The sequence below is a fragment of the Ceratotherium simum genome, chromosome 9 (assembly GCF_057802395.1).
Source record: "Ceratotherium simum simum isolate JZ-2026a chromosome 9, ASM5780239v1, whole genome shotgun sequence".
Lineage (NCBI taxonomy): Eukaryota > Metazoa > Chordata > Mammalia > Perissodactyla > Rhinocerotidae > Ceratotherium > Ceratotherium simum.
In genome coordinates this window covers 69148830-69437187 of record NC_141908.1, presented here as the reverse complement: position 1 = coordinate 69437187, position 288358 = coordinate 69148830, and the positions used below count along the sequence as shown (strand labels likewise).

General features: G+C 36.9%; 1 protein-coding gene across 1 annotated transcript; it reads left to right on the top strand.

Moving 5' to 3' along the window:
- The first annotated feature begins 48140 nt into the window (after positions 1-48140).
- Positions 48141-281207, top strand: TMEFF2 (transmembrane protein with EGF like and two follistatin like domains 2). Its single transcript, XM_004426747.3, has 10 exons — positions 48141-48709; positions 51038-51147; positions 58791-58920; positions 64033-64059; positions 170862-170958; positions 231537-231685; positions 232408-232467; positions 275128-275251; positions 277291-277449; positions 280868-281207. Exons 1-10 carry the CDS (start codon positions 48538-48540, stop codon positions 280962-280964), a joined length of 1125 nt encoding a protein of 374 aa, XP_004426804.1. The 5' UTR covers positions 48141-48537; the 3' UTR covers positions 280965-281207.
- Positions 281208-288358: the final 7151 nt, after the last annotated feature.

Genomic DNA, 288358 nt, shown 5'->3' with positions numbered 1-288358 from the left:
TTTGATAGCTATGCTACATTTGCTAATTTTCCTTCTAAACTCCACATTTAACGTACGATGTTAAAGGTCAGTAGTATTGATAGAAAAGGTTAATTTAGAAGCGACTGCGCAGGACAATTGCAATAAACCTTTACTGAGTCCTTTGGCCTGAAGCAGGATGACTGTTAAATTGCTTATGATAGTGGTAGCTCTTAGCTGAAATAAATAAGAAAATATCCACATCTGTTCATGCTTAAACTCAAAATAATGAGTACATTGTTTAGTGATAAGACCTCTGGAAGATAGCTCAGCAATCTTTATTTTTTTTTCTGAAACAAAATGTTAAAGTAAAAAGTCTCCTCTACAGAGAATTTGACAAGTTTAAGTCAGGAATTCTTTAGAGGATTGAAAATAAGGAAGCAAAATATATAGGTTTAATAAAAAATCCTCAGGTTTTAAAAAATATTTTCAACTGCAGATATCCCAATTGATGTGGTAAAGAATGGTAAGCACAAATGCACATTTTTGACTGCTATTAACTACAAACCATAACAAATTTTAAAATGTGGAATAGGCCCATGAGATTCCTGCAATTCCTGATGGCTCCGGTCTGGCAGTCAATGAATTGTTATTAATATAAATGTGCACAAACACTTTTTGTCAAATAAAAATATAGTTATGACTAAGTTTGACGTTTAAGAAGGCATACTTAGCTTGGGTCTACCCACCTAAAATAGCCAGACTTAAATTCAGCACTTATTTTGTCTCTGTCATACACAAAATTACATATTAAGCATTAAGGGGGCGGCGGTGGGGGGGGGGAGGAGAAGATCCTAAACAATATTAGGGAGTTCACAAACAGGTGGGTTATGGAAAAGAGCAATTTAAGAGCCTCTCATGGCTTCACTGACCTTCATATCATTCCTAGATCAAGACAAGCAGCTTTGGGGCCTGCCCCGTGGCTTAGCGGTTAAGTGCGTGCGTTCCGCTGCTGGCGGCCCGGGTTCAGATCCCGGGCGCGCACTAACGCACCACTTCTCCGGCCGTGCTGAGGCCGCGTCCCACATACAGCAACTAGAAGGATGTGCAGCTATGACATACAACTATCCACTGGGGCTTTGGGGGAAAATAAATAAATAAATAAATAAATAAAGACCAGCAGCTTCGGATCTCACAACTTTCAGCTCTTTTTTTCTGATAGAAAGACTCTTCTCTGATTCTTTACCAGGCTAATGCCTTCTCCTCTGCTTTAGATCCCAACTTCAATGCTAACTTTGTTGGGTATGGTTTCATTACCCCTGAGATTAGGCAGGATTCCTGAAATAGGCACTATTCTGTCTGTATTTGCATTTCCTTTATAGTACCCATCACAATTGCAGTAGATTATAATTACCTGATTAACGTCTTTTTGTCAACTAGACAAGAAGCAGAGGGTGAAAACCTTGGCTAATACATGCTATGTCTCCACACAGGGTAGAGTCTAAAAAATATATGTATATATGTTGGGTGAATAGTTATCCATCAGGATTTTTACATTTATTTCATTTAATCGTATTATTATCATTTGTACTAGGAAGAAAGAAATTCTACAGAGTAATTGGTTCGTGATCACACAATCGCTAAGTGGCATAGCATGTATTTTGATCCAAAACCCATTGCTTTTTCACCATACATGTTGACTAAGGTACTATTGGCTTGACAACTATATAATAAATATATTCATAAAATAAACATTTCTCAATTTTTGGTCCAGCGTTCTTTGTAAATCACCTCATATTTTCTTTATGGGTAATGTAAGTTGTGCTAAACACACACCCTCACCACTTTTAGAGTTGCAATAACACCTCTTTTTCTTAAGAATCAATTTTAGTGTCTGGTTGAATAATGCATTTAGTCCAGTAGAAAAGCTAGCAGTGGAAGTTTTATCTGTCCAAACTCCATGTAAAATATTATTTATTAAGTAGGTTAATTCTTGTCACAGTAGCATATGTCATTATTCATAATGATCTAATATTGGCTATTAATGATTCCTGTTATGGAAAGGAATAGTTGTTTATAAGAACAATAAACAAAATGAGAGTTATTACTTATCACAGTTTTTTATGGTAAAGTATTTATTTGTTTCTGAAGTAAATTTATGTATTTAGCACTTTCAATGCAATCCAAAGTTCTTTTGAGGGGAAATGACGGCATTCTCCAAAATGTAAAAATTTTGTTTCATTAGAAGACATTGTATTGATGATTCTAACTAGTAAGCCTAAATTTAACTGCAAATCTCATGGATCTCCTAACAACAATAATAAATTATAACAATTGTACTAAAATAAGTGAAAATTATCAGCATTCCAGAGCTTGAAGTGAAAATTACTTGAGAAATTGTGAAATTAAAAGACCTCAAACTATTATTGTCAAAGACATGCCTTGACAACACATAATATGTTGCACAAACCAACTAATTTTTGAAAGCAGTATTCTTTCGTGTGATCTAAGGTCATCAAGCATAAGCTATGGGACACATCACAATTAAGTGTTTAATTTGTAATTATAAAGAAAACTCCCTATCAATAACCTCAGTTTTTCCATAGAAAATAACAAATTAAGTGAGAATTTGTGAAGCAAAAATACAAAGTAACATTGAGAGAGAGAGAGCCTGTGGTCACTCACTGTGCTTCCTTACTGTGCTTGTGCCCAGTTCTCCAAATTCAATAATCTTTCCCAGCCTAGATGAAATAATTACTTATGTCCAGTTAATACCCATTCTATATTTAAAAACTCCAGGCTATTCACGATTTCACTGCCTTTTGCACAACTATAAGAAAGTAAAAGAGAGATTTGTTTGTGAACTGGTATGGAAGCAGTAGGATAACAGATGGAATAACAATTTGAAGAAAAATAAATAGAACCATAAAAGTCAGGGGTAGCATGTAGGAATGAAAGGCATACATTCATACACCATGTCAAGTCATTTTCTCAAAGCTTGAAAAAGAAAACAGCAATAAGCAAGGAAAATGCAGCAAATCGGGTATTCTGATCTATTTGCTAGGATTGTCAAAGGAATAACACAGGTGGAAACTTTGCAACACAGCAACCAAGCCATAGACAGCCAAATCTCAGGAATTTACCTTTTAAGAGGGCAAAAATAAAGAGAAAAAAAATATCAAGTGGGAACAGTAAATACTGAAAGACTGCTTTTACCTACAAATCTATAAATATCACTGAAGTGGAGTCAGATGCTTGGCATTTCTGTTCATACTTGACTCCACTCCAGTGTGGTACATTAAGAGAATGCAGAACAACGGGCACCGTGCAGATTATGCATAATGCCAGGGCATGCGTGAAGCCAAGCAGAGTGGTAGAGAGCTGCGCGCCATTCACTTGGCATAGAGTCGCAGTCTATGAAAATGACTCTGAGCCTCGTCAACTTAAAAGGAATGCAGAGAATTTAGACAGAGTTCAGGGTAGAATGACAACAATAATGCAAACCTCTAAGGAAACATTAAATAGAGTCATTAGCCTGGAGAAATCTGAGAAGCTGCATATTTATCGATCTTTAAACAAATTATGGCTTATCCCTCAAAGGAAAGTAGCCCATACTTTTTACTCCATTGGACATCACAAAAAGGAAATGAATTTAAATTGCACCATGAGATTTTTAAGTTAGACATAAAGAGATATTTCCAGGTAGAGAGAGAGTGGTTTAAAAAATTAACTTTCTCCGGAGGTCATTAAATGTATGCCATCTTAATTGGGTTAAGCCTAATGCTGTCTCTAATTTTCCATCACATGTTTCTTTTAGTGCTGTTATATTACTGCCCCTGTTATTTTGGCATTATAACAAATTATATTTTATTATGATGGCTTCTATTCCTTTGACTGAATGCCTTTCACTCTCTCCTGCTAATATGCACAAAACATACAAGGAATAAAATTAAAAAGGATTGTGCCAACCCATTGCCCTTTTCTTTGTTCTTTTTTATAGAGATATTTTAGGGACTATTCTTATCTCCACACTGATTTCATGTTTAGAAAAGGTTAAGACAGCTTGATTGCTTCTAGAAAGACTAAAATCTGGGAGAAAATAAAATATTCCAAGTATTCATTGAGCTAGTTTTATGTAGAGTTAAAAACATTCCTCTAGCCCCCAGTGGGTGGTGTTGAGAGCAGGTCTGGGGAAGGCTCACTGTGCCCTGCCCAAGATCAGTGAGCCTGGGGTTTCTCTCTCTCAGGAGACTATTCCTAGCAAGCTGGGTCACCAAGCTGTCTGGGCAGAGTTGAAGCAAGTATCTTCAGATTTAAAGAATACTTTTTTGGAGGGTAAAAAAGTAATATTTTATGTTTGAGAATTTTAAATTGCATTTGCAGGATCTTTTGTCCTAGTCTTGTTGATACTGAGTCCAATCAGATAATTCAGGGAGAGGATAGAGAGCCTTAGACCGTTCACACAATCCAATGAACTCTGCCCCCACTTAAACACTTGTGATTCCAATGTTCTCAAGGAAACTTTCCCTTCATTTATTTAATCTTCATGCAAGATCCTAGACGGGAAATTAAAATATAAAATGTGGGTCAAATTGTTGCTCCCGCTTGATTTAAATCTTTAAAACTGATCCATTTGTCAAGTTGGCAGTTATTAAAAAGATTAATTTGTCAAGTTATAAATAAATATCTCTAGATGCACTAATATGATAGCCACTAGCCACATGTGGCTACTTAAATTTAAATGAATTAAAGTTAAATAAAATTTAAAATCCTGTTTCTTAGTCACACTAGCCACATTCCAAGTGCTCCACAGCCACATGGGGCTAGTGGCTACCATGTTGGACAGTACAGATATAGAACATTTTCATCAGCATGTAAATTTCTATTGGACAGTGCTGACCTAGATAAATGAAGACATAAAGGCCTGTTATGTGAATATTTGCAACATATGAAACATTACTTGTTTGTCTTTATTTTATTCATTATATTACAACCCAATTCACTGTAATTTGGATAAGAGTTTGTTATCAAAATATTATCCTCAGCACAGACTATGTTAAATGATTTGAATCCATGTTAACCCAGTTCTGCTATGGTCTCTTCATTAGCTGAACAACCTTTGGCAAGTTAATCAATTTATTCACTCATTTTTTCAACAAGTATTTCCTGAGCATCTATTATGTTCAAGGCACTGTGCTGAACGCTGGAGAGAAGGCAATCACCTAAACAAAGTTTCTGAACTCTTGGAACTTACTTCCAAGTGAGAGAAGAAAACAGTACGCAAAAACAATACGTAATATAACATCACAAAGTATTAATTGCTACAACAAATATTATGCAGGGTAAGGAGTAAGTGGGTAGAAAATTTCTCTCTACAGAAACAACATTTAGGGGATAAAGCTATGCTCACGGAACATCTTAGCCTTGCCTGTCTGGGTCTTTTAGACACTTGTTCCTCCCCAGCTATTACTGTGTAAACTAGCTTCATATGGACTCTGACCAACTTCACACAAACACAACATTGCCCCAGAACCACTCACATATCTCTTGCCTCCTGCTCTAGACAGTGGCTTCCCTGTTGATGCTGAGGCATGAGACACTGCCTCAATTGCTTGGTATCCATTCACGTGCAATCTGGAGATGCAGAGGAGTCAATGCCTCAAGGTGCATACTTTCATCAATGGGAAGTGGGAGCTGAAGGATACATTCTTCTCATTTTATCATCCCAGTAGATCCAGAGATATAGTCTTTTATGTCGCCAGGGTTCCATGAGATGGAGACATTAGCTGCTCTCGATACCAAGCTGTGGTCAGCTCTGTAGCACAACCTTTTTTGTTTTCCTCTCTCAACTGCCTGCCTCAGTCACCTTTCCCCTTAGTCCTTCTTTCCCTCAGTCCCGCATCCCTAGGATTGGGCTCCCCAATTATATCATGGCACATAAGTCTTTGCCCTAGGCTCTGCTTTGTGAGAAACCCAGGAAAAGTTACTAGAGAAAGAGCCTTGTAGGCAGAGGGAATTTTTCAAGTCCTTGAGTCAGGATCATGCTTGGGTTGTTGAGATACACAGCTAGGTTCTTGAGTCTTGGCTTTCATGTTTAGGAAATGTTGAACAATTTATCATTATTTATAAAAATCTGAGGCTCTTATGCATAATATTTGTATATATGCATCCTGTGTGTTTGTAAGATTACATCCATGTTTATTGTCTTTTTCATTTATGCTGTTAAGTTTCTTCTGCTTTTACGATTTTGTAATCTTACATGAGGGGATCTTGTGGAGTCTAATGGAGTTTGTACACATAATGATTGGTTAATAAGTCTTGACTAACTGGCTTACTGCTCTTGTGCAACTACTATTGAAATTTATTTATTTTTTTTTTTTTAATTTTTTGTTTATTGCAGTAACATTGGTTTATAACATTGTAAAAATTTCAGGTGTACATCATTGTACTTCTATTTCTGCATAGATTACATCAAGTTCACCACCAAAATACTAATTACAACCCATCACCACACATATGTACCGAATTATCCCTTTCACCCTCCTCCCTCCCCCCTTCCCCTCTGGTAACCACCAATCCAATCTCTGTCCCTATGTGCTTGTTTATTGTTGTTATTATCTACTACTTAATGAAGGAAATCATACGGTATTTGACCTTCTCCCTCTGACTTATTTCACTTTGCATTATACCCTCAATGTCCATCCACGTTGTCACAAATGGCTGGATTTCATCGTTTCTTATGGCTGAGTAGTATTCCATTGTGTATATATACCACATCTTCTTTATCCATTCATCCCTTGATGGGCACTTAGGTTGCTTCCAAGTCTTGGCTATTGTGAATAACGCTGCAATGAACACAGGGGTGCATGTACCTTTACAAATTGGTGTTTTCAAGTTCTTTGGATAAATACCCAACAGTGGAATAGCTGGATCATATGGTAGTTCTATCCTTGCTTTTTTGAGGAATCTCCATACTGTTTTCCATAGTGGCTGCACCAGTTTGCACTCCCACCAGCAGTGCATGAGAGTTCCCTTCTCTCCACATCCTCTCCAACACAAGTTGTTTCCTGTCTTGTTAATTATAGCCATTCTGACGAGCGTGAGGTGATATCTCATTATAGTTTTGATTTGCATTTCCCTGATAGTTAGTGATTTTGAACATCTTTTCATGTGTCTGTTGGTCATCTGTATATCTTCTTTGGAGAAATGTCTGTTCAGGTCTTTTGCCCATTTTTTAATTGGGTTGGTAGTTTTGTTGTTGTTGAGATGCATGAGTTCTTTATATATTTTGGAGATTAAGCCCTTATCAGAAGTATGGTTTGCAAATATCTTCTCCCAATTGTTAGGTTGTCTTTTCGTTTTGTTGATGGTTTCCTTTGCTGTGCAGAAGCTTTTTAGTTTGATGTAGTCCCATTTGTTTATTTTTTCTATTGTTTCTCTTGCCCGGTCAGATGTGGTGTTTGAAAAGATGTTGCTAAGACCAATGTCGAAGAGCGTACTGCCTATGTTTTCTTCTAGAAGTTTCATAGTTTCAGGTCTTACATTCAAATCTTTAATCCATTTGGAGTTAATTTTTGTGCATGGTGTAAGGTAAGGGTCTACTTTCATTTTTTTGCATGTGGCTATCCAGTTTTCCCAACACCATTTGTTGAAGAGACTTTCTTTTCCCCATTGTATGTTCTTGGCTCTTTTGTCAAAGATTAGCTGTCCATAGATGTGTGGGTTTATTTCTGGGCTTTCGATTCTATTCCATTGATCTGTGTGTCTGTTTTTGTGCCAGTACCATGCTGTTTTGGTTACTATAGCTTTGTAGCATATTTTGAAATCAGGGAGTGTGATACCTCCAGCTTTGTTCTTTTTTCTCTGGATTCCTTTAGCTATTCGGGGTCTTTTGTTGTTCCATATAAATTTTAGGATTCTTTGTTCTATTTCTGTGAAAAATGTTGTTGGAACTTTGATAGGGATCGCATTGAATCTATAGATGGCTTTAGGAAGTATGGACATCTTAACTATGTTAATTCTTCCAATCCAAGAGCACGGAATATCTTTCCATTTCTTTGTGTCTTCTTCAATTTCTTTCAGAAATGTTTTATAGTTTTCGGTGTACAGATCTTTCACCTCTTTGGTTAAGTTTATTCCTAGGTATGAAAGAGGAGAGGTTACAACAGACACCTCAGAAATACAAAAGATTATAAGAGAATACTATGAAAAGCTATATGCCAACCAATTCGACAATCTGGAAGAAATGGATAAATTCTTAGAATCATACAACCTTCCAAAACTGGATCAAGAAGAAGTAGAGAATTTGAATAGACCAATCACCAGTAAGGAGATCGAAACAGTAATCAAAAACCTCCCCAAAAATAAAAGTCCAGGACCAGACGGCTTCCCTGGTGAATTCTACCAAACATTCAAAGAAGACTTAATACCTATCCTTCTCAAACTCTTCCAAAAAATTGAGGAGGGGGGGAAGCTCCCTAACTCATTCTACGAAGCTGACATTACCCTGATACCAAAACCAGACAAGGACAACACAAAAAAAGAAAATTACAGGCCAATATCACTGATGAACATCGATGCGAAAATCCTCAACAAAATACTAGCAAATCGCATACAACAATACGTTAAAAAGATTATACACCACGATCAAGTGGGATTTATTCCAGGGATGCAGGGATGGTTTAACATTCGCAAATCAATCAACGTGATACACCACATTAATAAAATGAAGAACAAAAATCACATGATCATCTCAATAGATGCAGAGAAAGCATTTGACAAGATACAGCATCCATTTATGATAAAAACTCTGAATAAAATGGGTATAGAAGGAAAGTACCTCAACATAATAAAGACCATATATGAGAAACCCACAGCTAATATCATCCTCAATGGTGAAAAACTGAAAGCTATCCCTCTAAGAACAGGAACCAGACAAGGATGCCCACTGTCACCACTCCTATTTAACATAGTATTGGAAGTCCTAGCCAGAGCAATCAGGCAAGAAAAAGAAATAAAAAGGATCCAAATTGGAAAGGAAGAAGTGAAACTGTCACTATTTGCAGATGACATGATTTTATATATAGAAAACCCTAAAGAATCCACCAGAAAACTTTTAGAAGTAATAAACGAATATGGTAAAGTTGCAGGATACAAAATCAACATACAAAAATCAGTTGCATTTCTGTACACTAACAACGAAGTAGCAGAAAGAGAAATTAAGAATACCATCCCATTTACAATTGCAACAAAAAGAATAAAATACCTAGGAATATACTATTGAAATTTAAATGAGATTTTTTTTTCCCTCCTTTTCTGACCTAAGAGGCCAGGATTTTTCAAGCCTTTCAAACATCTGCATCCTCTAGAAACTTTCCTAAATGCCTATATTTTGCCCCTCATCCAAGATATTGTTTTGTTTGGTCTGGGAGGAAGCTCCACAATCTATATTTTTAACCAGTACTCCAGATAATTATGTGGTCCTCCAATGGGCACATTTTTGAGTAACATTATATCAACAACAAATGATGAGCCACATGGGATTTTGGCACTCTAGTGGTTTAGAAAACTTGGTTATAAGCAATCTCTTTCCATAAAGCATTTACACTTCTGTGGTACAGGCAGGTATAAATAGCTATAAATTTTCCATTTCAAACAGTATTTATTGATAAAAATAATTCACACAATTTGTAGAAAAGCAAACTTCAACTGACATATCAAAGGTGAAAACATTTTAGCCATTAATTGCTAAATAGAGCTGCCTCTACTAAAGTTATCCTGGGTATTAGTATTCAACAATTTTTCATCACAGTAAATCATAAAACTATTAAAATAATTATCTTAAAAGATGGATGATGGCAGACCAAAAACAGCAGAACCATTATTCTAGTAAATTTTGGCATTCACTCTACTCAAGAGATGCAAATTGCCTATATGAAGATGGAGGCACTAGATGTTAGCAGAGGTTGTGATGTCTGACAAATTATTGCTGAAATATCTGTTAGTATTATTAAATATTCAAGATATTTGGGATATTCTGGGTATTATATTGCCACATCACTTTCCTTTCTGAAATCCTTCAAGAATTCTTTCCAACTTGCTTGCAGAATTAAGTCCGTCTTCTGAAGCTTTTCATTGTAAGCATTCTGTGATCTGGTGCTGGTTTAGTCTCTTGACTTTATCTCCTGAAATCTAAAAGTGCCACTCATACACTCTATGCTTATTTCCAATAAGGTAGTGTTTCCCACAGGATGTCTCCGAAAACACTAATTTCAGGAGACTAATGGGTGTTATATTTTAATAAAAAATGTCTCCGAGGTCAAATGCATTTGGGAAATTATATGATAACCCAAAGTTAATCAGGTTTCTTTTCTATCATTCTCAGACCCTTTAGGATGCTAGTATAAATTAAGAATAGCCAGGGAGTGGATGTAGAGTGAAATATTTCCCAAATGAATTTTTTCATAAAACATCTTTTTTTATGGAGTACCTGTTGAGAACAGTGTTCTGAAGGACATAGTTTAGAAAAAAGTGCAATCGTGGGGAGAGCACAGAATTCGGAATCTGATGGCCTTGGGGTCAAATCCCAACCTCAGTATTCATCAATGATTCGGCCCTGGATGAGTAAATCTTTAAACTTGTGTTTCTTGCCAGAAAAACGAGGAGAGTTATGTTTAACTTAGATGGTCATTGGAATAATTTAATAAGGAAACATAGACTAAACACTTAATACTCATCTTTGCCCTATGTTATATGGTCAGTAAATATTAGCGTTGTTGTTTTTCCTCAAGTTGCAGCCAAACTAAACTCCTCACAGTTTTCTTGAATATACGTAACTCTGCTTTTGGAGGTGATATAACTCTGAGAATCTGTTATTTCTATGTGCCCCATTCTTTTTTTTTCTTTTTTTTGTGAGGAAGATCAGCCCTGAGCTAACATCCATGCTAATCCCCCTCTTTTTGCTGAGGAAGACCGGCTCTGAGCTAACATCTATTGCCAATCCTCCTCCTCTTTTTCCCCAAAGCCCCAGTAGATAGTTGTATGTCATAGTTGCACATCCTTCTAGTTGCTGTATGTGGGACGCAGCCTCAGCATGGCTGGAGAAGCGGTGCGTCGGTGTGCGCCCGGGATCTGAACCTGGGCCGCCAGTAGCAGAGCGCGCACACTTAACCGCTAAGCCACGGCACTGGCCCGCGTTCTTTTTTAAAAAAAAAGGGTTAACACATACATGCATATGTCTTCATGCGATTTTTGGCCTCTCTTCTTGACTGTTATTCCCCCATCCTTCAAATCCACCTTCCTTATGAAGCCTCTTCTTTAACCTTCACATTAAAGCTAGTCTCCCCAGTTTGTATTCCCATGGAAATTTTTTTCACACTACTGTTCAATACGTCCCTGTTCCTCCGCTAGTTTGTACCTTTTGTGTCTTCAGACATCAATTATTGTTTGACTAGCATAAAAATATTTTAATTGTCTTAAATGTATAAATGATAGAGAAATGCTTTATTTTCTAGGAAGACCACGGGAAACAAGACTTTCTTTTTAATGACACAGCAATGAGGTTTGAATGATTGTTAATATCGGCAAGCTGCATATTGATTCCTGACCCATACTTTTCTAAAGGAATTTTTTATTTTCTATTGCTTTCGGTGTTTACTGGATGATGAAAAAACTTGGTTTATTCACACCTCTTTTGTAATCTTTTCATCACTGTTGGCCCAATATTCTAGAAAATTTTGGTAATTTTTTTCTTGGGGTTCTCAAGAAATATCTAAGCTCTATACTTCACTGGATTTAATGCAAAATGTATTTGACTGCATTCAAAGGCTGTAAATTAGTTCAGAAAATTAAAATTCCTCTTCTGGTTTGCTGCTTAAATCTCAGTGTGAAGAAGCCGCGTGACAGATTGGATGAAAATGTGCATTTTTAGTCAAACATTCTTGGCTTACAATCTTGGGTTCACCACTTATTTACACATATGAACTCAAAGTTTAGAGAATTTAAGCATACTCCCAATTTGGTTTTCTCTAGAAGGGGATACTGTTACTTCATAGGGTTGTTGTGAAGAGTTTATGAAATAATATATATGTATATACTGTTTAGGTAAATCAACATATTTTAGATACCATTATTTTATATAAATGTAATTTTATTTTAAAGTTTATAAAATCTTTATTGTTAAGAAAGTTTAACTTGAGTCCTCCAAAATATATTTGGTGCTATTTTCATATTCTTCACTGTTTCAATATTATTCAACAAACAGGAAATTTGGTGATTCCACACGTGGACTGAGAATGGGTCGGAGTCCAGGGTGTTCCTCAGTCTTCATCCCTAGCTAGCAGCCCCCAGCCTCTTTTTAATGACCTTCTCACCAAGTAGTAATCATGGGCTAAGTTACATTTCTCTGGAAATAATTTTTATTTGTTTAATCTTATTTTATGTTTCAGTAAAAAGTCCCAATTAATCAAACAGAGCAAGAAGGAATAAATTCTACACCTGAAAAAGAGGGAAAGTTATAAGGACATAAAGAATTGTTAGGACTATAAGTAAAAATTGCTTTAATACACAGCTTGGTATGATATTTCAACATATCAAGACCCAGTGAGGCTAATGCAGCAAGTGTGTAAATATTAGTGAACCTCAGACTTACCATAGGACAGAGTCAGAGTCAAAATCTCATTGGTCCACTACCAGGCCTATTGGAAAGTTGCACTAATTTCATACTACTCCACTCCAATTCCCTTAGCTTTAAAAGTAGTTGCTTATGGGTTTTGATAAATTCATTCTTGATATGGATTTCCTCTTGTTCTCTAAGTCACAAAAGAACTCACAATTCCTGCTAATGAGAAAGAATTTCCAGTTTTAACAGGTGTTTCAACTGGGCTTCAATTGGAAGAGAACTAATCAAGGAAAAGAGAGAAGCATAATGCTTAAATACTTCAGAGGAGGAAGGAAGAAAGTGATATATAATCAAAGGATTAGACCTAAAAGACTAGAAAGACATATTTTGGATTGAGAAAATAATTTTTATCCCAAGAGACAGTTCATATTGAAGATAATCAATGCAGAGCTGTATTTCTATTGCCATTCTACTCCTATCTCAGTGCTATATGTTTTTATCTGATATAAAACAGGTCAGAGTTCTTAGAAAACATTAAACGGGTCAAGAGTAAAATAAAATAGCCATAATAATGACTTAGTTTAAAATATACATTTTAAACTAACCCAAGCATACAAAGTTTTACCCAACATTTAAGTTACCTTGTTATCTAGGAGAGAAAAATTATTATTTCTATAAGAAGATTTTTCCCCAAAGGTGAGTAAAATGTTCTATTTATTTTATCAAGTTTAAGTTCTCTGTGCATTCTGCCTGATGACTACAATGATTTTAAGACCTCTTCTCTTTCAGCTCAGGTACCCTAAGTTGAGTACTTTTGTTTTTTTTTTGAGCACCCCAAGTCATTCATATTAGATCAATTGTCTCTTCCTGGGTTATACTAATCCTGGTCTCTTCAGGAAACAAGTGTACGTGTTTTTCACAGGTGTCATGTCATTTATGACAAAGGCAAGGAGCACCACATAGAAACCTGTAAAGACAGCGAGATTGGAAATGTGCTCTGGAGTGGAAAAGTGAAGAAGGAATAAAAATAATAGCGTTTCCAGAGGGAGTGACCTTGCTTGATTGGATTTGTACAGTATTCCCACGAAAACAACCCACTCCCTGCCCCTAAGCGCATTTCACACCTGCACTGCTCCAGGCTGCTCTCTCGTTGTTCTCCCAACTTTGTGTTGTTACCCAGCTGGATTTCATCCAGGATTCAGCTATTTGATAATGCCTTATTTGTTCAGGAGCCGGGCTGATCATTTTGGTCTCAGAATAAGCTTATTATCTCTTTTTATTGGTAGCTATTTTCCAGTTATCCAGGACAGTACTGCTTCTTTTCTCATGCAAGCTCCTTCCTTGCCTCCTGCTCAGCCTTGTGGTTCAAGTGGGACCTGGCATCTTCTTACAGATCCCACTGTCACTTGGCCGACATGGAGTCACCAGGTATAAGCACCTGACCAACACCAGGCCAATCATATTATTACAGTCCCTCTGGCCAATTTGCTCACTTCTTGGTGTTTTGTTAGTTGATGTGTTTGTTTTATTTTGTTTTGTTTTTAACTTGGGGCAAGAAAGAGGATCATTTCATAGTCCACCTTTTATAGCAAATCTAAAGAATGTGAACTTGGGACCCATCTCCTAGAAGCCATGTTGAAATGGCTAATATCAGGGAATAAAACTGACTTGCAGAGAGAAGAGAGACAGAGACAGAGAGACAGAGAGTGTGAGAGTTTTGGAGTGCAGTGTTTGTAATCTCAGTTTTAACCATGTTTGAGGTCTAACTATACCTTTGCACCCTTGTGGTTTTATATGTTAGATAATAATATTCTTTTTTGGTATAAATCAATTCAAAAGAGATTTCTGTACCAGAAGTTAAAAGATAGTGAACTAATATGCCAATATCATTCTTTAAAGATACAGGATACCATACTTTTATTGGTCTTACATATATGGGGGGATTTCAAATTGCTTGGGAGCGGTGATTATATTCTATGTTTCTTTGCATTCTTTGTGGTACCACCACAGCAAAAGGAACTCAGTGAACCCTTATTGGTTGACCCAAGAAGACGCAGTTGTAAGGTAGCTTCCAGTCTTTTGAAGTCGTGTCTTGCCACTGTAATCCAATTCTGGCACTAGTATTAACAAGCTAAGGGGGAAAATATCATAATTTATATTGTCTTCGTTAAAAGCAATGTATTTGGTATTTGGATAGAGTATAAACTTTTATATAGAGAGATTATAAGGGCCAACTCTTTCATCTTCCAGATAAGGAAACTGAGATCTGATAGATTAAGTAACTTGATCAGATGTATGCAAATATAATCAAAATAAGGATTAAAAATCCAGTTCACCCAAACTAGGATTTCTCTGAATCACATCTTTGCCCCTCTGTTAATAGTTAAAAATGAGCTATTAAAATGAGCAACTCGAGAGTTCTATCAAAATGGATTTTTCAGATAAGTGTCTTCATTGCTGACATGTATTTAAGTGGGTCAAATATATTGCCATAAATCAGATAACATAAGCTAGTGGATTTCTGTAATTTTTTAATTTCCTACACAAAAAATATTTTTGGGGTCTATGTATCTGAATTATCTTTTATGAGAACATGATGTAATGCATGCAGAAATAGAAGTATAATGATGTACACCTGAAATTTATACGATGTTACAAACCAATGTTACCGCAATAAACAAAAAATTAAAAAAAAAAAAGTATATGGGAATATATCTTCATGGGAAAAAAAACAGTAAATAAATAATCTTTTATTTTATTTCTTAATCAGCTTTATACAAAGCTTTATCTTCCCATCCATAGAATAAAATAGAAAATGGGGCAGCAAATGAGACTAAGGGAACATCGATGATAGTAACAGACCTAGAAAAATAAAAATCAGAAATAACCCAAATTCTTTCTCTTAGATTCTTCAAGAGATTTCTTTGGAATAGAATCATATAGAAAAGTTCAATCCTATCAAATCAGAGTACTGAGTCATATTGATTACTTTTATTAGGATACAAAGCCAATCTCTGATTGCACACCCTTCTACAGTTCAAATGTTCCTTGTTATGGCATTTCAGAATATATGAAGTATACACAAAATTGGCTGTTTGATATTCTAATTTGCATATCGAAAAAGAATGCTTCTTATTTGTTTTGTTGATGACAACCGTGTAGTCTGAAATCAGGAATAAAATTTTGGAGTTTGGAAGTGATTTTGATCATCTGAATTATTTGTCCTTACAAAAATAGTAAGAAGTTGGAAAGGACTAGAAATTCAAATTTTTTGTTGTCAGATTGAAGATAGGAAAATCAACAAAACACTCAAACTACTAGGTAGATAAGTGCCTGTTCTATTATGTATTTCACCATTGGGAGGTCAATTACCCATGGCTGTGTTTCTTTACAGGTGATGTTTAGATTTCTCCAGAAAATCTTTCCTTATCTGAATTTTACTTTTTCTTCTCAATATCTCATTCTGACCTACTTAAGATATATGAATACTTAGTGAACACCTGCTTATTTATTTGAAATTGAAGTTGAAACCACCATTGAAGCTCCACGTTGACTTACCTGTAGAGGTGGTCTTAGTCACTCTCATGATCATTACCAGTGCTTCTTGAAAGTATGAATGAAATTTCATTAGATACATTATTATTTTAAGATTCCAGGAGAATACATATGAATGTAAATATGAATGTAAATATGTACACATATATAAATATATAGAAAATTTTGATTGTATATGTGTGTGTATATATATGTATATATACAGTCGGCCCTCTGTAGCCGCTGGTTTCACATCTGCAGATTCAACCAACCATAGATCGAAAGGCCTACAATGGTTGCGTCTGTACTGAACGTGTACAGACTTTCTTTTCATGTCATTATTCCCTAAACAATATGGTATAATGGCTATTTACACAGCATTTACATTGTATTAGGTATTATAAGTAATCTAGAGATGACTTAAAGAGTATAGGAGGATGTACATGGGTTATAGACAAATACTATGCCATTTTATATAAGGGACTTGAGCATCCTTGGATTTTGGTATCAGTGGAGGGGTCCTGGAATCAATCCACTGCAGAGATACTGAGCAACAACTGTATATATATATATATTATATATATAAATAATATATATATATTATTTTACATCTCATGGTTTCATCAAACCCAGTCTAGTCATTCTTACTGGAATTCTAAAACAATAATGACCTCACTGGTAAGGAAACCCGGTAGAAACAATACACGACAGATTCAATACATAAATAAATAATAAAGAAGAAACAACTAACTGGGCCAGATTAGATAGAGTAGCATTATTGCAATCCAATAGGATTGTATTCAGAAACAAAATGCATGGGTTTAAATCATGGTTCTCTAATATTGCTTGATATCTTTTATTAATTTGCTGTGCAGATGAAATAAAGCAACATTGTGAAAGATCTTGGTACACTCGTTCAACAAACCTTTATTGAGTATTTAGTATATTTCAGGCCCTGTGACACACAGAGATATACTTATTCCCTAGAACTTATGTTAGCAGAAGGAATTATAAAGTAAAGCAATAAAAATAATAAACAGACAAACAAAAATATATCAGATGACAGTATATACAAAATAGACAATTAAGATAGGATACAATGTTGGTGGCTAGGTAGGCTTTAATTTGCATATTACATGGAAGGCCTATCTGAGAAGGTGACATTTAAGTGAAGAACTAGATATAAAAGCAAAGCCAGCTATGCAAAGATCCAAGGTAAGAGCACACCAGGCAGAAGGAACATCTAGTGAAAAGTCCTTAGAATGAGAGCATGCTCCTCATGCTCCTGAACAGAAAGAAAGTCAGTGTGAGTAAAACATAGTGGATTACAGGGAGATTGGTTTGAGTACTGCTTAGAATGCAAGACTAGTGAAGTACAAGGTCGTGTAGACATCATGAGTTTCATAAGCTGGGGTAAGTTAAGACATTTGGATTTTATTTGAATTAAAAAAACAAGTTATAAAAGAGTTTTAGGTAAAGAATAATGACAAGTTTTACACAGATGATTCTATGGACTTTTAAGGGGGAAAGAGTAGATACAGGGAAACCAGTTGAAGTCTATTGCAAATATTCAACACAAGTGAGAGATGATAATGGCTTGGATGTGAGTGATAGTAGAGGCCATCAAGGGTTCGTTTGGGAAGTGAATCAATATGAATCAATACGACTTGCTGATGGAACGGATGATCTGATCATGAGGGAAAGAGAGAAAGCAAAAGAAATTTGTAGATTTTGGCCTGATGGGTTCAGATGTTTGTTTTTGTTTTTGTTTTTGTTTGTTTAACCAATATAGAGAAGATTTGGGTAGGAGCAGGTTTGGGGTAGAGTTCTATTTTGGTAATGTAAACTTTGAGATGCCTATTAAACTTCCATTTTGAAATGTTGAATAGGCTGTTGAATATACAATTTTAGATTTTATGGAGAAATCAGGGATGAAGGCAGCTACCGATAGCTGGATATTTGAAAACATGAGAATTGATGAGTTTACCTAGGAATATTACGTGTAGAAAGGTCATTAGGGCTCCCTAATATTTAAAGATTGAAAAGAAGAGGGTGACCCAGTAAAGGAAACTGAGAAGAATCAGCTACTGTAGTAGAGGAAATCCAGGCACATTGTAAATAATCGATGTTAATTTTCTTTTCTCCGTAAATAATTGCTTTACAATATTTTCCACTCATGTACCATACAGTAATCTCAAAGTAATGCCATCAATCATCTATCTATATAATTTTATAAATCCCTTTTGATATTGCTATAAAAGACATCTAAATAATTTGTAATATAGTATTAGCCTTTCTACGGCGATCTGTTGAAGTTTGCTTTTAAGTACTTTTAGGGAAGATGTTTTAGGGTAGAAAGTACCACTATCAGTTATATGGGAGATATGTTTGGAAGACAAGCCATAAACATCAATAATATATAGAAATATTTATTTAACGGAATATCACATAACTTTTCCTAATTGTAAACATATTTGAAATAATGTGATGAGATAAAAAAATAAGGTATACTTGGGTCAGTAGTTATAAGTCCCAGTTCTGACACTTCAAGCATTGTGACTTTTCTGAGCCTCACTGGTCCAGAATATAAATTTTAGCAAATAATAATAGTGATTATGCACCCCTTTGTGAATATTTTTTGAGATAAAATGTTTGAGAAGCTCGTGGTAAGTGATGATATACTATAAATATATTGCTTGCTTTTTTTTTTTGCAGGGAAAGATTCACCATGAGTTAACATCAGTTTCCAGTCTTACTCTTCTTTTTTCCTTCCCCAAAGCCCCAGCTCATGGTTGTATATCCTAGCTATAAGTCCTTCTAGTTCTTCTATAAGAGCCACCGCCACAGCATGGCAACTGACAGATGGGTGGTGTGGTTCCGAGACCGGGAAACAAACTCAAGCTGCCAAAGTGGCGAGAGCACTGAACTTTAACCACTAGGCCATCAGTGCTGGCTCTATATTGCTTGCTTTTATATGAAAGTACCCACAGCATGTGGTATTTGTATTCTAGTGAGGACAGTAGACTTATAGCTATTCATTTAATCATTGAATTCTCACTTTTGGCTAATTGAAATTAAAGAAGCTTAAAAGCTTATATTTGGAGTTAGTTTGCATGTTTTGGCTTCTTTGTTATCTAGTAACAAATGTCTGTAAGTAATGTCTGTCTGGGATGACAGACATTATGCATTTATGTTGTTGAGTGCTGGATTTTTTGATATTCTTTTAAGTATTAACTTTTTCTGGCAGGCAGTTAAATTACTCGTAGATTACTGTGATTCTTTTTTGATCTTTTCTTTTACATTATTTTAGGGCAGATCTAGAGTGATCTTTATTCTAGGGCTGATTAAATCCCTTGTGTAAGGCTCAGACCCTCTGAGATAGCTGCTGAATGTCCATGTATTGAACACGGTGGGAAGTAAAACAACTCCCAGCACTGTGTGACCTCTGGGAGTTTCCTATCTTACAGAACCACGCTAATTTTTCTTTCCTCAGAAGCTGTATCTGTCTGGCCTCATGGAGTCTCACCCTATGCATGTATAGATTGCTATTCAGCCAAAGACTCAGGGAAACTGCTGCAGATTTTTATAGCTTTCTCTCTCTCTGTCTCTCTCTTCTTTCATTTAGGTAGTCTACACTGCAAATTCAAGCTGTCTTGACCTTCATGAACTCCAGTCTCTGTCTCTCCTCAACTAGTTTAAGCACCACTGGATTCAAACATGAATTTCATTTCTTTTAGTTAATGAAGAGATTGAAATATCAGATAATTGAATTATAAACACAATGGCTTATTTTACTGTAAATATTTTAAAATAGATGTAATTTAATACATTAATTTCAAAATAGTTACATAAAAGATTTTTCTTAATGTTGGGAATAAACATTTCAAAGGTACTGAGTAATTTTTGGCATGTTATTCCAAAAACAAGACAGAGAAGAAGAGGATTTTTTCAGGAAAACTGTGGATCTCACTACACTTAAATAATATTTTTATCTTATCTGTGGATATGATTTGTAAAATGAATGTAAAATTAGTCAAGGACCAATAGTAAAATAAGATTTTTCTAAACCGATGTCATACTTCAGTCTTTTCCATACAAAAATGCAAAATTATTTTGGAAATAAAATACGGTTTTGGAAATCTCATGGTCATTACAAACCTCTGCATTATCCCATTCAGGTTTTATGCGACTACTTGTCATCTACATGTGAGATTTTTTGCTCTTTCTATTTGAAAATCCTGACATTTCTATTTAATTATATAAATACTAGGATATTGATTTATTAATTAATTTGTCTTACTCATTATTTTATTGTCAGCAAAAATGTTACTAAATGTCTATTATGTTCTAGGCAATGTGATAAACAATAGTAATATGATGGAAGTCCATCACTGGAGAGTTCACAGATTAAGATTCAGAAAAGTAAATAGGTAATTATAATTGAGTATCTTGCTGTCAGGATACAGTGAAGAGGGAAGTAATTTGGCTTCGGAGAGGGAGAGGACAATATTTTTTCTAGAGGCAACATGCAGTTGGAATTTTGAAGAATGAATAGAAGTGATAGATATATATATAAAATATATATATATTATATATATATTGGAGAGAGAGAGCGATATCTATATATATAGATACCTAGATCTATATAGATATGTGATAATACTTGCTGGATGTCTCTTTATAAAGTGGCAATACAAATACATAACGGTCTTTTAGAATTCAGTGCTTCACCTTAAGTATCCCAGACTTTGAAATCCATTTAGTACGTAGTATGGTGGTTCTGCCTATTGCAACATTTTCATAGTCATAATAAAGAATGTGTTGTTTTCACAGAGGTGAGATCTAAACATGAAAAGCTTTTTACCAAAACATTTGAGTCAGTGACAACTTTGGAAGCAGCTTCCAGAATTAATAAATCTCATTAAGGTTAATTCAAGTTTGTTTTACTTAACTGAGTCTTATAAGGGAAAAGTAGAATTGTATCAAAAAATCTGGATAAGTGATTAAAAACTAAAAAGAACTAAAGATATCAAGGTGGTGAGTAAAAAGAAAAAATCAATTGACATTAGGCATTTTTAAGAATTTCATATTGTTGGAGAAGCTTTTTTTCTGGGTTTGAGGGGTACACATGAGCTCTTAGCTCACAGGATATGAAAGTTTTAATGTCTTTATTCACAAAACACAATAAAATTCATTGTCCACAGTGCTCTTAAACCTTGGCATGTATGAATGGCTTTATTCTGCTTTCATGCAATGGATGAATTGTAGTTTATATAATTAACACAATTAGAGTGTCAAACAATGAATGAGTGTAACTGTGTATTGGGGGAGAAGCAACAACAAAGGGATCAAGTTTGCTGAGAATTCTAATGAGATATCAAAAAATAGATTGTATTGGCATTCAGGGTCTCATCTGGGCTTTGTTACCAGGCAGGTATGTGTCCTGCAGCCTGTCACTTAACCTATCTGGAAGTGTGCTGCCTCATCTGAAAACCAAGGGGGTAGGGCTGTAGGAGCTCTATGTTTCTTTCGGGCTCTAAAATTCTATGATGCAACAATTTTTATTGCCTGATGAGTGAATATATGATCATTGCTCATAAAAGTACCGCATGAGATAACACTGAACATTCTTTTTACCTCTAATTAATGCCCTAAATATCATAAGACATACTGAGAAAGACTCTCAAGTGTAAGGATATAAAATACGTTTTTGGCAAATGAGAACCCAGGAGATTCTAAGCTATATCACACCTAATACAGAAGACATTCTGAGACTTAATTATAATGATTTACCCAGCAAGGAGGGAAATAACAAAAATCTTTACAACCCACTAGTCAATAGTGAGACAGAAGTTTACAAATAGATGCCAATAAATAGAATCATAAATGTAACAACATGTAATCTTTTCTTTCCTCCTTCTTAAGGTAATAGGAGATAACTGAAAGTTAATTCAAGCCTAATTCCAAAATAGTTTATTAAAGTATCCTTCTTATTACTAAGGCCAGCATTTAGCAAATTAAATATTTTGTTGAAAGAACATATGCAAATAAAAAAAAAGAGAAAGCCCTAAGCTAAAAAAGAATCCCTATTAATGGCTTTGTAAAAAATACAACAAAGGCCTACATCCTGAATCTACATCTGCAGTTAACACTCGATCATTGAGCTATGATGGACAATACTGGTACTGTAATATTCAGGCTAAATTAATGCTGTTGGTTTTGTTTCTAAAGACAAAAAAAGTGTATGAAGCAACTTCAGTTCTCACTAAGCTGAATCTGCGATCCCATCTGTTCAGATTTCATGCTTTAAGAAGAAAAAAGAAACCAACCTCAAAAACAAACCTCCTTCCTCCTAATACTATTAAGATATTCAGCAGGAAAACTAGATAAAATCTTTGAAATTTTATCCAACTTGAGCCACTTTAAATGGTGAGGCCACCACTGTTTTGCAATATCTAAGGCAACCTGCTCTTCTAAGAAAGTGTGTGAATGAAGCAGTGAGCTAGATCTGTATCAAGTTATGTCACTTCTTTTTCCTGGCACAATCTGAACAGTGAACTACACATTTTAAGAGTTACAGCTAAGAATCCTGCTCAGTTCTTCCATTTTACTAAAGGCAAAGGTCTGAAACTATAAAGTAGAAACATCACATTAATTTTTTCTTTTTAATTTTTAAGTGACATTTAAAAAGATAAAGTCCATCAAAAAATTTTACTGCTTCTTCTTTGTTTCTTAGCAGGAAAGAAATTTGCTATAAACACAAAATGCTATTGCCTAATGAGATGCTTACTAGAGAATAACTAATTGGCTTAAAATAGTTTAATTATAGCTTGATTAAATTTTGTCAGGCCGTGTTTGTATTGGCTTCCTGGGTGCAGTAAGTATTCCATTTCTTTAGGATTTATGATGTTTATGAATAATCTGCTCCATAATTTAAAACACAGTCAATGAAACATTGTTCAATTTTAGGAAAATCTTTAAATTCTGTAATTTCTCAGAATTAAGATTTATTTTATCATTATTGATTATGATAATTTTACATGTTCCAGTAAGGCTTCAAGATAGATGATATATTGATGACTTTGCATTTTATTAAATAGAATTAATTTTATGATACTCTTTTGGTATTAATCTGGGTATAAGAGCTTATTCTCTTAACATTCCTATTATCATGACTTAGATAAAATGAAAACATAGAAAGCAGACTGAAGGCCTAAAAGCCCCATATTGGATACCAGGAATTGGGTAAAGGAGGAATCAGAAAACACCTGTAATGGATTAAGGCAACCTATGCAGAATCATTAAAAAAGTGCTGAAGTACATTGATCTTCCATTTTTCATGCTGGTAAATAGAACAATTATGACATTCTGTGATATGAATGAAATAAGAGAATTTCTCTTTTAAGATGTTCCTAATCCCTTATCCTGTAGTATTTTCTTTATAATAATAATAATAGCAGCTAACATTTAGTGAGCACTTTCTATGTGCCAGACACTAGACAGAGTGCTTTCATATTGTCGAATATGTGTTATCCAGTGTAATTTTTTTTTTTACAACTCTCTTATTTTCCTCATTTTTTACAAGTGAGAAATCGAAAACACAGAGAGGTTAAGTAACTTGTTCAACATCATTCTGCTACTAAGTGGTGAACTAGGGTTCAAACCAATTTAGAATTTGATGTCTATCCAAGGATAATAGAGTGGTTAAAGATTTTTTCAAAAGGCTTCTCATTAAACAGAGAAAAAAATCAGAAACATTTAAGTACATTGCGTGTTATTTATTCCTCATTTTACTTTTTAACTGGTATTCAGATCCTGTAGAGATTGGAGTCAATGGTCTTGATAGTTTTCCAATTTAAATAAAACCACTATTTTTCTACAGTTTTGTTTAGGTAAGTTTCTCCAACTATAAAAGATCAATGAGAAATTGAAAACTAGCATTTGAAGATGGCTACCACAGAAATCTTCTGTTTGGGGGAAAACTCAATAAATTTCTTACTCATCAAATATTTACTTTTTGCTCTGAGCAATTTAATACGTAAAAAAATGTAAGCAAGGAAAAAGTTATGTACTTATGTTATGCATTATAATCCTTAAAATAGAACATAAGATTGTTGGTAAAAGAGCAAAAATAAATAATTCAGGAAACAAAACAAATAGAAGAAACTAAATTTATCTATTGCTGTAGATATTACCTATTGCAATGGTTTAAGTTGGAATATTTGCAATTTTGCTGATTCATCTTCATAGCATTTTATGTGGGTTCAATAAGTTTAATGATAAAAATACATCATGTTTCAGCCTTTCTTTAGAATTGGGAGACAGCCTTTGCATTCATGCTCTCACTTGATAAGATGAAATAATGACGATGCTCTCTTGTTATCAGGTAAATAGGTATCAGATGGAATTTTTTGATAAATACCGTGGAGAAACTCTTTATTACAAGATCTTTTCAACAGTTGGGGTCACATGATGCAATCCCTTCCCAGTGGTAGGAACATCCTGATGGAAGTTGTTTTTATAGAAGCGCTAATAGGCTGATAGCCCACAAGATGGAGCAGTGAGAGTGCAGTTAGAAAAACATTCAGGAGAAAATCAGAGGGAATGACAGAGAGGGTTTTAAAAACCTTTAAATGTTGAAATTGATAATTGCATATACACTTCAAAATTTCCAAAATGTTGTTAAAAATGCAAATTGTTACTTGAAAAAGATAAGAATGAGGTCATAGATACAGATAGTAGAATCACTCATTTAGTGGGAATAATTTAATTTTGAAAGTGGGGGAAAATAACAGCCTGGAGCACAGAATCAGAAGGAGACAAGAAAGTGAGGACAGGGGTCAAGGACCAAATCTTGGAGTTTAGGCTCCACCTCATATGGATTGTTTTATGTGTATGCTGGTCTACACTGTAATAAATAAGCAAGCTTTTCGTTGCTCTCCTTGTTTAAGAAAGAAAGTAACACTGCTATTATCACTTTGATTCTGTGATCCATGTGTAACTACTTATCTTGTAATTTTTAGATTTCTCAAATATAACAGTTTACTTTACTTCTAGATTTGTAATTACCTGCTGTACAGAAATTTTTGCCAGAAAACAAAATCTTGACAAGCCATACCAGAAAATGGTGCTTTGCCTCATAACGGTCCCCTTGACATTCACCCTTGCCCCATGAAATTTATCCTCCTTATGGATGATTTTTCATAACGTCATCAACCATAATCTCACTTCCTCTGTACCTCTAGCTCAAGGGTTCTTATACTGAAGTTTTTAGCTTTGAATCTAAATTTTGTTATTTCTGTACTGAGTTGCAACCTGAAAACTACACATCTGAAATTGAAACAGATAGTATTGTGGGAAATAAACATATGATGGTAGAAACTTGGTGTGTGAAGGAACCAGAATGGTTCTGCAACAAAGTTAGTGCAATAAAAGATACTCTTTACCATTCCCTTGGGTAGATGAAACATTTTGGCCAAGGCACACAAGCAACTTGGAATTACAGGCAAGGATACATCCATGGAGAGGATTTATCAGCTTTGATGTATTCTTCTGAGAGACAAGGTTTACAATGTGGCAGGTAAATTGACCTTTTTGAGCTTAAATGTTTTCGTCTTCCAATCTAAAGAAGTAGATTAGATTATTTTTGTGAATCTTCTCATTACCATCTTTTCTAATAAGCTATAATTTTTCTACAAAACAGTTCAAGTGTTTATTCTATTGCAGGATAAAAAAACATAGTCTGTGTAAACAGCTGTCATCAAAATTCATCTTAGTTAGGGAACTGTGTTGTTTGGAAGTATATATTGACAGGTGTTTGATTATAAGAGTTATATTATAAGTGAAATAGTTCTAAATAAGACATGGTACAACATTGTTTGTGGCACCTTGAAAGAGAGAAGATGAGAAAATGGAAGATGGTGAAAGGGCACTTATTTTGAGATGAATCTCTGCCCAATAAAGCCATGAGAAAGCCCAGTAAAATCACAAAATACTTAATATGTAGATTGCATATGGAATGGATGAAGGAGTTGAGTTGTAAATCCCTGTGCCATGGGTGGAAATGTAGAGACAATCCTCACGCAGCCTGGAGCACAGAATCAGAAAGAAGGATAAGACAGTAAGCTTTTGAAATTTGCAGAAACTGTGGGAAAGGCTTTGAAATCCATCACAGATGGAGGAATTGGAACTCAAGCCAAGCCAAACAAAATCTTCAAAAGCAAGAAAGCCCGATATGACATCTGGCTTACAATTCTAAATTGTGAGTGGCATCGTGGCCTTGCTGGAAGCCTCTTCATTTCTCCATTGTCCTGGGAATAATGTCGAAAATCATTGACATGAATTACAAGACTATACTCCATTTAGCTCCTCTCTGCCAAACAACACCAGTGCTCATATTTTTCTAGCTGTTGAATTCCTTTTAGTGTGCCAGATTCTGTATAAATCTTGGACTTAACATTCCATCTTTTCTATACCAAAAACATTACCCCTCCTCATTTCTATTTGACCCTGGATAACAAGATCTCAGCTGAAATTTTTTTCTCCAGTAGGACCTTCCTGAATCCCTAGACTAAGTTTAATCTCCACATTTTATACTGTCCCCAAACATTTTCTGGTTCTTACCCTTTCATACTACTCCTCATTCTTGATTTTAATTTCATCTTTGTCTTTCCTTCTAAATCATGAGAGCAGAGACTATATCTATCTTGTTTACCATTCTATCCCCAATATTTAGCATCATGCCTGGAATACGGTAGGACCTAAATAAATTAGTACAGAAGGACTAATTTGTGTAGATACTGAGTGGCTTCAGGTTCTAGGACAGGTTTGAAATAGTCCCTATGAGTTCAGAGTTATACTGTGACAGCCCCATTCCTCAATCACACAGTGGTCATGTTTGTTAAATCATGAAAGCAGCAGGAGTTATGCCACCTATAAGTATCAGTAATCTAAAGAGTACAGATGCCACTTTCCATCATTTATTCTATGCATGATAAGGTCATGGCTCTGGTCATTACCCAAAAAGGATTCAAACATACCACTTTCTGACCACCCATTCTCTGGTCATTTGGTCTAGATTGCTTGCTCAATTACTCCAAATTTTTTTTCTCGATTCAGGAAACCTGAAGAAGTCTTATAATTGGCCTACCTGCTTCCTTAAAGTCCGTTTTACACCCAGGAGCCAGAGTAATCTTTTGAAAACATAAATGCAATCTGCTTAGGCTCTGCATTATACTCAGAAACCAGAAAGCCAAAAGCCTTAACATGATTTACAAGACCTTCCGTGATCTATAAGATTGGACTTCTGCTTACCATCCAGAACTCCCATCATTTATTTATTTGACAAATATTTAAAAGTGCAATATGTGCTAGACATTGTCCTAGTTGCTGGGGATGCAGAACTCCTGCCCTCATAGAGCTTGCTTTGCTGGTCAGATGAAGCTAAGTCAATCTCTTCACACCACCTCCCAACCCACCATCTTCTCTTTGGATTCCATCCTATTGGTACTGCCCTTGATAAGTCACCAATGAACATCACGTTGAAAACTCAAGTGGCACATTTTTAACCCTCATCTTACTTAGCATCTACAAGCCTATGACAAACTATCCACTCAACCCTATAAACATTCGTGTACCATGATTTTCCCTTACCTAAGTAGCAACACCTTCTCAATCTCCTATAACAATTCACCCTCAACTCTACCTAAGCAGAAGATGAGAAAAGGATGGGGGAGACAGAAGCCTCAAGAAACTCCAACATTTAAATAAGTAAAGAAACAAATGAATAGCTGGCGGGGGCTCTAGATCAGATCACTTGACTCTTTACTCTATATGCTCAAGTGCAGTAGGACCCTGCACTACTCCTCCATGGAAATTTTCAGAGTTACTTATTTGTGTAATTACTTATTTAATGTTTATTTTTCCCACTAAACCCATTTGCCTATTAAACCCATTAAGATTATCAATCTTGTTCCCTGCTGCATCTTCAGAGGTAACTTAAGGTCTGACTCATATTAGACATTCAATATTGCAGAACAAATAAATGTACAATCCTACCACATGTTTGCATGCTCATCTGCATATTGTTCAGTGCATAACTGTGTGACTGTGTGTATGACACCCAGGTGGTGAGAAAAGTAGATTAATGCTGCTAAATTACTAACAATGAATCAATATACTGATGTTGGAGGAGGTCACTGAGAGGACATGAATACTACTTGACCCAGTAGTTGGATCCAGGCAATCAGAATTGCCTCCTCCCTCCTCCCCTCCACAGAATGTATGTTCTGCCCATGATTCCCACAGTGGGAACTGCTTTCAAGGATGCAGCCTGGAGAGAGCAATGTGTTGTTGAGACCATCTGGACAGTATATGTGACTGAACCCCGTTAAGGCCTCTACATAGACTTTTAAGATTCTGGTGGCTGGGGAGATCTACTTGTTTTGTGGCCACCCGAGATAAGCTTTGTGGGTAAGTTCCCTTGCTTATTAAACATGCCACCTACCAATCTGGAGTGGCCTGACTCTTTCTTCGGTCTCTCCTTGGCCTCTGTGCCCAGGGGCCAGTTTCAGACTTCACCTGGAGAACTGCCAAGGTTGCCACTCAACAATTGGTGAGTCAGTCAGGAGACTGAAGAAATGGGCCTTGGGAAAGAGGCGTCCATGGGGAAATGCCAAGTTGGCCATCGACCTCTTTGTGGGGAGAGTTGGTCCATATGTTAGATGCTTGTGGACCACAGTGTGAGCATGGGGATGCCCCAAAATGCCAGCTGGTCTAAGGGGCTTGTTTGAGGAGCTGTTCATAGAGCACTGTGGCAAAGAAGGGAAGTGAATGGCTGCCACAGCGGACTGGCCTCTACTGGGGGCAGTTCTGCGACCACCAATGCCCAACTAGAGAGTTGGCAAGCTCAAGTTAGAGAGTGAAGAAGAACTGAGGTTAGAAAAGGACGTGCAGTTGTCCACTGCTCTGTTGGCTTCAGGGCTGGGAGACAAAGTGTGAGAGCAGGATAATCAGCTGGAGACCTCAGCACGCCATTTAGCAAAGCTAGGAGGGTGCAAGCTGCTTTGGATTAAGGTCCAAGTGCTTGTGACAAAGCCTGATTGGGACACTAAGAGGTAAAACCCCTGAGAAAGTGATGTGAGTGAAGAAGAGGATGTTGTGGTGATTGACAGTGAAATGGGCAAAGTGCCACATGCCGTCTGACCCCTAGTACAAAGGACAGCAAAAGCACAGCAACAGCAGCCCCAGGCAGTGGGGCCGCCCCAACTCAGGAAACATTCATGATGAGAGAATATATTCCCACCGAGCTTATTAACATAGCTACCACATTCCAGCAAAAGGCCAGGGAAAGTACCCAGGCATAGTTAGTGTGGCTATGGGATACGGGGGATGGGGAGAAGGTGATGGCATTTCTGTGACGGGGTAGGAGGCAGACAAAATTAGTAACATCACCACACACCCTGCCATCTAGCAGTGCCTGCATGTGCTCAGGGGCTTCAAGGTACTCACTCCATTATAGACTGGATTATTCTAGTCTGCAGGGAGGCTTGGCCTAATGAGGGGGATCTCCTTGGGCACGTGGGACACTGGAAATCTATAGAGGAGGTACAACAAATTCTTTGAGAGTACGGAATGAGACAGACCATCTACACCCCTGTCTTTGAAGGCCCTGATCAGGCCACAGTCACTGCAGGAACGAAAGCCAAGACACTCCAGTCCACCCCAGCAACTGCTATGGGATGTTGACATCCATGCTGAGTTCAGTTGTGAGATATTTATGGTGATATGATAAAGATATTTCTGATGTTGGGCAATCCATTGCTGATCTAGGGGCAAGTGACAGATCCTGGGAATGGGTACAAGCTGTGGGAAAGACCCAAGACAGAGAGAGAGCTTGAGAAGACAAAAGGCTTCCAGTAAAAGTTATTTGGAAGCAAATGTGGTTTGACCACATTGCTACCATAACCCTACCTGAAAAGATAGGCTGGCAACCCGATGCTGTGTTGGTCAGACTGTGGATAGCCTTAGAACCTGAAAAACAGTTCAGACCCACTGCCACCTGCCCCTACCATCCCTGATGCCCTGTCTGCTTCAGCAAAGCCCTCAGGGATACAGTCCTACTCAGAGTGGGTGCCTCCCATGCTCTGGGTGCGGGATGCAGGCCAAGACTGCCTCCAGGTGAGGGCCATGGGAGGTGATTGGAAGCCTCCTGTTGAGCTCACTATATGCTGGTCCCCCAGAAATAAACAAAAGGTGATGGCTCTGGCTGATACTGGAGCCAAATGTCCTCTAATACATGGTCACCCTCAGAAGTTTTCTCCCCTCTCAGCGCCGTCAATAGATACAGAGGGCAAACAGTTCTGGTCAGGAAGGTCCCTTTGACACTGTAAATTAGGCATTCTCCCCCACGAAAATATGAGGTTTTCATCTCTCCAACACCAGGGAACATATTAAGCATTGATATCTTACAAGGTCAAACTCTGCAAACGTCTATTGGTGAATTCCAACTCCGGGTTAGAGTAATCAAACTAGTGCTGAGGGGAAATGCCACTGGGAACCAGTAAGTCTACTGCCCCACGTGAAGAACTGTCAAACAATATAAATTGCGTGAGGGGCATAAGGAAGTAGGAGAAACTATCCAAGAACTGCACCGAGTGGATTTTGTACGCCCTGCTGATAGTGCTTTCTACAGCCCAGTACAGCTGGTACAAAAGCCAGATGGTTCGTGGCAGATGACCGTGAACTACCAAGAATGAACACAGTAGCGCTCCCCACCCATGTGGCTGTGCCCAACATTGCCACCATCTTAGATACCTTGGCCATGGTCCTAAGAGTGTACCATGCTGTACCAGAATTAACAAATGATTTTCTCAGTATATTCATGGCCACTGAGTCACAAGATCAACTTGCCTTCACATGGGAGGGACAATGATGGACCTTTCAAGTGCTTCCCCAAGCCTGCCTCCACAGTGTGACAATATGTCATGGGATGGGAGCCCAAGATCTGTCCCCGTTCTCCTTCCCCATGTCAGTATAATGGGCCTGTTATATTGATGATATAATGTTAACCATGTGAAGACTTGCTTCTGCTGCAGGACACTCTACAGATTTTGCTAGAACTTTGAAAGAAAGGATGAGTGGTGAACTCAGAGAAAATTCAGGGCCCAGGTACTGCCATAAAGTTTTTGGGAGTCATTTGGTAGAGTAAGATGCACATTGTCCCAGAAGCTGTGATTAAGATGCAAGTCTATCCAACCCCTAAGTACATGAAAGGGGTACAAGCCTTTGTAGGGATTTTGAGTTTTTTGGAGGACTTTTATTTCTCATGTGGCACAGTGCTTCTGCCTTTTATACCACCTGGTAAAGAAAAAGAACGTGCGGGACTGGGGATCAGAGCAGCACGCTGCCCTTGGGAAGGCAAAAATACTAGTGAAGCAGATTAACGCTCTGGGGATCCCCCAAGGAGGTCTGCCATTTGAGTTAGGTATATCTGTGACTCTGGAAGGAATAGGTTGGGCACTGTGGCAGAGACAACAGAAGGACCTAGGATTTTGGTCCCAGTTCTGAACGGGGGCAGAAACCCAATATATCCCCAGAGAGCAGTAGCTCCTAGAAGTGTACACAGGACTCCTCCTGGTAGAGCCTCTCTTGAAGGAACAACATATCATGGTAAGAACTACCCTTCCTATCAAGGGGTGGGTTAAGAATGTGTTCCATCGACCCACCTCTGCCCTGGGTCAAACTCCCCTTTGACTAAGTGACATGCCTATTTGCAGAAGAGCAGCATCCTGTCCGCTAGCCCACTGTCTCTAGAAATGTGGGTGCTACTAGGCCCTGTAGAGTATGTAGATCCTCCAAATGCCCCTGCCCCTATTCCTGTGGCGGCCTCTGCAACCTATAGAGAGGGAGCAGGGGAAATTCCCACTGATGCCTGGTATACAGATGGGTTTAGTTGGGGCAACCCTTCCACATGGACTGCAGTCACTATTCAGCCCAACACTGACATCATCTGGATGGAAACAGGAATGAACAGCAGCAGCCAGTGGGCTGAATTCAGAGATTTGGCTGGAGATCACTCATGAGCCCTGGCCGTTAACCCTTTGCACTGACATTTGGGCTATTCTACAGGGATTAACACTGTAGCTTGAACAATAGGAAGCCAAGGGGTGGATGATCATGAATAAACCCTTGCTGGATTAGGATATATGGAAAGACATTTGGGTTTGCCTGCAAGAGCCTGAGGAGGTCCTCACTGTCTTCCATGTCCTGGCTCATAAGGCGCTGACACCACCTGGCAATCAGAAGCTGATGCCCTAACCCAGACACAAGCCTTGGCAACTGCCCTTTCAGTAGATACAGCAGTATGGGTGCATAGAAAGAGTGGCCACCGTCACACCTGGGTGGGATGGCATGTTGCCAAGGATGCCAGATTGCCCTTCAAATACAGTGACTCGGTTAATGCAGTAACAGCATGTTGGATGTGTTCTAAACAATGCCCAAGGCAACTGCCAAAGCAGTCTGGGACCACTCACTGCAGTTCCCAACTGGTAAGGAATCGGCAAATTGATTATACTGGCACCCTCCCTCTGAGTGAAGATTCTAAATATGCCTTGGTTTGTGTGGGCACTGCATCTGACCTAACCCAAGCTTTTCCCTGCCACTGCACAAACCAGGTGCCACCATTAGAGGATTAGAGAAACTGAGTACCATGTACAGAAAACTTCATCGAATAAACAACGATCAGGAGTCACATTTGAAAGGTCATGATATGCAAGACTGGGCAAAAAAAATAAAGATAAAAACATGACATCAAGTGAAGATTCCAGCTCACCTATAACCCACAAGCATCATGGTTAGTAGAAAGAAAGGCATATTAAAGCAGCAAATTAAATTACTAACAGGTAAAAATGCCTTGGCTTGGTGGAATAAAGTACTATCTCAGGCTTTAATACATATGAGTGATCAACCAGTAGGGCCTATTGCCTCACATGTCAGACTGGGGACCCTGCCAACATACCCAATACCTGGGAGGTATGGAAGTCTCGGGAGACAGACATTGCCCCAACTCTCACCATGGATCAACCTGCTATGCTGCTGAGAACCCCGAGTCCCATAACACCTGGGAAAGGTGTTATCTACTGGAATTTGCAATGGGATGTCCCACTGGGACGAACAAGTCACTTCACATCCCTGGGTGAGGGAGAACTACTCAATCTTGTCAACAAAAATCTCTGGAATACAAGAATTTAGTTAAGAAAGCTTTATTGCTCATACAGTTTGCAAACCAGGGAGACCGTGGCCTTCAGCAGCAAACCAAAAGTACAAAGAAAGGGGAGTGCCTTTCTAGAAAAATTTCCCGCCCAGATTCTCACTCAAGTCCGCTTAGGCAAATGAGGGATGCAAGCCTGCTTAGTTCTGACTGGTTGGTGCAGGTCATAGTTTTATTGATTAGGTCCAGGTAGCTGTTACGGACTTCTGTAAAATCAGGAACTTTGACAGTCAAAAACTTAAGAGTGCATTCTGTGTTTTTTCTGAGAACAGAGTACCTGACCGCATCCCAGTCCTATCATGGCCGCTTGACTCCATTTTGTTTTGAGGTCCGTGTTAGCCACATAGAATCCATCTTGTTCTCAGCGGTCTTTTTGATTTCATTATATTCTACAATCTCCTCTGGGATCCAGTTGTCTTGCTGCAAGCCAAAACTGTTGAAATGCACTATACTGGGGTGAAACACACACCATTAAAAGGGGGGAGAAAATGAGGGTCCTGGTCTGGCATATCCTGCCCCCAGTCCATCTCCTCATGCCTGACAGTGCTGTGTCCCTCCACCAACATGTATAGCATACGCAACGAGGTCAGATGCCTAAAGCTGCAGCCACATTAACATCTAGGGATCACGCCACAAGTGTAATTCTTATAGAAGAGGAAAACTTCCCCATACAAGTTTCTACTAAATCTGTCTTTTCAACCTTAGACTTCTGCTGCTCCTTATAGCACACATAGAAGCCCTTACTAAATTCACCCAATAAGCTGTAAATGATAGCCGGCAAAGTCTGTCTTTACTGAACACTCAAGTATCTCTAGTGAGAAAAGCTGTTCTCCAAAATCATTACTGCCTTGCAAGGAGTGCCATTATCCAAACAGAATGTTGTATGTTCATACCTGATGAGTCAGCTAATGTATCATGTTAATTAAATTACATGAGGACACAAGTGAATGCCCTGAGTGATCTGACGCCCAGCCTAGGGACTTAGTAAATCAGTGGTTCAGATCATGGGGCTTTTGGTGGAAAACATTGTTAATTATTTTGGGATTCATTATCTTAATCTGTGTTTTGTCTTGTAGGTGCCTATATTGTTGCTGTGGTATCTGCCTCCAGTGCAGCCAGATAGCTGCCAAGGGAGCCACCTCCATGCTAGTGAAACCCCTTGCTGACCGCTTAGGGCACATTGTGGAAGAGAGGGGGCCATGTAAGATCGTAAGAGCGGATCAGGGAGGGTGGAGTGTTGGAGGAGGTCATCCATCGAGAGGACGTGATACTCAGTTGAACCTGGAGATGGACCCAGGCAATTGGAGGCCCTTCCCTCCCCTCCACCATCCTTGGAATTCACATTTTGCCCACCGTTCCCACAGTGGGAACTGGTTTCAAGGATACAGCCTGGAGAGAGCAATACATTGTTGAGACCATCTGGACGGTGTATGTGACTGAACCCCGTTAAGGCTTCTACATAGACTTTTAAGACTCTTGTGGGCAGGTGGGGAGATTTACTCATCTTACAGCTACCCAAGACAAGCCTCTTGTGTAAATTCCCTTGCTTATTAAACCTGCCACCTACCAATCTGGAGTAGCCTGCCCCTTTCTTTGGTCTCTCCTTGCCCTTCATGTACAGGGGCCAGTTTCAGATTTCACCCCGGGAACTCCTGAGATTGCGACCCAACATCCGAAAATAAAAACTATTCATAAATTATGGTTAATCCCACAGCAGCATAGTCTTTCCTATTTTTAGCAAAGATCATTGATAAGAGATTTAAATATTTCTGTTATTTTATCATTCTAATAATGCTTTCTAATTAAACCCTGACTTAACCTAGAAAACAAACACTCAGTGGTTAAAAACAAGTGGCAGCATAAAGTATGTAGAAGAGAAATGAGGCTGCAAGTTGAGAAAATTAAATACAAGATTCTGATGCAAAGATCAAAATTGTATTCTCACTTCCCTCTTGTTACAAGAGGTGTTTTTTTGCTTTACCTAATTTATCCTATCATAAATTCACTGGATGTTCTTGTAACAAGTAATGTGAGTTAAGAAAAAATGTGCAGAGTAATACACTAAGCAGCAACTGGAGTGGACTTCTGTGCTGCCTGCATACTAGCTAGTAACAGCCATTTAATTCTAGATTCTGAGATATAATTTATTCAAAGGTACAGAAAAATTTTTGAAGTCATCATAATTTTAAAAATGGTCTACAAAATTCTTTTGATAACATAGATTTTTTGTTTTTACTTCAAACTTTTACTTTTAAAGACAGTGCTGGAGAATGAAGAAGTGGGACATTGATGTCAATATACGTGCTTTGTAATCTATACCAGTGTATATCTATCACGAAATATATTTTTCCTCTTATCTAAGTTTAGATTGATATACACACAAATATTGAAATGATCACAGACACAATATACAAATGTGTTCTTCGGTAATAAGATATCCATTCAACATAGTGGCACGTTTCTTCATATTTTATTTCACCTCCAATATTCCCAAATTTGAAATCTTATGCAACTTAATAATATAACTATTTATAATGCTAAAAGTTGGTTGATCATATGCAACCCAACTTCTCAGATGACACGCTTGAAAGGGCTACTTTTTCTCTCTATCAAAGAGTAGATCTATATAATAGAAATAGTGAACCAAGTCATTTGGAAATAAACTGTCATGTTTCCATACCAAATTGCTTCTTTTTTATGAAAATGGCTTATATAATTTGGTGATGTTATTTTCCCATAAATAATAAAAAATGACTCATATGAAATAGAATGTTTATCCTAAGGGTCGTGAATGGGTTTTGGAGAGGTCTTTGAATCTCCTGAAACTATGTGAAAAATATTGTGGTATAAGCATAGAGTATTTTTCTGGAAGAAGAATCTTATCTTTAACCACCTCTCAATGATGTGAACCTCTAAAATATAAGCACCAATAATATATAGAAAAGAGCCCACACATCCACAGTGAAATAGGTCATGAGATTAATGAGATCTCAGAAGACTTTTTACTATCATCATAATGCTGAAATGGGGGAAACAATAAATTTAAGATTTATTTAATGTTTGAATTAACATTATTTAGACTTTGATAAGTGATTTTAAGATCAGGAATCTATGACTGAAATAACTAGGCATGTCTATAGAAGTCAGATTTTAAATTGGTTGAACTGATTGATTGCCATCTCATATGCACACTTTCAGAGATATCAAAATGACAAATCAACTGGCTTAAATTTGTCTTAAATCTTCTCTGAACTAAAGTGGAGTAAAAATAAACAACATTTTAAAATTGAACTGAAATCTTAAGTTATATGGAGATGACCTATGTCTCCAGACAGATAATGTTTCTTAAATGTACATTTTCATGAAACATAACTTTCTACAAAACGGCAATGCTCTGAGTATGTTTATATATACTACAAATATATATTGTATACCAAAATGAGGGCATTTTGTTGCTATGTCAATAAAAACAGCATCTTCTAACCCTTTACCTTTCAATCAGATGACACTGGCAAGACAATATTTTATTAGAGAAGTAGAACTTGTTAGAGAAATAGGTTATTGTTATGGAACGTAAGCCTATTAATGCTGTAAATTTATCTTCACATATGTCATGTAAGATGCATTAGTGCCCATTAGATGCAGGTATAAGCTAAACATTAATGGAGCTCTTGTTGATATCTTTTCACCACAATACCCTCCCAGTCGTGTGTGCAATGTCTCTGAACAGAGCTTTCTTCTAAATGGCAGACCATTCTAAATGATATGCAATTAAGAAATGTGCTATTCTACTGCATTAAAGCACAAGCCAAATGCAAGTTATTAACATCCATTTCCAGTACAATTTTGCAAGCGAGAGAATGTGTGCAAGAAGGAAGCGATCACTTACCTTATAATAACAGTTTAGAAAACTGATATTTACAATCCATATAGTCTAGCTAGTGAAGCTTTCAGCACTTTGTAGTTATCTTGACAATTCAAAAAGTAAGTTCATTCGTAAGAACATTGAATCTTAGGTTAGAAAACATTGAAAAAATCTTTTAATATTAATTTCCAGACCCTTAAAATGGAAATAAAAATATCTGTGTTGTAAGGTTGATGAGAATTATTTAAACAGTTTTGATAGAAGTAAGTGCTGTGTAAATAGGATTAACATCAGTGCTAATACATAATTAAATAGTTGACCTACTAAATGTATATTTGGTCATAAAATTAACATTGGCTTTTTCCACATTCGCCAATGACATTGTGTTTCTCTCCTCACCTATTCACAGGCTCATATATCACAACTATCTTAAAGATATATAGGTCAATTACAAAACTTTTTAAAAATGTTAAAAACCTCTAAATTATTGTTTCCTTTACTTAAGGGGAAATCACAGATCAAAATTTCAAAACAAATGATGGATTATGAAGAAAACCCATTATTTTCTACTTTAAACAAAGTGACTTAGTTGTGTTCAAACTCTATAGGTCCTACCTTCTAAAATTTCTTAGTTTTCCAGAATTCATTAGTCCACATATAAAAAATAGGAAATCTCATACATAAAGTGATTTACAATATACCTCAGATTTACATTTATTACATATTGTCTAATTTATGTAATATGTAAAATATTTTTAAGATGCAAAACATACTTAAATATATAATATTTAAAATTTATGTATTACATAAATACACCTATTTACATTTTATTATATTTACTCTGCTCTTCATTCAGAAGTAATTTCTCAATCCAGAGTGCTGGGGGCTGAGATGTCACCAGTAATTGTCACGGTTTCTGACTCAGACTTCAGCAGCAAAGAACAAATCACATAAACTTCCTTTGCTTTGTACACGCTTCAGCAAGCAGCAAATAATACCTGTCCTATTACAGAGAGCCTTGCAGATTACAGATCTCATTTAATCCTCATATTGTAACTGTCACATTACATACATAAAGAGGATATAAAGAGGAGCAGTGAGATGAGGCTCACATGGCTTCAAGACTCAGAGCCAGAACTTGAAATCAGATTCCAACTCAAATTCAGAGTCTTAGCCATTACCCCAAAGCTGCTCATGTGATTGCTAATCCATAGCCAATTGTCTATGTAGGGGGGAAAGCGCCATTTTTAAAGTTTGTAGAACTTTAAAAGAAGAAAGAGTTAGCCTTGTGAGAGGAAAGAGCCAATTCACTGTCTACACTGGTTTAACACATGTTAACACCGTCTTTTCTATGTCTAACAGATGCAACTATCTTTGTATAACATAATTAAACTCCCTTGGAAAGAGTTCAAAACCAACCCACATTACATTGAATTTTATAATATGGCAACTAATATTACATTAGATTTTAGTGGTATCATTATGTTCTACGGGCAGTAAATGGACGAAAATCAGCCTGTAAGAAATTATGTTCTAACTGCAACATTTGTGTGCGAGAATATCATAATTAAATTTGAAAGATATTTCTACTATTTCCGGTATCATACTCAGCTTAAATACATTTGTATTTAATATACATTTGTAACCAAAATGTAAGGCTTTGTTTGCTAGCTACCTGGTATTTCCCCCTGAAACCATAGTTGTGCTGACCCTGTGGCCTAGTCTCTTTATTGGGAGAGTGGGGTAGATATCCTTGTTGAGAAAACAGTGTATCATAGACACTGCTGCATTCATTTTAATTGACAAATAAAATAAAATAAATGTCCATAAATAAGGAACTGAATAAATTATGAGATATCCAACATGGAATTCCACCCAGCCAAAGGAAGTATCTCCCCTTGTGTTTATTAAGTGGACAAAGCAAGAAACAGAACAGTGTATATGGTAAGAACTCATTTGTAAATCAAAAGAATACATACAGACACACACATATAAATATATAAAATTTATTTATATATATTTATACGTGTGTGTATCCTTTTGATTTCCCTCTCTCTCATGCATACACATATATATATACACACATACACGCACATATATAAAGAATGGAAGATCGATGTACTCAGCACATTTTTAAGTGTCTCTATATATTTAATGTATGAGAGGGACAGAGGATATATGCCTGGCCAAATCTAGAAGGGTTCTAAAAGACTAGTAGTTTTCAGCAGTTATCACTATGGAACAAGAAGATCTGGAAGCTAGAAGGGCAGGATGAGTCTGTATAATCTCTTTATTGTTTGAGTTGTTTATCATATGTAGATGTAGACATGTGCATAAACATATATACACATATAGGTATATATTATATACATGTACGTACACACACATGTGTGTATATACAGTGTGTGTGTGAGAGAGGCCCCCAAATATCACCTGCTGTCTACCCTCCTCTCCCTTTGTTCATATCACTCGAAAATCTCAAATTTCACATCAAGACAATTTTCCTTTTACAGCCTGGTGAGTTGGGTGGTTGATCGCCTGACTTGAAGCAATGGGAAATATGAAGATAGCAAAAAATAAAGGTGCAATGACAGGCTGAGCCCGTGAATAAAATCCTGCCCACATGAGGTGCTGACCAGTCCATAGGGAACAGGGTGGAGGCAGGAGGACTTCCCCCAAGCTGCCTGTTGCCCAGGCGCTCCCGGATGCGCTCTGAGCATGGCCTTCTCAGTGCTGGCTTTTTATTCCAAAATAAGTCTCGCTTAATATAAGAAGATTCCACAAGGAACTTAATTCCACAAGGAACTTCCAGGTTATTCCAAAGTGATTTCTCTACCTTTCCTGGTGCACTCTTTCTAGAGTCTGTTGATCCATGAGCTTAGCTTTAGCGTTTTAATTTAATTTAGCGTCATCTGTTGAATGCCAACTATGAATAAAGCATTTTGCTACATCCTTGGGGTATACATGGACAAAGAATGATGTCCCTGAGCTGAAATTAAAGATCTTTGAAATTCAATATTATTTCACTAATTATCGTATATGGAAAGCAAATCTTAAATATGAAAGTCAGGACTTATGTAAAGTAAATTGGAAACCACCAATCGGTTACGGTTACCAGAGGGGAAGGGGGGAGGGAGGAGGGTGAAAGGGATAATTCGGTACATGTGTGTGGTGATGGGTTGTAATTAGTATTTTGGTGGTGAACATGATGTAGTCCATGCAGAAATAGAAGTACAATGATGTACACCTGAAATTTTTGCAATGTTATAAACCAATGTTACTGCAATAAACAAAAAATTAAAAAAAATAATAATAAAAAAATAAAACCATAATTAGCTGCTGCTACACAACCAAAAATAAATAAATAAATAAATAAATAAAAAATAAATAAAGTAAATTGGAGAATTTACACAAACTAGTTTCATAGTTGTTAAATAATTTGGCATGGAGACATCTTTTCTCCATTATTAGATGTACTAAAATTTACAATACATACAATTTCACAATAATACATATATAATGTACAGTAGACATCTAATGTAGCTAAATGCAATTTATAAACACTCACATCTAAGATGGCGATGTTAAGATTGCAGAGAAAACTGGTCTATAGGGAGAGAGAAGAATGGAAATAGCTAAAGTAAAGTAAAAAAACGGAGAATCCTGCCCCAGAAAGATGAAATGAACGTCTGCCTTAATTCTCTGGACAACTTTCTATTTAAAGATTTCAGTCCTCCTTGTAACCTGCCTCCTTCCTCCCTTGGAGCTCTACAACATATTCTTCCTTACACCAGGCTAAGTTCCTTTGTTACTCAAGTAATAAAAAGAACTCTGGCCAAGACAGAAAACTGAGGCTCAGAGAAACCAAGTAACTTGCCCACGGACACACAGCTTGTGAGAGTCTGGGCAAAGATTCCAACTTGTGTATGTACAGATGCCTGGCTGCTGCCATGTGGCCTCGCCTTATCATTATATCAGAAGCTCTAATAATAGCTGGTGAGTGGCTAAGAGTCCAGATTTATGCTACAAAGCAAAGAGATAAGTATAGAGGTGTAAAGAAGTCAATTAAATTCTCTTGAAAATCTTGTGCAAGTTTCTATGTTAACATTTTTAGCATGTTCAACAATGTAGGATGCAGCTTTTGAGAAAGTAGTGTTATCAGACACAATCTGTATCTGATCCCATGTTACAATCACTGCTAAGGAAACTAGAGTATCTAATTTAGAGTCAACATAAGATAAAATTGAGGAAAATTTTTAAAGGTTGTAAGGTGGCGAGGCTGACATTTTAATCATCTTCCCAGAATGTTTACGACCGCAGGGAGAGTCGCTTTGGAAGATAGAGTTGTGGAATATTTACCCTACTGTGAGCTGGCTTTACTGCCATTTCTTTGAAATGAGAAGTCAGAGAGAATAATCAGCTTTCTCATCTAACGTGCTGACACAATTTTTTAAAAAGCCTCATTCCTTTAAACTATCGCTACTAACAGTGTAATACGTGGAAACCCATTGCCATAGTTTATTGTAGTGTTTTCTTGCTAAAAGGGATTCCATGATCAAATAATATTGGAAAATCTGAGTTCAATAAAGTTAAACAGGTGTTTAGTTTTATTTGATGTGTTTTGGTTTGATTTCACCGCAGGGCTCCTCAGAGCCTTTAATATGCAAATGTGCATTGTGAAGCTACAGCGAGCTGGATGGCATTTATAGGAAGCATTTCTCAAATTTATTTTATGATAGAAGCCTCTCTCCTCCACTTTTTCTTATTTTGTGGGGGGGTGGGGTGGGAGAAACTTGCGTAGAAGGAGGAGCAAAATGGTTGAGAACATTAGTTCTTGAGTGACCTGCTCTGCTACTGACAAGTAATTTGAGAAAAAAAAAAAACAAACACACAAAAAAACAAAAAACAATTCAATGTCACAGATAATAGAGGGAGAAATGATCCAGGCTTTTGTAAGAAATAAATGAAATGCTTAGAACATAAAATTCTGGATGGTGCTAATAACACAAATTGGAAGAACTGCTGTTACTAATTCTTTTCTCAAAGCCAGGGACTAGTCCACTTCTGATTTAGTTCAATAGAAGCCGCGAGCAGCCAAGCGCTGACATGAAAAGCAGTTTCATCCCAAACTGATTCAAGCTTCTGGTTCTGACTGCAAAACAAACAAAAAAAAGTTTCATAATGACTTGAAGAAAAGTATTAAACTAAGCCCTACGGTAAGCCTATGATTAAATAGCAATTGAAAACTGTTTGAATTTGTAAATAAAAAGACACCAAATTGTATGGAGGTGGCTACTGCTTTTTATATCCAGCTCTTTTTAAATAATAGTTTTTTTTCCAATCTATTGGCAAACCAGTGGCAAACTGTTGCATACTGCTTTGGTTAACTATCTTAATCAAAGGGCAACTTTTGTGAGATGTTCGTTTTAAAAACTTTAACTGAAAAAAATCACTCTTTTACCTGCTGAAACTTGGATATTTGAATAATGAGGAAACACCCACTGAGTCACTTTCCCAATGGCAGTGGCTGTCAAGGAAGGCAATGCATTACCAACACCAGGGAACCTTTAGAAAAATACACCAATGCATCTGCCTCACCTCCAGACGTTCCGAGCCTTGGGGTGCGGACTCTGCACCAGTATTTTTTAATTTCCCAGGTGATTACAATGTACAGTCGGCACTGGGGCCCACTGCCCTAAGGGGAAATAAATTGAAATTACAAATCTAAATATAAACTATCAAAAATAATTAAGAGCACAGGAATCTATAAGGCATAGGGAAACTTACATTATAAAATTATTTCTTTAAATCACCACTTGTTATTCATGCATCATTAACTAATTATAGCAGAGTGGAAAAAACAGCAAATTTAATTACTCTCAGTTAAAAAAATCAACCAAAAATGAAGATGATTTCTCTGAAATATGGTATATATATAATTATATATGTATAATATATGTATATATGTATAATATATAATACACATTGTCAATAGCATTTGACCTAAAAATTAAACACTTAATGTTCTAATACATTTATTACTTACTGATGATATAATATGCACTTTTTATATTCATAAATTATTAAAGAAAACTGAGGTAATAATGATTTTGGACATTATATCTATCTATCTATCTATCTATCTATATGTCTAAGGTAGGCTAGAAATTAAGGGACAAAATGTTAAGATATTGAGTTAGATATGAAAATAATAGCGTACTTCATTATTAATAATCATGTTGTGTACTTTAATATCATACACATATAATTTGTGTATCCTTAATTACTTTTGATTATATATAAATATATAGCTAACTATACACACATACAAACACATATTTATGTATTCATTCATTCATTTATATAGGGCTTCTCCCTAAGGCCATCACCATTAACTCGTATATCATATCTCCCTTAATCTTCAGAAGAATCCTAGGAAGTAGGTATTATTATTACCCACATTTTACAAATGTCAAAACCATCTACAGTCACAAAGTTAGTAAGTCAGACATATTAAAAACTTAATACATATTTGGTGAACACATGCATATGGAGATGCAATACTTAATGGTAGATAGATAGACTTGTACAATAGCTCATCTGCACACTGAGTAAAAGCCTTTATCCTGTCTTAGAAACTTCTCTGCCAAAAGTCCTATGAAAACTGAGCAAGAACCCAGATATCCTTCATTTGTCATATATATGCAGGTAATACCTTAGTTCTCAACAAAGATGAATATTAAAATACAGATTCCACAGTCCAACCCCAGACTTTCTGAATTAGAATCTCTGCTAGTGAGACCTAGAATTTGTCTATATTTAAAAAAGCTTCTCAAGTAATTCACATAAATTCCAAGTATGGAAACCACTGGATCTCACTGCTTATGGTTGAGATTTAATGAGTTTGAGTCTTACTGGTGCTCCATAAAAAGGGAAGACCAAGAAGTTGCGTGGATGGAGTGGATATGTTCCCAGTTAGTTTCCTTTCTCAGAGGCTCTGAGAAGAAGCAGCCATACAGCAGGAAATGGTGACTTAGGCTCTGACATCAGATAGAATTGTGCTGAGTCCCAGCTGTGCCACTGAGTAGGTTTATTAAGTCCGGCAAGTTGCTTGATGCTTTAAAAGCCATATGCTTTTTCTATAAAACGGGGCTAATGACATTCCTTGTCTCATAGGGGTGCTCTACGGGTTAAATAAAATAATATGTTCTTACCTGCATGGCACAATGTCTGACATCTAATAAACATACTATACATCTTACCATTATTGAAGCATCAGAAAGTATTACAGATCAGGAAAGAGACAGAGTTCTGATGGGCACTGTGTCTTATTTTCCCAGGTTCATTTATTTATCTTAAATTATTCTTGTTCTAGAATAACTTCTCCCTTTCCCCACGCCCATCCCATTAAAGCTCTGAGCAATCTCACACTTCTTACTGATGCCTTTTCCATGTGGGGGAAATAAACTTAAAAAGTTTTCTGGAAGGCCGGCCCAGTGGCTTAGCGGTTAAGTGCGCGCGCTCCGCTACTGGCGACCCGGGTTCGGATTCCGGGCGCGCACCCAGGCACCGCTTCTCCGGCCATGCTGAGGCCGCGTCCCACATGCAGCAACTAGAAGAACGTGCAACTATGACGTACAACTATCTACTGGGGCTTTGGGGGGGGGGGGAGGAGGATTGGCAATAGATGTTAGCGCAGAGCCGGTCTTCCTCAGCAAAAAGAGGAGGATTAGCATGAATGTTAGCTCAGGGCTGATCTTCCTCACAAAAAAAAAAAAAAAGTTTTCTGGAAAAAATTTCTGTGCTATTTCTACCTAAAAATATGACGACTTTACCCCCGAGTCAATTCTAGAGTGTATATGCCATAAATAAAGTGGTTTAGCTCAGGAATATTGAAAGAAAATATTGTGTGCTATTTTAAAATAAGAAATTTTGCAAATGCATGGTATGATTGGATTGTATTGCTAGTAATCATATAATGCACAATGCAAAGTACAATTCGTAGACCTAGTTTTAAATTCAATTCTAATAAGTAAACTGATTTGACCCTGCTGGGGGAAAAGTTGAAGCACTAATCCAATCACTAATCCAATCCTCATTGCCATAAAATTTCATGCCTGTCTACTTCCTTGGTACTAATGATGAGGCTAAATAATGTATATATTTTTATTTACATGTTCAATAATACTATGCTCCTTTCAGTGAATGATGTTCTTCTGCCACTTGGTGGTGCTTGCCAGTTTCAGAATTTGTTTCTTGGTGGCACTGTAACACTAACTACAAACTAAGCTCAACAAAATCACAGCATTCTTATTGGAAAGGCTTTGCTTCAAACTGTTTAATAATTTAAAGAACCTCTGTGGAAGCAACCGCATTTTGTTAACCAGTCACAACTAGTAATTAACTCCTTTGGAGTTTTAAGCTACTTTGGGCAAAATGTCTTAGGCAGAATGCATATTATTAGAGAGCATGCCAAAAATTTACTTAGCAGAGAATTCAATAACGGTTTTACTTGGCTAAGAGGGTCTGTAAAATTCTGCTTATATAGTCAAGCACCGAAATCCTAGCAGGTCCTGTTTCATTATCATAATTATCGCATAAACACTTTTAAGGACTTTGCCTTTAGTTTCAAGCATGACATTTTCATTAGTCTGATTAGTTATCACACCAGCCTTGCTATGGAAAATGACATGTTCTCACTCCGAACTGGGGAGTTGTTAAATCATGATCTACATTAAGTGTATATTTATGTTTTCATCTGTGCTGAAAGGGTGCAGCGGAAGACATCTCTGATTCCTTGTTTTTGCAATATTGGCTGGCAGCTCTAACGGGCATTCCGTTTCCTTAAAGAATTTAGTTGCGCTGTCTAGAAGCCGATTTTCTGATGCCTCCAACGTCTGGTCAAATTGATCTGTTTTAATGGAGTCTTCGTCGGTGAGGAGCGAGATGCCGCCGACCAGAATGCTGGGATCTGCTGCTTAATTGCCAGGAGTGAGACACTGAGATTCAGAAATCTTTGGAGGTGGGCGGGGTGGGGGGGTAATCTCAGGGCGGAGGCGGAGATGTAAGATGAAGGGATGGGTTTCACACAGGAAAAAAAAAGATTTCTTTGAGGCACTGAGGCGCTGCACGATCACATCTTTCAAAGGAGAAGTTAAAAAGCAAGGAAGTGGGAGGATGTTGGAGGTTAAAGTACTTGAAAGGATAGCTCGGGTACAATTTGTTTTCCTGGCAGTGCCTGAAAAGAATAGATAGTCCCTGTTTTCAAAGTGTATTGGTGCCTCTTTTAAGTGATTGGGGATGGAGGCTAATTGACTGTGAGATGCTATCAAAAAATGCTCTTCTAAATTCAGGGGACACAAAAAGAGAGGGGGTAAGGCGAGATTTAAAAAGAGAAAAAAAGGAAATGAGGGCTCTCAAAAAAAAAAAAAGAATGAAAAAGAAAGAAGAGGGAAGGGAGGGAGGGGAGAGGGAAGGGAAGAAGAAAGGGAGGGAGGGAGGAAGGGATAGACAGGGAGGGTGCGGAGAGAGAAGAAAAAATCCCGACTCACTCAACAATCACGCAGAAAAGAAAACTCATCCAGAACACTGTGGCTGCAGTAACGACCCGGGTCACGAGAGAAAGATGCTCCTCTCCATCCGTGTCCCAGGAAGCTCTGGGTCCCGTTACTAGCGACTAAAACACCATTAGGCTAAATTGTACTAACTGCGTGAAGAATGCAGCAGGCGGAAGGCGGGTCCCGCTACGCCGGTTGCCCAGTGTTGGCTGGAGCTAAAGCAAGAAAGGCGCAGAGCGAGAGACTCCTGCGCAGTCAGACCTTCTCGCCTCGCCCAGGTCTGTGGCGAGGGTCTCGGGCAGAGATCATCGTCAAGCGCCCAGGGCGACTATCCGCGGCGCCAGGCAAAGCGAGCCGCTTCTCTTGGATGCCGCTTCCCGGCCGATGCGCCCGGAAACCCACCCGTTGCTGATGCAGAGGAGCCTTCCCTTCCTCTCTCTGACCACTTGTCCCGACCAAATCTGACCTTCGAAACACATTTGCTAGCACCTCCCAGGCAGCCGCACAAATAGGCTCCCGGCTGGAAACAGGCGTGTGATGGGGCGAGGGCTGCAAACCTTTGGCTCTCCGGGCTGGTCGGGGCTGCAGGGGGCCAGGGAGGGGAAGAGAGAGAGAGAAGAGGAGAGAGCTTGGAAGGCTGGTTGAGCCAGCTCGGAGAGCAGCCTTGGGGTCGCAGGCTCCTATGGGAACTGCTGCTGCTTCCAGGCTGGCCAGAGCTGTTCTCACACCACCGCCTCTCACCCTCTCCTGCTCCCTGCTACTCCCCAGAGAAACCTCCCTGGGCTCTGCGCAGCGATATTCCCAGCTTGTACCCTGTTACAGGCAGGCGGCGCGCTCCCGCAGGCTGGAGCGCCGGGCGCCGGCAGGACGCCCTCTCCTCTGTGCCCGCGTTCCCCTCTCCACCCTGCTGCTACGGCTCCTTCGCCACCTCCGCCCTCGCCAGCTCCAGCTCCGAGAGACGCCACCCAGCCGCCGCCGGCGCTCGCAGCCCGGGGTCACGCACGGAAGAGGGGTGCTAGATCCGACCCGGAGCTCGGTAGGGGGCGTCCTGGGACGGAGAGTGAAAGGGCAGGTGGTATATAAAGATGTGAAGGTCGCCCACTCTGAAGCCTGCGCTTCTCACTTGAGCCATCCCCGCCCAACCGCACTCGGGCCAGCGCCTGGCGAGCTAGCCCATCTGTGGCATCCGCGGTCGCCTCTTCCTTGCACCTCCTCGCCGACCCCTCCCTCTCGGGACCTGCATCCCGCTCCGCCAATCAGCGCCCGATTGCCTCTTCCCACGTGATCCCGGGCGGGCTAAGGACCTGCTGCTTCCCAAACGCCAGAGGGATGCGGGCGGCCGAGCGCGAGAGGCGGCTGCTAGGCTGCGGGGTGCGTTGACTTTCCCTCCACCCTGCCTCCTTGAGCTCCTCTCATCTGCCCCTGGAGTCCGGTCTCCTCCTGCTCCCCTCGGCTTCCCAGAGCCCCCTCCTTATGGCAGTAGCCTCCCGCGTCTCCGCCGCAGCCTCTCAGCGCACGACCCTCTCGCTCCCGGGGCTGAGCCGGGTCACTGGATGTTGCTGAAACTCTCGAGATCATGCGCGGGTCTGGCTGCTGCTTCCCCGTCGTGTGCCACTGCCACCGCCGCTGCCTGTGCTGCCGCTGTCCGCGGGATGCTCAGTAGCCCGCTGCCCAGCCCCTGCGATAGTGTGTTCTCCGGAAGCCGTTTGCTGCTGCAGAGTTGCGCGAACTAGTCATGGTGCTGTGGGAGTCCCCGCGGCAGTGCAGCAGCTGGACACTTTGCGAGGGCTTTTGCTGGCTGCTGCTGCTGCCGGTGATGCTACTCATCGTAGCCCGTCCGGTGAAGCTCGCGGCTTTCCCTACCTCCTTAAGTGACTGCCAAACGCCCACCGGCTGGAACTGCTCTGGTAAGTCCAGAACCCCAGACCCCGACGCCTTAAACCCCGCAGAGGAAACGCGCGTTTCCAGCACAGACCAGCCTACCCTTGCGCGTCTCCCAAGCCTCTCGCCTCCTATTGCCCCAAACCCCTGAGACCTCCACCCAGAGGAGCACAGAGAACTGTTCCAGGCCGCTAAGGAAGTGGGGGAGGGGTCTGGAGGGGGGAGGCAGAAAGTGCAGGTGTAGAAACCTTTGCCTCCTTGCACTGAAATTGGAGCTGCGACGATTTTGAGAAATATCAAACGGGATGGTTTTGTGGATTCACTGAAAAGAGCACCAATCCTTGGAGAAACACTAAAACAGAACGTTTTCCATCATTAAAGAAAAAAGTCTAGCTAGAACGAGCTAGAAATAACTTTATGAGAAAGAACGAGTAAGAAAGCAATAAATCAAATGGTGACTGCAGGGGAAACACTGATTCCTTGCAACAGTGCCATGAGGGTGCACTGGTCTCTGGTCTGGCATTCGAGACCAGGTCACACAGATTCTAAGGGAGCTTGGGTTAAGAGATGCAATTTCTCTTTCTTTCTCTCTCTCTCTCTCTCTCATACTCCTCTCCTTGGCTGCAAAAACAACGTCTATTGCAGCCCACAGATGCCTCCCTCTTGCCTCTCAAAGCTCTTAATGGTGGAGGGAAGTTGAGAAAAGAATCATTCGTAGGTCTCCCGGGCCGGGGTGGACATGACCAAGGCCGGGCAGGCTCACGCGCAGGCGGGCGGAGGGCGGAACCGAGCCGGGTGGGCGCCGACTCCTCCATTTCTGGGCAGGCTTCCTTGGAGTGGGTCGGGCGCTCTTCTTGCTCGCTCGGGTCCCGTCAGAGTCTGAACGCGAGAGCTTGGCAGGCTTTGCTCTGCTGAAGCCTCCTAATTAAATAGGGCCCGATGATGGGAGTTGCTGCGCTTGGAGCTGGCTTCTCGTTTCAGTATGACAGCCCATAGCATACCGGGCGGATTGTGGTGTGATTTCATTGGCATTTTAAACTCCATTAACATGCCTGCATATTGTCCCCTAGGTCTAGTCTGTTCCTGTTTTAGCAAGTGTGTGTGTAATTATTCATCTTCTGTAAATATAATTCTGCTGTAAAAAATCAGTCTCTGAATAAAGTGGCTTTCAGGGATGTATGTGAGCTGAAGTGTATGTAACTTTGGAGAGGAGGGAATAACCAACTGTAACGTATAGGATGAAAGAATATGTAGTCCTGGGTTGTTACTGACGTAAATTTCACGAGGAAAATTATTGTGCATCATTGTAGTTTGTGCTTTTTAAAGACAGGTTGAGATTTGCAACCCTGTTAGATTTGGGTCAATAGATTGCCTTTGTTCTGTTTTTGGCAATTTCCAAATTTGGCATTTTTATAAAACTCAACATGTTTTCTTTAACTTATTTGTGGTTCATGCGTGCATATATGTTATTTTGGAAACACTAAGTTCCACTTTGCAGGTGCCTAATCACTTTTTAGGTGCTTTCTCAAAGGAATATTAAACAACCTGCAAAATCAATTGTTTGTAATGTGGACAGCTTTGTAGTCCAAGATGACTGTTTTGCTTCGTTCCTAACTACAGTATTGTTTTAGGAAATAACTAACTTAAATGTGAAATTGAGGCTGACAATCAAGAAATTCATTATTAGCCAGATATCTTAAAGGGATCTGCAGAAACTGAAGAGAATGAACTGGGTTTCCAGACAGATTGTCAAGAACCTGGCACCCCCCGCCACCCCTGTTAACTTAGAGGTGATCAATCTTCATCTGAGCCAGACAGACCATCACAGAAACACTGTGCCTGTTTATCTTTATTATTGGGGCTTTGTTTCCTCTTTGTCTGGAGAAATTCCAAATAAGGGGTTGTTTCAGACCTTAAAGCAAAAGAATGATTAAAGATGGAAAAATGGTAAAATGACATTCAGAGACCATTGCCAGTTTTTTTCTAAAATGTGGAGTTTGGGGGTCATAAAGTATAGTCACTTAATGAGAAAAAAAAAATAAGAAGCTAAGAAGGGAGTGTGAAACCTTCATTCACCACTGCCAGTGTTAACCCAAGCCAAAGTAAAATAGCTCTATCAAAAAAAAAAAAGGATATTAGAAGGGAATAGACGAGAAAACAATTGTGAAAAAAAGAAATTAATATTGATCACTTCACTAGATTTTTGAGGTTATCTGTAGAGAATGACCTTGCAGTACAGCAGTGGTGGTTGGAATTAAAATTTAGGGTAATTCTTTTAAAGCTTCAAGGTAGTGCTTTTTTTGTTAAAGTCTATAACATTTTTTAATGACTGGCGTGTTCTCTTTAAATTTGAGGTTACGATGACAGAGAAAATGATCTCTTCCTCTGTGACACCAACACGTGTAAATTTGATGGGGAATGTTTAAGAATTGGAGACACTGTGACTTGCGTCTGTCAGTTCAAGGTAAGAAGTCTGATATTTGCATCTTTTAATTCATCAACGAGACTACAAAGCAGGGATCTCCCTTTACAGCCTGTTCCTTGGCAATTGATGTGTCTGTAAGCTAAGTTGAAAGCTGGCATCAAGCACAAGTACCGGCAAGAGCCAACCGATGTCAAGCAGACAGGCTCTTTGGGAGAAATGTATATGCCATGGTTATAAATGCCGCTGGAGGTGAAGCGTCAGGTTGTTCTTTTGGTTTGTCAATGGAAACTTATGTGTCTGTACTCCTAGCATGCATTTTATAAGTCAGCTCCTGGGGATAATAGTCAAAATAGTTGGCCGATCAGAAGTGTGGATTTGTACTTTTGTTGTTTTTGATTAGAGCTATCATCTTTTTGATCATATTGCTCTCTGTTTTAAGGGTCTTGGGTTTTATTATCCTGGCAACCTGGTTAAGTTTTTAAATGAACTCCTTATTAATGTGACTTCAAAACTACTGTGCTAGTTTGGATATCACGGGACTTGTTAATATATGTCACCTTTTCATGGGTAATGTATTCGATTACAACTAATCTCCCAGGAATCCAAAAGAGTGCAAATGGCCACAAGTCATTTCATAAACATGAGAAAGGTGTACTTTGCCTTGTGTTAAAAAAATAACATAAAAATAAAAAGAGACTGGTATCAACACTGGTATCATCAAAACTAGGTTATTAGTATGCATTAAAGATAGAACTCAATGTCATTATTATATTCATCATCTAACAAAAGCTTTCTACCATGCAAATTATAAACCTTCTCTCTCAAAATGTTTACATAATGATATATACCTTCAAATATCATAGATGCTGTACTAATGTCTTATATTCACCTTTGAGTATTATTGAATTACTTTTTTAAAAACACGTGAAATCTAACATAAGGTTCAACCAGGAAATATGCACATAAACACAACTATACATGTGGGATCAGGGAAAACTTTTCCAAGATTGTAAGCGAAACTAAAAAACAATAAAAGATATAGAACAAATAAAAATGTTAGACCTCAAATTCAGGCCTAAATATTTGTTATAGTATGGAATATTTAGAATGGTTGATAAAATTTAAATATTTTAGATTGAATTTAACCTCCCAGTGAGAGATAAGGGAATTTATATTTAAATACAGCTTGAATGGCTTATAGATAAGCTAAAAGCTCCTTGGACATTATTTTTTTCTTTCTAAGAAAAGCAATAAAACAATTGATATTTGTAAAGTGCACCACCTCCTGGTGGGTAAGTATTGCTGTGACCCTTCTATAATCTTTTAGACCCTACTAGAGTGTTAGAAACATATTCATGCATATTTAATATGCATGTGACACCAACTCGTAAGGTCTCCAGCCACACTGAACAATGTAATTATGTTCTTTCAATGAACTACATGAGAGAGATGGAGCATGAGAACCCTCCAAGTCATACTTTCTCCAAATGTTAAATTTGGGGAAATGTTAATGTTAAATTTTTCCTTTTCAGTTTGTGATTCCCGTAAATTTGACTTATTTTCGTGACCAAGGGTAGACATAAGAAGTGAACTCATAAATCGTATAAAATGAATGAAGAAGAATGTTCCTCAAATGGAAAGCCATAATTCTAACAAGATTTGGCCAAGAGAAAAAAAGAGGAGTTCACAAAATTCTAAATGGATGCATGCTACTAAAAGGAAATGCATAATTTTCTTATTAAAGAAATTGTGTTCAGTTTTTAGGGTCCACAAAGGGTTTTGGTAAAATTTTTATCAACAAAGACATTTGTGTTTTTCATGCATTGGTCAACCAGTTACATTTGTCATTAATTTAAATAGTTGTTGAATGGAATAGATCGGGGGTGGGCAATGAAAGCAAGTTTGATTAAGAATCTAAAATGTAAATTTTCTTTTCCTTATGCCTGTATCATTTTAAATTTACTACTAGGTTACTACTGCTGTTAGTTTGTGCTTTGCAATAGCCGTCAGTCTGTCAGGAGAAAAATAAACATTTCCCTAGTGGAAAATTTAGACTCTGCACATACCAAGAATAGAGAGTGGCTGAATTAAGTTTAAGATCAAAGAAAATGAACAAATTGTGCAAAGAATAATAGATAGGATATTTTAGGCTAAGAGTATCTTGATTCAGTCCTTTCCAATACTTTCCAATGAATGTGAGTGTTTTTGTTTTTTTGGGTTTTTTTGCCCCAGTATCTGATGGAAAGGGAGAGCTCCTGAAAATCTGTTTTCCTGTATCCTATTTTAAACTAGCTGAGGTCATCTACTCTCTGTTTCTCCTGCATTTTCACATACAAGAACAAATTCTTCTATTCAAAATAGGATGCAAACTATGGTCTTTCTGGCTGAGAGATCAGTTTCAAAGAGGGAATGGATGTGTTTTTATAATCTATAATGTTTTCCAATTTGGATTATTATTGGAGCACTAAAGTACACATATATTTGTCCTCACCTCTCTTAGATGATTTATAAAAAACATATTCTGCCCTTCAAACATATTATCTCATTTATTTATTACAATTGAGTGAGATAATTATTTTCTCCTCCTTTTGAAGATGTGCATAAATATAAATAACTTACTGATAAGTGGTGATCCTAAAGCAAGAACCCAAGTCCTTTGACAACAAATCTAATTTTTTTCCAGGACATATATTATTTTATTTGCATGTATATGCAAATAAAAACATCGACAACAAAAACAAAAGTACCAACTTATTTTAGACAACTCTTAATATCAAAAGGAGTACAACTAATTCGTAGGTGATGATATGAATTCCAGAAATGGCCTACAACCTCATGCATCCTACCTTCCTATCTGTATACCAAATGGTATGCTGGTCAATCTGGTAAATCAGCTGTGGGGATGAAAATTCAGAGACAGTGGATGGATGGATAGATGGGTGGATGGATAGATGGGTGGATGGATGGATGGATGGGTGAGTGGATGGAGGGATGGGTGGATGGAAGGATGGATGGATGGATGGATGGATGGATGGATGGATGGATGAAAGGAGGAAGGAAGGAAAGAAGACACATATGTATTCATAGACAACACTGGTCCTACAATGATCAATAATCACTTTATAATTTAAGAATATGATGAAGCCTTATGTTTTTTAGGTATTATTTAATTCAAATGTTAAATATTTTCATTTAATAAGCCATGCTTTATATCCGCAGTTGTTTCAGTTACTAGGACTACATAATAAATTGCCCAGAACTTAGTGGCTCAAAACAAAGAACATTTATTTTGCTCATGAATCTGCAATTGGACAGGGCTTAGTGGAAACATCTCATCCCTGCTCCCCTTGGCATTAGGTGAGGGGAGCAGGGAAGGCAAAGTCTCGGTTCTGTGCTCGTCTCAGGGCTCTCACTCATATGTCTCACTGTCAGCTGGGGACCTTGGTCCTTCTCCATGTGGATCTCTCTGTATGGGCTAGTCTGGGCTTCTTCATAGCACAATGGCTGAGTTTCAATGGCAAGCATCCAGAGAGAGAGAAAGAGCCAGGTAGAAGCTGCATCCTTTAATGACCTAGCCTCAGAAGTCACAGAGTCACTTTCACCATAGTCACAGGCCTACCCACTCTTGTAAAATCATAACAGTTTTTTCAAATAAAGAAATGTAATCACAGAGAAGTAAAAGTTACCTATGGAATGATCAAAGGATTGGAACATATGCAGGTTGTCTTGTTTATTTATTTATTTATTTATTTTTTGGAAGAGAAACATGCCATATCCTAAGCCAGTATTCCTAAGCCTTTGACAGCTGGGAATATAACAGAATTCACTTAACATCTGTGGAGCACCTTCTACATGCCAGACTCTGTGGAAGGTGCCGACAATACATAAAACATAAGTTATGCATAGCTTCTAGAAGCTGAAATCTCAGCTAAAAGAAATCCTTATTATCCAAACAAGCAATAAATTGTGAAAAACTTCTCACATAAATTTTTTTTTTCATTTTTCACAAAATGAATTTCAAATATTCTACGGTGTCAAGTCATTGAATCCACTAGTGTGGCATGTAGCTGCTTTCTTAAGCAATGTGGACATTTTGGAACAAAATCATTGTACTAAAAAACATGTATTTGGAAAATAAACTTAAGATTTTTAAAACATCTTAAAAAAAATAGAATCCCTTTTCCCCTCAGAGGAAGTTTGCACAACACATACATTTATGGGCCTAACCATCTGGGCCTGAGTCTTGTTTTTTCTCTTACCAGCCAACTACGTGGCCTTTAGCAAGTCACTTAACATCTGAATCTGTCCCTTCATCTGAAACTGAGCAGTATCATGATTACCACTAAAAGCTATTTCCAACAATTTAGCATATTTTAATGTAGTAGTTAGCCTATTTTTATGCCCAGGGTTATCCTGTTTTCTTTCATTTTTCTAATTTTAGACATGCATGTTTTAGTGTCTGTGTTAGATGATGACGCTGCTAGTTAAAATACATAGTATGAAAGGCAAATAATTTACATTTCTTTTTTATAGATGAATATGCTAAAGTGTTTTAAAAACATGACTCTGTTAATCCTTCCAAATGCCCCAGTTAACCACTTCAAATGGAGAAACTGAGCTATAAACTTGTCAACTGTTTCATTGTTGAGTGATATACACAGGGTCCTACCCCAAGGCAGTGAGAGAAATGGGAGAACCTAGGACCAGATTTCCACTCCTGAGCCTTAATGATTTAGAGTCTGCTTCCTCCTTGTGTTATTCATATTAATGTGTGCAAGTCATGGTACTAAGGGCCAAAAGCATCTTGCTGATAATCTACGGTTAAGCTCTTTTCAGCTCCATACAAATCTCTCTTTTGGCTTGTGCATGAAACTTGGCAGCTCTGTTTTTAGCACTGTTCACATTTGGCTTACTGCATCCCTCAGAAGTGGCATACGAGCACTTTATCAGTTTATTCGATATTTTAAGATGCATATCAGCATTGTGTACTAGCACTTGACAGAGATAATAAATACTTGCCACCCCTCACTCCCCATCCACTGATTACATCTGAGTAATCTGCAGAAGTAGATGAGAAGGATAAATAGAGAAATCTTAGGGATTGCAAAGAATAAAATGTGCACCCAAATAGTCTACACACAGTGTCGTAACCAGGGTTGAAGGTAGAGATTAAAAAGTAACCAAGAACAAGAATGCTAGGACCCAAGAATGAGAAGCTAACTAGTCCAGCCATCCACACTAATTATGACTCTCTTCTGCCTACTGAAAGGGTCAGCAAGTCTACTGACTATAATATGTCACCAGCTATTCGCTTCTTTCTGGTCTGTCCTCCATGTACTCAGACACCATTGTAGTGTTAGTGAGTCCTCAAATTCTCCCTACATTCTCCTGTCCCTGGTCTTGAACACAGCACATTTATTAAGCATCTATCCATCCACCTGCCTCCTTGGACATGTTTCTGACATGAGCACCAGCCCCATTTATTTGGTGTCTCCTCAGAACTGCTCATTGGAAAATTCAGCTCTTCACTGGCATTTTGCTATTGCCCTTTTTCTTCAGTAGCGATGAAGATGTTCAGTCTTGCGGTAGGTCAATTTTCAGATGTAAGTTAAAATGTATATATACGTATTTGGAAAGCTTGTGGAAGGCAGTCCTTACACAGGTATCACCTGACCGGAAGTTATTGAGTCCCTATTGAGTTAAAGATCCTCATTAGTGAAAAGTTCCAAGCAAAACAGTTTTAAAATATAATCATGTAGGGCCGGCCCTGTGGCTTAGTGGTTAAGAGCACGCGCTCTGCTGCTGGCATCCCGGGTTCGGATCCCGGGCGCGCACCGATGCACCGCTTCTCTGGCCATGCTGAGGCCCCGTCCCACGTACAGCAACTAGAAGGATGTGCAGCTATGCCATACAACTATGTATTGGGGCTTTGGGGGGGGGGAATAAATAAATTATTTTTAAAATATAATCATGTGGATGGACTGAGTGTGGGAGCCAATGGTGTAATCATGGAAAGGAATTATTGTATAGAGGGCTTCCAGAATGTCTAGATTAGAAATTATAGAAACAAAGATTTCTAAAATATGTCATGTTTAAAATATTTATTATTTTAAACATATTTAAATAATTTCTAAATAGATATGATTAAATATCTAAATCACCATGTTAGCAATTATGATGATCATAATATGAGTGTCATAACAATTTGGATTTACTATTGGGAGGAAAGTATTTCACAATTAGTAAAAAATTGTATTCAGGTTTTTCAGTAATAGATACAAAATAAGACTCATAAAATAAGACTTTCATTTCAGAGAACATTGGCTTATACCATTTATAAATTTTTAGGATGATTAAGCCATTATTATATAAAGGCAAAGAACGAGAGTTCAATGGTTGATTGGGAAGGAGAAAGTATAGATATTGTAAAGAAATAGAGTAAAAAAATAAATCTCAGGTTTTTATCATCAGATTATAAACTTATTGGGGATTTGCTCTCTTATTTTTTTTTTTTTTGCATAAATCCCTAAGTTGAATTGAACTTATGATAGAGTTTAGGTTTATTATCATATATATTAAAACTTTCCTAGCCATCTCACTAGGTTGTTGGCTCATTTTGTATGTGTTATGAATTTACAGTGCCTCAAAAACCCAAATATTTTAATAAGACATTGAAAACAGAAAAGTGTTTTCATATAGCATGTGTATGTTAGATTTGCTTTACTTACTTTCTGGCATAGATGAGTATTTATAAATAATCGTCTTGATCATTACATTTGTTATAATTAAACAATGAAGTGCATCAGTGGTAGTCATCATGAGATAATCACATCTCTGGCATAATTAACAGGTATAGGACACAGCCAAGTATCTCTAATGCTTTAGAGGGTGATTATATTATGATGAGTATATCACGTAGGTTGCCTAATTTTCATTCTAAAATGTGTACTTTTTTGTAATGAGGTTGTTATAAAAATGAACTTTTCTCTTTATGAAATATATATTAATCGTCATACTTTTGAATAGTCAATAAAGTTTACATATAGTTCAGTAGTTGTTGAATTTTTTCCTGTATTCCATATTCTATTATTTCTCTCTACACTGTATCTACATCAATATCCAATAATCTAAAAATATATAAAAAATAATTAGTAGTCCAAATGTCTTATCCACATATTTAGCAATTTGTAAAGATTAAAATTCAACAGAGAAAAAACATACTCAGCAGTAACTGAATTCTTTGGTATTTCAGCTGTATATTTCTGCTCCAAGCACAGATAGACATTACTTGTTTTTGAATAGCTTGAATATTGTAGCATGTTTTGATTTTTTTCGACCAAGCCAGATGGGCCATATATCAGAAAAGCAATATTAAATAATATTGATACAGTTATTGCTATATCATTTTAGTATTTCTTCTCCAATCACTATGTTGGAATTGCCTGAACAATTTAGAAGCTTTTTTCCCTCTATCTGAATCAAATGACTGATTGGCTGACTTGACATTGCTTTTGTGTATCTTTGAATGATGCCCTTGCAAGGTCAAAGACTTAATGGATACAATGGGGATCACTATAAACGAAGACAAGTGTTTTCTTTTGTAAATGATTATTTCTGTTCAAGATGTCAGAGGCATGCAGACTCCAGTACTAACCATAGGCTTACATCTGTGTGTCCCCCAGTGCAACAGTGACTATGTGCCTGTGTGTGGCTCCAATGGGGAGAGCTACCAGAATGAGTGTTACCTTCGGCAGGCTGCGTGCAAACAGCAGAGTGAGATACTGGTGGTGTCTGAAGGATCATGTGCCACAGGTATGTATGTGATGCTGAAGACTCCCTAAAACCCTCTGAATGGATTCTGAATCCAAGAACCATGCCTTGCCTTTCCTGTTGTGTTATCTCCAAATAAATAATTTAGACTGTATATTGGCTAGACAGGCCTCTTATTCTTTAGTACAAAGCATGCATTATTCCTATTCTATGTCTTTTACATTTCAAATCACTTCTGGAAGAAAGAGAAAATCTACCATAAGGATGTTGGTAGATTTTAATACATATGTTATTTAATGAAGTGCAGATAGTTGAATAATATAATTAGAAGTCTAGATTGACTGCCCTATATAGCAACCTATCTATGCGTGGATAAAATTTGTTTGTTGGTTGGTTTGCTGGAGGACAGCTTTGCAGATTTAGTTCAGAAGTTAAGATGTGACTACCCTTAGCAGCTCTACAAAATGCTCTTCTTAGTCTGGAGCAGACTACATTGAAGACTATATTGGTGATGGGCATTACCTCTAACGACATCTGTCCTTTCTGACACAGTCAGCCTGGGATTCCACAAAGCTTTTTAATTATATTGTACCAAGAACCTTATGAGAAAGATAGATAGGAGGAAGAGTGACTTCCTTAGCTCCTGAACTTTTCAGGTTTTCCTTTTGTGTACAGAAGTTGTTGGAGCTGAACAGCATTACAGGCAGAAAAACAAACAAACAAACAAACAAACAAAAACCAAGAGGAATGAAGCCCACCTTGATAAAGCAATGCTTTAAAATGAAGCTGAGTTCTCAGGTTAGGCTGGAGACATTAAAATCACATATATTAAAGAAACTTTAGTGTCCCGTGATAGCTGTCCTTAATGGCAAATAAGCATCTTTTTGGAAAGTCATAATTTCTGAGGAATTGGATGATATAAGCATATTCAGGAAAAAAAATAATGATATAAAACATGAACTTTCTTCAAAAAATGGAAATGTAGAATAGTGCCAGGAACAGTCTATTTCATTGCAAAAATCCCTCTTTTAGTTAACAGGTATTTCTATTCTTGGATATTATGTTAAAAGTTCTGTGTGTGATGGCTGGGGCAAGGTGGTAAATGAGCAAGGAGAAAGTCTCATATTCTTTAAAAGATTATCTTAAGTCTATTGATTGTTAATAACTGATAATGATCCAAGTTGTACTGGTGACTACCAAAGTTTCTAAGAACTAGCGGAAGAGAATGGTATCATTCCTCGTGGGCAATAATGTAGGCTTTTTGGTTTGGTTTCAATTCTTAAGTTGTCTTGTCTCCGACATGATTCTTTGCCTCACAATGTGAATGTACTTTCTGGAAGGGCGATGGGAAGGCAAGCTGAAGTAGTGCTCCACTTGCTTCTTATTTGCTAAAGCAAACAGGTCATTGCTGCTGGATCTGTGAGTGGGAGTGAAAGTAACAGCGACGTGGGACCATCTTCCCCAGGAGGAAAGGTGGAGGACCAGCATGCTACTCTCATATTAAGGATGGAAAAAAAAAAGACAAGGAGCAAACTACTTATGAAAAATCAATCTCCCATACCTAATGAACAAAAAATGGTAAATCACACTTTAGGACAAATGGAATAGAAAAAAAAAAAAAATGAATCCTCTGACTCCCAGAAACCAGGAATGATGTAGTCAAATACTGGAGGATACCGAGGAAAAGATTTGCTTATTCAACATCAAATAGGATATCTGTCTGTCTCTGACAATAGTCAAATGAGGATCATAAGGCAGTAGTCATAATAGCCATGAAGTTATGGTTATCGCTAACAATGTTTGATACCAAAATCTCTCTTTCTTACTTGCCAACCTCCAACTTCTTGTCAGCACATGCCATCACATTCTCCTGATTCATTCAAGTCTTTCTACTCTAGTCTCTAATGTGTTGGTTATACTGTGAAAATAAATACTTAGCCAAGTAGAAAATTTAATCACAATTGAGTAATCCATCCCTAGCTCATTCACAGACTTAGATTTCTGCAGGATTTAATTAGTAATCCAGTCTTGATGAATGCATCTTCCATTGACTTGGTAATCTAAAATGTTTTTGGTCTGAATAATGATAGAGGGACCAAAGTAATTTTGATTAACCAGGTCTGACTGTAAATAAATTGAAGTTCTGACTTTTTGATCTAAAAGAGATTCTCATTCTTTTCCTCATAGATTTCCATTTATTTTTTAATGCTATTTGACACTGAGTGGAGGTGGCAAGTTGTGATCTCTAGGAATAAAGGCAGTGGAAGATAGAACTTTCTATTTATTATATTTAATTGAACTTACAAATAATTTTTTGTCCAGAAAATGATTTCCTATTGGGCAGTCTTCTCAATAGCCTCACTGTCAATTTCACGTTTTGTCTTATAAGAAATGCATTGACTGGGAGCCTAGATTCAGGTCCAACAGCATGACTTCTTCACTAATAAGGCTTTAGTAGGCTACTTAACTTTGGTTTGCCAAGATGACTCATCTTATAGTAGAGAAACCATTAAAGCTTCCCATCACTATTTCATAATGATGCCATGGTCTTAAAGGGCCACTTGTTTCCATCATTTTCTTTCCTAGCTACTTAATTTGGGTCAAATCAAACACAAATTGTCTTAAGGACCATGCCCCTCGAATTTTTAGAAATATACTTGGGAAATATAATCCAAAATCTGTCTGCCATTTTTCTCGATTTTCTCTAGCCATATGTATTTGTTTATTTTAAGCCAGCCCTGGCGGTCTAGTGGTTGAGATCTGGCACTCGCACCACCGTGGCCCAGGTTCGCTTCCTGGTCAAGGAACCGCACCACCTGTCAGTTGTCATATTGTGGTGGCTGAGTGTTGCTGTGATGCTGAAAGCTATGCCACCAGTATTTCAAATACCAGCAGGGTCGCCCATAGTGGACAGGTTGCAGTGGAGCTTCCAAACTCAGACAGACTAGGAAGAAAGACCTGGCCACCAACTTCCAAAAAAATTGTCCATGAAAACCCTATGAACAACAGTGGAGCATTGTCTGATATAGCTCCAGAAGATGAGACAATGGTGCAAAAAAATGGGGCAAGGTTCTGCTCTGCTAATATACAGGGTCACTGGGAGTCAAATCAACTGGACAGGACTAACAACAATGTATTTATTAGAAAACCTATAGATGAATAGGAAAGATATTTATTCAAAATTTTAATTATTATGTTCCAGACACAATGATAAGCATTTAAAATATGCTATTGTGCAGTAATCCTCAAAATAGTCCAATGAGATAGACATTACTCTACCCACTGAATAGAGGACAAATAAGCTTAAGAAGATTGAATAACATTCTTTATGTCATCCAATGAATAATGTTGAGAGCTTGGAATCCATAAGCTTTTATGCATTTCCTCTTAAGTGCATGTAAGTATAGAAAGCTGAACAAGACATGGTCCTTGATTTAAAGAAATTTGTGGTCTTAGTGGGAAAGGGAAAAGAAACTATGCACATTCAACTAAAACAGGTAGAATGTACTAGTGCTGTAATAGTATAACCTGTTATTAGCCTCTGATGATTAAGCTTTCAAATTAATTCAAATAAAGTCAGTTAAAATTTTAGCTGTGAAAGTATAAAAAAGGAGACATGACAAACATTGACCATTCGGGCACTGTCCCATCCAAGTGATGGTGCCCTGACATGATTATCAGTTCAGTTGACAGGGCTAGTCTCCTGTTATGGAGATGAATGTATCAGCCTTTCTTGATCTGTTATCATTAAACAGTCAAATCATATTAAAATCCTTACTTGATTCTACATTTACTAAGAAGGTTGTTATTATAAATTGTTTTACCAATTAGCTTGCCTTTAAGAAAAGGATATGCTGGCCCAAAGACATATGCCTTAGTCACCTTAGCAGTTAATTAATGACCTGACATTCTGATTCCATACAAGGTTAGATCCTGTGATTTTAGTTAATGTGAGTCTCCACCAAGGCTGACAATTCAAACTACTGCTCCTTCATGGCAGTGCTAATGCCTAACATGATGATACAGAGGACTATTGGGGAGGCATCCATTCTTCAGTATGTGTCAGCCTTCTGTGGATTTTCATGCATTACGCTTCTTTATATGATGGGCCTCTCAGGAAAGTGTCATGGAGACAAGCAAGTAGAAGGAGTTTTATTTTAATTGGACTAACACAGCAAACACAAATTCATGGAAGTGGCATTTGGTGCAGGTCTTGAACCCTGGTTGAGATTTCAGTGTAAAATAAGGGTATATCAGACAGACAATACCGGTATTAGTCTTATTTCCCAATGTTAACATTAAAAATACATAAACAAATGTTTTTAGAATGGAAGAAGTGGGAGGCATAAGGAAAATGATGTCTACACTTAACAGGTGGAAGCGGATGGAAACTCAACGGTCTTGACTCCAACTAGAAAACTGGATGTTTCTGGGAACTGAGTTCTCCAAAATAGACAACTTTGACCAGTTATAATTATGTGGGAGGGAGGGGAGAGAGGAAGTGGAGAAAGAGAAAGGCAGAAGGGAAGTTATTGTTTTTTTCTGCCAGCATCACCTAGGGTATATCCAATTTTAATCACAAAGACAAAAGTTAAGCTCACTTTTCTGCTGATTTCAAAAACAAAAGATGCTGTTGGTTGCAGATAGACTCATCCAGAATTGTGGTATTTGGAAAACATATTAGCAATTATATAAAAAGATACTCATTTTTAAACTGTTTTTCTCTTTGTGATTTACAAGAATATAAGCGTTAATTATGAGTTTATTTGCCACATGTCTTAGACTGTTTTATTTCTTAATCTCACTGACTTGTTATAAGCATTTCATTTTCATTTTTTTTGTTAATGGCACCAAATGCATCCTGAATAAAATAAAAATGTGAGAGATTTTGCATAGTCAAGTTTAGGAATTATTCCAAAGCTAGATAATACTTTTTTTCATAAAGTTTAAGAATGAAAATAACAGAATTTATTTTGTTATGTTATAGAAATTATTTTAAATTGATGTGAATATACATTTTCAGATTAAATACTAGTCGTTTTCTCGATTATACTACTGTCTTAATGAAGAAAGTAAACATGAATTTTAAAAATGTCTTAAATATTTTTGAATATGTTTTTCAAGCAACAACGAAGTATTTCTTTTTCCCCCCAGATGCAGGATCAGGATCTGGGGATGGAGGTAGGAGTTGCCTTTTTATATATTTGAAAACTTACACGTGGATATTCTTTGTGGATATGTACTCATATATTTACCATTACAGATATCTGATACAAATTTGCATTTTGTATTTTAGGAAAAGAGAAGACAAAAAATTATCATTCTCCTTATTAAGTAAATGTATATGCTATGCAAATTATTAGATATATTTATGAACCTTACTTAAGAACTCCATCTCCATCTAATCTTCCTTATTCTTTTATTTGTTGTGTCTGAGTTATCTTTGAGATAGATATACATGTGAAATCTTCCTAACAGAAGCTTCCAAGCATACTGGAAAGGCAGAAAACTCATGAGGAAATCATTTAAATATTGAGTTTTTAAAACATATAATACTGCCCTCAATTACTAGGTATTAATATTAACACATACATAACTATCATTTAAACAGAATCTTATCAAAATATTAATTTGAAACTGAAGGAGCTTTCATTCATAAAAGGAAAGTAAAAAAGATAAACAAAATTTAAGCCAATGAAAAGATAGTCTCTTTACTTTTTAATTAATCTATAGTTTTTTTACTAAAATAACATTTATGTTTTCATTATTTAGTTGTGTGTTTAAGGAAGTATATAAGATAAGAGAGAGGCAGAAACTTTCCACATTTGATCTGTTGTACTTAACTGCCAAATAAGATTTTACTTATGGATTGAATCTTCATTGTAAATTTCCCAAAATGCTTTTCGAAATGAAATCCAAGCAAAATCTCACCTTTATACACAAGAAGAAAACAAAAACTAGGTATAATTTCAACGAGAATAATAAAAAGAGAAAGAATAAAAACACAAGCATTCTCTCAAGGCCTTGCTTATGTTGTATAAAACAATTAAATGTATGGTTCCAAGTAAATTTTAGTTTTTAAATGCAAAATTTGATAAAAGATAAAGAGAAGAAGGCCTTGGATTCAGGAAAGTCAGTTCTTCTACTGCACACCTTATCTAGTTTGGGCAACACTTGAAAGATTTATCAAATCACTTTATGTAATGAAAGGCTTCACTAGCCAAATAAGCAAAATACCCAGAGAATACGATTAGAACAGCATATTGGGGCACAGTTTTTTTTCCATAAAGTCTAAAGCTGAACAGGAGTCAAGATTCAGTACCACGAGAGCATGAAATGGGTTTCAGTGTCACATGATAGTGGACGGTCATTCGATGTCAGGTCAGTCTTTCACTACCTTCTAGGAAATTGTTTGTTTGTTTTTTCTGTAGCTGATTAATATAGTATTCCTAAGAAAACGTTCCTAGAGGTTTTGAGAAGAAGAGCTTCTAGAACAAATTAAATCTTAGAGAGAAAAAGAAAGGGAAAAAAGATAGTTCCTTGAGTAGATGTTTCATCATTGAAATATTAAGAAATTAATCAACTTAAAAAATGTTGCTTTTGGAAGGAAGTAGTTTCTATGCAAAATTCTGTATATTTTCCAGCTATTTAGTTTTATATGTAGACTACCTAATTTGTCAGATATTGTGTTGAGCTTCAACTGTTCTACTGTTCATACAAGTCTCGTTGATTTTTTAGCATCTTTGAAAACAAAATTTAACAAACCAGTCTACAAAACACAGAATATCTTCATTGATCTTTCTGTTGAAATATCACAATATACTTTCTTCTAATTGAGTCTCCTCCTCATATCATACATCATTTCTTCATTTTTTTAAATAATAAGGTGTGGTTTATGTTTCAGACACTAGTTCCCAGCTTTCATTCATTGTAATTAGCACATGATAGTGGAAGTGAAGTCATGCCCACTCTTCCTTGTTGCATTTTATATTGAAATCTTTGGTTCATTATGTTATCCTGTGATCTGAGTAAGCTAATGTTTTTAGGAAACAGTTTTAATCTCATGAGTATGATGTTTCTAACTTAAATTTTGTACATTAGTTGGAAACTACTTTCCTTTTTTTTTTCTCCTTTTTTATTTGTTCTGTTCCTTTCAATTATAGGTGCTTTTTAGTAACTCAGAGAAAAAAACAAAGCAACTTCTTAAGAGATAATTGCTTTAGGGGAAAAAAAAAAAAAGCATATAACCCATTTAATTCTGAGTTGTATTCTTTTTAAAGAGTTATTGTTCTGAAAGTTGTGGTAAATGATTATTTACTCCCAGCTGTGTAAACTGTTTTTTTTTTAAATCAGAGATTGAACAGCGTTTTTGTTTGGTTTGGTTTGGTTTTTACTGAATTATTTTTTTTTAGTCTGTGTGTTACTTTGCTCTGAAATACTAATGGTTTTAATTTTCTTTAATTTTTTTACTCTATTACAAAATGCCAGAAAAGCTTAATAATGACAACCTAAAAACCTAGTTTAGAGTGAATATCCATTGGATTGTACATAAAATGTACTTGACTCGCTACTTCTGCTATACGGAGGATGACTTGCTTCTGTATTCTGACAGAGTTCCTATTAACAAGGTATCAGAGGAGCAGAATCAGTTTCCTTTGAATTAACCAGAAGTGGTTGAAGTCCCTGTGATTGTTCTAACTGGTCTATAGGTTATATTCTCAATAATGTGTATTTAATTAATAACTGGGGCTTCTTTGCAAGCACTTTGGATGGTTAATGGTTATTTTTACAATTTCTTTTAACAAAAGATAATATAATTCCAAACTGGAGTGCATTGATCTGAAAAGTGAAGTGAACAAATTTATTTACAAAATGCTTATATGTGTGACTATCATAAATGATATCATTAAACCTCCAAATCCAAAATCACGTTAAAAATACATCAATTTTTACTTTCTTTAGATTGTCCTATATTTTTACAATGAATGAATATTACATTAGCAATGAAGATTAGACCTGATTATTTTTAAAATAATTTAAGTTTAACCCATTTGCACAAGGGCATATCTGTTATGTATTGCATTTGAGGGAACATTTTTACTACAATATGAAAGGAATAAAAGGTTTCATAAAATGTGTTAACTTGTTAGTGTATGTTTTATAGAGAGTTTTAAAATCTATTGGTCTATTTATTGAGATAAAACAATTCAAGGGGCTAACATTATTTAGGTAAATCATGTTTACTGTGTCTCCAACATGATCTGCACATGTGCATTTATTCCTAAAGGTAATTTGTAGGTTAATAAGAGACAAATACGGCCCACCAATCTTAAAGGTTGGCTTTTCCCATTTCGGTGATTGTACCCTCTTAGTGTTTAAGAAGACTCATTAATACAAAGCATAATTTTGTGTTATGAGTTTTGAACATAAGACCTGCTGTTTATGGAATTCTGTTTTAAAAAAAAATGTTTATTTGCAAAAGCGTGTACATCAAATAACCTTTTGGACAGGCTACCACTCGAAAAAAATTCAGTATAAACTATAATTAACTATATATGTGTCCTATAGGAAGGTGATAAGCGGTAACGCGTGGACCAAATTCCAAAGAATTTCAGAAAGTAGTTGAAAGAAAGGGGTTGGTGTTTCAAGTACTTATATATGGAGATTTAATGTTGTAAATAAGAAAAGGGGTGTGTGTAGGAGGGATAATAACATCTTATCCACCCACAGACTTCCTTAAGCAACAAATACTGCAGTAGGAAAAAAGTGTTAAAGGAGCCTGCTCTCAAAATCCAGAAGTGTGTGGGCGGTTAAAGGATAATTTTTAACCCCTGCTTTTCTCTCAAAGTCTTTCAGTCATATTATAAAGACAAAGCTATGAATATATTCCTTTACTCTCTTTTAAAAATATTTCTGGATTGATTGGATTTTTGATAGATTCCTAAAAATAAAAAAAGTGTAGTAAAATGAAAACTATATTTTAACCGTTAAAATAATTATAAATGTATTATCCTGCTATAGGTCTGGAAGAATCCACAATTAAATTTCAATAACATCTCATGAGGAGTTTTATGATAATGTCTATAGAAATAAATGTCTCTAAGATACACAGCATAGAAACAATGGGTATACTTTTGTTTCATGAGATAAAATGAAGCACTGGGTCCATTTATACAAATTATATAATTATATAGTTTTAAGAGAATTCTTTAATAGATTAATGTCAGATATATACAGCAAAAAATCAAATTAGATTTACATCCATTATTTGTATAAAGAAAGCCTGATTTTTATTTTAATTATCCAAGTAGTTGTTATTATGGTAACTTCAGTATACAAAACCAGTTATTATTTGTTTTTATTTAAATAAAATAAAATTTGTCCTCAAATTTGTCCTGCAAAATTGTCCTGTGCCAATTATCCTTGTATAATATTACTGGGGTGTTCATAATTAAGACAGTTGCTTCATATACATTTTGGTGAGAACAAGAAATGTTTACACTGTAACAAATTGTAGACCCTAGGCTGCTATTTCTGATTATGTGGATTGCTAAAAACTGGGAAACAGCATTGTAAGAAATTTAAGAACCTAAAAATCATTTTTTAAAAATCCTTATGTTTCTAATGTGGATTTGATGATATTTAGGAATTTGGTTGAATTGAACAAGCCTAACATAACCTGGGTACCGTGGCAAGGTTTCTGGAACTGTAAAGCCAAATGTGGCACAATTCTTTACTCCCAGGGAGATTACATGTAAATTCTCTTTTCAGCACACAATGGGAAAAATTATGATTCTAATTATCAAAAGAAAAATAATCCCCTGCAGAAATCAAATGTTAAATATACTGTAAATGACAAGAAACTGAATATTTATTCCATAAAATATTCTTATGTAAGGCAAAGTTAGGTTTTTCTTCCATGTTGCCATACACATTCCCTTTCCTGACCTCTGTTTGTACCTTCTCCACCTTACTGTCGTGGTCAACTCTGGCAAGCACAGTATGCCTCACCATGTATGTTCTCCACTGGGTTCACGTTACAGCCAAAGTCTGACAGACATCAATTGTAAGCAGCTTCAGCTGAAATATTGATTCAATAAAGAAATACTACCATGTATGCAAGGTCTGAGATTCTTCCAGGGTAATACATACAGGGAGACAGCAGAAACAATCCTCCCTTTTGCTGTCCCACACCTGAGAGCTGCCTAGAGATGAGCTTATAGCCATCTGAACTGCAATTGAAATCTTATCTCAGCTTTTCATGTGTTGGAATCCATTTTACTTTCTCTTTACCTCAAAGAGAAACAATATTGCAATGGAGTAATGAAATCGAGGTAGAAAGAATGAGGAACACAATGGATAATGAAATTGGAAAAGTACAAAAAGCAAACAGAAGGCGGGAAACAAAGTGAGAATGATGGAAAATGAAAAAGGAGAAGAAAGGAACATTGTTATCAACATGGCTGTATTTTGTTCTCACACGTGACTGCCATCTTAAAAATAAAACTAACTTTTTTTCTTCTAGTAGAACAGTAATAGTTGTCTGAATTTCTAGAGAAGATTGCTTGAGAATGTGAAATGAATGTTACAGACTTTCTTCCGAATCATTCATATGGATTTTTTAAAACCATATTTAAGAAAAGTGTAATTATTGTATGTAATGTGATAGAAATGGCTTTGGATTATGAATCAGGAGATTTTATTCTAGATTTTTAATTGACTTGAATGATGCCTATTTGATTTTTACTCTCAGTCTCCTTGGAGATTCATTTATTTGATCAGTAAAAGAGAATAATATCAACTTATAGGACAGATGATTATAATAAACTAATGCAGAGCACTTCAAACTCCAAAAAATTAAAAATGAAATTAAAAGAATTTATATTACCTTTTCTTTTTATTCCCATTTACTCTAAGCGTATAATTTCTCTGAAGGGTTTAATTAGAAGTTTGACACTTTTAATTAGTGATTTTTTAAGTCCATGGTTTAAAGTATTGATACTGAGATAGTGATAAGAACTCTACAAATTCAGTCACAGTTATCAGTATTTAGAGGAGAATGGCTAGCTCTGCACCTTGAAGAGAAGTGAAATCATAGTGTCAATATCAGAGGAACTGCAGTTATATAAGATAGAGAAGAAATAAGAAATAATGTTAAAAATCTAAAAACAGTAAATAATTATTCTTAAAACTACAATAGCAGGCATATTGTTTCCACAGAAATCCAAAAATGCAGAAATGGGAGGGATTCACAGTATGAGGGATTCAGTATATTTACAAGGAAGAATTTTCATCAGGGCTATAAGCATTGCAAAGTTTTTCTAAGGGGATTTGAGCTTTTTAGAAAGGGATTCTTTTAAAATAAATAGGAAGATTTTATTATAGTTCTGCTTGAAGTCAGAGCATGAACAGACAACTCTGTAAAGATGCCTATATTCAGGTATAATTATTTGTAAAACATTCTGTGGTTTATAAAAAGCACCATCATAACATTAATTTGTTTAATCACAATAACAGCTTTTGGATGTGTGGATGATGATCAGGAAGGATGAGCATCTTACCCACAATTCCAACAACAGTATGTATGGTAACTAAGGGAGTCCTTGAACTTCAGGAAGGAAGGAAACTATACTCTACAAGATTACCCTACCTCTTGTAATAGCTGTTTGCAACAACTACACCAGACCACATATTCTATGTCTTATATAAATTATAAATCCTATCAACAATCATTTGAGATTTCATTACCCCATCTCCTTACTCCCCTCCCCAGTCTCATTTTTGTTTCTAAATCGTCTGTTAGACTTAATGTAGTACTCAAACCCCTATAAGTTTTGTCATTGTCTGTTATCTAAGTTAATCATGTTCCTCAGTTCATGGCACATAATGATTACCATCTATTCTCTTCTATTAATTTTCCCCTTCATCCCCCAATCCTAATCCCATTCATTTTCTTTTGTAAGTATTCACTCTAAGGTACTTAATATACTTTAAATTCTTGGAAAAAATCTGGTTATGTGAGTAGCGGCAGGAAGTAGTGGTTAAAAACACAGGCTCTGGATCTAGACTCTGTGGGTTTGGTCCTGGCTCCCCCACTTAGCAGCTATGTGACCATGGACAGGTTACTTAGACTCTGTTTTTAGTTTTTTCATCTGTGATCCTAGCAGGGTTTCCTGGGAAGTAGACTCTGAGATTGAGATTTGTGCATTTGAAGTTTACTGAGTAGTGCTCTCAGGATCAGCATCTATGGAAGAGAAGAAAGTAGTATTGGTCAGAGGAAGAAGCTGAACTAGTGCAGTTAAAAAAAAAGCCACAGGAGGGGCCACCCCGGTAGCATAGTGGTTAAGTTCACATGCTCCACTTCAGTGGCCTGGGGTTCACAGGTTCAGATCCCGGGCATGGACCTACACACCGCTCATCAAGCCATGCTGTGACAGGCGTCCCACATATAAACTAGAGGAAGATGGGCATGGATGTTAGCCCAGGGCCCATCTTCCGCGTCAAAAAAAGGAGGATTGGCAACAAATAATTAGCTCAAGGCTAATCTTCCCCACACACACACAGTAAAAGCCACAAGAGAGCCCATACGGAGCTCTCAAGATGGGATGGTTCCTATGAGTTATGCTGAATCGGGATGATGAGGCTGGGCCTTTACACTCCACCACTGATCATCACTGATGTGGGCGACCCCACAAAGGGAGTGTTACCTTGGGCCAGGTGGCTCTCTTCAGCTGCAGACTTGACTTGGAGAGGGGCTCAGCTGTGAGCTGTCTGTACACAACACTCCTGGCAGCTGAAAACGGGACAATATGGACATTGCACCAGGGCATCCTCTGCGATCTGTAAAATTTAAAACAAGAGACAAAACAGACAAAGTTCCTGCCCTGGTAGAATGTATCTCTTGTGAAGAGACTGCAACAGTAAACAAATAAATGAGGAAAAATATAGATTGTCAGATGGTAATGAGTACTCTGCAGGAGGGAAAAAGTGGCCTAAGAGAAGGTGAGGGAGGTTGCTAATTTGTTTCAGATGATTAGACAGGCCTGGACAAAGATAAAGAGGAAAGGAAGGAGCAAGCTTTGCAAATAAGCGAAGGAAGGGCATTCCAGAACTTCAACTGCTAGAGCTCTGAAGCAGGTGCATAATTGGAGTGTTCCAAGAAGATCAAGGATGGTAGTTGGACTAAAGTGAGGGAGAGGGTGCTTGGAGATGAGGAAGAGAGGTGGGGGTGACCCAGCAGACCTCCTATGGGGTTTGGCTCTTCCTGTGAGTGAGCTGGGAGCCATCGAGGGTCTGGAGCAGAGGAGGATGTGATCTGACTGATACTTTTCAAGATCTGTGTTGAGAACACACTGTGTTGAAGTAAGAGAGGAACTGGGGAAGACTTTTACAATCAAAAGAAAAAAGGTAAAGTTTCTTTTGTCTGGTTGTTGTTGATTTTCAGGAGTTTGTGGTATGTTCTCTAGAGAATCCCTTGTCTATCTTAGATATACCAGTCTGCAACCCATCTGAGGGACGTTGTCTGTGGTCCTAAATGTATGGGTATCATATCAAATTGAACATATTCATACAAATTGAAATTTGAACATATCAAATCCATTTATGTTCTTAAGATATTTTTATATTTGAGTTGTTATTTAAGATCTCCTTCTCCTGTTTTGATATTTTTAAGCAAGTAGAAAATTTCACTTGTTACCAGAAAGTATTTAATACATAGGAATCTCTCTGCATGCTGCAGTGCATGCCAAATTGCATTGAATTTGTTTCAAATTTGGATTTGAAAATATAGCTTTTTTTAACTGTACTAAATGTACGATACATATTGTAGCATATGATTTTCAATGTGTACTTAACAAAGAGCAATTTCATTTTCTCTGGTAAATTACACACTTGTTATAGCTTTGGGATTTAAATAAAAACCTGAGAATAAATAGAAAACAATATGTTTAAATAATGTTAGCATCCTGGCTCAATGAGACAAACCAAAAGAATTATTCCAATGACTGTCAGTTAGTAAACTGGTTCTGAAAAATCTTTTTGTTTTGTATTCCTTGCTGATCTCTCTCTAAGAAGAATAAAAGGGGAATTAACTGGATTTTAAATGAGATTGGACTGATGCTTCCAAGAACTTGTTCTGCAGATGGATCATTTAAACTGGACCCATTCCTAATTAAATAATATTTTTTATAAACTTAATCTTTTCCCCCATTTTCTCTCATTTTCCAGCTGCTTTTCTCACTCCTTAATTCTATAGTTTGGCTGACTCGGTGGCTGTTCTGTCATTACCTTCTTTTGATGAAGGCCACAAACAGAAGGATCATTATTAGTGGAATCAGTTAAAGTGGGAACCCATTTCTATGATCGCTTCGACACAAAATTGATGTACTCTGCACGTATTTGGTCCTGGCTAACTTGAAAACTTTTGCATAATCTTGTAAGCATTGAATTAGGGCGAGAGTCATTCCAGATACACTGACTATCCTCTCCAGAGACTGCAGCACTGACAGAAAAATATGACCTTTAGCAAGTAGAATTTCTAACACATTGGTTTAAGTGGTAGTGGTGGAAACTTGGTGAAAAGACACGTTGAGTTGTATGGTGTCATCTTTCCTGAATTCTTCGAGCTTAGTGATGCAGTTTGAGATCTAATCCTTAGGGGTTGGAGTTTACAATGTTGAGGATTTTATTCAGTTACTCAAAAGACAGCCATAATAGCAGCTTGAATGTGGTTATCTTTGAAAGTAGGTGTTATTTTTAAATATAATTAAAGAGAAACACAGCTGGCAGTTGAGAGAAAAAAGGGAATTGGTAGTAGAGTTATTATACTGCATCCTAAATAGTGGGATGATATTAAATGGTTATATTCTGGAAGCTCTTGCTCTCACTGACTCCGAGGTCTGTGCTGTCCAACCATGTCCAGGCATTGATTCAGGAAACTCCCTTGGCCTTTCATGAAGAGAGAGCTCCCTTATGCCGAGCTCTGCTTTGAAATAGAATGTGACAGAGTTATAAAGTGAGTCCAATCCTATAAATCAGCATACTCTGTGAATTTTCTATTGTGAATAGTTCTCAGATCTATATCTCTAGACCCTCCACCAATCCCCTACTCCAGTCCCCAGTCATCTCTTGTCTATAACGTTGAAAAAAGACTCCTAACAGGTCTCCCTGCTTCCAGTCCTGTCGTCCTAAAATTTTTCTTACTTGCACAGTCAGAATTTATGTAAAATACTTACGTGAGCATATCATTCTCCTGCTTACAACCCAACAATGGCTGTCCATCATCCTTAGAATAAAAGTCAATCTTCCCAGTAGGAGATAGAAAGACCTCGAGAATTGGTCCAGTGCCTGCCTGTCCATCCTCATCATTAGTCTTCACCTCAGACTTGATACTCCAGTATACTTTTTCATTGACGGTACTTCTTTGGGATACAATGCCAAAAAACTCCATGCCTCTTTGCTCTGCTAATGCTCTTCCCTCTTCCTGAAACCCTTCCCATGCTTTTGCTTGGAAAATATTCATTTTCCAAGACTAAATCAGGGATCATATTCTGCAGGAAGATTTCTTTCAATCCCCTGGTTGGACTAAATATCTCTCATCATTCTACTTTGCATCACCCATCTGATTCATTGAAATAATCTGTTTGTATATGTGCCTGGAGTTAATTACTATTAATACCACAATACGCCCACCACAAGGCTTGGTGCTTAGGCTTGTTAAATATTTGCTCAGCTGAACTAAGGCTCTAACACTAACAACAAAATAGTGCGCTTACATTTCGAAATGTTTCCGTTCACATTTGCGTACTCCAGTTTAAATTATTGGAAATTCTGAAACAAAAGTTGAATGTGAAGAGTTTTGTGTCCTAAAATAACTGTAGAATTGTTTCAACTTAATAAAAGAGGACTGAAAAACAACAAACAAAAAAAGGAAGAGCATGATCCGTCCCACCAAGAATAAGGCAAGAAGATGATATTCATAAACCTAAACCAGTTTCAAAAATAAGCACTCGCTTACATATCCAGGACCTAAAGAAAAGGAAGAGAATCCAAGAGGAGCCTAGCAAAAATATTGGTGGCAAGCTCAAGCTGAAAGGCTTTTCCTTTGCATTTCCTTTATTTTTGAACTGCATGGCATCTGATACTAGTGTATCAACTTATTCACTTGTGATTTACTGCATTCTCCTAAAAGTGATGTGCCGAGGAAAAAAATTGAAGTTATTTTAGAATTCTAGTTAGTTAGTTTGTAGGTAATTGAGGTAATTTTACCCTATGTGAATACTTTATTCCACATCCAAATTACTTATTAAAATACCAAATGACTTTGGCCGGAGAATAGAATCATTTGGAAATCCATTTGATGCCTTCATTTAATTTGACATTGAACCAGTGAAAAAAATCCTGTCTTGTCTGAGTTTTCAAGGAATTACAATGATTACCTCACATAAAAGGTACTTCAGCCATAAAAGAATATTACTTGGAAAATAAAACATGGATATTAGTTCCTTACATCTAGAAATTTTCTTAATTTAATAAAATAAGAACTCTGTGAGCTTCAGCTTTTAACTTAGGAAATACACAACAGTATATGGAGGAGGAAAATGAAGCCTCCATATAGGATGCCAGGAAGAATCTGGAGGAAATGATTTTAGAGGAAGTCCCCTCGCTGCCATCAGACTGAAAGGAAAGATGCGACCAGCAGAATTTCATAGAACTGTACCTGGCATGTAGTAGGTGTGTCATAAATATTTGTGAAATTGATGGATGGATAATTTGGTAGCACAGGGATGTCACCTCCCACAATAGCAATTAATTTCTGCATTTGTGGACACAGAGGCCACTCTTCTACCTCCAACTGCTAACTAAGGCCCTCAACTTGCTTAGAGTAGGCATCAGAAATGCCATAAGAGATGTCATGCCTTGAGAAATCTGCAGTGATTCTATTTCTTTCAGCAACTCTGAGTCACAGCTCTTACCCACATCCCCATGCTCTTCTATCCCATCTATTTCCCCCCGTAGATGAAAATGGAGCAATATGGTGATGCTGTGCTCAGATATAAAAGAAGATATTTATGGGGGATAAAAAGGAGAGTTTGGCAAAACAAAATAGGAGAGCAATCTGGTGAGAGAGAAAATGACTTTTCAATGCAAAACGTCAGAAGAAAAAGGAAGAAAGCAGTGGTATTCAACATTTTGTAGAAAAAGAGTTTTAGTGCCCAAGTAAGGAACAAAAAAAGTGGAATTTTAAATAGCTTCAGGCTTGGGTAGGCTGTATTGTTTTTCATATGTTCCAACTCTTAACATTTCTTTGCATATTAACACATACAATGTTTTCTCATTGAATGCTTTCTCCCCTCAATTGTTTCTATACCCACAACACATATATGTTTCGAGAAGGAAAATTTTTAAAGAAGTGTTCCTGACTTGTATTTTCTTCCTGACTCTACCCCACACACATTTTTCTCACTCATCTAAAATAGCAGTTAATGCTGCCAGAGAATATTTCATTAGGAAAAATAGGTTTTGTTCTTGCCAGACAACACAAAGGTTGAAATCGATGTTTCATACTGCTGAGTAGGAGATCTGACAGCCTTCCCTACCCCAGCACTTTGGAAAATGTGTTCTGTGGAACTTGAACATCTCAAGATACTCTTATACCAAAGGGTGTCCAGTGGAGTGAGAATGAGAAATTTATTAGCGATCTTCTCTCTGTTGCCCTGTGTTGCAGGGCATGTGGAGACCTGAGTTACCAAGTGTCACTGCTTGAGTCTCCTGAACCTTAGACTAAGGGTACTCAAGCCTCAAGCTTGAAACTTAAAAGAATTTCCATATAGAAATATATTTCATCACTTTGAAATCATTCTGCTTTCTCAGTCTCTTTCACAAATATTTACCTGTCTTAATGCAAATCTTGGGAATTTCTACAGGAAGGTAATATATTGTAAAGAAAGTCTTTAAAGAATCTATATTACAAGTTCTTTTGTCATTTGCTATCATATAGTTCTGGATGAACCTTGAATATACGTTGGGCAGTATGTGCAAATTTCAAAGAAAAAATTAGCAAAGAGATTTGAGGCTGCTGTTATATGACAACAGAGATATTCATGGAACTCTCCTCTGAACCCTCTGTCTGTAGGAACAACAATACCTAAGGGGAGAGGGGAGAATAACACAAGGGGGTGAAGACGCATAGAATGGAATACAAACATTTTTAAGGTCTGGAAAAGGAGAGCAATTCAGATCCAGAACGGCTTGGTTCCACTCAACCATTTTTTTTTTTAACTGACAGTTAAAGGCTTGATCTGGTTGAGTACATCCTATACCTGCCACTGCATCACGGACTGGGAAAAGGTGCCTCTTCCTGTGCCTGGAAATGTTCATAGAAGGCAAAGCCCACTTTAGTGAATTCCAGAGGATTGGCTGAATTAGTTTATGAAAGGGATTCTGTTACACTGAATAATGTATTTGTTTCAACAAGAGCTTAAATTTTTCTAAATTCAGAGATATTTTTCTAACTTTTTCTAGTAGTTTTCAGCTCGAAATATCTGAGAATTTAAAAGTACTATTTCTGACATTTCTAGCACACAGTATTTGTTGATAATGCTGAGGGAGCATTCCTTCTGACAAAGTTTCTAATTTTCGTACCTCTGGGACAAGGCCAAGCAAAAGAAACATGTGGTAGCTGCATACTACTCCCTGAGGTTACTGGGAATGAAAAGAAATAAATGGAAAAGTACTTCAAATAGTGTATTACTTCTAGGTTTACTGCTTTCAAATTGGGCAATTATAGAAACACTGATAAAGACACAGCACTGCTAATTTACATATATATAAATAATTACATGAATCACTCAGGTTCATACAGCTTATTTTCTCCAATAATTGATAAGCCCAGTGTAGCACTCTAAAGCCTAATTTATACTGCCTTTTACTAAGACACCTATGATGAGTACCTACTGTGTGTCAGGTATTTTATAACCATATAGTAAATACTTGCTATTACTCTTCAAGAAAGACATCATCTCCGTTTTCCAAAGAATAAAATAAAAGACACAAAGACTAAGTTACTTGTCTATGACCGTGTAGTTAATGGCACAGCCAGAACTTAAACCCAGGCTCCAAAGTTTCCCTTTTTTCCACTGTTTCGTGTGTAGTCTGCCATATATTTTAAAGTCAGGGATTTTAAATAAAAAATTATAATCTTTCAAATTAAAATGTATTAAACGTTTATTAATTTGATTAAAAGGAAGAGGTTGCTGTTAAATAGGAATTTGGCGCTAATCAGAGAGACATCTAGGGTGTTTGTTTTGTGTGATGTGACTTTGGCTTATTAGTCCTGTGTGTACGTGTACACACACACACGCAGACACACACACACAGAGATTTTTATTCAGAGCATTTATTCCACTAATATTTATTGATAATATAGTACTTACTCTGTGTTATACTGTATATTCTCTTGGTATTTTTAACATGGCATAACATTGTTATAGTTTGTGCCAGCCATGTTTTGAGTGCTTGAGATACAGAAAAAGTCCCTGTTCACGTGAAGCTTAATTCTAAAGGGAAGAAACAGACATAATCCAAGCAAATAAATAAACAAGACTATTTCAGATAGTGATCATTTCTTTTAATAAAATAAAACAGGGTGATGTGGTACAAAGTGACTGGGTTTTGTGGGAAGAGTGAGATTTGCACTGATCACCTGAATTATGAGAAAGGTGCACCAAGATCCAAAGGCAGGAGATTCAGAGCAAAGAGAAGAGTACCTGCCAATGCTGTAAGGGAGACCATAGTGAAATCCAGAACCAGAAAGAAGGTAACTGTAGCTTGAGCACAGTGAGTGAGCAGAAAAAGGGTAAAAGGGGAGAAGTGGTAAGGAATTTGGGTTTTATTTATAGTCTCATGGGAAGCTTTAGAAGGGGAATAATATAATCTGGCTTATATTTTTAAAAGACTACTCTAGCTGCTGTGTGGAGAGTGAATTATAGATGAAACAAGAGAGAAAGCAAAGAAACCAGCTAAAAGGATGATTGCAGTACAACAGGTAAAAGATGACTCTGACCTGGTTAGGGAGGTAGCAACAAAGATGGTGAGAAAGTGACAGATGTACTGATGTCCCACATCTACTCAAATTCCTTTCTATTTCCTTCCATACTGACATTGGTGTGAACAAAATGTTATATGCTAATGTAAAGAAGGATCTGGAAAGGGGAAGGAAAAAAGGTAACAGTTCTGTCATCTCCTTTTGCACTCCTCAAATTCTCCATACACATTCAACATGAATGAATGCATAGGTTTACTTTTAAGACATGAAAATGTTTCATAAAAGCATCATTTTAAAAAACCAAAGCTCGTGCATTGAGCCTATTGTATTCATCTAAGGCAATTTTCTCAGACTTCGAGAGGGAAGCAGATTGATGTACTTTTGGGATTTTCAACCAGTGGCTTTTCAGCAAAGCCTGCATATATTGAAGTTTTTGTTTCTCATTTACCATTTTAAATTTATACCACTTAGGCATCATCACTGGTATGGCAGTAAAAGGTAAAATATAAAAATAGACAGCTATATAATTTGGCCTTTAAATGGCTTTATGTATTTATATTCTATGTAGGATATGTAACAGATTGTGATAACAGACAGAATCAGATATAATCAAATTGCAGCCTTACAAATATAGCAAATATCATGAAACAGTTCCCTTCTGCTGACTCACAGTGGGAGTTCTATTTCTTTCATTATATTTTTTCTGTAACAGCTTATCACTAACAACACCTTTGTAGCATCCCTCCTGCTCTGTCAGTGTGGATGTCCCCACATAGCACTCTACCTATATTTGCCATTGATTCTCACATTAGATTTTCTTCTCTGGAGATGACTAATTTGAGTGGCTTGAAATACAAAACTGATGGCTTCCACCTTTAGTTTCCCAGTACACGTAGCAATATAGGAGAAGTCACTTTCAAATGCAGAAACCCAAGGCCTTCAGATACACTTTGTTCAACCTCTATGGTGCTACTCTATTTTATTTCTCTAAAGCCTGTAGCCCTTCCCATGTGCTGTTAGAGGGAGAAATTCTACTAGCGACATATAGCATCACGACAATTAAGTTCTACTTGTTACTACGTCTGAATGCAAATGAGGACACCAGAGCGTCCTGAGAGTGACAGCCATTTAGTTCACTCGCCTGTGCCATCTTAGGTGGGAACTTAAAGGAGCTGTCAGATATCTGTAAACATGCCTTTTGCGTATTTCTTTCACAGAGATTATTTTAGAGTGATTAGAGTTGTTTTCCTTTGTTTTGAGTTGTCGTTTGGTGTTTTAAGACTTGTTTAGCTTTTCCTCCTCTTCAACCCTAAATTTCAGCTCTATTTAACTCTGCAACTCCCAAAAGCCATGCCTCGCTGGGTTCATGAAGTGGGAGTAACATTGTACCAGTAGGGGGAGCTCATATCATGCTGATTTTGTGGGTTGTAGAAAAGTTACTTTTGTAGAATTGTGTAGTTAGGGTGGAGCTATTTTAACTCTAAATCCAACAAAGATTATGGGTTGGAATAAAAGTTTTTTCCTCCGGTTGTAAAGTTAAAATTTGCTAAAGTTGTAAATCTCAACTTTAGTAAGAGTTTAGGTGGCTTTGGTTAGAGAAGCTGCATGCTGTGCTTGAATTTTTCAGATAGCTGAAATGAGGAGACTTTAAAACATGTTGACAGATTTCCTTCCTGGGGTGTATTATCAAATTTCTGTCCTCCATAAATAACAGACACAGCACCTGATTTTAAGGTGTTTGTTTGTTTATGACTGTAGGTCAGTGTAAACATGGCAGGTGCAGATGTGAGTGGTAGTGGACATAGGGTTGAATGGCTACTGCTTGTGCTCTTAAACTTGTTTCTTCATAAATATCTCGTACTTAAGTTTACTTTGGGGCCACTTGCCTTTCTTACTAAATTGGCATCAAGTGTTGCCTGACAGGCGCCGGACTCATGATTAGTTAACTTCCACCAAAATCAGTAAGGAATTTGGAGCCTAAAGCATCCTTCCCTCCCTCCTTTTTCTTCTTCAAGGTGATGTCCTTTGAGATGACAGCATTCTTCAAAATACTCATTTTGGAATCTCTAGTATCGCGGACTTCAATCACCTCATCCCCCAGCATTTAGTGTGTTCACAGGAAATGCTCATTTCTTACACTTTATTGAACACCTGTTTAATGCCAGGTGCTGCGTAAGAGATCACACATTAAAACATAAAACATAAGCAAGACTGGTCTCCCACAACAAACTCATGATCTAGGCAATTCACCACTTCGTGTGTTGGGAAAGGGATAGCTCCAAAGCCTGTTTTCTTCATCAGAAGAAAAGGGCACAATTGTCTCCAAACTCGTCCGAGTGTTTGACGTTCAAATCATTCCTGAATCAAGCCAGTTGACTAATTGCTTACATTATGGATAACAAATTTGAAAGTCTTTGAAAGTGCACAATGCCCTTGAATAGACTTTACTTCTGTAATCACTTCTTCATACAATTTGCATCGAAATGAATGTGCCATTTCATAGAGTGAATCTGTGTGAAAACACTGGTGCGGAAGTGGCAGGGTGGGAGGGAGCAGCAGAGAGGACCGTGAGGTGACATGGGAGCAGGAGACTGGAAGATGGTAAGACGTTCCCGGGCATTTACTCCGTTTCCTCAGGGTGAGCTACACAATTGTCTAGCAATTTTCTAGCAATAAAATAGCTGTCCTCCTGTTGATAAGCCTTTAGCATGACAGAGTGATGACCCTAGACTGGATTCTCAGATTTAAATAGCTCTTTGGTTCCCACAAGGCGAAGCTCTTTTCTCCTCTCTCCCTTCAAAATAGACTTTTTTCTGCTGTCAGCATTACTACTGCTTATTGTTCCCACTTCAGTGCTTAATTACCGTGGCTTCGTTGCTGCTACAATGGCCTCTTTCCCTGTGCTTCCCACATTTCTTTTTCCATGTATCTTATTTCTCCTGACTTGGATTTGCCTGGAAAAGCTGTTCTATAAACATCGTCAGTCCTGCATGAGCAGACTGACCGTGGCAATGTGCAGAAGCTGTTATATCGTGGAACGTGGTAACTTCAGGGTCTCTCATTTTGCACAGACCCCTTCCAGGCTTCTGTACATAATCGTGCATTTGTAATATTGTCTTATTTTTTTTCTAAAGAAGTTCCACTAAATTGTATAAGCTCTGGTTCTACAGAAACTTAGGTCTTTCTCTGTCCGTGAATTTTAGTGTTCAGATCTTTGGCTTACTCTTCAATTGCTTTGTTGTTTTGTGGTTCTGTAAGTAGATTGTTTCAGTGCTAGTTCTTTTCTTAATGAATATTTTTAATTTGTTTTTTTTCTCCCAAGCAGCTTCTTAGTCCAGAGTTGTGTCAGAAGCCAGGTTTTCTAACAGAGTTTAATGGATTTTTCAACAATTCTTATAAAATGTGATATCTTAAATCTCTATCGCTAGATACCATAATATAGATATTATATGAGCATATTCAACAAAGTGCACAGCATTTGAACCAAGCCAAATGGTGATATACCATTAATATGGTTCACCCAAAGATTCATATTTCAAGCTCAACAGCAATGTTGAAACCAGGCTCCTTGTGAAATCCGCTGGGTATTCTCTCAATTCTGTCCACCTCGACCTCCTCCCCCCATACACACACACTTGCTCCACCTCGGAAGTCTAAGGCTTTCAAAATTTTAGAAGGCAGTTTCAACAAAGTGCCCCTTTTCCAGGCAGTAATAGCGCAATGGAAAATATCCTCGAAATACTAAGCTTCTGGCAACCAGGAAGTCTGTCTAAGCCATTGCTAAAGGAAATGTTGAGCCAGTAATTCTCACTGGCCCTGTTACTTTTCATCATTAGCCCTGGTCTCAGACAAAATTGAAGTTCAAGTCCTTGGTTTAGACTTGCAGGTGTCCAAATAACTGATGATATGTCAAATGACTTTCATTCATTAATTCAACACGTTATGTATCAGGCTCTTCTTCTGGGGATATAGAAGTGAATAAAACAGACAATAATCATGTTAACATGGCAGTGAGGTTTAGTGGAGCAGGGCAGTGAGGTGGGAGGTATTGAAGGATGGGGAAGGACTTTTTAATTGTCTAGAGCATTTTCTTGACACAGATCTACAAACTTTCAGTACCAAGCGGGTTAGAGCAGGCCATTGCTCAAAGAGACTGCTGCAACTGTTCTTTGCATTACCAAATTTTATTAGAGGTTGGGTCCATACAGAGGTTGAGCTATACAATGGCAGTAAACTGAATGTGAAGTTATTAAAAATTAAGTTTTATGTTATTCTGTTGGGTGTCATGAGAATAGCAAATCTAGCACATTCGGTTCCTGGAATCACAGCTTCATCATAAAGATGAGTCATGGCGAACTAAAGGGACCATATTTTAATGAACCAATCTGGTCACTGTAGCTCATCTATGCTCAGCAGCAGACTGCCTAGGGAACAGGAGAGGATCTATTTTTCAAATGAAGAATTGGTCCCCAATGCTATCCTTCTGTCTTGACTCCCCACTCAACACTATCCACTCTGTTCCTTCTTGAGTACACTCTTGCCTTGGGGTTTGCCTTAACTACAAATAATAGTAGCACAAAACAATCTTGATGATTGTGGTTGCAATTCCCCTTTTGGCGTTTGTTAACAAATAAGAACCACCAAATATTTATTATGCATCTACTGTGTTTACTGCACAGTGGGGTTAGGAAAGAATCTTTATAAAATAGTCTATTTTCCTTGAGAAGGAGTTCCTAGTCCTTTAGGAGAGTGATAACGTATACATATACAAAATAATCAAACCAAAAAGCATGATGTGTAGTCATTCAGAAAGGAATGATTGACAAATGGTAGGTAGTCAGTAGGGAGAACCTTAGAAAGGAGACAGGACATAAGTTAAACTTTAAAGAATAGTTTAGGTTTTGAATAATTTAGCATTTTTATCATTTTCCAGTTGTTTTCTTCTTAAATTCACACTCTAAACATTTCCTATTGACAAGCGGATGGTGCACGATTATTCTTATTCCTGGTTCAACTGACATTTTATGAGTAGTTTTGGTTATTTTTCTAGCTCTAGGAAAGGATTGGTACTTTGAATGCTTAGTTTTGAGTCTCTGACTTGTTCTAGAGGTACTAAAGTGTAGGGTAATAAGTTCTAGTGTCAGGGAACTATAGTGGAGACAAAAAGATGGGGGAAAGTAGCAATTTTCATTCACATTAATGTAACCATGGGTAATTTTTATAGTTTGTCATATTCTGATGTAAATGTTTTTAAGTAAATTTTGAATATATTATCTTCCACTGGGTATCAGGTAGCATTATTTTGAAAATCTACTAATAAGCACCAACTATGTGCCATGTAATATACTTTATTGATTGCTGAAATGCTGGGCTAGTATCAGATCTGTCTGGTTTTCACATTAAAAATAATAAATGTAGATTTACAAACTTCTAGACACACAATTTTTTTTTTTGTGAGGAGATCAGCCCTGTGCTAACATCTGCCAATCCTCCTCTTTTTTTTTTTTTGCTGAGGAAGACTGGCCCTGGGCTAACATCTGTGCCCATCTTCCTCCACTTTATATGGGACGCCGCCACAACATGGCTTGACAAGTGGTGCGTTGGTGCGCACCCGGGATCCAAACCAGCGAACCCCGGGCCGCTGCAGTGGAGCGCACGCACTTAACCACTTGCGCCACCGCGCTGACCCCTAGACACACAATATTTTAAAGGTGTAATCTCCAAAACGTATATCCAAATAAAGGTTGTCCTTCAAATTTGATCCTTTGTGAAACTATAATCACACTTGAACGATAATGCCATCAGTCGATAGATTTTTTAAGTCTGTGTTTCAGTCTTTCTAAGAGAGCCAATATACAACTACACAAATAAATTTCCTTACATTAGTATGAAATTCATATTTGCACAAAAATGGTATTGTCCTGCTTGATTATTGGTTCTTGTAACAAACATGTGCATGGCTCTCCTGCCTTCAGTGTGCCAGGCACTGTGCCAGGAAGGCATGGATCCTGCCTTGAAGAAGCTTACTGCTGGTACAAGAGGACAGGGTAAGAGTTTGACAAATGAACAAGAAGGAGAGGAACATTTGAGAGAGAGGAAATGGCATATAAATACGTTGACGTGTGGAACAACATGGCGTTTTCAGGGAACAACAGATGGTTTGGCATGACTAGACTGTAAGATGGAAGGAGAGGAAGGGTTCAGATGACACTAAAAAAATTTATTTTAAGCGAGACAATGAAAGATTTTCTTAAGCTGAAAAAGACTTCTTATTATCAAAGATTTTATCTGTCCTTTTGTCATAGTCTGGAAGAAAGTTCTAGTAGGCTGTTCAGGAATATTTTTATTAACATTTGAGAGATTCAGGACAGGAGGAACAAATGGTGTAGATAAGCCTGGAAATGCAATATGTAGTGTCAAAGTGATGTCTACTTCTTGTGAGCTAATTATTTCCCTTTTTGTTCAAAATAATTAAGAAAGCCACAGAGGGTACTGAAAATCACTTTTTTGTTTGTTTTATTGTTTTAATACTTAAAATGCATTATTTTATTTAATTTATACAACAATCTAAGTAATAGTGGTTCATCTCCCCATTTTACAGAAGAGAAAGATGAAGCTCAAAGAAAAAAAAATTGCCCAAGATCTCCAAGTTTCTAAGAGGCAAAATCAAGATTCAAACAGTTTGACACCAAGGTTAACGGTTTATACCATGCTGCCACTTTCCCTTAATCTGGCTTCATCTATATCATATTTGAATGTGAACACTCTCTGTTCTGAAGGAAATTTAAATCTTCCCTTACATTGTCCTAAGTGTCAGATAGGAAATGTTGATGTTGATTTTCCTAAATCACAATATTCATATTCAACATTCTGGCGGTTGCCAGGGAGAGAATTGCATAGCTATCTTATCTTCAGCTTTCTATACAAACTGAATCTTGGTCCATTAATCCTCAAATTAGGTTAAAGTACAAATGGGCATATTAGAAAGTCCCTAAGTGAGACGAGGTTCTCAAGTGTGACTTTAGGAACCCTCTTTTGACCTCAGTTTCTCATCTCTGAAATGCAGGGTTGGGACTAACAATCCCATGGTCCCTTTGCACAGCCGCAGGATTCTGCACACACTCCAAAATCATTGGCATTTAATCCTATAGATACGGTATATGCTGGCTTAGAGGTGAGAGAACACTTAAAGTGTGATTATTTATAACTGCCAAATTCAGAATCAGATTGGAGAACTGTGATTTTTGTGTTTATTTTTAAGTACTCTAATGGCCTGCATATTTCTGGCATATGTAGGATTTGTTACTGGTGATATACCCAGTTTATAAACAGAAAATTGTTCTTTAAAAACAAAGTTCCAATCTGTTTAATTTTTAAATCAATAGAAACAAAATAATCAGGAATACCTATTAATAGCATGGCGGAGTGTTGGTTACTATGGCGAGGCAATAGAGTGGAGGGGTGAAGGACCCAGGCTCTGTGCCCAGACTCTGTGGGTTTCAATCCTGATGCTGCCACTTCCTAGCTGTGGAACTCTGAGCAAGTGAATTCTGTGCTCTGTGCCTTTGTTTTCTCATCGTAGAGTTGTTGTGAGGATTACATGTGCCAATGTCTGTATCAGATCTAGAACGGTGCCTGGCTCGTGTGAACATTCACGAAATGTTGCCTGTTGTTAGCATTTAGGATGAGAGATCATTTATTTGAATTAAAGAAACTATAGAATGAATGGATGAAATAAAGACATTGAAGGTGAGCTCCAAGAGGGCAAGAGTTCTGTCTCTTTCTTTCACAGCTGTATCCTCAGCGCCAACCTAGGTGCCCTGCTCAGATTAGGTAGTCAGTAGATATTTGTTGAATGAAAGAATAGGTCAAGAGGAAACGGTGTTGGGGCCGGCCCCGTGGCTTAGTGGTTGGGTGCGTGCGCTCCACTGCTGGCGGCCCGGGTTCGGGTCCCGGGCATGCGCCGACGCACCGCTTCTCCAGCCATGCTGGGGCCGTGTCCCACATACAGCAACTAAAAGGATGTGCAGCTATGACATACAACTATCTACTGGGGCTTTGGGGGAAAAATAAATAAAATTTAAAAAAAAAAAAAAAGAGGAAACGGTGTTGAAGATTCTATTATCCTGTTTATTCCTAACTTTCCTCTATATTTTAGTGTTTCTTATGGTCAAAAGCCTTATGCCGTATGCTATAAATCGTATAACATAATTAATGATAACTAACAGGTTTGGTCTCTAGACTGACTCTTGTTCCAGTTTCTTCATGGTACTGCAAGCAGAAATGTCTGAAAATCTTAGATCCAATAGAAACAATATTTAGGGTTCATCTTTTTTTTTTTTTTTACAAGTAAAAAAAAGCAGACCTCTACTTCTTCAGACCTTCCGCGGGTCCCGGCAGTTGTCCCTGTTGGAGCAGTGGCTTTATTGATCCAGCTGTTGCAGTTGCTACTTAGGCAGCTGCTGGGCAGCACTGCGAACTGCTTTGGATGGCTTTAAACTGATTTCAGAGAGAAAAACAATCTGGGAATTCCAGAAATACTGATAAGCCTCCCCTCTCCTTTGTCCAATTAGAAGCTCTGACCTAGCACTGTGGATTCCCATGGTGCTAGGAATCCCACCCCTCTGGGTACAAATTCACACCTATCTTGAATAGTCTAAGTTCGGTAAAAATTTTACACGCAGTTTTAGTTTTAATAATAATGCTTCAGAATTACAGTTGTGTAAACCAAGCGTTCATAGGATTTTCACAATCCTTATCTTATTTCATTAAAAACGCAGGCTTTCTCCTCTTTATTCTTTCCTACACAGACACTGTTCCCAAGTCACTGTTGATTTGCCAGAGTGACAAGGACAGCCACTTTAGTTAATGAAACTAAATTACTCCTCCCAATAGGGTCTAAGTCAAAAACATGCTGATGTTTAAGATGCCTTCTAGCTTTGTACTATTTTAAATGTTTTATTGTTGCCTAAATGATTTTGTTGGAAGCACAAGCTTTGAAAACAAAGAGATATTGTACAATCCCAAATCTGGTGGTTGTCATCCAGTGGGGTGCATTGGCCGTGAGGAAAACTTCACTTTTTGTTACAGGAAGAATTATTGATATCCAATTTAAAGTTTCTGTGAAGGGTATCGAAAATTTTGCATAAATATCTCATGGGCTTTCTGGAAGGAAAAAGACAAGAAACTCATCTAAAGCCTTTCTCCCCACGATGCAATATTACAGAAACCTGTCGGAGTAGAGAAGGATGCTTCTCAAAGACAGGGGTGGGAAGAGGACAGAAGCCTTCAGAATCAGCTCCATGCAGATGGTGGCTGCACTGTCCCCAGCCTCATGAGGGAACACCTGTGTTTCACTTGACTGTCGGGGTGGAATCCAAGCAGAACTGACCCCCTAGAGACTGCCTGAACATCCTCTAGATAAAATAGAGAAAAGAACCTCACTGCTAGCAGCAATATGGAGGCGCAGATAATTTAGACAGATTATTAAAAAGAGATGCTACTTTATTTGTTGCCCCTAAACAAATGAAATACGTGATAATATAAAATTCATTAGAGTTGATGTGGATTTCTGTCTGTGATCCTCATAGGAGACGTGGGCATCTAAGTGGTTTCTGAATAGAAACTCTCCACTAGTCTTGATCTGGGGAATTTGAGACGTGAATATCAGTCATGTCTAAGTCAGAAATTTAAATTGGCATGCCTTCTGCACTAATGTGGAAAGTCAAGTGTTCATGGTATCTTTATGTCCTCGCATACTCAATCCATACCCTCAATCAGAATGATCTCTCTCTTGCACAAAGCTCTAACCAGCCCTGCCCTATCTGTTAGAGATAGTTGACACAGTGTTACATATTACTTGGTACCACTCCACACACACCTACCATTTCTGGGCAGCAAGTCCCAAGCCTGGGTTCTAAATACTGAAGTATAACACTGCCAAGTCAGGTCCCTTTCCCTTATACTCTTTGACTCCTCTAATCAGAGGAGCCGCTGGAAGCACATAGAAAATCTTCCCCATTTTCAAAAGCAACCATGTCTCTAATCAAAAACTGGTTAATGGAGTTAGCATTGCGTTTAATTTCCTCTGCCTTCAAATTTAAGATACAAGCACTGTTTTGTATTCACACTCCCTCCTCCTACTATGAAAGAATATAAGCTGGTTTTGATAAAATTGTATCTAAAAATGAAAAAGCTATTTTATGTTTATTTACTGATTGAACTTGTGCCAGCAGTGCTAGTGCGTTTCGGAGTAGGCATCAGCCGTCTCATGCATATTTGAGTAGCATCAGCACTTTCGCCCCTGTTCCAATATACAGTATCACAAGTGTTAGAATGTACATTGGCATCTGTGGCAGATCAGCATCTTTCAAAACAGAAAACAAACACTGTGGACCGTCTACAGTATGCATTTTTCATACCACAGGTGTTGATGTCGCCCCCAGGAAATATAAGAACAGTAAATCAACAGATATTAGCCATCATGAGTTATGGACTGTCTTCTGAGTGTTGATTTTAAATAGTCTAATTAGAATGTCACTTGGTTGGCAAAATACATGATGGTCAGCCTGCTCGATAGCTGTTGGTCTGTCAGGGACAGGGTAAAGTTGGCACTGGCTCCTGATCATTGGCCCGTATCAGTGAGTCTGCACAGAAGTGATGATGCATCAGCAAATATGCATTGGAGAGTTGGCTGTGAATTAATACGTGGGCAGATATGAAATGGATGTATATCAGGAAAAAATGTACCAGGCAGTTGGATGCAAAATCAGCTGTGAAAATCCATAGTTTTTTCAAAAATAAAAACATTATTCAGCTATATCATGCTGTATAAAATGCATTCAAATTAATTACAAGTGTTGGCATTAAAAATTAAATGAATATTTAATTTTGTTTGTTTTCTACCTTTTGTCATATCTAAAATGTATTTCTTGTATAAAGGTCCAATATATCTCTTGAGCAAATACACTAATTCTTAGACTTATTATCAAGAGTAATAATTCAGGGCCGGCCCTGTGGCTTGGTGGTTAAGTGCGCGCGCTGTGATGCCGGTGGCCCGGGTTCGGATCCCGGGTGCACATCGAGGCACCACTTCTCCGTTCATCCTGAGGCCGAGTCCCGCATACAGCAACTAGAAGGATGTGCAGCTACAACATACAACTATCCACTGGGGCTTTGGGGGGAAAAAAATAAAATAAAATAAAATCTTTAAAAAAAAAAAAAAAGAGTAATAATTCAAGGGCCAGGCCGGTGGCACAGCAGTTAAGTTCATGCACTCAACTTCAGAGGCCCAGAATTCGGTGGTTTGGATGCTGGACGTGGACCTACTCACCGCTCATCAGGCCATGCTGAGGCGGCGTCCCACATAGATCAAGTAGAAGGATGTACAGCTATGACATACTACCATCTACTGGAGCTTTGAGGAGAGAAAGGGAAAAAAGGAGGAAGATTGGCAACAGGTATTAGCTCAGGGCAAGTCTTCCTCAAAAAAAAAAAAAAAAGAGTAATAATTCAAATATTTAAATCTAGGCTCTCTACTGACTATTGAAGAATTTTGTTAAAATTAACATTGCCAATCAGTTAAATGAGATATCAAATTAACTAATATTTTTATCATAAGATTCTAAATTTTAGGATTCTAGTGGAAACTGACAAATGACCAGCTCATTCTTAAAGTGTATACTAAAGAATTTGCTGAAATGGGGTTTTGATTAATTGTATTCTAAGTATAGTTGTTTCTGCTTATAATATGAGTTAGAAAACAGTTTTCAGCATTTCTCAACTTTTTCATATTGGCGGCCTGTAAGTTATTTCAATGTAGTTCTTTTGTACATATTAGACAAATGCAATTGCTAGTTAAATAAGCCAGATATCAATGGGTCAAATGACACTGAGTTATTAAATAATTTTCCTTTTTACTAATTTATAATCTGTGCTCACTTCTATTAAAGTAAATATTTAGTGACTATCTACTATGTGCAGGCACCATACTAACTCCTTTGTAGATGTTATCTTTTGCAGTGTTTACAACAACCCCCAAATAAGAAGTTTTGCAGTTGATAAGTGTAACTCTGCTCCCTGAGGCCACTCATTACTTTTACAGCAGCATCAAATCCTTTTTGTGTGACTCTATTGTATTATGTGATGCCTTGGTCTCTCTCTTGCTTAACTACCTTCCATGAGGTTAGAAACAATTACAGCAGCAATGGTACTGCATAACTTAGTGTCTACACAACAAGATGGAGGGACATCTCTGATTCTAGTGCCTACTTTAGTCCTTTGAAAATGGTATAGATACAGAGGTGAAGAGATCCTGTGGCCAATTATCCTATTTTGATGCAAGCCTTGCATTTAGTATTTAACAATACAAAAGACAGCTCTTCACGGTCACTCACAATCATCCCAGTGTTGTCCTGAGCCGGACAGTATGGATTACTGAGTTATGCATGAAATAAAAATTGGCAGCCATCCTAATGCACTCAGCTCTTGATTATGCATGAAAGCATTATTCTTTTGCGGGTAACACATGTTTCTCTGGATTGCCACCCCCTAATTGCTATTATGGGACCTCCAGCCCTTTTCCTCCCCGAACAAATCTTTCCCAACCACTCTAGAAGACCCTAAGGATATGACTCACAAGATTCCTGAACAATTACCCTCAGCCAGTGTGGAACATCTACCATTTTTCCTGCTCTGGGGCCCAACTCTCTTTGGTCACGTTGCTTAGGAAGCCAAATGCAGGCCTGTAAGGGTTGAGCTTCAACCCCCTGGAACTGCCACCTGTTCATGCTACCAGAGGGTCAGACTAAGAAAACACTCATCACTGAATTCTTCTGCAGGAGTGGGAAGAATAAGGAGGGCACGTCATAATGGTCTCTAAGGGGTGGCACTTCCAAGTGTCAGAAAAAAGTTTATGTGAGAACAAGTTACCGTTTAGTTTCTGCTTACACCTCTTGTCTAGAGGACTAAAATTTGAAGATTTTATTTATTTATTTTTTTCCCCCAAAGCCCCAGTAGATAGCCGTATGTCATAGCTGCACATTCTTCTAGTTGCTGCACGTGGGACTCGGCCTCAGCATGGCCAGAGAAGCGGTGCGCGCCCGGGATCCGAACCCAGGCCGCCGCCAGCAGTGGAGCGCGCGCACTTAACCTCTAAGCCACCGGGCCAGCCCTAGAGGACTAATATTTGAAATTAACCTCCAAACTCCAATCATCTCTTCCTTGATTTTCTCTAAAAAAAAAAAACAACTCACTTTTCCCAATTTTCCACTGTAGTTCCTTCATCAGTGTATTTGCTCCTAGACTCAGGTTTCAGATATTTCACAATTAACGTGTGAAAAATAGAACGCTTAGTTTCTCTAAGCAATTCTCCATGCAACAGTCGTGGTCATCATCTTAAAATGTTACCTGGGTCAGTGGTTCTCAAATGTTGCTAGACCTTGGAGTCACCTGGAGAGCTTGTAACAAATACATGATGCCTGTGTTCTTAACCTAGGTAATGAGTCATCTCTAGGGGAGAAAAACTCAAAGGAAATAAGGTTGTATGACCCACCTCACCTCGAACTTTCTAAAGAGAATGAAAATGTAAAGTCAACGTACTAAATTCAGCCTTTTCTCCAAGGCTATGGAATAGTGACAAGGATTTGTACTTGAAGGCAAAGCAGAGGCTGTTGAGGAGAAGCGTGCTAGGTGGCATGGCCTTTGCCTCCACCTCCACTTGTTCCCTAGGAAGTTATAATAGGACTGAATGTAAAAGGACCATGGAGTGTGTGCCCAGGAAGCACTTCCAATGGCTTAAGTGTGAGACACTTTAGGGAAAGTGACCCAAATGAGAAGAGAACTAATGGAGCAAAGAACTTAGGATGCGATTTCTTATTACTTAGATTTGTTTCTTAAACATTGTAAAGAGCCTTCAACTGGACAGTGTTGGGCTGAGCAAGTGAGGGTTTTTCCAAGATGCTGAATCAAAGCTTAAGACCAGTGGGACTTCCCACACTGGTCCTTATTTTCAGGGGCATAGCTGACACTTGGCTACTCCACTTATCCTTTGGTCAATGTAGGTCTATGTTTTAGTGTCAATAATAACAATTCCTACATGTCACTATCCTTATTGGTATATTTTTTAAAGACTTAATTTGGATACTGAGTTTCCATTGAGGAAAAAAACCCCACGGATTTTAAAAAATCAAAAAGATAGTGTAATTTGTTCATTTGCTCACTAATTAATTTTTTAATTAGTTTTTCAATCAAATACTGATAAACAAGATATGTCTCAAAAATCACAAGTGGAATTTATTAAAATCAGTTATTAATAGTGTATGGCAATGAAACATTGGTTTCCAGGGCTTTAAATAGGATTGTTCTACGATGGGCCTTCTGAACCAGTCAGCACTAGGTAGAAGTAGTATTTAATAAAGATAACAAAAGATTAGTTTATTGTAGTTGAAAGTTAGCCATGAAGTTATATAATGTTTTGCTTTCATTGGATCATGTGTTCAGTCACCTCCTTCACCAAGAAATTGTATAAAATCATATAAAGGTAAGTATTATATATACTTATTATGATACCCTTCTCTCATTGGAATGTGTAATTATAACACGTTTCACCACAGGTTGTTCACTGTTCTTCAGGGGGGAGCTGTGTAGCCATTACTGTCATCACTATAAGCACCAATTTTGATTCTAATTACGTGGTACAAGTGTAGAAAGAACTTCACCAACTAAACTCTCACCCTGAACTTCATGTGTAAGGCAATCTTTAGATTCAATGTGCCTCTGGTATTTCCTCTCCATATTCTTAGTTCAAAGCTCCATGTCTTCAAATATTAAACGTCTCCCAGAAGAGTCTTTAATGAGCACTGCTTGCTAATAAAGAAAAAGCCCAAATGAAGCTTGAGAGGTGGAACAAGCATGATTTGAGCTTCTTCTTCAGTTCTTCTTCCCTCTCCCCTCACTCTGCTTGTCTCTCTCGCTCCTGTGTACACACCTACTCGTACATATTTTTGGAGGCAGAAGAGCACTGCTTGGTTTTTGTGCAAATTCAATTGCAAAAAGAAAAAAATGTTGCTGTGAAGTTGAAATACACTCCTCAGACTAACAAGTACTTCTGGAAAAGCTTTCACTGAACATCATCCTGAGGAACGCAGCCCCCTTCCTCTCAGGGTCCTACCCACGAACCATAGGACCTCCCAATCCCCCCAAAACCTGTTAGACAGTGAAGGCAAAATGAAAGCCTCGAAAATTGTAGTCACAAAGTGATTGGTGGGATGTGATCACATCCCGGGAAATGGGGGGAAAAATAAGCCGTTCTCCTGTTTCCTTCTCTCTTCTCTTTGTGGTTTTCTTGTCATTTTAAAAAAGTTGGAAGTGCTGTGGGCCTTAGCGACCCCCTGGACACAGAAGATAGTGTCAAAATACATTTGTTTAAAATTTTAAAAAAACCATCCGCTCTAGAATTTGTCTTCTTTTGAGGTAATATGTTACACAAAGCTGCTGTAATTTGGCTTTCAGCAGTAACGACTAGTTATGCCAGAAACAGATCATAAATAAAGTCTAGACAAATGCAGTGTTTTATTCCAGAGGCAGCCAGCAGATGCTCTGTGTACCCCTCGCTCTCTCGCCGACCACATTAATTTTGCACCATGCTTTTACGCTGTAATGCCTTGGAACAAAACAAATTTAAAATGTGTCCATTGGCCACTTGGACTTCCCCAGATCACTCACTGTAGCATTCTTCAATAATAATGAAGAGTAAACTGTCTTTTTAAAGGCTCCTCTGATAGTCAATGGCTTACCACACAGCTCCATATAGGCGAGGGGATCACAGGCGGAGTAATTAGTACTCCAGAGATGTTCTTCAATTGTCAAAATTCTGTAACGTGTCAAGTGTGGGAGGAAGGACAAGGCAAGGAAATGGAAACCTAGGGGAACCGAAATCTCAAGTTTCTCCGTGGACTGTCGATCAAGTGTATGATTATAATTTCTGCTAACCTCGTCTTCCCCTTCTGCGACATTCATATCATAGTGGAAATGATGAAACCTTTCAGATCTAGCACCTTCTCTTCAGAATACGTGTTATATATGGACAAATAAAATTGCTGCTTTTCCAAATGGAATAGTAACAGTGTCTTAAAAGTCAAGCTTTTTTTTTTTCGCTGCTGATGAAAAGAGCAGAAAGGTCAGTGGGACTTACCCTTGAAATATAGCCCAAATTGATAACTCCATGCAACCTAAATGTAAGCATTAGCTGCAGTGATTGTGGGAAACATGATGGGGCTTTCCACTCATTACGAGCAATTCTTCTAAGCTCGATAGACAGCATTGCCTTAATTGAGAAGGAGGCATTACCAATGAATTTTTATGAGTTTATTTATTCTGGAATTTTTCTTCATAATGCAGTCAGTTTATTATATTAAAAATGTATATCACAACGGAAGCAGTTTTGTAAAACAGGCATTAATACAGTACTGTATCTATTTATTTGTACCTTGGGGATGTAAGGCAAAAAAGCAAACTGCTTACTGCTTGAAAAATCATGGCCATCCAATAACTAATGGCTGTGGTGTTGGAAGTTGGGAAATGCTTCCATTGGACCTCAGTCAAGTGGTTGGGGTTGGTTATAATGAGATGGAAGGGTTAGTCGAAATTGAATCAAGATGTAGCACAATTGGATATTAATTCTCTTTAATGTTAGTTGAAAATAAAACATGAAGGAAGATAACTGAAGTGCATTATTTGTCATTATAAGCCTTTTAAACTACTGTATGCTACTTCTAGCCCACAGTGTATACTTGAATAGATATTTATATCCACTGTGATTTAGACTTTACTGTAACTATTGGATGCCAGTCCATATTTTTAATACATCCATAAGAGTTCCTGCTTGTTTCTGTGGCTACTGACACCAATAGTAGTGGAATGGAAGTTTTAAAGCTATTTTAAGGATGAAGGTGCCCCCAAAAACAGCAACCTAAAGGGGAGTCCTTTATACACCCATAGTATCTTAATGATATCTCTTAATATGTTACTCTGGTTAAAAATAAAAGCTGCATATGAGGTCTTGAAAATGAAAACCAAAACGCTTATGTTGTCTTTAGTATAATTACAATTCTTCCTTTGAACTTCCCAAATAAAAAATTCCCATGCAGCCTCATAGGGAACCAACATTGCTTAGCTTTCACTAGCCCGTAAATGGGGAAAGTGGTTCAAGGGTAATCACTAAACCATTAATTTGGCATTGGGTACTCTCATGCAAGTTTCCCTAGCCAGTATTTTCCAGTGGTTTGTTGGAAGATTTTCTTTTTTTTTTTTTTTTTGGATTTGAAAGAGTCGCTAGAAAATGTGCAATTGGAAAATAATTTACACATACAGACACACACGCCAATTACAGGCTGTCGCTATGGGGCTCTATAAAGCTTACCAATTCAGAAAATAGGATATTCACGTTCTCGCAATGAATCAGAAATGTAGCACTCCACGTGACTAAGCAGGTGACTAAGCAGACACTTTGGAGAAGAGTTGCCAATCAGGCTGGAGGGAAAATGCTGTCATCAGACTCTTAAAAGTCAGTGTGGAAAATTAATTAAAATACTTTTTGGGTCATTAACTTTTCTAGTTCTCAGATTCCTTTCTCCTTCCACACTCGTCCCCTGCCGTGTTGTAATCTAGCCCAATATCAAAAATACATCAAATGTCAGAGGAACGCTAAAAACGAAACCTGGAGTTTCTGTTAGTTATTTTTCCACAATATTTTTATTGACCAGAAGCCTATCTTCCAATAATAATCTATTTTTTTCCTGAGTATAAAGATTTAAAAATTTCCTATAGTTGCTATAGGGATGGTAGGGATCTTGCATGATGGTGGGATTTGGGGTATTTTGTCTCATGTGATATTTACATTTTTGCAAAGATTCTTAATGGTCTTATTTTTATCTCCTGCCTTCATGAGCTCATTCTTCCAGATGTCTCGTGACAGTAAATACAGAAGTAAATGTGCTTAGTTTCCCTCATCTGCTACCATTTGGATGTGGGGGCTTTGCAGTTAATCAGTTCACCTGAGCAACTGATAAGTTGCTTTTCAGTTTTTTCTTCTTCTTCAGACTCCAACTTCTAGAAGTGCCATATTGACATAATAAGAGCAAGTTTATATGATACTTGCAATATCTTGCTCTCTATTCTAAGTTCTATAGATAAAATAAAACATTTAATCATTGTGTAAACCCTAAAGTTTATAGATGAGAACTGAGGCATGGAGTAGTTAAGTTACTTTTCCAAAATAGCACGTCTGCTAAGTGGCCAAGTCAGGATTTGAACTTGAGCAAACTGTGTCTAGAATCTATGACTTTAGCTACTACTCTATTCTCCCTTATACAGAAATTTACTCATATTTTTTCAAGTATACAGAAGAGACATTCCCAAAAGTTTATATAAGATGAGCATTTTGTCCTTTTATATCAGATGGTGGACGTACTACTTTAGAAATCTTAAAGTCTTATTAATTGGAATCACTCTGATTCCAAACATAATATAGACTTTTAAAAATGCTACTATCAAGTTTGTATAAACACAAATATCTTATTTGAAAGAAAAAATATCTTAAAAATTGGCATTATGTGTTACCATACTCTCTATTGCTCTTTTCAGCTTAGCATTTGATATAAAATAAAATACATATATATTTAAAGGTATATAATGATAAAAGATGCCATTCATTAGGTATTTTATAGAATACATAATCAGAAGCATAGATACATAAATATATATTTTCTAATGAAAAATGTTAGTTGAAAATTAAAATACATAGTTAACTTTCAAAAAAAGGTCAAAATCAAATTCCTTGTATTAAATAATGTTAATGTTAAATAATAATGTTAAATAATTCAACGTTCTATGTACTATGACTAGCATTATATAACATGCACTTTTACATCCTTAGAAAATGGGTTTTGTTCTGTTAAGAATGTTTATCCAATTTTCCCCCCAAAAAGGGAAAATATTTCAGCAAATCATGCCTATCTCTTTCATGTGTGTTAACTCATAGTGATATTTATTAAAAACTTCTCAAATTGTATTTTTTGAAAATATCAAAAAACTCTCAAATCATAAATTAGTCATTATTTGGCCTTTAATTATTTGAATCACTCCATCAGAAGAGTTGACATCCAAAAAGTCAAATTAGAAATAGTCTCACAAATGAATATGATATTTAATAGGGACACTATATATGTTAAACCACCTATTTATCAGAGTGCATAGAAGCATTATTTTCTCTCTGAATAAAGTAACCTAAAAAACTAAATGAAAGCAAAACAATTCTGTATTTGGCCTTATTACATTTAAATAAGTTATTTAACCTTTTGTCGTTCGGTTTCTCTCACTCTGGAACAAGAGTCAAAGTATTATCAGATCGACCTTGAAATACACACACACATACTAATTTAGCCAATGTTATGATTGTTTACAAAACAGAGGGTAGAATCAAGTTAAAAAAAAGTATGAAAAACAATCCAGTGAAACTTCTGTTGGAGGAGGGACAAGTGAGCTAAAAGAGCTAAAAGTGGCTTCTCTCTATTCCTCCATTATTGGACGAAAAGAGTGGGATACTCAGAGAGAACAGGAGATGGAATTGGAATAAAAGGATGGAAAGTGTAGAATCAAATTTTTTAAAACATCACATAGGTCCACTTACAATTCTCCAATATCATGCCCTTGACAATTAGAAAAAATTAATTTTTCATACTAATCTCTCAAAATACAGAAAAAGGAGGGAAAATTTTCCAAGTGATATTTAACAAATGGAATCAGAAAATGAGGAAAGTGGTGGTGATAGTGACATTTTGGGGAGGACTCTAAGCCTTTAGGAATAAGTTTTCCTTATTCTCCTTAGTGTTGAATTTGAACACAAATTCTGAAAAAAAAAACAAAACAAAATGGGAATTATATGTTTTTCCTTTCAGAAAACTCAAGATTTGTAATTTTGTAAGTGTTCTGAGATCAACCAAAGTTTCAAAATAATCCAATAATGCATGTAATGTTATTTTTTAATGTAACTGCTTGTGTGAACACTTAGCTAATAAATGTTTGAATGGAATACACACTGGCTTAACTAAAAACAGGACATTAAGAAGGAAAAAGTCAAGCAAAATAAACAGCTATAATGTACATATGCTTTTTCTTTCTAAATTAAAGGTGACTTTAAGCATATCACTAAGAAGAGACTATAGATCTTGTACCTTCAAAGACACCACTTGATAAATGCAGAGAATGCCACAGGAAGGTGTTTCTAGTACTCAGCAATTACCAAAAATTTGTGGTTGTCATGGGGATACTTAAATTACAGGAAGAAATAAATCAGGAAATGATGAATGTAATTAATTTTTCTTGAAGTTCAACTGATGCAGGGTAAAAGCATATTTATTATGTGAATGTCTAGCCACCCATGATATTAAAAAAAATGAATAAATACTAAATTTGCAATATATGCAAATTAGGCAAATTTTGTCGTTGAAGTCCACAGCAAATACAATAAAGTATAGTTACTCACTGATGACTTTAATTTTTTCATATGGCTTTGCATAAACAAAAACATAAATAAATACATTTATAAAAATAGAAGGCTGGTTTTTGTTCCTTTTTGGACTTTTTAATATGAACAAAATAAATCAAAGTGGATGTAACAGCCCACATACATGAGAAGTTATCTGATTTGTAAAAAATTGCTACAGTGCTGAGCAGTAGACCGCATCTTCAGGGTGGAATTTGAGCAGCTTTCAAATGTCCAGGTTTGCTGCTAACTCTAAGTTAAAGAAACAACAGATCTGGATTAGATTAGAGAAACAGATCAGGCAAGTAAGTGAACAATATGGGCATTTAAAAAAAATGGAGGAGTAAGAGGGTTTGGTAAGGTCCATGGTAAACCAAAGAGACCATGCCTTCTTTAAATAAGCATAAGCAAGTTAATTTCTGTAAAATTGTCCTGCATGAATTTGTATCCATACATGCCTCTGATTTTTCATGGGAAGCTGGAGATCTAGATTTTTCTGCAAAACCTCCGAATGTGGGCAAGTCATTAAAACATTGAAATCATCTCTTAGCTCACAAAAGGACTACTGTCAGTAACTGGTTTGTGATCTTCTTAGAGGTCTTCATGTAGAGTTGTCCTTAATAAACTGACTAAAATCTGATCAATTAGGGAATTTGTTGGTTGGAATATGGTTGGAATCGTATTGCATTTCCTCAATCACAGGTTTATGAACATGAATGGTCCACCGTGTTTTATCAGTGGTGGCTTTTAAAAAATGTTAACTCCTTCAGTCTGTAGATATGTCTGCCTTTCATATGGCCACTAGATCCCAGCTACACACCTAATAAATCCTGTTGGTCTTGCACTCCAGACCATGGATTTTTTTAGTTAACAATTGTTTATGGTTCACAATGGAATTTTAAATAGGTTCCAATCAGAGAATTTACTAATTGCTCTTCCTGTCCTTTGTCAATCTTCAGACAGAATTTTCACCCCAATAACAACAAGGAACCACTATCTTTGTGATACAGATTAATGTACACATTCCTTCATGGCTTTAGAATAAGAAAAATAAAGGTGATATCTTCAATGTTGTAAAATACATATGCTCTTCAAACCAAGGGCACCACATTTAGCCCGCTGAAGAGTAATTCATTCACTAGAGTTATCTCTATATGTCAAATTAAGCTTATTGTTTCTAGGAGAGTCCAAGTTTTCAGTCTACATATAAGAAACACAGGATACCTAACATCAATATAATGCTTAAAATGTACAAACTATAATCTCATGTAAGATCCTAGATATAATGAAAACACACACAAAAGTCTTCCTTTCCCCGTTTGACTCCCCAAAGAGGGTTTTTCAAAAGTATCCCAATAGATTACTTTCTTATGTTTCCTGGAATGACTCCATTGCCTAAAAGTTATGGATGTGTTTCTGGCTTATATTATCACGGTGTGAAGACGTATAGCTGATTTTATACCATTTGTTCATGTTATATTTGTACATATACGCCTATGAGGATTAAGGGAGATGTTTTATGTAAAGGACCTCACTTAGTGCCCTGGATTGGAGATGATATTCATAAATTCAAATATCTTTAGTTGCCATTCTGGCCACCAGCTTTCCAAATGTACCCATTTTATCCCACTCATCCACGTATACTAATTCCTCAAACAAAATTCCAATCATAGTAATTCTACACTCTGGCGTGTACTATGGATTCTCCCTGCCTCTAGAAGAGGGCAGAGCTTTCAAGGTCCTCTCTGGGCCTATTTTCCATTGCTTTCCTTTTACCGTCATGCTTTATCCAATCTGAACAACTTTCTGATCAGCTTCTCTCTCAGCTCAGTGTCTTTGCTACAATGTTCCCATCCACCTGGAATTATTTTACTACCTCTTTCCCTCTTCAATTATATCCTATAAAAATCTTTTGTATTCTGGGGCCCAACGAAATATTTCTATACCACTTCCCCTTCTCTATTCTAGAGCATTGTATGGCTCATCAATCGCTTACCTGCAAGTATTATAACCTTAAAATTAATGAGATGTACACTTCAGCTCTATTACAAGATCACAGGTATGTTTAGTTTAAAATCTTTATCCCATTCACTTTAGTATACCACCAAAAAGGGGAGGTCGCCTTCCACATAGTAAATGTTCAATAAATATTTACTGAGTTAACTTAGTAGAAACCACAGGAGCCATTAAGACCAGCTTCCTACCCAATTCAGAAATCCCCTCTATACCTTCCCCACTGCCTGGCCTCTGGTGGAAACGTGCGGAGTCTCATTACTTCATGACATAGTATTTTTCTGTTGGAAAATTGAAATTATTAGAAAGTTCTTTCTTGTTTTGAGCTGAAATATTTTCCTCTTCTTTTCACCTTGCTCTCAGCTCTTCTTAATTTAAATGTTAAAAATTTTTCCTCTTCCACATGGCAACCTTTTAAATATTGATGTAGTGCTTATCTTAGGCATTCTCTTCTCTTGTTAAACCTCATCCACCCTGACCCCCACATTCTGTTTTCCTAATATGACGCCATTATGGTCACCCTCTTTTTAAATGTTACTTATTTTGTCAGTTTACTTCTTTTAATAAGGAACCCAGAACTGGGCAAAATACTCTGTAAATGATCTGAGCAATCCAGGACACAATGGAAATATTACATCCCTCAGTGTGGACACCACACTCCTGCAATTCAGCTGACAACTTGAGTAGTCAAATTGTATGGTTGGCTTGTAGTGAGCTTCAACAAAAAAACAACTATTTAGTGAGTGCCTGCTCTCTGCCGGCAACCATAAGGCCCTTCCACACGTTATCTCTGTAAATTTGTAGTTGATCAAAGTGACTAAGTCATTGTCACACTAATTGCTATCAAGAAAAGATCTTTTATCTTCAATATGTATAATTGCTATCCCAACACAAATCTAGGCTTTTTCACCTATCCCAGTTAAATTGCATTATGTTGGCATTGTCTCATCCCTTTCCCCAGTTAAGTTTCATTATGTTGGGTTTGCCTCATCCTTTTAGCCTGTCAAGATCAATTAAATCCTGTTTCTGGTGTCAAAGACAATAGTCAATTTTCCCAGGTTTGAGTCAACTACGTATTTGATAAGGACACCATTTAGTTTTCAGCTAAAGCATTAATAGAAAAAAATGTTGGACAGAATGGAGCAGAGCCAAGAAGGGAAGATACCTCTCTAGAGTCTGTCCTACTGATTCATAATTAGAATCCCTAGGGTAGGGCTCTTCTATAGGTCCAAATTCACCTAAATGTTCTAGCATTCGTTGCCCATTGTCTGTCCTAGCTACAGGGGCAGCATGAAATTTCTTTACATGTCTTAATTAGAATATGATAGAAATCCCATGAAATATGAGATTGACGTGGCATGCCTTAATCTGAGTGCATTCTTGGTGTTATTTATTTACTTATTTATTCATTCATTTATTTATTTGGTTTGCGTGTTCACCACTTATTAGAGTTTCTGAACTAATAGTTTGATAATCCTTTATGAAATTTTGCAATGTAATTGTCTGACCAGTCTGTGGATTCCATACTTTGACTGTTATCCATTTTTGAAAATTGGATCATTTGCTCATCTCTAATCTTATGAGATTTCCTCTATTCACCATCATTTCCCAGTGATTACCCAGAATGATTTGTTTCACAACCTTTCAAATGTAATTCATCTGTGTCTGGACTTGAACATTCATTTAAAGAGACTAAATGCTCCCATAATCTTTGCTTTTATTTTGTGCTTCAATTACCTCTTTACGATGCTATCCTTCCTAATGTGAAGATAATTCTCCCAGTGGAGAGAAATGAAAGCAAACCACCGTTTTATCATATTTAACAGTTATCATTTTTCCCAAGCAGTGATTGTATCCATCATTTAAAAAATCTTTTTTACTCTGATGTAGTATTTATACCATATATACACATATTTTATGCACATTTAAAAGAAAACTCTTTAGTGTCCTCAGTACAGGTAAGAAATATCAGATATTTCAGCCTCTTGATTCTATTCTTAAAGATTGTAGCTTCTCCTTTGTGTTCATTTTTGGTTATATGTTCTTCCCTTCATATTTTGCACATGTTTCATTTGAATAGGAGCTCATCAGAAAGAGAGCCCTAAGCAACCACACTGGTTTCCGTGGATACCGATTCTTTATTTTCCTCATCAGTATCATTTGTGATTGTATTATCAGATTTTCAATTTTTACTCTCCACCTCCTTTAAATTTTCTGGCCATGGAACCCCAGGGGAACTATGATAACTGTTGCTTCTTAAATTGTTTTCCGATATAATTTCCTAAAACCTAAGGTATACTTCAGCAGCCTTTCTCAGCTACTAAAATGTCATGGATGCTTTCTTTGAAAGTTTGCATTGTTTCAGATTCAGGAATCAGCTCTTCTTTGCTGGTAAAAATTACATCAGGAATAGAAACTCCCTTCATTGTTTTGTCTTCAACCTGAGGAATGCTGTTTCAGCAAATGGCACAATTTTCTGGTGCTCTCTGGGAGGAGAAAGGGCTTTCTAGGAAATGTCAAGGTGGTTGAAATTTCCCATAAGTTTCCTCTTTTAACACTTATGTGATTTGTGTAATACAGCGTCAGCATCACACGTGTGCTTACTAGAAATTCAAATTCCAAGCCTCAGCCCACACCTACATTATCAGAAACTCTGAGCTCTCAGCAGTCTGTGTTTCAACAAGCCCTTGAGGTAATTCTCCTGCCCACTAAAGTTTCAGAACCACTGTTGTAAAGCATCACTCCTACCTTCTGACTGGGAAGCAATGCAGAGTATTATCCCTTAGCCCCTCATATTGGCTCAGATATTCTCTGTTAATGTCACAGATTTTTAAGCAGATGTACATTTTCTTACCACATGGTAGAAAGTTCCCGCCTTTTCTATGACATTTCTCTTGAACAAGAAGTCTTGTATATCACAGACATAGTTGCACACCAACAAATATTCTGACACCTGTAAGATAATTCACTTATAATGTTAAATTGCCAATGTTTCCAGAAATATGTTACCCGTCAGGCTCAGTGTATAAGTACGTAAATATCAGAGGCCTTTCGTGTGGTCTGACTCCTTCAGGATTATGTTCTCATGAGAACTTCTTGCACCCTCTCCACTACTGGTGACCATATTGCCCAGACCACAAAACCACGTTCACCTGCTCTCCCTACTCCCAGACTCCCTCACTCCCATCCATTCCTCTATGAATCCACCTAAAACACAGCCTAACAGCCCTAATTATGTCATTTCCTTGCTGGAAATTTGTTGGAAATTTGGAAATCTTTGTTGATTTAGAACTCCTCAGGCTGGCATTTGTGGCTGTCTATAATATCCTCTCCAGACTTTCATTTCATGACCCCCTCCTTTATATCCCACACTCCAATTCAATGAGCCTACATATTGTTCCTGGGACTTTCCTGCCCCCAGGCCTCTGTTCATGCTCTTCCTTCCTCTTGGCGTACCATCTAGTACCTTCATTTTCTTGTTAAAATCTTTACTTCACATCTCTGGGGTACCCTACCCTCATGAATCCTTTTCTGTGTTCCTTGGTTAGATGTCACCTGTCTTCCTCTTCCCCTGGTGGGCACGAATAGAACATAGAATATTGTAAGTCGTGTTCCTGATCACATCTCCTCTGTACAATCTATGACTGGGAACTTATCATAGACCTCTATTAAGAGGCGATTTCTGAAGCACGCTTCTTCCTTAACAATATTTGTGGAATTGAAGTAAATATCATGCCATAGCAGTTCATTTCCTCATTTATTCTTGGCTCTTTTCTCTTTCTCTTTTATTCCCCTCCTAAAATTTTCTCAAATGATATAGTTAATTTCCAAGTCTCTAAACAGAAAATCAAGGCTTTGCTCCCAAATTATTTGAACTTAGTGATTCAATACAATAATGTAGTACCTTTTTGATGAAAGGCTCCTTGAGTATAATATTCTTTTCATAAGTCTAAAGTTAATTGTTCACCTTTGAATGACTTATTTCCAAGTGAAAAATATTAATTTAAAAAACTTGGTGTTAATAAAAGACATAAATAGGGTGTGTGTGTATTTGTGTGTGTGTGTGTGTGTGTGTGTGTCTGTGTGTGTGAGAGAGAGAGAGAGAACCAGGTGAAGGAGGGAGAAAGGGAGGGAGAGAAGGAGAGAAAGAAGAAGAAAAGAATTCACAGAGAATGATTGATAAATCTATTTCTGTGTTGGCCATAAACATCTTTAATCTTTCTTTCCCATCCTGTCAGTAATACCACTACCACACACTCAATTTAAGTGAAATCATCACCTAATGAATATAGGAAAAGAATACTTTAATTTTACACTTATATACAGGTAAGTGGTGGTTAAATTATAAAAATTATAAATTAGAAAAAATTGTTAGAAAGATACCATGTGTTTGGACAGTATATGGTAGAGTTGAGAAGTTTTATGAATCATATAATAGCAAGAGATAAGGAGGCTGACTTTATGAAAATAGGTGCAAGTCTTAGCAATTAACCTTGGGATGAAGTATCTTTCCTTTCTTACTATGATCAACCTGTATTTAAGTCTTTAAATGGAAAATGACTGGTATTTAACCTTTTATGATTCAGAGAGCCATTTAATTGTAATGGCTAATCCAATTAAAGATGGATTGTAATAACTGCAAAATTAATAGGTCATGAAATACTGAGTTTAATTAGTAGATTCCTATTTATTTTGAAAAAATACTCTTTTGCTCTGGTGAACTCTGGGATCGACAATTCCCTATGCAAATATTAAGACCAGGCACAAAAACTGTAACCATCTAGTTCATGGATTAACTACCAATTTATTTAGAAGAAAATCTTTGTGAAATGTCTACATTGGGTGTTACATTTTCCTATCTACTTTAAAATAAATCTATTTGTTAGAAACAGGAGAATGGTAAAACAAAAAAAACAAAAAAAAAAAAAGAAAAAATACTCTTTTGAAATATGATGTGAAAACTCTGTAAAATTTTAGTCTAAACTTAAAATTGTGGAGGTTGCGTTATTTAAAAACAAAAAAACAGAGGAAGCTCAAGAAAGAACGGCATAGCATGAAACTTGAGGAAAAAATCTGAGTTCCCAATTTTATATTTATTGAATTTTAATTATTATTCTATACCCTCGATCTTGAAAGAAAAAATAATAGTAATCTTTAATTTCCTCTTTCCCTAGACTTAATTGATTGTTAATATATACATACACTGAAATAATAATTTTAAAAAGTAATAATAATAGTATTAAATGACAATTTTCCTTTTTTAAGATTACAAATCACAGTGCAACACAGTCTAAGTCACGTATAGACATTTGTATCTGCTGGTTGCATATTTAGGGAAAAGCATGCAGTTGTAATTAAATTATGCTAAATGACCTATGTTAGCCTCAAATGTAATATTTTAATGTTAGTGTAGTTTTTTTTTTTTAGAAGAGCTATGGAAACAAACGAGTAAAGGAGATCTTTTTAAAAATTAATGGCTATCAGTATGGCAAATAATTACACAATTAAAATTAAAGGACTCTTTTATTACGTGCATAATATAGATTATACAGTGTGGTGTGCCTCAATCTTTCCAGCTATTCCTACAAGCATATTATAAAGGACCACATTCCCTTAGATGTGCGCATTAACGGCGAGTCCTCAGACTGGGAAAATCTGGAGCAATATAGGCAAATCCCTAATCATAAACATCATATTTCCTTAATTCTGTGCTACAGTATCTTCATATTTTAAAATTTTTGAAATCAGGATGCCACTTAAAATTGAAGTGTAAGGACAAATATGAGGTCTTCAAACTCTTGTCCCACTGCATGGGGGATGTTTCAGGGTGACATGAACTAAAGTACTAAAATGTTGCCCTATAAATGTGTCCTTCTTCCTTGGATAGCCCAATAACTCCATATTTTATGGCAAGAAGGCATTGCTCTAAGGGTAATACTATTTCTTTATTTTTAACATGCTGGTAAAGAGTGTCAGGGTATGTCACTTTCTCCTCTTATAAATTCACCACTGGGTTATATTTTCAAGATGACTAGAGGTACCCAAATGAGAGAATCGGTAGACATTAAAAAAAAAAATTGATCCAGAATATGCAATTGGGGAACTCTCAAGGAGTAAATTCTAAGGCCTGCACAAGGATCGCAGGATTCTTAGAGTTTTCCAGCCTTGGCCCACCGAGGTACACGTAAATATAAACTGGCACCAGAGCTAAAACACCTAATTTAGGAGCCTCAGGCCAGAACAGGTTAAGATTGCTCTGTGCTTAACACACTCATTTGGGGCACCCAGGAATGTCCCAGAGGAAATATGTGGCTATTCAAAGATATACCGTGGCAATATATATCAGATACACAAGTGACCCACAATGCACCGTCTGTGCCACACACTGGAGAGTCGCACTGCCTCCTGGGATCTGCTGAATGTGCTGCTGCAGCACTTGAATGCAAATGCATTTTCTGTGAGCAGCAACCTCCTGTGAAGAAATTGCTTTCTCCTTTAGCATTTGGAAGCTGCTGAGATGCCCATAATCAAGGTTTTCTTAATGTTGTTTTAAACAGACCCATTATCAGAGTCGCATCTCTCTGAAAGCTTCAGACTTCGTTACACTATTAGAAAAAAATTAACATATTGTACCTGATAAGCTTCTGGCATTTTCAAAATCATGCAGCCTTACTAATGCTGACTACCCCAGCATTTTCTTTCTTATTAAAAGTGGGTTGCACAGGAATTACAATATGTGCTGTTTGTCTACTTTTTTCTTGAGATAAGGCGCAATAGTTAACTTGTTCTGAAGTTAGTTTTCTATTTGCAAATTCAAGTATTCATTTTTAGCATCTCCTTTCTTTTCTCATAATATTATATCTGATTGTGCAAGAATTTATAAAGGAAAACCAATTTGGGCGTGTTTATAGTAGGTGATATTAAAAGTAAGTTTAAAGGTTAAAGTTATTTATTAGAATATTTGTCAGTAATCTAAGTAAAAACTAAAAATGTCATTTTATCATGCTAATGCTACTTCACACGTTAGTTCTTAAATATTTTTAAAATTGAGAGATTTAAAAAAAATGAAAAATATATGTATAGACATTGAGTAAAAATAGCACTTTTAGCTTTTTGAAAATAGGCTTTATCTGAAATGGCAAATTTAAGGAAAAAAAACATTTGTGACAGATGCAATTTATTTGGACTTAAGTTTAATCAGTGAAAGGCTAAACTTATATAAAAGACTGAAAACTGTGAAATCTAAGGTTGCACTGCCAAATCAAGGTTGGAAATATGAATCGTAGCACTAGCCCACACAGTAGAATTGTGTAACTCAGCACTAAGAAATACTACAAAACAGCCCAGATCTATGTATCTCAAAACTTTAAATTAATGGGTTGTCAAAGAGTATGTACAGATGACATCATCATTAAAATTAAGATTAGAAGGATATAAAAGTGTTAGTTGTGTTGGGTAGAAAACTTTTCTTATAGTTTTAAGGATTTTTGCTAAGCCCAAACTCTCTATTAGGAGGAAGAATAACATACAAAAATAAAGAGATTATTACTTAAAATGCCCAAGACATCTTGAACTAGCATATTTTAGACTTCAGTTAAAAGGATTGAGCTTTTCAATTAATGTAAAACAAAGTTAAAATTACAAAATTGTACTCTTGCCCCATTTTTGACTTTTAACATAGTCAACGGTATTCTTGTAATGCCTTAGCACAATGCTTTGCCCCAAATCACTGTTCCATGCCAGCAAGTAACTGATTTCTCCAAAATAGAGGGTCTTCTAATCTAGTTTTAAACAAATGAAAAACTGCACTGTTGATTTCTCGAATGTTCCCCAAGTGAATAATTTTTACATTTTGCATTCAGGAAAGAAAGAGATAGGAGAGAAGGCAGGAGGGGACAGCACTTAAAGACAGAAGGGGGAATATTCTAACAGCGTTAAGGATTCACGCAGATAACAGCTGTGAATTAGGTGGCTTGTGATATTTAATGAACCCTGTATAATTTGCTCTATTGTTAGTCAATATGTGGCTTTCTGTAAGCATTTACAAAATTAAACCTTGATGAACAATAAGGTTCAGTAAATTTGTCTTTCTTCTTGCTGATAGAGAATCATTTGGAAATGGTCCGAGGCAATTGAGATGCCATTAGTGTGCTAGATTCTCCCAAGACTGAGGAAGGAGCTGTGGACTCTCATCTGCCAGAAAGCCTGGTGGAGGGAAGAGTCGCTTGGTGCTAATAGTTTCATTCAAGTACTTAGCGGCTTAGCTGTCGGAGTAGGAACGCTTCTCTGCCACATCACGTAACTAAACAAGATGGCTCTAAATTATTTAGCAAAACAATAAAATTCAAAAATCCAAAGCAAGAATTACTGCTATATTTATAAAAATAAATATGTAGATATAACGGAAAAATGAATGAATGAATTGCCTAAAGTGGGAAGACGGGGCATTGTTTTAAAGAGCCAAAGCAAGTGTTTCTTTGTAGTTGGGAGGTGGCTCCACATAGCGAAAGGGGACAGGTTTTGGGGTCTAACCAAGTTACTCAGCCTCAGAGAGCCTCAGTTTCCCTAACATGACTGTGAGAAGAAGGCACCAAGGTCCAGAGTGTAAAATATCACATCACGTAATGAGCATTAGTTATTCTCCCTTCCCTCTCGTTGTGTGTCTTGTCCTTTATTTTTCCTTTATCTCAAAAGTCATTAGCATGGCAGTGTCCAGAGTGCATAGAGCTGAGACATGAAACCTGAAAAATGCAGTCAATATCTTCCATTTGGAACTGGCACTTTTAGTTCTCACCTTTTATTGTTCTCATACAAATCCTGATGCTTTTTTCCTGAAATATATCATACAGTATCTTCATACAAATAATTGAATGTATTTGAGATACCTGAATAATTTATGGGATTTTCTCTATTACCCAACCTGTTGTATAGACATGGCAAATGTATTCACAACTGGGAGCATTTCCATAGAAAAGAAATGGTAAATTATTCAGATTGTACTTTTTTCCCGTCACCTAATTAATTAGCACAGCATATTAAGGACTTTATGTATAAAGTAATATTCAACTAGATGTAATGAATGAAGATAAAAAATGTTTCAGAAAATGGTTTGCAAATACCTCATCTTTTTTGTTTGTTTGGAGGGAGAGTATTGCTTCTTTTTCAAATATCTGAGTAATCAAGTGAATTTTTCCATTTTCATCTGGATTTTTGGTAGATATATCCATGTTTACTGGGTTTTTTTAAAACAAAATTTTATTAAACTTAGTTTTTCTAAAATGTTTTACTTTTATCTGAATTTTAAATGAAATTAATAGTTAGCATACTTTAAATTTAAGGATGTCCTTGGTGACTTTTCACATTAATCCTTTAAAAAGGTGTCTGAATGGAAACACTCAATACAAAATTAATTATAATACAAAAACATTTATATTTCTATAATATTTGTTTTAAAAAATTATGAAGTATACTTTTTTATTAGATGTGTGGTGAATGTTTCTTTTTACCTCATAGATGGACTTTCCATATGTAGTAGCTTGAGAGTAATTTTTATCTATGTTACTTATTTGTCTCTCTCCTCTGTGCTGCATATATTTTAAGACCTGACTTCTAGTTTAAAATAATATTCAGTTGAACGAAGACAAGGAAGGAAATTTCTCAAAGCTTTGAGATACACTGGTTTCCAAATATTTCCCTTTTCAAATGAGAAAACAAAAAAATATTTCTGTGCTATGTAATTTCTTACAAGTGACTCATGGTATGCTTTCCCAATTGCTTAATGCCTCTTGTATGAGATGTGTGGTCATAAGAGCCTATCAGAGGCTATAAGGCTCTACTAGCCAATGGAAAAGAGTTAATTCTGGGTATATTATAGATAAGAAATAAAAAGGAGGCTGCTATGCAAGAGCCCAAACAGTTCTAGAGTGACTAATGTCATCTTCAAAAGGGACATGCTTGTTGGGCAATGGGGACTGATTGTGGGAAACAAGGAGGCACCCATGACTTGTGACAATGTTGAAATACTGGAAGAATATATCTGTGTTTCCTCTTAGTTTTATGATCAATATGAATTACTCTTCCGTCCTTACATGTTTAAACTCCATTTGCCAGGTGTCAGCCAAGAAACCCATTTTCTACCTGTTTATTCATGTTTTCTGTCATCGGAAAATTTTTATAAGTGTTCAGTCTGCTTCTCTGAGGTTGGCTACAGAAATTTGAAATACTTGCTGATCTTATCCATCCAGAAGATCCTGGCAGTTTCACAGCTGTGTAGGGGATCCAGATATTATTCTCGGGAGTCCTAATTTGACCCAGAGAAGGTGCAAAGCATCCAGATCCACAGCAGAAAGAAGGCGGCATCCATCACTTCTGCCAGCCCTTTGTCAGGTGACCCACAGAGCCCCATCAGAATGTCTTCAATAGGGAAAAGCTTGACTGCATTCTCAGGTGAAGGAAAGGTGATGCAGTTTATAACTGCTGAGACAGGGGAGATGAGAAAGAGATGGATAAATCAGTCCGAATGAAGCCATAAATAGAAAAGAGAGGGAGCGCGTGCCCCTGTGGTCCTGTACCCCACACTCCCTCCAATTTGCAGACCAGACATTCATTTTCATAATGATTGCATTCATGCATGTTTATCTTAAAGTGGTGAAAGTTAGGTGATTAAATTCAAATGCTGCTGGATGAGATTTATTACCCAGCAGCACTACAGGCTCAGACTGCTTCAGTTAAGGCAGGAGTGAAAGGTGCATTTACAGGAGCAGCTGATCAGTTCTTGGCAGGCAGAGTACTGCTGAAGTAACAATTTGCAGTAGTTTTACACTCCTGTCACTGCCAGTTGGCAAACTAATGGAGGTGATGGAATGAAAGAACAAAATGTCACAACAGAAAGGAACGAGTTGAAAATTCAAACGTTTTCTTATTTCTCATAATCCTACTGAATCAAAATTAAGTCAGTCTACAAATGAACCAACTCAATATTGAAGAACAGGCAGCTATCTGCACAATTTTTTTCCAAGTAGGAAAATTGATTAACATTCTTGTGACCATTACTTTGTTCAAAACATCATCATGATTTGTAATAACTCAGAGAACTAGTTTCTAAACAAGAAGATTGATTTTAAGAGAATAAGTTTTTGTTGAGAATAGCAGTTGGTACAGATGTCAAAACCTTACATTAAGGATTCCCCTGTAGTGGTGTAGTAGAAAATCACGGCCAAGGTAGCAAGGTCAATTTTAAACTATTATTTTCTATTAGCAGATATAATATATCTCCTAGGTATCCTCCTAATAATGATCATGTGGATTTACTCTCTTATCTTTTCCTGTCACTACAGACTTACACTAGGAAAACCAATTCTATATACATGCTGTAAGTCATGTTTTTAAAACTTCAAAGATTTAATGAGTGTTGTTGACTTCCTATGATTCACTCAATTTTAAGTGTTTTTATAACCCAGGGAAATTACCTCAGTTTTTGACTCTCGAAAAAAATGTAAGTTTATTTATCAAAACAAATAAGAGAAAATCAAATTAGCACATCACTTCAGAAGTTCAGCACAGGATAACTAGATTTGAAATAAAGATTCTGCCAAATATGACAAATATTGCTTCAGTAAATACACTAGAGGACAAATCTTTACTTCAGAGGAACTACAAACAGCAGCCATTAGCATATCAACAATGATCTACAAGTAACTTGCCAAATTTTCTCCTTAATACAGTTTTACAGTAAAGCTATGTGGTGGCTTATTCATTCTTCTCCCATTTGGTGTAAAAGAAGTTGTTTTATCGTTCACGTGGAAAAACAGATAAATAGCTTTACCTATTGCATGGCTGCTGTAAAGCTCACAGCCCAATTTGTGTGCCTTATTATTACATATATATCTGAAAATAATATACATTTCTTAATTTCATTTCTGAATTCCAATCTGATTCTTATACCCTCACTTTACATTTTGCCATTCTGTTATGTTTTTCTGTATTTATAAATGATTAAATCACATTGAATAAGGAAGGAAATCAATCTATCAATACCTGATAGTACTCTTTTAAAAGGAATTTAAATAAAGGATATTTTTATTTCTATGTAGTGTTTATATGCATATTCATTCTGTAATGGTAATGTTCTGATCTCATTATTCTGCACTAGTCTTGGGACCAAGCAGATGTATACAGTTAATTTCATAAAAAAACTTGATTTCATTGCCTGTTGATCACTACAGAAGCCATACAATGCAGTACCATGCACTGCATTTAACAGGACCGTAAAAATCCCACAGTTCTTTGGCGGAACTAAGCCACTCCAAAAGGAGAAATGCCTATCCCATTCTTAAGAAAATTCACATAACTTACCATTGAATTTTTTCTGGAACCTAAGAATAAAGCTCCTACATTGGCAGAGTCTAAATGCCTCTGACATCAGTTTTAGCAGAGTGGAGGTTAGCTATTATACGCCAAAATATTTCTCATGTATATATCCTGTTGGAATGAATCCTCTTACTAAGTACTTTTTTTTTTAGCACTAAGGAAATCAAATTCTGTTTTTGCTTTTTCACTGGAGAATAGAGGGGTTGGCATGGAGTGGGGCCAGATTTTATTATGGCTGCCTGGTGAATATTTTTCAGGGAACATAGCTATTGCAACTTCACTCTCCTTATCCAGCCATTCCACATAATTTGCATATCTACCTGTTGAATGTTTTAAAAATTTTTATTATTATTATCACTGCCTACTGTAGGCTCTCAGCCTTTCTCTCCTGAACAAGTTTCTCTCAGCAACTCTCACCTATTCTCATTCTTTCCTACATTCAGTCCATACTCCTTATAGCTACAACTTTATCTTTAAAATTCCAATATTTGATGGTGTTACTTCTCTGCTTAAAATGTCAACAGCATTGAATTCATTACTGGGAGAAGGAAGAGGGCTAAAACCCTTAGTGTTGTGTAGAATCTTGCTTTTCAAATATGGTCCTCCAGCCAGCAGCGTCATCACCCACCACCTGGGATCTTGTTAGAAATGCAGAATGGAGTTCCATCAACTGAATGGAAAGTTGCATTTTAACCAGATTGTTCAGGTGATTTGTTTGTACATTAAAGCTTGTGAAGCTCTGGTTCCAAAGGCCTCCTCAATCTAGCCCTATGTTGCCTCTCCAGCCACATCCTTCCACCACCGTCTTCTCCTCCTTCCACTTTGCTTCCACTGGCTCTCATTTCTCTGGACACAGAATGAATGATCTTTTCAAGCCTTCCCTCCTCTATATACCAAGTGATCTCTTTGTCCAGAATTTCATTTCATGACTTCTCTACCTAAGAAAGTGCTATACATGCTTTATGACCAAGACCAAATATCTTCTCATCTGGTGTTTCTTTTCAAACTACAGCATCTGATACATCACAATTAGTTGGTTTTTTCCCTCTTGCTCCTATGGTAACATTTACATATTTCTTTTTAGCACTTATTATAATATGTTTAAATTACCTGCTGACATATCTCCTTCCCTCACCAGACTGTGTTTTTAGTTCCCTGATACCTGGTATAGTTCAAATAATATGGTAGGCCCTCGACCAATGGTTGTTCAAGAAACTCATGAAAGAATGGACACTATAAGGGTTCTCTCCATATTGCTCAAGGCAGATAAAAACAATATGTACTGTGGGACAATTTAAACAATTGCCTTTGGTATCCTTTAGAACAGGAGTCCAAACCTACAACCCCAGGGCCGAGTCCAGCCCTCAGCCATGATGATTTAAGCCAAGTTGGCTTTATAAATTAGCTTTTGCTGCAGACTTGATAATGTTTCTTAACAAATTCAACCTAAAATTACAAGGCCAACAAACAGTGTCTATACGCAAAACTTACACTGCTGTAAAGTAATTTCGAGAACAACTAATGTTTGAACACAAGTAATGTCAAACTGCGTTGGACACTCCTGGTATAGTCAAAGTGAAAGCAAGAAGAGAGATCTCCATTCCCACAGAAATCTGCAGCAGAGATCTTCTCTGAGCTCAAACTACAGCCCTGCAGCACTTCTCAGGCCTCAACACAAGTGCAAAGGAAATTGCGTATTTCAAAATGCGTTTAACTGTGCAGTTGAGGAGCGTCCTCCAAACCTTCAATTGGAAGTCATTAATCTACAATTTAAAGACAAGTTAAAAGGCAAATATCAAGATGATCTAATAGAATTCTATAAATTCCTTCCAAGCGATAAATATACTCAATTAAAACTGTGTGTTCATGCATTTATATCAGTATTTGGCACTGCCTTGCTGGGTGAAAAGACATATTCAAAGAAGTAATATATAAAATCACATTACAGGAGAACATTTGCAATTAATTTTGATGGTAGGGAACACTGTCTTTGGACCTCAATTGAGCAAAATGTTATCCTCCCCCCAAAGGAGAATTGCATTTTCTCACGAGTAGATCTGTATTACACAAAACTGTACTCAATTTTTATTATTATATTTTGAATTTAATCAATAAAAAATTTGTGGAAATTTAGTTTCTCTTTTGTCATATGAGCAGCTACATAATGTCCTTGATTTTGCTTCTTGGCCCATGATCCTTAAATATACTATCTGACACCTTACAGAAAAAGTTGGCTGACCTCTGCTCTAGAACCAAAGACAGAGAGATTAAACGTTCAAAAATGAGTAGCATATTTAGTAAGTCTGGGAATAAAATGTAGACATTTTCAGCAATTTAGAAGTTATGTTATCACATAGTATGCTTACATATTTTGTAAATAATCTTGGTGAAGTATATAACAATAAAATTTGTTATGTTTTTAAAGATGTATTTGAATTGTTTTCTGAGAATAGTCATCAGAATAAAGGATGACAAAAACTGTATGGGAAGTAAAAATGGAAATAAACAAAGAATTTTCATATCTGAACAACTCAAGTCTAGGTCAGATTTACTTTATAAACATTTTAAATCTACTCTCTGAAGAAACCTAGTCTTCAGGGAATTTATCTCTTTCAGGCAGTAAATTGTTATAATTTTTTAAAAGCTGAACACAGCCTTCATATTTAGGTGTGCTGAATAAGCTCTCAGTTCCTGAAACAACTAACATAATTAAACTCAGCAAGTCTCTCTTCACTATTTACTGTGTGTGTCTCCTCACACAGAGGCATTTCTGAACACATGCTGAGGGCTCTTCAGAGTTGGAGAAAGAGGAAAGGCGTTTTGTTTCACTTTGACTTGCATATATCCCTTAAAGATGAAGCAATTTTCTGTGTTGAAACTTTGATTCTCTTAGAGCTATTATAATGGAGTAGTTATACCATTCTCAAAATTTTCACCACAAAGTAGTTGCCTGTTAGAAAGACAATCCTCAGAAAACGTGTTCAAAAACTGGCAATTGCTCTATGGAGTCAATGGAAGAGGATCGAAGGCATTGGTTAGTACGTACATCCTTTATGAAATGATCTCTAGTCTAAAATTCTTGGTACAAAACCTTCCATTTTGATTAGAACATCCTTGAGGAGTTTACAAAGTTGAGACTGAAGCGTTCATAATCTTTAAGGTATAAATCACGAAAGAATAAAAACAAAGTATTTTCTAGTAAATTAGTTTTATTCCAATTCTACACTTTATCAATGAAATCAAGAACTTTCCATTTAACTCATTACTTTTCCTTTTCCTGATATTCTGTTTGGACCCTTGGCTTTCTTTAAATAAATTGCCATTTCCCTCCACTTCAAGAGTCTTTAACTTCTACTTAGTTAACCTATTATTAGTATTTTTTAATTTTCTTATGACAAGTTTATATGAATATATACCAATTTGATGTTAAATAAGTTTTGTCTACTTGTCATTGAGTTAATTATAGGTCTCAGAAATAAATTCTGCTATCATGTATAGTTTATGAAAATTATCTTTAAGTGTAGCTATTCATAACTTTGAGCTCTGCACTTCTGTAAGATTTCTGAAACAATCTTTTTACCACCTCTGATTACAGGCATACTCTGGTAGCCCCTGTCTATTGGTAATCACATTTTAAAGTCTCACTGGTTAAAAAATAGTTGGTTAAAAAAATCACAAATATCAGAGCTAAGAAAAAGAATGACTTTTGTTTAGTCTCAAAACATCTATTGGGAATGTATGTAGTAGCACTTATTAAAAGGGTGTGTTAGATAAATGAGGAAAGTAAGAAAAATATTTATTCTTTCAATAAAAATAACTACAGAAATAAAATGTCATTGTTCTGAATGACTATTGAGCTGTAGATGTTTAATCTCTTGCTTAAAAGGTTTACAAATTCTTATCAGCAATCATAACTAACATGCTGCACTGAGATTTAGCATTTTTAAGAATCCTGATCTTCAGGTGAGAATTGATTCCTTCATTTCTTACCTCATGGTACTGGCAGTAACCTTAATTTATATCAGAAGATTTCTAAAAGATCAGCCTCACACAGATTCAGACCAGCTCTCAGGGAATATTTTCTTAGATGTAAGTAATAAAATCATGTAGTTTTTTTTGTCAATCTGTTTAGATTGTTATCATCACCAACAAAAACTACAAAATTATTTTCTTTACAGTTACACCCAGTGACTAATATCAACATATAATATTCTTTTAGTAAAATATAGTAACTGAACTGTATATCATTGAATTGACTCATTCAATTGTCTTCATTTTGCTTCCTGAATAGCATTCAGGATTCTGGTAAAGTCTTGTGATTTATTTTTACTTTACTAAACATATTTATTAAATTAAGCTTATATGTATCATTATATTTTTAATTTTTATTTTATTTACTCCAAATATGTTTTCAAAATTCAAGATTAAATATTATACTGGTAAAGAAAGTAAAATTATCTTCTACAAAAATAGGTAATGTTATGTGAATTTTATTTTCACATAATAGAATTCTTTTGGATTCAAGACTGTATTCATATTCTTCACAATCTGAGCTTTGTTCAATATTTGCTAATGGATTTTTTGTTTCTTAATGAAAAATACCCAAACTTAATATTGGTTAAGGGCTGTAACACACACACACACACACACACACACACACACACACGCATGCACGCACACACAAACATTTTCCGGGCTTGATTCAATATTGTTCTCAGGGAAAAGAGTAATTCTAAGTAGAAGCCCCATATTGGTTTTGGTTATGGATGTTATTAAAGCCAAGCTTTGAAGTAGGATCCAAGTTCGAATCCCTGTTCTACAGCTTATCAGTGTTGGGCCCTTTTCTGAGCTTCAGTTGCTGTTAGTATAATTGGGTAATAGTAATAATTACCTCATTTGGAGGTGTGGACAAACAATAAGATGAAGAGTCTGGTGAATATGAAGTACTCAGCAATTGTTAGCTACTATTCGCCTCACCTACTCTTTTGAGCAACTGCCTACATTAAAATCACTGTTTCAGAACTTGCATTATGTTCATTTTATAAGTTCACTATTTACAGAAAAATATCTTTCATTTTCTCCTACTATTTTAAGGGATGCTAATTATATCTACCGTCATATATACTCAAAACAATCTAAGTAGCTTATTAGAATTGATTTAATGTGATTAAATGCCATATTTATTTCATATTTCTATTAAGAGAAATTTCTTAATGAAGAAATATCTAAAACAACAATATGTCCTATAATCTGTGCATCCATTTACTTTTCATAATCACAAGACTGGTATTAATTCATGTCAATTAGTTTTCTTGTTTTGTGTTAAAGTATGATAGATGATAACTAAGACATTCAAAAATGTATGAAAAAGGTTCATCTTTTCTATAGAACATTGTAATTTACCTGAAAAATATCAAGATGAGGACTTCTTTGTCTATTCAAACTGCCTAATTATTAATCTTTTCACTATTAGCAATCACTGGTAGAAATAAGAATAATAGAACTGAAATAATCTTTCTAACATTTGCAATAGTGCCAATATTTTTTCAATAGTTCATAAGCCTAAACATTTTTAAATCAATAAATACCTTTAATAAATGGTAATATTAATTTTAAGTGCTTTTATACAACCTTTAGCATTAATGAAAGCAAGTTAAAACACATGAAATATGTGAACTATATATTTTCAGTTATTATCCGGAAAAGCTATGTATATGCAGAGTAACAGACAAAGCATTTTAAAAAGAACTGATTCAGCTACGTTAGAAAGAAACGAATAGCAATGAGTGAGAAATTAATACAAAGGGATGTACAAGAATTGCAACAAATTTTAAAATTCTATGTTTATAATAAATTAGCATATAGTAAATACTTCATAAATGCTATATGTCCTGGGGGAGATAGGAAGAGGCAGGCAAGGGTTTAGTCTTGAAAGAGAGATGTTGTTTAGACAGAAAAGAAGAATCAAAGTACAGTTGGACTTTTATTCTAAGGATGAAGGATACCAGTGAAAAACAACAAAAATCTCCCTCCACATCTAGGTACCAACTCACTTTTCTTCTCTTGTTTGGAATTGTCTATACTCTCTAACTCTACTACTTGACTTCCGACTCACCACTCAACCCACTTCAGTTTTATTTCCTACTTCCTCTTGCCACATAAACAGTCTCTATAAGGTTACCAATGACTTCTGGGCCATGAAATCCAATGGAATTTTTTTGTCCTCAATTTGACTGCTTAGAAAGAGTTGACTCCACTGACCTTTTAGTCTTTGAAAACGCTCTGTTTCTTCAGCTTCCGTGACTTGCCTGGCCAATTTCCTCTTATGGTTCTGATAGCAACGTCTCTGTCTCTTGCTGGCTTGTCCTCATCATCCAGGCATTAAATATTAGAGTTCCTCAATGGGCAGTCACAGATTCTCTTCTCTCCTTTCCTCTCTTCTTTCTTTTCAACTCCATTTCTTATTCTAAATTTTCCCCCTCAGCCATATTACTTACACCTATGACTTTAATTATGACCTATATGCTAATGGCTTCTTAATTTACATCTCTAGTACAGAATTTTCTGAGGTTCAAACTTGGAAATGTAACTCACTATACAACATGGCCATTAGGTATATCTCAAAAATGCTTTAGGGGGCTGGCCTGGTGGTGTCGTGGTTAAGTTCTGGAACTCTGCTTTGGTGGCCTGGGGTTCGGTTCGCAGGTTCGAATCCCGGGCGCAGCCCGATGCACCACTTGTCAAGCCGTGCTGTGGTGGCGTCCCATATAAGGTAGAGGAAGATGGGCATGGATGTTAGCCGAGGGCCAATCTTTTCCTCAGCAAAAAGAGGGGACTTGGCAATGAATGTTAGCTCAGGGCTAATCTTCCTCTCACACACACAGAAAAAAGTGCTTTAAAAGCACCTATAACTTAATATCTCTAAAACCAAATTATCTTCCCACACCCAGTCATGCAAACATATCACACACATCAAAATATGGTTTTCCAGAGTTTCCTATTTCAATTCAGTCTGTAAGCCAGAAACCCTGAAGTCATTATGGTATTTGCCCCTCTTTCATGCCTCCCCACCATAGGCAGTCTAGCGTTAGGTAGCATGGACCTGATACTGAAAGTCTGTCTTGAAGCTGTCTACATCTTCCCTTTTTCATCATCTATAATAGAGATAACATTATAAGGAAAGTGTTCCTTAAGTGCAGAGGCATCTTCAATAACTAACCATTGTTGGTTAACAATTTAACATATCCTGGTCATGTAGAAGGGGTTAGGAATAAATACAATGAGGATCAATGTACCAAAGGAAACAATACCTTGAAGGGATGGGAAATTGATAAGGAGTGGCAACCAGCAATGTGTCAATATAGCAGAAAGGGATTTGCAGAGATTTAGCCTGCAGTAGATTGCATGTGAATCAACTATACGGCTTTATTGATTTTTTTAAAAGCACAATCTAAGATCCATAAATAAGAATATAGTACATGGACTCTCATACTAATTATTTATTACACATAGCTCTCATTGATACATTTATATATAAAAGTAAACTTAACAAATTTTATAACATAAAATTTGACATTTTAACCATTTTTAAGTGTATAATTCAGTGGCATTAATTACATTCACAGTATTGTGCAACCATCACCACTTCCTATTTCCAACACTTTTTCATCACACTAAACAGAAACTCTACCTGTTAACAATAACTGCCCACTGGAGGTAAACTCGAATCTACTTTCTGTCTCTGTGAATTTGCCTTTTCTAGATATCTTATATAAGTGGGATCATACAGTAGTTGCCCTTTTATGTCTGGCTTATTTCACTTGGCATAACGTTTTCCAAGTTTCATCCATTTTGTAGCATGTATCAGAACGTCATTGCTTTTGTATAGCTGAATGATATTCCATCTGTATGTATATATCACATTGTGTTTATCCATTCATCATTTGATGGACAGTTGGATTGTTTCTACTTTTTGACTTTTGAGAATAATGCTACAGTGAACATTGACATACAAGTATCTGTTTGAGTTCCTGCTTTCAGTCCTTTCGGGTTATAACAAAGAGTGGAATTACTGAGTCATGTGATAATTCTGGTTAACTTTTTGAGGAATCCCAAACTATTTTCCACAGCAGCTGCATCATTTTACATTCGCATCTGCAATGTCCAAGGGTTTCTCTCATTGATACCTTTTCCAGGGTGGTATTAGTTTAATATTTAATAATTTAGGATTACCATAGAGAATTTGTTGCTAATGGATTAACAAAGATTATTAGCGAATTTAAAAATGTAAGTTATAAGGCATAGCACAGTGACTTGGAAATATCTTTTAGTCTAGAGAATGCTATAGAATTATCTAGCATTCATTTCTATTACAAAAAGATTTATATTTACGTTTAAATAAAGTCCTGTCCTTCATAGAAATGGATATACTAACAATCCATATGAGTATGGCATGCAATTCAAATTGTTGTTAGGGTAATCAAAAATTTGTTCTGCTTTAGCCACTTTTTTGTTTGTTGTATTCAAGCTCCGTATGACCAAAAGTACCCAATTTGAGCTTGCTGGCTAGATTAGTAACTTGTTTGTGGAAACAAAAAGTTAATTACCTTCTAGGAAAATCAATTTAAAAGGTAGACCTGTTTGAACTAGCTAAGATAATTGACCACACATAATGGATAACTGGCTATTTGCTTCTTTTTTCCATTCAGTTTCAGAACAACAAAAAAATGAACTTACTTTATAACACATAGTCATCACGACGTTATTAAACAGAAATGATCTGTTTTAATTACTTTTTAAAAAAGAATTCCTATGGTTTCTATCTTTTGTGGAGAATGAGAGAGAGAGATTTATAAGGCAAACAGATGAACAAGATGATCTCTTAATTTCCCTTGTTGCCTTGTGATTCCTTGACTTTCCAACATGACTGATAAATTGAGGCAATTTTATTGGGATAGAGAAATGTGAAGTCTTACTGTAGCACATGCACTGCATACTGACATATGTGGAAAAGTCATTTGAATTATTATATTTAGGACATTAACAAAGTTCTTGTTGTCTTATAAGCACAGAATGACTCTCTTGTGAATGCATGCACATTTTCCAAGTCCACAAAGCACCTTGATCCTTTTTTTGATACATTGTTTTATCAGCATATACTATCATATAAGTTATGCTTTAGAAAAGCTATTTTTTCCTAATTATTGTTCTTAATTTCCCACAAATGATTGTCTCTAGCATGAGTATTTGCATTGATATTCATGGTAAGATTTAGAACATTGTTTTAAATAAATTTAAGAATCTTAAAAAAGAAGTCTCTTGTAAAGAGAACAGAGAATTTCCTAGGTATTCTCGTTGAAATAAAGAAATTCTGAAGAATTTTCTTTTTTTACTTTTGTACTAATCCATCAAGATATCAAGGTTCTTTATTCTCATGTGATGCTGAAGTGCTCAGAATCTAGGGCTCGGTTGATCTGTATATAAATTAACAATCCCTAATCCTAATAATATTAGCATTAATGTTATTCATACTTTAACATAGATAATGTCATTTCTTTACCCAAAAGCTGTTCATAGCTCCCCAATAAATAGGTAATAAAGTCCAAATACTTTAGCCTTTTTTTTTTTCTGGGATGTTTGGACCTTATTTCAACTCCCTGCCAGCCTTCTATTTAACTATTACTTATCAAATACTCAATGTATGAAACAAAACATACTATTCAGTTTGCCTTATTCCCTCCAAAGTGTTTCTCGTGTAATTCCCACCTACTAGAAATGCCTGACTTCTTGATTTCATCTGTAAAAGTCCAACCTGTTCTTCAAGTCCAATTTCAACGCCAAATGCCATCATCTCCATTAAACTTCTCTTGGTTCACAGAATGGGAAATAGTTTCCACCTCCCTGCTACTGTTAAGACTTTTCACTGCTATTGACATACTTCTTACATTTTGTTTGGAATTATAGTTAGGTTTTATGTGCCTTCTCTCTTCTTCTATTGGAGAGCCACATAGGGGCTGGGGCCATATATTCTTCATCTTGGAATTTCCCAAAGCATCAAATAAAAGTGTCATGCAGACAAGGAGTACTTAAAATAAAGTTTATTATTTTAAATTGAACATAATTCACATTCCCAAGTGTAGCTTATAAAAGATCATTTTAAAAAGAGTATAATTTATTCTTCATTAAGTGAAATAATTAACAAAGAAATTAGTAAATCATGGACCTCTTTTGAAAATAATATAAGCTAAGTAGTATCAGTATATCAGTACAGGAAGAAACATGAAATGGTGACTTTCTTAAAATAACTTTTTGGTTTTATTATCAAGTTATTTGTTTATTGTATGAAATAAAGGGAAACCAAAAAGTCCACAAGAATAAAATTACTTTTACCTGCATTACCAAACACCCAGATATATCAGGAAAAATTTTTAACCCCCGAAAGGAAGCATAGATTATATATTTTTTGTAGTTTGTGTTTTCCTAATAACAATTTTCCATGACTTTATTTCTATATCAATAAATATGCTTTTCAAAATCATTTTTAATGAATCTCTAGTATTCCTTTCTTGTCTCTATAACCCCTATTCTTGGACATTTCGAATTCTACTTTTCACTATATTTAAATCACTTTAACTCTCATTGATGTTATTTAATTTTTATGTTCATCTTTGGTTTTGGGGACAAATTTCTAGAAATAGAATTGTCCTACCCAGGACATATATAGTGTTAAAGCTACTCATATGTATTAATAGCTTGCCCTTCAAGCATTTTTCTCTTTTGCCAGTTTCTATTGGCAACAGTAGTGTTTTAGAGTACCCAATAGTGACTTCCTTAACCACCCTGTTTCTGACTCAAGCTACATTCTCTAAAGTATTCCTCAAAACTGGGACATGTGACAATTCTCATCTGCTTGGAAGACATTAGATGAAGTCTTTGCTAAAGAAAAAGCAATTCGGGCCGGCCCCATGGCTTAGCGGTTAAGTGCGCCCGCTCCGCTGCTGGTGGCCCGGGTTCGATCCGGGCGCACACCAATGCACCGCTTCTCCGGCCATGCTGAGGCCGCGCCCCGCATACAGCAACTAGAAGGATGTGCAGCTATGACCTACAACTATCTGCTGGGGCTTTGGAAAAAATAAATAAATAAAATTAAAAAAAAAAAAGAAAGAAAAAGCAATTGGATTAAGGATATAATAACTTAGGTTCTCATCTATCTTACATTTTCTACGTATCTGAAAATACATGTTTTGTAGTTAGTTGTATCATGACACACTAATGGCATGTAGTATATGGTGATTCAATATTGCAAGTTCAGAAATGCCAACTGAATTAAAGAAACATGCCATTGTCCTTAGCCTTCCAGTTCTAGAGTTATATTGCCTAGTTAAACTGTTACCGGTCACTTACTAGTGTGTGATGTCGGGCCACACCTAACTGCTCTTAGTTATCATTTCTGTATTCACAAAATAGAAATAATGAGGGTGCGTTCTTTGATGAGTGGTTGTGGGGGCTACATGAGATAATGCACAAAAAGTGTGTTGCCCAGTGCCTGCCAACTAGAAGATCTCTGCAAAATCATAGTTGTTATTATTTTTACCAACAATATTTAATAAATAGCTGCCTACAAAACAGGTTCATTACTTGATAGATATGTTCAGTAAATGGTTTTATTTATTGTAGAATGAGTTATAATATGTAAGGAAGGAAGCACATAAAAATAATATTACACTTTATGTTCACTTCAAGAACACTTCACAAAATACTATGTAATACCTCTCTATCTCATGAACGTTGAAACAATTTGGTAAAAAAAATTATGTGTCATTTTGGAATAGATCAAATGAAAAGAGCGTGTTGCTCAACATTACAACATCAATTAAGCATCATATGAATATTTAAAGGATTCTGGTAATAATTCATGTGCTAAAATCCAACAACAGCCTTTTCAATAAATGAAAAGTTTCCAGGTCAAATCTCTTCAGTATTCATGCATATTTTCTTGTCTTGAGTTAACATGAGATAACAATCAGGGTTACAATTTCACCTGTAACTAACTTAAAGAAATAAGACAGGTAAAAAGAAAAGAACTGCCTTTCATAACACAAATATAGAATTAAACTGTCAAGACTTGAAATGTTCAATAAACTACATGTAGAGTAAGATTTTTTAAATTCAAATAATTTTCTTTGAATATGATAGGAAATGAATGTATTGGCCAGAAAATTGTGATAATTAATTGCAGAATGTCTGAATTTTAATGAAAGACTCTAAGAAAAAAATGGTGAAATGAATGTGCTGTTTGCTTTTAAGTTGTTTACAGTTGAATAATTTATGTTATCTTTAATTCGTCCAGTTAAATCATCCAAGATGAATACAATATGAATAGAAGAGGTTTAAAATTGTCAGATTTTTGCATTAAAATGTTTGCCAATAACCACTCTCTGTTTTTTTATTACTATTTTAATGGATTTATATATTGTGGTATGAGTTAGAAGACTAAGCTAAAGTACACAATATAGAGTTTGCAGGGTTATAAATATTTGACCTACATCTTCAGACATTAAAGTGAAATCTCTTATATAGGTAGGTTATGTGTTCATGCAAAGAAAGCAAACAACTGGAAATTACTCTGATAAGCTCCCCAGAATTTGACCCACCCTATTCTCCCCATTTCTGTCTCTAACAGCATTCTCCAGTTGTCCATGCCAACAACTTTGGAGTCACCCTTAACTACTTCTTTTCTCTCAAACCTCACATCTTATCCATCAGTAAATCCTGTCACAAGCTACCTACAAATATATCCAGTATACTCCGCACAAGTGCCTACTGCTACCACTATTAGACTAGCCGCCATCATTCTCTCTGTCTCCTTCTCTCTCTCTTTTTCATTATTAAAGTAGTCTCTTAATGTTTTTCCCTGCCTTGGCAGTTGCTTTCCTACAGTCTTTTTCTAATAGAGCAGCCAGAATGATCCTTTATATATAAAAGTCAGACTGTGTCATGCCTCTACTCAAAGCTCTCAATGGCTTTCCGTCTCACTCAGAGTAAAAGCCAAAGGTCTTATAATGAACTTCACAGCAATACTATAATGATCTAACCCCTGCTACATCTCTGATTTTATCTCCTACCACTCTCTTTCTTTTTTCCTCAGTTCCTTCCTCAAACACACCAAGCATGCTCTCACCTCAAGGCTACAACAGCTCTGCATAAAACAAAGGCATACAATTTCTCATTTTCCTTCTCTTTCTACTAATGACCCCACCATTGCTTTGATTCTCACCAAGAGAACTCTGGAATCCAACTGCAAATGCTAACAGACTGACTGCCTGACTCAATATACACAGTAATTTATGATTTATTTAGCACTCTACTAGGTGTTTTGCTTGCAGAGTTGAAAGCAAGACTACCTCCTTGAAAGCTTCTATAGCATTAAGACTTAGATACTGAGTCACAACCAGGGTTTTGTTAATATATAATTGGCCATAGAACCAGCCAAGTTACAAAGGTTAGAACTGACTCCTAATGGAACTAGAAGAAGATTGCTGCAGTTCTGAGATGGAAGCAAGACAAAGACCAGTTAGTCTAGGGACAAACACATGAGAACACATGTCTGAAGGTGAATCCAAAACCAAAAGGTCCATGTACTGCCCAAGATCCAAGCATAGGTAGGACAGGATCTGGGAGGAAATCTAATAATCATGTCATTGGTGAACGTACTTCGTGTTGGCCAGTTGGTGCTGGGAAACAGGCATAGGGAAAGGAAATACAGAGAGCAATTGTACCCATTTTGGGATATTGATGTTCAGAAAAGGATATCCTTTGGGATCAGAAATAACCATCAGCAAACAGTTTTAGGAAAAGATAAGATCCAGAAAGACCATATTCAATGAGAAATTGAGTTACAGGGCAATGAACGTGGTTAATAGGAGAGTAAAATTCGATTTCTGAGTTTCTGGACAAGCAGCTCCAATTTTGAATTAGTGAGAAGTCACTATTCCATTGCTTACGTCCAGCGGTGATCCTAGGGTTTAGGGGAAGACTCAAGTAGACCCAGCTGCAGTATTCCATCCCTCAGAATGCTCAGAGAGAAAAATGAGCTGCATTTTAGGAATAAGCTAGAGGTGGCAATTTCCAGTAAGGTAGTTAAGAAAGGCCTTATTGGAAAGGTGACATTAAAATAAAAACTTAAAGAGTTGAGGGAGAGACATGGAGATGTCTGGGGGCAGAACATTCTAGGCCTTGTTTGAAGAAATACAAGAAGGCTAACATAGCTGGACTGGAGTGAAGAGAGAGAGAAACATGGAAAATGAGGTTGGGGTTGAGGCACATTCTGTGGGGACTTATACACCACCATGGTGAGAACTTTGTCATTTATTCTGAGTGAAATGGAATGCCACTAAATAGTTTTTAACAAAAGAATACATGATCTGTGTGTATTGGTGATAAGCTCGTAAGCATGATCTTTATTCCTGGACTAACCATTGCAAAATGACTAACTAAAAACTAAAAGAGTTGCCACTGGAGGTTTTCATTTTGCTTGTTTTTATTTTTTATTTGATAATATCTTATTACCTAAGCTTCAATAATTTGAGCATCCTGTGTTTTATACACATATCCCTGATGTGCTATTATTATTTATCTTTCCAATTCCTTCCAATTTTTTAACTCAGTTACCCTAAAGCTAAATTAAATTGCATTTATTGAGCCTTTGTATGTTCCAGGTACTGTGCTATATGCTCTATATGCAGAATCTCGTTTATTCCTCCAACAATTTATAATAATCATCATCTCCAGTTTACTGAGAGAGAAAATGTAATGCAGAGAACTTTGGAATTCCGGAGCACGTGCCCTTCCTAGAGTTGACATAATGCTTGTTTTCACGGACCTGAGTTCCCTCTTCAGGTATTTTCTTTAGGTTGACTAATATTTACTTAGGAGAGAGTGCATTTTCCATCTTGGACTAGATTTCTAAGCAAGAAGACACAGGCTGCATCCTCAGACATTTGTTACAGCCTGAGGTATTCCCTGGATGCAGTAGAGTCTGGTGATTCTGCACGTGTGCATTTGAATTGGAACACAGGGGTTCCTACCCCAGCTCGGCCATTTACCGGCTCTGCAGGACTTCCCAATGTCTAGTTTTTGTACTTCTGTAAAATAACAGAACCTAAAGTAGGATCCAAACCTATAAGATTTTGAGGTCATATTTTAAGAGAAAGCATACAAAATTAGGCACAAAAGTGAATATTTATTTAGATGGAGAAAAGAAAACATAGCAAAATACAAATTTAAAATAGATAAAAAATACCACAAGCATTATACGCTCCAGAAATATTAGCAATATTCTTGTTTTATGCCTAACAGTCAAAGTGACATAACAAAGGATTGTTGGCAAATAGCTGGAGTCAGACGCTCCTGGAAGCTCAGGGATAAGGCAGGTCTTTCTGGACAAAGGTTTCCATTGGCCACTCTTCCAACACAACATCTCACACAAGATCAGTTTTTCAGTCTCCAAGCCAATCAAGAAATTACCTTAAAATGTGCACGGTGTACATTTTAAGTAAAACCAGTCTGCTGTAGGCACTCTTCTCTCTAGTTTTTAATTGAATTAAATTTGAATTAACTTGGGTAAGGCTGGTTCCTTTGTATGAAATAAGAAGACGTTATTGAATTTACAACATTTTTTTTTGGCTATTTTAAGGCAATTACTAACTTTGACAATAAAAGTGTGAACAGGACCATAATTCGTCCTTAGGCTAACATTTCTTCTTCCTGTGAGCATTTGTTGATAACTTCTGGCCATGACACAGAGTGGTGTATATATTTGCAATACATTTGAGTAATACTTACAAAAACAGTTTGAAAAACTAAAAGCTATCTACATTTTTTCCATTAATCAAACTGTGTTTATTCAGAAGCACTATTGAACCACAATATATGGTCACTCCTAAGGTGAAAAAAAAAGAGATTCAATTGTTATCATGTGGTTTGGGAATGTGTAGACATGGAAGTAAGACCCTAGCTTCTTATTCAAGCTTGATTTGTACTTGCTGATGAAATATTGAGCAATTCATTAAATATTCTTGTGACACAGATTTCTTAGATGTAGAAGGAGCCAATGGTTTTAGGTCTTCTAAAGAAGTTGGGAAAAATAAATGTTGAAATGAGCATACTGGGAAAATAAATGTTGAAATGAGCATACAAGTCTGTGTGCTTTTAGTACCCAGATCTTTTGGGTAGCAGCATAGTCTGAGGAATATGATGCAATTCTACATGCCAAACTGAGAAAATTGGGGAGCAAATCCTTTTTCCCTTAAACAGCCTTTGAAGCTGTCGGTAATTAATCTGATACAGTTCTAAAAAACTGAAGCCAATGTCTCTAAGATGTGGGGCTCTGTACATGAGCCATCTGGAACTATCAGATAATCCGGACAATTTAAGTTATGCTTACGTAACTGAGAATAAGGAAACTCATTTTGGTCTGAGTTCAAGGGTTTAGGAAAACAGAGCATTACCAATCCAAGAAAGTGGGAAACACAGTAGTAACGGAAGATATACATGCAAAAATATCTGGTTTGAATAAAAAAATGGATCTGAAAGCTGCCAGCATCCCTAGTGTCCCAAGCTTACCAAAGAATTAGTTTATGGACTTAACTTCCAGGAGTGAAACCTAGTTAGATATTACTTAGATACTAAACAAACAAACAAACAAATAATGCAGACTTGTTGACTACTAAAGAATGCAATTTAACTATGATCATTACTCAAGGCTTTCAGTGTCCATTTCTAGGGAGAAGAAAAAATAACATTGGTTTGCTATAAAGATTGAAATAGGAATAACTGGAAAAGATGGAAGAAGGGAAGGAAAAATAAGGAAGGAGGCCTGTCTTGAGTCTCCCTCACTTCTCAGTGTGTACGCCCTGTGGCTGCTACCTGCCGTCTTTTGAGAATATTAACCAAAGGCTAATGTAGTTTTAGAAAGTGGATATTGTTGGGAATTTCAAAAATATAATACCTCTGTTTTTAAAAACCAACTCTTTATTAAACAAAATTTCATGTCTGTCTTCTATAACTGAAATACTCTGAAAAATTCAAATCAATTCCTTTTGAATAACTAAACTGAATAATATTTTACCAAAGTCTTTCTAAATACTTACTCTAAACAAATTTTGTAATATTCACTCAGATACATATCATGAATTATGATGATCAGCTGGCCGAAGATGTGCTTTTAGAGATTCCCTTCTGCTGCCCTTCATAGAATTGCCATTTACCCAGAAGAAAAAAATCCTCAGGAATGCAATTTTGTTGAACTGCCAATTTAACTAACTTGTCTATATTTTTCAAACTTTGCTGTTGTCATCCAATTGAGAGAAGAACAGCAGACTGCTTCTGCCCCTAGCTCAGCTGCCCAGCTGTAAATGAAATTGGAAAACATGGTAGAACCTTGGTTCTCCCTTGTTCTTAAAACTCTCCTGTCTAATCAGGAATCATCTACAGGGAAACCCACCCTGTTTTCTTAAAGACTTGATTTCTTAGAACTTGGCTTAGTCTCATTTCAGCACTTGGCTTGTCAGATAATGAGGAGAATTTTTTGGAACAAATTATTTTAATGCTAAATGGCAGGCAAATTAGTTACTTTTTTTGGGGGGAGTGAAAATGATTAGCCCTGAGCTAAACATCTGTTGCCAATCCTCCTCTTTTTGCTGAGGAAGATTGGCCCTGGGCTAACATCCGTGCCCATCTTCCTCTACTTTATATGTAGGATGCCTGCCACAGCATGGCTTGATACGTGGTGCGCCCGGGATCCAAACCTGTGAACCCTGGGCTGCCAAAGTGGAGTGCGTGAACTTAACCACTACACCACTGGGCTGGCCTCAAAAATTAGTTACTTTTAAAAGATTAATTTTATATTGACCAAAAAGTTTTAAAATTACACATAAATAAAAGAAAAATTTTTTCACAAAGGAGGGGTCAGAGTTCTGTTCAAATAAGATTTGGGTTGAGAGTGTTTTTGTTCAGTAGAATACGACCTTGCATTTGATACTACTCACTGGGTAAAAAGTCCCATTGTTTTTTAAAGAATATATGTTAGTGTTTTATTTTACTGTGCTACTGTGGTTAAATTCAAGTTAGAGATTGTTATTTTGGGGACCACTTCCTACCCTAAAGCATTATCAAATGATAATCTATGCTATTAAATAGCAAACACAGAATCACCCCTGTATTTGGTTAATTGAGGCAAATGTAATTGTGATTGGCCAAATGCTTGTGACCTTTCTTTTCTTCATCTTCCCTTTCCTCTAAGCTGCTGTGTAAATAGAGGCTATTGTTACTTAACCCCTTCGGTCAAGTCTAAATGTGATAGCATATATAATGCACCTAGAGTCCTAGCCTTGCACCTTCTTCACTTCATTTAGAAGATTTTTAGGCTAACATGAGCTCTGAATGTGAACATATTTTCTTCAATGATGGATTTGCATGATCCAATTAAAAATAAAAATATGAGGACCTGAAGAGATACTAATAATGGAGGTCAAAGAGCACACAGTGAAGTGCAGTTGAGACACGATGACCTGTGATTGTCTCACTCCTGCTCTACCACAAGGACGACAGACAGTACTTAAAATTGCAGTGAAGGTTTATTCCATTTTGGTTAGATTAAAAATGTGCATTGAAATGTTTATTTCTCCAAGAGAAGAGTGTATCAGAGGTCAATTGAAGGTATCTGTTGTATCTTAAAATCTATTTGAAATGTTTGAGTGAATTATTGTCTAAATTGACAGGTGATTGCTATCCAAGCTAACAATATATTTCTGTTAGCATCCCTCAAAAAGGAATGCATTAAAGAATATATGCTCTTCTTCAGCTTTGGCTGAGTAGATAAGATGATATGATACACGAGTTACGAAACGAATAAGCTGGAATTACAACTAAATCTACATAATTCTATTGTGAGATGTCCTTACTTGCATTCCTTTGCAAAGCAAGCTGTGCACAGTATGGTAAGGGTGCTTGTAATAAACAATTAAGGGAGCTTCTTACATGGAGAAATGCACAAGCAATTTAAAAAAAAAGTCATCTCAATAAATACCTAAGGTGAAATCAACATGATTTCCTTAAATTGTTTAAAAATGTATGTGCCTATAACTATTCTATCTGCAAAATTTAGTGTAGACACAAATCCATAATTCAATTCTTTATTAAATTTCATATTTGTGTATGCTAACACTAAGAAATAATTATACAAAAAAATGGATTCAAAGTATATTTGTGTTTTTAGAACACTTAAAAAACTCAAATTTAGGGGCCAGCCTGGTGGCGCAAGTGGTTAAGTGCGTGTGCTCCGCTGAGGCAGCCCGGGGTTCGCCGGTTTGGACCCCGGGCACGCACTGATGCACCGCGTGTTAAGCCATGCTGTGGCGACGCCCCATATAAAGTAGAGGAAGATGGGCACGGATGTTAGCCCAGGGCCAGTCTTCCTCAGCAAAAAGAGGAGGATTGGCATAGATGTTAGCTCAGGGCTGGTCCTCCTTACAAAAAACAAAACAAAAACTCAAATTTAAAGATACATCCAAGTTTTAAAATATATTTTTCTTTTATAGTTTTCAAAATAATGAGTGCATTTGCAAACAGAAATTAAGTTTATAGGTATAGAGGATTAATTTGAAAGGAATCAGTCATGCAAGGAATATTTTCTTATGTGCAGAATGAGTATCTAATTTCTAAATGGCCTAAAAAATAAGCTCTTGGAATAGTACTCCTTAAACCATTGAAAAATTAACCTGTCTAATAAATACAGTCACATTTCTGTTGTTTTATATTAATGCTTCATCTACATTTATGTATATAAAATTTTTAACTTCAATTGAAAATCTCTTCAGATAAAAGGTTCTAACTGTCCTTGGGAATGACTAAGGCCCAATTAATATTCCATTGATTTCATTGTTAATGGATGACCCAGTCCGAGCCTGAGCAGAAGAGAAAGTTAAGTAATATCAGCTGCTTCCTCTTTCAGGCGCAGTAGAACGCCCATCCTAATTCCATTTTCTGTGTTCTGTGGAGCAGTGTCTCCAAATCCCGTAATACCACTTCTCCTCATTATGAAAACCTCTTTGCAGTTTACAAGGCGAGGAAGAAGACTAAACCATGACAAATGTCCAAAGCAGCTTTTAAGTTAGTCATACGACCTGTATATAACTTCACTTCAAATTATGGATTATGTCAAAAACTATGAAGCATGTTTATCTTACATACATTTCATTTGTTGGTTGTGGTTTCTAAATATTTTGACAGTTGATTATTTATTTATTTTGTGTTTAAAGTAAGTTACGGAAGACTTTTATTCCCAGAGTGCAGGAAGCACTAGGCTTGAATTAGAAGCTCTAAATTGAATACTCTGATAATATCCAGCTTTGCCATTAGCTTATCCCCAGTATCATTATGGAAAAGTCTTTTAGTCTTTGCCTTTAAAGTGAATTAGTAACAAGATTCTCTATATCATAAGGATTTGTGTTGTTGTGGTTGTTTCTTGTCTTTTTCCTTTTTGTTTCAAATAGTAGTTTTCTGTATTTCTTTTGCTTCAGGAAAAGTGTCAGGTTTATTGAGTTTCCCCATAACTTTATAATTTTGATATTGCCATGAACACTCTTCAAAATAAAGTTAAAATAGTGTGACCCTATTTGTCATTAGAAAGCATACATTTAGAATTTATTTTCAAGGCAAGAAGGATAACTGTATTTTTCCCTCATTGAATTCTATGATGTTGCTATTTCAAAACTTCCTTAACCACTCACTACCACGCCGTATACAGAAGATGATACCCGGCAGCGTCCGGAGGAAAGCATCTGTCTAGCTGGAAAGATATATTTCCATCCATTTCTGTCCTTCATTGGGATCAATTTTTACTTCCTCCATTAATATTTACAACATTTTTTACTGTCTCTGATAAATATGGTGCTGATAGACTGAAGTGTATGTTCCTGTTTAAGCTGTTATTTAGAAGTTATAGAGTTGATCATTGAGGGTTTTGGCTCAGTGGCAAGATAAGCAGCAAGTGCTGAGCCTAAATGGTAAACTGTAGCTAATCAATTTTACTGCTCTCTAGGATTCTAGTTGTAACATATTGTCAGGCCAGACAGTTAACCTCAAAGCATGGGCTGCTTTATTGCTTCAGCTGTGTCCCCTCACCCAAGTTACCTTGCAAGCTTCCACCTTTGTAGAATCTGAAGGGAGACAGTTAAGAGGACTTTCCCATCTACCAGGAAAGGAAAGCCGGCTGTGGGTGACTCAGAGCCACATGGCAAAAAAAAATATGCATTAGATGAAGGGAGAGTAAGAAAACAATAGCAAACCTACTCAGGACATAATAAAGGCAAGAAAGGAATGATGAGGAAGATGGTTTAACATGGCAGACCCTCAGTGGTTGTAGAGAACCATGTGCATTTGAGGAAAGTTCAACCTTGATGTTTAAATTCAGCTTTTGTGAGTCAATGTTGTGCTTGCGTAGATGTGAAAACTGCCTTACTCAAGTGAATTTACCCCAAGCTTCTAGGATATGAACAGCAGCATAGACTCAGTTTTGCGGTAGGCATAAGCAGTTAATCTGGTATAAAACCCAAAGAAATACATTGACTCGTCTTATTTTTTAAGAGAGTCATTATGTTTGGAAAGTCATTGGGTTCTAGGAGAAAATATACCCATTTCTGTTGCTAGTGGGATCCTAGAATACAAATTTTCAAAAATTCTTTATTTAAAGCAAAAAAAGTGTTATTAATAGCAGTGAGTATGAAACTTGATTATTGACAGCTTAATTTCCCCCTCTCCAAAATATGCATTAACTAATGCCAACTGATGTCAACACAAATTATGAGCACGCAAGAAAAACTAATTGTTCCACATTATTTTACAGTTATTATTGATTACCATGCCCTTTGCAAAACAAGACAGAAATAGAAAGTATAATAATTCTTACGCATGAATTTAACAGTTACTACAGGGGAGGAAGGATGTTTCCAAATGCTTTCTTAATCACATATTAAAATCATAGGATACATTTAAAGGGCTTCAAGTGAGTATAAATAAAATCTGACTAAATTTTAGAACACGATCTCTAATCAAATATACACTGATTTAAGAGGAGACTTCTCTTTTCAAGTTTGAAACTGTTTCTTCTATCAGAGTGGCATCCTGTTCATCTACAAACAGCTTAAAGGCAAGATAAAAATTGAGAAGGGCATATCAAACCCCCCCCCCCCCCCCCCCCCCCCCCCCCCCCGACACACACACAATTACTAAGAATGTTTGCCCCTGGCTATGTGGTAGACTTTTATTTCAAATGGTAGGTGTTCAGATGGCACTTGAAATGTGTTTGGGTTACTATCTTTGGAACTTAGCCTTATGTTACACTAAATGGTCACGGGTAGGCTGATAGGCTGCATTAAACACTAAAATAAGAACAAAAGCAAACAAAGAAACGTGAAAAGCAGTATAATAAAAGTCATATAATATGAAGCTTTTATCTGTGTCCCAAACCCCAACTCCTCCTGAACCTCTCAGAATAAGCAACTCATAAACCTTAACCAGAATACAGTCTATCAACAGTCCTTTTCAAAAGATTATTTAAATAAAGTGGATAAGCCTCATTCAAGCCAAATTAATAATAAGTACCCTCAAAAGTAACTGTTTGTAATATCAAAGTTCAAGACATTTAAATGTGCCGTGTAGAGAATTACCATGACATACTGCTAATAACATAAGTCTAAAAACAATCCAGAGGCTTAGAAAAACATGACACAACAAAACCTTAGTCCTGAGCATAACACTGTATGTGTCTGTAGGACCAGCCCCATCAGGGATGAAAACTCGGGCCTTCCCTTCCCTTCCTATCCTTTTCTTCTTTCTTCCTTTTTTTTTTTTTCCTGTTTATTCCTTCTGACTTTAGAATTATCAGGATTTAAATGTAATCTCAAAGGCTTCTACCCTGGGTTTCAACCCTAAAATCACTGCAGTCGATGTAGAAGTGACCAGTAAGGGTCTGGGTCTACATGTCATCAAAGGGTAAAATTTACCTGGGGCTTTCTGGCACAGGCTTTTGTCTGGTTCCCATGTAGCCACTGCTAAGAAGGAAAATAGAAGTGTTTTGTGCTGTTGTTGTTGAGGTCTTGGAATTCAGATTTAGAACTTATATCTAAATGAATTCTTATACTATTTTCTATGTCCAATTATGGCTAGTTCTTAGGGATGAGGAACACCCAGCCTTCTAATATCTGCAGAGAGGTGAGATGTTATTTAGAAACAGGCAAGAGTCTATTGAGGAGTATCAAATGAATACTTCTTTGTGGACAGAGAATTGGTAATAACATAGGAACAGAATTTGGAATGTATTCTAGAAAAAAGTTATTAAACCAGATCAAATACTCCCTACAAAATAAATAAATAGCACTAAAACATCACTCTCCATATTCTTGTCTTATTTTTCTTACTGCCTACTGTATCCCATACCTATCAATCTATTTGTGTAGCATTTATTTCTTCCCAGTTAAATGAGCACTCCACGAGAACAGGGACACGCTGTGCAGGGAGAGCACCTGCCTTAAACTGACCCCTAGTCTACAAGCAAGGCTGGAGAAGGAAGAACAGCTCAACGAACAGCAGTGACATGCATCAGCCCAAGAAAGGGGCAGCTTGAGAAAATATCAAGAGAAACTTTCCTAAGTAAACCCTATATTTGGGTGCTTGTATTGGTTCTCTACTGCTCTGTAACAAAGTACCACAAACTTAGTGGCTTAAAAACAACACAAATTTATTATTTTACAGATCTAGAGGTCAGAAGGCCAAAATGAATCTTATGGTGCTAAGATGTGAGAAGTGCTATGTTTCTTATTGATGCTCTAAGGGAAAATCTGTTTCCTTGCTTTTTCCAGCTTCTAAGGCTACCCACATTCCTTGGTTCATGGCCCTGTACCACACTGACTTTTCACTCTCTGCTCTCATTGTCACCTCTCCTTCTGCTCATTTGATCTGCTGCTTCTGATTTATAGGGATCCTCGTGATTACATTGGGCCCACTTGAATGATCCAAGAGAATCTTCCCATCTCAAAATCCTTAATCACGTCTGCAAAGACTCGTTTGCCATGGAAGATGACATATTCATAGGTTCTGGAGAATAGAACATGGACATATTTGGGGGGCCATTATTCTGTCTACCACAGACTTCTTTACAAACCTCTTTCCCAGCTAATCCCCAGTCAATGACAAATATATTGGTCCTTGAGAACACTAAAGACTTTTCTAAAACATAGAACATTCTTTTCTTGACCATTTATATGGTCCCAAAATTCTTTTTAAAATTCCAGATAATCTATCAATTATCTTTAAATACCACATTTGGTAAATGTAAATTACCCCATGGTTATATAAAAGAATCTTATGTATTTGAAAATAAATATACAGAACCCTGCAGATTTGAAAATAAATAAAGGAGAATATTGAAGAGAATTCCTGAGCAACAAAGTCAAACTTTATCACGATTCTACTTTGTTTACACTGATTCGAACAGAAATAGGAGAAGGCATCACACAGAATACAACAGGGATTGTCATTACCAATAAATATCTAGCCAGCCATCCAGGAATATTATTTCTTGTAGCTGAGCTTTAATAAGAGAGAAGGAGCTGAAATTTGAAGGTTCAAATCCTGGGCAAGTACCTAGACTTCAGATGTTTAAGTTTCTGATGAAGAAAGCAAGCTATCTGGTTTTAAAACTAACTTTTAAGAGAAAGTAGTCGCACTATATAAAAAATAAATCATTCTGCAGAGGTAGTAATACACACCTGCTGGAAAGAGAGCAGGGTTTCAGGACATGGAGGTCACTGGACTTCAGGAATTTTATCCCCATCTTTTTTTCCCCAGTTTTCAGATACTTTGGCATGAAGTGCACATAGCAGTTCAGAGTTTTTAATGAGTTGGAGAATTACACTGAAGTTCAGAACTGTGATAATAACCTCCAAATTAATATTTTCCTTCAGATAAATTGCATTTGAAAAAAATCTAATCTTATTGCTCATAAAATGACATAATAAAACCAGAATGCCAACTCTCCCAGCAAATGTTACAGAGACAGTCCACTTTCCAAGTGTTTGCTCTTTGTGTTTAGCTATTAAAATAAGAGTTTAATTTAAAATGCATGAATAAGCTTCGTACTTGATTGCAGACAAGCAAAGGAAGTAAATATATTTTTCCTCTCTTTTAGAGAGCTAATACTCTATCCTTTTCTTTCCTTCACCCAGTTACAAATTTAGTAGGTGACATAGAGGTGTGTACAGGGGGTATGGCAGGGGAGGAGGGCGTTGAGCATAACTGCCCAGTAACTACTCCACTGTGCTAACAATCTGCGTGGCTTCCCAGACGTTTCTGCTACTGTGTGCCTTGCGCTCAGGCTGGGATTTATAACTCTGTCATTCAGGAATAGGTGTTTGAGAGGAGCCGTTCAACAACCATCAAAGCATTAAGCAGCCACACACGGGGGACCTACCACAAGTACCGCCATGAGCGGGCTGCAGAGAAGCCCTAAGGCTTGCAGCAGGTGTGGTGCTGCTTAGACTAGGAGTCTTGGGGGCTGGGAGTTGACAACAATGTCCAAGGGACGGGAGGCAAAAGAGCACGCCACTTGAGTGTGTGAGACAGATGCTGCTTTCTTGCTGCGTTCACCATCTCCCACATGTGATAGTTCCAACACATTAACAGAGCGTTAGAGTTCGTGGCATGCTTAGTGACAGGAATAGAACCATGAAATTGGTAGTGTCTTGCCAGTTTTAAAAGGTAGATGAATGACTTCTTGTCAGAGCAATGAAGTCTTTCTCATCCTGTAAAAAAATCCATGTATAACTAATGAGACTTCTGGGCCATCATACCCGCTCTATTCAATTCCTTACACTAGTTTGGCTGTTTAACTACCTGTGGCACTTGGACTACGGAGATAGGTATTTTCAGAATTGATTAACAGTCTAATAAATTAGAATACAAATACCCACGTCTGAGTTGCATCCTGGATGTAATGGGCACATTTGATGTTATCATTTGAAAGCTATTCCTGGTGTTCCCACATCAATTATCAGACTTCTTTGATTCTTCTTTGCCTAGAATACATGTAAATTAGCTTATGTCACACACTGTGGAGGGAGAGCCTGGGGATGGCAAGGTGTCAGAAAACTGCCATTTTGACTGATTGTACTCCTGGCAACTTATTATGGTAATAGATTGCTTTTTATTATATCACTGCGTTTGGCTGTGATGATATTTAACTATAGAAGACTAAAGACATGTCATGATGCAACAGAACTTTATGAGTGGGCTAGTGCATTTTTGCCACACTTGAAATTAGCAAGCCAGAACAGTAATAAACAATTCTGGGAAACCTCAGAGTCACTCCACTAAGGGAGGCACGATTTTTCTCTTTCGGCGTTTCCTTCAATTGTTGAATGAATAAATGTTTATTGTTTACTTTTTATGTGCTAGCACTGGGCTAGGCCCATGTAGAACACTTGACCATAAACAAGACCCTGTCCTTAAAGATCTGATAGTCAAGTTGATATAAGCTTACAACATGAAAGAATACAAGATAATACACACTATTTCTAATATGCGTGCTACAGAAAACAAGTGATGGTTACAGAAAAGAGAAGCAGATTAGTAGGGATAGAATTATATAGGATGATTTGATAGTTAACTGGTGGATGAATAGAATTTTGTTAAGAAAAAGGAGAAAGAAAGGCACCTTAGATAGGGAGATCCATGCATGGAGGAGGAAAAGAATGTGGTTACTCAGAGAACAACTGAGACCATTTCTTAAGCTCAAAGGATGCCATGTTCTAGGCATTCTGTCACCTGATTTACATGCCTTTTCTTGTTTAATCCTCTCAGTAAAGTAGACATTATTATCTGCATTTTACAAATAAGGAAACAAAAACTTAGGGAGGTTCCGTAAAGTCATACAGCTTGGAAGTAGAATCAGCTGGACTCAACACCAGCCTGTGCCGTGCCAGATGGCGTGTGGCCTGAGAGGAGCGCGGGGCACACAGTGGGTGCATGCAGGCTCAGTCTAGGCTGGTGGCTGTGGGAACCCAGAGGCGGACCCAGATCGCGGATGCTGGTCTCAGGAGAAGTAGTCGGGGCTCTCTGGATACAGAGAAAGGCGAGGGGATTGTCAAAGAAGACTCGAAAGGTTTTAACCTGGAAGTTGGGTGCTGACTTTAAGACTCACTTGGAAAGAGAGAGCGGAGTCTCGTTTCTTAGATCTTATACTCTTCGGAGTTATCAAGGAACTTCAAGAGCAGGATTCTTTGCCACTTAGAGACCAATGTTCAGTCATCCTCACCTTTGGGATAAAAAAGACTGAGATTGTTGGTCCCTAGACTGCTGACCTAGTTCTTCTATCAAAGTAAGTAGGTCGAGCAGGAGGAAGAGCGGATGAGTGGGAGTGGGGCGAAAGGCCTTACCTGAGCCTAGAGGAATTTAAAAAGAAACCGAAAGGAGGTTAGGAAAGACTGCGCTGGAGTCTGGGGAGCAGGAGTTTTGTCTAGATACCCTACAGTCAGTGAAGAATTGGAGCGATTAGCTGATTCAACCCCCAAATGTCACTTCTGTCTCGATTTTCAATATATGTGTTTGTTAAACAAATATCTACTGAGTACCTACTGTGGTAAGTGGCTTAAGGGATACAAATATAAATTAGACACAGACCCTACCCTCGAAGAGTTCACTGAGAATCATGAGACCACACAGCCATAATTAACCCTACAGCCAGGGCAAAGGTGATTTATAGCCCAAGTCAGCGGCCACGTGCTCAGGAGTTCAGAAGAGAAAGACTTACCGCAGGAAGAAGGGGCGAGGGAAGGTGGCAGACTGAGCACAAAAGGTATTTTGGAGGTGGTATTTGAAATGTGTAGGATATGCTTTGGGCATTCAGAGATGGCAGAAGAAAGAAAACCAGTTTTTGGTGAAAGGAACAGCATGAGTTAAAAGATTGAAAGGTGGGAAAGCACGAAGTATGAGTAAGAAATAAACTGAGTACTTGGGTTTGCTTAGAGAGCAAAGGGTACATGAATATTTCAGAAAATATAAGGATAATTGATTCAGTTTTGTGCTGCATTCTGCATATCTGTTGTTTCATTCAAAGCAGCTAATGCTGACACCACTAGTAATGTCATCAGGGTCAACTTGCCCTGACCCAGCTGTCACTCACTGCTTCTGTCAATCAGGTGGCGTGAGACTCCCCTCTCTTTGTAAATTTTGCAGCCAGTGGTGATCTGGAAAATGCAGGGACTCCATCAGCTAAAAATCCATTAACCAGACATTCCTATGGCTGGTGGACATGTAGGCTCTGTAAACCGTTAGTGTTGATACAAGTGTGAGCTTCGTCTTTCCTACCACCACTTCAGTCTTCCGTGTCCCTTTGCGGACTCAGTCCCTTCTTACCTGTGGCCACCACTTAACCTTATTGGATGTGTTAGGGAAAAAAATCTTATTTGCTTTGAGCTGATGGAAAGTTTCTGGAAGCGATGGAAGGAATTGAAGTCCTCGCAGAGCCTCTACAAGGAAACTGTTTTCTCACTGCTGAGCTACAGACAGAAGAATCCAGCACTGAAACACTGGGTTCCTTGGCAAATCAGAACTATAGGGACTTGAATCGTAGTGGATGGAGTTTTTCTTTTCTAAATCAATGTTTGGTTCAAGGTGAGGAACCAGAGCTAATTGTACTGAGTATTGCCTCCCAGCGTTTGCTTCTTTATAAATGAATTCATTTTGGGTTTAATAAGAAAGCTCTTTCTTCTTTTGTATTCAAACATATAGCTGAAATTTACAATGTAGAATGATAATAAATGTTTAAAATATGATTTTATAATAAAGATATTAACAGAGGAAGTCAACAGACATAATACAGGGATCTGAGTCTATCGGGGATGATATAAAGAACTTCCTCAGAAATATTTGTCAGATTCGCACATACTGTATGTTAAACACAGAAAACTTTCTAATACAATCTTTAGTCTCTTTCATTGCATCTAGTTATAACAGATCAGCTCTCTTTTCGTTGCTCTTTAATTTCACTGCGGTAACATACTTGAGTGAACACAGACATGGTACATTTAACCAATTTGGCACTATGCCTTAGGTTTATTAAACAAACAAAGATTTGATGGGCTATCTCTAAACTCCAGCCCCTCAGGTAATTCCTGCAGCTGTAATATTGCCCCTAAGGTGACTTTTCACTCTGCTCATGCTGGGACTCAGGACACTGTGAAAGTAGAAGCCACACATTTTGAGACCAGTGTCTATTCCTTAGATTTCTCTCCTCTTTTTAACCTGGATATTGTCTTCTCGCTACCTTACAAGTTCCACAACCCTGACACTTGATTGAATAGAATCATAGCCTATTTTCTCTCTGGGTATTGCTTACACTTCCTTAGAGCCATCATGGTTGGGGATTAAATATTTTGCAATGTTAGGAAATATATGAATGAATTACTGTACAGCTTTCCCCAATGAAGAGGCAAAGTCCTCCTCATCGATTAATTAGCTGGATTTTTTTCTTAGAGTTCCTGCCCAGCGTAGGGTATAAATATCTATTTATGAGTTTCCAGATTAGGAATTTAGTTTTATATATAGCATGGAAATTTTTTAATGTCAAAAAGATGTCTATTTCAATTCTTTTCTTCCCGAGTCCAATCTAGCAAATCACGCTTAATTTGTATTACACATATGTCACATTAAAAGAGAAAATTGGCTTCTAATATATTTTTTCTGCCGTATGTAACAGCTAGGTAAATTGCAGCACTATATACTAACAAATAAGAATATTTCAAAGCAAGTGTCTTTAGAGGTTGCATATAGGCTGAACACAATGGGAAGTATATTCCACAAGGAATAAAAGACATGGGAACTTAAGATTGCTTGTCTTTTGGTAGGAGATTTTTCTAATTCCTTGTTGGCCTGGCACCTACCACTGTGTAGATGGATCATAAAGTTTGATCATAATTGTGAACATTTTTTATAACCCAAACTTACAACCCATGAACACCACCTCATCTCTCAGCTAACAGCCCTTTTCCTTTTTTGGAGTGTTACCAAGGTGATACATACAATGGAGCATGTACTACTAAAAAGATAAGAATTGCAGTAGGAATATTTCATGAGTAACCAGACTGTAAGCAATTTCTATAATCAGTGATTTTGAAATAAGTCTACATAAACTTTGACTCAAGACAAAACCTTGTCAAAAGGCTATTTTTTTTTTCCGAAAGAAACTAGGATAAATTACAGGATAATTGGAGTTAACCTTTACTCATGTATGATTTTTGAAGGAAAAAAACCCTTTAGATGTACTTTTATATAGCTTTCATGGTGGCTCACTGATATTGCATAACAATTATTAAGGCAAAAAGACACTAACAAGTAACTAAATGTACCAAAAGCTTAAACGCTCTTGGTTGTGCAGAGATGTCAATGAATTCTGTAATCAATTACAGTCACGCATTGCTTAACAATGGGGATATGTTCTGAGAAATGCGTCGTTAGGCGATTTTGTCGTTGTGCGAACATCACAGCGTATACTTACACAAACCTAGATGGTATAGCCTACTACACATCTAGGCTGTATGGTTCTAATCTTATGGACCACCCATCATATATGTAGTCCGTTGTTGACCGAAACATCGTTATGTGGCACATGACTGTACTTATTAAATAATTCCTTTCGTTTTCTGATATCATTGCTCATTTAAATTGGCCAAAGATGCAGATTTAACCAAACTAACAAATTTCATTTGTCATATGTTAATACCTTTGATCTTTACAATGGCCTGTGGAATTTGATAGTGTCTGTTTTCCCGATGAGGGAACTGACACACAAAAAGATGAAACAATCTACTAAAGATCACAGCAGCCATTTTAAAGTGGCTGTGCGTCACGTTTGGGAAATGGTTCCTGTCCATAGGAACAAATCCCTTGAAATGCAGAGCTCTGTGGAGTGCTGATTGCACAATGAGTGAATGCTGTGAGATCATGGTAAAAGTCATCTCTTAAGAGCTCTGTGATCAGATTTGTACATTTGCACACTGAATTTTTGTCCCAACTTTGGTTAGTGAATCCTGAAATTACCTCTTTGGTGTTTTTCTTTATGCTTCTATGAGTTCACCTTCTCTCTGTCTCCATAGATAAAGATTTCCCCTTCATATTCCTCTTTAATATGATTATTAGATATAAACTGCTGAAGATTCCACAGTTGAAAGAGAGATGGAGCGAAACATACTGTTTTGAAGTCTGCATCCTCCCAGTTTACCTCTTCACATGGCTGCCTGAGATGGATTACGTCCCTCCATCCTTAAGAGGAAAGCCTTTCAGCTGCTGTCGGTTTCATTTAAAGAACCCACAATGAGTGATGCCTGACTCCGTGGTGCTGTTTCATGTGCAGAATATCCTGGGGTGCATCAGGAAAGTGTAGCCCTGATGCCTTGTTTATCTCATTTTGGCCTTGCAGAGTTGGTTTTCAGCGATGTGCTGCCTCTCCCTACCACTCCATCTCAATTTACTGAGGAACTGTGGGCTCAAGTAACTTATCCAAAGTCACACATGAGTGGCTTACCAGAATTCATACCCCAGAACTGTCATGGTTCCTAAATCCTTTATTATGAGCATTATACCATAGCATCTTCCAGGTCTCAGTATTAACATCATGTAAATTTATTCTCCAGCATGATTCATTAAAATGAAAATCGGCCATTTTCTCTGATTCTCCAAGCACTTCAGAAGAAGCGTTACATCCTGAATACAGATTTCATTTTTGAGAAGGAGACAAGAAAAGAAGTTAAACCTTTACTTGTATTGGAGGCTGGTTCATCTTAAAAGGGCTTTTATTCCTTAAATATTTAAAATATTTAAAGGAAAACCAAGCAGTATTAAGGTTACGAATAGCTACCATTGCGTTTTTGCTAGTAAGTAAAGCAGGGAAACTAAAAAGTGCAGGTAATTCAGTGGCAGAAACCTAATGAGTCCCCTCCAGATTACAAGTGAACGTAAAACTAAATAAAAAAAAAAAAAATCAACCTGTGCTAGACACCCACTCACACGTTTTTAAATACTTTCTGTCATCATAAAATACATAGCATCAATTCCCTTTTTTGGTGGGATCTCATTTTCTGTTTAAATCGAGAATTAAAATGGCAATAGAGTAACCACATGTATAGCTCCCAGGTCAAAATAATATCACAAAAAATAAAAACTCAACATCAAAGTGTGTTTAAGATTATAGTCAAGAGGTAGAAAGGTGAAAATAAAAGTGGAGAAATTATAAAGGTGATTTTGTCTTTTTCTTCACTTTTAATGAGTCCTTCTCCTCTAGATCCATTCTTGTTTTTAATATAAAGAACATTCACTTTTTTTTCACATAAATGCTTAGATTAACAATTATCCTCAGCAAAAATAATTTATTAAGCACTCACTATGTGCAAATTATCCAGAATGGCACTATTTGGATAATAAATATCATATCCTCTCTCAAGGAAGTTGTAATCTAGTTGTGAACAGAGCATACATTTAATGATACAAGTGTACACTATGAAACAAGGAAGGGAGTGTTAAGTAAGTGGCACACACAGTAAATAATATAGGTGTTTAAATGAGAAATAAATAATGGTAGAACAGGAAATGAACCTTCCAGATCAGAGCAGAGGCACAAGAGACAATGAGGGACAGTAAGAAGAGCCTGACTTCAGAATTACAGTGGACCTGTTTGCAAATCCCATCTCTACCACTATTAGCTGTGTGCCTTTAAGCAGGACTTTTAACTTCTCTGATTCTGCATGTGTAAGGAGGCATGATAATGCCTACCCCACAGAGTTATTTGAGGACTAAATTAGGAAGTGTACCTAACTACCTACTCTAGGGTTTGTCTCTAGGTAGGTGCAATTCAGTAGTACAATGGTTCTAGTGGTGGTAGTAGTAAGAGCATTTTTGAAACTCCTGGGACCAGAGCCTGGCATAGCAAAGGCCTTGAATGAAATTTAATTCCCTTTCCTAAGCCCTCCCCTTACCTACAATACCATCTAATTCTCTAATTGCTTGAGTTGAACCCTGAGTCAAAATAGATCTTGGAAATCTAAAAAGAGAGATGCACATTTCAGATGTAAACAGAGAGGGAACAAAGTCTGGAAGTTGAAAACACCATTGGGGCATTCAAGAGATAATAAATTACTGGATTTTTTTGTGGGGGGGGTGGTAAGTTTTGATTGTGCAGAGGAGTACTATGATATGCATCTTGAGACCTGATGAGCTGTCTAAATACTACAAGTGGGAACCTCTATGTAAAGGGTTTTTTCCTACTACTTTTTGACTTTGAAATAACTTTTCTCCTAAAACTCTCTGAAAATCTTGCTAGCGTAGACATATTCCAAAATGCAAGAAACATAACTAATAAAGTACAATGTTCTGTTTAGCATTTTGACATCTTTTACTGTCTTCTATTTTTATTTAATTGAGAACTTATTTTATGGTTAAAAATAAACCATATTACCTAAAGTGATAAAATTTGTCTTCTAGGGATAACAGTTTGGGAAAATGCACCAAAATAAATACCAGATGAAGTCAAGATGATCCAAATCTAACTATTGAGGAAGGTCCTTCGTCTATAGAATCCCAGTAAATAGGCAAACCAGTTTTAATAAAAACTCATTCCAGAGTAAAGGTAATTAGCAAACATACAAATGGGAGAAAGTTTATCCTCATACATGGTTCAAAGAACACAAATGCAGTAACTTTTTATGATAAAAGTGATATAAAGTTTAAAAATGATCAAAATTGATAAAATGTTAGCAAAAGTTTCAATGATGTTATGAAATTCATTTGTTTTTAGTAGCATTGAAATTTGGATCATTGTTTTAGAAAATCGTGGGAGGAAGATGACAGGTTACATTTAGCATGCTAACTCTGACTCTCCGTTTAACTATAGTGGCTGTTTGGGACGCTATGCTCTAAGAATTCTAAACCACGTGAGGTCTTGGCAGGGGAGCACTAGATTTGAATGGAAAAAAAGAGGAGGATTGGCAACAGATGTTAGCTCAGGGCTAATCTTCCTCACCAAAAAAAAAAAAAAAAAGCTATGTATAAAATTTTTGTGGTTGCTGTGTATCTGGGAATACCAAACTGATTTACTTTCTTTACCTCAATACAAGACTCAGAAAAGTGTCCAAGAAATGTGTGCTGCATAAGTTCCTGAATGACTGACTGTAGAAAGCCAATATGGTGGTAAATGATTCTGTCATAGTATGGTCTAATTGATGTGAGATAATGTACCCTATGTTTGTAATAAATTACTCTCTAGCATATGCAACCATTGTTTAGCCATTTGTAAAGTTATCTTTGTTCCCCCAACCTCAACTCCATCACTGCCATCACCATGCTTTTGTGTAAGGTAGAGGCCGGTTCTAAAAATAATGTTAAAATGTTTTGGATTAAGGGAAGTTAATAAAGTAGACTTTATACTTATCATGGTATCTCAAGTTTACATATTTTTCTATCTTCTTAGGCAGTATTTGTGCAACAAGATATACAAGTACCAAGTCATACAAGTGCTTCAGGTCTTTAAAAGCTAATAAACAAATGAAGATTTATTTTTAGAAAACTTTTCAAAGCTTAGATGAAGAAATGTCTAGCCATATAAAATTTGGGGAGGAAGGAAAAATCATTTTAATCTTTAGTCTTTTATTTATTTGTACGTATATTAGCTAGGGTCTGTTGCCATAACAGCAAAACACAATAATACAGAAGCTTAAAAGATAAAGAACTTTATTTTGCCCTTGCATTACGTGCCGGGCCTGCAGGATCAGACGCTCAGCTTTGCTCCACGTGATCATTCAGAGACCCAGGTTTTTTCTAACGTGTTGATCTGCAACCCTCTAAAGCAGCAGTCAGCAAACTTTTTCTGTAAAGGGTGAGATGGTAAATGTTTTAGGTTTGGTGGGCCATATATGGTTTCTGTCACATAGTCTGCCTCTTTTTATTCCTTTACCAATGCTTTAAAAATGTAAAAACCATTCTCAGCTTACAGACCATACAAAATAGGACCCAGGTCAGCTTTTGCCTGTGGGCTATAGTTTGCTGACCCCTTCTTTGAGGGAATTTTCTGCATATTAGAAGCTCGATCAATGCCACATCAATGTGCCACCTTTCAGGAAAAGGAAAACAACAGTAGTTGAAGGCAAGCAATTTCCTCTCAAGGAGGTGAAGCAGTAGCTACACACATCACTTTCAGTCATATTCCATTGCCAAGAACTTAGCCATATGGCCATATCTAGGCACAAGACGGGCTGGCAAATGAAGTCGCTAAGTAGATTTCCATATACCCTGCTAAAATGCTACTATGATATGTGTCGGTTCAGTCCTCTGGGAAGCACACTCTGAGACAAGTTTAACAGTGCAAAAGGTTTATTGGGAAGTGAAACATACAATGCAGAGGAAGCAGAACTGGGCTGGGAAAGTCCTCAAACTGTGATGCGGCTCTGAGACCTGTGAAAGGAAAGAGGCGGGGAAGCAGGATTGAGCAGAGCAGGCCTCAGACCAAAATGCAAAGGTGGAAAAATTTACGTCAACCCCACGTGCATCTCCAGAGCAAATATTGCCCATTAGGGGAGTCTTATGTTGGGCAGGAATGCCCCCACCATGCTCCATCTTTGGCTCTAGCTACGTAAGAAGAAAGTGGCCTAGGCTTGAAAGCTGAGGTGAATCTTGAAGTTGCTGAGAGATGAAGGCTTCCAGCTAACTGCATATCCTGCAACTAAGTGGCAAATTCTTTCTTAAAGTGAGATCTGAGATGGGCACCTCTATAACTGCCATATCATGTAATAAAGGGAGAATGGATTTAGGGATCACCAGTAGTTGGCACAGTATATATACATTCCATTAGTAGGAATAGAATACAAAGAAATGTGGATTCCATCACTGGATGAATCCTGCTAAATCCATCAAGAAGAAAACAGTGGCCCAGTCTGGTGGCGTAGTGATTGGGTTCGTGCGCTCTGCTTTGGCAGCTTGGGGTTCACAGGTTCGGATCCTGGGCGCAGACCTACATACTGCTTGTCAAGCCATGTTGTGGTAGCGTCCCACATATAAAATAGAGGAAGATTGGCAAAGATGTAAGCTCAGGGACAATCTTCCTCACCAAAAAAAAAAAGGAAGAAGAAAACAGTGTCACAGCAGGTAGCGTCATACCTACGCTGAATTTGAGCAACATTTATATTTTTTCCTTTTCTAGACCTGAATTTATGTATAGTTGATTATAGTGTCCACTTTGTTGTCAAATTTGTTATTTATTTTTTATTTATAAGATTACATTACATAGAATATAGTTTTCAGTTTGTATGAAGTGAAATTCAGCTGAAATATTGAGAAAGATCTAATGAGGGCCCTCTGCCTGAAGTCACCACAAATAGTTTATAATATAGATAGAGAGAATCAGCAGAGTTAAATTGTGAATTTTCCTGATTCACATCAAAAGCACCACTGCAGTGTATCTCTAATATCCATGGTAAAAATTCTTACTCTCCATTGCTGTCCAGATCCAACAACTGGAATTAAATTAAGATGAAAGGGAACACAATAGACTAGGTTTGAATATAAATATTTTTGTCCGGATACAATAAATGAATTCAGTGAGGAGACAGCTCCCGACACAGAAAGGTAAAGAATAATAATTTCTACCATTTATTGAAGGTCCTACTATACGTCAAGAACTTTACATATGTTGCATCTAATCTTGGAACACCCCTGCAATAGTTACTGTTATCCCCATTTTGCAGATGATGGAACAAAGGCTCAGAGAGTTTCGGTGGTTGCACAAAGGCACATGACTAGTGTAGACTTCACCATGTGTTAAACTCAGATCCCCGTGATCCCAACTCCCATCAGTTTTCAGAATGCCATTGTCTTTCTAAAATGAACAATCCTTTGGAATAATCATTGTTTCCTCTTCTTAAGAGTGTTTACATTGAGTTATATTTAGAAATTATAGCTTTTCCTAAAGGACTTTAGTCCAGTACAAATTGAAGTGAGAGAACTTTGTGTGTAGCTGTTTAATGCAGATTCTCTACTTTTTGCTACTGTTTGTTTTCTGAAGCTCACATACATGGGACAAGATTCAGTTTAGGAAAAGGACTTAAATCATGTTTTGAAGTATATGTTTTGTTAAATTTCTTTCTTATAAGAAATCAGAAAGTTGTGCTTACGCGTGTGTTTGTGTGTGTATCCATGAATGTGGCCGAACTTGAAAACATGAGCCTAAATGCCATGATATCTTTCTGTATCCTCTCATACATCATTATATAATTGCCATTTCTCATTCTTGCCCTAATTATTGCCTGATCTAATGATCAAGAAGTAGAAGAAAGACATCCTTGGAGGGTTAATAAGCCATGCAGAAAATTAGATTAGGATGATCAAAGCTTAATGATTATTATTTCTCATTATATTAGATCACCTGAAAAGTTTGAGGAAGAAAAAATAAATTGGCATCATTGGGCAATTATACTTGTACTTTTCCACAGTAGATTTTACAGATGATCACCAGTTATGAATTCTTTTCATATCTCAAACCAGAGATTTTTAATAAATTATACTACCATTATTATAGTAGTCAAAGCCTGTTTATTTGCTCATCATCATAACGGAATACTTGAGGCATTTTCTCCTTTGCTAATTGACAGTTGGTCAGTTAAGAGGTGCTTTTCACAAAATCTTCCATAACCCTAAGGGTTTGAATTAGCTTCTAATAAACGCCTGAGAATCTCCTCTAGATTCTTAAGTGCATTTGCTAAAACTCCCAACTGCTATTTTCCACCTTCTGGTCAGGAAATGCCTTTGATCCGCCATCTAGCTGCCTTTCTTGCTTACATCTCTCTGTCTCAGGCATTGTAACCCTACTCATCAGCACAATGACACATTATCATTTAGATATCATTTTCTGAAGCCAGATTTCTCTGAGAAAGAAAATGAAATGCAAAGCGAAGGAAAAGGGTCAAACTGAAGCTTGGATTGCCCTATTTGGAGAATTGTAAGAGGGGGCGTGTGGTCAGAAGACCAAGCCTTGAGCCTGCTCTTCACTCCCACCCTAATTACACGCCTAGGTACTTCTTGTGCCAACTTTTGGCTCACTGACTGCTCCCTGCTTGCCCATATGCCACTCCGCCATTGGTGGTGGGAACTCCCCAGAGCTCAGGTGCCACCATATCAAGATCCACTTACGCAGAATCGGTTCCTTCAATTTCGCTCTCCCCATCACTTCCTAATAAGGTGGTGGTGTAGGGTAGGGGCAGTGAATTGGACTAAATGGACTAGCTGATTTTTAAAAGAGAGAGCTTGCAGTCTTAAATTATTCAAACATGTTTAAAAATATTTCCTCACAATACAGGGACTTGAATACAGGGACTTTATTTAGCTCACTATTTTATCCCCATTACCACCAGGTAGAAGGTGTTCAGTAAATGTTGGTAGAAGAATGAATATGCTAGAGAAATTGGTCCATATCAGTGAAATTAAAAATTCAATATCTAGTGTTATCTTGTTCCTTAATGTCATTATTCTTTTAAGTAAATAAACATTTAAAGAAGATATTTTTGTGGTGCAAATGCCCAAATATCAGGATTATGATTAATTAATCTAAAACCTCTGTCGATAATAGGAGAGAAACAAACAGAAATGGAGAGAGAGAGAAGGAAGGGAGGGTAGGAGGGACAGTGATACCTATTAATTTCTCAAATATGACAAAGCAATATATCTTTGAGTAAAGAAAGTTTTTAACTATAATATACACCTATAAATATTAACTTAAAAATGACTGTTCTTCTTGTCTTGGCCAAAATTTGTCCCTTGTTTTATTCAACAAATATTTCCTAAGTGCCTTACCGTATGCCAAGTATGTGTGGGTACCAGGACACAGAGCAAAATAAAACAGTTCTTAACCACAGAGAAACCACAGGGGTACTTCCTTCCATCTTTCCTTGCTTCCTTCCTTATGTAAAGAATACAAAGTCAAAAGTATGAAGAATAAAATGCCATCTGTAGTATCTCCCACACTATTTGAATTAATCTGGAAAAGTTGGCAATTGAAAATCTCCTTTTTACCAGCTGAGGTTAGCTTCCTCAGTGTGTATTCTAGTGTTTAAAATAAATATTTTGCAATTAGGGTGAAATATGTTAGTGACAGCTGCAGAGACTGAAGGCTTCTATTTATTCAGATACCCATTTATCTCCAAAATATCAAGGTAATGGCAGATCCCCAGCTTATCACTGCCTCTGGATGTGAACATAGAATTAAATGTGCCTTCGTTTTGCTTTAATCTCCCTCTTCAAACTGATAGTAATGAGAGGCCTTGATGTCTGTTGGGAAGGTAATTCTTCTGTAGGAAACTTTTAGCCACCAAAGATCAAGTCTGTCCTATTACAAATGATATAGTGCTCATGGCACCCGTGTTGTCTTGGGTTAAACTCACATGGCTAACTGTGTACGTGGAAGAATTAGACCCCCATGAAATGGAAACATTTTTGCAAGGATATACACTAAGCGGTGTGTATACATGCTGTACTCTAGGCACAATAATTAACCTTAATGTATGAGGTAGGCATTCTAACCCAAACTATAAATATAATTGCAAGTGTGGTAGCCAGAGCCTTGGACAGAGGAACAAAAATTATTCATTAAAACTGCATTCACTCTATTGGGCCCAGTTTTGTTCATCTAATCTGTTAAGCTTCAAGCCACAATAATACTGATCCTCATTTTCAGGATGTTTAGAGACTAAATTAGAAGATAGCTATGTTTTGAGCACTTGAGATAGAGTAAGAATGCAAAGTTTTATTAATTAAGAATTTCTGTTGTGTTTATTAATCAAGGGACGTTATATACAAAAGAGTTGCACGTAGTCACATCACACATGTTTGTAATCACGGTAAGATATTCTCTCTACCTCATGAGAAGATGAAAATGGCATCCCACCTCTTATTTCATATAGATTGAAAGTCTCTTAAACAGAAGTACTGAATTGAGAAGATTGATTCATGAATATTATTATATGCTGTATTTGAGTTACACCTTTCTAGAGTAGCACCGTCCAATAGAACTTTCTGTGTTGATGGAAATGTTCTATATCTGCCCTGTCCAATACAGTAATCACTAGCCACATATTGCTATTAATCACTTGAAATGTAGCTAGTGCACTTGAGAAACTATATTTTTAATTTTATTTCATTTTTAATTCATGTAAATATAAACAGCTACAAGTGGCTACTGGCTGCCATATTGGATGACATAGTTCTAGAGGGTTTGATTTCTAAATTTTAAAAGACTTGTCTTTTATAGAAATATAAAATCCTGCTATAAGTCAAATATTAATCAAAAAGATATATAAAATAAATATAGTTTCATCATCATTCAATAAATATTTATAGAATATTTAAATCCAAATTAGATTTTATATATGGTACAATGAAATTCCTAGAAGAAATTGAGACAAAACTCAGTACATTTCAAGGCTTCTCACCACCCCTTTTTCTTCAATATATTAGGGTTTGGGAATTTGTGGTTTAAAATCTTAAAATTAAATATCATCATTGCTTAAGTGAATCAAACCATCTGAGAACTAGTAGCAGCAACTTAAGGCAGGTTGATACTTGGGTTTGGATACACCACACCAAGTGACGTATTAACTTCTCTCCTGGCTTATTAGAAGAAAGATTGGATGTCTGAAAGCAAAGACATGAGATTACTATGGCCTCCCACTCTTTTAGCCAGCCAACTATTTGATTTATTTGATCTGTGATCTCAGACGACCCTTTCAGGCACTGAACCATCAGAGAGTTATGCTGCTGGGTGATAAGAAACCTTCAGAGATACCTAAATCTTCTTTTACCACCGGGAGTTTCATCTGTTCTGGGATAAAGAACATTTTTATGTATGATGCTTCTATCTAGACAGCTATAGGAATATTCAGAAATGATTCACAGACTTAAATCAAATTCATACTGACAAAACCTTAAAAACCTACAGTATTTACCAAGAACGTGTTAAACATCTTATTTTTGTTTTGTTTCCCAAAGGTTGCAGGGGTGGTTAATGTATTATACATTGAGAAGTCCATTAATCTTTTGATTAGCATCTGTTTTCTGTATTTTCCTTAGAGACAAACCAACAAATGAGGAATGTTTTTAATTTGATCTCTGGAGTGATCATAGATATGGATATTGTATCATTTAACAGATGCACTAAACAAACTAGGAGGTTTTCTAAGGTACATTTCTATGCGAGCCAAGAATGCAACTGGCTTCTTAATTTTACAAAGTTCTTGGACAAAATTTTATTTCTAATGTAATGTGTCTGCTGATCATATGTAGTCTTGGGCTTGTTAATAGGAGTTAAATCCAAGTAATTTGTCTTTTAAAAAAAAAAGTTGAAAGCCTTCCCAGTTACATTAAAACAGATGTCAAATCTGCTTTTCAAAACATATACTACGTGAGGAAAATATACAAAGTGACACTCCTGGCTGTTCTATCCCACCCACACGTTTCTCTCAATATGCGTCCGTTTTCACAAGAGGGACTCCATTGTTTCTAGTATACTCACCTCACCCTGCGACTCTGCCAGTTGTATCTGATACGTAATAGAAGCTGTCTTTAAAATACATCTTCCTCGTTTAGAAATTCTTCACCTGAATGTTTTTTCCATTCTTTTGCCCATTTGTACGTAAACAAATCACTCTTCAGCCATCTGACCCTCTGGGGGTAAAGTGAAGGTACACGTTTTTCTGAAATCCCTTTTTAGGCAAAGGAATGTGGTTAACAAGTTTTCTCTGTGACCTGCTTGCCAGGCAGTGTGAGAGCAGGGAAGGGATGAAACCATTGTCGTGAAAGACAGCCCGTGTTTCTGATGTGCAATTTCACAACCCAGGAAGAGTCCTCTTCATTTTGACACCTGTAGTTGTGTTGGGGGAAAGTATTTCTCTATGGAGGTGGTTTTTCTCAAAAAATGAATATAATGGCAGTAAAGATATGATTAGTCCCTATGTACTACCTCATATTTAGGCATATTTTGAAAGACATGGTGTTTAGTACATTTAAATTCCTTTTGCTACATCCCTTCTCTTCCATTTAAAAATTCTGTCAATACCAGGGCTGCACAACTACATCATTCCATAAGAACGGTGCTTCAGATACACAAAGAAAAAGCAATTGAGTATAGAGACAAAAGTTAGTCGCTACATATCAATATTTCACAAGACTTTAAGTATTTCATTTTATGAACATTTTCTTTGAATCACACTACATATTTTTCAGGGAAAGAACCTTCTATTCATTTTATCTGATCTAAAAATATGAATATGCATGAAGACATCTAAGCAGCATTGGAGAAAAATGAAAGCAACAGTACAGAATGTTGTGTGGGTATGAATTTGCGCAGGAAGCAGAATGTGTTTTGAGATAGGAAAAAAAATATTTTTCTATTTGGGGATACCCCGAGTCAGCCACAATCTGACCTTTATGTCAAAGGACTTTAAGGCATCGAAAGTATGCATGTGAACATACCTTTTAAAGTACCGAAAATTATTAGAAAATATTTCCTTTATACTCTGAGAAAGTAAAATTGGGCCTATTTAAGGATACATGAACCTAGCATATCCTTGCGGTTTTCTGATAGCTGTTAACAATATAAGCTCCAGTGAAAGAGTAAGGTTAAATTTCCCCAAATGTTCCAACAATTCCCTCTTGTCTTTTCCCCAGTGACAGCACAACACTCCTCCAAACCTTATCTACTTCCCCTCCATTTTCCCGTAGAAGGCCATATATTTCTTGCTTCAAACTGTTGTTTTCAGACCGCTATCAATGCAGTCTGACATTATCACCCAATAAACTGCTTCTTATTCAAGACTCATGCTGTTTGCTGATACCACCCTTTCCCCGTACTTGAGGTATCGAGCTGCTGAACTCCACATTACTGCCATTCTTCTCAATGAATCAGCACTTGGCTTACATTCATTACACTCTATTCTAGGGTAACCATCAATAGTTGGGTTCTTGGGAGTTGTGACACAATGGAACAGATTGCACCCATCCCTCTTAGCCTGACATATTCAGGTTATGCTACGTTATGCAAGGTTATGCGGTAGTAACAAACATCCCCCAAAACTTAGCGGCTTAGAAGAAGCAAGGTTCATTTCTCGAGAATTCTCACTCCATGTTCACTGCAGTTGGCTGGGCAAGGCGCTAGATGGGGGCAGCTGGCTGTGCCCATGGCAGTCACTCGGACCTCGACAGATGGAGCAGCTATCTTGAACGTTAACTCTATACGTGCACCCAATTCATCAGTAAATCTTGCCAGTTCTCTCTCCAAATTACATGCCACATCTGACCACTTTTTACTATCTGCCTGCCATAGCCCCCTAATTTGGCCTTCTTTCCTACCCTTCTCAGGTACCCTTCAATACTAGAGAAGGTCTCCAACCAGCAATTAAATGCTCTAGCCTGAAGTGACCTGTGTCATTTCCACTCAACAACTCAGCCAGAACTAGTTATGTGGCCTGTTGAACGACAAGGCGTCCAGGAAAAGCAGTCTGGCCCTGTGACTGGACATTTTAATGCACAACATTAATAACTACCACAGGGTCCATCTGATAGTTCTTCTCGACACTGGCCCCATAGCTCCTCAGACTCCTCAACTTCAGTTTAGCTGTCTAGAAATGTGGTTACACCTTGTTATTACCTAGAACCGCTATAATACAAAGATCTCAAATTCTGAAATTCCCCTCTCTGACCAATACCTCCCATCATCTCCCAAGCAAATGAGACAAATGACTTGACCTTGAAGAACTCCTAGGACAATGGGAGAATCAGGAAAGTAATGCAGCCTCTACAATGTGATAAGTTCTAAGGATGTATGGGGGTATAAACCAAGAGCCCAACCGAGCCCAAGAGTGAAGGAAAAGGAGGAAGGTGAGCACGTCTTTCCTGACTGGTGTGATGCTACAGCTGCATCTTCAAGGTAGAGTCAGAATCAGCCGTGGAGTTGAGGAGGAGATATGCTGCTATAGACAGCGGAACAGCATATGTAAATCCCCAGCAAGGTGACAAGGACAGCTCTAGCATAAGGAGCATGCGGGGGTCTGGGATGAAGGTGGAGTGATAGGTTGGGGCAAATCATGCAAGACTTTGAATACAATGATGAGGACTGTGATTTTTATCCTGAAGGTAATATGAGAACTTTGAACTAAACAGGGTTGTATCATAATCAAGATTTGTATTTTTGTGGCCAGCACCGTGGCTTAGCAGTTAAGTGTGCGTGCTCCGCTACTGGTGACCCGGGTTCGGGTCCCGGGTTCGGGTCCCGGGTGCGCACCAACACACCACTTGTCTGGCCGTGCTGAGGCCACGTCCCACATGCAGCAACTAGAAGGATGTGCAACTATGACATACAACTATCTACTGGGGCTTTGGGATCAAAAAGGAGAAAAAAAGGAGGATGATTGGCAATAGACGTTAGCTCAGGGCTGGTCTTCCTCAGCAAAAAGAGGAGGATTTGCATGGATATTAGCTCAGGGCTGATCTTTCTCACACACAAAAAAAAGATTTGTATTTTTAAAGTGTCTTTTAAGTTTGCTTATTGACTAATATTTCATAGTCATTAAAAATACTTCATTGACTTCTAAACTGAGGCCACAGTCTTTAATAGAATGAACTACAGTAAAGCTCTACAAAAATATGTTTTTTGATTTTCTCATTAATTCCATCAATGTAACTCACAATGTTATAATAATACAAATATTTTGACCTTTTAAAATGTTTTCTTCTTGAGTTTGTTATATTTATGAATATTTTTATTTATTCACAAAGTTAAATCTATTTTTATGTCTGAGAATTTTAGCATATATGGTCTCTCAATAGTATAATTTTTAAAACAAATATTAAACAGAAGTAATAAGCTACAGTCCCTGTTAAACCTAAATCTTCATGGTTTAGGCTAACAACAACTTTCCCCAAAATTTGATTATTTTTTTCCCAAATCTGCAAAAACAAGGAAATTAATTCACTTCCAATTATGTTACAATTCAGGTATAAGGTGTTTAAAAATAAAAGGTCCATGAATCTTGATGAAACTATATAATTGAAAGTGGTTTGAGTTTAAAAACCTAGAGTTTAGAAAATTGGTCTCATTATGAAATTCCAAATAGAACATTGTTAATTGTTAAAAATTTATCTCTTTCCATTTATCTCTGGATATCTTTGGCAATCCAATGGCAATAAAATTTTCTCTAAAATTCATGCAATTAAAAAAAAAAATCTGGATGTCTTTTCCACAATTATTCAATTCTTTCCACTTCGTAGTTTTTAGACTGAGCTAATGGTGCTGTGTGTAGACATATTCATTAACTTGAAGGCAATTTCTAACCTATTCCAGCACTTCGGCTTTCTGAGACCATTTTGTGGGTTTGGTTTTATTTCGTGTTTTCTTTTTTTCCATTTTGTAGAAGATGTTCGTCTTCTTTCACACCTCAAACTGGATAATTCTGACCTTTCTATCCTGACACTTTTGAGAATACATTTTTTTCCTCTTGTTTTCTTTTGTTTATATTGGTTCGAAATAAGGTATATGAAACCACTTTTTCTGGGAGGGAGCGAAACTGAGGATAGTGGAGCCTTTCTTACTTGGCTGCTAGTGGGGGCAGATTCCCAGATGCAGCTCACAAGAGAGGTCTTCCAGAATGCTAGGGAGTAGGCAAAAAGTGACAGATTGAAACCAGAGCTTGAGAGACAGTTGTAAACTGGAAAAGAGAATCATAAGCGTAACCAAACTCCACCAACTAGAGTCAACAGGCAGAAGGGAAATTGTCGAGCTGAAGCAGGGCCTGTCAATATAAAACAAGCAGGGCCTGTCAATATAAAACAAGCAGAGGTGGAGGAAGGTGTGTGGCTAGATCCTGACAAGCCTGAAACTAATCACAAACACTGAATTCCAGCCCTAACGTTCACCTCTTAATTAACTGGTGATTCCAGAAATTAGGGACTGAAACTTAGATAGCAAAACTAGGCTGGAAAATGTCATAGGCAATTTAAAAAATTATTTCTAGAACTACCAATTTTATGAAATGCTATGAGCTCTTAAAATTGGCTTCATCGTTACTGCTGCTTTTGTATTTCACTGGCTTATTTACAGTAGTCCCTCCTTATCTACAGGGAATACGTTCCAAGACTCCCAGTGGATGCCTGAAACTACGGATAGTACCGAACCCTGTATATGTTATGCTTTTTCCTATCCATACATACCTATGATAAAGTTTAATTTTTAAATTATGCACAGTAAGAGATTAGCAACAATAACTAATAATAAAATAGAACAATTATAGCAATATACTGTAATAAAAGTTACCATAGATCTTAGCAACCTCAGCATACGACTTTTTTCTTTCCTTATTAAGTCAAGAACTTTCACCTTCTCACTTAAAGGAAGCACTTTATGGCTTCTCTTTGGCATATCTGAATTGCCAGCATCACTACTCTTGTGTTTTGGGGCCATTATTAAGTAAAATAAGGGTGACTTGAACACAAGCGTTGAGATACCGCGACAGTTGATCTGATAACCAAGATGGCTACTAAGTGACTAACAGGCAGGTAGCATATACAGTGTGGATACACTGGACATATGGATGATTCACTTCCGGCTGGGATGGAGTAGTACGGTGCAAGATTTCATCATGCTACTCAGAACAGCAAGCAATTTAAAACTTATGAATTGTTTATTTCTGGAATTTTCCATTTAATCTTTGGACCATGGGTAATGAAACCTGGCAAAGCGAAACCATAGATAAGGGGGGGACTGCTGAATGTATCAATATATTATATATTTAAACAAACTTTGATCTTTATAAATTTCTTTTTTTTTTTTTTTTTGGTGAGAATGATTGGTCCTGAGCTAACACATATTGCCAATCTTCCTCTTTTTGCTTGAGGAAGATTGTCCCTGAGCTAACATCTATGCCAGTCCTCCTCCATTTTGCGTGTGGGATGCCGCCATAGCATGGCTTGATAAGCGGTGTGTACATCCGTCCGTGCCTGGGATCCGAACCCCGGGCCACTGAGGCAGAGCGTGTGAACTTAACCACTATGCCATTGGGCCAGCCCTAAATTTCATTTTTACGTCTCATTTGGACTGGGAAGTCAGACTTAGATGGAATATGCTTTCCAGGCTTTTGGTGAAAACCAAAATGCCCGTAGCAGGCAAATAGAAAAAACAAAGATAAAGCCCTTATTTTATTCTTATCTTCATCAATAAGAAAAGAAAATATCACTTTAGTACTTTCTTTGTTCCAAGATCTAGTGTACTAGAGCAAAGAGCTTACAGCTGTGGGCAGTTTCTGAGGATATCTGTCAGACTTCTCATCCACTCTTACCTGCTCTTGCCTCAGTCTTTTTACCCCTTCATATAACGAGAATGAGAATGTTTTAGCACAAGACTTCCTCTAGAAGTTCCTCCGTATTTTATTTCTCTATTTTGTTATGTTGTGTTGTAATTCTTTGTTTTCCTGCTCCCACAAAGACTCTAATTTCAGTATCATTTACGAGGCCACTCACAAGGGCCAAAAATTCACGTTTTGATGTTCAGACTTGGACTTTCTTCAAAGAACCTTCTTACTTGGAATAAGATGATTTGACTTCACTTTCAACATTTTCTTAATGTTAACACCTTAGGGTGGCAGAACGATTTAGAGGCTGCAAAGAACTTGCACGCATCCTCCTGTTCAATCTTCGCCACAGCCTCTGAGCTAACCAGGGCAGGCATCTCATTTTACAATAAGAAATTTGGGGATTTAGAAAGAATCCGGACAACCCAAATGCATCTCTCCTAGCACTAGGCCTGAATTTTGTCTATCATGTAACAGCCTTTATATTACTTCGTGTCGTTTTCAATTTTAAATGACATGATCAGTTTTGTATTTCAGTAAGGCACATGGGAAATATATTTAAAAGAAGCAAGTTTGTAAGTATAGAGATCAGCTAGTTAGAAGTTTAGGCAAGGTATGATGAAGATCTGAACTAGTACAGAGGTGATGGAATGGGAAAGTATTTAGGAAATAAACATGACACGTAAATTGGTATTATTAGACTGTGAAGCTCCTCTACCACAACAAACATCAAGTAGGTTAGACTTAACTATATTGGCAATTTGGTCTTTTTATTTGATGATTTAAATGAAACTTTCTAAAGTTTCATCATAAAATGCCTTTAAATTATCAACACTGCAAGTGATGTACTAAAGACATACAGAAGTACAAATTAATACAGATGTATCTTTATTCATCAGAGATTTGCTGGTTAGAAGAATTAAGCACAACGTTCAAAAGCAACAAATTAGTGAAGGAAGACTTAGAAGGACTTTGGTCTTTCTTCATTCATATTCACTCTTACAATATTTCGCATCTTCTTTCCTCTTATCACATCCTTTCAATTGATGACCTTTCTCTTAAGTACAAATACAATAGAGGCAATAAACACAACCAGAGGAGATCTATTTCATCTTCCTCTTTCCAGTGTCACCTCCTTTCTACATCTGTACGCACATACTCTGCCATCCCTCCTAGAGGAGAAGATGTGTTCTTACCTCTAAGACCAACCACTACACCTCTGTGTAAACTCATCCCTTCTCAAGGACATCGCTTCTGTGATGATTCCCTTTCTCTCCTGCATAAATTTCTTCCTCTCTGCTCCATCATTCCTCTCAGCATACAATAATGCCTCAACTCCATCCTTGCCTAAACATCCTTTTCTTGACTCTGCATCCTTATCTAACTAATGCCTCATTCTGTTCTCCTCATCAGCAAACCTGTACAAAAGTGTCACCTACATTTACTGTTTCCACTTACTAACCTCCTAATCTTTCCTCAGTCTCCTCTCACTGGGATTTGATACCCACCATGCTCCACAGTAACTCCTGTAACCCCAGCCGAAGTTTGTAACTCATCAACAAAAAAGAAATTTCTCATCTTTTAGCCACTTAATAAGTAAAAAATTTTAAATTATATGAATTTGCATAAAATAATTTAAGTTAATTATACTGAGGATAATAAAAGTATTTTCACTTATAATTATCATATAATTGATATAACAGAGTTTCGTCAAGTCTGGCATAGTAACTTGCTCTGATGAATCCTGCCGTGCAGAATATCAAGCTGAATAAGCTTTTTTTTCCTTCCTTCTTTTCCTTCCTTCCGTTCTTCCTTCTCTCATTTCTTCTTTCCTTACTTCATCTCTTTCTTTCTTCTTTTTTCTAATCAACTGAGTATCTTCAGTTCTAACCCACTTAGAGACTGGTTGAAATCAGTCAGACTTAAATGATGACAATAGAATTGTGCCTCGACATAGCAGAATTGTATTAATCTCTTAAATTATTTTTAGTTGTGCAGAAGATAAATTCTATGTGATTTCTAAAGAAGCTTTGTCAAGCTCTAGCAAACTAGCTTAATTATGAAAAATTAAATTTTCTGTAATGATCTCTTCTTTTGAGTGTTGAATATAAAATCACATTTGCTCAGACATGAACTTGGTTCTTAGGCTTTTCAAGTGGTTTTTAGAATTTTAAACCATTATGTGTAAGTGTAATTTCAGCCTTCCTTTAGTTTGGGGCAATTTAAATCACTTAAAAATTAAAAATTATCAGTGGAGTTGTACTTCTTTTAATTAAAAAGCAGCAAAGACAATGGATTTCTTCCCTAAAATCTGGACACATCTTACTGCATTGTGGCACTGATACATATACAAAATTAATCTGTGTTAGTTTGGTAAATAGAAGACCAAATGCTAGTTCTCTTATTTTAGCATTTCAATAATATGATGTAACAGTATAATTATTATTCATATGAAAAATAACCTCATGTTATCATATGAAAAAAAGTATTTGTTATTCTTATTTTTCTTTAAAGTCATATTGGGGTCTCTAGGAAAATGTCGGAAAATGTAAAAGAGAACATGACTATGGCTCAAAAACGACAGCTTAGAATTGTCTGAGCCTCTGGGAACTGTTAGCAGCTTCCCTAATTTAAATTCAACTCACTCACGTGTGGGAGAGGTGTATGAGAAGTAAAACTGGCAAAATACACAAGTTGTACAAATTTAAGAATGTAATAGAAAGTTTTGATTTAAATTTTTCTTTCTGTTCTTGAGGAAGAATCTGTCCTTCATTGGAAGGCAAACTCAAAGTTCACCTTTTCAGTGATAATGAGATAGTAACCTATGCAAGTTATTTAAAAAGAAAAAAATGCTGTTGATAATTGAATAATTTTAGTTACAACAGATATATTGAATGTTATCACTGATAAATTCTTTATCTATGTAAATAAAGTGGAAAAAGTGAAAAGCCTACCAAGAAATGTTTTGTCATCTGACCACTAAATTGATATTGACTCTAAAATAGAAAGAGAAAAATGCATTCTAAATTTTGAAAAAATTCAGATTAAGGTCCACATAAAATTTGTGTAAATGTTTTTTTCTCAACTTTGTAATAATTTAAATGAATGTATAACCAGTATCTATGAGTCATATTTAAGCTTAGAAATCTCATTCTTTTTGTGGATACAATTCAATATTTTCAGAGACTGCTTACTTTATTTCAGACTTGATATACATAGAGGTTTCTATTTATACATATTTATACCGTATTTAATGTTTATACTATGCTTAATTTATGGGACACCTTATATATCTGTCAAAGAGATGCACTAGAGCTACATGGAGAAGAAAATGGGAAATGTACACAGACTGGGAAAGTAGTGCTATTTTGGGGAAAAAATGAAAATATAATAGAAGAAACATGCCTTAACTATTGTAGAAAATATGCTGATATGGAAAGGAAAAAGGAAAAAGTTTGAAGGCAGATTTGGAGAAAATTAAAAGCAGATCTAGGGTTGTGTAGATAAGTAATGCAACCAAAATCCGAGGTGTGGAAAATAATGTGAAGTATGTTTCCTTAGAATTCATTAATAATATTAATTCATGTCTTATTAGTCTTCTTTCACTAGGTAAAGCTACAATTACAAACAACCTCAAAATCTCAGAGGCTTATAGCATCAGTGGCATTGCTCCCATGGCTGTATTCGGTGGTGGCTCTGCTCTATATATCTTCTCATTCTGGGACTGGTTGAAGAAACAGCTCCTATTCTGAAATGTGTCTTTTTTGTGCAAAGGAAAAGAGCAAGAAAGTAGAAATCCACATGATGGCTTTTATGTAGGTTCTCACGTCCACTCACATTTCAATGGCAAAAGCAAGTCATAAGGCCAACAGTGATGTCATGCAACTTCAAGTCATATGGCTATGGAGAGGAACATATAATCCTTTTACTAGAAAAATAATACAATCTATTATAAGTATTATGTGCCAATAGTGTCTTCCACGCAGAATGTGAGACTACAGATAAGCCTTGAAAAGTTAGAGCAAATATGAGTCAGAAGTCAAATAATCATTTAATGATGACAGGTAGGAGTCTTCATTGGTACTGGCATCTCTGGCTTTTTGCCTTTGAACTTAACACAAAAGAGTAGGATAACTGTTTAAAGTAAAACTAATTTTAAAATGGAACATGAGTTTTACAGCATAGGTAGAAGTGTGATATATAACAATAAGGATGCAAAGAGTGGACTATAGTAATACATTGTCATAAAGTTCTTAAATTGTTCATGAAGTAATAGATTAGAATAATTTAAAGATGTACATTGTAATCCCTAAAGCAACCACCAAAATAATATCACAAAAACTATAAACAAAACAAAAATCATTAGAAAAGATAAGATAAAATTAAATTGGTGTTCTGAGACCCAATTTCCAACATGGCCGGAGTATGTGGGGGGAAGTAGGGAGTGGTGTTCAGTTCCCCTACACCAACAAACAATTCTCAGATGGCAGCAGAGGGTCTGATAATTCAACTCAATTCTGACACTAGCTACTCTCGGAGATAGCATCAGATTTCACAGGTTGAGAGCTCAGTTCTACAAGACTGCAGACCCAGCCAACCCAACTTCAGAGGCCAGTCGCAAGCCCAGACTGTTACCTGTGCTTCTGACTGACAGGCTATAGATTGGAGGTTCCCACAACCCACTCTCCTCGAGTTTGGTTAATTTGTTAGAGTGGCTCACAGAACTCAGAGAAACATGTTACTTCCTAGATCATCGGTTTATTATAAAAGAATATAACTCAGGAACAGCCAACTGGAAAAGATGCATAGGGCAAGGTATGTGGGAAGGGGCAAGGAGGTTCCATGCCCTCTCCAGGCGCACCACTCTCCCAGCATCTCCATGTGTTCACCGACCCAGAAGCTCTCCAAACTCTGTCCTTTTGGGTTTCTATGGAAGCTTCATTACATAGGCATGATTAAGCTTGACTTATCCCAAAAATGGGAGGTTGGCTTAACATACAAAAGTCAATCAACATATTTCCCCACATTTACAGGTCAAGAGAGAAAAATCATGTCCATGTGGGAAAAACAAAGAAAGAACCTCCACCTCTACTTCTTATCTCGTACAAAATCCACTATGACATAGATCATAAACTAAATGTAAAATAAAATTTAAAAATTAATAAAAATAGAGACTTGAAGAAAGCATAGAAGAATATCTTCATGGGCTTCAAGTAGAAGATTTCTTAGAAGTGACACAGAAAGGACAAATCATAAAAGAGAAAAATTGATTTCATCAAAATAAAAATTTCTGCACATCCACAGCAAAACAAAACACCATCAAGAAAATAGACTGAGAAAAAAATACCACAACATGTGTCTCTGATGAAAATTTGTACCCAAAGTATATTAAAAATTCTTGCAACTTGAGAATAAAAAGAAAAACAAACAATAATTTTTACCTTAAGACCCAGTTATCCCACTGCTAAGTATTTGTCCAAGAGAAATAAAAAGTCATGTGCACAAAAAGTCTTTAACAAGAATATTTATTGCAATTTATTCATAAATACCCAGTTATTGTTTCTATCCAGTAACTGGAAACAGCCAGATGTCTTTCAACAAGGGTATGGATAAATAAGCTGTGGTATATTCCTTCAATTGAATACCAAGCAATAAAGAAAAATAAACTACTCATACATGCAACTACCTGAATTAATCCTCCAAGCTATGATGCTGAGTGAAAGAAGCTGTACACAATAATTACATATTGTGTATGACTCTACTGATGTGATATTCTAAACGAGTTAATCTGTGGTGACAGAGATCTGATTGCTGATCTGCGTATAAAGAGAGACAGAGAGGTGATAGCGAAATGTCCAGGAAGGGGCACAAGCGAACTTTCTGGAATAATGGAGTTGTTCCTTGTCTTGATACACATTCCTCAAAATTGATTGAAAGATACACTTAAGATTTCAGCGTTTCACTGAAGGTAAATTTCAATGCAATTTTTAACAAAATAAATGACATTGAATAACTATGTGTTTGAACATCACATTTCACTGTTTTTCCAGCAATAGTATAACACAGATTAGGAATATTCTGAGGCCCAGAAGACATTATGGAGAGTTAGGAAGAGAACTGGGCCCCATGGGCGCATCCAGTGTGAAGACCTGGATTGGCCACAACAAGGTGGAGATAAAGGAGCTTCCGTAATCTCCAGATGAAACCTACCACGGCAGGGAGGGTCGAGAGAGAGGTGATTTGATCCTCTCTTATAATGCCCCAATCCAGAGTCTTCTTAAAGGGATTACATCTGTTTCAACTGGGGGATAGTATACTAGGTATACTGCTTTCAGGAGCTCCACCCACCTCGCCCCTCAAATTTCCCTCAATCACTTGTTGAAACCTACGTTTCTATAGAATAAAGGGAAAGAATTCTTTTACTTCACAACTCAAAAGGCTTAAAATGCAAATGCATGGTTAAAATAATACTTTTGTATAAATGAATTTTATTCCTGTATAATATGTGGATGAACGCAAATAACGAGGCACTGATCTTTTCTGTTTCTGTTAGTGTAGAAAGAACAGAAAGAGGGAATAATCCAATTCAACATGCATTTACTGAGTATCTACCATGTGCTAAATCAGTGGTTTTCAAGCTTTTGTGACCGTGACCTTTAGTAAGAAATGAAATTTACATTGCAACCCTGTGTGGATGTACATATGTAAAACTAAAACAGTGTTTTGAAAGAAAACCTGTAGTTGCTAAATAAGATGCACTCTGTGTTTTGTATTCTAGTATATTCAGTTTCATGTTTACAAAAATGCTGTTAATGACCCACTAATTCCATTTCACTACCCACTGATAAACTGTGAATTGTGATCTGAAAAACACGTTGCTATCTTTGCTAGCCAAAATGTGGTCTGTGGGCCAGCAGCATCACCATCTGGGGGCTTGTAAGAAATGCGGAACCTCAGGCCACACCTCACACCTATTGAATTAGAATTTGCATTTTCACAAAACCTCTAGGTGCTTCTGGTGCACGTTAAAGTGTCAGAAATCCTGAGCTAGACGGTGCATGAGGAGGATGCTTGGGCCAGATGAAGTCTTCTGGGTTTTGTTTAGGGCACAGATTCTTACTCAGGGAAGGTCTGTTTTCTGGAACATACACATCCAAGCCCAAGCCTACAAATTCAGTATCTCCAAGGATATCTCAGAGCATTTATGTTAAAAACAATAAATAAATGAACAAACAAAATCTACCAGAGCTTCTGAGCCCAGCCCTGTTTAAGAACCACTGGTCTATAGGATTAAATGAAAGCTGTGTACCGATTTGTTTGTTTATTTATTACAAAGGTGTGAACCTATGCTTCAGGTAATATGGAAAGATTTTACTCTATTTTTCAGTGTCGGTGACTTCATATAAAGTCATTCCCGGAATGCTTATTGATGGAGGTATTGCTACTGCTACTTCTGGATTTATTTCTCCGTACAGGAGAATTTCCAAACATCTCAATTCTACCAATAACTGTCCTTTCATAGAAGTATAATATGGTTTCCAGCAGAAATATTATTATTAGTTCTGCTGAGTTAGCACAATTCATCCCCTGGATTACTTCCAGTCGATCCCTAACCAAGGATCTCTGCTGCAGAAGAAAATGGGGCTGCCCCTGAGTAGCTGTAACTGTTCATTAAGGACCTTCCTGTTGCGTTAGTGTGTTTCCTGAATGATGGGAAGTTTTAGTCTGGAAGCTGCTAATCTTGCTAACACTAAAAGGCTCTCTCCCATTAGCAGCTTCGGGTGTTGCATTAATAATAAGAAAGTAATAGAGAGACCGACCTCAGCTGTTCAGCCTCCCCTGAGGTGAGGCCCCAGCTTCCTTCTTATCCCCATGGTCCAGTCTAATGGTCTTGCCTGTATTAAAGTAATAGAGTGGCTAATAAGCGCTGTCTATTTTATCAGAGTCTAAAATTCCTTCTTCCTTCTGGGGAGGAACGCCTTTTTTAAGACTTCCAAATTTAAAACTATATCCTCAGTACTTTTGCAATTGAAGTTGATCTGTTTAATTCATAGCTTTTTTTAAATGTAAGTGCAAATCATCAAGTACAGGAAAAAAAAATGTTGCTTTAGAAAAGATAAATCTCTCTACCTTTCCTGGAAAAACTGTAAAATGGAGGACTCTCTTAGAGTTGTCTTCTTGCCTTTTTTTTTGTTTGATTTTTTTTTTTTTTGGTAAATTAAATCACTCATCTAACAGCAGTAAATTAAAGACAAGAAAATCAAGGAATAAAGACTTTTGCTTTTATAAATACTAAAAACTCTCTTGTTAATAGACAAAGAAGGAATGATAAAATAATACATTAAAACAAAATAAGTAAGGTTGGATTTGTTAGGTTCAGGGTGTATGTTAATAAATTATGTCTTTGTTAAAAATGTTATCCTAATAGGGTTCGTAAAGACAGCAGCCAATGCCATACTTAATTGCTTATGTTCTTTTTCTATTGAAAATACATAACCTTTTGCAGAAGTGCACTTTTTAAAGATCCCCTTGATTTAAACATCTTTTTTTTAAGTATGTGACCTGTCCATGGAATAAGATTATCTACGCAGTAGTTAGGTTGTTGCAATTTTTCATCTACAGGCAAAACTATTTTTGCTTTAAACTACATATTTTTTTTTATTGGGTAAACAATAATCCATCATCTCAAGAATGTTGCTCAGATTTTCATTCCTTGGACCCAAAATACTAGAAATTTTCCTTGATTTACACTATTGTGTCCTGATTTTGAAAGGTTAATTTTATAATTAGGTTATATATTACGTGTTTTTATACTTGTAATTTGTGGGGAGAAAAGGGACCAGTATGAGTAATCATCATCAATGACAATATATATATTTAAAATGAAATATATGTTCATAACCCTCACAGAGGAAATCACTATGATGGGCTCTGTGCAATATTTATGTAAAATTCAAGAAATTACTGTACAAACCAATTAAAAGGTGTTTTCTAAAAACTTGCAATCAACATATATTTCCTCATAAGCCCTTAACATCTTGAGGGGAAAAAAAAGAAAACATAGCTAATAAGTCAAGGCTGCCCATCTAAATTTTTTTAATTATGTATAAAAAATTTTAAATAAAATCTATAATTTAGGAATGAGAAAATGCTTTAAGTATTTTTTAATAAAATAGATACTAGATGTTTCTTCTAGGCAAGTAACAATCTAAATCACTTTTAATTAAATAACTCTTTTGTATGGTCTGTTTATTAGCCAAGAAATTTTGATAAATCCAATAAACCCTTGTGTTCGTTTTATTTTGCTTGTAAAAAGCAGAAGTGCTTACTACATACCAATGGATGGCATATTATTATTAGAGTTTCCTTAAATTTAGGGAAGAAGGGAGTTGAGTACGACATTCTTATGAAGTATCAAATAGCAAACAGGTCCATTGGAAAAGTAGAAGCTCTAAAATAGAATAGTCTTAGAGTTGCTGGTATCATGCACACTTATTTGAATTCTTTGTGTTTCCTTTTTTCTGTCCTACAGTCCATGAAGGCTCAGGAGAAACCAGTCAAAAGGAGACATCCACCTGTGATATTTGCCAGTTTGGTGCAGAATGTGATGAAGATGCCGAGGATGTCTGGTAACGTGCTATTTTTATTCTTTTAAACAAGATAATGACAATAATTAATTTCTTTTTACTCCATCAATCAGTTCCTAAAAGAAGACATTTTCAGCATGTTTTTTCTTAGCCATTTCCTCAGGGGAAGAAAAATGAGGGCTATAATAACAGTAAGGAATTTCTGAAGCTGAATTAAGAGTTGGGCCAGCCAAGCAGCTCTCCAGGGCATTACTTGAAACGGTACGATAAGACATCTTTGAAACTCCCAAATACTGTCAATGTTAAGATACAGAGAGAAAAATCGTATTTACCAGAACATCTCTCAAGAAGCATGGTCAGGGGGCCGGCCCGGTGGCGCAAGCGGTTAAGTGCGCGCGCTCCACTGCGGCGGCCTGGGGTTCGCTGGTTCGGATCCCGGGCGCGCACCGACGCACTGCTTGGCAAGCCATGCTGTGGCGGCGTCCCATATAAAGTGGAGGAAGATGGGCACAGATGTTAGCCCAGGCACAGATGTTAGCCCAGGGCCGTCTTCCTCAGCAAAAAAAAAGAGGAGGATTGGCGGATGTTAGCACAGGGCTGATCTCCTCACAAAAAAAAAAAAAAAAAAGAAGCATGGTCAGGAAACGAGGACAGCTGCTAGTCTCCTTTCTAAGATGGTGGGTCTGTGTAACTGGAGACATTTTATTTAAAGGCAGCTGAACTGGGAAGATGGTAGAGCAGAGACTGATCTCTGGGCCGCTCTCTAGCATCAACTTCTTCCTTCACCCAAGCAAAACTCAGCTTCGCCTGTAAAGATGCTGAACAAACAATGGAGAATATTCATTATTTTGAATGGGTTCCAAAATGTTAGCCTTCTAGGGCATCCACACGTACTCGTCTGGCCCTGATCATACCCAAACCAAGCCACCCAAAATTCAGAGGGAAGCCTTTGTGGCCTGATAATGGAAACAGACAGTCCCTCTCTCCCCCTCCCTCTTTTACACTTATAGCCTCTTGGAGAACAGTCAGGTGCCCTTTGTTTTCTTCAGTATGCAAACTATGTTTTCCTAAAGCAGTTAACCATCATTTTGATCAAAGTGGCTAAGAGAGTAAATTTTAAATGTTCTCATGACAAAAAAGAAATGGCGATTATGTGACATGATGGAGGTGTTAGCTAACGCTATGGTGGTAAGCATATTGCAATCAAATCAACATGTTGTACACCTTAAACTTATACAGTGTTATATGTTAATTATATCTCAATAAAGTTGAGGGAAGAAAACAATCATTTTGATCAAACTTTTGTGGGTGGAGGGGGCAATTCATCTAAGGGACAAGAAGAAGAAAATTAAGGCAAGATAATTTTGGTAAGAGTGAAACAGTCTGCACTTAAAATATTTTTTGAATTCAAATTAAGTTAGGATTCCAACTGAGCAAACTGGGGTTCTTAGGGTAAATTAACTAGGTACTTACAGGTAAACACTGCTATTGACTAGCCAGGTGAAATAGCCACCCATTACTAAAAGCAGACATCAGCAGAGTTTCCATACCTGTCTAACATTCTTAGCCAATGGGCAGCTGGGAGCCAAGTCAGGGAGTCTGCACTGGTTTGACCATCTTGAAGTAAACAAATGTACATTTTCTTAAGAACATCCTGGGCATCTTAATGGCTGATGAATTGATGGTTCCAAATCTAGCTGACCATCAGAATTATTTTGGGAATTTTTTAAACACACCAATTCTTTAGTTCCACCCCAAAATTAATGAATCAGAATTTCAGAAAAGTGGGGCTTAACATTTTACAGATCTAAAACTCCCCAAGTGATTATGGAAATACAGCTCTGAAATAAATGACTGACTCGAAGAATTCTTCTCCTCCCTAAACGCTTTAGGGCTCTGTGTAGTCAGAGTCATTGTATATTAGGACACACTGATGAAAAATTTATCCTTAAAATATCTCATTTTTAATGTTTGCTGGTGACTGCATCTGTAGTTCAACATTATTTTTAAAGCTAATTATCTTGCTGTCAATTATTTTACTTTAAAACAATTCACATGGGTCCCTAATTTTTTCTTAAGAATTTCCATTCCCCTAGTTTCTCATCTCTTTAATAATCATTGTTAAGTGACATAGTTCCACTTTACAAGTGCAAAGATTTAAGATGAGATGATAATAGCAGCTAAAAATTACTGATTGCATACTATGGGCTTGGCCCATTTGTATGCATTTTTTTTCTCAGTTATCTTCAAAATAACACTAGGAGTAGATTTCATTATGATCTGACTTTACTAAGAGGAAACTGAGTTTAAAGTGTTTGAGTGGCAAGGCCAAGATGAGGATATAAGGTGAAAAGTAACTAGAGTGTGTTAGTATAACAGTTCAACCAAAGATGCAATTAAAATAATATTTCTTCCCTGTCATGTCTGGAATAATAAGATGGCCAGATTGCAGGCAGCTTAGATCCAGTGACTTAAGACCTGCAGGGTTAGAGCTGGTGACAAGGGAGATGTCTGCAGCAGGCAGTGGGAAAACTTCCAGGCAAGCAGTGTCACTCCTAGTGTTCCCACAAAAATTCAGATCCATGGGATGAAGGCAGGCAGGGCAAGGAGACATGGGCAAAGCCAGTGGCATCCGAAAGATTCAGCAGTAGGCCATAGGGCCCAGCCATGGCAACTAGAGTAAGAAAAAGAAACTCAGTTACGAAGAGAACAAAGAGAAGGGCAAGGCAGAACCTCAGTCATTGAGGAATTGGGTAGCAATCAGGAAAACTAATCAGGGACTGATACGGGAAAGACTGGATGGATACCCACTTGCTAGAACTGGTAGAGAAAGCCAAGCCTAGGTTACAAGGGGCTGGGACAAGGCCTAGATCTCGGAAATAAATTACAAGGTCAGAATGAAACCAGCAGCAAGGCTGACTGGATGCTGAATCAGTTAGCATTTGGCTAAGACATCTTGTACGCCCCCAGCCTAGAGACAAGATTAGTTCCAAAATGCGGAATAAAACTGAACCTCCAGATGGGGCTAAGTGGCCATAGCTGTGAAGATTAGAGGGATGCAGGGGGCAGGGAGCCAAGAAGATCATTATACTTCCCAGGCAAGAATGAAAAGTTGTTAGCGTTTAAAGAAAATGTACTTAAAATGTGCAATGTAAGCAATAAGGAATGGTGCTGAAATGATAAGCGTATTGATTTTCATTTACATAAATACCTTTGTATGTTAACATATTGTATTTAGTTATGGCCGTGAAGGGCAGATTGGAAACAACTGAAGGACACAAGAATAAAGCAATAAATGAAATTAAATAGGCATGGAATGAAAGAGGCTATAAAGTAAGATAGGAAGCAATAGGGGAGTGATCTGACTCTAGTACTAGTCAACTGAATCGGGAGCTTTGATGTGCTATTGATTTTGGAAGAAACCATGGCCAGGTCCTCTCGCAAACATAAAACACTGCGTATGCTGCATGGCAACAAAGACTACAACTCAGTGTTTAGTTTTATGGTTTTCTTTGACACTAACTAAACTACGAATTTATGCATACAATTTCCTCAGCCCTGCATTATGAAGTAATAACAAGATGTGAATAAATACTACTGAGAAATAATGCTATTATTATATCTGCAATATGGAAACAAAGAGGAAAAATTAACTCCTGGTCTTTCTTTAACCTTGGCCCAAGAAATTAATATTTTACATTTCACCAGAAGGACTAAGTCTAGCTATTCAAAGATGCACAGGTACTATCTAGATAAAGATAAATCTTTGTTAGAATTAAAAAGTCAGTAGTACACAATCAGTTGATTTTGTTTTCATGGTGAGATGAGTTTTTGAGTTATGAAGCAAGTCACGCTGAACATGGGGAAGAAAAAGATAAATAAAATGGAGAGGGATAGGCGAGAAGAAGAAAAGGAGAAAAAAAATCCTTAGAGGATGGCGTTGATAAACCGTGATACTAATGACATAACATTTTAATGCTTTTACTTTGAGTAAACAGATGGTTATAAGCTCATATATATAAGCCCCTCACTTATGTTCTATGATTCATTTCAAAGTTTTTCTTTTGTGTTTTTCTTCTTATGGAGAACATCAAGGCTATAGAAATCAGAAAATGGTCAGGTTTTCTCAATAGGAGAGAAAGACCATTGCTACAAAAGGTTCTTCAGTTATAGATGTTTACCTAAGTGTAGGAAAGGATTAAGCTTTCAAAAGAGAGAGTTAGAAGTCCACATGATAAGTGGTCCACACCAGAGTTACATCCACTCTCACATGAGGCATCCCTTTATTTAGGATGGACTTCATAAATAATTGGAGCACCTGTGCAAAGGGATGTGCATGCCTGTTTATGGGGAAGGGGTTAAGAGGAAAAGAAAAGAAGGGCTTAAGAGATTGTTTTTCTTCATATCTAGACGGGTAAAAGTCAAAACTAATACATTTATACATCAAAGAGACTCTCAAATACATCCTGCCAAATATAATTTATAAAGAAAAGAATGGCTTATAAATAAGTCAAACATAATAAAATTGGCTCATTGCAAAGAAATAAAGCCCCATCTGATAGCACTGGGAATACCAACTTAAGATTTCAACAAATATTTCTGATACTTGGTTGGTTTTAGAACAGCTTTATATTCCCTTAATTATCTTACTTGATAAATTATTTCCGTAAGTCCAAAGTAGGTCAGTAGTAACTCTTTGCTCTGGGAACTACTCCTAAGAAGTAATTAGCCTAGAACTTTCTGTCGGTCCTGTCAGTCAGAAGTAGTTCAGAGCCCTGGGGTTGATACTTGATTTAATATAAGAGAAAAACAAGTTGATGCTAGGTCTGATCATAGGAATGGCTGCTTAAGACACTGGCTGCAGGCCTAACATTTCCAGGGTGTCAGGATAGATCAAGGAAGGGAGCACAGATGTAAGAGCAGATGTGGCTGGGTGACAAATGACATAAAGGGACAACTTAACTTATTGTGTGTATTTGTTTCATACATATGCTTTATAACTCCTATTCCCACTTTAACTTTGCTCTTGTATTATTCTCTACATGCCACTCAGGCTCCATTAGCAAGATCATATTGGCTTAAATGCTATTAATTCCTCAGTAGTCATTCATTTTGTCTTTGAAGGCATTAATAATATTTTCCAGTTTTAAGGCACAACATCTCTGTGTTTGACTGCAGTGGTAAAAAGGAGAAAAGCAAAGTAGTTGCAGTAAAACAGTTTCGGAAGAGAAAATGAATAAGCCTCTATTTCTTTCTTTATTTCATTGATTTTCCATAACTGAAACAGGGTGTGGGATTTGGCATTCCTTTTGTGAGTGTCTCTTACAAAGACAGTTTAGTTTGAAGTCTTTACCATCTTGCTCCTCTGATCTGAGAAGGCTCCTTGTCGCTAGGAAGGCTGTGTGTTGCTGGCATCATTCCCACCTTTAATGCATTTTGGACTGTGGAGAATCATGAATATTTGAAGCGGGACAGTGGCCATGGATGCTCCTTGGCACTAGATTTCACCATACATACAAGCAGATTAGGCATTCGGTCCTGCTGACTTTAGTACTTTGGGTTATGAGTTTGATAGGGAAAATTAAGACACCTCTGAGGAAAATATAAAAAATGATTTCTTTTAAAACTACTACCACTCAACAATTAAACAAAAAGAATGTGTAGTAATTGGAAGGTTTCCAATTGTTTTCTACTAAGTAAAAAGAAGATCGGATAGTGTTGTATATGAGATATCTAAAGATGATGCAGATGAGTCACAAAATTTTAGTGACCTGTCCATTCAGTCTTCCCCAGGGGGCTTCCCTGTTATTGACTCCCTTTGCTCTCCTGCCTTAAAGCTGTAAATGTAGTGACCATAATTAGGACAGGCTTCTAGCATGAGTTTACTCATACAGAGAATGAAAAAACACAAACAAAACCAGAATAGGTATGGTCTAGAAAACGCAAGCTTTTTGTTGGATGTTAGGCTTTATGAGAAGAGCTTTCAGTTCCAAGCTTCCTGGAGTTGGAATGCTGCCTCCCTCAAATTGCCTCTTCTCCCTCACTATGAAGATGACGCTGTCACCTCTGAAAATTGCCACACTACTTTCTGTTTGTGTAGATGGGTGGGGTCTGAGGAGTAAAGACAACTCTCTTTCCTTCAATGCTTCCACTTGCCCAGAAAATTTTTCCAGAGAGAGAGGGAAATATACAGGTCCTGATTTGGAGAAACATACATCTTTCCACTCTCATACTTTCAAGGGAAAAATCTTGACATTTTTAGCAAATCTATGTCCAAATGTAAAAGTTTGCATTTGATTTTCTTTCCTTTTTTTATGTACTTCTCCACCTATCTTAATAAAAATAATAATTTGTACTTTTTTTAAATTTCAGAAGATGAAATAACATTTAGAAGTGCAATTATAGTTAAATAGGACTGGTATTTGTAACATGGTCTACACAACTGTCTGTGCCAACAAATGCCATATCTGTGACCCAGACTTCCCTCTGCCAGTAGCTGCCAGTAAATAGTCAAATTTGCAAACTGAATCTAAACACTTTAAGTGTTACTTAGATAAATGAGTAACACGCTACTTCAAATGCACAATAGACAATTCCAAAAAAATATACAAGTAACCTACCCTCCAAAAAAGCAGGGTTATGCTTTGTGAAAAGTAAAATCTAAAAAATAAAATTGACATTTGAAAGTGAACCATGGTCTTTAAAACAAACAAAGTCTTACCTCAGGTCTTCTGTGATACTGGGCTACTTCAAAAGGAATTAGATTTTCACATAAATTCCAAGGACTCTTTTGAATTTTTCTCAGTAACCATATCTCAGCTGTCCTGGCCATCACACAGTGATTAATGAGACTTAATTAGGATATGACGGATACAAATGTAGATCTGGTGTAGAGTACCAAGAAAAACAGGAATAAAGTATTCTAAACTTTATTTTTTACATGTTTTTATAATTTTTGTTTAGCTCATGCAGTATAAATCATGTAACTTCCATTTTATATAAAGATCCTGAAATACCACATGAAGACAGAACAAAGGAAGCAAAACTCTTTAGAATGGATTGTATTTCTGCCGTTAACTTACCTGTTTTCGTTACTTGTTTCTCTTTTTACTCGCTTTTTTAAATCTTGTTGCGGACTCTCCTCTGCTAACGGAGTACTGCCTTACTTCTAGTGCTCACTCACCAAACTCTCATCCTCAGTTTCCTCTTGAGTTTTCTGAGTCTCAGCTTCTAGTATATTCTGAGTTAGCAATTTCCGTCCCTTAGAATCAGGGAATACATGCTCCGTATTCCAGCGTCCCAAAGTAACATCCCAGTCTCAGAGATAAAAATATGAATCTCATTGTAGTTATCAAAATACGAAAGAACTTTCAAAAGCATATGTTTCCTCTGTAGCAGGCACCCTTATAGTGTTTCCGTTCATGGAGCCATTTAATCTGCCCCATAATCTTATGAAGTTAAATATCCTAATAATTCCCATTTTACAAAAAAGGAAACTGAGGCACAGAGAGGTTAACAAGCTGCCCAAAGCCAGACAGTAAGTGGAGGGGCTAGGATTTGAACTCCGCCAGACTGACCCCAGAGACATGCTCTTAACCACCACGCATTGTCTTCTCAGACATTTAATGACATAAATTGTGTGTGTGTATGTGTGTGTGTGTAGTATACATTATGTGTATACACACACACAAACTAAATATATCTAATATACGTTAGACATATTCATTATATAATTTCACATTTTTTTCTTGAAATAGAATATTAAGTGCCACTTTGTGATAAAATCTACCACCAACAGATCCGCGTTGTCTATGATGTGCTTGAAGGATTTTCTTTCCCACTAGATATATGCACCTTATTTCTTTGCAGACCATATGGTTTTCATTTGTTTGTTGTTTGTAGAGGTATTGAATTATTACCTATGGAGAATATCTTTATTATGATTATGCATGCGCTCAATTAGATGAGAAGGTTATTAGCCATGAGGTTGCAGAGAGGAGACATATCTTCACCAAAACTTGATTATTTTGAGCTGCTTCAACTTCAATTTACTTGCTTTGAAGTGGCAATAGCAACCCTGATTATGGACCAGGGTGAACATTATTTGTATGTTATAACTACTGATAAGTTTCAGATCTTTTTATCCAGAAAAGAGGCATATAACACAACTTTTAGAGACTAGCCATTATAGCACACCCCCTTCCTTTAATGCTGCTCTGGCACTATCAGCAGTATTTCAGAGGGCCACACAAAAGGCAGAGAGCATTGAGGAACCCAGAACTGTGAGGGCACTGCTCAGTAAGCCATTCGCTAAGCAAGTTGTACTTAGCTTCATGCCTTAGTATCTTTGGCAATAGCTAATGGGCTACATGTCCCTTTCCAAGTGGCAGAGAGTTTATTACGAATGCATATTGCTGCAAGAATAGAAATTATGAGATCTAGAGAAAGAGGGAAGAATCACCAAATTAAATGGGAAATAAATATGGCCCATATGCCACTCGGTTTTAATCCCTCTCCCAGTGGCAATGCCCTGCAGTATCTTTTTATTTAGCACTTGAAAATATGATGTCAAGGGGCTGGCCCTGTGGCATAGTGGTTAAAGTTCAGTGCACTCAGTCTCGGCGGCCCAGGTTCATGTGTTCGGATCCTGGGCAAGACCTACACCACTTATCAGCCATGCGGTGGCGGTGTCCCACATACAAAGTACAGGAAGATTGACACAGATGTTAACTAAGTGACAATCTTCCTCAAGCTAAAAGAGGAGGATTGGCAACAGGCGTTAGCTCAGGGCCAATCTTCCTCACCAAAAAAAAAGTTGTGCACATTTATCATAGAGAATTTGAAAAAACTAGAAATATAAAAACTCTATTAAAATGTCATCCCATCATTCAAAGATAACCACTGTAAAATTTGGAGGTATATTTTCCTCCCATGTCTGTGCTCATGTGTGTGTGCACGTGTGTGTATGCATTTTTAATGAGAATCTAATTATATTTTACACATCAACAAAGCCTCTCTCTTGAAAATTTTACTTACCTTGAGGCTGAGTTTGGAGATTGTTAGGAATGCTAAACAAATTTACAAATACTATATTTAGATTTCAACATAATTGCTGTGGCCCAAATTCTAATTATTCTTTCAGAATTTTTGCGCTTCTCAAGACAAATGGATTTGAAGGTCCCGTCCTAACATCTGTAATCTAAAAAATTTACAAAACCTAAATCTCCTCTATGTTAGAAATTTTTCTTGGTTAACTCCGAGAGACTAGACAGTATGTGTACTGAAAACATTTCCATTGTTTGTGTTCAGAGCATTCATAATAAATAGCTTTCTGAGGTGTAAACATTATTTACAGAGAAACTGTCCTCCCAAAGGTGTTTTAAATTGGATAGAAACTGTTGCTGGTCTTCAATGGTTTACTTCCTAGATAGTAATATATTGTATGTGTTGGTTCATCTAAACAACAAATCAGTAAGCCAACCTCAGCAGCCCATGTCAGTCTGTTCCAGACACATTCCCCTGCAGACAGGATGGGTAATAATCTAATAAGTGATTGAACAATTGTAAAATTATATGCAACACCCAATCGAAAAATCAATACTGCTGAAAATCTAAATGCTTACTATAGTAAAAAAAAAAAAAAAAAGAAATGAGTATCTGATTTTTCTAGTCTCTCCAGTGCAAAGTGAAATTAATCAGGAGTGGGTCCATTCATCCCTTCATTACTAAGCTATGAATGAAACATAAGAAATCAGGACGATGCACTTGGGACGGATGATCTTCTAGAGACTGTTTACCATAGCTCTTTTTTATTCATTGCAGTCTTTTCAAAGTCTTTGACATAGTAGTTTACTCTGTTCTCAGAGCTCATCCTAAAATGAGCTTTCTACAATCAAAGTTGTATTATCTGGGGTAATAAAAGTAGTGGTAGGTCCCAACTAGCCATAAGTGCTTATAATCAGCAGATATCAAGAGAGGCGTATCAGGGAGAAGTGCCAACAGTTGGGGAAAAAGCAAAAATACGAAATGAAATAAAATATTTGCTTCACATTGGCAAAAATTTGTGATGTATTTCTGTAATAAACATAGATATCCACATAAATGTGATACTTTAATTCAAATATAACATCAAATTATCAATTATGACAAAGAAATAAAAATAATATATTTGATTGAAGTATGCAGTTTAACTTTAATTGAATAAGTTTTTCTTTCTCTAGAAAATTTGTTGATTTTGGAAAAAGAAGATGCCACAGAGTTGTGTGTATTATAGCGACATTGGATGGTTAGACTTAGGGAAAAAAATAAATAAAAAGAAGCCCTGTATTGATCAATATATCAGAATCTGACATTTCTGTGGAAAGTTATTACATGCTTAGGGTGTATATTATGGAATGTTTTATACTTGAATTCATAAGTTTTTTAACAATTGTCTTTTAGCAATTATGTTGGAGAAAGTATTTGTCTTTTGAGCTGTACATGGCATGAAGGGACAGCCAGAGGAAGAGGAAAACCTCCTAACTTATTAAAAACTTCATGCTTTTCAGAGTGCTTTCTCCTCTCTTGTGATCCTCTGATATCTCTCTGATGTACATAGGGAAAGTAATGTTATCTTTATATGATAGATACATACATGAAGCCCCAGGAAGGTTAAAGGTGATCAGCATGTGGTAAAGTGGAAGGGCTCAAGTGAATTATGCCACTATCTCATCAAAGCTACCAAAGAGAGACTTAAACAAGAGAGAGAGAAAAGAGCTGGTGTGACACAGTGGAAAGATCACTGGATTGGTGATTCAGGGAACTGAGATCTCATCTTGGATACAATCACATCATTTCCCTTGGCCTCTGCTTTTTTCATAGATAGATTAGATTACACTGATAGAGAGATAGAGAGATAGAAAGAGAGAGAGCGAGAGAGAGAGATAATAGATAGATCTACAGCCATATTGTAATATAATTCACATAAAGCTCGCTCATTTAAAGCATACAATTCAATGGTTTTTAGTATATTCACCAAGTTGTGCAACCATCAACACAGTGTTATAATATTTTCATCACTCCAAAAAGAAACTTGTACACGTTAGCAGACACTCCCCATTTTCCCCCAAGTTTCTCTCCTCCATCCATCCAGGCAACAAATAATCTATTTTATGTCTCTATAGATTCTCCTATCTGACATTTCATATAAATGGAATCATTCAACATGTGGTCCTTTGTGAGTGGCTTCTTTCACTTAGCATGTTTTCAAGGTTCATCTATATTGCAGCATGTATCAGTATCTCATTCTTTTGATTGACAAAAATATTCCATTGCATGGATATATCACATTTTCTTTATCCATTCATCAGTTGATGAACATTTGAGTTGTTTCCAATTTTTGGCTATGATGAACAATGCTGTTATGAATATTTGTGTACAAATGTGTGTGTGTGTACAAGTTTTAGTTTGGACATAAGTTTTCAATTCTCTTGGGTATATCCCTAGGAGTAGAATTTCTGGGTCAAATGGTAACCTTACGATTAACTTTTTGAAGAATTGCCAGACTGTTTTCCAAAGTGACTGCACCACTTTATAGTTCCACCAATAGTGTATGAGGATCCAAATTTCTCCACATCCTTACCAACACTTGTTATTACCATTTTTTTGAATATTACAATCCAAGTGGGTATAAAGTGGCATCTGATTGTGGTTTTGATTTGCATTTTCCAGATGGCTAATAATGTTGTGTCTCTTTTCATGTGCTTATTGATCATTTGTATATCTTCTTTGAAGAAATACCTATTCAGATCTTTTGCCATTTTTTAATTGAGTTCATTATCTATTTATTATACAGTTGTAAGAGATTTTTTTAATACATTATAAGTATAAACTTCTTACCAAATGTAGATGATATGCAAATATTTTCTCCATTTTGTGCAGTTGTCTTTTCGCATTTGTGATGGTATCTTTTAAAACAAAGGTTTTTAATTTTGATGAATTCCAAATTGTCTGTCTTTTCTTTTATCATTTGTGTTTTTGATGTCATATCTAGAAAGGCTTTGCTTAGCCCAAGATCACAAAGATTTTTTCCGGTATTTTCTTCTAAGGGCTTTATAGTTTTAGCTCTTATATTTAGGCCTATGATTCATTCTGAGTTAATTTTTGTGTATGGAGGGAGGAAGGGGTCCAAAATCATTTTTTGCATGTAGATTTCTAAGTGTTCCAAAACCATTGGTTGGAAAGACTATTCTCTCTCTGTTGAATTTTCTTGGCTCCCTTGTAGAAATCAATTAACCCTGTATATGAAAGTTTATTTTTGAACTCTCATTATATTTGATTGATGTGTATGTCTATCCTTATGCCAGAACTAACTCCATTTTCTCATAGGTAAAATATGGGAAATGAGGGTGTAGGTCTAGATGATTTCCATGGTTCTTTTGAATTCAAACATCATCTAAGATAGGAGCAGAATTACTGTGAGCTAGAAAGACCTACTCCACAAGCATGCCCATTGGTCCCAGTGGCATTGTTCCTCTTTCCTTTTTGGCCTAAAATTTCTGCTAAGTGATTTTTAAATTAAAAAAGATGGTCTATTATGTCCAGAAGATAGCATTTACCATTCTGTGTTTTAACCTTCATACAGAAATAAGTTTTTCATCTTGGCTAGTCATCTCTTTAGAAAGCACAGAAAATGGGAGGCTCTTCAAAGAATTCGAAGAAGTGGTGACAAAGGTTAAAAATACAATGAAGCTATTTCAATAAGAGGAAACATTCACGAGTCAAAAAATAAAACAGTGTTGAGGACAAGGAAGAAGGAGAGCAGTAGGATCAAAAAATTAATTTTAAAGAAAATCAAACTAAAAAAAGCTGCTAGAATTAATCATAAACTCTATCTCTGAGTATCCTAGAATTCAAGGTAAGGAAGAAAAGGAATAATTCTTTTGGTGTAATTCGAAAAGATAACTAGTTCATCAAAAGATACTTTAACAAGTTCTGACTCTACAAGAATTTATACCATATGCCTTTAATAACATTTTGAATGAAAGACATCTTTGAGGGGCCTGCCCCGTGGCTTAGCGGTTAAGTGCGCCCGCTCCGCTACTGGCGGCCCAGGTTTGGATCCCGGGCACGCACCTACGGCACCGCTTCTCCGGCCATGCTGAGGCCGCGTCCCACATACAGCAACTAGGAGGATGTGCAACTATGACATACAACTATCTACTGGGGCTTTGGGAGAAAAAAAGTAGGAGGATTGGCAATAGATGTTAGCTCAGAGCCGGTCTTCCTCAGCAAAAAGAGGAGTATTGGCATGGATGTTAGCTCAGGGCTGATCTTCCTCCCCTAAAAAAAAAAAAAAAAGGCATCTTTGATAACTAGCTTATAAATTATGTAAAATTATTTATATTGAATCTTAATGTAATGTATTAATGATAAAATTCTAAAGTTGTAAAATTATAACTCTGTAGAGGCAATTCTCTGTAAGACCTGACTAATGAGACCCAGATATGTCATGTTATGGTATCTGCCTTGGTGCAGGGTTAAAACAAGAGTAATAGATGGCCAGTGTATTTGTGAGTCTTTTTCTCTGGATTATAGTTATCTCAGCAAGAGATTAGGCAGAACTCCTAAAATATTTCATGTGAGTCTTTAGGATTATAATTCCCATGTACAGATAACAAAACTAAGCAGTTGTTGAGAGCTAAATAATTTGTTCATGCAGCAGTGTTAAGGAAGAGTGCCAGGGGTCTTGAGACGGTCCTAGAACAGTGTCTCTGATTTATTCCAAACCATTTATGAACAACTTGGAATTTAGATGACTTGGCTTGTGACAATAAAGTATCATTTCCTTATATAGTTGTTTCTGTAAATTTTTTATTTTACTATTAATTAAGAATAAAAGATATGGTTGTACACAAGTTTGTACAAAAGTGAGAAAACATTGATCAGATTTTTATGACAAATATTCTTGCTTTGATCATAATTAGTTAAATGATTAAAAAGTAGAAATGAGAAGCAAAGATAAAAATGTGCAAAGCAATAGAAATATATCACAATATACGGTCTAATGATTATGATTATGGGTTTAGAAGGCAAAATATGACTTTCAGATCTATTTACTTACAAGATTTCCTACTATCAATTCTGCTTTTTCTATTTTTACTCAGATAACAAATAACCAATAATTTTTCTAGATATATTTGACTATATTTTTTCTAAAAATCCTCATAATGGGATTTGTAGTCCTTTATTACTATACTCAAGATTTTAGGAATTTTAATCCATTTATGCATCTATTGCATCTTTTTTCCCCAATTTTTGTTTGTCCCAAACCAAAGTGCAGTTTCAAGTTAATATCTTGTCCTGAAGTGTTAAATTAGAGGGGGAAGAAATCTTTGCATTAGGGACCAAACACCACTTGGTAATAAAGTAGAGTGCACGAGGGCGGTGGGCCCGCATTTTTTTAAATGTAATTTAGTTGTATTCTATTTGTGCTGCCTGTAACATTGGCTAGAAGGGTTGGTGTAGAGCACTGTGGATATTAAAAACCGTAGCCTGCAAAGTTATTAGTTAGGAAGACTTTCTTTTTAATAGGAAATAAGACAATACAATGGACACAGCCACTATCTTAAGTATAGAGAAGGGCAGGGTCTGCTTTCACTGGGAAGATTAGGTTTGAAAGGTTTGAGAGAATAATTTTAAAATAACAACTAAGCACTAGTGAGCACTTCCTTTGTGCCCTGTACTCCTCTAAGGGCTTTGCATTTGTTAACTCATTTAACACTACAAGTTAGGTACTATTACTATTTCAGTTTTAAATACGATGAAATTGAGGCACAAAGGTGTTAAGTAACTTGTCTAAGTTTACTTAGCTTTTAAGGGTCAAAGTCAGGATTTGAACCCAGAGGCCACATTCTTACCTGTTTTGTAAACATGGTGCTTCAGAAAGTGTAGGGCACAGTGGAGAATTTGCAAGACTCAGAGGAGAGAAGTTTCCTTGGGGAAACAGAGAAAGAAACATATATTTAATTATCATGGAAATCAAGTGCACCATCTGTGGAAGTCGAGTGTACCACCTCATTTAATCCTTCACAATGGTGCATTAGGTATTATTTTCCTCCATTTATACAAAGGAGGAAACTAAGTTTTCTAGAGATAAATAACATGCCAAATGTATGTTGCTAGGTAGGGGCAGTTCTTGAATTCAGCCTCAGATTTCTCTAAGGTAATTCCAAGGTCCATGCCCTTTTCATCGCATTGTGCGAGGGTAGACATTAAGGTAGATTCAGGTACTTAAAGAAACTGACCTTTCAGAGGAAAGAATAGCTTATGAATGAGAATGTGGGTAGGTACCTGAAGAGGTGGAAAAGTACCTATAGCCAAATGATGGAAGACTTAGTTGTCATGTATATTAGTTAGGGTTACACTAGATGTTATAACAGATAAGTGCTGAATTCTCAGAGGTATAACACAGACACACACACACATCTATTTCTTGCTTTCATCACAGTTCAAGGCAAGTGTTCCTAATCAGGTAGTTTTACACATGGCCTTTTAGGAATCATGTCGCTTTCCATATCATGGGCCTGCCCTTCCCTGAATCATTGAGGTCCGATTCATTCATTTAATAGAAAGCAAAACAGAAGAAAAGATCATACACGGGAGTTTTTATCAGCCATTCTTGGAAGTGGCATTCTTCACCTCCACATACATCCCTCTGGCCAGAACATTCCTTACATAGTACAGGTAGCATTAAGGAGACAGAACTCAGTAATGAAGCTTGTTAATGGTCCCTAGAAAGACAGAGAGAAAGACTAGAGTCAGGGAAGCAATACAGTAGCAGTAGGTATTTATTTAGTATATAGGATGGGTCACGCTGTGTCTGAGCCCTGGCAATACAGAGTATAACACAGTCAAGATTCCTACCTGTAACCAGCTTACATTCTGGGAAGGTTTTTGTCCAAGATGGCAACATAGAGATCCTAAGAAGAGAGGAGACTGGGATAAGTGATAAAGAAATAAACAAGTAGGCAAGCAAGATACTTTCAGAAAATAAATGTTAAAACAAAGTTCTGAAAACAAGGTCCTGGGAGAGGGGGATGCTGCTTCAGATTGGATATTTAGGGAATGCCTCTCTGAGGATTGCCATTTGAATCAAATAGCAAGAAAGTGCCAGCCTTGCAAAGATCTGTAGAAACGAAACTCTGAGCAAAGAGAACCTCTGGTCCAGAGGCACATGAGTGCAGATCAGCTTGATGTGCTCAAGGAACTGATAGAAGCTTAGTGTAGCCAGAGCCAGAAAATAAGAAAGAAGGTCTTAGATAAAGTTGAAAAGGGGCCTGATCCTGAAGATTCCAGTAGGCCTGAATGAAGAGTGTTGATTTTATTCTAGTGTGCCGAGAAGCTCTCACATGTCTTCATCTGAAGGTGATATGGTTCAGTCATCTCGACCCTCACATCCTCCTGTGCTTTTGTAGACCACTCTAGAACATCGTCGTTGCACCCTTCTCCCAAATGCCAGAGCATTTCACTTGTTTCAGTCTTATCAGTACCTAGTTACCTGGAAGCGTGGCTGTGTGATTTCCTCAACTGGAATGTATCCTCTTGGAGAGTAGAGACTTATATTTAATTTGTGGATCCTCAGTAACAAGGACAGTTCCAAGAAAGTACTTAGGCCCTGAATAAGTGCATGAATAAATGAATGATGCATAAATAAATGAAGGAAGGAATGAAAATAGTTAAGGGAATAGAGAGCAATATCCTCTTATAGTTAGAGTCTGCAACATGCTTTTCACTTTTGCTGTGTCATTTGATCCATGCGAGCACGATGGCTGCATGGGGAAGAGTTTGGTAACTGTACAATTATGACAAGCAAGAGAGTAGAAAAGGAGTCAGAGAGAAGGGAAGATTTTGAGGCTGAGTGCTGGGAAGAATAATGGAACAACTTTGGAATTAGGGATTGGGAGGTAGAGTCAATTTGGAGTAGGGGAAGGAGGTGGTGAGAGAAAGTTATGTTCTGATTCAGCTGATAAAAGGCAGAACCAAGTGGAATGCCCAGAGGCAAATAATTAAAGGTTAAGTTGTGTGGTGCAGACAGAAAGAGCTGCAGAAGTTCAGAGAAATCTAATCAAAAAAATGGATTTGGGGCTGAGGAATGAGAATTGACACTGGGATAGCAAAAAGTTAGACTTCTGGGTAAAAGAAAACAAAATATTTGCTGAAAATAATGCAATATTGGAAAGAAAGGAAAAACTAAGTAGTCAAAAATAGAAAGATATCAGGATATATTTTATTAAGAGGCAAGAAATTAGAAACAGACCAAAGAAGAAAAAAACTAAGGAGCTGCTGTCCTTCATTTGTTTAATTAAAAGATAAAATTACTGCCCTGCTGCTCACTGAGTATGTCTGATTTTCCACCTTCAGAATAAGGGAAATAGGACTGTGTTATAGGATTGTACTTCCTGGTTCCCTTGAGGTTGAGGAAACTCATGTGTCTAGTTCAAGACCTTTACTTGTGGCTGAGTATTTTATTGCCAATACAAGACTCTGCAGAGTTCTTTCCTCTTTCTGGCATAGTAATGGTCAGTGTACAAGTAGGCAACTGTTTCATCATCCTGGGTTCTTGGGTGACATGTGACATGAAAAAGAAATAGATCTTTGGTGTTTTAAGCCACTGAGATGTTGAGGTTGTTCCTGTAGCATAATATCTAATCCTGACTGATTACTTTACATCAGTGAGAAAACACAGAGGTGGAGTGAGATTGACTATGGAAATAGGAAACGGTGGAAAAATTAAGGGTTATTAAACAAGGCAGAGACACAAAGTTGGCAAAAGATACTGACTGCTATGGTCTGAATGTTTGTGTCCCCCCCCAAATTCATATGTTGACACCTAACCCCTGAGGTGATGGTATTCAGAGTGGAGCCTTTGGGAGGTGAAAAGGTCACAAGGGTGGAGCCCTCATGAATGGGATTAGTGCCCTTATAGAGGAGAACCCAGAACGCTAGCTCACCCCTTTTACCTTGTGAAGTTATAGCAAAAAAACAGCCCTCTATGAGGAAGTGGCTCTCACCAGACACCAAATCTGTTGATGCCATGATCTTGGACTTCCCAGCCTCCAGGACTGTGAGAAATAAATTTCTGTTTTTTATAAGCCACCCAGTTAATGACATTTTTGTTATAGCAGCTCAGATGGACCAAGATATTGACCAAGCTTCTAACATGCTTGTCCCCAGAGGCCTTGCAGTGGGGTAGTCCTGGAAACTTAACTGCAGATGTGTTCACCTACCCATCCATGCTCTGCCCAGTGAAAAGTAGGATAGGCCATCTCCTTCAGGGACATTGGTGGACTCCTCCCCCTGGCTGGCTGGCTGTGTCACTCACCCTACCTCCTCTTCATGGCTAACATGAGTTAGGTTGACTTGCCTGGGGAGCAAAAAGTTAAGAGGACAGTTAGTGGTGCTTCCAGATCTCCAGCACCACAAAGCCTATGACAAAGGATAAAAGAACCAGAGATAATCAGAACCAAAAGCATAAAGTAGGACAACGATTTATAAAGGGGGAGAGCAGAATGCTTGATTGGCTTCTGACAAGAAGGGTATATTTAGGAAGATAAAACCAAGCTTACAAGAATAAAGCAGAAATTGATTTTCCGTATGAGGCCTACAAATACAGAAACTAGTAAAAATAAAGGACAACCAAAAAAAAAAAAAAAGGTTAACTCATTTTTGTTCCTACAATGTGCAACAGATAAGTAAATTTTTTTCCCATGGAGAAAAGAGGAGGAGGGTGAAAGAGAAAGGAAATGAATATCTTTTTGAGCTCGATCTTTGAGTACTGGTAGTGACCTAATTTCAAATTTGAGGAATTATACTTAAAACTATATTTGACATAGCATTTTTAATATTTTAAGTGGAATTCTAAGATTTATGGTGAAACTCAAAACAGGAAACATAAATCAGTTTTTATTTATTTTTAAAGCTCAAAATCATGTTTTAAAAAAAGAAAACTTTTTTTTTCCTTTTTAAAAGAGGAAAGAGGAACATATTAGTAAAACTCATTCTGTTAGGAAATTTCTTTCACAAGACAAGAATTCTCACTGCCTATCACAAAGGCGCCACCTGGGGAGATGCTCAAGTTTGCCATTGAGTTGTACCTATCACACTGTATCAAAGTTGAGTGTAACAAATCTGTCTCACTTTACTCTTGGCCATGAACTAAGAGTTCAAATCCTGTTGATCATTTTTTAATAGACAAAGACATGCTTTGAGAGATGGATGGATGGAGGGATGGATAAATGGACAGACAAGTCTAATGGATAAATTTATATAACAAGGCAGCTTGGTGTTTTGAGAGAGCATAGACTTTGTGTAAAACAAACCTGAACAAAGGGCTCTTATGCTAAAAGCAGGCTAATTAAGAGCTCAGACGCTCAAGTTAGACTGCCTGAACTTAAATTTTGGTGCTGCCGCTTACTCCTGTGTGGCCTTAGGCAAGTTCCTTAACCTTCCTGAGTCTCCATGTTCTCATCCATATAAAGAGAATTTGAACATCTCTTATATGAGGATGTTAGGAGGATACATAGGAATTATCATCATTAAGCTCAGTTTTCTTTGAATTTCTTGTTTAAAAACTTATACTATCTAAAAAGTGTTTCTCTTTGCCTATATAAGTAATAATTTATTGTTCAGACTATGATTTGGAGGAAGGTCGCTTACTCTCTCATTATGGGTGACCTGTATGGTAGTGTCCTGGCAGATCTCAGAAATTCTTCATAAGGCTCCAAAGCATCCATTTAAGTAAGCCTTGAATCTCAACGCCTATTCCACTGAGGAGGAGGATGGCCGAGGGAATGAAAACAATCAAACCAATTGTTTGGGATTGTATAAATGAAATTAATGCTTTGATTTATTTTTTATACTTTGAATAATAACATAGGCGTTAAATAGATTAAAGAGTTTAAACCAAGAGAAATCATACCATCCTGAATTCTTGTGAAAGTTTTTGCTCTTGTTGTTGTTAGAGGAAAAAAGGAGTTTAATTTACAATATAAAGTAAATAGCAATTGTTCACAATACTGTTTATTGATTTCTTACTAAATCCAATGCTAAATAGTTTACAAGGATGATTATGTTTGTTACTCAAAAGGGCCCTAGGAGGTTTACTATCCTCATTTTGCCAAAGAGGAAACTGAGGCTTAAAGGGTTACAACGTACCTTACGTCATATCACGCGGCTAATCAGTGAAGTGAAGCAGGACCTGGGTATAGGCAGTCTGGTTCCAGAGCCCAGGCTCCTTACTACAGCGCTAAATTGCCTCTCAAATAATCATAGTGTGTTAAATCCATCTGGATGGGGCCTTGGAGATCATATAATCCTGTCTCTTTATATTACCGCTTGTAAATGTAAAGCAGAAAGAAGTTAAACGATCTGCCCAAGGTTATACGCTTCCGTCTTCTCCTCAACATAATAACACACTCTCATTTGAAACTCATTTCTAGGATTTATACAAACTAATGGCGAAGTCATGACATTTTTTAATTGAATGCCCAATAAAAGAATCATTTTCATCTTGTTTTTCCATCTCCTGTTCATGAACGAAATGCAAAAACGTGTTGCAAAGCCAAAAGAGCCCTTATCTTCACTAATAGCCTGCTTTTTCATAGAAGACAGAAAACCATCCTTCGGCTGAGTCTGTTTTAAATGAAATAAGTGTGTGGTCATTTTCTTTGTGAAGAACATCTCTGTGGCATTAAGGTATCATGACTGACCTTCTAAGTCATGTAACTTTAACTTATGGCCAACATATGACTTTAAGAAAAGTATAATCTTTCCCATACTGCTAGTGTTATATATTTGGTAAGGTCCCCCAGGTCACTTCACTACAGTTCCGAGTAGACAACCAATGCAACTAAAAGTGCTTTGTCTTTTCAGTAGACCAGTTGATTTTATTTTTAACTGTTATTTCTTTTTGTTTGATCAATCTTCACTCGTGCTTTAATCAGACATTAGAAGAGATGTGTATAAGTATGTATAGTTATCTGAATGATCTGACTTAAAGTCAGGAATTACTTTCTTGGAAGTTTAAGAAGGGGTCACTGCTACTTTTTACATAGCCAGAAAGCAAAGACGATGCTACATCATTTTCCTTGAAAACTACATACCATGGCTGAACACAATTTAAAATTCCATCTGTTAGATGAAATTTCCGTTAAATGTTCTGCACACGAGCTTATTCTGGTCTTTACATAAAGGCCCAGTTCCCTCACTAACTTTGCATCCTTAGTTGAGTTACTCACCCTCTCTGAACCTCAACTTCTCTACCTGTAACATGGGAGAGATAACTGTCTACCCACAGGATTTTTATAAGGGTTAAAAGCTAAGATGTATAGGAAATGTTTAGGACAATCCTTGTTACTCAATAAATGTCTGATATTATCTCTGTGAGTTCAGTATCCAATTACAATCCATCCTTCTAGTCCTGAGGATTTGATTGCTACCTTTGGAGGTATGATGGACAAATAATTTTGCAGCCCTAACTCTCATGCTCTAAGTATTTATTTATTTTTTTAACACATATTTATTGATTATCTACTAAGTTTCAGGCATTGATCTGGGCACTGGAGTTACAGAAGTAAACAAAACAGATAAAAAGTTCCATTATTGAGCTGGCTTTTGTGGGGGAAGAGGGAGAATCTCCCTCTACCCTTTTCTTTAAGGTTCTTATGGCTGGCCAAATAATTAACAAGACAGGTTAGCAGGAGAAAATAATACCAAATTTAATAACATGTATACATGGGAGAAAGTAGGGACACTGCGTTTCTCAACACAATAGCAGAAATTCTTGTCTTAAATACCATGTTTAGCCAATGACAAAGGAGGATGTTGGGGGTGGGGGGAGTCAGTTATAGGAGATTACCACTAAAGCACAGTAAATAAGAGTAAGGTTATTATGCAGATTTAAGGCCTCACCTTCCACATTGATAAGTCTCTAGAAATGAGGCCATCCCCCTCTTTTCAAAACAGAGAGGGAGATACCTTTATAAATGGAGATTTCTCTTATAAAAGTAAATGTTTGTCTGGCAACTCCTTGCAGGGCCATCTAGAGAATGTGGCCAGAGAGACAGAACTTTTGATAAGACGGGCTTGTTGGTGCCTTTCTTATTGTAACATTTATCTTATATTATCTTTACAGCCATCATGATAGATCTGTTCCAGGAAGGAGCCACCATGTCAAATTTTTTAGGCAGTTGTGGGGGGAGGTCAAATGTCTCTCAGAGGAAACAATCAAGGTAAAGAGATAGATTTCGGGGTGACCAAATCTTGATCTCTCACAGTCCCGCCTTTGAAACTAGAAGTTTCACAGTCTTTTTGAAATTTAAAAAAGTTTTATACTCCAGAAGCTGAGTTGGTAGATTGTTTCATCTCACTGAACACATTTTTTTAGTCTTGATAATAGATCAGTTCAATTAAGTTCATTTTAGAAGGTGGTGATGTAGGTGCGCTCTCAAGGTTATGCCTAAATTGTGGAAGCAAGCGATCAAGTATTTAATAGAAGCATTTTTATGTAAATGAAAGAAAAACAAGGTTAATGGTTGGAGCAAATTGGAAATGAGTTTTTGAGTTCAGAGGACAGCCAATTAAGAAGATTTTTAATTGGGTTGGTAGTTTTTTTGTTGTTGAGATGCATGAGTTCTTTATATATTTTGGAGATTAAGCCCTTATCAGATGTATGGTTTGCAAATATCTTCTCCCAATTGTTAGGTTGTCTTTTCGTTTTGTTGATGGTTTCCTTTGCTGTGCAGAAGCTTTTTAGTTTGATAAACTACCAACCCAATTAAAAAATGGGCAAAAGACCTGAACAGACATTTCTCCAAAGAAGATATACAGATGGCCAACAGACACATGAAAAGATGTTCAAAATCACTAACTATCAGGGAAATGCAAATCAAAACTACAATGAGATATCACCTCACGCCTGTCAGAATGGCTATAATTAACAAGACAGGAAACAACATGTGTTGGAGAGGATGTGGAGAGAAGGGAACTCTCATACACTGCTGGTGGGAGTGCAAACTGGTGCAGCCACTATGGAAAACAGTATGGAGATTCCTCAAAAAAGCAAGGCTAGAACTACCATATGATCCAGCTATTCCACTGTTGGGTATTTATCCAAAGAACTTGAAAACACCAATTTGCAAAGGTACATGCACCCCTGTGTTCATTGCAGCCTTATTCACAATAGCCAAGACTTGGAAGCAACCTAAGTGCCCATCAAGGGACGAATGGATAAAGAAGCTGTGGTATATATACACAATGGAATACTACTCAGCCATAAGAAACGACGAAATCCAGCCATTTGTGACAACATGGATGGACATTGAGGGTATAATGCAAAGTGAAATAAGTCAGAGGGAGAAGGTCAAATACCGTATGATTTCCTTCATTAAGTAGTAGATAATAACAACAATAAACAAACACATAGGGACAGAGATTGGATTGGTGGTTACCAGAGGGGAAGGGGGGAGGGTGGAGGGTGAAAGGGATAATTGGGTACATGTGTGTGGTGATGGGTTGTAATTAGTATTTTGGTGGTGAACATGATGTAGTCCATGCAGAAATAGAAGTACAATGATGTACACCTGAAATTTTTGCAATGTTATAAACCAATGTTACTGCAATAAAAAAAATAAATAAATAAAAAATAAAATGAATTTTAGATGCTAAAAAAAAAAAAAAAAAAAAAGAAGATTTTTAAAAAGCTGTCAGCGTCAAAGTATCTTTTGTAGTTTAAATGTCCCTGATGATGTCATCAGGTAATCTCTCCGGTTTATATCAAGTCTATCGGCTTTAGTTTGTAAGGCTTCAGGAAAAAGGGCAGGTTCAGTTTTCAGTGATTTTAAATGAAAATGATGGAAAAAATCAAAAACGTTAGTTTGGATATCTGTAGTCAGATATTTCAGGAGACTAGAAGAAATGAGGATCTAGTCCAGTCAACAGATATAAAACAAACACCTCAAAAGACAATTAACAAAACTAGGATCTAATATCTGTAAATGTATATTATAGTTTTTACTGAAATATAATTTTTTTCTCTAAAATCACCCTCATTTTCATTAAGATAGCCAAATTAAAACTAACTAGTTTGCAAAATAAGTCTAGTTCTAATAGAGTTGGCCCAATTATTTACATAAGTATAGCAAGAATAGCCATTGATCACATAGGCTCTTTTAAATCTGTTTTGCTGGAAATTTTTATAAGGAATGTCAAATTGAACTTCAAAGGCCTCTCAAGGCCAGGAAAGCCAAGCCAAGGATTTTGTCATCAGACTTTGCCTGTAATACCTACAGATTTGGGTGAATTCTTCTCTTCTGAGGTTCTCTTACAATATTTTGAGGTTCTTTGTACCTGCCAGATAAGTGACATTCTTTATTTATCTTGGTAAGTGTTGTTTGGAACATAAGGTATTAGGCCAATATTTTTACATGGCTTTATTTTATCAAGTCTAATCTTCATTCTTCAAAAGCTGTATGGTTATATCACAAATACGATGTTCCAGTCACAACCTTGGTAATATAACCAGTGTTTCCAGTTGTGTCCTGTTATAAGGAGAACAGATTCTTATTGAACTTATGCAAATAACTATATTGCCATGAAAACAACAATGTTTACTTACTAAGAGTTTCTAAATCTTGGAGGGATCAGGTAGAGAGAAAAAGATAAATATTTTAATTTTACTTACAAAAGTATCATTTACCAAATTGCTATAAGTCATAGCTAGCTCAGGAGAAAAGAGAAAAAGTTTTCTTTAAATCTGAAAAAACAAAACATTAAAAATTTAGCAATACTTCAAATGAAAAATCATAAAAATTATAATCATCTTTATCAGTTCATTCAGTCTTGTGTAATCTATTTTTGATCCCAATCTTTTTGTTAGCAGTTTCATGAAGTTATCAGTCTCTCTATCAGATTTCTGTAATTTTTTACTAAGTTCAGTTTTATGATCAGAAAGTTTGTCAGAAACCTGTACTCTAGTGTAAATGTCAGAGTCTTTTCTATGAATTTTTCTGAAGTTGAAACATTTTGTAAAAGCATTAGAGCAAAGAAATAAGTCTGTAAACAAGACCTCAAAATGGCAATTGACAGAGAAATTTGGTTAATTTTGTGACATATAACACTTTAAAATAATAATAACCAGAATTATGACTGATGGGACAGATAAAAATTTCAGTAATGTTATATAATTTTTACGTAAGCAGGCTTATCATCACTTGTCTGACAATGTTTTCTATGTAATTTAACATACTGAATAAGCCTAATAAGTTTAGTATCTTTTTCCTTATAGGAAAAGAGCAAATTTCTTTGAGAAGTTTCAGGGCCCTTTGAAAATTCTCAAAGAAAAAAAGTTAAAAAAAAAAAAAGACTTTATTTAAGATATGAATTTTGGGGAGCTTGTCAAAAATATAAAAGGGCAAAGCAAACAGAACATTAATAGTCTAAAAAGTCTTAATAGAGAGACCTCAGTCTTTTGAACACAGGAAATTGTTTTAACAGTTTTTTGGGTTTTTTTTTTCTGTCTTTTAGGTAGACTTACCCAAAGGTAAAGAAAAATCTTTTATAACTTCTTTACCAAGTTTAAGAAAATTATCTTTTTAAGAGAAATAAGACCAAATTATAATTTTGTAGCAGCTTACTTCTGATATTAAAACTCATTTACTTAATTAAATTCATTTCAATCTTAGCCAACTTGACCATGTGAAAACTCTTTTTCTAGAATTCTTCTACAAACTTTTTATAACTTTTTTTTTACATTCAGAATTTGTCCCGTGTCTTTCTTTTCCCTCCCAGTACTTGAGGACAAATTTATCTTTCTTAATCAATCAAACAACATATTTTTATTTTTTGTATCTTTTTTATATATTTTATTTTCCCTGTACATAGATATATTTTTCTAAATTTTTAGTAGTTTTAATCACATATATTAATTAGAAATTTTAACCTCTAGAAACCTTAATTTGTAAGTAAAAACTACGTAAGTAATTATCAACTTTCTTTTACATTAGTATCTTGTGGCTTGGAAAATTTATGAACACTTCATAACTTCTAGAAATATGTTACTTTATAGTACAATCTTTTAATAAAACACATGTTTATCAATAGACCCAAAACACCTTTTAGTTTTCCTGTGATGAAAAGCTAAAAGTAGACAAACGTAAATTTAGCAATCAATGTCTAATATCTTATCTATTTGGAAACGATCTAGATATTTAATTGAATTTTTATCATAAAATTTAGCAAAACTCTAAAGTTTTAAGTCACCAAAAAGAATTTGGAAGCTCTAACCACCGTAATACATAATTATTGTTTAAAGTTCATCTAACATCTTTTTCACAACTATTTAGTTACTTATTTCCAATAATTATTTAGATTGCCTATAAGACTTAATAAGACATTAGATAAAATTAGCCATCATTTAAATTACTATTTTTGCTAACCAGTTCTGTAATAGAAATAACATCAGTTTTTTCCTACAAAATTTCATGTAAATTTCATCATCTCTTATACCTTTAAACATAGTTATCATTAAGATTTTTATCAATAGGTCTTGGTCTTCTAATTTTGGACAAGGGAAGCATTCTCAGTCAGATGTTTTAAAACATACTCAGGCAAAGTTGATGTAACCTCTTTATATAAAATTAGCTCAAACATTCTAACTTTTGTAATCTTATCAACACTTACACTTTTACATGTTTTCAATTTAATTGTAACTTAAATAATTATGTGAGAGCTCTCAAAATATTTTTTTTTTCCCCAACTTAGAAGTTTTTCTAATTTAAAGGATCCGTCGTCTGGCCATTGATGAGTAGGATCTTCATTTGTATATTTATTCTAATAGTGACTCAATCTAATAAGCCTTTTTAAGGAAAGACCCGGAGGTAACTTTCCACACTTAGAATAAATCTTTACCATGGACGCAAGAGGCGTCCCTGGTGAGGGCACAGATGATGTAGCCCCCATGATCCACAGAATTCACTCCCAAAGATATTCAGAGAAAGTAAAGAACTTTGTTGCACAGGCGGTGAGGATGGTGTAGTGAAAACGGTGTCTCCGGTCTCCCACAATAGTGTGGGACGCCTCCAGCCACAGACCCGCTAATCTGTGACACCGGGCAGGCGATACTGGAATGGTATTTTTCCAGCACTAACAAGCAAAGAAGGTTAAGACGACAAAAGCCCTTATGGACTGGGCCCTTTATGACAAATTCCCCTGAGAGCTTGGCACAGCCGGACAAAGAGACAGTTCGGAACCCCAGTCTACTCGACTGGCCACCAAGGGGCACCCCGGTAAATGTACCTTCCGTATGGTGGAGACCAAGAAGAATATTCTCACTGGTCACAAAGCCAAGTTTTCAGGACACAGAACAAGACAGAGACTACTTTGGGAGGAAAAGGGATCAAGATCAAAACAAGAGTACTCCACCAAATTTAAACCAAGAGTCACTAAAAGCACAAGAAACTAGTTTCCCAAATATTTTCTCTTGGCAATCTAAATTTAGAAAGAGAAAAAATTCTCACCGCTTGCTTCTACCGGACCCCGCAGATAGAGATTCTGGGAGCCTGACGTGGTAAGAAATCTTACTTTTTGCCGGCTTTCGTCAGGCGTTTCCGTATCTCATCTTCTGCAGTAGTCCAGGGAGAAGGCAGTTTTTCTAGTCAGAGAAGGCAACTTGCCAGCCAGTTAGGGTCCCATCTGGGTCGCCAAAACTGTGGGGGAAGAGGGAGAATCTCCCTCTGCCCTTTCCCTTAAGGTTCTTATGGCTGGCCAAATAATTAATAAGACAGGTTAGCAGGAGAAAATAATACCAAGTTTAATAACATGTATACATGGGAGAAAGTAGGGACACTGCGTTTTTCAACACAATAGCAGAAATTCTCGTCTTAAATACCATGTTCAGCCAATGACAAAGGAGGATGTGGGGTGTGAGGGGAGTCAGTTACAGGAGATTACCACTAAAGCACAGTAAACAAGAGTAAGGTTATTATGCAGTTTTAAGGCCTCACCTTCCACATTGATAAGCCTCTAGAAATGAGGCCATCCCCCCCCCTTCCCAAAACAGAGAGGGAGATACCTTTACAAATGGAGATTTCCCTTATAAAAGTAAATGTTTGTCTGGCAACTCCTTGCAGGGCCATCTAGAGAATATGGCCAGAGAGACAGAACTTCTGCTAAGATGGGCTTGTTGGTGCCTTTCTTATTGTAACATTTATCCTATATTATCTTTACAGCCATCATGATAGATCTGTTCCAGGAAGGAGCCACCATGTCAAATTCTTTAGGCAGTTAGTGGGGGAGGTCAAATGTCCCTCAGAGAGAACAATCAAGGTAAAGAGATAGATTTCAGGGTGACCAAATCTTGATCTCCTACACTTTCTGTTAGGAAAACATGACAAATAAGTAAACATATACGTAGTTTATTAGATAAGTGCTCAGGGTTAAAAAAAAAAAAAGCATAAAAGTAACCTAGGACTTATCAAGTCATATTGGATAAATGTTAAGGAAATGGGGTGTGAATATTACAATTTTAGATAGAGTGACCAAGAAAGGCTTTCCTAAGAAGGCAGTATTTTAGTAAAAGTGTGAAGGATTTGAGGAAGCAAACCCTAAGGATATCAGATCAATTCTGTCCTATGTCATTTATTGAGCACCAACCATGTTGCATGTATTTTAGATATCTCCTTCACTCCATATGCCCAAATCTAATCCATCATCTTCCCTCCCAAACCTGTTATATCTGCAGGGTTTCTGGCACCACTGTTCTTCTAATCACTCAGGCAGGCAATTAACCGTGTCATCGCTGATGCTTCCTTTTCATTCCCCTGTCCATACATACCGATGTCTCAGCTGCCAAGTCTTACTAATTTTACTTCCACGATTCTTTCATGTCTATTCTATTCTTTTTTGTTTCTATTGATACCTGTGTATTTCAGACTCATATTACATTTACCTGGACTATTTTAGCAACCACCTAGCCAGTGCCTCAAAGTCCAATTCGTGGCAGGCAGTTCGATCTTCATAGACATTAATTGGCTTATCAGTTCCCAGTTCCAAAATCTTCAACAATTCAGTGGCTCAACAGTATCCAGGATCTGGGTCAGCTCACTCAGATTCCTTTGGCCTTCTTATCATTGAAACGGGATGGTTACAGAAAGCTCCAGCATCATGTTCTTACAGCACAGCCTCTAAGGGCAGAAAGGAGCAAGCCTCTGTCTCAATGAAAACTTACACATTGCCATCCTGCAACAGCAGATTACTTTTTATTGCCGTGGTGGTGTTAGCAAGGAAGGAGAGTAGGAACGGCTTTTGGATCGACCAGAAATAATTTCTGCCAAACTCTCTACTGAATAAACTATTGAGTATGCTATCCAAGCCTTCTGAGATCTACCTTCCTGAGATCTTTTCTTCTATCGCATACTTTAGACTATATGTGCTCTAAATTCCCCCATCTCCATGGCTTACATCAGTTGTTCTCAACATGTGGTCCAAGGACTAAGATATTATTTGCCTTTTTCATTCTCATTCTCACACAAATGCACAGTGGAGTTTCCCAGAGGCTACTTGATATGTGTTATTCAACAGATTCAATGCAGAAGCAGATATTAGAATTTAGCTTTCTTCTAGTAAGCCAAACTTTAAAGGAAGTTTGTACACATTGCCATTCTTCTCACTAAATTTATTCTTAGAAAATATATTCACTTTTATCAAAATATGTTGTTTATATCAACATGTAACACACATATTATCATTTTTAAATGAATTAATAAATACAAATTTTTAAATGCCTCATTTTTAGTTTCTACTATGGTAAATATCAATAAGTATAATGTGCATAAATAAAAGCTCTTTGATGTCCTCCATATTTTTTAAAATTATAAAGGGGTCCTGAGATCAAAAGATTTGAGAAGTGTTGCCCCGTCCTAGATTACATAGTCTCCTCTACCTGCAATGCCGTATCCTCTATCACTAAATGCTTATCATAAAAGACATGACAAATGATCCTCCTCAGTCCATAGAAGTAAGTTCTTATTCCACTGAATCCCACTGCATTCGTTTTCTATTGCTGCAAAATAAATTATCCCCACATTTATCAGCTTAAGACAACAATATTTATTACTTCATATCTTTTGTGGGTCAGGAATATGGATGTGGCTTAGCTGTGTGTTTCTGACGCAGGGCCCCTCCCAAGTCTGCAATCTGGATGTCAACGTCAGCCAGGGCTGCATCATCTCAAGGCCCAAGTGGGGGAAGACCACCTCCACGCCCACTCACATGGCTGCTGACAAGACGCAGATCCTTCTTGGTTCTTGGTCAAAGCCTTCTCACAAAATGGTAGCTTGCTCTCTACCTCCACCCACAAAGAAAGATTTCAGATAGAGGAGGGAGGGACGAAGAGAGGGAGAGAGAGAGAGAGTGAGACAGACAGAGGAGCCAGAATATTTTTGTAACCTAATCTTGGAAGTGACAGCCCAGCATCATGGCTTGCTTGTGGAGCTCACTGCAAAAGGAAAATCCCTAGTTCAGGAAACAGGAAAAAAGCTCTATTGAAGTCTTTCTTCCTTTCTTTCATTAGTCTCCCTTTCTTGAGTTGTCATGGTGATTTTTATTTGCTATATCATTCTGAGTCAAGAAAGGTTAAAATTTTAAATTATTAGCATGTATTTTACTGTTAGTTTTTATATTGTACAAAAGCCAGGTTTAAATGCAAATGTAAGAGCATTTAATTTGTATACAGAGTCATTAAAATGACACAATCGTGTTTTGTAGCTCATACATGCAAATACATTTCGTTCTTACCAGAACAGTAGAAACTGCTGCACAAAACCAACTCATCTGTTTTTATTTCATTTCTTGATACTCAGGCATTCCACCAACCCTCTCTACCTTCAGTTCACTGCTGAGTAAGGAAGGACTAAAAGGAAAAGGAACTATGGGTTGTTCTTTCTCTTTCCTACTAAGTCATAATTTTCAGCACAAGTAGTTGGCTAATCCAGGGAAGTAACATAAAAAAAGTGTATGATAGAGTTCCTTGGTCATTTTTACTTCTTAGGATACCATTGCCTTCTTCCTGTGTTCTAAGCAAGTTCTGGTTTGAACGGAAAGGACATCTTCTTGGGCTATCAGTGCCCCATTTCCTCAGTGGTGGAAGTAACCACTTACTTTGTACATGTTTTGAGTCTCACTGAACTCCCATGAATCACAGTTACACCAGAATCCTGTGCTCACGGGGCATCGAGAACACTGTGTGAAGATGGGGTGGCTAAGAAAGGAGGCAGACATGCATATTGAATCTATTTCTCTGCTCATGCACGTGCTCCACTGTGTCACTAGACTTCACTTATGAAATTCAAAGATAAATGTCAAGTCAATGACAATAGAACGTTAAACCAGGTGCAGGGCCCTGTGTGGATAGGCCCATGAAGCCAGCCCTGCCCATCACTTTTGCTGTATTAGAGGAGTGTTACTGGGTCCAGCCCACACTCAAGGGGACGGGATTACACAAGGGTATGAGTATCAAGAAGCAGAGGTCGTTGAGGGCCATGATAGGTGCTGTCTACCACATCCAGTGTCATTTTTCTCTTCTGACTTGTTCCTTTCTCCATTGTACTCTATAGTTACTTATTTGTATATTATCTTAGGTACTGTTCTAGACGGTAACTTCCTCGAGGACAGGGTTCCTCTTTGATGTATATCCTGGCACGGCTTTGTCATATCTAATATGCAACACATAGCAAGCACTAAAAATATGCTTATGGAATAAGTGAATGAATGAATAAATAAATGATGCAGTGGAAGTCTGGTTTATATTATGGTGAGTGGTCTTTGTGAAAAACGGTCAATATGAGAAATTGACCTTAATATTTTCCTAGATGTTACAAGATCTTATGACTGACTGCCTTTGTGACTTCAGATTCTTATCTTTCCACAAACCACATAGACCGATTTCTCTTTTTACCTCCTTGTCATGGACTGTCCTCCCTTCCCTCCCGGGTTCTTTCTGACCTCTAAAAAATTGTGTTTAGGTTATTGTCATGGGTGAATTGTTGTACTTGAGAAGAGAATTAATGACACAAAGGACAGCTGGAGGATATCTGGAGGAACTGTTCCATCGGCATTTACATTTTTATTTTGGACCGCATCAAAATGGCAGGGGAGCTACGCCCTTTTAATGGTTTGCACATGTGGTCAGGCATTGTGTGAGCAAATAATGCTTCCCAGAGCTTGTATTCAATTTTCAGAAAAAGAAAATAAAAATGAGCAGAAGCCTTTGTAGATCTAAGCATTTTCTTCAGTTTTCTTCATCATTCTATCCCACAATGCATAAGCTTTCACTTCCAGATTTGTTTCAAGGGTCTTTTATAATGACAGAAGCTAAGTCTTTGTTTCCAAGGAGCAGAATACAAAATGCATCAGTGTGCCATTTAAGAAAAACTATTTTGTCAGTCTTGTTTATGCACTCAAGATAATACAGTGTTTTAAAAAAAGGCTGGGCCCAGCCTCTGCCTGTTTATTCAATATAAACAGAAGCATCCTTTTTGACATTGTAAGGACAGGATGTGTGCTAATTTCACCAAGTAAAAGCCGCTGCACTTGGCCATATAAATCCTTGTCTAGAACAGCCTTGCTGCTTCACAATATTGTGAAAGTGCACATAAAGGATGATATGATGATACACATCAAATATTAATGTGCATTGACACATAGTCATCTATTACAGCAGCCAAGTGCCCACACTGAGCCGCTGTAGGGTTATGCCTTCCTTCACCTTTGTCTTCACACTTCAGCTGTCCCTCCTCCTCCCATGTCCAAACAAAACAAAGCACTCGGTACCCTAACCAGCAGCTCCAGGAAAGTTCTGGCAGCAGAGTGACTGCTATGCTCATGGTGGCCTATTTAATTACAGTAGAACACCTATTGGCTCATGTGTGATCAAGAGAGGAATGATATTTATTGTTTCAGATTTCTGATACTGTGAACTGAGCAAAAGTGAGAGCCACCCAGGGGCTTGGGGGCGGGGGCAGAAGTTCACAAGCAATATGTATTTATCTCTTTACCGATTTCTTACCAGCATTTTAGCAATAAATGCGTTGTGTTTTTATCATGTTTCATGTAAGAATATATCAATAACCAAGCAACAGTTGACCTCTGCAGTTTAGAAATAAATGTGTTGGTTAAATAGTTCAGTCAAGTATGTATTTTTCTCTTCGTACAAAGCTACAAAAGCAGTTGTGCTGCATCAGTAAATTGCATTCAGACATTCCACATCCCCACTGTGTATCACACCCCCTCGAGCCAGCACACATCCCATATCCTGCTTCATTTTAGACCAGGACCACACCTAGATAGGAAGGAAACACTAGGAATCTGTTCATGCACTTCTAAATCTCTAAATCTTCTAAATCTAAATTTAAAAATGCATATGCCAAAAATCAACCTATTTCTTCCAAACAGATTTTTCTATTACTGGGGCACATCTTCAGACCTCTTCCCACAGAAAACGCAAGTAATGAATTTTATACCCCACAATAATATGCTGAAGCAGAAGTTTTGCTTTTTATTGCACAGAAAAACATTTCTACTCTTTATAACTGTGCCCAAGTGAGAGTTTCACCAACGTCTTGGATTTGAACTGTGCTGTTTTGTATGTCTTCCCATCCAGCATGCTTTTTGTTCCAACAAAAACCCTATATCATAATGAAAGGCCTTCCTGTGTGTGAATTTCTTCTTCAGATGAGACCTTACCCAGCACCAACTTAACCAGTAACTTCACACTTGATGGTAGGCCCACCCCTCATCATCCCCTGCTCAATAATTCAAAAGATCAATAGAAATGTTTTAAATTGAAATTGAACCACCATTAACAGTCCTAAAATAGTGGTCTTCATTCAACCAAAACAACCATGGGCATTCTCTCAGTCACCAACACGACGCCCGATATAGCTTGAAGTCTGGCTTCTTACTGACTGCCAATGCATTTTCTCCGGATCAATTGTTTGTCCTGACTGAGTGAACTTCTGATCACCTTCTTTCATCTGGACATTAGTCTGTTTCCTTTACATTAGGCGATAGCATACCTCATTCCTTCCCTCTTTGTTCAGGCCTCTCTGCCTCTGATTAATTTTCAGCCAGCCAGCTCTGGCCCCCTGTGGTTACAGGAAATTATCCATGCAATGAACTTAATTCAGAAAACTCTGCCGCATAAAGAGGTGCCAAGATTATTCTTCTCAGAGACCCATCTATGTTTACTTTCATGCTTCAGCCTCTCAATGGTCACTGACATCAAAACAGACACTGAATTTAAAATGTTTTTGCAGAAGCTATTGGACAACTGATAAATGAATCTGAGGACAGACTTCAAATTTAGTGCCTAAAAACGTAAAACTCTGGCATCTATCTTTCTTATCCTTAATGTGGAAAAACTCATATGAAACACTGACCAATACTCTGAGAGTATGTATTTTAAAACTCGTGTCTTTAATATTAGAAAATATTAAGCACAATTTACAATATGCTCTGCACAATTTACAACAGCTAAATTCTAACTCAAATTTTGAAATTTTACTGTAGGATAACTTTTAAAATTCCATTCAAGAACTACCAGTGTTTTCCACATGCCTGCCACAGCTCTCTGGTGTATGACACTAACATAAGGAAGCATTCCACTTAATTTGATAAATTTCACAGCTTCTCTTTGATTTCACTCGTGAAAAGACAAGAACCCACCACATTTAAAAAAATAACACAAAAATAAGAAAATACTGAAGGGCACTCATAAATTTTTTACAGACTATAATCTTATGCCATATTTAAATTGAAATATTGTTTTGGCTTAATACAGCTTGTGTTGACAGCAAAAGGAAGAGCAGAAAGTATCCATAATATATAATTCCATTTCAGTATTTATGATAAATCAACCATAGAAAACCCTCATGTATGGGAAATACATTCAAAAATATCCCATGAATAAGGAAATCTGGGAATATCGTGCTTTAACAATAATAGATACATGCACAAGAGCTATTTGACTGTCACAAAGTATATTTATGAGCTAGTCATGCTTTGGTCCCAAAGCCCTCCCCTCTGCAGTGTTCTTTCACAGAATTTCAGAAGAAAGACTCTATTTAGTGTTAATCTTTCTTTAACATGCTTTTTAGTCACTTTGAAAAACATGATTATCTTTAATCAATGGTAGTTGCTAAACCTTCCTCCAATAAATATAGTCTGTCCCAAATTGAGGTAATCGAAGGATAATAGAAACATCACTAAAAAGGGGATTACAGATATGGTAAGGGGAGAGCTCTCCCAGTTTAATATTGTGTCTGACTAGCAAACGTCTAATGAAATTTTTCCCTACTAATAAAACAACTAGAGATATAGATAGATGATAGACAGACAGATATAAAAAAAATAACACTACCAAAACCTGCAGATATTTTACTAACTACAAGGCCAATAGCTGGATTTAAAAATGCAATCAAAACCCACCAATTCTTGGGGCCGGCCCCATGACCTAGTGGTTAAGTTTGGCGCACTTCACTTTGGCGGTCCAGGTTCAGTTCCTGGGCATGGACTTGCACCACTTGTCGGCAGCCATGCTGTGGTGGTGACCTACATACAAAATAGAGGAAGATTGACACAGACGTTAACTCAGGGTGAATCTTCCTCAAGCAAAAAGAGGAAGATTGGCAACAGATGTTAGCTCAGGGTGAATTTTCCTCAGCAAAAAAAAAGAGAAAGAAAAGAAACAACCACCAATTCTTTGCCCGCAGCAATGAAGACTATCCACCTACCTCCAGCCTGTTTTGAAAAACATAAGGACAAACCAATCAGAAATCGGACAGCCTTCCTGTAGAGATCAGTGCAGCTTTTGGAGAAAGCCAGAGTGCTGCCATCCCCCTCCCCTTTCCCATTATTACCTCATTCTCTCAAAGTGCAGGAAGAAACTACAGTTCCTAGAATATAATTAGGCAAGAAGTGGGAAGTACCTGGTGTTGGTGTAGTTCTCCCCCCTACATAGACAAAATGCTACAGGTGGGGGCTGTGTATAGAGAGCATTGTGGGTATTGGACATACCCATGATTGTCAATTTTTGTGCAGTCAGTCTATTCAAAGTGCCTTAAAGGAAAGGAGGAAGACTGGCCATTTTAGATAAAAACCTAAGTACTGGAGATTGGACTAGGAAATGTGGCCATCAACCCACCACTCAGATGTAGAAACAAAAAGGGGCAGGGAATAGGATACATTACAATCCACCCACCTTGCATATTGATAGACTAGGTTTAGGTAAATCGAGACTTACTCAAAGATGAATAAGCAAGCCAATAAACCAACCGAAAAATCCTCAATGCCTTCTCTCTATTTTTGACACTTCATAACATAGGAAAATCCAACATAATACTTAAGATGCTCATTGGGAGATACTTACCTTATAGGATTATTATAACAAGATAAAGAATGTAATGTATCTAAAACATTTGGTTCCTGGAAAGTAGTAAATAGCCAATAAAGAGTAAGTATTATTATTATTGATTAAAAAATCAGTACTAAAGAGATAATCAAAAACTACTTTCTTGAGTGTAAGCAAACAATTCAAAAAATAAAAACTAAGTGCAGATTAAAAGAAAAAAATTCCAGGCAGAATCAATGATTTAGTGACTAGATGTCTACTCTAAGACATATCCCAAAAAATGTTTTTAATCAAAAAGAGAAAAAAAAAAAAACATCACAAACATCTGGGTAGAAAGAAACAAGTTACGTACTCTTTCAAAAGGATTAAATCAAGGAAATAGCACCACTATGAATGTTACAGAATCAGGGATTTTTTATGGGCATTAGACCTCACGCATTTGTGGGGAATGCTGCAGAAGTATGTGAAAGGCTGCTGTGTCTGCATCGGGTGTTGGCCCTGACCTCATTATAGGTCAGAGGGTCATCGGTCAGGAAGAAAAGCTGGATATGAGACAAGGAAGACACAACACAAACCGGAACTCTCAAGGACCAACTGGAGCACACATCTGTGTCACAGCCTCCAATCTCAGAGAGGCAGGTGACCTGCAGAAGAAGTTGGCACCTTTTCCTGTGGAGCTGCACACCCCCTGGCTCAGGACTCAGAGAAGATGATGGAGGAAATCTAGTGCGAGTTTGAGATGCTGTAGGCCGAGCTGCTGCCCCACAATGATGTGAGGCAGCAATAGGCAGCAACAGTCAGTGTGGCCTGCAGCTGCGCCTGGTGCCCTGTGTGGACTTTCAGAGTATAATGTCTGCTGCTTTACTTCCAGCTAATTCTCTTGTGGCCAACTCTAGCCCAGAACCATGCAGGAAAGAGATTTCTGGGAAATGTAGTTCCTGCTCATATACCTCCAAAGGAACAAAATGAGAATGACCTCAGACTTCTCTTCTGCAAATTTTACTTCCAGAAGAAAAGGAACAATAGCAACTAAATTATGAGAGAACTAAGCCATGAGCTAAGGAGTTAGTTCCTGTATTAGTTGTTTTTTCAGGTTTGAAGACATCTGTCCTCTTCAGATCACTCAGATTTTCAAAATATCCTTAGGCTTCCCACACCTCTGTCCGCCATTGCTCTTTCTCTGTTGGAAATCCTTCTCCACAGCTCAGTGTTATCAAATATTATGATGCTCCCAGAGAAATTTTCCAAATTTCACACTTATGCTTGTATCTTTTCATTCTTAGTTGTGGTACAGGAAGTCCTGAATCTCAGACTAATGAAATGTATCTTTCTATCTCTTCTCTCCATGTCATGTCCAGCCATAGTCATCCTTTAAATTGGCTTCTGGTGTACTGTGGTTCTTTCAATCAGGGGCCTAGGTTTACCACAGAATCCATACCTAAAAAGACAGTCTTTAGGTCGTCGAAGCCTTGTTCATTAACAAAATTCCAGGCCTTTTGGGTCACTGCCTCTTTGATCCCAATTCCTGCCAGGCTTTTCTCCATGTGATTCCTAAACTCTGTTTCCTGGTTTCTGTCACCAAATTCACCCCACACATTAGGTACTCTGGAATTTATGTTTGTCTGTTTTTGTTTTTATCCTCCTTAAATCAATTAACTTAATGTATAAGTTAAATAATGAATTTTAGGGGGGAAAAACTAGCAGTTTCATTCTCTGTTAATTAAAATCAATGACATACATAGCCAAGATACCACTAAATCTTCCCTTTCTAAAAAAAACAACAAAAAAAGGAAAATAGAGTATAAATCAATTTTGTATGATCTATGTTTGCAATATAAACTTTTATTTGTATAATAAATACTAGGGCTTAGCTCTTTCTTTGAGTGTCACCTGGGAGCTGTACGGAAGCTCTTCTCACCAAGATTCAAACAGTTCAGACTGTCCACTGATAATAAATAAAAGACAACTTCAGTTCCATTTTCTACATAGTACATTAAATTAACAAAAATATTCCTAAAATATTTATATCCTCCTGGCAAACTATCCAAGCTAATCAGCCTGGAGTCCACGTCCGTTACACGATTGTTCCCATTGGGGCTAACCCTGCCACCAGGGAGGGACTCGCTCTCCATGACCCTGCCCATTTGGAGCGGACTCCCAAGAGGCCCTCATTTAATCCTCTTTGTAGACCAGACTTTGAGAAACACTGCTGTGAAAGAAGATTTATGGTATATTTGCTAACTGATCGACAGAGGATAAGAACTGCTGAGTCTGCTTTGAAAACTGATAGTTCTCTCGGCACCAAAAAGGTTTCATCTGTTTTACCCTTCAGTTTTTCCTATGTATGCTCATTTTTCTTTCTCTCCAAATTTTATTTTGTTTCCTTTCTTAATTTCCATGTTTCTTTAAAGGAGTGGAGAACTTTGGAACCTTCAATAATCAAAATTCCTTTTCCTTCCTTTGACATCCTACTTGAGCTTATTTCTTCTGAGAGTCCTGTGATCAGTCCTCCTAGGAAAGTCGTAGGTAAAATAAAAGGAAAGTGAGTAAGCAACTGTTCCAATCCCTGAGTATTAGTGTGATCATTTAAAAAGAAAGCAACACCTGTGTTTGGAAAGAAACAGTCCCTCTAAGATGTGAATGAGGAATATGTGTTCTTAAACTTCTTAAAGTGCTTTTTCAATATTCAAAATGACTGGAAAATAAGAAAACATGTTTAAAAATACTATTTAATAGATAAAGTATAATTGAGAATTACACATTTGAGAGGTCACTTTAAAATGGAACAAAAGTTGAAAAGTAAAACAAGGCATTTATTTTGCCCTTCAAGTGTTAGCATGCAATTCAATGTGCTGTTGAGAGCACCGGGATGGTTGCAAGTCAAATAAAGGTTATGTTATAATTGATACTCTGAATTGTTAAGGAGAAGCAAAGGTGAAATGGGATGCTTTTTATTATTATTTTTGTTGAAATCTTTTTAAAAACTTTTAATGGAATGCAAACTAGAGTCCATCTTCAAGGTCTCGAGTTAGATTATCTATGCAGCCATTAATAGTATCACTTAATATAAAGCTTTTTGAAAATAACTTTCCCAACACAGACAAGGGCTAATGTGTTTTTTAGCTTCTTTGTATTTCCTTTGCTATTTCAGAGAAAGTCTTGAGCCCAAACAATATTAAATATGATCATCATACTTAATCCTGAATCTGAAATATAGCTGAAAATCTCTGGATTACAGTTTCTCAAAAAATAAAAACTAAGTAAATTCAGCATTTTAATTCAGCGCTCGAGCACCTGAAAATTATGACATTCTTTGTAGATTTCCATGAAATAATGAAATTTTAATTGAATTGAAAGAGCTAGGAGGAAATTCATCTGCTGAAATATGACTGTTTTTATATGATGCAAGTCATATAAATAACGTATATTTGAGAATTAACACATACAAGATTTCTCTCTTATGTACTCTTGGCTCATTCATTTTGTCGTCTTATAGAAACACGTGCCAGTAGGCAAATTGAAACTAAAAAAAAAGGGAGGGGGTGGGGGAGAAAATTTACAAATCAGAAAAATTTCTTGTCTGTTTTTCTCAGAGAATTGGGAAAAAGCTGTTATTATTTTATTTTAGTGGCAGAACATCTTGGTTGAGCTCCCAACAGAATTGTTTCCTAGAAGCGTGTATGAAACCTACTATTTTAGTGTGGATCTGCTCAGATACATTTCCAAAAGAGAACTCTTTCTCCATGTGAGCCAACAAAAATAGTATAATTACGCTAAGTTTCTTCACATTGTGAAAACAGAAGGCCTTTAAAATAATTCTCATCATGCAAAACCAATTCTCCATGTAATGTTCTGGTCATTTTGGGCACGGTTTGTGTATTATTCTAATTATTTGACTAACCTTGTGTGTCCTATTGAATCACCACCCAGCAATTTCTCAATGCCTTTTATTCTTAGTAAAGAAAAATTTGCAAACTTTAATAGAGATATACCACCATGAAAAGCCAATGCAAATACAAGGATCCTGAAGAGATAAAAAAACAAAGACAACATTTATAAATGCAATATCTTGTGGATGTTGTAATCATCATTTCAGAGGAAGGAAGCAATTCTAAAAACAAATTTTCAAAGCTATTTTTACACTAATATTATTTTTTCTAAATGTGCATCCATTATGGTAGAGTTATCTTTTCCTTCCTTAAGCTCAGAATTGTCAGTTAATTTCCTGGTATGCAATATGCTTTTATTTTCTGTTATTTAAATTGTTTAGCCAAAGTTAGATCAGAGTGCCCATCTATTTATACATTTGAGGGCACCATGAGCTGAAATGGCAAATTCTGTATAACGTGTCTATGTGAAGAAATTGCTGATACTTCTCAACAATGATTCTGATGAAGATGTGTTCAGTAATTTATTAACATCTTTGATGCTTTAAGAGTTCTAATAATAAAAGTAAAAAAAATGATATCATCCACTTTAGCTGACTCTCCTCTTTTAATGAAATCAAATAGTTGGCAAGTGATCATTAATATAAAAAAGAACTCATTCAACATAATATTTTGAGATACAATATATAGTGACGAGTAGTAAAAGATCAGTCTTCTAGATATTTATTTACTTTTGTTTTATTTATAAACATGACAACTTCACCAGTTTTTTCCTCCCATAAAAATTATTTCCAAGAATGTTTTGCCTTAAAATAAATACCAAGCATTACAGTAGATGTGTGAATGTGAGTAACAGAAAGTAACAATATTATGTAACAATATTGATATTATTTTGGTTAGAAAGAATTGGTTTGATCACATAGGTACAGTGAATTAACAATAAGATGTTCGCATATCCTGGCCACTTCCTAAATGTAGCAAAGTTAATTTTGCTACCTTGAAAAAAATACCACAAATAGACCAAAAATATATCTGTCTAAATTCGTGGAAAAACTGAATTTTGCCAGTTATGAGTTTTTCAAATTCATGAGTTTGAAATGTTTAAATACTTCATTATACTGTTGCTACCTGAAAATATATTGGATGAAAGTTTCACACAGAAATCATCAGGAGACTTGAGTGGGGAAGGGCAGAGAGGGAGAAAGGAAAGAGAAGATCTAACACTGTTCCCAGCAGGGCCCCCATCTGGCATTGCCGAGCTGCTGGATGCCAATTCAATGAGACAAAGGCAATCAAATCCCCTTTTAAATAATGATTGAATAAAATAAAATGAGAGGAAGAAAGACAAGTACACTAAATTAAGTGCTCAGAGACAAGTGTGAGTAAATGAAAACTGTTTGCAAAACTGAGAAGGAAGGAGAATCAGGAAGTGGTTATTTGTGGTATCTTAATGTGTAAGGGTGAAAAAAAAAAACTAAGTATAATAAGGATAAGCTAAAAGCAAAGGGAAAATGTTGAAACACTTGAACTTTTTGCTGAGTAAAAAATCTAACACAGTTATATAGAATTTTTTTTCTGGCTATCTCAAATGACTTCAGAAAGAATTAGAAAGAAAGAGTATCTGTTTATTGACAGAGAATAGAAATCTGAGGCTCAGAGAAACTAAAACTGCCTCTAATAGAGCATGCATTTTTATAGACTCTGATAGAACTTATCATCCTGCTAGAATCAAATGGTACAAATCCCCCTACCCTACATCCCCCTAGTCCCTTGTTTTCACCCTGTAAATAAGCTAGAGGCTTGTTATCTCGGATAAGCTTGTCATCTGAGTAGCAGCGAGGAAAGTGAGGGGGAGATTTGGTGAAAGACTGGAGTGAGAGGTGCGAGAGAGGAATTATCAACCCTGACTCCTCGCCTTCTGGCTTGCCCACTTGGTTGATGTAAGTGTGCATTACTGAGGTGGGAAAACTAAAGAAGAAGTACATTTCTGGGAAAAGAACAAGAGTTAAATTTTTAAAGTTAGTTTATGGTGACACCCAAGTGGGTATGTCAAGTAGGCAGTTGGATCCTAGTGTATTCTGGGCTGGAAAAATAAATTTGAACTTGCCACATTGTGAATAGAAGACATTACCTAGAGAAAGACTATAAAGAGAGAAGAAAGGGAGAATTAGGACTGAGCTTTGAAGAACACCAACCCGTAGAGTGTGAGCAAGAAAAAGAGATATTAAACAGGCTGAGAAGGTCCCGGGAACCAGAGAAGTACAAGAAAAACCAGGAAAGAGCGCTAACACATAAAGCGAACAGAAGAAAAGAATGGTCATGTATAGTGAACGCTGCCAACGGGGGTAACCAGATCATCCAGGCCTCATCCTTTCTCCTCTATATTGATACATGGCCTTTGAACTGGTCTCCCTGTTTCCTGTCCCAGTCTCTCCAATCCATTCCCATCACTCCTATGACTCTTCTGCTTCCATTCTTCAAAGCTCCTTGAGCCTTCCCAGTAAAGTTCAATGTCCTTAGCAAGTCGAAGATCTACCTTATGACCTGGCCCCACCTACCTCTTCAGCCTCACTCTACTCTTTTCATCGTACACGGGGACCTCCAGGTCTACCAAGCCACCTGCAGCCAGCCCTTCAACAAAGGCTTCATGCCTCTGTGCTTGGGCACAAGCTCTTCCCTCTCACTTGAAGATTTCTCTCCCACTTCTGTGCCCAACCAAGTCCTACTCAACTTGCGTTCCTCTTCTAGGAAGCCTTGATACTCTGCCACACCCAAGCTCAGTTAATCTCAGCCTTGACTATGCCTCTAAAACAGCACTCTCAAATTAATGTTTTGTCCCTTGCTCTTAACTGTAGGTAGTGTCATGTTCACATTTGTATCCAAAACAACAGTGCTGCCACATGTTAGATGTTCAGCACAGATCTGTGGAGTAGATGACTGAATGAATGAGTACACCAAAATTTTTCCGTTTGTAATTTTTCTTTTATAGCTTTCTGCCATGCTGCTTTATTATTACCCAATTGGAAGATGCAATATTTGGTAGTGTTAAAGAAAATGTAACTTAGTTTCTTTTTTCTCCCTCCAGTTGAAGAAAGCACCTTTTGGACTCTGAATCTCATGAATATTGGTTGAAATAAAGAAATGTCCAATTTCACTGAACTTCTAACAACTAGCTAGTAAAAGAACATGTGTGAAAGTGTGAAAGGCTGTGAGATGGACTCACAGGGTCCTGGGTATATTTCACCTATTGAGAGCAGGGTCTCAGGCCAGGAGTGAGTATTAGTGTTTCACAGTTCATGTGTCAGTTGACAAAGCATGGGATTAAAATGTTATTAGTTATTTAATTGAGTGCCTTATGCAGATAGTTACTGAAGAGTTTTGGGTTACCATGGTCAAACTGTAGTGTTCACAAAGATTCTAAGAGTAAATGACCCTTGACCAATCTACTCTAACTATGAATTGTTAATAAACAAAGGCAGATGTGTATTCGCTGGTTAATTAGACTATGCTGAATGGAAATGAGAATCATCCCATTCAGCTCCCTGGAGCCTGATACCTATTTCTAATTACTTGTATATTTGTATATTTCTAATAATTTTTTAACAGAGTTAAGTTAATTGTATCTCTCAATTCATGGGATTCTATCATCTTTGGTCCATGCACAAGTTCCTTCTTATGATCTGGCCACTACTCCAAAAACTGGTACCATCAACATCCTCCATATAAAGCAGTCTTTAGAATTTATAGGTTAAAACTTGAGTATCCTCCTGTGTGACTCAAAGCATGGTATAGATATATTGGTTCATCTCTGTACAGACCTTATATTTAGCCAACATTCATTTTAAGTGTCTTGTCCTATGAAACTTTTCATTATCTATGACTGCAAGCATACACTGCAGTTACGTTAGGCTGACACAGTGATTGCTTGAACTATGACACTGTATTATGATATAGTGAGACAACACCAACATTTTGTGACACTGGCATTATGCTTCAAGGAAAAGAGGATGGACCTTAGTCTCTCAAGCAACCTGACAGCTCTGGTTCCACTTTCCTGAATATGACACCAAGTAAAATAGTATACACTTTCCCATAGAAAGAAGCCGTCTTCTAAATGTCACACTTATTGTTCAAATGTTTTGAGCTGCTTATTAAGTGATCACCATTGTTTCCTGCATACACATTATTCTTTTAAAGATATAGTAGCCCTTTTATTTAGTGTAGATTGTTTAAATAGGATTCCTTATAGTGTATTACATTTAATAGGCTTGTGCCTTCTGCTATTTAAAAACATTTTCAAAAGGGTAATCATTCTTTAGCTTTAAAAAAAATAGACTACAAATTGTGCAATTTAGCCACAGTTTCAGTCTTTAATCATAAATTCTGCCAAAGGGGCACACATATTGCAGAATATGTAGCCAAATGGAACAAGTTCAAAATTAGCATCTAAAATCCTGTAACCATTTTAGTCCTTACCAGCCTGGGAAAAAAAATTTCTATGACAGCCTCCAGAATGCCATTCAACCATTTTAATGTCCCTTTGTCAGCAAAAATATTCCAATGACAAGTCACAGCTATAATTTTTAGATTTAATTTTTATAAATCATTTTTGTAGTTAAACCTTATATAGCAACATATAGTCCAATCCCTAATATTAACTCACCACCCTAACAACATGCTGTCTGCCCTGGCACAGTGTATGTATCAGGAAAGCAGAAGAGCATTGTTGCCTAAGAAATCATGCTAAGCAAAGGGAGGGATTGTCTGCTCTGCATTTGCTTGCCTTATTAACCACATTTACTGTACAGCATACTGTCTGACTAGTAGTGTCCAGAAACCGTAGTCAAAATAAAAACAATGCCTGTTAAAAGGCAATTCACTCCAAAATATTTATGCATTATTTAACATTTCTTATAATTCCAATTCATAATTTAGTAATAGCTGTGTATAATATAAGCAATAAATTAATATATATTTTTCTCCTTGTTCTATGTAAATTTCTGAACCCACAGAAAGCACTTCCATCCAGTGGAGGCCCAAGTTTATTCAGTTTTCAGGAGCTGCTATTGCATCTTTGAAATGAAATAGATCTGTTGATACAGGTATAATTGGAAGTCAGATCAGAATGATCTAATGATCCAATTACTTAAATTAGACACATAGTGAATTGTCTCAAGATGAAGAAACTGCTTGGCTGGCAAAGGCTTACCACAGACAGTAACTTTCCATCACTTCTACCTCTGCAGTAAACACTGACTCATACTTTGAAAGACAGGTGATCTTAAGGAGAGTAATAAAAAAGGTTGGTACAAATTAAATAATCATTAAAAGAAACAAGGCTGATTGAGTGTTTGTTCAGCATAAGAAGATTTTGACAGATGGAGAATCTAAACCATTTTGAGCATCGCAATGAAAAAAAAAGATTGGAATTATATAATATGGATTTTGATGCCAAAAATGTACATAGATAATGAAAAAGCTAATTGTATGCACTGCATGTAGCTTAGGGCTGTCAAACTGTGGGGATCTTTACCATTCATACTCATTACTGAAGACTGATCCTGGGGGCACAAAGTTTGTCAACGTATTTAAAATAACCTAATCCATCTAACAGGGATATTTGGCCCACTATTTTGTATAAATACTAAAATGTCTAATAACTTATACGTGGTAGGCACTCCACTTATTCAATAAATATTTATTGCACATCCACTATGAGCTAAGCATGTAATGAAATTAATAAATATTTATTGCATGTAAGAAGGAAGAAATACTTTTCTTGATAATTGAAACAAAGTAATACACATTGATCTAATTAACCATATAATGCAAATCAAAACTTTTTCTAGATCACTAAAATACAAGCACGTATTTAAGTCAGACATGTGTTCATTGATTTACTCATTTATTCACCAAGTATTTACTGAGTGCCTCTTATGTGCCAGATATGGTTCTAGGCCTGAAGAATACAGCAGTGAACAAAACAGATGAAGTCACTTTCTACACGTAGCATATATTGGAGTGGAGAAAACAGACAAACAAATCGAGTATGTAATATAATGTCAGGATTCAGAGATGGAAGTGTGCTGATTTTGAAGGCTTCAGGGAAGGCTTCTCTGAAAAGGTCATATTTGAGCCTTGTAAATATCTGATGCAAGAACATTCCAGGTGGAGGGAACAGCAAGTGAAAAGTCCTGGTGGCAGATGCATATAAGGTGGGTCCGGGGAGCAGTAAAAAGTCCAGTGTGGTTGGAGCATGGAAGGAGTGGAGAAGATTGATAAGAAATGAAATTGGAGAGGTAGCCAAGGGCTGGATCATGTAGGACCTCATAAACCATGGTAAGAACCATAGATTTTACTCTAAGGTCCATGGGATGCCTTTGCTGGGTTTTGAGGAAGGGAATGATTTGATCTCTTCCATTTTAAAAGCATCACCCTGGCTGTGCTGTAACTGACTCTGGGAAGGCAGAGTAGAAACAGAGAGAGCAGTTCAGAGGCTCTTTCATTTCCCTGGTGATTTATCCGTACAGAGCATATGTAGACTCCTCTTTAGCTGTTTTTTGATTCCTAGCATCTTAGTGTCCTAATTCTGGATCAGCTTCTACATTTTTTTTCTATGTCAGAGAAGAGAGTTTTTATGGTATACATTTTTATTAATTTTTCTCTACCTTGTCATTCCAATTTAGATCATTTTTCTCAATACAATGTTTTGAATCTCTTAGGAGCCAAGTTACTCTCTGATCTATATGAGTATAAATACCAAGCTAAGATCATCCCATTTCTTTCTAGATAAAAAAATATTTTAATTATGTTATGTTACTTTTGATTAGAATTTTACATTTAAAAAGTGCTTTTTCATAATAGAAAAATCCCAAGTTAGAGAACAGACCAGTTCATTTATTTAGGGCTAGCATTTTATCAAGGAAAATGTGAGCTTAAACTCCAACTCAGGTTGAAGGGGCCCCTGACTGATACAACATCTGGATGAGTAATGAAAGCATCCTGAATGGTTTGTTGGCATTGGTCCCATTGGTGCCTTGATATGTGTCTGATAATGATCTCAGCGAGCCCCAAGTCTGCCTGCCTGACAACCGTCAAATCTCGGTAGATCCTTTGTGAGTAAGAAAGGTATAGAATAGATGCTATTCAGTGGCACAAACAAAAGTTATCACCCAATGATTTCAAATTGTAATCAACTATGGGCTGATTTATTTAAATAGAATATATTTATGTTTTTTTATGTGCCCATTTATAGTGTGGCACTTAAAGGTACATTTCGAAAAATATAAAAGATAACGTGATAATAAGAAATATTGTTTTGAATTCAAAGAAATTAGAATTTAGCTTACTTAAGACAGAATATTGATAAATGAGGAAGAAATTGATGAATGATGAAGAAATGGATGAATAGCATGGGTAAGGATAAATCAAATCCCTACTATACACTGTGTATAATATATAGTCACAACAAGGTTAAAATAATGAAGATATTGTCAAGTTTTAGGTAATAACTTATGGTAACTTGAGCGTTTGTTATAGTCAGTAGCTTATCGGTTTCATTAAAATGATTTTTCCTCTAAGAAGTAATTCCAAACAGTCTTTTAAAAAGCATATTGTGTTCCTGCAGTGGCCACTTACTATTACTGAAAGAAAAGTCCACATTTGACTATGAGGCTTAAAAAGCTTCCGCGATGAGGCCAAGAGCAGGACCATTTTGCACAGCCATGCTTAAGAATAGAGATGTGGACATTTTAATTAGAATAAAAAGAATAGCACCATTAGCAAGTAACTCTAGCATGAAAAAATAAATGAGAGCAAAAGAATTCAATGTGACTTTATGCATGTTGCTGTGTACATTTATCTAAAATCTATAAATTTTGTTTCCACTGTGTTTGAAAGTACAAGCAGATTCATCTCTCATCTGATTTATATTGTTTCTGCATATAAATACAGTACATGTACATCATCTTTATAGACAATATATTAAAAAAATATTTTTCTACAGAATTATCAAGAATTTTGAAACTTTCCATGTCCTAAATGCTAAGCTTCTCTGCTAGATGGTAATCTCCATGAATGGCAGGGAATTTTTTCCTAAGTATTTAGATTGTATACTTGACTTAAATATTTGGAGAGAGAGAAAGCAGTAAAGAAAGAGAGGAAGGTAAAGAAGTGAAGGGCAGAGAGAAGCGGGACCAGAAAACATAGAGGAGTGAACTGAACTTATTTTTAGCATTAATCAGTAAAATGATATTCTAAGATTTTACAACAATTTGTAATATTTCTGGAAAATTAGATAAATAAGCTAATGGTTTCTATATTTTGAAAGTTACATAGAATTAAAAAAATTAAAATCTATAGGACCATGCCAAAGATCTCATTTTTAAAATAGAATACCCTGGAGATGTTATCTGTTAACAGTTTCTTTCATTTTTAACCAAAACAATGAAAGAGACGGTAGACTTCTTGTACTTCCAAACATGGCGGAGAAAAACTCAGTTTATAGATTTTAGATAAATATGCACAGCAAATAGTTCTTTTATCCACATTAGATCAAAGCTTATTTGCGTTGATCAATTAGGTGTAAGTGGAAAGGTAATGTAGTGATGGGCAGCCTGGAATGGACTGGACCAATTTAATACAAGATGAAGAATGAATTCTGCATGAGCCAGGGAAGCAATGGAACCTGCCGTGCACCAAATATCACACTAAGTTGTTTTTATTTGTTCTCCACTTATACCTGCAGACAACCTTTTGAGGTAGGTGTTATTACGAGCTAGGAGTGATTTTCTACATTTTACAGATGAGTCAAGCAACTTGCAAAATTAGGATTTTAACTCAGGTCTCTCCTTCGTTCGATAAGCATTTGTTGGGTACAGATAATGGGCTGAGGCCCTAATTACAAGATCCACGGCTCCACGTTCTTCCCACTAAACTGTGGAGACACGTGACACAGGACAGGATGGAGTAAGGGAGTAAGGCTACAGATGATGAAACAGCAAGCAACCTGGTAGAGGGAGCATCAGCCTCAGGAAGGAAGCGTTCTCAGATCACAAAGAGTGTGGTCAGAGCCCCGGACAATTAGGAATCACTGAGTAATTCACAGATTGGAAGGACATTAAGGAAATGTAAAAAAGTCAAACAGGAATGCTCATTCATCCATTCATTTGCACAACCATTCTATGTAGGATGTCTGTCTACTATGTGCAAAGCACTGTGCCAGGGGTCAGGGAGGGCAGGGGAGAATGCCAAACACCATTAGCAGGAGGACCTTACGGGAGTTCACAGCCAGGAGGCAGTCACACGTCCTTTCCCTTCTTACCTTTTAAAGCTTAATATTTTGGAGAATCTCTGAAGCATTCTTATTTCAAAGCAAAATGTTCAAACATTTCTACTTAAAACCCTTCATTCCAAGGGTTTCGGAATAGCTCAGGAGTATTTCTGGCTGACAACACTGCCATACAGCCCTGTTTGAGAGCAATCAAAACTCACTGGCAATACTGCAGGAAGTCCACGAAGCGCGCTGGCTTGAGCCTGTAAACTAAAATGCCACCATGTGTTTGCAAGTTTAACATTTCAGTGGGCGAACAAGTAAGATGAAAGAGAGAGAAAGACAGAGATGGTTCCCTTGCTATAATAAACTCTGCTCAAAAGTCGTTTTTATACAGACAGAAGCTCAATCTTAAATAGTTATTTACAAAGAAACATTATTTTACTGGAATTTCTCCCTGCACGTATTTGTTTTCAGATTTGGTTTAAACAATTTAGAAATAAATTATCCAGATCTAAATCAATGCAAAAAATATTTACCGAGCTTGGTAATTTAATCATTTAAGCAAAATGTCAAGTCTAATATTTTTTAAAGTATATTTTGAAACTATCAAAAATAATATAACAATTGTGCATACACCACCTAGTTTTAGCAAATACAAACATTTAACTATATTTGCTTTTGATCTTTTCTTTAGAAACATAACATTACAGATAAAGTTATGGACATCCCTCCTTCCTTAATCATATTTCCCAACTTCTCTTTCCAGAATTGCAGTATAGCATCCCTATGAATATTTTCATTCTTTTTCATTATTCAAATAATGAAATTTATGATAACATGCTATAATATGTATTAAACATTATTATAAAAGCAAATTTAAATTAAATAGAGCCTAAAATTAATAAGTGAAAAATAAAGGATGAGATAATCATAAAGGGAGATCATTTGATACAAGTTTTAATTATGAATGGAGTTAGTTCAGGCCAGAATAATTTAATCAATGCTTTATTTTTATACGCAATTATAACAGCATAAACTTTGTGGCCATCAGTCTGGAAAAGATAGGTTACAAAAACACTGAGAGTTAATTCCATGAGGAAATGTTACAGGTATACAAATGTCACCTTATTTTCCTACCTTTATATCATAAGATCAATAAAATCGATTGAAACTTGTTGGATAGGTATTTTAGTGTTCCATGTACCACCCATCATTCATTTTATACACACACACACACACTCTTACTCACTTGCTGCTTATCTCTGAGCTCCTGGAGAGCCAAAGAAAAGCATATTAGGTCTTAAGCTGACATTATCTAATAAAAGGAGATATGCCAGCTCATCAAGTGAAACTACCTTTTTTCTCTGAAAAGAATTATCATGTGTCCTTATAGGAAAATAAATAAAAATTAAACAAACAAATGAAAACCACCTGAACAATGTAATAGACAATATTTTCAGACTAGCAATTTTACCACAATGCAGAGCCATTTTTTTACCTACTGTTTCTTAAGTCTCGTGGATAAAATCCAAGAGCGTGATGTTAAATTGCAGCTTTATGGAAAATCTAGACCATAATGATGTTCATACATATTTACTCCCGGAAGTCCTTTGCCAAATGAAAGCATACCAGAGGGCCAGTTTGTAAAATGTAAACTTGAAGCCTGAAGTGGGTATGGGAATCCCGCAGCTGGGCCCAAGGGAAAGTGCCGAAACATTCCACACGATCGTGACAGAGAGGAGTGAGTGGGAATTTAGTCTAGCATGTTACTCAAATGCAACTTTTTCTCCTAATTTCATTGTGTTATTTTTTCTTCCAACTTTTTATTCTGGGTTGTCGTGCCTTCTGACTTTGTTGTGCGTTAAGACCCATCCAGTCATAGAAACCACACTTCTTAGTAATCAGAGTCACCCTTGGTTATTGAATATGTTTTCCAGCTTAATGAGGAAGAGCATACACATGATGCTAAGGAGGGATTTTTGCTTCAAGATACTTTTAAAAATGTATATGAGTAAGAAGAATTGTTTACTTTATTTCAAGATGTAAATGCAGCTGTAAATAATCCTGAGAAAAATGCGACTGTGATACATGAAAATGGATCACGAGTTAACTCCCGCTTCAGCTGGAGCATATATACGAAGCGGGGCGCGGCTGCATGCGCTGCGCTGTGGGGAGCCTTCCCCTGCCCTCTAAGGCAGCGGGCCTTCATAAGGACCTGCTGTCACAGTCGGCTGACATCCATCCAGATCAGGCTGGGTATACTCTCAGGCTGGGTATACATTAGTACAAGGAACAGTTCTCGTTAGACTGCAGTTAAGGGTGCTTACATGATACGAACATCATGATAGAACCCTGTTTGCCCCCGTCCCGGTAGCAAAAAAGGAAAATTCTCTCTATTAGGAGAGGAAAGAATGCCTTCCTGAGTCCCACACACAGCTGCCTCCCTGAGCCTGGCTGCTCCTCTCATAAGTTTCCGATTTGGAACACAGCACAGGTCAGGAAAGAAAGCAGGAAAGGGCAGAGCCGGAAGGGCACGTGGTGACATTTTTGCCTGAGTACTTCACTGTAATATACCTTAAGAATCAAGCCACTAAGCCCTATTGATTCTTCCTTTTCTTCCCTAGTCCCTCTAGCTGACGGCATAGCCTGGTGACTAGTCCCTCTGCCTGCACTCCCCTCCAAGCGGAATCTTCCTAAAGCACCCCTTTCATCACGTTGACCTTCTCGTCACCCTATGCTCAAACAGCTTTCAGGACTCCCCACTGCCTACAAGATAAAGGCCACTCCTTGGGCTGGAATCCAGGCCCTTTACAATCTGTCAAGTGTTGTATTCCGCAGCTTTTGATGGAAAGAGTTCATTCCAATCAGACTGATCTATTGGTGGTCCCCCCCCAGCAGCAGGTGTGCTGTCTGCCTCCGCACATTTCCCCACGTCATTCACTCAGGCTACAATTCTGTTAAATCCCGCCCATCTTTTGAGATAGTTCAGTTTCCACCATTTTATCCATATCTTGTGAGCATTAAACCTGGGTGTCCTGTGGAAGTGGGAGCTAAGTGCCTGGCACAGGGGATCCTCTATAGTTCGGTCTTCTTTCTCACCACCCTATCTTGGTTTTACTTGGTAGATCACTTCTGCTGACTGCTCCGCCATTGACGTTTTGGGTCAATGCATTTAATCGCCTGACCCTGTCACCTGACACCACACACATATCACCTGTAGCATGGAGGAAAGCTTTTTAATGCATGTCACTGAATTATGTACCTTCAACAAGAATACTGAATTCCTTATAATGGAATGAAGGGGAGAGAGAAAAAGGGTGTGGCTGCAGGCAGAGGAGTTGAGATTTCTCAATAGGCTATGCAAGCTATCTGCCTTAGAAAGAGCTAAGGAACTTGCTTAAGTGCTGATTTCTGAGTCCTATCCCAGACCTATCGCATCGGAACTTCTCGTAGTGAATCTTACATACACTAAATTTGGAAAATCTCTTAGTCTTAGAAAGTGATAAAGAGTGTTTAGTACAATTGCAACTCACACAGCTGCCCATCAGAGTCACCTGTAGCATTTTTGATGACTATGGTTACCTTGGCCTCACACCAAGGTAACCTCCTAAATAAGACTCTCTGGGTTGGGGCTCAAGGTTGAAATATTCCACAGAAGGTTTTGATCTGCATCCAGGATCCGAAACCACAAAGCCAAAAGTTAATTACCACCCATATTTATTGGGTAATTCTTCTCAGACACTTTGTTAAGCAGTTTATGTGCATTATTCCATTTAATCTCTACAATCCTGAGTTAGTATCTCCATTTTCACCTGGGAAAATTAAGTAACTAGACCAATGTCATATGGCCAGTCAATGAGCAAGCCTCAATTAAACACAGGTCTGTCTGACACCAAATTCTGAGCTCTAGCGGCATTCCCCATCTACCTTTAGTATATTAGGCGTTGTTTCAATCCATGGCCATCAGTCTGTTTCCCAGGAATTGTTCCCCCTGTTCAGTATGTGATTCTGTTTTTGAAAGTTCTGACACCACCCAGGGGAAGGGTTTCTCAGCTCAGTTTCCCTTCGTTGAGACACCCATTGACTGGCTATTTGTTGCCCTAGGCTTTTTCCAATCCTTGAGTCCCAATATTCCCAAGACTTTTCCTATATAATAGGCCAACTTCTATGCTTTACCACCTTATAAAGAGTTGGATATTAATGGCAAATAAGGATAAGCCTGGTGCCCCTTGGAAAACCTCAGTGCAGTCCTGGGTCACGTGTCTGGAGAAGGACATTGTTCCTTCCTCCTAGGTTTCAAAACTTAAAAGGATTACCCTTCTCAAATTAAAAAAAATTATTGACCCAAGCTCACATATGTCACCTGAGTAACAATATGGTAGACCTGCTAGCCTTACCTCTCCGTCAATGCTTTTCCACACTTTGTGTGGAGGGTTTAAGTTTTCAATGGATTTTCACGTCATCTCATTTTTTCCCTCACAACTCACAGTCATTCCTGACTTGTAGTTTCTGTACAGATAAAATACTTATAATCAAGTTTCATCAAAAGGAGTGACGTGAAAGTTAATGAGAAAATGGGCTTAAAGTATCAGAAGAATCTTGAATGAAAGGTACACATTGTTTTTACTGTTATTAATATAATGCAGCTCATCCGTTACGGTTGTGATGGAGAGCACAGACAGTGGCTCTGACCTCATTTACTGGCCAGGCCAGAAGGGTCTGCATAATAGCCCCAGAGACAGAAGGCTCAAGGGAAACAAACCAGTCAAGGTCCAAAACAACCCCCTGAAAGCCACCTTCCCTGTGGTGCAATTGGGTGCTTTAAAACTGATTAGGATGTTGTATGGTCAAAATGCGGAATGGACACCAAGTCACGGACCTTGGGAGAGGAATAAGTGACAGGCATGTGTAACAGATGAAACAAAGTCCAGTGAAACTAGAGGGCAGCCACAAACCCGACACATGAATAAGTAATCTGCTACCTGGCAGCGTTTGCATCCTCACACTCTAGCGAGGCATTCCTAGGTACACATGAAAGGCTTATTTAACTCGTTGCAGAACATCCATGGAAGAGCCATTTCAAAGGCAGCAGGGAGCTAAATTAATGTCAAGCTCCCAAAATATTCATGAGGTAATTATAAATGTATGTGAATTGTCTTAGCCACCACCTTTCATTTCTTATAATTTAGGTTCTTCACTCCATCAAGCGGTCTTTTAAAACTATTGAATGTTTCTCTACTTTCTTACAATTCAAAGTGCTAAGGTTTTCAGTCAATGTTAATTTTCTTTGAAAAATTTTCAGAGGGTAGTATTTCCACATAGAGGTCCCTGAAATTATTATTTTCAAGTAGGGCTGATTCTTTTTCTTTGCAGCCTAGAAGAAAAGAGATCTAGGTAATCGCAGTGTCAAAATGTCAAAAGACTGAGATAGGTTGAAAAAAAGAAGAAGGAAAGAAAAGAAAACACAAAAAACCTCAAAGGCGTCCATGCAGTCCTCAGCCTTACAAATCCTTGGCTCACATGAAATCCTTGTGACATGCTGTAATTAACTAGTTACTCCTCTCAGAATGAATAATAATACAATTATTTGCCAAAAGCAGTGAAGAAAGGATAGTTTCTGTTTTTAAAAATGTCCGCCTTTCATTTCTGTAGGAAAAAAACCTGGATTAATTTACATAAAGTGCTAGAGCACAGAGTGACCTGCAATTTCATCATTATACTGTATGGTAATTCTATTATCTTTTTATCAGAGCCTTATATTTTTCAATGGTTTGAGATAGCAATAAACTCACAAATCACTACCATGTTCAAATTATATTGGTTCTTAAAAACTGTACCTGAGTACCACAGAATATAAGTAGTAACCTGGATGGCAAAAATATGTCTTTTTCACAATTGGACTTTGATGCCATTGAGGCCACTAAGGGTTAGTGCTCTGTTTCCTTTGTCTGTGTAGACAAAAATAAAATGAGGAAGGTGAACCTTAGTTCTTCAAAGGCCTTCTCCTTCCTTAGAGATTCCATGTGCCAAGTAGCACAAAGTTGGGTGAGAGTTTAAGTGAATCTATCACTTGTTCTCTCTCCTACATGTTAACGTCTAGACAATGATTGTTTTCTTTAACTCCTTCCAACGCCTTCCCATCATTCTCTCAGTAACTCATTCAACAGTCACTTATTGAAGACTTGCTATGATGCACAGTACCAGGTACCAAGAATTCAAAGCTAAAAAAGACATGTTGCCCTTGAGAATGTTGCAGAAAAGCAAAGATATAAACTAGTAAATAGGCACATGAACAGTGCAGTAAATGCCATCACGGAGCCCACTCTCCACACACACACACTCATACACAAATTCATTCACTTGTATAAACACACAAAACCCTTCTGCCCTATGAATATGAACTTCCAAAAATTCCAGACTCTTTAAAGGTTTGAAGCAGAGACTTGGAAAAGATTTAGTGCTAAAACTTTCCAATTTTGTGATTTTAGTAAAGTCAGATGGGGTGTGTGTGTGTGTGTGTGTGTGTGTTTGTCTAAATGTGTGTTTTATGTGAAGCCAACTTTATATAGGGTTTATTAAGGATAAACTATTCTGAACAATTGATGCCGTAAGTGACAGATTAATTTAATATATATCAGATTAGTTACTGATTCTAACACCAGGTATTAGCTCAGAATGTCTTAAAAAGAATATTCACTGATATACCCCTATGATACTGAAAAGCCTGGATCACCTGTTTAGGAAGGCAGAGACTAAGAGTCAATGTGATTTAAATTCATAAAGTCATAATAAATATCCCAAGAGTAGACATAGCCTTGTTTTTTCAAGTCCTAATCATCCAAAATATTCCTTTAATTAGTTAATAGTAGGAATTTGGATCTGTCTTGTTTTTCATTGTACTGAACAGTATGTGGAACAGTGCAGGCTCTGGCATCAGACTGCCTGTATTTAAAATTAGGTTCTTTCCTGTACAAGCTGTGTGACTTCTCCAAGCCTCAATTTTCTTAGCTGGAAGATGGAGATAGTAATAGCAGCTACCTCATGGAGACAGAAGTATAAAAGGAGTAATAGCATATAAAGCATATAGCACTGGGACAGGCACTATCATTAAGTAAGCAAGTATTATTATTATCATTATCCTCAAACTCAATTGAATATTCATTTGATCTCAGTGAAGATATTTAATGTTTGCCAAGAAAATTATTTAGCTACCCTGTCTGTTTTTATGGCAGTATAGTGATGATAATTTATATTAATTTTATCCTTTCTTGAAGGATATAAAAGCATGTTACTGTGTTCATTTATTTCATTTATTTATCTATTGAACAGGTAGTTATTGAAATCTTAGTGTATGCAAAGTATGGGGCAAGGCAAGGAACACAAAGATAATTTTACCAATTGAGGTCAAGATGGACTTAGAGTTTCAGATCATGGCCAGGAATCTTGCATGGTTTTCTAACTAATTAAACTTAATAAACTTGGATACAAAAAATACAATAAAAAGTGATCATATAACCAGAGTTCATTGGTCTTATATAAACATAGAAATGATGGGTCCTTGGTAAGCCAGTCACAACATTTCCTTTTCCCCAAGCTACATAGTTTTAAAGCCATTTCAGGAAATTGTTGAAGCTTCTTCTACTCATTCAAAGAAAGACAGATATTCTCCATAGGCTTCCAGTTTCCAATGGTTGCTGAAATTCATAAGCAAAAATTTTTTTATTATATCTTGCACTGATTTAAAATACGCAAGGCCACAGAGGAGGGAGGAAAGAGGGAGCTATAATGACAGTAGACAGTAGGGAAGAAGAAAAATATAATCCATGCTTTCATGAAGCGTGTATCCCAGCAAAACTATACCTTACTTTCACCTAAAGGAGTCTAGGTCCTCCTTTTGAGATGAGAATAGAAATGCCAAATGTCTATACTTTTTTCTTAGCCATTCCCTGAAAGGCTTTATTTAAGGCAGCAAGTCAGGAATTTCCAAAGGGGAGACAAACCCTGAAAGGATGCCCTGGGAGGGCAGTGCCGGGAAAGGGAAGATGTAGGCAGCAGAAAACCTGTGGGACTAAGATCACATCAGTCAAACTGAAAAAGAAAATAGCCAATTGGGAAAGGAGGATCTTGTAAGACATCCTGAACAATTGTTTAATTTGGTGCTGTGGCTTAATTAAGTGAATTTTTCATGGAACATTGAATCTAGCCAATTGAATTCAACGAAATTTTGTCTTTCCATCTCTATTCTCATTTCACCATTTTGTTAGGCTATCAAATGGATTTTTGGACTGCCAATCATTTTTCTGTCAAGATTATGTATGGTGTACATCCTGAATTTCTTTGGACGCAATCTGGAGAAAACTGCAAAGCCCTTGATATATTACATAATTTACTATTTAGATAAAAGAGAGAACATACTTTTTTCTTTGTTTTTCTGCTGCTAACAGATAATTGTTTCAGTCCTTTCGAGGAGATAGACCCTAGAGTCTAACACAATAACAATCTAAACCTAAACTGGCTTGAAGGCAAATGAACCACTTTTTAAAAAATACAAACTGTCAGTCCCCTCCCCTCTTTATTTATTAAAAATGGTTAAGGAGGACAAGCCTGATCTACAAAGGCACTTCTCTAAATCCACTGTAAAAAAGTCCAAAAGCTCTTTGAACATGTAGGCAGCTCCTGATCTCAGATTTTTCAGATGCCAAGAATCAGCCGAGGTAGCAGTGTCATGATCCCAGTAGCTGTCACAGGCAACATCATAGCCAAGGTAGGAGCACCACTCCTCAATGACTTAAGCGTTTAGAGATGGTTACCCTCTGTCCTGGCTATTTGTTCCTAAATAGGTAAAAGTAAAAATAACCAAGTGTTCCTAAAGCAGTTCCCTTACAAAAAGAAAAAAAGTTTTAAGTGCATTAGCACATTTTCTGCTAGCATTTTTAACAGAGATGTAGGTAATTCTGATACAAGTGGTCTAAGAACTACACTTTCAGAAGCACTGATGTTCAGACAAACCCTCTCTTACTCAATCAACAAACCAAGCAAGCAGTGATTCCCAGGAAGTGAGACTAGTGCCAGGCTGACTGCTTAAGAAAACAGAGTCAGCTACTCTACTGCTGGGTATTTATCCAAAGAACATGAAAACATGAATGCGCAAAGATATATGCACCACTATGTTCATTGCAGCATTATTGGCAATAGCCAAGACTTGGACGCAACCTAGCTGCCCATCAAGGGACAAATAGATAAAGAAGATGTGGTATATATACACAATGAAATACTACTCAGCCATAAAAAAGATGAAATCTTGCCATTTGCAATAACGTGAATGGACCTTGAGGGTATTATGCTAAGTGAAATAAGTCAGATGGAGAAAGTCAAATACCATATGATCTCACTCATAAATAGAAGACAAAAATAACAACAAACAAACACATGAAGACAGAGATTGGATTGGTGGTTACCAGAGGAGAAGGGGGGAGGGGGGAAGGCAAAAGAGGAGATTCACACGTGTATGGCGATGGACGGTAATTAGTCTTTGGGTGGTGAACATGATGTAATCTACACAAAAATCAAACTATAATAATGTATACCTGAAATTTACATAATGTTATAAATCAATGTTACCTCAATTAAAAAAATGAAAAAGATAAGAAAACAAGAGTCCTGGTTCTACCCCCATATTTACTAGAGCCAGAAACCTGCTTATAGATCGATATATTTAAAAGTTTCCTGGGAAATTCTAATACACAGCCTGTGTGTGGTGAGAGGAAAGGGATTATATTTTACTTTAACACGTCTGTAGGGGGTCCTTGTTCCACAATTTACCAGCTCCCTGACCTTTTGTGATATCATTGGTCTGTAAAATGGCTCTTGTGAAGATTAAATAAAGCAAGGCATGTTAAGAACCCAGCATGCAGTAAGCTAGTTGTTATTGTTATCATTATCTTATATGCCTAGCTCTAAGTAAGATATACAGAAGTCAAATGTGTGGTTCACCACTTTGAGAAGCATATAATCTATTTAGAAAACAGTATAAATATTAATAAAATTTAAAATATGAGTTTATATTCTAAGGCAGTAACATATTTACACACACATAAAAAAACACAATATTCTGAGTCACAAAGTAGACTGTGAAATACAGAGAATTATAAGAACATAGAAAAAATCATATAAAATTTACTTTAAAATGTCTGATTCTTCTACTTCAAGTGACCTAATTCTCATTAATTCACCAAATTTTTTTTTACATTATAGAAAAATATTAAAATCATGAGTGATAATTGACTTTATTAGTCAAAGCTAGAATTAGAAAAAGAATAATAATATCAAAGAAAGAGGTCCATGGGATAGGCTTCAGGGCCCACGAAACCCCTGAAATTTTATGCAAAAAGTTGTTTATATGAGTATTTCTGAGGAGAGAGCCATCCCTTTCATTTGATTCTCCAAGGGTTTTCTGGCCCCCCAAAAATGTGAGGGACTGCTGAAAATTCCTGTTTAGTACATGTTATGCTCATCTTCATGTACACTGAAGAAATTTAACTCCTGATTGCATTCCAAATAATCTCTTGTTTACTTTCTCTTAAATGTCCTCTGAATCATTTTCCTCAAGCTTTCACCATTCAGGTCTCCTGAGAAAAGAAGTAACAGTTAAGATTTCATTTAAGGAAATTGTAAAGCAGAGTTTCATGGCTACCTCAGCCTATTCAAATTCTGCAGGCATCAGCATGGAAGTTCATGTACATGTTTTAAAAGTTACAGGGGCAGAGATTAAGTGAAGATTATTTTCTGAGTTTTCCCCTTTTATTTTGTATCCATTTCTCAGTCTTTTGAATTATTTTCGATTAGTTCTGTGTTTCTTTTCATCTCAGGTAGAAAAGTGAAGGAACTTCCCTGAAAGGATACAATTCAATTTTACCAACTCGCTTTTTGCCAGCCTAGCAATTCTTCCACTTTGTGTTTTATTTATAATGTGGTAACGACACTATTGATGTCACATATTTTTATTTCTCTTTTCCGTTAGGTGCGTGTGCAACATTGACTGTTCTCAAACCAACTTCAATCCCCTCTGTGCTTCTGATGGGAAATCTTATGATAATGCATGTCAAATCAAAGAAGCATCATGTCAGAAACAGGAGAAAATTGAAGTCATGTCGTTGGGTCGATGTCAAGGTAATTGGTAAACCAAAATTCGTTTCAAAGAATGTTTTTAGTCTTTGTGTAGAAATGAAAAGTGAAGATAACTGCTTATTAGGCAGCTATTTCATTTCTGAAAGGCAGTTCTGATTCGTAATGGATAGTTGAGTTGTAGCATTTGTGGTGATTATAGAAGTTTGAGGGCCTATCGGCAAACAGTCCATATAATGGGACTGTATCTTCATAGTGCCATAAACACTATTCTGAAACTAATATTCAGAAGCTAGCAGACATTCTCCTTGCAGAGGAAAAAAGAAAGTCAACATAATATTTAGCAAAGAATCTGACTTTATTAGACAACCTTGAAATTAAAAGCAAATCATGCCATTTTTGTGCATTGATTCAATAGAAATATTTCAATTATATTTTTAAAAGCAGGATGTACTAGAATGTTCTATTTTGTTTCTTGTTCCCCAAAGCAAACATTTACTTGCTTTTTGACTTGTTATTCTTTTACCCAACTTATCTCAGTTATGATTGTGAACCTTCTCCTTGCCCTAAACTTTAGAAAGCTGGTATTATTCTATTGTTCACCCTCAAACAGAAATTGACGTTGTAAATCTTTGTATAAAGGTTGCTTAGAACTATAGTTGTAAAAACTCCTTAACTGAAATGAAGATACTGTTGGAGGGATAATATAAGTTTGACATTAGATATTTATGAAACAGTTAATCTTTATTGTTAATTTTTTAACACAGATAACACAACTACAACTACTAAATCTGAAGATGGGCATTATGCAAGAACAGATTATGCAGGTACATAATATTTTCTGCTACAAAATATGAGCACTTCTATAAAAAAGTCCTGGGGAATCATTGTTTACCATTGATCCTAAGTTGAGCCTTGCAAGACTTCTGACATGCGCTAGACTTCTCTCCTTAGTTCAAACTTTCAATAGGCAAGAGTAAATTTCTGTTGAAGCAAATAAGACACTCTTTTTGCCCGAGTTAAAGCAATTGTCAAAAATGTCATAAGATATAATTAACTTGTTTTGACAGCACAAATGGCACAAATGACAAAACATTTATCAAATTAATGGGCACCAATGGAAATTAATGCAATTTTTGGCAGTATATTGTAATAAATGCACATGTTCTTGTTTGAATTTTTATAAAAGTCAACAATAAAAAAGTTGACTAGTCTCTAAAAAAAGCTAGAAAGAAAGGACAGCTATAACTAGTAATACCAGCTGTCTGTATTTAGGTGCAAAGTTAAAAAGGTATGTATAATTTATTTTAAAAAATAATAAATTCCTTCAATTTATTTAGATACTAAAATGTAGCTTCTGATACATGCAAAATTATAAACCATTTTATGTAAAAATGTAAATCTTATTTAGCAATTATAGTATTATTTTGAGGAATATTTCTGCCTAATATAATTTTCCTTGGGTGAGAAATAATTTATGGGTATGCAAATGGGGTTTTAATAGATTCTTAAATTTTATAGAAATTTAGGCTAATAAATATAAAAATAAAATTATTTGGGTTGATAATGATATGTAGGGCTTTAAAAAAAAAAATACAAGGTTTCCATTTGGCTGTTAAGCATTTCTAACTAGATTTACAGCCAATAGTCAATCAAAAAGATTTGCTTCTTATCTTTCAAAAGATGTACTACCATTGATTCTTTCTGAAATTTCATTTTCTTTAACAATATTTCTGATATTATACACAAAATAAATCTTGATTAAATTTTAAAATAAATTAGTCTATCACATGTTTTACTTATAGACCTCAGACCTCTCAGAATTTGGGAATAATAAAAGGATTCTTTTTTTTTAATTTTACATTTTTATCTTAATGTTTTTCAACATGTAAATAAAACGTTTCATGTGCTAGAAACTTGGAATTATCATGGACAATGATACGTGGAAACACATTAGTTCTCCTGTTGTATAGCTGTTCCCAAAGAGTCCAGGAGAGATATTAATAGGTGTTTCTTGAAAAGAATAGTCTATGGTCAATAAGTTTGGAAAGAGCCCAGGTAAACAAATGAATTTTTTACCTAGAATTTTTCACAGCTCTTATATGCACTGTGAAATTTTTAATAGATATACATCTTTATTTTTATTTTTTTTACTTTTTGTTGTGAAGAATTTCATATATATATACAAAACACACACAAATGTAAGCTAGATAGTATCACCAACCCACATGTCCTCATCACTCAGATTCAGTAATATCAACCCATGGCTAACCTAGCCCTCTCCCCACCCACTTCCTCTTTCCCTCCTTTCAAAATATGTGGAAATAAATCCCAGAAATTGCATCATTTCATTCATGAATACTTTAACCTGCATCTCTAAAAGGTCAATCCTTTTTTAACAAAATTACAATGTCATTATCACACCTAAAATAAATGTGAATAAATCCTTATAATACATAGCTTTTATCGAACTTATTTGATGAATAACACATTTTTGGTGGCATGTTTTGCCGTACTAATGTTGCCAAGAATGCACTTTGGAATATGCTGATCCACAGGAAAATATTAAAAGTAATAAAAGATAATAATGGAAAAATCAAGTTCTGAAGCTAATAATACATATTTTATATTTTAAATGAAATCACATTTAAATTCTATATTTTTATTATAAATAATAACTATGTCTTGACAGCATTATAAGCTGCTACCTGGCATATTTAATTTTACTCTAGCCTAAAATATTTTGAGATTTTATAAGGATCTCACTTCCATAGAAAGAGTAGCTTACAACTGTGCTTAAAATACTTTTATGCCTGCTTTGCAAACTAATTCACTTGGAAAAAATCTTCAAAGTTGTGACATTCTATGAATATCTTCTCCATTGAACCATCATTGGATTCATAGGAAAATCAAACCTCTCCCTGTGAATTTTGTTCCTGAAGTAAAGAACACTTCAACTTGGTTAGAGTCAATATGCAAATATATGCGCATTCATAAAATTGTACCAATAAATATCATAATGGAGTTTACCACTCTCTCAGTGTTATTCATATTGCGTATAACAGTTTGTCCATTTTTAAAGAGTTTGGGGGGTTGAATTTTTATTCCAAAAACAGTCATATTTTAAACAGATAATCTCTGATGGTCAGTGTCAATGCTTTTAATTGACATTTTCTCCTATCTTATCTCTTTATTGAACATGGGAAGGATATTGAACATGGGAAGGAAAGAGAATGTGTTTTTAAATGCATGTAAGTGAAACTGTTCAGACAGCCAGTGTAGTCCAAGGTCTTCTAGTTTGACATCAGATTTATCTAGTAAATTCCAAAGAAAAACTTTTAAGATAAAGTTTAAAAATCCAAGTTTGTAGAAATTCAAATTTAAGACAGGAACAAAGATAATGTCAATTGAAGTTTGCCATTCCTAATTAAACATTGATTGCATACTTTAAACTTCCTCTTAAATTTAATTTAGATGTCTTTATCTTCGTTGATGATCTTATTAAAATACAATGTAGCCCACTCTTTAGAAATTATTTAAATAATAGTCATGTTCCTCAACATTTCCAAGCTTCCGATAGTATTTGCACTTTTCTGAATTTTGCGACACAAGCTTTGGAAAAAGTAAAAGGAGCCAAATGGAGACTCAGTATGTCATTGTCCTCTTAATTTCTGTTTCAGTTGCTAAAAACTCCCCAAGGAGGAAAAACAAGAACATTGTGACTCACATTCCTAGAAGTTTGCCATGTGCTCACAGATAATTTAATGTCACAGTCACTTCCCTCCTTGGATAGATATTCATGGACTCTCCCACCAGAGGGAAGTACTGATCTCAACACACTCTCATCTTTTCCTTACGTGTCATTAATACTATAGGTTACAAACCTTTAGCAACCCCCCCATTTTTTCCCTTCGAGCCTACCCTAAAGCTTTTAATACAAGAACACACATTTATGATTACAAAAATGGAAATATACTTTAAAAAAAGCCTAAATCTTAAAATAAATATGCTGTGCCTCATTTTTAATATCATTTAAAAGAAAGAGACTCCAGCAAGGACCAGCAGAACACACTAAGGGAGGCGTGCCTCCAACAAGACTGAGGGGCAGTAGACTGAGTGTGAGCAGATTTGCACAGGACTGTGACTTCCACAATCCTCACAGGCACATAACTGCCATTGAAACCAGGGAACCAAAGAATTTGCCTGATCCTCCCTGCCGGCGTTACTTTCTGGTTGTGTGTGGCTTGGGTCTCTATTCTGCTCTCTCTCCTTTAATGAGACCGAAGGCATTAGTGAGTCCAGAACCAAGAGCTTCAGATCTTTGTGTCAAGGCAGAGTGACAGGATCCCTATCTGATAAGCCGACCAGGCCATTTAATACTATTCTCCCTGCATCAGTCTAAGACAGGCTTAGATTTAGGTCTTTCTCTTCACTCACAGAAAGGTTTAGAGAACACAGTTTTGTAAAACCACAAAGCTAGGGCTTTCAGGGATTTCCGTTGTTTCAAAATATTAATATTAAATTTTCCTTCTGGAAGTTTTTAAATAGCACATGTTTTACACTTTGAAATTTGCAACCTTTTCTTTAAAAAAATATATGTTCCCCTCATGTCTTGTAATGAAAAAAAATTGAAGTTCAGCTATTTTGTTTTTATTCATCTGGTATGTGCATTTTCTAATTGTGTTGCTTTTCTGTCTGAAATTCTGGTCATGCTTCAGAAAAAGTGGCTACATATTTTTCCAGTAAAAATGTACTTAATTTTATAAATTGATAGACATAAAAAAACAAACAACCGCGAAGTTAAACTATTTTGTCTTTCATCATCTAGAAAATAAAATGTATTTTCTTTTATGACATTCTGTATCAATTTCCAAAAGAATTTGTGGGGGTTTATAATTAAAATATATTCAGTGAGAGTGTTTAAAGAGAAATTGAAAACATAAAAGCAGAACTGTTGAGGAAAATAAATATATCACCGATGTAGACTATTACAGTTACTGCATTTAGCCCTAAGCTTCCTTGCAACCAATGTAAAAGGAGAAATTATGATTGAATCAATTCATCTAACAAATATTTTCAGAGTCCCTGCTATATGCACTCCACTGTCTTGGGCTTCACAAAGGTGAACATATCAACCTAGGTCTCTGCTAAATGGAACTTAGGTTTTCATTGTCTGATAAAAATAAATAATCAGTTCAGAGAACAAAGACAAAGTTTCTCTAGTGCTAAATTCTAATGGAAATATTTAGCATAGATCTTTTTATAAGGCATAGAATGGGTAATATCTTCAACAGTGATTTTTATAAAGTATGCCAAGAGGCTCTTCATATGGCTGGGGATTTTTTTTTTTTGGTGAGGAAGATTCGCTCTGAGCTAACACATCTGCTGCCAATCTTCCTCTTTTTTTCCTTGAGGAAGATTAGCCATGAGCTAACATCTGTGCCAATCTTCCTCTATTTTGTATGTGGTCACCACCACATCATGGCTTGATGAGTCGTGTAGGTCCACAGCCAGGATCCAAACCCAGGCCACCAAACTGGAGCATGCTGGACTTAACCACTACACCACAGGCAGCCCCTGGCTGGGAATTTTTTAAGCCATTTTTTGATAGCATTCTAGAGCATAGCATTAAGATATGTATAACTCAATGATAGTGTTTCTATGGCAGACTAAAGTATGAGTTAAATTTATATATATTTCCAAATTAGAAAAAATCAGTAAATAACTCAGAATATGGGGGGAAATGGCTGTGAGGGAGAACATGTTCAGCTTATCTTCCTCCTGTATCTACAGGTTCAACAGGAACTAAATAAGAGAACAGTCAGAAAGCCTGAATAAAGTTAAAGAATATGTTAGATTATAGTATGTATATGGGGGAAAGAAATCTCCTGCTTTATTAGCTGATAATGAGAAAAGTAACCCCGGGGTCACCTGCGTTCTTGGGAGGGAGCCAGGGTCTCCCCAGCTCTGAATCTAGGTACAGGCATGCATGGATTCCATGGGTCTCCTTGTTACACATTACACTGGGGCCATTCACCATTTCTTGTAACATTTAGGGAGGATTAATTTTTAGGAAGTATTCTCTTTAGAAACCTCTTCCTTATCTTTAAGCAATAATTTAGAAATTAAGCTCAGGTCTGAAATATGAAAGAAAGAAACCAGAAATACACATTTAAACCAAATTCTGCCCGTCCTATTGTTATTCCATCAACCCATTTTTCCACACTAAGAGGAAACTGACATCTTGAAAGGGTATCTAGATAGCCTAAGTGAATTGTCATAATAACTTGTTCTCTGTAGAAGCCATTGCAATTTACATTGCTTTTCACATGTATTGTCTCCTTCGGTCTTGACAACAGAAATGTGAGGGAGATATTATACGCATTTGACAGGTGAGAAATGGAGGTTCAAGGAGATTAAGTAAAAAGACTACATGATAGAGCTAGGGTTCAAACCATTATTGCTAATTCCAGAATCCAGCAAAGTGTGAATGGAGAGGGATCAAGGAAGAGGTGTCACTACCTAACGTTCGTAGATGCTTTGGGACTCACTCTGCACCTTAAAGGTTAACCCCTTGGGAGTTCCAGAGGCAAAAATGTTTCACCATGTTGTCTACATTGCTTTGAGATGCTCCAAAGAGTTACTTTTATCTTTGAACTTATGCCTATATCTTATAAGCATCCTATAAGCGCTATACTGTTTGGTTTTAAAATTCTCCTGTTCTGTTTCCTATTTCCCCACATAGACAAGAGAAGCCAAAGAGAACAGTGTTTGCTACCAAGTAATCCTATATTAATATAAAATGTGTCTGTGATATTTTGTGGTTTTACAAAGATCCATTCATATTACCTTATTTGCTCTAATGTCAGTCCAATAAAACGGTGTTACAAATACCAGGGGAAATAAAATTGAGGCTCAAAGAAGCTAAGTGGTTGACCTGGAACTAGACACAGTATTTTAACATGTTGGCCACCCACCCATGCAAATAGGGCACTGGCTTGATTTATTTATTATTTGCCTTGATTATTCTTCCACTCTACATATATAGACATGAATACCAAGTGGTTTCATATCATATTTATAACATGAATTAATTCAGTCATGTGGCAAAAATCTGCATTTAAAATGGAAGCTTTTTCCATTTGCTCATGAACACAAGGAGCACTTCACCGGAAAGCATGTTACGTCTAGGCCAATAATTTGATCTGCAGGAAATAAATAAATAGCAGCAAATGCAGGCAGCAGCTTGTAGCACAAATATTGGTATCAACAGTGAAATAAATAAAAATGTTTGCCCAGGCTATTACAGTGCCACCAGACTAGCCTAGAATATTTAAGCTCAGGAAATGAATTAAGATGTCAAGGTTTTCTCAAGGTTTCTGAGGGAAAGTGTCTCAATTCAAGTATTTTCCCCTCTGGGATCTACATTAGAGTGCTGCAAAATTCATAAAGCTTTCTGTGAACTCTAACTCACAATTTTTCCTGCTCTCTTGAACTTCTGTGCTTTCATTGTTTTCCCCATAAAATCATGTAGCCAGTCATCTGTAATATTATGTTATGTTCATGGTTATAGATAAATACGGAAATAGTCTTTGCAATACAGATGAAGGTTTTCTACTGAAGAGTTGCCTTGGGCCCTGGTAGACAGTCTGGAAAACTTTGTGTTTATGCCCCAGTTCATAAATGCATCCTGCATCATTTATGGGCACTTTTTCCTACTTTCTTGAAATGCTTCTTTCTGAAACAAATTGTTCGCTTTGAGGTGTTACTTCTCTGCTTTTCTCTTCCATAAGGGTGTGGCAACCAGTTTAGTAGTTAAAGCCACAAAATCAGACAAGGCTGAGTTTAAACACTGGCCGTGCCGTTATTATTTAACTGTAAGCCAATTAGTTAACCTTTCTGAGCCTCAGTTTCTTCATCTGGTCAATGGCGATAATAAACCTACTTCCATAGGGTTGAAGTTTAAATTAAAAGACATTATATAAGGCATTAGCAGCAACTGGTAAGCTGGCTGTTATTGTTTTCCTTTTGGTCCTACAATTGAAAATGTATTTTTATGGGAAATATAACACATTGTATGGGATATAGTCTGTTCATATGATATGTGTTCAGAGTTTTTATGCATATATTGTCCTTTATGAACTCATCCAATTACAAGAGGTTTATTTTTTTTCCTGCTCAAGTCATATAACAACTTGTTGCAAGAGACTTTGGTCGACTTTTTAACTCATCTATAAAGAAATATTTATTGAGCACCTAACATTTATAAGTCTTCAGCACATTGACATGTCTAAATTTTCACACGGCCAATTTTTCAGTTTTCCACCAGGCAACATAATTTTATATATGGTATATTTTGATGACTTGAAAAGAATATGATCATAAGATTATTACACCATGAGATTCAAATAGGAATTTAGTAAGAGGACATAACATTTGACAGAACTGCAAGATCATGATATCACTTAAATTTCTTTTCTATTTGACCTTAAAAATTAGTCATTTTTATACCCCAGAGTATATGTTTGAAGGACCTACACATTCATTATTCAAAAGAAACTTGTGTAATGGGTGACCATCGTGATGGGGAGGTGTCAAGCAAAGATAACAGGAATGTGGCATATAAGAATTTATTTGTTTCTGCAAAACATTATTTTCACTCAGAAAAGTTCATGTTCACACATCATCAATCACCACACACGCATACATACACACATCCCTCAAAGAGGCAGCACATCACGGTCAGAATAGATGTTTTCAACAAAAACTGATCACCAAGGAAAGGCAAGTCTCCTTAGGAAAGTAGGCAAAGAGGAAAAGTTGTCTGAGCTCAAACATCTAGATGTCACTAGTGAAACTGACATAATTCTCCCCCTTAATTTACCATTTTACCTCAAGCATGTTATTTCCACTCCTAGGAAAAGTAATATAAGTGTGAGTAGAATGTGTGAAGCTGAGCGAAGAGTAGGATACATCCAAATGCTCTGTATAATGTCAGGAAACATTGTTTTCCATAAAACTAAGAAATAGAATTCAAGCAGTTTCAAAAAAGCAAACTCTCCAGAGCACTTTGATTTGCTGCTTTTGTTAATGAGTCCGACATGCCCCAAATATATGAGCCCACATTACCAAACACATTAAAAATTCAGTTCTCACATCTTGACGATTTGAGACTGTGTGCAAACATAATCAACTAAAAATATTTTTAAATATCTGTGAAACTAAAATCTCTCAGAGAAATTGCATTTCTAAACACTTGTTTTGTGGGTCATAGCTTCTTCCCTCTAGTTGTTCATTTGGAAAACGCTTAGATTTTAGTTTGAACTCAAACGTAATCAAGAGAAATCTAACTTGTGAGCCAAACTCCAGGCATAACAGTGTATGGAAATGAGTGATAAGGCTTGAGGGAAGGGGTGGTCCAATGACCTGAAAATAGCAATGAGGACCAAGGAGGATAGCATCCCACCCCCACTCCTGAGAACTGAGATGCAGAGGAAGCAGGTAGAGAATAGGGCCATCTTGTAGGAAGGCTGAAGAAAAGGCTGAGGAAAAGCTAGTGCTTCAGTATGCAAGAAGAGAGATGAGAATTTCAGTGAAGCATCTGAGGATAGAGGGGAATTTGCCAATTATGGAGCACAGTTCTGGGTGAGCTTTGGGAAGCGCTTGGAAGATGGAAGCAGAGAGGTAAGTTTAGTCAGAGGCAGAGAAGCAACAAGGGCATATCATGAATATGATGATTCGGTGAAGATGGATAACTGGGATAGAAGAGGGCGAGAGTTGGATATGGGCTAAATTCATGATAAAAGCTTTTGGACCTGTAGACTCAGAAATCTAAATTTTCAACACACTAAGAGTAAGCTGTTTTTCTCAGCAGTGAACTCAAATTAACCAAATTTAATGTCTGTGTATTGGTTTGCAATGAGAAAGAGTTACCTAGAAGGCATGGGTCCACTGACCACTGCGTTCTCTTCTTACAGCTGAATTCTCTGAGAAGCCCAATTACAGTGGGGTCACTTAGTGATCCTGAATAGAGCATATGTTCTTTAGATGTTTAGAGCATCAAGCTAAGACAGCCTGCTGCAACTGTCCATACAATAGGGATGCTCTTGCCCTCAAATGAGCACAGATAATAAGTGCCTTTGGCCAGAACCTCCTCTCCCATGGTCAGAGCTCGTACTAACTCTGTTGGCCTGTGTGATTGTCCTTTGCTGAGTGCATTTCTGCATAGTTCTTGTCCAATCTACCTATTTTCCTAGATATAGTAAATTCAGTCAAGGTAAAGTGGAGGCCTGCTCTGCAGAAGCCGTTTCATGACTTTAAGGCTGTCTAGTGCTCTGGAAAGGACAGGGCAATCCTGCTCTGCTTACTTCTGAGTCCCTCTGGGATCTCCCTCAATAGTCCCCAAGAAATGAGAACATTAGTACAGAATATCCATATTAACCATATTGGATTGATAGGTCCTTCTGCATTGTGAAAAATGCAAAAGTTTCTACACAAAATTAAGTTTGAAAGCCATTGTGTGTGTGTGTGTGTGTGTGTGTGTGTGTGTGAGAGAGAAAGATTCACCCTGAGCTAACATCTGCCACCAATCCTACTTTTTTTTTTTTCCACTTGAGGAAGATTAGCCCTGAGCTAACATCTGTGCCAGTCTTCCTCTATTTTGTATGTGGGTTTCCACCTCAGCATGACTGACAAATGGCGTAGGTCCACACCCGAGAACTGAACCTGCAAACTCGGGCCACTGAAGTGGAACAAACTTAATCACGGGGTGGCCCCTGAAAGCCATTTTTTAACATATAATCCAAAGAAGTTTGACCAATAACAAAGAAAAATGAATAAACCTTAGAAAGCAAGTTTAATATCTTTGGTACGTTCTGAGATAATTCTTAGCATTTATGCTAATAAATGTCCTTTATGGTAACATTGTTAATGTTTAATTTCATAAAACATAAACAGCATGAGTTTATTAATTATCCCACATAGAATGAGATGGAGGGTTCTGCAGAGTGTGGGAATATATTATCAATATTTGATTATGTTACATAATATTTCTGTAAAATATATTCCAGGCCAGTAAAAAAAATCTACCGCTTTTAATCTTTCTTTCCCATTTTCTAAGATTCAAATGTGTGTGTCATACATCAGAAGACCCCCTCCCAAGAGTATTTCATCAAAAATTTCATTTAATAGTGGAAATAAATATCTGTTTAACCAAAAAAACTTTTTAAATTAATTTTTAAAAAACCATTCAGAAAATGAAGCCTAGAAACGAGCTCCATGTGTCCTCAAGAAAGGAAATTTTCCAGAAGGATCGTGTTACTAGTCTGCAGAGTTTAAACCAGCAAGCAATTAGTGTTTTGTCAGGCAGTACACATTCAAATTCGCTTTTTCAGATTGACTGTTCATATACTGTCACAATTATTCTACAAATCTTGCACCACTGGGTTTTTTCCTATTTATTTTTCTGTTATTTAAAGGTCCCCAGGGAAGTTGAAGGTTTTAGTTGTTTGAAATAATCTCGGAGCAAATCCCACTCCTGTCCCCACACCCCTAGCTACTCACCCTTCCCCACAGTTAGCACGTATGCCTTTGTTTCTGATTTTTAATGAAATGTAGCTATGGAAGCATGAGGAAGAACCAACAGACAGGCCAGAGAAACTTATCTAAAGGTAGTTTTAATAAAGTATCCGTGTTGTCTTCTATATGTAGAACAATTAATAGTAAGGATAACACCACGTCAACAATGATAGGAAACCATTAACTCATACTTATCTAAGTAGATTATCAGGACTATATTTTAACATTCAAGCTGGCTGCTTTCTGCAGTTTAGCATGCTCCTTAGCTGTTCAACTTAGCCGTGAATTGGTATGTGCTTAGGGAACACAGTTTATCGTAATGTTATCCTAAGAAAACCTTTGTCATCTTCGTTATAATCATCATCATCATCATCATCATCATCATATCAGGAAAATAATACCACAGGAATAAGATCACTTAGTTCTTTCCAAAGTCAACTAGAAATTTTATGTGTGTTATCTATTGTTTTGGATTCTCTACAAGGCTATTCTCCAATGATATGGGTCATCATATTTATTTGTTAATTTCATTTGCATTTCAGAGCAAATGACTTACGAATAGCATTTTGTAAGAGAAAGAGCCTGGGATACGAATGCAGAAACTTTTGACTCAGCCTCATCTCTATTCTGCACTAACTCATTGAAACTTAACATAGGTATTTAGCCTCTCAGAACCTAAGTTTTCTCATCAGTAAAATTTGAAAATAAGATTAGGTTATAATGATGTCTTTCTGGATTTAGGATTCTATAACCAAGTATGTAACTTTAGTTCAGAAATCATGAACTTGAGAGAAAGTTGTTGACATTCCCTTATGGCAACGGTTCTCAACTGGAGTGACATTTGGCAATGTCTAGAGATATTTTTGATTGTCTGGGGGAGAGGGGGTGCTACTTGCAGGTAGTGGGTGGAGGCCAGAGATGCTGCTAAACATCCTACAATGCTCAGGACAGGTCCCCACAACAAAAATTATTCAGCCAAAATGCCAATAGTGCCAAGGTTTGGAAATCCTGCTTTATGGTGTTAGAAATTATGGGAAAGTACATATTATGTGGGTTCTAGAAATTAGGTGGCACTATGAACTCCAGAGCTTGGCTCCCTAATCATTTCTCAATTCTCCTGGGCCCCAGAAGGAGATATAATCCCAGATGGAGGATCATTGGCTTAGTCAAGTTTCTTTTCATCTCACCGCTTCAAACACATGCTCTATTTTTTTAAAATGATGGTTATCCCATAAACAGAAATATCCTTTAAGGTTTCACAAATAAGAGGGAATATATGTTTCTGAAAAGGCTTATCAGAATTATAAAAATTAATCTAGCTAAAATGGAAGTTATACTCTTAGTTATCATAAGTTGAGGAAAAGTCTCATAGTGATAATTGGGTCTCATCTTATTCAGTATTCCTAACTAGTATTCTAATAACCTGGGTCCCTGCTTTGCTTCTGTTCAAAGCTGTGTCATCTTTTTATTCATATTAGCAACTCCTTACACATTTTGACTAAATTGCTGAACTAAACACTGCCTGTTTGAAAGATCTTTAATGATGTTCTTTGAGGAGGCAACAGCAACCGTTTCAAAGCTTCTTTTTATTATCTGGCACTTCCACATAAATTTTTGTAAACTTTGGTTCATAGGAATATATTTAAAACCAACTGGCTAAATTCTATTAAAGTTTCCAACAGCAATTCTTAAGACTGAAATCGTTGTGTTGGTCATGGAACAAAATGCTTGATATGGCATTGGAACTCAGGTATTCACGAAAACCTTCATAGTTGAAACAGAAGTGGAAGCTGAAGGTGTCTCTTTAATTGGCAACTCTGTGCTCAACTAGACAGTGCCACATTCCTCAGGGAAGGACAACAATGTGCAGTACCATGCATTGGTATTGTGACACCAATGCACTGTTTAGTGGCGCCCAGGCACAGCTCCTCTTTGGAACAGGGAATAAACTCTGCTGCCTTGGTGTGCTGTTGTACCTAGTGAAATAAAGTTATTGGTTTTGCAACAAGGACAATGAGGATATTTGTTTAAAAAGACAACTTGAAAAAATAGCAAAGACAACAGGAAATGATAAATGAGCAAGTCTTTGCCATAGTAATTACTTTAGTATTGAAACAAATGAATAACTTTCACAGCAATGCCATTTTCTGTCTTAAATTATAGTGCTACCTATTCATACGCTATGTGTACCATTGGCCTTTATACTGGAACAAAAAAGTATATCTAGGAAGGAGGATTTGGTATATAAATTGTCTGAGAGATTTGCGCTTATGTTTTGAAAAACTTAGGATGTCATTTTTGGAAACAGACTATCTCTGAAAGGTGGGACAATATTTTTTTCATCTATACTAGTTCTATACCAAATTTTAGTCATTAAAAGAAAAAAATGAAGTCAATGTTTCTGGTATAGACAAATGAAATAACACACAAGTATGTATAATCCATTTATTGAATGTGATTCTGTATATGGTTTGTTAATTCCCTACCGAAATGTTTTGATTTTGTGGAAAACACACTGGGCAGGGTATCAAAAGATCTAAATTCTAAATCTAGCTACTCAATTTATAAATGTTATATAATCTGGGGAAATCGCCTAACCTCTGTGGGAATCTTTAAAATGAAGATTATATTGTTCTGCCTTTTTCCTCATGTTTTAGAAATGAAAGCCCTTTGTGAGATGTCATTCACGATGTAGTTACAAGGAATTATTATTGGCACAAATTTAGGATATGGATACTTCTTATTCTAACATGTTTTCCATGTTGTCATCAAAGTTTTAATTATTTTCAAGATTAAAATAATTGTTTAATTTGGATGACATACTTTGATCTAATTTTAACAAAATTCAAACTGAAGATTTTTAGATTCTCAATTTCCATTTTCCTGTATGGCTGTATTAATTGGGTCATATGAAAAAAAAGTGATGACAAGGCTGTTGGACTCAATATTCCCTTGACTATGTATAAAGCTTCAAATTTATGCCCAGGTAGTTCTGTTTCTCGCTGATTGGCTTAAGTCTTGTTCAAGCTCCATTTTCCAAAAGCACAAGGGCTATTTGGGGCAACCATTCATATTGTTACAATGATTTTTCTCTTTCAATGTATTCCTAAGTAATGGAAGAGTTCATTGTACTCAACACATATAGAATGTTTCAGAATTTGAGTAAAAGTTGTATTAGTCTAAGGTAACATTATTTAGTCCTGTTAAGAGAACTCTGTTACAGAATTTGAATGTGGCAGTATACCAATTAAAATTATGAGTTAAAAATGTTGAGCCTATTCCAGATAAGACAAGTTCCATCATTCCCACATTTGGGTTATGAGTTTTACCCAATGAGACTTTCATCAACAAATACAAACATTTCTAGTACCAGCAAAGCAGGGATTTTAAGTTGTAACTCTTATGCTCTCTCTGGGTAAACAGAAAATAAGGAAATAAACAATCTAGTCACTTGTGTTCATGAAGATTAAATTCTCACCCCTTGCCCTCATATAAATGAGCCTCTATTCTGTATTTAAATATCTTTGGAGAAGTAGATTGCCTGTTTTCTTGATCATCTGATCTATTAGTTAATAAGCCTCAATATAAAAAAGGAAATGTTTTCTTTTAATAACAAAGTTTTTTTCATTGGGTCTTGATTTCCACAGTTGCCCTTTATTCCTGTAAAAAGAAAAAGAAAAGAAACTTATATGGAATTTACCTCCATAGCTTATATTTACCTTTACTTACCATAATATTTTTAGTAGATGGGCTACTCAGGGTTTAGCAGAATACATCCACAAACTATTATTAGGCTTTGTATTAAATTTTGAGCCTTGCAACAGCATAGTTCATTCAGTGCTCTATGTGACATTTTAAAAATCTGAGCAAACAGTATTATTCTTGGAAAAGAAAAGCCCTTTCTTAATAGATTCAGCATTTAGAAACAATATTGAATTGATTTGAATCAGAAAATTGTCTCTGAAAACCTGAAATGAATATAAACATTGGGAAGATGATCTCACCTCTTACTTCCTGCCTTGGTCTTGTACTGTTTCTTTTGAGTGGTTATTAATATTCACTCACTGTATGAGATCAGATCCATCCCAAAGCCACAGTTCTCTCTCGCTTTTGTCAGAGCCCAGGCTTACGACACTCCACACTTCAGATCTGTGCAAGGCTCCTATGCCCTGGGGTAGAACCCTGTTGTTAAGAAGAAGCGTGTCATAATCATCCGAAGAGGCACTGTCATCTCACATGTCAAGATCACTTGTATATTTTACTACTGTTTCTTCACCCCCAAAAGAAAATGGTGCTTTAGGTGAATAAAGCTCTTCTGCCTTACCCTTCAGGCAGAATTCTTACATTCCTTGGGGTGACAAGGGTGACAAAGGTTCATATCCCTTTCTGCCCCTAGGAGAAAAAAAAGACTAAGATGCATCATTAATCATGCAAACTGTCTACTGCAACAGTGCCAAGAAAATGATCATTCCCATTCCAACCATCAATATTCCTGACACCTGTCTAAAAACTCAGGTCATGCATATCCATCTGCCTTTAGAGAAGTGTCAATGCGCAAACATCCTTTCACTATTTTTAGGGTCATGTTAAAATTATTCATCACCTGCCTGTCAGTTCATTCAATTTGTCGTATTATTCTGATCTACCAGTGTCTATTACTGGTCATTCTCCCTTTCCATAGTGTTTTTAGAGCGTTAGGGTGTAGGCTGTTTTTGAAACTGTCAAATATGTAAGAGGCAGTGGACTCCTACTATAGGCCAGAGTTCTCACCAAGAGATTATTATGCTCAGTGTCCCCTCATACTAAAGGAAAATGCAGATGTTTGGAGTTCCTGTGTCTACTGCAAGTTCCACTTCAATTTAATTTCTGGTAAATGAATTTTGGCTTCTAATGACTTGCAATGTACAATCCACCATATTACTGTCTTGGGAAATGGTTCCAAGGGGTTAAAACCACACCTTACAAACAAACCTTTTAAAATTAAGGGGTTAAAGTAAAGCTGTTCTGATAAAACTATCAACACTCAAATGTCTAGGAATGTTGTGTTCTATGCAAAATTAAATAGAAATTTGATAGGAAAATATGATTCAGCATCAGAAACTTCAACAACATGATGGTACGTCTCGTCTATTATTCTAAGCATAGAAGTCATAATCCCTAAAACTAGCTAGAAGTCAAGTCAAATTTTACACTGATCTCAATCACTTTAACATTTTAATTTTGCATCTAATTTAATTTTAAAACTGGTATAACTCTTTCGCCACCCTCTTTGCCTTTTTTTTTCCTTTTACCTGTTTTCATTATCTTCTTCTAATACCTGTGACATGGGTTACAGTATCTTTGAATAACAGAGGCTTTTCCATGCAGGTGGGAAAATCTCAGAATGGGGATTTAATGCACGCTTGATTGTAGTCATTGCTGTGCGCTAACCCCCAGGGAGACCTGTGTTAGGTCCTGCCTTTGACCATAACCTCCCTGAGCTTTAGTTTCCTTACCTGGAAATTGCAGGTCTCAGATAGATGGTCTCAATGTCAGTTCCAGATAACAGTCTCATCCATTACTCTAGGCAGTGATGGCGTATAAAGCCACAGGCTGAAGCGCTCAGTAGGTGAGTCCAATGACTTTCTCCAGAATTTGCATAAATATGTTAAAATCCTGAAACTGATTATCAAATTAGTAGAGTGTCTCTTCAGAATCTTTCTTGTTATAGTCAACATTGTTTCCTGAGCTCATCAAAATGGCAAGTTCTAAGCCTAGAAAAATGCCAATGCCCTGGTTCTTGGGCTGGTGTTACCCAGGACTTCAAAGTGGCAGATGTAACAAAACCACTTGAGACCCACAAAATCTACTCAAGTGGAAGGTGCAGTGCCTTCGAGAGATTGTGATTAGTTACTTATTTGGTGAAGTTACTTAATGAGTGAACTTTTTATGAGGGTTGATTAATTTCTCACTGATACTAGTAATGTTTGTTTTGACTTTTTGGAAATAAGGAAATTCAGAGGCAAACTACACCCAAACCTCTCTCTAACTTGAAATTCAGAGAGCCATGTTGCTCTAACAAGCACTCTGATACTAAATGATGATTTGTATTCAAATAACTTTTTTACAGCAAATAGAAAATAAAGGCTTAAGAGTGCTAAGGTAGAAATAAAATAATAGAAAATAGTAGAAAAAATAGTTATTTTTCACTTTGTGTCACGCATTATATATCCAACATGCTGTCTTATTTCTTCAAAACCTGCCTGGGGAGGAGGTATAATGAGTTCTTTCTAGAAATGAGGAAAGTAGAGCTCAGAGATGCGTATGTAATGGAGCAGAGATTCAAGCTGAGTAACTGTGACTGGCAATAAGAGAAGTCAGAAGTGTTACAGTGAAGTTGCTGCCTGCATTGAGTTTACCAGGCAGAGAAGAGAAAAGAGCATTATAAACATGGGAACAGCATTCGAGAAGGCAAAGAGGCTTTGATGAGCAGGCATTTTTAGGGAATGGCAAATAGTTTGGAATGGCTGAAGCCTGGGAGGAAGGGGAAGAAATGGTTGAAATGGGAATAGTGGTGTGGAGAGTCAATCCAGGCTCTTCTCTCATGTGAAAGGAAAGTTGAAATTTAGCCTCTGCTCAATAGGGGCCACTGAGGTATCTTAAATGATGTCACATTTTTTATTTAAAAAAACCCATGGCAGCGAAGTGAAGAATAGGCTAGAGAGGGAAGGAACACAAGGCAAGATGAGATAAGAGAACGTGGTATTAACCAAACAGAGAACAATGAAGCATGAATGTTGTTGATGGTGGTGGCAGCAGAGAGGAAGAGATTTGGGGTGAATTTAGGAGCTGAAAGGTTACCAGATTTGCTAACTGACGGGATATGAATGCCAAGAGAAGGGGAGAGTCAAGGAAAATGTGAAGGTTGCCTGCTTGGCTGCCTAGATGAAGGAGAGTTCCATTCTCTAAGACAGGGAAAACGGTATGAGGAAAAGCAGAGTTGGGGGCAAAATATGAAGTCAATTTTTTACCTGTTTTGTTTAAGGACAGCAAAATAGAAATGAATATATGGGGCTAGAGGTCTGGAGGGAAGTGGAGATGAAAATAATGCTGTGGTCATCCTCAAAAGAAGCTGAGCCTGGGGGTGCCAGGGGATTCAGGTGGAGGGAAAAGCAAAGATGACCAAGAATAAATCCCTGGGGAACAGTGGGGCCCATAACAAGGAGCCCCAGAGGCAAATGGAAATTGTGGAAACACTAAGTAGCTTCTCTCTTTTGTTTCCTTCCTTCTTACTTCATGTTTCTTAAAATTCTAATGTCAAATAAATGGTCATTTCACTTTCAGAGTTGTATATAAAAATGACCTTCCTGTCAAATACCGTATGATTTCCTTCATTAAGTAGTAGATAATAACAACAATAAACAAACACATAGGGACAGAGATTGGATTGGTGGTTACCAGAGGGGAAGGGGGGAGGGAGGAGGGTGAAAGGGATAATTCGGTACATGTGTGTGGTGATGGGTTGTAATTAGTATTTTGGTGGTGAACATGATGTAGTCCATGCAGAAATAGAAGTACAATGATGTACACCTGAAATTTTTACAATGTTATAAACCAATGTTACTGCAATAAACAAAAAATTAAAAAAAAAAAAAATAAAATAAATTAAATCATTTATGTGATGAAAAAAAAAAAAAAAAAAAAATGACCTTCCTGTTGCAAAACTTATTTTTCTGTAGAATTATGTCTGAAGCTTACTATTTGCTGTAGCCTTCTCTGTGCTCTTAAAGATGTGCGTCCCTCTTATCTTCCCCTAGTAGGACCCTTCACGAGTCATCAAGAGAAAGCCTGCTTGGCCACTCTACTGAATGTCCACCTGCACCCCATGCATTCTTTGGCGACACTATGTTTGATTTTCTTCACTGTGTTGAATGAGAACAGAATTTTATTTATGTATTTGTGCTTTTACTCTTTTAGTTTCTGTGTTCTTTTGTTATAATATAAACTTTATGAAGGAGTTTGTCTTGTTCCTCTCTGTAAATGCAGTGCCTGGAAAAAAATGCCTGGCGTATAGTAGACACTCAATAATTATTTGTTGAATAAATGAATAAGACTGATAGTCGTCTCTCTAGAAACTGAACTACGTGAATTTTTAAAGGAAGATCCATATCAAATTAATGTCACTTTTGTTTTATTCTTAAGAAATTTTGACCACAATAATATTTTTATCATTTTACAAAACTTTTAGTGCAAAGCCACAAAAACAGAAGGTGCTAAAAAAATAGATCGATATATTAATTTTCACCCCTAAAAATGGATTCCAGTTTAAGGATTTCACTTTTTATCTCTACTAGGCATTTAAAAAACATTTTAGGGAAGGACCTGTATAGAAAATATAATTCAACATTGCTTTGGAAGTAATAGCAGAGACTGTTTACTGAAAGGGGAAGAAAGAGACCTTCATATGCAAATGTATGGCATTTGAAAATGTCATATAGCTACATCTACATATAAATAAGCTGCTCTCTGAATTCCAGGGGAGGGAGACTTTGTATAGCATTAGCCAATTTCTATATCAAAATAAAGTCAACTGATAGAGTAGCAGCAAGTCAAGACATGGAGGAACACATCTTCACTACCTCTTAATACAGTTGCGGCACTCCAGGTCAAAGACCACCCGGCCAGAATGCAACTCAAAATGAAACCAAATCCCACAGCCCTTGAATGGTAATAAAAGGAACAGCTAGAAGAAACGGGATTCACAGATCAAAAAAATAACAACTTCCTATCAAGTATTTGCTTCCTTCAAAATATTGACATGGAAATCAGGGGCCTCATGATATCTTCTATGCCTACCCTCTACGCCATGATTGTTTTTTATGTGAGGTTCTAAAGCTTGGACTTAAAAAGCAAAGATTTTGGGGGCCACCTGGTGGCACAGTGGTTAAGTGCGCGCGCTCCGCTGCGGCGGCCCCGGGTTCGCTGGTTCGGATCCGGGCGCGCACCGACACACCGCTTGGTAAGCCATGCTGTGGCGGCGTCCCATATAAAGTAGAGAAAGATGGGCACGGATGTTAGCCCAGGGCCAGTCTTCCTCAAGAAAAAAGGGGAGGATTGGCATCGGATGTTAGCTCAGGGCTAGTCTTCCTCACAAAAAAAAAAAGCAAAGACTTTTAACTTTTGCCTCTTTCCTATTTCATGTCTGTTCCACTGCCTTGGAAGAAGCTGGTCACTGGGAAAATTCCTCTGGTAAACCATAGTATGTAAATTACCAGATGGGGATAAATAGCTCCTCTATATTAAATGAATTATCCTTCCCGGACACCAGGGTACCATTCTATAAATTATATCTTTCCTACACTGTTGTGGTGCTCTCACTTCTGGAGGAGTTAATTAGCCTCACCTGAATAGGCAGCCCATTCCTGGGAACCACGTACCCACGTATAATTTCTACAATAGGACATTTGCTCCTTTCTAAGTTGAGACTATGGAATTCATCACAGGAAAAAAAAAAATGTTTTTAATGAATTATTTTATGCAATATTTACTGGCCATTTCATGGAGTCTGGGTGGGAGTTGTGTTTCTCTAACAGGAGGAGTAATCTCGCAGGTGGTGCCTGCACCACAATTTGATCTGAGGTATTAAAAAGCATAACAAAACCTGCCCTCATCTTTGCACAGCATATTTATAAGGGAACCGGGGCTAAGAGAATAAGCTTTTAGAGTGATAATTGAAGGGAAACACTTGAATTTTAGAAAAAAGGAAATTTTAATAAGCTTAAGGTATCAATGGGGAAGACAAAAGGAAAATCCAATAGTCAAAGGAAACCAAGAGATCAGAATGGTCTTTAGACGGAGAATATAATTGCTGACTTTTATTGAATAGCTGAATGCTTGGTGCTTAATATTAGTGCTTCTCTTTGAAGTGACCCTTCAATGAAAGAATTATCACCACTGTAAAGATAAAGAAATTTAGGCTCAGAAAGTTCAAGCAATTTTCCCAAGGTCACCTAGCTATTAAGCTGAGAATATGTGTAAACTGATATCTCTTTGACAACAAAGCAGGCTGATCTCTTTCCATTACCCCAGCCTGCCTCTTGACATAGAGAGTAATGGGGAAAAAGGTAGCAAGATGCATGTTGGCTATGTTTGAAACTGTACAGTCAGTCTCTTGTGGCGGATACTGAAGGAACCAAAAGCAAATCCCTAATGAGGATTAAAAATATCATATCAAAGAACATGTTCAGAAAACTAAAAAAAGAAAAAGAAGTAGAGAAAATTTTGTTGACTTTTTGCTAAAATGTGCTGACATGTGGAGATATTTATGTTTTTCTGAACATCTGGTGGATATTAGTATGTTTTTATTCACAATGTTCTGTTATTAATGATAAAAGGAAACTGAGCAATTATGGAATACTACCACAATGAATTAATATCATGCATGGTTTTTTTCCAATGTGTTACAGAATCTCATCATTCCATCAAAGATGAAAACATAGAGCTATTTTTAAAAAGAGGAATATGGATGTTATCTTATTGTAACAAACTTCTTTCTGTCAGAATAGACCATATTGAGTCAGCAAGTCTTGAATCTAAGAGATAAGAATGCATTTCAAGTCATAAGATTTGTTGTTATTAATAAGTAATTCAAATTACACTTTTAATATTGCCTTGAATTTGAGAAATACCTAAGCCTGATATATATTTGTTTCGCCAAGAGAGAATTCCATTTCTTTTATAAGACTGCATGGGAGAGAGATTATCTTATTAGAGATAGACACACCATGGCTTTTGTCCCTTTTGTAGATTGTCAAAACAAAGTACATCTTTACTGACCCTGTAATCCTTCCCCCTGGCTTTTATCCGAGGGCTCCTTTGGTTACCCAGGGCTCTAGCAAGAATCCACTACTGAATATAACTGAATCCTTTCCATAAAGTGCCAGCAACGACACGGACTCAAAGGCTGGCTGAGGCAAGTATGACAGCCAACCTGCTGGTCCTGCTGGGGAGGCAGCCTTCCCATGAATAGGAGCACTGTACATACTTGCATGTGTCAATTAGTGGGTGCCTACTCGATTGTAGGATGGTACAACAGCTTGATGGCACGTACCACCCTCCTGAATCCACACTCTCTACCCTCGTTTCCTTTATTCCCTATGCTCCAGAAACACAGTTCCCCTACAAGCCATGCTCTGTCTTCCATCTGAGTTTTTGTCAATATTGTTCCAACATGGAATATGCTTATTCTTCGTTCATTTGTCTAATTCTTGTTCATTCTCCATGCTTCAGCTTAGATATCCTTCCTCTGGGAATGACAGTGATTGTAACAGCCACTTCCATTTATCGAGCATTTACTGTGTGCCAGGCACTGTGCTAAGTAAATGCTTCTTTACATTTAAAATCTCATATGTACTTTACTCATTACATATATTTGTTTAAAATAGCTATGGTTTATTGAGTACTTACTGTGTGCCAGACATTGTTATAAATGTTTTACAGACATGCGTCAAGGTTAAATAACTTGGCTGTGGTCACAGAGTTGGGAGGGGCAGGAGGAGGAACAGACTTGAACCCAGATGGTCAAGCTCCCAAGCCTGTGATCTTATTGCCTCACGCGTGTTAACAGGTAGTACCGTTATTTCACCATTTTAAAAATCAGGAAACGGAGGCCATTCGCTCCCCACCTCAACCCTGGAGTCTGGGCGTGAGTCCTGTGCGCTCTTAGCTCCTGTCTTTACCCAGTCATCATGTCGCATTGTATTCGCCAATTTGCTTTTCTGTTTCCTTCTTTTTCAATGAGGAAACAGAAGCCTTGAGGAGTGAAGTAACTTGCCAAAAGACCATTAACAATATTAAATAGCTGTGCTGAGATCTGAGCTCGGCTCTCTCTGTTCCAAAGTCTGCATTTTCCCTCTGCTGAACAATCTCTTATAAATGCCAGCCAGGGCATGTCTCCACAGACTTGCGTGCCCGTGAAAACAAAAGCAAAGGGACCTGAAAGGGCACAGAGAATATTTATGTCTAGGTCTATTGCTTTGTTCTTGTTTGATTCCTTTAGATTTATTTTAAAACATGACTATGAGGACATGTGATGGCAATACTTAAAACATTTGTTAAGTGCATATTATTTGTTAGCTATTGCTCAGAGGGTTTTATATGGATATTCTCATTTATTCCTCACAGTAACCCTGTGATGCAAGTACTATTATCATCCTCATTTTACAGATGAGGAAACTGATCCCCAGAGGGGTATGTGACTTGCTTTAAGTCCCACAACTGGTAGATGGAGGAAATAGATTTTGAACTCAGTTTGACGTAACTTCTCATTTGTAGAAGTGAGATCATTCTCAGTGTTACCAAAAGTTCACTGTCAATGACCAAAACTGTTTGACTCATATAACGTATCAACTGTGTATTATGAGACTAACAGCAGACGTGCCTTATGTTCAATACCCCTCGGAGAATACTGAGAAACACTTAGAGAATAAGAGAGAAATGATTGTGCCTAAAGCACTTCATGCTCATATTTTGCTCCTCATTTCTTTGGAATGACCTAGCTTGAAAAGATGATAAAGGGCTTGTATGGTTCCAACTTTGTTTAGCACAAAGACAGATGGGATCTTGAGACTCTGCAAAGCTGTTCCTCTGCTGGGCATACTTCATCTTCTCTATGTACACTGATCTTCTTTAACTGGTATGGAAGATTCATTGCTCCAAGTTTCAGACAAAGATCTCCACATTGTATGCATCTAAGCCTGGCAGGGCTCTGAAAGGACAGTCTTGTCACCTCTAGCCATAGTTCGGGACATGGTAGCAGTTGCTTCCAGTGACCTAAGATCAATAAAAAAATAGAAATATGAAAGAATTTCTGACCCTCAAAAACAATTAGCCCATCCCTGTACTGCCCACTTTGATAGAAAAGATTGTGGAGCTCTTAGGGCATGGAATACACTCAGTCAAGTTTGGGAACTGGAACATCCATTTCCTAAAAACAACATAAGGACATGAAGACAATGGTGAATATTAGAGTTTTAATAAGCTGAGGGAAGTAAGATTGCACATTTTTTCTGAGAGGTTCTTAATAAGTGACAAAAAGCTTTGAATATACCCACTCTAAACCCATCAAGTAAGAGTAAATCTTAAATTCAAAGACCTGACCAATCCTTTTAAGGATTCCCACCCTGCCCCCCCTCAAAAAAAGGAAAAATCGATTGATGACCTTTATTTTTCAATTAATGTATATATTTTTTGATAAAAATAAAACATATGTATAATATAACGTTAAAAAATTTTGGCGAATTGCCTTCTGGGTTTTTATATTTTATAAGCATTATATATTTTAGTATCATACTAATTTTTCTATGTCATCAAAATTCTTCATAATTTTTTACTAGTTGAATAATATTTTATCATTTAGTTACACTACGATTTACTTAACTATATTGTACTATCGCTGAAAATTTAGGTCGTTTCCCAGTTCTCATTTTTATAAAGGATGTTGCAATTGACTTATTGATAACATAAGTCTTTGTCTGCATTTGGGGCTCTTGAGATATAATACCATATTAGTTTTTGAAACTTTCTACCATTTTCTCTCCCACCAATGATATCTTTAATTCTTGTCTACTCTGTCAACCACTAGCCCAACTAACATAAGATGTAGCCTTCCAACGACTACAGTTCCTCTCCAGATAAACTAAATGGGCTATTCATAGTGTACCATGCTGAACAATTTAACTGACCTGCTATTTGAGACCAGCTTTTAGACATGGCCTGATATGGAGCTTAAAAATAAGAAGGCCCTAGGTATGGTCCAATGTAAGTAAACAGATCCAAACAATCCACCTAGTAAAAAGACTGAAAGTAAATAAAAAAGGTAAATGTTGATAGTGGTTTTCTTTAGGTTGTAAACAATGAGGACTTTGTATCCTTCTTTTACTTTCTGTATTTTCTACTATTCTTAAATCAATGTGAGTGGCTTTTATAATGAAAAGTACCCAATATACTTTATTTTTAAGAAAAAAAATATAGAACTAAACAGTTTAACCCTCTCAAAACACCCACATTCTTCACACTGAATGATACACAGTTTCCTTTAGGAAGTGAAACACCTATGGTCATAACTATTTCTACAAATTCAAGTGGAAGAGGAAAATCATAGGGATCTCTCCAGGCAAAAAACATTTCTGTCTCAATTATCTATATCTTTCAGACAAAATTGTTTTCTGGCCTAGAATTATCCAGATGACTGCCTCTTTCATTTTTCTCCTAACTCTACATGTACAACTCTGACAATTCTTTACCACTGAAAAATTGTGAAGAAAACACCAGATTAAAAAGAAGAACGCACGGAAAAATTGGATGTGGGTATATGAGAATTCTCTGTACTCTCTTTGTAACTTTTCTATAAATCTAGACTATTTTAAAATAAGAAGTCTATTTGAAAAATGAGAACTCATCGCTTCTGGAGCTAGCATTCTGCCTTTAACTCACTCTAGGACGCTAGGGAATAATTGAATATTTCTGGCCTCCACTTTCTAATGTATCAAGAAAAAAAATACACAACACACACATGCACATTCATATTCTAAAACTTACCTAACGTTTAGCAGTGCTGCAGTCTCAAATAAAATAATAGCTACAAAATAACTTTGAAAAATTTAAATCATTAAAGTAAAATAATATAATTTAATAATCTTTTGGCCAAAATAGAACTGATGTTATATAATGGAAATTGAAGAGAGCAAATCTACAAACTTCTTATCTTTAAATAACTCTTATTTTCTTGTGATAATTTTTTCTAAAGGAGAGAAAAATGCTTTTCTTAAAAGCATTCCTCATTGATGTTTCTTCAGAGTTTAATTTTTCCCTTTCATTTCATGATATACCTTATCTTGCCTTTAAATTTACGTTTCAACATCCCTTGTAGACCATTATAAATGCCCTTCTTCCTACTTTAGACACCATGTAGAAGATTTCCATATAATAATCACAAATTTGCTTAATATTATTATTAGACATTTCTCCCCTAATAATTTTCCTACTAAACTATGAATTCCTTCCAGTTAACATCAATTCTGTTGTAGACATACTCCAACATAAACATAGAATTTTCAATGCAATTTCAAAAATCATAATCAGACATCTGTCATGTTTATACATCAGAGCTCAATTGCTTCTCCTTCGGTCTTCCCCATTATACAAAATGGCAGTATCCAGATGTTCAAGCCAAAACCCTAGTCATAGTTGATGCGTCCCTCCCATTTTGCAGTACCTAAACAAGTCATATTCAGTCCACCTCAAAGATATATGTGGAATAGAAGTATTTTTTTTTCCTGCCTCCATTGCTACTACCCAAGTCCAAGACTCGGACATCGTCTTTCACCTACACTACCATAATGGTCTCTTATTTGTTCTCCCTGCTTCCTCTGTTTCCCTCAATGATCCATTTTCCATACCAGTGATCCCTTTTCAGATCTGCTCGAAACTATCCAAACGGTTTCTCATTGCATTTTAAATTAACTCGATACTCCTTACCATGGCACGCCAAGTTCTACACAGTAAGGATCTTGCTGGTCTCTCCAATTCATTTTGGCACTCTCTTTACTTCCCTTGGCACCTTCTGCTCCCACAATGCTGAATCCTAGAACATCTCTTTCCTATGTTAGAATCTTTTTCCATTTGTTCCATTCACTCAGTCAGGAGCTCTTCCTGGGTTCTTCACCTGGTCAGCTCTTTCTCATCCTTCCTTCCTCAATATCCTTCCTTCACCTCTCTAAAATAGGTCTCCCACCCTACTCTTCTATATCTGAACACCCTATTTTTCCCTGTAACACTTCTAATTTAGATGTTAGGTTTTTGTTTGTTTTTGATTTTGTATGTTGCCTGTCTCACTCTCTAATATGTACACTCTTCAGGAGAGAAGCTTTATCTGTTTGACTCATCACTGTATAGCCTGTACCTGTAGTATTTGGTACATAGGATGAGATTGGTCAATATTTTTTAAGTGAATGAATAAATTGATGAATTAAGTAGGTACAAGTAGGACCAAGATCTAGTAAATTTCAAAACCTCATAAGAGAAAACATGTTTCTTACCTTCTCTGGATCCAAAGGGCTACATGGTCACATGCCAAGAGCGAAAAGTTACAGGTTGATATCGACAGCATTAATGATAGCAATAGTGAAGGGCTTTGTTTGAATTATCTCTGTCATACTTCACTCCCATCTCTGGACACAGCCATTTTGTGCTTTTTCTGTTTCAAAATGAATGGTTCCCTGTAAACCCCAATTCTAAATGTAAGCTGATTTATTTCTAATGGATAAAATAAGTGTCTGAGTCTCTCCAAATTCAAATTTTTACGTGTTTGTACAAATCAATGTACATTGACTTCTTGAGTGGTTAACTGTGTACTTGGAGAGTGTAAATTATACACTGGGAGTGGGTTAGACCTGTTAAAGGTAAACTAACACTATGAGACCACAAAGTACCATTTAGTTAATAACTAATTTCAAGCCCTAAATGTTGTCCAAGTGGAAAGAAACTGTTAAGACCTAGACCTAATCCTTAACTATTTCTAGAGCAGTTTTTTACACTCAAAGTTATCACTGACTAGAAATTAAGGAAGTGCCAGAAGCAAATCAATTTGTTCAAAACTGTGAAGAGAAAAAAGAGAGAGAGCGAGTGAATACATAGCCATTTAGAATATGTGGGGAAAGAGTTGTCCTAGATTAAAAAGATTTGCACTTAACCAAAGGATACCACTTCAAATACATGAGCATTTAATGTTCAAATTTTCTTAATGGAGTACTCTAAACGTCCATCCTTCTTAAGCAAAAGATGCTTTATAAACTCTAGCATTTTCTTTTTTTTTTTTTTTTTTTTTTTTTTTTTTTTTTTTTTTTTAAAGATTTTATTTATTCATTTTTTCCCCCCAAAGCCCCAGCAGATAGTTGTATGTCATAGGTTCACATCCTTCTAGTTGCTGTACGTGGGACTCGGCCTCGCGCTGGACGGAGAAGTGGTGCCTCGGGGCGCGCCCGGGATCCAAACCCGGGCCGCCAGCATCAGAGCGCGCGCACTTAACCGCTAAGCCACGGAGCCGGCCCTAGCATTTTCTTAATGAGTCAGAATTCCATAAGAACATCAGTTAATCAGACATTCTGACAATGCAAATAAAGATGTGGAAATTGTATCCCAGATGTGACCTGGAATCCTTTTGTTGAAAGGTCACTGATGTCAGTTTGCTTCTTGGTCATTTGCTTCTTTCTAGTGAAGATAAAATGCAGCATCATTTGTTACATAACAAAATGAACGTATAAATAACTTCCTTTCTTATAAGATGAATTAATGAATCAAAAACGAATGCAGCCCTTTCCATAAAGTTTTCCTGTCATCTCAAAAATTCTTCTTTACCATGGTTATTAGCATCCTTTGACACATCAGCACCTTCAAAACCTAATTTTTGTGTTGCAAATGAAATGAACCACAGATATTTCAACATAAGCTTAAATTAAAGTGACCATATAATTTATATCCAAACTAGGAAACTTTTAGGAGTGAAAAAAGGCACTACTAATAATTATGCCAGGAAAATAAACATAAACCAAGACTGTCCAGGTCACATAGTAGCTGAAACCAATCTTTCAGGTCATTTTCGTTGATTCCATATGGACTATTAAAAAGTATATTTCATCAATGTAAGAGTTTGGTTGCTAAATGGTAACTGTATTAGTTTGCAGGGTCTACCATACAAATTGCCACAAAGTAGGTGACTTAAAACAGCAGAAATTTATTATCTCGTTGTTATGGAGGCTGAAAGTCTGAAATTAGGGTGTTAGCAGGGCCACGCTCCCTCCAAAGTCTCAAAAAGAGAATCCTTCCTTCCCTCTTCCAGCTCCTGGTGGCTCCTGCATTCTTGGCTTGTAGCAGAACAGCTTCAATCTCTGCCTCCATCTTCACATGTCCTTCTACTTGTGTGTCTTCACATGGCCTTCTTATAAGAACACCAGTCATTGGATTTAGGGCCCGCTCTAATCCAGTATGACCGCATTTGAACTAATTGCTTATTTCCAAATAAAGTCACATTCTGAGGGTTCCAGGTGGACATGAGTTTCGAGGGAACATTATTAAACCCAGTAACCAATAAAATATTTGGTTATTATTTTACCAATAATTGCTTAGACATACAGTTTTACTGACATTTAAAAAAAAAAGTATAATCTGGGTATGAAAAAGACTTGTTCATTGGTATTATCATGTCTCTGTAACAGGTTAAATGGAGAGACCACATGGAAATCTATGATGGATTATCACATCATTAAAAGTTTTACTTTAAGAAGTAATACCACCATCAATAACAGTCTTATTCTGCTTAAACACAAAGATACTTGATTCATAGACGTGTACCAAGATATAATTAAGAAATATCATCAAAACAGAATAACTTCTCAACACCATTAAACTGTTCAGGGGCTATGCTGTGTTCAGAAATTACTTGTTAGTGAAAACTACAAAATTCTGTCTTAAAGTTGATTCCATACCTTTTTTATTATCAATTTTATCCAAAATGCTAATTTGAAATGTCAAACCAACCTTCAGAAATACTCATAGCACAATCAGCTGCATTTGTTTCTTAAAATTATTTTGTCTTATCATTGAATATTAGAAGAGATGGTATACCTTCTAACACTTTCAGTGAGAATCCCTTGCGTTAATTGGGTCAGGTACCAACATATGGCAGTACTCCAAATTTGTAAATGAATCCAAATCGACACTATAAATTCTCTAACTGCCCTTTTTGGGCCATGACATCACACAGGAGAAATGTTCAAACCCATCAATTACCTATACTTTCACTTTCAAGTCATTTATAGATTTCTTTCTTGTCTTTTACAGTTAGCAACACATTTCTGCCCTCCAGCCTTTTGCCTTTCACTGAAGAAGACTAAAGTGCATAGCGAATATGGCTTTTACTTGTACATCTAATCCTGTCATACTGAATATATACTTTCTATTGAGTAGACTAGAGTTCTCTGCCGTATTGTACCTTACCTTGTCACTAAGGTAAGAATCGTCTGTGCCTTTAAGGACACATCACTAAAGTGCAGCTGCTGTTTGATGCAAACAACTAATAGGCACTAATCTTTTGAAAGCCACTGCACCAAGGTACAGGTGACTAGCAAATATATTGCCTATACCTATAATATTCATTCATTTATCCATGCTATTTTTTGAACACCTACTTTGGTGCTAGTCCCTATTCTACATGCTGGAGGTGTTACAGTAAACAATACACGGTCTCTGCCCTAAGAGGAAAGTACAATCTAGTGCAAAGCTGTCTCCCATGCCCTGAATGGGTGACAGGTTCATTAACTCATCCACTCACAGTAACCCTCAGGTGGCTTAGGTGGCTAGAGCCTCTGGGCAGTTTGTCTCCTCCTTTTACCTAAAACCAAATATTATCATTTTCTATGTGTGGTGATGTGAAAAATTTGGAGATGCCAAAACAATGTTTCCCAGAATGGAGTCTGGTGGAATAGTGCCACAAAATGATCCTAAAAAGAAGAGGGAAGTTCCCTAGACAAATGAGTTTAGGAACACCACAATGTGTGTCCTTTCTTGGCATCTCACGATGCAGGTTAGCCTTTTAGGTCTCAGAAAACCAGCAACAAAGAAATCCATATAACTTTGTTTAATTCACTCTTTCCCAAACTTGTTTGACTATAGAACCCCCTTTTCCATGCATCCTGCTCCAGAAGTAGCAATGCATTGATAGAGCTCGCTTTGGGAAACTCTGGTCTGGAGAGCATGTCCTCTGTCCTTAAGGCATGCAATTTAAAAGCACAGATAGCTGTCTGTCCTGCCCCATGAAACTGAAGAAATGCCCTCCCCTGCTGCGCCTTCTCTTGTGCTATCAACACCTGCTATTTGTTGTAGAAGCATCTCTCCCAGTTGTCACATTGCTACAAATGGTGATTTTTCTTCCATTTATTTCCCTCTCTCTCTGTGTCTTCTTTCCTGCTCCCATCACTTCTCTTATGACTTTGTCTTTTCTACAAACTAGCTGAACTTATAAAGATATCAACAATGGACCAAGGCTCCTTTATTCCCACTTCGAAATTGTACCAATCCTAATCATTGGTATAATCTGCACCTTTTCCCAGCTGTGTTATTTGTTCCTATATTCAAGAGAAGGCTTCATTTGCTTTCACACGGGGAGTTCTTGTTGCTATTCTGTTATCTAACAGAGTCATTAAGGAAGCCCGGAGGTTTAAAAAAGTTAGTCTCAAGATACCTGAGATGTGACAACATTTAGAAGTCTCTCACAGATACAGGCACATGGCCTATTCTTTGAGTACTGTGTTCTCAAAAGAGGCAAAGATGTTCTAAAAGGAAATGAATTGTTCAGGCTGACTACCAAGGTCAAGGAAGACTTGACGAGCTGAAGGCCCCTGATGATTCTCATCACGTCCAAGCTGGGTGTGTGAAGAACAGCTTTGGGCCAACCATTGCTCACACACTCATGGACACGGAACAGCTGGCTGAGATAGGTCCTTTACAGAGGAGGAGCTGAGACAGACCTGGGGCCAGAAAGGTGGGGCAGCTCCAGGGGAGTAACCGGGGGAAGGGAGCAGGATCCAGGGAGCAGGAAAACCTAGCATTAGAAGGCCACAGACAGAGAGGTGAGGAGAATGGGCTAGGTAGGGTCAGGAGTATCGTGATCCAAATCACCTGAGCATCAGAATCGCCTCAGGTACTTTTTAAAAAGACAGACTTCAGGACCTTCAGCTGGTGATTTTGATTCAGTTGATGAGGACCAAGGCATGGAAATCTATTTTTGACAAGCAGTTAAGGTGAGTCTGTGCTAGGACAAGCAGCATTGCCCTTAAAAGAGAAATTTTAGGATACTAAACCCACTCGTGTATCTCATAAATTTTGCCACTCATAAGAAGTCATAGTAGAATTATGTTTAAATAAAACTCATACGCATATACACACACTTCTGTGAGGGTGTCAGAGCATCAAGAGTGTCTTCTAAAATTCTGTAACATCCAAATGCTAAGGTTCTGTACCTATAAATGGTGTTCAGGTATCTAGCATTGCATAATATCCTGAACTATGGCTGTCTACAATTTCCAGGCTAGGCAGTTTATTATTGTTTAGAATTAAACATTAAACTTAAATATTTCACTTAAATATTATATAACATTTCTAGCTACTAGAAGTGCTTTTACAACAAATTTTATGGAACTTATTTATTTCTTTTTATTTTTTCCATAAGAGAAGTCTAGTTTTAAGCCGGTTTCCATAGAGAATTTTACATTATTCCTAGTGTCTTTTCTCAAGCACTTTGAGACTCTGCTCACAAAAGTCTGTCGAAGAGTAAAATCTATACCTTTGTTCCTTAGTTTAAGAAACTGTAAAAGCTCTCCACTTCTTTTTAGAGTGCTCTTGCAGAAAACCAGGCTGATCACTAGTCTTACTCATTGCAGTATCGTCAAGTGTATCTGCACTATAGTTTTGGAGTTTATCATCTATTATCTTTAAGTATGAGAATAAATGCATAATTGTATTCAGAAGCAGACAACTAAGGAAAACGTTTCATTAATTTATTCTGGTTTCTATTTTGAAATGCATTTGCGTGTGTTTTGTTTTTTTTAATAAAAGTTTCCTTCCTTGTTGTCCTGAAAAATTTCAACCAGCATTTCTCACTTGTGAACGATACTGTAGACACAATGTGAATGACCCATTGGAATCTGTGAATTCAGAATTGCCTATACATGGTTCCAGTGTGATTTCTGAGGTATGACACACATACAGATACCAGTTTTTCCACCCGGAAGAACTAAATTTCTCATATTCTTCAGTCTTTAAGTGAAGGTGATTATAAATCATTCCGTTTATAATCACACCTCCTTGGTTCACAGAGGGGATGTTATTTTAAAAACTAGATGATCTCCTCCTTTCTCCATGAGCCCCACCGGAAGCTGTAGAAAGAAGGACCCACGTCCCTTTCTCTGGGTCCGTTTCTGCGGGGTCTGTAGCCATCTCAGCAGACCTTGTGTCATAAGGCCCTTTTTACTCTCCTCTAGGTCATTTTCTGATGCCACCCTAACCCAACAAAAAGCTATTCCCGTGACACAATGTTAAAATCCTTTTTCTGCTGACATAACTTCTGGATATTGTTCTGGCAGCTTCTCCAGGCTGGGCAACGGTGTCAGTGGGGAAATCTAGGGAAACATTCTTTTATTTAAAAAACGTGTTCATCATTTTTTTCTGCCCTGTGGTCTGTGCAAGGTGCAGAGACGGCAACAGTAATAAATAAATAAATAAGGCAGATCCAATATTTGCCTTTTAAAAGGAGTTTCTGAACTAATGTGTCACATAGACAAGGAAACAACAAAGGATATTTGGTGTGAAAAGTGCTAGGAGAGGGGAGTGGTTTTACGTAAGAGAGGCAGTGAGCCCAGACTGAGTGGGCAGGGAGAACATTACAGAAGCTTCTTAGAAGAAGTAATGTCAATGATGAGACCTGATGATGAGTAGGAGTTAGGTAGATGATACAAAGCGGGGAAATGAGAGTGCCAGATGAAGGGAATGGCATATGGAGAGTCCCAGAGGGCAGAGAGAAATTTCATATGATGAGTGTAGGAGGATACAAGAGAGTTACAAGAAGTGAGAATGAAGAAGCTGGGACCAGATTCTGAATGGCTTTCTAAGTGATGTTCAAATTTAATTCATTGGAGGAGTAATAAGGAATAGCAAGAATTGTTTCTTTGGGGGCTTTTAAACAGGATCAGGATGCACTCAGATTTTTCTTCTAGAAAGATCACTCTGGCTCTAGTGTGGAAAATTGATTTGGAGAGGCAAGATTGGAGACTAGCTGAGAGATAGCGATGGTCTGATCTCAGTGAGTAGCAGTAGAAATGCAGAGAATGAAAAAACTGGGTAGATATTTAAGTAGAAATCATAGGACTTGATGATTTACTCAATCAGAATTTGAAAGTGAAACAGAGATTTCTGATTTGGGTCAATGAGTGGATGAACCTACCTGAGATAAGAAGGGGAAGGAAGTAGGAGAAGAGGCTGATGAGTTTAAGGTGCCTGAGAGACACTAGGCAATTTGATATGTATATATGAAACTCCATGAAAGTGTCATCACCTATAAAAAAGGTAATCTGTGTTGGCAAAGACGAATTTGGAAATCAGAGGCATTTAGGTGACAATATGTGAGTATGACCTCCCTCAGGGAGAATGTTTAAAGTGTACACAGAGAAGAACTTTAGGAAAACATCAACACTTAAAGAATCAATTGCAAAAGAGACTATGAAGGAACCACTGAAAAAAACAGAGGTAGGTGGTGTGGAAGCCCGAGAAAGAGAAGGCTTCAAAAAGGAGGAAGTGGTCAGCTGTATCAATTACTGAGATTTGGGGGCATTTGAGGCCTGAGAAGAGACTGCTCGTTTTAGCAACAAACGTGTTGTTGGTTGACCTTGGTCTTAGCGGTGTCTCTGAAGGGTGGCCAGAAAGCGGTGGGTTGAAGAGTGAATGGAGTTAATGCAGGAAGTGAAGAATAGGAGAGGAGACAGTACTTTTAAGAACTTTAACTGTAAAGAGGAGAAAGGAGACAAGAGGTCTATCAAGGGACATGGATTGAGAGGGCTTATAAATTTTTTTTTTAAGAGAGAACACACACAAAGTGTGTAAACACCGATGGCAAGGAGCGAAGAGTGAAGGAGAGTTGAAGCTACAGGAGAGAAAGGAGGTAATTAATGGGGAGAGCCTTTGAGGAGGATGGAGGGGTTGGGATTCATGATGGCTTGGCCTCAGACAAGATATCTCTCCTGGGGGGGTAGAAGGAACAGAAAAGAAAAGAATTGGTTTCAGAGCAGCAGTAGGATCCAGGTTGGATAAAGAGTCAGGAGTCATAAAGGGCAAACAATAAATAAGATATGGAGGCCAGATGTTGTCATGTGTCTTAATAAGTTCTTAACTGTGTGGTCTGCATGTTACACTGGAAGAAGCTCTGGCTTTGACCCAGTTCTGCTTATCAATTGTGTACATTTCTAAGACAAGTAATTAAATCTATTTGAGCTTCAGTTTCTTCATTTATACAAAATGAGACTTTTACAAATCTACCTTGAAAGGCTGTGATAAGGAATACATTTTTATCATGTTAGGTATGAAAACAATGTTGGGCATGTTGTAGATTCTCAAGTAACTGTAGATATGTTTATTGTCATCATGTCTTGAGAATCTGTTTTCTTGGCTGTGTTTAGAAGACAACAAGCAAAATCATGAGAGACAACCAATAGATATAGTGTATCACATACATATACAGCACAGTGCCAGACACATGGGAGGTACTCAGGAAATACACGTGTGACAAATTACCAAAAGCCAGTTTTTTGGTCCTATCTACATTATTAAAACCTATGTTGCTGCTGTGTTTCATTGGATGCTGTAGCCTAAATCCCCCTGTCTCTCTGCTGGCCAGTAACTCCAGGGTCACAGAGGAAAACAAATGTGTCACCTGAGATTTATCTGAACAATTTGTCCATCTTTGCACATGCAGCATATGGAGGGGAGAAGAGCTTGACGTAGCCCAGAAGGCAAAAGTGGATAGGACCTGAACCCTCTGTCATTTGGCTTGTCATTTTCAGCATCACCACCAAAGAAGCTCACTAAGAAAAGATGCCCATATTAGCCACTAAACAAATAAATTTGACCGGAAATGCATAAATTTAGTGCAAGACAAAAGAAAGAAGGGGAGGGGAATATTCTTGGCATAATATGGCTTCCCATAATTTTTTTCTTTCTCTAAGATTTATAGTAAACTTTGTCTTCGAAGAGCAGCTTACAAGTGAGCAAGATTGCGGCGGCTAAAGCTCAGAGGGGAGAGCTATAGCACATGGTCACAGATAAGCTTAAGGCAACTCCGCTCCAAACTCCCAAGAGGCTAATGAGCCGTAGATCCCTACCTCTTCCCAAGGCCTGATATTTACGAAGTGTTGTCAAAGACATCTAAAGTTCCATAAAATACTATATTTTTAAAAGGTCTTCAAGCTAAATCCTCTAAACCTATAGGAGTTACCCACTTGCTGAGAGTTAATAGGCTCTTGACTGAATGGTGAAGTTCATAAAGGACCATTCGAGGAAGAGCAGTTTCTCCCAAGAGCTTGCTCTCTCTTTTGAGGGCTCTGCAATCTCAAGCCAGGCAGGGCATTTCTTTTTGTTTTTTTTTTTTTTTGTGAGGAAGCTAACATCCATGCCAATCCTCCTCTTTTTGCTGAGGAAGACCGGCCCTGAGCTAACATCTATTGCCAATCCTCCTCCTTTTTTTCCCCAAAGCCCCAGTAGATAGTTGTATGTTATAGCTGCACATCCTTCTAGTTGCTGTATGTGGGATGCGGCCTCAGCATGGCCGGACAAGGGGTGCATTGGTGAACCCCCGGATCCGAAACTCGGGCCGCCAGTAGCAGAGCGTGTGCACTTAACCGCTAAGCCACAGGGCCAGCCCCAGGCAGGGCACTTCTAAATCAGAAGATAGAGCAAGTGGCTCAAGATCTGCTTATTTTGTTCTTAACAATAAACAAAAAAGAATATTTTCTTTATTTCTTGGGAGTCTAGAATTTCTAGCTAAATCTGTGTAAGCCTTGTTATGCCAAATCCTTGAATTATAATAATTTTATTTGGATTTCATAAGTTAAAATGTTACATACAAGTTTCTCTCCCAAGATTTCACAGATTTCTCAGCTTTATCTATGTAAATATAGTTCCACTAGAAACTGAGATAATAAAAGACCATGTATGGGCTGGCCCCATGGCTTAGCGGTTAAGTGCGCGTGCTCCGCTGCTAGCAGCCCAGGTTCGGATCCCGGGCGCGCACCGACACACCACTTCTCCGGCCATGCTGAGACCACGTCCCACATACAACAACTAGAAGGATGTGCAGCTATGACATACAACTATCTATTGGGGCTTTGGGGGGAAAAATAAATAAATAAAATCTAAAAAAAAAAAAAGACCATGTAAATAATTATCCAGTATTGTTGCATTTCAATCACTCTAGTCCCCAAATTACTATAGCTATTTCAGATGCTGGTTGTTTTTCCAATTTAAGTTTAAGCAATTCTTGAATAATGTCATTAAGGCCTTGCCTGAGAATGTAGTAACATGAAAATTAGTTTTCTTCCACTCTATTTTAATTCTATGTCCAATAAGGATATTTATATATGCAAGTGGTGGTATGGATAATCACATTTCACATTTCATATTAGTGTCTGATCGATGGTGGGATAAGCAAGAATTTCTCTCCATCCCTACCCATCCTACTTCCATACCACTGCCTAATTGGCAAAATTCTGGATCCAAACAGTTTCAATTACTTTTCTGAAAAAATAGGATAACGTTCAACTTGCAGAAAAAAGGTTGAATTTGCAGCATTTGAAGGAGTTGGTCTCTGTTTTGAAGTTATCTTTCTGAATCTTTAACACAGATTAAATAACTACAAATGTTGTGACTGGGTCTCTGCTCTTTACAAAACTTGAGAATCGATTGCGTCCTTAAATGCTTCCATTTCCCTTGCACTAGGCTGTCACTTTTATCTAGCATTCTCATTTGAGTCTCTGTCCTAGAGGCTTAAAAAAGGAGAGACTCTTCTCATCTACTCATCTGTGCCTTGAAGAAACTATAACAGCAGGTGAGGCTTTTATGGAATCGGTTAAGTTGCAAGAACACATGTTGCACTACATTCAGAACCCGTTCAATAGGAATGCTTTTCTGGTCTTTATAAAACTTCGATTGCAATTCAAGCTAGATATGAGGTTTTACTGCCACCTCATATGTTTACACCTGATAAGATAAGGAGAGGAAATCAGAAGACCTATATATCTTCTTTGAAACCAACTCTAATCAACAACAGGGACAATCATGACTTTACTTCTAAATTCATAATTTGTTTCTGTTCCAGGCACACTATAAATATAATAGAAAGGAAGATAGGTTTTTTTTTTTAGTTGGTTAAATAAAATTATTTTCAAGTTGCTTTGGAGTGAGGGCAGTAGTAGGAGAGGGGTGAAATCAAGGGATCACCATGAAGTGTGCAAGCATGTGAACATTTCAGTGCTGGAGTTTGTTTCCTTGTACTGTTATTAAACATAAAAAATAGAAGTGTTATATAAATACACTCAAAATGGAAAATTTTAGTTTGCTGGAAAAGTGTGGCACATTTTGTGTGTCCGCAGGAAAAGATAGTTGAAAAGATAATAAACCAAACTGTACTACTCATATGCATGCGCTTGTCAAGATAATTCATGATGTTAAAGCACAATGGTAAAAATTGAAATTATATCCACAAACATATTATTCCCCACAAGGAAGACAATACATAATGATGATCACGATATGCTAGAAGGTCTGAATTATAAACATAGTAAATATTTAAGTTATTTTACACTCTCTGAAAAAGTAAAATTCCCCATTATTAAGGCAAAGTGTTTTCTTCATTTACTGTATCTGAATAACGTCCTTATTTCTCCAATTCTTTTTCTCAGAATATCAAAAAATAATATTTTAAAATAAATGTTAGCAATAGAAATAATTATTAAAGTTCAAAGAACCTAGAGGTCTGAAATAATCCAATCTACCACACAGTTAACAGTATACATCATCTGAGAAATGGCACAGCTCCTTTTTAAAACCACCAGAAACTCACTAGTTCACTATACAACTCATCCCCCTATTGAACAACTCTACTTGCTTAAAAGTAGGAATCCACCTCCTTAAAACATCCACTAAACCCTGATGATACCTCTAGTTTAGGATCTTTCCGACTTTCTCTGAAATCCTTACACAGAATCAGACCCCTCCTGGGGAATCAGTAGCCTAAAAGATTTGTATATATTCAAAAGAAAGGCCTGATGAAAGCAAAATAAAGGTATCTTCAGAGAAATATCATCCGACCAATCCCCAAAAGGCCTCCCAGACCATAATGCACATGGGTAGGGTCTGGTTCTCTATCCTATAGGTGCAGAAATTTGATCTTACAAAACCCCAGAATTGAGTGGGCTGAAGAAAGTTGACTTGTGCTCAAAAAAGGCACAGAAACTCAGAACCAATCAGTTCACTCAAGTGAAATAAATAACTATCAAATGGGTAAGATATTCAGGTGATACTGTCCAAGCCATTCCCAATTAGTAGACTTACATAGAAGTGAAATTATTTTAAGACTGTTTAGAGAGCAGAGCATCAGAACAAGAGAAATGGGTTGACTGAGTGAATATTTAATGGCTTCAGACACAAATAGCCTAGTACATCCATCTCTGCAACTGGACTCTGGGTTTGCTAGTTTAAATTGGCTCCTCTGGGCACACCTTAGAGAGCGCTTGAATAGGTGACACAACTTGACTTTCAGATGCTTCTTTTGCCAGCTCTAACCCTTGTCCAAAGGGAAACTTTCTTTCTTCAGATATATGAATAGTTTTAGTCACATTGTACACTGTCATATTTCTGCTTTGATCTGTAATGTGTTGCTTTGATAGATTAGTCTTCTGAACATCTTCTTTCCAAATTTTTTGGGGAGAAGAAGGCAGGGGTAATGGTAAACACACACACACCTCACTCTGGGCTGTATTGATTTAACTCTCTGAACTCCTGTGCCTGGCTTTGCCTCCTTTCTACCCACTTCCCTTACTTGACTTGTGGTAAGGTAAGGCCTTGGCATTCGCCATTCCCTCTGTCTCTTCAGCGCCCCTGTCTCTTTCCCTGAAAGCACCAGGATAGATACAATACCTGTAGCTGTGCTTTAGAGCAGCCTGCTTTTATAGCTCTTGACTGCACTGTTGACTAGCAATGGGCATGCAGCCCTATTAGCTCTGCTGCAAATAACTCAGATTCTACCAGAAATTGTTTCTTAAAAGGGTCGAGATCTCTTTCAGAACAAACCATTTGTAAACATTTGAACAGGAAACTGGTTGAGGATTTTAAACAAAGACATGAAGAGTTCCTACCATTATCACTAGCTCTCTTACAAGAAAGAGCACAACCCTTACACTAAACCTCTTTTTAAATGGAGGACAGAGAAATTGATGTCTACATCATCAGCCACTGGAGGAAACATACAGACTTCCAAAGTATCATTTTTATATGACTTTTAAATCTTTAAATGCTTTATTATTGCTTGAATCCCTATGCATAGACATCAGGATCACAAATCCTCACTATGGTCCATACACATATTTGGTGGAATATTAGATTTCTGTGTCTCCACTCTTCTTAATCAACTTAAATCTCATTTCTAAAATATGTTTATTGCATTACTAGAAGTGGTTATATATTCAGGTTTTCAATCAACTGGTTTACTTGGTTGGATTGACTATAAATTTGTTGACATATATTGATGATTCCTCATTTTCTTGCCCAGGGATCATTTCTTCTACTCATTTATTTTCAATCTTTCTACTTTCTTATTTGACAATATCCTATGGACAGAGCACTCCAAGCTCATAAAGAATGGTGTAAACTAATTAGCAGATTTTATGATGGAAACTATTCACCTCCCACGTGATCACCCTATCTGGAGAATGAACTTGGTGGAAATATCCAGCTCTTACCACACTAAGGCAACAGCTTCACTCAGACAAGCTCTTATTTTGCCCTTGGACTTCAGTTCATAATTGTGGATATGGTTTAAATCCAGAAACAAACAGTATGGGGTGAGGTGCAGAATTTAAAATAAAATAGCCTAAAAAATGGATTTTGAGTTAAGAAAATTCTTGGTCTTCTTTTACAACTGACAGAAAGAAAAATAGCCCTAATAAGATGTGTTTGAAAAACACTGTGACTGAAATCACAGTGTATAACTGAAATGTAGGGAAGTTACAGAAAATTCCCCTGCATGCAGGTGTGCAGAAGCACTGAAGGGTTACTAACGAACGCTAAATAGAAGTGTCGAATAGTTTGTTACGGGGAAAAGATCCAGAAATAAGAGTGAAAATCAGTGCTGGTTCATTACATCAGCAGTGGGGCCAGCAAACCCCACGGCTCAAGTGTGCCTTTAAACAGCAGGTGCCCGGCTTGACCCCTCTAGCTTGTAGCCCCCTGGCCCTGGCACAGAATGAGCCCAGTCTTCTCCATGGATTCATGAGTGACCACAGGCCTCTAAAGGTGCATCTAAATACCACGGTTGTCCATTTTGGTCACATATTCCCATATTGGAAATTTCACCCCACATCATCCATCTCAGTTTTGCTGTGTTTGCTTACTACAGGTGCAATTTGTTAGCAAAAGCACAATGGCACAAAATCCCAAAGGAGCTGGGAAGAATGGAAGAAACCAAAAGAGAAAGTTCTGTATATTCTTAGTCTTTTCCTTGGAAGTGGTTCATTCAGTTTAACGGCAATTATCAAAGTAGAAATAGTATAATACAAACAAAAGACCACCTAAATCCATAAAGAGACACAGATGTAGGACAAAGGAATGATTTAAATGCCATCTCCAGTCTCTCCAGCATACTGATGATAAATCTGTCACTAATTTGGATATGTAATCTGAAATATTACCCATCATACCAATGTAGCTGAATATCCCTACACAAGAAAGCACTTAACATATTTAACAATTTCTTTCAAACTTTAATGTTTTGCAGATGACACTAGATCTTAAAATGCATAGATATTTTACAACTCTGCTCAAACATAAATAATACATTTATCTGATTCACTAATACCAAAGGTACCTTTTTTCTTCTACTGAATATACTCATCATCCATGACTGCCAGTAAAAATGATAAGGGATGCATTATAATAAAAAACTATACCCCTATGTGGGAATAAAGGAAATAATCTATTTCATAAAAATAGTAATTCATTCTCAATTTTCCATTACTACTGACCAGTTACTTTGGTGCTAAAGAGTATCTTTAGATTAAAGTCACGAAAGTTATATTTCTCATGTGTTTGGGCAAGAATTTTAAAGTATATCAGGTCTCACATTACAGAAGAGACTCAAAAAAGGCAAAACTTTATATTATAAAATTAACGTATAAAGAATCAAAAGATTGCTTAGACATGGCGTTACAAATATGAAGCAAATATGTTTAGACTAACAAAGGTCAGAAAAAAATACTTTAATATCTTTATACAAACATGAGAAAACAAATGAAACTTGTCAATGACTGAGGAAAGGGTTCATTTTAGAACATAAGTTTTTTCTTTATCATAAGTTTAAATTTCACATGACATTGTTAACATCAGCCAAATATTATGCATTAGAATACATTTATAGCATCTATTATGTCCTGTGTTAGTACCTACATAAGTGATTACGAAGTAGCATTTGCTCTTTCAATAGCTTTATTTTGGCAATAAGAAAATGTATGGGTGCTAGTAAAATTCATGGTCACTATAGATGAAAAAAGCCTGAGAGAATACATTTGTTGAAGTTTGCATTTAGTTTTGGAAAATGTCTGTTTAACAATTGAACGCGGCCATATTTTAACTTTTAAGCTCCCACATTGAGGAAGTATCAAGATATTGCAGCAATTTACTTTTAAGGACGTTATGCTGGGCTTTGAAATTCAAAAAATAGGAAATTACTTCTTGAATTATTTTATGATCAATGTACAGTCTCTACACAAGGAAAATTAAAGCTGTCTGCCAACTCACAGAAACACCACTAGCTGTTAAAGATGTAGGAAATTGCATAAAAGCATGAAAAGCACTGGGTAATTTTGCAGTTTCATCTCTGAACACAATTGTAATGATGTCTGTCTTTCAATTCTGTCTCCCTCTTCTGAAATATGGCCTTTTAGTTCTTGCCCTTTTAAAATATCTTTGCCAACTGTAGCTGTGCTTCTTAATGTACTGGTTGATCTTACTGGGCTGTGAAAGTATTTACAGGGGGTGCTTGCTTTTATCTGTATTCACAGAGAATGCTAACAAATTAGAAGAAAGTGCCAGAGAACACCACATACCTTGCCCAGAACATTACAACGGCTTCTGCATGCACGGGAAGTGCGAACATTCTATCAATATGCAGGAGCCATCTTGCAGGTAATGTTTCCACTCTTCAACTTTTAAAATGTATAAAGTAAAAATGTGGCAACTAAATTCTGGATGTTTACTGAGGATTGGATGACATTCTGCCTGAATGAGTGATCAGCAGCAAAACTTCTCTCTGCCTCTCCTACACACACACACACACACGCACCCACTAGAAAATCACGAACTGTGTGTGCCTTGAACTGTGTGTGCCTTACACACCCAAGTACTGTGTAACACATTATTATGTATACTTTTCTAGTAGAATTTTAAATTGTACTTTGGGCATTACAAGCTCCTTAAAGACACAATCTCCTCCGTTTTATTTACCACTCTTTCCCCTAAACATAGAATGCACTTGGCACATACCAGCTGCTCAATAAATATTTCTCGCACAAATGAATGGATGAAGGCTTACTGTCCATTAGATAACATAGTTGCTTTTGGGAGGTCATCTTTGCAAAATCTTTCAGGTCTTCTAATAAATATGATCAAGCTTGCTGTTGCCAGGCGCAGACTCGTTTCTGTGGATCTGCTATCCACATGCCTTGTATAGTGAGATTATTAGCTACACCTCCATGGATTCAAACCCAGTTGAGACACAAATAAATTGCTTGTCTGGATTTAGTTAATAAATGTAAATATCTGCTGAATATTCATGGATGGTGAAGCCAAAGTGAAAAAAAGTTATTTTTATTAAAGGAATATACAAGGGGCATATGATGAAATAGGTTGTGTGTTGCTATACATTGAAAGGAGTTTCTCTCTCTCTCTGTCTTTCTCTCTCTCTCCTCAAAAACTGTCTTCCCTTCATGTTTTCCTTCACTAAATCTACTAGCACCTGCCTTCCAGTGAAGCCAGGCAGAGTGAACGTAACAGAGGTTGCTCCTGCTGCCGTGTCATCCTCAGCAGAGTCGCCATTATTACACCCTTCTGATGCAGAGGGAAGATCCCAGGATGTAGTTAGGAGAAATTCAAAGTGAAGTATTAAAATAGTTGCATAAAGTCAATGACAAGTTCATCCCAGTTAGTATTGTTTTTATGTGAACTGTTTTCTCATTTCATTTTCAAATGCTAATTTTAACATGCAGATTATCTACCTGAGCTTTCTGGTGAAGGATGAGTGAGTGAGAGGCAGCATTCATTCTCAGATGAACAGTACATGGGCTTGTTTTCCAGACCTGTGTTGCCTACATGATAATTACTCTTTTTCTCCTGAAATTTAACTCTCTAACATAGCAGATAACTTGATGATCAGTAAATTAAAGAATTAGTCTTGTTGTACCGCTGCCCCTAATATTTTCCATCAGTTGTTCTAACAGTAGCATAAAGAAGGCTTTATCCATAAATAAATAAATACATAGCCCTATTTTTTGTTTTTTTTGAGGAAGATTGGCCCTGAGCTAACATCTGTTGCCAGTCTTCCTCTTTTTTCTCCCCAAAGTCCCAGTACTTAGTTGTGTATCCCAGTTGTAGATCCTTCTAGTTCTTCCATGTGGGATGCCACCTCAGCATGGCTTGATGAGCCATGAGCAGGTCCGCAGCCAGGATCCGAACCAGCGAACCCTGGGGACACCAAAGCGGAATGTGTGAAATCAACCAATATGCCACTGGGCCGGCCCCCATAGCCCTATTTTTTATACTCACGTCATCAGAAACAAACCTTTTCTCGAGTAATCATGTTGACTTAGGCTGATTAAAGAGCAAGTTAAATAAAATGTAAAGCTCATCTGAAAAAAAATATAGAAATAAAAATTATCCCTGGACATCTATTGTCTTTCTGTATTATCATCACAAACAAATGATCTACCGGTCTTCCAGTCTTCAAAATGCATTATTATAAGTATAAAAAGAATCCACATATCTTTAAAACCAAAAACACAAAGAGATATTGTTGAAAATAAGTAGTTGAAAACCATATCTACAAAGTAGTATTTTTTTAGAGAGGGAGACGAAAAGCCTTAATGTCACCATGAAGATAAATGCCTGTCGGCCAACTATAAAAATGAATCCAGCAGCTACAGGTAACTGGACACTATAATTTCTTCCAGGTGTGATGCTGGCTATACTGGCCAACACTGTGAAAAAAAGGACTACAGTGTTCTCTACGTTGTCCCCGGCCCTGTACGATTTCAGTACGTCTTAATCGCAGCTGTGATTGGAACGATCCAGATTGCTGTCATCTGTGTGGTGGTCCTCTGTATCACAAGGTCAGTAATGGTACTCAAGGCCACCCAAACAAAGGGAGATTTTATTCCTTCTTGTCTTAATCAGATCACTCTAATTATGAGTCCTTTCATGGACTCTGCAACCATCCATTCTCTGGAGTCCTATTTCCTCATCATAACAGCATTTGAATAGCCAAATGAAAAGACATTGATTTTCATGCTGGAGTGGAACAAATTATTTTCCTTATTTTTGCATTATGATGAGGATTATTTATTTTCTAAGCTAAGGTCTTTTTTTTTCCTCTAATGTATAATGCAAGTCTTTGTTTAAATATGCTTCTCTCTTTTAACTATGAAAAGTCAGTCTTCATTCAGACTACTAACAGACTATTTAAATGACAGTGTTCCTTACTTACTCAGATCAGTATGCCAAGTGAGGTCAGAATAGAGTCTATATAAGGCCTAGAAAAGTATTAAATTATAGCTCTCATTCATGGCACTTATATTTCCAAGTGTAACTCTCAGATATAATCATTTTTAACATATTTGATATAAACAAATTCATTTTTATCTTAAGTTGACAAAATAGCCTTTAATCACAAAATTCAAAGAAAATAGTTATAATGAGAAAGATTATGTGATAGTACATTAAAACCTTTGATATATGGAAACATACAGCAAATATCACAACCAGCTTTTATATCAAACCCTCAGAACAATCAAATGGTACTTGTTTCCGGGAGAGCTAGGTTGAGAGAGAGAGAGAGAGATCTCATCCAGTTTCATCAGGAAAGAAAACCACAATTAGTTAGTGATGTCTGACATTGGGCTTAGAGTAAAGGAGAGAGACCGAGTTCTTGCTCAACTTCATCAGTAAATCCATGGTACCCAAGAATTAGATTCTAAACCAAAGGCATGTTATTTATGTCCTGTCTAACCAGAGCATTATTGAAGATACTTTCTGATCTCATTTCACTCTCCTTGAGAAAAAAGTTCCAAGGAAGTTTTTCAAGATTTTTGCCAAATTCACAAAGCATTTAGACTTCCATTTGTTTGTACAGCTCACAGTAAATCAGAATGTTTCCCAAAAAATTATTTTCAGAAGACAAGAAAATAAAAGCAAGTATCATGTCTTTAGAAAATAAAGGCCATAATACATCTCAGTATCTGTATTGCGCTATCTTCTTTGAGGACAAGTGTGGCATTTGCTCTTGAAAGAGACAAAATGTGGTTCATAAATCCTTGCCTGGCCTAAAGGCTTAAGGGGAGATCATCGCCTGGGGCTTTGTGCTGCTCTAAGCCAAGCTGAGTTCATCAGCTCGACTCGCACGTTTAGATGCCAAGTGAGTCAATGGATTATATTAAAATAGATTCTGGGGAACATAAAGATAGCTCAAGTGACCAACACTGCGGAGTATAAAAGAAAAGATAGAAAAGAATCTGAAGCACAGGAAACTGTGCCACATTACTCTGAGTCTTGAGCCTTCTAATATCTAAGCCATATCAGTACATGAAAAGCAAAATTAATAGATATAACCTCATAAAAATTTGATTTGCTACTTCACGTAGTGACAAAAATGCAAAAGTTTAAACAGCTAAGCAGATGTTTTCAAGTCTGTTATTAATCACAGTTCCATTTCCATACATAATAAAAACAACTGGAATACGTAGGGTCCTTACCTCACCAGGAATTGAGTGTGTATGTACGTGTGTGTCTAGGTATCATCTATGTGTATACAGACACACACATACACATTTAATAACATTATGAAGAAGGAACATTTTATTTCCGTATTCAAGATAGGAACTCTGAGGTATGAGAAGTCAGCAGATTGCTGAGTTTACGCAGCTGAGCAATAAGGGCAGAAATGGAGTCCAGCTTCCCTAGTGTCAGAGCCTGTACACTTAATCGCTGCTCACACTGCCCTTGGCTGGTCAGGATGTTGTGTGTTCTGATGCTCAAGATGACCTAAACTGAGCTCCAAACTAGAGCCAGCGATTTTTTCAAGGCATATGAACATTTTCATTTTCCATGTCAAAACCAAACCAAACCAAACCTATCCTCTGATTACTTTTGAGAAGTAGAAATAGTATATGAGCTCAATTAGCATTATTGTAATACATTATAGAAACCTGTCCTAGGACATCAGACTAGTCAATAGACCACACTATTCCTGATGTGGATTCATTTCATTCACTTGAAAACATTCTGCTCAAAAACCAGACTTTCCAATTAGGCCATCTCCCCCACACCCCCAAACCTTTCCTTCCTAGCAAGCTGGCCACATTTGTCTGTCAAGACCCATTCCAACATATCTAGTTGCTAAAAGATTTACAAAATCGCGCCAAGCAGAGGTCCCTCATTCTCTCCCATTTTCTTCCAATCTCTTCCTCACCTGGTCTCTCCTCTTTTCTACCTCTTTTCTTTCTCTTCTCCTCTTCCCACTTTCTTTTTTTCTAATTTCTTCTCCTTGTTTTTCTTTACTAGTTTAGTTAAACAATGGCTCTCCTCTTAAATACAATATGTCATAAAAAATATTGACATCTAGAGACATGTTCTGGAATGAAAAGAGTTGCCCTGTCAAGAAGTTGGATTTTCAATCTTTTTATCTCCAGTTCCCACTTACTGGGAATGTGACTTCAAGCTCCATGTTCATTTTGATGGATCTCCCCCTACCCCCCCCCAAAAAACCATATACATACATACTACATATATTTATTCATCTATGAATATGTATATAAGTATATATTCTCTGATACCTACAGCTTATTATAATAAGACTTTATATGAACTTTACATTTTTGTTCTTATTTGCATTGTCAAAGCATTCTTTTATTACAAGAGAAAAGATATTAGGTCAGAGCTTTTCAGATAATTTGACTGAATATTAGCTTTCTATAGAAGTTAAATAATTGGTACCAATTTATGTACTTAGCTTATAGCATTAATGCACAAAAATGACATTAGGCTGAACCCAAACAATATCCCTTTCCATTACATATCAGATATTAACAGTTGGCTCATTCTCTGGTTTGATAGGATTTAAACTTGCACCATTGAAATGTCAATATAACATTCATCCTTAGGACATTTAAAATATAAAATTGTTGAAGACCTTTAAAGTGAGATTAGATGAGCTCAGGACTTGCTTGCTTGCATTGTGCTGAGTCATTCTTTGTGGCTTAATGAGTAATCAGTTGAGGGCTAGGTAAACTTCCTCTTCTGCCTCTGTTCCTCGATTCTCCTCAACAGATGCTTAAAGACAACTGCAAGGAGAAGCAAAACAAACAAACGAACGAACAAACTCTTCCAAAATAATCTCAGCTTCTACTAATAATAAATTCTTTCATCTGAAATATTTTAATAATTAGCCTAATCCACAACTTAACTCTGTGATTATAGGACCAAACTTTAGGTAAAAGCACTGGACTAAGCTTTGTAAACTTTCCAACCTTCTAGGAAATGCCCCAGAAGCAACAGAATTCACAGACAGAAGCAAAATACAGGGCACTACAGTTCAGACAACACAACAAGAGCGTCCACGAGGTTAATCTAAAGGGAGCATGTGGCACAGTGGCCGGACTACCGAGAGCTTGGACTACACAATACAGTATTATAGACAAAAGAATAAGACAAGAGATCTACACATGTTGCCTTGCATTTGTGGTAATCTACACCAATGAAAACATGTACTACAGCTATATTTGATTATGTATGGATATATTTGAAATAGTATACATTGTCTTGATGTTTTTTCTGTAATGTAAATAAACTATTTATATCACAATATAGTTTTTTCTTTCCCATGTATTTGTTATATATAATAAATACTCAGTGATGAGAAAAAATTGGCATTCTTAAATTTGCGGTATCTCATGACTGTAAATATAATCAAGCTAGTACAATCTGTACAGGTACCGGTATTTCATCTTTCTCCACATTTTGAGACAGAGCATTAGTTTATACAGGACTCAGTGGCTAGGTTTTGAGTGATTCCAAGATCAAGGGAAATGATGGTTATTGGAAAAGAGAAAAAATAATTTACTTTATATCGAGTGAGGATAAAATATTTCAGATCTTTGAATCATCTCTATTTCATCAACTTTCTTCCCTGGTCCTCCATTTTCATCCCCAGAGCAGAAAAATCTCTGGCATATAAATTAAATCAAAGAAGAAGGGGAGGGAAGGTGTTTCATAACTCATAACGGAGAGGGAAAGAAGATATTGGTTTTTATTTGGGAAGCATCTTAGAATCTCACAGTTAAGTGCATGTATCCAAACAGTCCTGAACAAGTTACACAAAGGAATATAGAGCACAAAGTCTATTGCATTTAGGTCAGTGGAATTAACAACTAGGGGAAAAATTTAATAACATTAAAAGGCAAAACACCAAAGTCATGACTTCTCAGAAGCACGTTACTATGTTTATGGTATATAGCTCTTTAAAAAAAAGTTAGAATCACAACCCAACCCCTCATGAATAGCTTTATGGCTAATGCAGCACCATTATTTGAAATGGAGCTAAGATGAGAACAATATTTCGTGAAAACAGAGAAATATGTTTTAAGCATGTTTATATGACGAGATAAGAAAGAAAATGAATCCCATTGCATCCAAAAGACCTTCGTGGGAAGTTGATATGGATTTTTGAGAATACAAGTAGGTATAACCACTTTGTTTAGAAAAAACATAAACTGAAAATTCTCAAAGAATAAGATGAAAATATCAAACCAAATATTTGCCTTATTATCATTTAGTTCTTCATAGCTTTCTGTGGCTAATACAGTAAATCTAAACAAAGCTTTCTTTGCCTCCTTCAAATGACCTCTGCATGGGCTAAAAAGAATGACACTCCTGGGTCCAAAAAAAAAAGACTAATATCAAATCAACACATTCTGCATATAAAATATTCAATGAAAAATAAGTTTCCTAAAGTGATATTTGAAACATTTGTTAAAACATAAAAAAAGGTGACAATCTAAATAGGATTCAGGACTCTGTGAAAAACCTGATTTTCTAGGTTAGTCATCACTTTGAAAAGTGTGACTCTATTGACATAACCATCACTCAAGTGTTTCCATAAATCGGTCCTATGCTTCTTGTACAGAAGAAACTCCACTTCAACTTCTGCGTGGAATTTTAGCTTGGTTAACAGGTGCAGAGATGTAACCGGCACTGATCTCCTTTGTTAAGACAGTAGCTGTGCAACAAACCAAACCCTTCTTCCTCATAAAAGAAGAGCAAAAATGCAACATCACAGAGCTTAGTAGAGCTTAAAAGAAACAACAATTCCACTGACTTTTGCTTGTAAGAGTATGAAATGACTTGCTTCATTAAATATTGGTATGTTACTTTGCGTGAATTTTTACCAAAGTATCATAACCTAAGTGTTAGAAAAGTCCTTAGAGTTATTAATAATAGAGTACATTCCTGTTCACTTTCATGCTCACCCATCCCATAAAGGAATCCCTTGTAAAAGATGTATCACAAATTTTTAGCGAGCATATACTATCTGCCAGGCTCTATTCAAGGTCCTAGGAAAATACAAATAAACATGATGTTTACTCTAAAGAAACTCACAATCTAGTCCTGACAGATAATCATCTAGCCTCTACTTGCCTATCTCTTATAATATGGAATTTCATTCTTGGACAATTCTAATTTTGAGACCATTTTTTCCTCATATTGAGTTGAAATATACTTCTCTAAGGTTTCTACCCATGGCTTCTATTTTTCCTTTCTGGAGCAAAGAAAGAATAATGACATGCATTTAAAAATATTAGGACAGATATTATGTTTTCCCACTCATTCCATGACTTCTTTGCATTTATTTTCTTCCCCAGGTGAAACATCATTCATGTCCTCATCTGATGTTCATGTTGATATGGTTTCCACTTCCCCCTAGCATCTGCATCATCCTTCCTCGGCAAACTCTATCAATATACTTCTTTAAGTGTAGAGCTCAGAATTGCACAGTCTACTACAGTTGTGATCTGACCAGCACAGAATGTAATAGAACTTGTAGAAAGCAAATTTAACTGAGAGCCATGATCTCTAAATTCAAGTCTTACTTTGACCACAGATTTGCTGTGGAACCATGAGCAAGTCATTTCACATCTCAGGTCTCAGTTTCCTCATCATTTCTATCTCTGTAATTCCAAGATGCCTGATATTCAGAAACCAGGCAGTATGCTTCTATTATTGCTACCCAAAACCACATTAACTATTTTTGCTGCTTGTCCTCAACTTAAATTCAAAACTCTTTTTAAATAAACTGCTATTAAGCCATGTCATTTACTCATTCATTCATTCATTATGCTTTTACTATACATTATACTTGTACCAAGGGCCACCAATTATCAGCATCATACTAAGCTATGAGAAGACAAAGATAAATAAGGTAGAGTCCCATCTGAAAAGAACTCGTGATCAGAGCATCTTGATTCCATGCATCCAAGATCTCACTGCTGTGTGGGGATACTGAGAGGTAAATAAAAATTATAAAGAATGGAACAAAGGCTATGATAATGGTCAGTTCAGAGTGCATGGGGACCCTACAAAAGGAACCTCCAGGGTGGGTAGATGTGCCTCTTCAAGGTAGGATACACAGGATAATTTCATCTTTCCCCACACAAACTCTGACTTTTGCTTCTGGGATTTTACCCACTCCTCATGCTCTCTTCATGCCCTTCTTCTCTCCACGATACCCAGAGCAAACAACAGCTTATCAGTGAAGCCTCTGTGACTCCCTTGGCAGTCTTCCTAATTCTATTGTGGTACTTTCCATGTTATTCTTTAATTGTCCATGCAAGTCTGTCTTTCCCTCAGCCTGGGAGCAACAAGAAGGCAGAAAATTAGTGCCTTGCCAATTGTTTCCATTTCTTCAACAAACATTTATTGGGTGCCTACACCATGCCAGACACTATTGTAGGTACTGTATGTAGCAACGAAGTGGATAACCAGTCTCTGCTCTCAAGCTTACATTTTAGCAAAGGAAGTGGAGGTGAGGATTAATCAAACAATAAACAACAACAAAACTAGAAAGTTATAAGTTCCATTCAAAGAATTAAAAATAGAATGAGGTGATTCAGGGTGACTGAGTGGTTAGTGGAGACTAGGTCCCTCCAAGAAGAGTGTAGTATTTAAAACTTGGCCTCTGAAGAAAGACAGAAATGGGTCCCAGTATAAGCTCCGCTTTACTAGCTACTTAACCTTGGGCAAGTTGCCTAATTTCTTTATGCCTCATATTTAAAACAGAGAAAAAAAATGTCTTTGCACACCCAATATGACTGTTATGAGAAATAAACAAGACAATCCATGTTGTGCTTAGAACAATGACATGCACAGAGTAAACTTTTAATATATGGAAATTACTTTTTAGGAATATAATAAATATTTGTTGTAAAAGAATTAAGAAGAAACCATATTTCATCAGTTAAATAAAGCATAATGGGAATAATATGTTTAGAGTTAGAAGGAATCAAGCAATCACTTACTCAAAGGAGTGTTCTAGAAAAATAAAGCACTATAGAGGTAAGAAACAATGCAGCTCCTCTAATTTTTCTCAAATGGGTCCACTGGCATCATGTCTGAACAAGAGGAGGGATCATTCTTTCCCTTTAAAAGAGGTCTATCCTGTTAAAGCACACACCGTTAAACCTCCCGTGTGTTTCCAGGCACAGCCTGAGTGAGTCAATATTGCAGAGACTTTGCAGGGCCAATTCTTTATTTTCATAAATCCTTGAGGAGCAGTCAGTGCAGACTATCGAAATATGACAGAGATTATCTCAAAGTCATGTTAGACTCTCTGCTAATGTTTACCTTCAGCTGTGACTTCCCCTTTCCCAAGTCCTGCAGCACCTGCGCCGACGGTTACTGCTCCTCGATTACGGGAGATGTTTCAGTTATATAATTAATCATCTGGATACAAGAACAAAAACCTTTTCATTGAATTAATTGCTACCTTTATATGAGCATCCACATTATATGAAGGATGAAGGATTATAGAAAGTAATTGGTATTGGTTTTATATCCAATGCATAAATATATACAAATGAATATGACCCTTTGAAATCAGCATCAAGAGAGCATGGGTGATGTGCAGCCCACCCAGTCATATTCAGGCCTTCTTCCAGCCTCATTCTGGAAAAAAATCTACTTTACTGGTCCACCTATTCTGGAATGTGACCTTGATTTTGATCTCTATCTCCAGTAATATTAAATGAGTTATTTTAACATAGGTTTTCATTTACTTTTAATTTTTTAATTAATTTTTATTATTTGCCTTGCATCAGGTAAGAAGTGAAGGAAATAATGCTTTCTTTTATTTTTCCAAACCAAACTCAATCCAGCACAAGAACCTAACTCAGAGTTAATGAGAAGTTCCAAATCAGGCATCATGGGGAGAGGGAACGGGAGCAAGTCCTGGTCCTCTATTCCTACGGGTCCCACTGCCATTGCTAAACCTCCCAGTCTCCCTGATCCATCAGAGGCACTCCCTCCACACAAGGCTTGGCCACAGTGATCTCCTGAGGCAGCTGTTCTCAGGACCCACGTGGTCAACCCATTCTGCAGAGAGCATTTTGAGAGGGCTCTATGCCCTTCCTCTCTGTGAGTGTCTCCCCTTGCTGGGCTTCCTCCCCTTCTCAAGATCTTAACCACCTTTCCCTTTCCCCTCATGAAAACTCCGTCCTCCATTACGGTCCTCTCTGCCACAATCCAGCTTAATTCTCCTCCATGGACTTAAGTCTTGAAAACAAAGTCTTTTTTACGAGCTCAGCTATGAAAACAAAGCACAGAATAAAGTCCCAAATTGTCACCACAGTACATCAAGTTATTAATAAATATATTACATAACACTTGTTTAACTAGTAAAATTAGAAAATATAGATAAACCAAAACATAAAATAATCCCACCAAGAGAGAAACACCATGAGGTTTATGTATATCCTTTCAGATCATTTCTATGAATAGAGTTTGAGGTTTTTATAAGACAATAAAATAATTTTTAATAAACTGAATCCTCACAAAAGAATAAACTACAAAGTTTCATAGTCATTTAACCATAATTTATCAAACTGCACACATAGACAGTGTGGTTCTTGTGTATGTGTGGAATTGGTGAGGCCTTCAAGGGGTTTGGCTGAGGGTCTCTAAGCTATCTGTTTGCATCTTTATCTTCCTCTCCCCCATATCACTAATTTCCCACCATCTCCCATACTACTTACAAGGGGCCCTTCTAGTCTCAGCACTTTTATAGCCTTTGCAAGGTATTCTCAGTCTCGCAGTCTGCGGCTGTCCAAAGTTTACCCATAAAGCATGGGGACTTCATCGACAGAGTTTCTCCTTAATTGTCCCCGTGCCTAACTGTATCTACCTAAATCCAGAGATGCTAAAGCAGCTTTACCCTCCACTCACCACAAGGATGTCTTGTTTCTCTTTCACTCTGTGGAGGCCTCTCTCTTGTCCCTGGGCTAGAGAGGGGTTCGGCCATTTAACCATCACAGGCCCACAATGTACTTAAGCCAGTGCTGCCATTCCTCCAACAGTTTGCCCTTAGGTTAAACTCAACTCATGATGGTGTTAACCTCTGAGTTGATTTGTTTCCCACACTGGGACTCTCCTTCATTGTCTCATGTGGGATGAGGAAAAGCCATCCATTGGCATTAATTGAGGCATTTGATTTGCTTCAGAACCAGGAGTTAGCATAAGTAGTGTAACATTAAATAACAATAGCAATAACATTAAGAAAGGTCTTTATTTATTTATTTATTTATTTATTTATTTATTTGTGAGGAAGGTCAGCCCTGAGCTAACATCCATGCTAATCCTCCTCTTTTTGCTGAGGAAGACCAGCCCCAAGCCAACATCTATTGCCAATCCTCCTCCGTTTTTTTCCCCAAAGCCCCAGTAGATAGTTGTATGTCATAGTTGCACATCCGTCTAGTTGCTGTATGTGGGACGCCACCTCAGCACGGCTGGAGAAGTGGTGTGTCGGTGCGCGCCCGGGATCCGAACCTGGGCCACCAGCAGCGGAGCGTGAGCACTTAACCGCTAAGCCACGGGGACGACCCCAAGAAATGTCTTTATTTTTACTTTTATTTATTCAAAAATGTATCACTTGACCATATTCAAAAGTACTTGAACCAACTTTCAAACTTAAATACAATAAAAATTGAATAGTTAAAAATAACGTAAGAATATTATGTTATGAAAATAAAGGAATGCACAAAGAGCTGCCACTCATCAGCTCAGCTGCAGTTAGCTACTATAAAAGGGCACTGATTTTTACCGGATAAGCTAGTCCAGTAAAGACTGTCTATTCCCCTAACAGGCTGGGCTTCACGTTACATCAAGGAGTCTCTTTACAGGAACAAAGATGAAGAGAAAACACTATGGCCACTAGGAAACACACTTACTTCCTTACTACTTACTTGAAAAAAAAATCTTAGCTAAGAAGTTACTTCATCTGTTCACATCCATAACCTCTGGACCAACGGCATTTCAAGTAAGACACCCTCAGAGTAAGAAATGACAGTATGAGGGGTGAGGGGAGAAGAAAATGAGCAAGGAAGAGCCGAGGAGGGTGGAAGGGATGGAGATAACAAAGACTTGGATGGGGGGGTGGATTATGAGAAGAGGAATCTCAGAGATGGGTCACTCAAATAGTCCTTCAGAAAGAGGCGTGTCCAAAGCATTTAAGCAGGATTGCAGGAATATGGGATGACAGCAAGTAAGCAGGGAGCAGAAAGGTCGTGCCCCGGGAAGGCCTCTTGCCCTGAAGTCTCAGAAGGCCAACCTGATGCGCGTGCAGGGTTGGTAGGCAAGGAACTGGCTTGGCAAGCTGGGCAGAATGAGGCCAAGGCACAACTCCAAAACTGATTGCTCAGGCCTCCGGGTGAAAACAAGAATGTGTTTAAAATAAAAGTTTTCTCGTGTGCATATTTTCTT

Bases quoted from the DNA above. Each gene is read 5' to 3' on its own strand.
- TMEFF2 (XM_004426747.3), top strand. From the start codon at position 48,538: ATGGTGCTGTGGGAGTCCCCGCGGCAGTGCAGCAGCTGGACACTTTGC. The intron at 64,060-170,861 runs GTAGGAGTTGCC...TCTGTCCTACAG, and splicing joins ATCAGGATCTGGGGATGGAG to TCCATGAAGGCTCAGGAGAA. The intron at 232,468-275,127 runs GTACATAATATT...CTGTATTCACAG, and splicing joins TGCAAGAACAGATTATGCAG to AGAATGCTAACAAATTAGAA.